The 287,194-nt window shown below is 48.7% G+C and overlaps 4 protein-coding genes, 1 non-coding gene and 1 pseudogene across 14 annotated transcripts; 3 read left to right on the top strand and 3 right to left on the bottom strand.

Moving 5' to 3' along the window:
- The first annotated feature begins 151,359 nt into the window (after positions 1 to 151,359).
- CALB1 (calbindin 1) lies at positions 151,360 to 171,058 on the top strand. Its single transcript, XM_036337528.1, has 11 exons — positions 151,360 to 151,565; positions 151,934 to 152,010; positions 155,847 to 155,921; positions 162,950 to 163,033; positions 163,117 to 163,173; positions 166,186 to 166,263; positions 168,454 to 168,509; positions 168,596 to 168,635; positions 168,764 to 168,817; positions 169,596 to 169,667; positions 170,211 to 171,058. The coding sequence occupies exons 1-11, from the start codon at positions 151,487 to 151,489 to the stop codon at positions 170,322 to 170,324; spliced, it is 786 nt and encodes a 261-aa protein (XP_036193421.1). The 5' UTR covers positions 151,360 to 151,486; the 3' UTR covers positions 170,325 to 171,058.
- A 3,056-nt stretch (positions 171,059 to 174,114) lies between these two features.
- Positions 174,115 to 195,177, bottom strand: DECR1 (2,4-dienoyl-CoA reductase 1). The gene is made up of 10 exons (XM_036337527.1): positions 195,037 to 195,177; positions 183,505 to 183,707; positions 181,935 to 181,992; positions 181,736 to 181,822; positions 180,795 to 180,942; positions 177,445 to 177,544; positions 176,642 to 176,714; positions 174,842 to 174,988; positions 174,376 to 174,438; positions 174,115 to 174,275 (listed from the first exon to the last, which is right to left on the bottom strand). The coding sequence occupies exons 1-10, from the start codon at positions 195,085 to 195,087 to the stop codon at positions 174,216 to 174,218; spliced, it is 990 nt and encodes a 329-aa protein (XP_036193420.1). The 5' UTR covers positions 195,088 to 195,177; the 3' UTR covers positions 174,115 to 174,215.
- A 2,186-nt stretch (positions 195,178 to 197,363) lies between these two features.
- On the top strand, positions 197,364 to 241,726 carry NBN (nibrin). 7 transcript variants are annotated; one of them, XM_036337520.1, is made up of 17 exons: positions 197,364 to 197,509; positions 198,967 to 199,097; positions 200,219 to 200,367; positions 200,584 to 200,743; positions 202,630 to 202,733; positions 209,477 to 209,594; positions 210,302 to 210,495; positions 212,833 to 212,930; positions 215,197 to 215,320; positions 215,962 to 216,237; positions 217,740 to 218,181; positions 228,299 to 228,370; positions 230,447 to 230,521; positions 233,222 to 233,309; positions 234,404 to 234,517; positions 240,362 to 240,411; positions 241,564 to 241,726. In XM_036337520.1, the coding sequence occupies exons 1-16, from the start codon at positions 197,473 to 197,475 to the stop codon at positions 240,397 to 240,399; spliced, it is 2,220 nt and encodes a 739-aa protein (XP_036193413.1). In that variant the 5' UTR covers positions 197,364 to 197,472; the 3' UTR covers positions 240,400 to 240,411; positions 241,564 to 241,726. The 7 variants fall into 7 exon arrangements, with proteins under 7 accessions (XP_036193413.1, XP_036193415.1, XP_036193412.1 ...); XM_036337522.1 differs by lacking the exon at positions 233,222 to 233,309; XM_036337519.1 differs by lacking the exon at positions 233,222 to 233,309 and having other exon boundaries at positions 230,447 to 230,602.
- On the bottom strand, positions 201,698 to 201,826 carry LOC118671087. Its single transcript, XR_004972599.1, has one exon. It is a non-coding gene; the product is annotated as a small nucleolar RNA SNORA5 (small nucleolar RNA).
- Positions 241,727 to 245,039: 3,313 nt separating the features above from the next.
- OSGIN2 (oxidative stress induced growth inhibitor family member 2) lies at positions 245,040 to 258,902 on the bottom strand. 4 transcript variants are annotated; one of them, XM_036337517.1, is made up of 7 exons: positions 257,744 to 258,604; positions 257,359 to 257,652; positions 256,248 to 256,402; positions 251,800 to 251,936; positions 251,070 to 251,261; positions 248,604 to 248,695; positions 245,040 to 246,125 (listed from the first exon to the last, which is right to left on the bottom strand). In XM_036337517.1, the coding sequence occupies exons 3-7, from the start codon at positions 256,312 to 256,314 to the stop codon at positions 245,096 to 245,098; spliced, it is 1,518 nt and encodes a 505-aa protein (XP_036193410.1). In that variant the 5' UTR covers positions 256,315 to 256,402; positions 257,359 to 257,652; positions 257,744 to 258,604; the 3' UTR covers positions 245,040 to 245,095. The 4 variants fall into 4 exon arrangements, with proteins under 4 accessions (XP_036193410.1, XP_036193408.1, XP_036193409.1 ...); XM_036337515.1 differs by lacking the exons at positions 257,359 to 257,652; positions 257,744 to 258,604 and adding an exon at positions 258,668 to 258,899; XM_036337516.1 differs by lacking the exon at positions 257,359 to 257,652.
- Positions 258,903 to 259,196: 294 nt separating this feature from the next.
- LOC118670514 lies at positions 259,197 to 267,093 on the top strand (annotated as a pseudogene).
- The last annotated feature ends 20,101 nt before the right edge of the window (positions 267,094 to 287,194 follow it).

The following is a 287,194-nucleotide window of genomic DNA, read 5'->3' as shown; positions in this document are numbered from 1 at the left end:
TTGCTTTCTCCTGGATACTAGTGACATTATGGCCTTTTTATTTCCTTCTATGGACATTTATATTTCTTCTGCTTATAATCTTTTCCTGCTCATTCTCTGTCCATTTTTTTCAATTATGTTACTTGTCTTTTCCTAAAGATTTATAAAAGGTTATGCATTATAGACATGAATCTTCATTTTTACCATAAAAGTTACTTAGGAGGCCACCTCAATACTATTTTATTTTATTTTAATTTCTACTTTTATTGCACTGTGATCATCAAATATAATGGTCTTTATTAAGAAAAGTTTATAGTTAACATATGGAATCAATATTTTAATGTTGAATGAGTCAAAATAATGTGTATTCTCTCAATTGTGGATATATTAATTTTTTGTGCTTAATACACGGCCAAGTTTGTGAATACTGATTGAACAAAAATAACATATATTCTCTAATACACGGTCTATCAATGACCACAAAGCTGTTATTTGTGCTACGTAACTTGTATCTCCTTGGTTTCTTGGTTTCTAAGGAATACCTGTCAAACACTCCCAAGTGATTGCTGATGTGTGGAGTTCTTGTTTTAACCATACAAGTGTTTATATTACAGTAGAGGCCTGGTGCATGATATTCATGCACTGGGGGGAGGGGGTCCCCTCACCCCGGCCTGTGCCCTCTCACAGTCTGGGATCCCTCGGGGGATGTCCGCCTGTCGGCTTAGGCCCTGGCAGGAGGACATCCCCTGAGGGGTCCTTAGCGCTGCTGTAGAGGCGAGAGACTCTTCCGCCACCACCACTGTGCTCGCCAGTTGTGAGCCCGGCTTCTGGCTGAGTGGTGCTCCCCCTGTGGGAGTGCACTGACCGCCAGGGGGCAGAAGCTCCTGTGTGGAGCGTCTGCCCCCTGGCGGTCAGTGCGCGTCATAGTTACCAGCCATTCTGCCGTTTGGTCAATTTGCATATTAGCCTTTTATTATATAGGATACATTGAAACTATGACCATTAGTCTAGTAACATTCTTGATGAATTACTACTGTTTGTCAAAATATCCTTCTGTTTTAAAAAATGACTGATGCACTGAGGTTATCCTATGGTCCCATCTCTGGAGACTGGGCCAAGGCCACAGAGCCAGGCACTGAGCTGCGTCCCCCGACAAAGTTGGGCTCTCCTGGGAATTCTCTCCTCCAAGCATCACAGCAATTTTCATCTGTTCATTCCAGTGGGCTGATATTTAAGGCATCTTATAAATATCAATTAACTCTGACAACGCACAGCCATTTACTGACAAGATAATAGCAAACAAGGCAGGATGCTAACTACTGACGGAGGGAACAGAAGCAAGGTTTTGTCATCACTTTTCTTTCATAATATTTTGCATGCAGGGCTGTCACAACACTGAAGAAATTAAAAAGAAAAACACACATGTATTGCAAAGCCCCACATGAGGGTAACAATACTGAATCCTCTTTATGTTCAGGCTTAGACTCTTATAATTAATAACTTGCACCACAAATCCACTGACCCTTCAGATACCAGAATAGGTAGGAAAGAGCCACAGTGTAGACCTGTGCTTCCTTTGGTCCCCAACGCATCCCTCTCCTAGGCACCCTGGTGACACACCAAAGTCGCCGAGAGCTCATGACCACAGAGACCTCTATCTCCTCCCACAGTTTTGACAGTGGAATGGGTGAGGCCTGAGAGTCTGTGAAGCAGGGAGTCCCTCAGGGGTGAGGACGACAGAGCCCCAACGCGCTAGGGCATCTGCATGCACGACTCCGGGGACCAGGTTCATTGACGCAGATCCGTTTTATTGAGGAACTACAGGGGTATATATAGCATGAGGGGACCTATCAGAGGGAGACAAGTTGCTATAGGCGACCAATCAGAGGGAGACACGTTGCTATAGGCAACCAATCAGAGGGAGATACATTGCTATAGGCGACCAATGGCTGAAAGGCTGGGGTACTAGGCATGTGGCTCTAGGAGTTAGTTCAGGCGGGCATTGCTACTTCCTGGTGTGCCGAGGAAGCATGTCATGGTGGAGTGTGCTCACACCATTGCATCAGCCGCAGTGCTGAGACATACTTCCTGAGCTCTATTACATCTCCCCCTTCCTTTCTAATTAGCGCCAAAGCAAAGGAGTTGTCACTACTCAGAAGGAGATAGAAGGGTGGCCTTATAGACGGGTAAAAGGAGTAGCAGAGGCATGTGCCACTGGAAACTGGGTACTGTCTACACCAACTGGCATGAGAACGCCAGGGTGAGGTGTCACAGTCCACAGTCCTTATCTGTGTGCACCCGTGCTATTAGCTGTGATGACAGCACACATTAATAAGAATAACGTTCCTGCCGATGGGTTCCCCTCTGGCGCCATGCGCGCGGCTTGGTCTTGTAGAGCCTTGATGTCACCCCAGGTGATGGGGTGAGCTCGTCGGTGTCTAGGTTGTCTCTGCCGTCGGGGCTGGCTCTCTTCTATGGTCAGGTCCTCCATTTCCTCCACGGGGGGCGATGGTGGCAATCTATGGCTCATCGTTGATGGTGTAGGGTTTGATGTCACAAGCAGGGATCCACGCGGGACTTTTGTCGCCTTCTGGAAAAATACAAGCAAACCCTCTCCCCTGGGTTAAGAGCGGGTCGGGGCCTTTCCAGGCTCCGGTGAGTGGGTCTCTCTACCGGACCAAAGGAAGAGGTGTTGGTATGTCCCAGAGTCCTCCCCAATGTTTATACATAGGGGTTAATCCATGCTCATCAAAATGAAAATAATTGAGGGTAGTTAAGGCTTGGGTTAGCAGTATATGAGGATTTCTCCCTATCACTCCCCCTTTTTCTTTAATCAGTTGGGCCTTGAGTTCCCTGTGTAGTCTTTCAATAATTGCCTGTCCCTGGGGGTTATAGGGGATGCCCATGGTATGCTTGATGTCGTGTGATTTTAAGAAGTCTTGAAATAGAGTGCTGTTGTAGCACGGTCCATTGTCAGTTTTTACCTCCCACGGGAATCCAAGGATGAGAAAGGCAGCCTTGAAGGTGGCAATGCTATGTTTGGCTTTTTCCCTCATTTGGGCCTGGGCAAACGTAGCTCCTGAGCAAGCATCTATGACTGTGTGGACATATTTCAATTTGCCAAATGCTGGGACATGCGTGATATCCGCTTGCCATATGGCATTGGGCTGCAGTCCTCAGGGATTGGCCCCTCTGGGTTGTAAAGGCCCGAGGGGTAGTAGAGGGCCGCAGGATCGGCAAGCACGTATGAGGTGCTTGCACTGAGCTAGAGGCAGATGGGGGAAGAGCTTATGGAGAGAGGAGGCTGACATATGAAATTTGGTGTGTAGGAGTCTGGCCTCTTCTATGGGTTGTAGGGTAATAACTAGCTTGTCTGCTTCTGCGTTGCCTAGGGAAAGTGGGCCTGGTAGGCCAGTATGAGACTAAGTGTTGGATATACCAGGGCTGTTTCCGGTTCTCTAGGATCTGTCCTTTAGGAGTTGGAGGCTCTGATCTAGTGGGGTATCTTTAACTCTTAAGGTGGAATATCCTATATTTTTTGCCGTATGCACCGCGTAAGCAATATCTGAGAATAAATTGACTGGACTATTTTGACAGTAGGGAAGGGCGTATATTATAGCTCTGAGTTCTCCTACTTGTGCTGAGCCTTGATAAGTATATCTAAGATAAGTGGGGTTGGTGGAAGTTTTAGGGGACTTTATTATTGCTGCACAGTATTGCTTCCCCACATCAGTGAAGGTGCAGGGTGCCCCTTGAGGGAGCCGTTGACAGTTGGAGGTGGAATGGAGGAGTTGGTGGTGCCTTTTGCGAATCCCACCAACAGTAACAAAACCATGACGGTTTGGGAGCCCAGGGTGGAGGGAGGGATGGAGACACGACTTCCGGGCGACGGGGCCAGAATGTCAGAGAAGGGGGTAACAGTTTTTCCTCGTGGACCTCAGCGGGTCGAATCCTTTTCAAGACCTTCTCCCGAGTGGAGGGGTCCCAAATGGGGGCCTCGATTAACCACAGATTGGACTGTAATAGATACTCCCAATGAGTTTGGAGTTCCTTTTCAGAGACCTTAACTCGCCTGCTCTGCAGTAAGGCGTGGAGCGCGCGCGCTTGTGGCGCTCTCGCCGAAGGGGGAAAGTTTCCCATTTTACTGTAGAGGGTCGCTCACTTGTCCAGCCATTCCGGGGGCCCCACGTTCGGGTGCCAGATGAAGCAGGGAGTCCCTCGGGGGTGAGGATGACGGAGCCCCAACGCGGTAGGGCGTCTGCATGCACGACTCCGGGGACCAGGTTCATTGACGCAGATCCGTTTTATTGAGGAACTACAGGGGTATATATAGCATGAGGGGACCAATCAGAGGGAGACACGTTGCTATAGGCGACCAATCAGAGGGAGACACGTTGCTATAGGCAACCAATCAGAGGGAGATACATTGCTATAGGCGACCAATGGCTGAAAGGCTGGGGTACTAGGCATGTGGCTCTAGGAGTTAGTTCAGGCGGGCATTGCTACTTCCTGGTGTGCCGAGGAAGCATGTCATGGTGGAGTGTGCTCACACCATTGCATCAGCCACAGTGCTGAGACATACTTCCCGAGCTCTACTACAAGTCTGCACTTGCAAAAGGCTCCCAATGGTCCTGCTGCTGGCCCACTGTGTGGTTACTAACTTTTGGAGTCTCTGTCTGTACTCAGCTAATAAAGACAGTAAATGGTTTCCAGCAATCTGTTTCAAGACAGACAAGTTGGGAATGCAGACTTTCGTATGAGCCCCTATTCCAAAAGGTGGCAGTTTATTCACATTGTGGCAAAGACACCTTCAAGAGTAACATAAGTGGGTAAAGTCAGGGCCAAACTGGGCCATTTCCTCATCCAATCTCTGAGGCGTGTGGACAGAACCAAGTGTCTCTTCGCAGGACACTTCTGGGGTTTTATTAAGCCTAAAGGGCAGTAGTCTATCTCCATTCTTGTTCTTTGGGATTTTTTCATCATCGGATAAAAGGATTGGGGCAATCCATTCGAGATACAATATTCCAGTTGCATGTGACAACGACAGCGCCCCTCAGAGGGAGGGAGCCTACAGATGGGAAGCAGGGAATTCTGAAAACCAAAGCGATGTGTGGTAGAGATGCTAAGCCGTCCCTTCACGTGTCTGACACCCCTCTTCAGGCGGCCTGCAGGCTGGGCGTCTGCTAGACCTTCACCACTTGATGTCTGGTAGGCTGCCCTGGGCCCTGCTAGGCAGTGTGCAGGGCCACCTGGGCCCAGGGGGAGTCGCCCCCTCTCCCCGCCCCAGCCACTCCTAGTATAGGTCTTGCACATGGGTGCTGGTCTCCGAGGGCCACACTGGGATGGCAGTGTAGATGCCTTCCATCTACCACAGCGGTGCCCTGTCCGCATGCCCATCCTCCGCCTGGGCCTGGCCCCTGCCACTTAGGCATGCCTGGTGCAGGCCAGGACCTCCACGAAGTGGCAGGGGAATTTGCCCCTCTACAGCTTCAGGACCACTTCTGGATGTTCTGAAAGCTGTGAGAAGCCTCAAAGCATAGCAGAACCTCTCCGTCCCTTTCAAGGGTGACCTCCTGGAGGTCTTTGTTCCTTAGGGTGTGGTAGGTGAGCAGCCCGCATCCTCGTTGAAAAGCTCCTTGGCCATCTGCCTTAAGATGTGCGCCAGGTACCCATCGGAGCTGGCACCCTCGTGGAGCCTCACCTCCTCTTCTTTCACGTCTCCAAACAGTGTCCACGGCAGCATCATGCAAGGTGAGGTCACTTTGCTCCATTATCTGGACAATTTCACTGAGGTTAACACGCAGGCAGCACCCGGGAACTGTGTAAAGCTGTGGGAGCATCTTCTCGAAGGGCCTCCAATTTCTTGTCATAGCACGGGGCCACAATGATGTGGAAAATCTTGTCTGGGGACAGGTTCTGCCATCTGGGGAAGTAATCCTTCACCAGAGAGCCCATGATCTGCTGGGGAGACTTGGCCATGCAGAGATGGGGGTGATGGGGTGACCCAGCATGCGCTCTGCATATTGGTCCCAGCTGGGGCAGGCGGAGGTCAACATGGGTAGCCGGGGCTCTTCCTCACGGTGCTGGCAGTACCGACGCACAAATCCCTTCTGACTCTCCAGGATGCTGACATCCGCAGCTATCTTCATGTCAAAGACAGTGCACCCCAAGGCTTTTGAGAAAGCCGCAGAGCCTTCTGGATGCATCAGTGACACTGAGGTTGAATTTAGCAGCAAAATAAAGCAGAGACTGAGGACACACGGACACTGCCAGCACCTTGTGCTGTGAGGTATCACATTTATTAAGGTTCAGCACATGGAAGAAGTCCTTGGTGTTTTGTTGAGAAACTTGGACTCCTTCCTCTGCTGTCAAACTGTCACACGCCAGGCAGTCATTCAGAAATATCTTCACATTGGCCAACTTATGGAATTCTCCCTTCTCTCCGTCCTCCTGAGCCGGACTCCAGACGTTGACTGCAGCATTCTCTTGGTCATCGGTTTTTGTTTTTTTACTACATTCCTTCCGTGTGCAGTGATCACACTTCATCTGGAGCAGGGCAGGCGGGGGCCGGCTCAAGTGACCCGGAGGAAGCACAGGGAGAGCAGTCAGTCACTGCTGGTCGCCCCTGGCACTGCTGGCGGTATCCTTTCTTCCTGTGGAGTGTCCAGGGAGGGGAAGCAGCCGCAGTGCCCAAGGCCGAGTTCCAGGAGGCCGGCAGTGTTGTCGGGATCATGCCGGAGGCACTGGTTTGTTGGTGCCTGGCCTGTCCTCTGGAGATTGAACCTACAGGACTACTAAGGAAGCCAGTTCCCAGTTCTTCCCGGCCTCCACACAGATTGATTGGACTCGGAGGGCCAGGAGGAGGGACCAAGAGGCCTGCCTTTCAGCGGCTCGCCAGTCCACGCCACTCACTACTGTTCCCTGATGTCATCACAGAGCCCGCGTGTTTACCTGCACTGCACTGTCCCCCCTGCTGGGGGCGCACGGGAGCCTCTCCGCACCTGCGCCCAGCCTGTGAGAAGGTGAGTGTGCAGGTGTCCACACCAGCACAGAGATGTAGCAGAACCCACAGCCAGACAGCAGTCCTCGGAGAGCACTGCAGAGCCCAGCCCTCCTGGCAACAGGTTGTCCTGATATTAAGGCCCACGAGGAGGCCGTCACCCCCATGGCCATAGGCATGTTGCCTGGCGGTGTGTCAGCGAGCTGACCAATTGGTCAGCTCACTTTCAAGATGAGCTAGTTAGAACCTGGACAACTTAGGGAGAGTCTTCTACTGATCCTATATATAAAAGCCTAATATGCTGAGTGTCAGTTGGCCGTTCAACCAATCAAAGCATAACATGCTAATAATATGCTAAAGCTGCTCAATTGCCCACTATGATGTGCACTGACCACCAGGGGGCAGATGTTCCAACTGATAAGTTAGCTTGCTGCTGGGGTCCGGCCAATGGGGACTGAGTGAGACTGGCCGGACAGGTCCTGGAGCCCTCCTTTTGTCCCTCCACAGCTGGCCAACCTCCCACGTCCCTCCCTGGCCCCGATCATGCACCAGTGGCATCCCTCATCCAGAGCCCTCTCACAATCTGGGACCCCTTGGGGGATGTCAGAGAGCCAGTTTCGGCTCGATGGCAGAACGACCAGTTGCTATGACACACACTGACCACCAGGGGGCAGACGCTAAATGCAGGAGCTTCCCCCTGGGGGTCAGTGTGCTCCCACAGGGGGAGTGCCGCTTAGCCAGAAGCCGGGCTAACAGCTGGCAAGCGCAGCGGCAGTGGCGGGAGCCTCTCCCACCTCTGTGGCAGTGGTAAGGATATCCAGTTGACAGCTTAGGCCAACTACCCACAGGCCTAAGCCATCAGTCAGACATCCTCTGAGGGCTTCCAAACTGTGAGAGGGCACAGGCAGGGCTAAGGGACCCCCACCCCCAAGTGCATGAATTTCATGCATCGGGCCTCTAGTGTTCAATAATAAAAAATAAAAAAAATCTCATATCGCAACCATTTGTAGAGGTTGCCTGCCATTTGAGGGGACTGGTTTTCTCCAATTAAAAAAAAAAAGTGGGGGGAGGTACATATAGAACATGAGATTGGAATGACTGAAATTCAAAAACACAGATAACACCAAATGTTAGTGAGCAAGCATGTGAGCAGCGGGAACTCCCAGCCACTGCAGGGGCGACATGGACATGCTCACACTGCGCCTGCTTTGCGGTCTCTTATAAAGCTATACCCAGCATGCAGCCCTGCAGTTGGACTGCTGGGTATGTATCCAAATGAGTTGAAAACATGTCCACACAAAAATCTAGACACAAATGTGTATAGTACCTTTACCCATTATTGCCCCAAATCAGAAGCAACCAAGATGTTTTAAAAAAAAATGATTGGATAAACATACTGTGGCACATCCAGACTACAGAATAATCGTCAGGAATAAAGGAAATGAGCTTTCATTTTAGAAAATGAACTTTAAATGCCTATCGCTAAGCAAAAGGAACCAGTCTGAAAAGGCTATGTCCTCCATGATTCTAGGAATACAACACGTTGGAAAAGCAAAACAACAGAGACAGTGAAAAAATCCGAGGTCGCATGGGTTTGGGGGAGGAGGGGAGGTGAGTGGGGAAACACCGGGAACTATTCTGGAGAAACTGTGGCAGTGGGTACCTGCCATCATGCATTTGTCAAATGTCCTTGGAGCTGTAAACATATAGCAAATGGACCAGCAAGACAAGATGCTAAGAGCAGGGGGTGTGCAGAGCATGGGTGATCCCATGGGACCACCTGCTCAAGGGCTCTGTCCGTCTACCACAGAACCTACAAGGGAGCACCATACGACGGTCAGCTGGTTTCTCAACAGAAACTATGCAGGCCAGAAGGGAGTGGCCAGAAGTAGTCAAAGTGATGAATAGCCAAGGATCTACAACCAAGATTACTCTACCCAGCAAAACTATCATTCAGAATTGAAGGTCAGATAAAGAGCTTCACAGATAAGAAAAAGCTAAAGGAGTTCATCACCACCAAACCAGTATTACATGAAATGTTGAAGGGTATTCTTTAAGAAAAAGAAGAAGGAGGAAGAGGAAGGGGAGGAGGAGGAAGAGAAACAGGAAGAGATAAAAATATGAACAATAAAATGGCAATAAATACGTATGTATCAACAATTGAATCTGAAAATCAAAATAAATCAACAAGAAATCTAATGAACAAAATAAACTGGTGAATAAAATATAAGCAGAGCATGGAACAGACTGATGAATCTCAGAGGGAAGGGTGTGGTGGGAAGAGATTAACCAAAGATCTCACCTATGGACTCAGACAGTAGGGGGGTGAAGGTGTGGGGCGGAAACCAGGTGGAAGGGGTAATGGGGCTTCTGTAATACTCTCAACAATAAAGATTTTAAAATAAATAAATGAAACGGAACCTAAACGTGCCCTCTAGGAGCTGGGTCTCTGAGGGGAGGGGGGATGTCACCTGTGGGCGCATCCTGGGGCTCTTTCCAGGTACAAGGACTTGGCCCCTGTGGCCCTGGAGGGAGGACTGGGGGCTGGGCGGAAGACCGGAATGTGTTTCTCCTGCAACCTCTTCTCCCGTTTGAATTGTTTTTGGGGAAAAGTCTGTGTCACTTCTTCAATATATAAAAAAGGGAGCCTGTCAGGATCCCTCCGTTCAGTGGGCGGACCAAACCCCTTTGGGGGCGGGGTCTGAACCTAGTGACGCTGGAGAGGAGACCAGTGGCTGCCTGTGTGGAAGCAGGTGGTGGCCTGTCTGGGAGTCCGGTCACCGCCCGGTCAGGGCCCTGCTGCGCAGTGGGTGTGTGTGTGTGGGGGGGGGGGCTCGGTGACGGGCCGGCGCCCTCTCCCTCCGCCCGGCCACTCAGTGCCCCTCCCTGTGGGCTGTTGGGGGAGGACTGCGGTCTGTTTCCACGCCAGGCCAGTGGAGCTTTAAGACACAGAACAAACGGGGGAATGAGTCGGGAGTGGCGCCCAGCCTCCGACGCAGGGGCCCGGCTGAGCGGCTGGCAGCAGGGACTCGTGTCTGTCTGGAAGCGCTCCTGGGCGTGGGGTGTGGGTCCGAGTGCCTGCCCGGGAGAAGGGCCGGACAGAGGAAAGGTGGGCCGCTCTGCGAAGCACGTGTGTTTCCGGCGGCCCCGCCCCTGGTCTCGCACCGCACAGCCTCAGGGCCATCTTCCTGTGTGAGTCCCGGTGCGAGCTGCCCCAGGGCCTCGCGCTTTAACACCTTCTCCTCTGGCATTCAGTGCTGGATACTCGGTTACTAACATCCTAGCAACACTTCCCTTCAAAAATGTCACCTCTTCCATCACAAGAGGCAGCAGATGGCCTAATGCTTTCCGAATGGTCTTTTGTGAAATCTCTTAATTAAACAGAATGAGCTGTAAGCATCTTGGAAATACATAATCGATACCAATGGATTCTGCAGATCAAAGTCATGATCTATTGCACATTATTCCCATTTTAATACACAGCAGGGTATTTCTAAGGCATCTTTATTAGGAATGCAAATAATACTTAAATATTTCAATAGAACAAACTGATTCCCTTCACATATAAAGATCTGACTTATTGGGATATTTTATAAAGGTGTGAGGTCATAGTCACATCATAGATGGAGTTTTCTCACGGCTTCCTTCGCGTGAGCGCCGCTTCCCGCCGCTTCTGTGCCTGTGCAGCCCAGGCCTCCTTCCTGCTGCGGCCGCTCTAAGGATGCTGCCCGGCCCTGCTGCGCTCCGCTCTCTCCCGCCTGTGGACCGCAGTCAGCTCTTTCCTTCCTGGCCATGTGGCATCTTAGCCACATCCTGTTCCCAGGCACCGCTGAGGGGAGACGAGGCCGGAGCTCACAGGCACAGCTCCCCTGCCCTTTTCTTCTTCACTCCCCCCCCCCGCCCCCCGCCCCCCACCCCCCGCGCTCCGCCCCTCCCCCGCCTTGCTGCCCAGCATCAGCTCCGCAGGGATCGCCTTGGCTGTGGGATGCTCTCCACATGCCGGCTTTTCGCAGAGCCTGCCTCCCGCTGAGGCCTGCGCTCCACTCGGGACAGAACCCCACGGGCTCCACAGCGCCTCCCGCAGGCGCCCTCCCTGAGGCCTGGCTCCCAACGTCCAAATTCCACTTGCGGGTGCTTAACCCCACAGCTGAGTAGTGGGTGGTGCCCAGGCCCCAGCACAGCCCGTGCGCTCCCGCTCCTGCAGCTCAGGGACGCGCACTCACCGGATTTCAAAGCCCAGGCAGGAAGCCTGGTACCGGCTCCGAAAGAGCCCGCCTGTTCGCGATCTGCTGGGTCACGCCTTCTCGCAGGTTCCGTAAGCTTCACTGGCACAGCCGCAGTGAGGGTGGTGATCAGAGTGAACTTGCAAACACGTGACTTTTGATACAGTTTTTAAAATATGATTTTTATTGATTTTAGAGAGAGAGGAAGAGAGAGGGAGAACATAATGAGAGAGATCCAGCGATCAGCGACCTCCTGCACGGCCCCTACGGGGATCCAGCCCTTGACTGGGAATCCAGCTGGAGACTTGAGGGGGCCCAGAAGACACACAGCCCACGGAGCCACATGGGCCAGGGCTCGGCACAGCTTTGACAGAAGAACTTCTTTGTCGAGTCACAGTTCATGGAAGTCACATGTTCGCATCTGAAAGTAGCCCAGGACGTGCTCCCTTCCATAGCTCAGCTGGTAGAGCGGAGGACTGAAAGTAGCCCAGGCTATAAAGCCATTCTCTGCCACCTACCCAGCACCGAGCAGGCATTAAATGTCACCCTTCTTTAAACTCAGCCCGGGGGAGGGTGGGAGGGGTGCTCTCAAGAGAGGATCTTGTTAGCAGAATACATTACAGATAATAACCGGAAGTCGTTGCCATTCACCTTGATTGTGAGCACGTGACCTGTGTGAGATGTCTGAGCTGATGCTGTTCAAGTGGCAAAGGTTTGTTGGGATTTGACAGGGAGGTGGGTGTGCTGCCGGCTTTCGCTCTCCGTTGGCACTTCCTCCACTGACAGGTGCTAGTCCCAAGATCTGTGCTCAAACGCCCCACTTCCCAGGGGCTCAGCCCTGCACCTCTTCCCCCAACCCACCTCCGGGTCAGCCTCTCCCTGTGCCTGGGCACCCCCTTCTCTCTGATCCCAGAAATCCTTGTCGGCCAGCTGCTCCTTCCTGCTCACACTTCTTGCTGGGAAGGTCGTTGTCAGAGACATAAACAGCATGCATCTGTCCAAATTAATTAAATTAAAAAGATGGACACTCACACTTATTAGAATGGGAGGTGATATTTGCAAACAACAGATTCAACAGGAGTTAATATCCAACATATATAAGGAGCTCATAAACTCGACACCAAACAAACAACCCAATTTAAAAAGGGGCAGAGACCTACAGACGCTTCTCTCAAGAAGATACACAAATGACCAACAGATATGTCAAAAGATGCTCCATTCCTCCAGCCATTAGGAAGAGGCAAATCAAACCCACAATGAGATGCCACCACACCTGTTAGGGTGGCCGTTATCAACAAGACGAGTAGCAACAAGTGTTGGAGAAAAGGAACCCTCACTCACTGCTGGGGGGACTGTCGACTGGTACAGCCACTATGGAAAACAGTGCGGTGGTTCCTCAGAAGATTAGGAATAGAGCTAACAAATGACCCAGCAATCTCTCTTCTGGGCATCTACAAAAATCATGTAGTCACAAAGATCTTCACCCCTCTGTTCATTGCAGTATTATTCAAAGTGGCCAAGACATGGAGACAACCGAAGTGTCCTGTGAAAGAGGACTGGGTACAAGGACTTGGCACTTACTTTCTGTTCTCAAGAGCTGCACTAACATGGTTTTGTGGCGATGATGCTACTCAAGTGGACAGTGGACTGCTACTCAGCCAGAAAAGGGAAATCCTGCCATTTGTGACAACATGGGTGGACCTGGAGAATATCATGCTCAGCGAAGTCAGTCAGTCAGAAAAAGCTAAGAGCCACATGATTGCACTCAGATGTGGGGATAAAACTGAACTCATAGACACTGACCACAATGTGGTAGTGGCCAGAGGGAAAGGGGGCAGTAAAGGGTGAAGGGGTCCAACATGGTGACGGGAGATGGTGTGACTCTCGGTAGTGGGCTCAGGGCCATACACGTGAGACATAGAGATGGTGCCTGAAACCTGCTGGATCTTATTAACTAGTGTCACCCCAATACCTTTAATCAAAAATAAAATGAAAACAAAGATTCCGGGGCTCATCAATTCTAAATGTGGGGTCTTATGGAAGCACTGGTCGTGCGTCCAGCACATTCACTTAACCTGCTCAGCTGATCTCGCAGCAAATCTGCACAAACCATTAAAATCCTCAAAAAGGACCGATAAGGGCTCATTTATTTCAAAAGAATAGAGATGGTCCCCAAGGTGCCATCAGCCCCAAATTATTTCCTGTTCTCAAGAGCTGCATTAGAATGGTTTTGTGGTGATGATGCTACTCAAGTGGAAAAGCAATATAACTTAAATGACTTAAGGGTTTCAGGCACCTGCCAGGCCCTTGGAGCAGAGGCCGGGGGGGGGGGCATTTTGAGTGGGCGGACGAGACCGCTCTGGTGATAAGTGGGGTGGGATGAGGGTGAATCAGGGGAGCGCACTTGTCGCGCGCCTGCTGCTCCTTCATCCCCCGGAGGCCACACCTCATGATGGCTGGGGCAGGAGAGACCTCCAATGGCTGAGCCAAAGAAGCACCATCTTGATGGGAAATGAAGACTGGGAGCGGCTGCCCTTCCCCCCACGAACCAGAGAAAAGGCGCTCAGTGGGGGACAGTACCTGGCACACAGCACAGAGCGTCCTTGCCCCTGGGCCTCTCAGAGCAGAGTGCTGGGAGCCGGTGGGTAGGAGGAAGGGAACAGAACACAAGGAGCCACGTGGGTCTGTGTCTTCCCGAGACAAGCCCCAGGCGTGCACTCCGGGTGGCACCACCTTCCACCCTGGAACGTGAGTGGGGCCTCATTTGGGAAAAGGGTCTTACAGACAGAACGAAGTGGAGGATCTCAAAGTGAGACCCTCCTAAATTAGGGGAGTGGCCCTCAAACCGGTGGCAACTGCCTGGTCAGACAGAGGAAGAGACACAGTCACGGGGGACGGCATGTGGCGACAGAGGCCGAGGGAAGCTCGGCGCCAGGGCCCAGGCTGCCTGGCCCCCCAAGCTCAGGAGGCAGGAGGATCTGCCTGGACGGTGCCCCCCTCCCCCTGGGCTTTGAGGATACATTTCTGTTGTTTTAAGCCACCAAGTGTCTGGTGATGTGTTAAGACAGAACTAGGAACCAAGATGCCCCCGCATTCGTGACTGAGGACCCCAGAGATGTGCACCTTCAGGGAGGACGGAGAGGTGTGGCCAGAGGCCTGAAGGACTGGGCCACCCGCAGGGGCAGACACTGTGTCCGCGTGGAAGTTCCCACGTCTGGGGACTGTGCTGGAGCCAAATGTGATGCCCACCGAGGCCACGCCGGGCACCCCCCGACCCCTGGCACAGCCCATCCGGACCCTGGGACACCAGAGGGGAGAGGCCCACACAGCCCAGTGGGCGGCGCCACCCAGGGCCTCGGGGCAGATCAGGCGTGGCCTCCGCTGGGCCTGAGTGATCCTCACGCGCTTGACCAGGAGCTCATGGCATTTGGACCAAATTCACGCCCAGCCACGGGGACAAAGTTGAAGCCAAGGGAAAGGCTTGGCGCTGAGCGCAGAGGGGACGGCAGCTCCGGGGTAGACGCACCTTCGGACCCGCGTGGAGACGGTTATGACCCGGAACGCGCTCCGGCTCGTCGCCACAGAACAAGCGGCTCAGTGGCTGCACCGCGCCCTGCCCTCGCCTGGTGGAGGCTGAGGAGGGGCAGGAGCGACGGGAGGCCAGGGACCGGCACGGCACCTGCCCCTGCGAAGCCCAGGGCGGTCTCAGCACCGGACCAGGCTCCCAGGACCGGGGCTCCGGGAGGAAGGGCCCGGGTGGCTCTGGCGCCTGGGGGAGGGGGCGGGGAGGCAGGAAAACGCACGCACACATTTTTGTGGCCAAAAGAAAAGTCTGAAATGGAGTCGTGTGAACAAAAGAAACTGCGATTCGGCAGATATGAGCCCACAGTCAGAAATGGAAGCGCAGCTGAGAGGAGGGAACAAACTCACAGTCAGCGGTGCAGGCGGCATCGCATCGCCGGCGGGGTCCTTCCTCCCTGAGAGCACCTGGCAGGGCGCCCCACCCACACCCACACCCACCCCCACCCCCACTCACCCCCCACACCCCCACCCACACCCACACCCACCCCCACTCACCCCCCACACCCTCACCCACACCCACACCCACACCCACCTCCACCCCCACTCACCCCCCACACCCTCACCCACACCCACACCCACCCCCACCCCCACTCACCCCCCACACCCCCACCCACATCCACACCCACCCCCACACCCACCTCCACCCCCCACACCCCACCCACCACCCCACACCCACACCCACATTCATACCCCCCACACCCCGCAGTGCTTTCGGGGTGTCCCACCCGCCGCTAGCCTGCCTTTCTAGCTCACCCAGCTGAGCATGCGCCTCACCCCTCTATTTCCTTTGGGCACATCGTCCATTTGCAAATGCACCTGCGGCCTCGCGAAGCCCTGGCCCGTGCGCTGGTGGACGAGCCCCCTGTGCCCGGAGGAGACTTCTGCCCAGGCCCCTGGCCCTCCACAGCCGCCGTTTCCGAGGGGAAAGGTCGCAGTGGACGCCTGAGCCCCGCTCGGTCACGGGCAGCAGCGCGGCAGCGGCGCAGCGGGGCTCACTCAGCATCGTCTCAGCCGCTGCCTGTCAGCGGGCCGGGAGGGAAATCACTGAATAAATAGTGAGAGGCGGGACAGTCACACCCCCTGACGGAGGAGCGGGGCTCACAGTCCGCATCCTCAGGGCTGCCTGGGCGTCGGCCGCCCGCGGGAGCACGTGGGGATGAGCGCGGGCCTTCCACTCTACGCAGCACGCAGGTCAGAGCCGAGCCCTCGGGGTGGCCCGGGCTGACCTGGGTGCAGCTTCCCCCGACATTTCCGAGGCACAAAGAGCTCAGCACCGCTCCCCTTCCAAGCGCGGGAGATGTGGGCACAGGGGCACCAGCACTCGGACTGGACGGCGTTCCCGTGGGGGCAGCGCCCTGTGGAATCGGCCCAGAGGACTCCCAGCCTCGGTTCCCCTCCCTGCCTCCTCCCCCCACCCCACCCCCGCCCCGCAGGCAGATGCTGTCCCGTGTCTGTGGGGACAGTCCCTGCACCTCCCTCCCAGCCCCGTGTCCTGGCCCAGGCAGTGCCCTGATGTAGGTTGAGCCACAGCTGCAGGTGTGGAGAGAGGCAGCCCCTGCTCATGGGAGTCAGAGCCGCGGGGCACCGCCCTCCCAGGGAAGGGAGCGAGGAGGGTGGCGCAGTGGGCAGGCCTCGGGTCTCTCAGGGGCCTCAGCCCCGCAGGAGGCAGCCAGGCCTGTGCGTGGCAGTGGCCCTGCCCTCCAGCTTGGGCCCCACCATTTCCACGCCTTTGCAGAGGATCCACCTCCGTGGGCTGACCTAAGGGGTCACCTGGCAATTAGGTCGGACCCTGCACAGCAAGGCTCCCCCAGGAGGCGAGGCCAGCTCCGGGTGCAGGGCAGTGAGCACCTCGGGCGTGAGCAGGTCTCACTACAGCCAACCCTCTGACTGAACTGGTTACAGCGCTAGGTCACTGGACTCTTGGCTTTAGCTGGACATTTTGAAAGATCTGATTAAAAAAACACATTGCCTACTCTCCTAGTTTATCCTTTCCATCCAGTGGATGACAAAAGGCATCACAGTCCAGCATCTGTCTGGGACTGTCTGCTGTTGTGTTTTGTTGTGAGTAACAGGGTCCCTCCGTCCACAGACCACCCCACAGCACAAGACCAAACAGGAGCTGGAACATAAGAAACCTCCCCGTGGCTGGGAGGGGCCCCAGAGGAGCAGCCAGCGGGCGGGCGGAGGCGTGTGCTGGGGAGGCTGGGGAGGAGGGTGGATGCGGGTTGGCAAACATTTCTGTGCCACTGAGAGCCAGGGCTTGGTCCCCCAGCTCCTTGACTGAGAAGCAGGAGAAGGCGGTAATGACTGTGTTGCTAGGCAACCTTCCTCAGCACAGAAGGGACCCGTTGGTAAGTTGCATCAAGGCTGCAGGACAATAAATGCCGAGGGCAGCTGGGCCCTCGAGTGTGGAGGCCGGGAAGCAATGCCTGGGAGTCTTTACCAGGGGCCTGACAGGGGCCCTGACAGCCGTGCTGTCTCAGTCAGTCCAGGGGGTGGGGAGAGAGGGGCCCCCACAGCTGGGCCGTGACTCTCTGGGGCGCCCCAGCCTGCCTATGGCCCACAGGAGCCCTGTCAGCGGGGCTGGGCCCCAGCCGCTGCCCCCCGCTCCGCCAGCCCCTCAGCCACTGCCCAGAGGCTCGGCCACCAGGCTCGGCCTGTGGTGCTTCCTCTCAGACAGGTCTCTGGCCAACACGCACCCACATGGCTCCAGCCCAGCTGCTGCACACCAGCCTGGGGAAGCCCAGCACATCCTGCCTCCCAGCTGCCTCCTCGCCTTCCTCCCTCTGCCCTTGTGGCTTACCCAGCACCCACCTGCCTGTCACAGCCCCTGGGACACACCCTATGCCAGCAACTCGTGGCCAGTGTGCCCAGAATGCCCTTCCATCTGCCCCAGCAATTGTCCCCCAACCTTCACTGCTTCCACAGATGCAGAGGCATCACAGGCGGGGTTTACTTCTCACTAAGTCGAGGTTCTAAGGGTCTCACTTATCCCATTAAAACTTGGCACCGTCTCCCATCTCTACCCTACCTTTGGGGCCTCAGCCAAACACCTGAGAGCAGAAAGGTACAGGACCATCCTGCCCCGAGTGTAACTGTGCGGCAGTGCAGGGAAGCCGAACATGTCTGTGCTCTGTGCGGAGAACAAGGGAGTGAAGGCACAAAGCTCTGAGTTAACAGAGGACGGGAACCAGGGGCTACGGGGATGGAGCTCTGTGCCCTCATTTCATCGTTACCTTGACAAGGTGGGGTGCACGCTGTCAGCCAGGGGGCTGGAAGGCACTTTGAAGACCTGTCTGGCAGGTCATCCCAGCTCCCTGCCGATAAAGGCTTTGGAATTGAGCTTTCTTTTCTTTTAGGACCAATAAATAACTAGCAAAACAACAGCAAAATCAAGCTATGCCATCCACACGGAGAGAAGCAACTACCCTAATTAATGTGGAATTTTAGGTTTGCCTTTTGCTTTGGAAAATCATCAATTAATTTTTCTGACAAACAATCAATAAATGGAATAACAGTTCCTCTTCCAAAACATTTAACTCTATATATGGGCTGTCTACTCACTACTCGGGAACTTCCTGCCACACTGATTCCGTTTGAACACCAGTTCCAAAGCTCAAAATGTCGTGGGTGTTGAGAGAATTGGGGTGAGGATGAGAGGGTCATAAATAGTTTACTTCTAGAAAAGCAATTTGTTCACATTTGTTAAAACTATTCAATGGAGCCCTGGAACAACTTTTATGTAATAGATTTGTTCCTGAACAGTTGTGTGCAAATTGATTTATACTTTAAATGCATTGAAAGCCTGTTATTTAAAGCCACAGTACTCTGAATTCTCTTATAAGATAAATACTTTATTTACATTTTGAGAAGCAGATAATTGAGAGATTGATTGAGTTAAAGGAAGACATGCCTACAAAACCAGTTCATAAGCCACCATCTGAACAAGGGCATAGACACATGACATATTGCAGTAGCAAGCAACGGGGTCACAGACACTACAACTGCTCAACTTTGTGGCCACACTGTCTTCCTCAAACTCTGTGAGGAGGTTTCACACTGAGTGTGTGTCCAGAGGCTCTTGTTCCTTCTGTTTGGCCCTGAGACTGCACCCAGGCAAGTGGAAAGGGACCAGGGAGAGCCTATGTCCCTGGCAACAGGCACAGCACCCAACATTCCTGCAGACACAGAGCAAAGATGAACCTCAGTCCTCAGAACAGCCCTCTGAGCAAGGGGCTGCTATTACCCACATTTGACAGATAAGGAAACTAAGACACTGAGAAGGGAAGTGAATTCCCAAGAACACTTTGTTAATTAGCTGGAAGAGTTACGATTTATTTGAACAACTGCATCTCCTAAGTGTATGTGTATATAAGGAAGGATGAATGGGTGGATGGATGGATGGATGGATGGATGGATGGATGGGATAAGTGGATGGATGGATGGATGGATGGATGGATGGATGGATGGATGGATGGATGAGTGGGTGGGCAGATGGGTGGGTGGGTGAATGGATGGATGGACAGGTGGATAGATGGATGGATGGGATAGGTGGGTGGATGGATGGATGGATAGATGGATGGATGGATGGATGGATGGATGGATGGGATAGGTGGATGGGATCAGTGGATAGATGGGTGGATGGATGGATGGATGGATGGGATAGGTGGATGGGATCAGTGGATAGATGGGTGGATGGATGGATGGATGGATGGATGGATAGATGGATATTTAGGTAGATGAATGGGTGGTTGGGTGGATGAATAGGTGAATGGATAATTGAAGATATGGATTTAAAATGTTTAAGGACTGATATGTGATGTAAAATTGTATAAATCATTTATAACTAACATTTTTAGTGTTAAATAAAATAGCTGTTGTCAACATGGATCTAGGACATAGCTAATTTATTTTCATTCTTGAGGAGGCCAAACATGTGCTACATTCATTACTATGAAAAGTTTACAAGAAATATGGGGACCTGAAGCCTCAGTCTCCTCACAGCCATGCTTTCCCACCGATGACATTTTGTAAATTGGGAAATTTTATATCAAATTCCAGTATTCTAGCTTCTTTTACCAAACTGACTACTTGGTATGCTAGTCCACATTTTATAAGGGCAACAATCAGCACAGGGCCTGCTATGCCCTCCAGTTTGCCCTGGTTCCCTACAGTCCTCCTTAGGGACCTTCTCACATACTCACCTCACCTCTTGGCCTCTCCTTTTCAAAATCTTGGCCAAAAACAAAATAAACAACCAAACACAAAAAATCTTGCATTGTCAAAAAGTTCAACAGAAACTTTCATACATCACTTGCCTAACCTATGTGCAAAAAAAAAAAGTTTGTTAGTCTGAAAGGACTTTCATAAAACCAGATGAACAAACCCTTTCACATACTATTTTTAGCATCATAATTTATTTAATTTACATTAAAAGTTTGCACTGCAAGGAGGCATTTAATGTCTTGGTCCTGACAGACTTGTTTTAGGAATTCTTTGCTCTGCTGATACATGGGATGAGATGCATGAGTTGAGGGGCATGTAGGAGGCGGCTGATGGATGTTTCTCTCTCACTGATGTTTCTATCTCTCTCCCTCTCCCTTCTTCTCTCTGAAAATCAATAAAAACATATTAAAAAAATCCTATCAGAGGATAGAAATATTAGCTGGCCAAGCCTTTTGTTTTATTACTGGCATTCTATTCCATCTGAAATTAGTTCTGATTGTCTCAGTAGGAGACCAAGGCAATATCTGCAGTAATTACAGTACTTTGAAGGGAGTCTGGGAGAATGATGGTGTGGGGTTATGTTTCCTTTCACAGCTCTCTGAACACCACTACTGAGGCGCCAGAGCCCCGCAGGCTGAGCAAGAACACAAACACCCATCTGGTGCGGCCAGCACACACAGTGGATGCAGCTCCCAAGTCCGGCGGTGGGTGCGAAGATGCCCTCCGGGGAGGCAGCGTGGGCTGGCCACGTGTTAGAAAACACCCTGTAAGCACCCTTGACAACTGCCTCCCAGAAGGGAAACATGGAAAGCTCACGCATTGGGAAGCCAATTGCACAGCATAGCACTGGTGAGGAGGTTTAAGCCTGTGCCCTACCACCTGTGAGTGGGGGGGACAATCTTGAGGGCCACGTATTTTAGGGTGTCCTTCAGCAAAACAGGACCTGGTTCTGTGGGGATGGACAGGACCCTGTGTCTAAAATATCCCCAGACAGTCAACAAAATGCCCCGGCTAACTGAACACGTTCAGGATTTAGTGAACTTTGCTTCCATGGCTCAGGCGTTCACCCCATCGAAACTCCCCTCCCATCCATGTGTGACAGGCTGCAGAGTCCTCCCACACGCAGCCCCCCACGGTCCCATTCTGGCCGAGTGGCGCTCACACTAACATCTCACATTAACACAGCCGCTGCGCTGTGTTCAACTTTAAGTGCACGTGTCTTCTTGCTCAGCGTGAGCGCAGGGTCCGAGTGCAGACTCGCCACCCACAGCAGCGACCTATCCCTAAACTTTGAGTCACTGAAGAGCCTACACAGAAGTCCCGGGAACCTCATGAGGAGTCTCCATCATCATCGCATCAACTAACAATGGGAAATCTGAAATCTGAATATTGTGTGCTTTTATTCTTCTAAAGTTATTTTGTTTATGGGCAAAAATGTTAATAAATAGATACATAAATCTAAATATATATATTATATATATATAGCGTGTCCCCCCAAAATGTTACACACTTTGAATAATTATTATTTCCAACGGATTAAATCTGAAAAGAAAGAAACATCAATTGAGCTACCAGCTAGACAGTGTGCATACAATTTTGGGATTACCATACATGGTGTATGTGTATCTATAATAATAAAAGGGTCATATGCTAATTAAACCAAACAGCCAAACGACCTTCCAGACGTCATTCCGGATGTCCTTCTGGAGGAAGCCCAGTGGCGGGGGCTGAGGCAGAGGCAGTTAGGGGTGATCAGGCAGGCAGGCAGAGTGGTTAGGGGCAATCAGGCAGGCAGGTGAGTGGTTAGGGTTGATCAGGCAGGTGAGTGGTTAGGGGCGATCAGGCAGGCAGGCAGAGTGGTTAGGGGTGATCAGGCAGGCATGCAGAGTGGTTAGGGGTGATCAGGCAGGCAGGTGAGCAGTTAGGGGCGATCAGGCAGTTGAAGGGTTTCTGATATTGGAAGCTTATCTATAGAAATACTGAGGAGGAGCTTGGAATACTGAATATTTTGCATATTTTGCATAGATATGTAAGCATGTCTACATACAAACATAGGTTACTTAGATGAGAGTTAGAAACTTCAGGTATTTTGTGGATTCACCAAAAGAACAGAAAAGGTAACAGAAGGTCATCAGGCTCAGACAGGACTAGGGAAGAGGATGGCTCTCTAGGCCAAATGGCTGAAGAGCATGAAGTGAGAGAAGTGCCAGGCATGCAGCATTGGGTGTGCAGGTGCTCTGTGCTCTGTGGCCGCCCTGACACCACCAGGGTACTAAATGATGTGACTTCATTAATGCTGATTTGCATAAAGAATGCCCCAGGAGTCAATGAAGCTTAGTTCACATTAACTTCCCCTTCTCCGTTTTCACTAGATGTCTTTATCACTGAACAAGTTGATTGAAAATGAGTCACCCTTTCCTCCCAGACTCCATGTCTCCAGGCGAATGATAAATTTCAATATTCAAGCTCCTAATTTCCATCTGATTATTTGCATTTGGCTGCTACGTAACATGGGCACTTTAGTCTGTGGTGTAGATGGAGTCAGATGGCCATTCTCTCCTTTGATATCAATGTCTCCAATTCTAAGTGTATGAAGAAATCACTAGGAAGTCACAATTTAAGTGGCTCACGAGACAAGCCCCAGAAAATGCCCTCAGGTCAGGCCATGGCATCGGGCGGCTGGTTGCCAAGCTGTCAGGTCTGTGCCTATCGGCACGACACATCCTGGACAGCCTGCAAGTAGTAGTGTGGATGATTTTATCATTTAAATTCAGGGGTCTTTGAGGGTAAAGCAGGTCCCCTGTGAGAATGAATGGGTTTTATTTCCAGCTCCACAAATAAGGACTGAAGGCCTCTACACACTACAAATTTTCCCACAGCCTCCACGGCATTCCCAGAACCTGCTTTGCCTGTATCAGGCTTGTTGGCAGGTCAGACCACACTGCTCATGAGAGTGCCCAGGCTGCTCGTGAAAGTGTCCACGCTGCCTCTGAGTGTCCACGCTGCCTCTGAGTGTCCATGCTGCACGTGAGTGTCCACGCTGCCTCTGAGTGTCCACACTGCACGAGAGTGTCCACGCTGCCTCTGAGTGTCCACGCTGCCTCTGAGTGTCCATGCTGCACGTGAGTGTCCACACTGCACGTGAGTGTCCACACTGCCTCTGAGTGTCCACGCTGCACGTGAGTGTCCACGCTGCCTCTGAGTGTCCACGCTGCACGTGAGTGCCCACACTGCACGTGAGTGCCCACACTGCACGTGAGTGTCCACGCTGCACGTGAGTGTCCACGCTGCATGTGAGTGTCCACGCTGCTCATGAGAGTGTCCACACTGCAGGCTACAGTGTCCACTTGAAAATGAGAATGGGGCGGGGGGTGGGGACTTGCAACCTAGTTCAGTATTTGGTTGAACTGTAGTCTTACTTCCCCACTCTGACTGACTTGGGCGGAGCTGAGGGGACTCTCAGGAGGAGATATATAGGTCAGAGCCTCCCCATGAGTTCAGTTCAGGCCTTGGATCCGGAATTACAGGACTAGCACATCTGCAAAATAAAGGTTAAACTTTCCTCCCTCAGAGCTGGCTGATTGTTCTCCCATGCATTCTGCAACAATATTTGGTGCATTGTCCAAGAAACGTCAGTTGAGCTGGCTCTTAGGTCACTGCTGATAAGAATGGACTTCGTGGCACTTGCTTTGGGCTCTCGGACCCAAAAGAGGCAAGAAACACCTTTCTGGGACTTCCTGGGAGGGAAGTCAAAATCAGACTTCTGGCCCTGACCGGTTTGTCTCAGTGGATAGAGCGTCGGCCTGGGGACTGAAGGGTCCCAGGTTCGATTCCAGTCAAGGGCATGTACCTTGGTGCGGGCATATCCCCGGTGGGGGGTGTACAGGAGGCAGCTGATCGATGTTTCTCTCTCATCGATGTTCCTAACTCACTATCCCTCTCCCTTCCTCTCTGTAAGAAAATCAATAAAATATATTTTAAAAAAATCAGATGTCTGAAACAGTAAGTTTTTCCTCAGGAAAACAGGTCCAAGTTCTGGCGTGTCCTATGGGACAGAATAGGTAGTTGGCCCCTCCCCAGGTCATTATTTACCCCAGGATAGTGCCCATCATCTGGAGGAATGGCTTCTAGCCAGCATTTGCTGTCTCTGCTACTTCCCAGAAGGGAAGTCAAAGCTCGGACTGGGTCCAAGTCTGGTCTGCCTTTGAAAAAGGTAGAAGAGAAGCATTCCTGGGCAGTTTTCTACTGCCTCTGCTCAGGGACTTGTTCTGTATCTCTACACAATTGAAACTGATTTGGTGAATGTGGGGTTTCTGTGGTGTAAATGTGGCGCACGCCGGTGTAAAAGTGTTCATTTACTGTTGGGGTTTTATGTTTGTTTGTTTCCTTTTTTTTAAACCCTTCTAAACCTCTCCCGAGTTTCTGTGGTGATTCAAAGCTTTTAGTGGGGTATGTTATCTGTCTTTATTGTTTAAATATGTCTCCTTATTGTTTGTTTAAATTGTTTAGCTAGTGAAATTTCTGTTTGTGTCTCTTAAAAAATATGAATGCATTGCTAATCTGAGGAATGTTAATTATTTACATGTCACCTGTAAGTTAAGGCTAAGAGTTCTAACTAACTGGAAAGAAAGTATGGCTTTGGTGTAATGGAGGAAGGTAAAGAGAAATGTTGAAAGGAAGTTGAATAAATGACAGGCCAGTAAGCCAGGACAAAGTAGAATAGGGAAACTGAGATGGTTAAATAGCAAATTGGAGCCATCTTGTAAATCCTGTCTTAAATTCTGTCTTCCCTAAATCAAGGACATTGGAGCCATCTTGTAAATCCTGTCTTAAATCCTGTCTTCCCTAAACCAAGGACACTTGGGAGTAAATGATTTGCATTTTGCCTCCCTAAACAGAGGTTAAATAGCTTATGTCAATGTACTCAGGAAGGCTGATAGCAGAGTCTGATTAGTGTCATTTGCTGTCCACACCCAAGGACAAATGAAGTTAGAAAATAACCTTATTTTGATTAGTTCTTTCATTTGGGTATTTTTTTTTTTAAAGGTGGTAACCCGGTCCCTCCCTGCAACATGGGTAATAGCTCCTCCTCAAACTCTACTGTAGTAGAATATATGTTAAGGAATTTTAAAAAGGGGTTTGTTGGGGACTATGGGGTAAAACTAGTCCCTGGGAGTTAAAAAGGATGTGTGAAATAGACTGGCCATCTTTGGAGTAGGATGGCCACTGGAGGGCAGATTAGATGTCCCATGATCAGGAATGTTCACAGAATTATCAGAGAAGACCCAGGTCATCCCAACCAGTTCTCTTATATTGACCAGTGGCTAGAAATGGCAGAGCTTAAACCACTTTGGATTCATTTTTTTTTTTTTGGTTTGTTTGTTTGTTTTTTATATAAGGAAAAAGGGCAGGACCCTCAGAAGGAGAATAAGCCTCCTATTCTGCAGGAACCCCCTGAGGAAGCGCTGCTACTTCTACCACCTCCATACGTGCCTCAAGTGGTACCCAGTGGCCCTTTGCCTAGCCAGTGAAGCTTAGATACACCACCTCCTTCTGTCTATCCCCAACCAGACTCTCCAGAGCCAGTTGGACGATATTTGTGCGCAGCTGGCCAGGGACCCAAACCACTCCCAGCTTTCCAGATTCCTCTCCGAGAAATGTGGGGTCCTCATATAATTGGAGAAAATGGGATCCCACAAGAGGGAGATTGGTCTTTTACTACCAGCATTTCACTACGACCGATCTCTTTAATTGGAAGCATCACACTCCCACTTATTCTGAAAAATCTCAAGCCATGGTTGACCTCCTGGAGTCAATTTTTCAGACCCATAGTCCACCTGGGTTGATTGCAAACAACTCCTTCTCACACTTTTTAACACTGAGGAGCACATGAGAATAATAACAGAAGCACGGAAATGGCTCCAGGCCCAGGCCCTGCCAGGGACATTAGACACAGACAGATGGGCCTGGGAGACTCTCCCAGATGTGGAACCCAGATGGGACCTGAATTCAGAGGATGGGAGGCCAGATTAGAGAGATATCGGCTGGCCTTCCTCTAGGGATTCCAGGCTGGGGCCAAGAAGCCCACTAATATGGCCAAGACCTCTGAGGTTTTCCAGAGGCCTGATGAAAGTCCGGCAGCCTTTTATGAGAGACTCTGTGAAGCAGACGAAAAAGGGGGTTCAGTATCCTGAGTCTTCACCATCTTCCCCAAGGGGGTTGTTGGAGACGCAAGGGCAGAGAAGTTCTTCTCCTGGTACCAGTCTGGGGTTCCGGGGACACTGTATGAAGACAGAATAAAACTATTAGAAAAAACAAAAACAATAATTATCCAGATAGGAGGGGATAAGGAGATTCAGTTTCGTGAGCCAAATCCACCATCTTCTTGAAGATGATCCGCAGGGGGTAGTTCAGGTCAGAGGTCACCTTCCACTCTGGATGCTGATTGTCCAGCTGGTGGGCTGCTTTTACTCAGGAGTCATGGATCCAGGTGTCTAGTCCTGCAACTTTGAGAGCTGAGCTTAGTATGACTGGATAAGGTCCCTTCCAGGTTGGCTTATGGGGTTCCTTTTTCCAATCTTTGACCCAAACCTGGTCCCCAGGCTTGTGAGGGTGCACAGCTATTCCTAAAGAGATGGGCAATCAATTAGTAACCCATCTGTGGACTTCAAGGATACTTTTCCCAAGTCCTTGTAGCTGTTTCTGACTTTCTAAGCTTCCTATTTCCCCCAAATCTCCCTTTGGCTGAATTAAGGGAAGGGGTCTGTCATATAGAATTTCAAATGGAGAGAACCCTACCCTGGCTTTCAGGGCACAGTGCACCTGCAGGAGTACAAGTGGTAAGATATCTGTCCAGGGTAAGTTCGTCTCCTGGCACAGCTTAGCCATAGCCTGATTGAGAGTCCAGTTCATGTGTTCTACTTTCCCTGAACTCTTGGGCCTGTAGGCTGCATGTAAGTTCCACTTAACTCCTAAGGCCTTAGCTACCTGCTGTACTGCCTCAGCCATAAAGGCTGGGCCATTATCTGACCCTGTGGTTAATGGCACCCATATTGCAGAATTATGTCCTTCAGCAATGTCTTAGTGACTTCTCTCTCCTTCTCTGTGCGTGTAGAATATGCTTCAACCCACCTAAAAGGTGCAGACAAAAACTAAAAGATATTTATTTCCTCTACTAGGCCCTATTTCTGTAAATTCTACCTCTAAATCTTCAAAGGGAGCCTGCCCACAGCGCTGAACTCCTATCGGTCCTACAGGACCCTGCCTTGCATTGTTCTGTGCACAGAGGAGGCAGCGCTGAGAGACTGAGGTGCATAAGGAGGGGAGACGGGCAATTAGATAGTATCTGCTTAACCAGGCTTCTAGAGCCATCTTCCCTAAATGGATAAGTTCATGCTGCTGGAGGACTACTCTATGAGCTAACTGTTCTGGAACGTAGACCCTATGATCTGGGAGTATCCACCAACCTTCCTCCGTCCTTTTACCCCCTTCTCCTTGGGCCCATTCTTCTTCCTGAGGGGTGTATTTCGGAGGTTCAGGAGCCAGCATGATCCACCATGGCGCCGCCCGCTCCTTAGCAGCTAGCCTTGCCACTGCATCTGCATGTTCCCTTCTGACACTGAGTCTTTTCCTTTTTGATTTCCTTTGCAGTGGATGACTGCTACTTCCTTGGGCTCCCAGACTGCTTCTAGTAACTTCAAGATCTCAGTCTGATTTTTTATTCCTTTTCCTCTGGTCCTCAGGAGCCCCCTTTCCTTATATATGGCCCCATGGACATGCAGGGTAGTGAAGGCATAGCACGAGTCAGTGTAGATGTTTATCCTTACTGAGATTTAAGGCTCTGACTAGGGCCCAAAGTTCTGCCTTCTGTGCTGACCATCCTTCAGGCAGGGCCTGTGCCTCTATTATCTCAAAGTCTGATACGACTACATATCCAGCTCGTCATTTTCCTTTATCTAGGAAGCTACTGCCATCCATGAACAAGAGACCTGTCTGTTAGATCTGGCCAGCTGGAGCAAACCTCCTCTAGGACAGGGGTGGGCAACCCCTGGCACGCGTGCCAAACATGGCACGCCAGTAACTTTTGCTGGCACGAGAAACCCTCTCTTATTATCTTCTATTTACAATTTTTTTCTTCATATCGACTTTTTTATTTTTCAGATAAATTCAGTGTAGGTGTATCTTAGATAAATAAATAATTTTCCATAACATGTTATACATTAAAAAATAAATGTATTTTTCATCATCATATACTGTGTTTTTTTCGCTCAAATGAATTTTATTATTTCTTCAAGGTTCTTCACATACATACACCTTAAGAGATATCAAGTAGGCGTAACATGTTCTCAAAAAATTAGGGTTGGCAGGCAGAAGAATTTTGAGTCAGAGATTTTGCTGGTTTTGGCACGCACTCACAAAAAGCTTGCCCACCCCTGGCCTAGGACTTCTAGACAACCATGCTCAGGGCTCCCTCTGCGATGGGTAGGAAAGTGGCAGGATTAAGAGTTCTTACTGCCTCTAATCTCATTCGTGGATCTTCACATAGGAGCCCTTGGTATTGAGTCATCCGAGCATGAGTCAGCCAGTGCTGCCCCTTAGCTTCCACAGCATGACAACAGCATGAGGCACTTTAACGTTTAAGTTCTGTCCCAGAGTGAGCTCCTCTGCCTCTTTGACTAATAAGGCTGTGGCTGCAAGGGCCCTGAGACATGGGGGCCACCCAGAGGCAACCGGGTCAATCTGTTTGGACAGGTAGGCCTCTGCCTGGGTCCCAACTCCTGAGTCAGAACTCCTAGAGCTGCCCCATTGTTCTCATGAATGAAAAGCTTAAAGTCCCGCGTCACATCTGGGAGCTCGGTGGGCTTTGTCTTTATGGTCACAAAGGCTTTTTTCCTATTTAGGACCCCAGTTAATGGGTGCCTTTTCCTCTCCTTTTAAGGCTTCATAGAGGGGCTTAGCTAGATCTGGAATTCGGGATCCAAATTTGACAGAACCTTGCTGCCCCTAGGAATTCCCGAATCTGTTGCTGGGTGCTGGGGACTGGTATGGCACATATTGCCTGTTTTCTTTCAGTCCCTAGTCTTCGTTTCCCTTGGGTATTTGACTTCCCTCTGACAGATTGGAGCCTTCCTTTTGGACACCCAATAACCTGTTTCAGTTAAGAATCTTAGAAGGGCTCGTGTTCCTTCCCAGCACTGAGTTCGTGTGGAGCTAGCCAGTAGGAGGTTATTTACAAATTGAAGTAGAACGCACCCCACATCCTGTCCTAGAAATTTGGACAAATCTGCTGCTAGTGCTCCACTACAAAGAGTTGGGGAGTTCTGGAACCCTTGTGGCAGTCTGGTCCAGGTGAACTGTTCCCTAGCCCCTGTGGTTGGGTTTTCCCACTAGAAGGCAAACTGCAGCTGACTGGAGGGGCCAGCTTAAGGCAGAAAAAGGCTCTTTTAGAGCTGGAAACAGCGCTTACACAGTGCCAGAGATGGTTTCGCAGCTCTGCAGGTCAGAGGTCAGATGCAAGGGCACAGGCTAACCTGGGCTGGGCTGGGCTTCTCCCTGCAGGCTATGGGCAGGGTCCTGCCCCCCACCTTCTCGCCGCCTCTCTGAGCTCCAGGCCCCCTGCCACCTGCAGCGTCTGTGCATGGAACTGACCCTCCTGACCCCCTGCTGCCAGTCCTCACAGTTGTCTGACAAAGCGGGGAGACACTCTGCTCCTAACTGCTCACAGGACGACTGTGGACACACCCGGGTGACCCGCAGTCCCCTCCCCCCAAGTCCCTGAGCCTTGGTCACGTCTGCACTTACCTTTGTTGGGTGAGGCAACCTACTCAGGGTCTAGGGGGTAAGACATGGAACTCACCCTAACCGGTTTGGCTCAGTGGATAGAGTGTCGACCTTCGGACTGACGGGTCCCAGGTTCAATTCCGGTCAAGGGCATGTACCTTGGTTGCAGGCACATCCCCAGTGGGGGAGTGTGCAGGAGGCAGCTGATCGATGTTTCTCTCTCATCGATGTTTCTTTTTTTTTTTTAATATATTTTTTATTGATTAAGATATTACATATGTGTCCTTGTCCCCACGTTACCCTCTACCCCCCCCCCCCGCTCATGCCCTCTCCCCCCCGTTGTCCATGTCCATTGATTAGGCCTATATGCTTGCATATAAGTCCTTTGGTTGATCTTTCCCCCTTACCCCCACCCTCCCCTACCTTCCCTCCAAGTCCCGACAGTCCAATCAATGCCTCTCCGTCTCTGGATCAGTCCTTGTTCATCAGCTTATGTTGTTCATTATATTCCACAAATGAGTGGGATCATGTGGTATTTATCCGCTCTCCAGTTCCATCCATGCTGTGGCAAATGGTAAGAGTTCCTTTTTCTTCTTCCTCTTCTTAAAGAATACCTTTCAGCATTTCATATAATGCTGGTTTGGTGGTGATGAACTCCTTTAGCTTTTTCTTATTCGTGAGGCTCTTTACCTGACCTTCTATTCTGAATGATAGCTTTGCTGGATAAAGTAATCTTGGTTGCAGGTTCTTGCTATTCATCACTTTGAATATTTCTTGCCACTCTCTTCTGGCCTGCATGGTTTCTGTTGAGAAATCAGCTGACAGTCGTATGGGTACTCCCTTGTAGGTAACTGACTGTCTTTCTCTTGCTGCTTTTAAGATTCTCTCTTTATCTTTTGCTCTTGGCATTTTTTAATGATGATGTGTCTTGGTGTGGTCCTCTTTGGATTCCTTTTGTTTGGGGTTCTCTGCGCTTCCTGGACTTGTAAGTCCATTTCTTTCACCAGGTAGGGGAAGTTTTCTGTCATTATTTCTTCAAAAAGGTTTTCAATATCTTGCCCTCTCTTGCCTTCTGGTACCCCTATAATTCTGATGTTGGTACGCTTGAAGTTGTCCCAGAGGTTCCTTACACTATCTTCATATTTTTGGAATCTCTTTTCTTTTTTCTTTTTCGGTTGGGTATTTTTTGTTTCTTTGTATTTCAAATCTTTAACTTGATTCTTGGGATCCTCTTGTCTGCTGCTGGATCTCTGTAAATTATTCTTTATTTCAGTCAGTGTATGCTTAATTTCTAGTTGGTCCTTTTTCATGTCCTCCATGGTCTCACTATACTTATTGAGGGATTCATTAAATTTATTGGCGGTTTCCATAAAATTCTTGAAAAACCTTATAAACGTGGCCTTGAACTCTATATCCAGTCGTTTGCTTTCCTCCATTTCTGCCATTTGTGACCTGTTTCTTTGTCTCCGCATTTTGGCAGCTTCCCTGTGTTGATAGAGTGGCCCTGCGTGCCAGGTGTCCTGTAGGGCCCAGTAGCTCAGCCTCCCCAATTACCTGGGGTGGACACTCTTGGTGCACTCTTGGTGCCTTGGTTGTTGTAGAATCACTGGGAGGAATTGACCTCCAGGCCAATTGGCTGTGAGAATCAGCTGTGTCTAAAGTGGGAGAACTTCTGTGCTGAAGACACCCTTCTGGGGCAAGACTTGCTTTAGTGGGGCTTTGGTGCTCACTGAGTCTGCTCCCTGAGTGTGTCCCTTATGGATCTGAGGAGTTGCAGTCTGGATGGTCCCCCTCTGACCACTGGGTACAGTGGCTCCTGGATCTAAGGAGGTGCTAATTCAGCCTCTGCCTGAGGCCACACAGCAGGAGCCACGAAGAGGCTCAGCTGTGAAGCAATGCAAGCCGCTGCGGGGCCTTGGGCCTTCTCTTGGAAGTTCCGGGTCTGCCTGGCTGGGCTGCAGTTAGGTACATTCACATGCAAAAGCCTCTGCCGCAGCCTGGGTGGGGCGGGGTCTCAGGGAATCAAAGGGCAGATCAGGGGGCTATGGCTGATTCTCCGCCCGGAGTCGCGGGTCTCAGTGACCCGCTAATTGCTGCAAGCACCTCTGAGGGAAAGCCGCCTTCAAGTTCGCCCGCTGCCGGACAGACCAGCTTCTCCCCCGTATGAGACCTGGGTCCCCAGAGACTTCCCGGAACTGGAGTTCAGAGCAGTCCGGCGTTTGTGATTCAAAAAGACAGCCGCGTCCTCAGGTGCCACCCCCTTCCCACGCGCGCGCGCGCGCGAGCCGCCCGTACCTCTGCACTTCACCTCCGCAGCGCCTCTGGCTCTCAGTGTGCTTTTCTTTCCTTCTAGTTGTAGAATTTACACTCAGCCAGCCTTTCTGTTGATCTGGATGATGTTTGCTCAGTCCTTTGGGGTAATTTTCAATTGTTGTGGGAGGCGACAATTTCCCGGTGTTTACCTATGCCGCCATCTTAGTTTTTCCCGATGTTTCTAACTCTCTATCCCTCTCCCTTCCTCTCTGTAAAAAAAATCAATAAATATATATTTTTTAAAAAGACATGGAACTCACTGTGTGAGAGGGAGGGGGGTTAGTCACTCAGCAATGCATTCATATTTTTTAAGAGACACAAACAGAAATTTCACTAGCTAAACAATTTAAACAAACAATAAGGAGACATATTTAAACAATAAAGACAGATAACATACCCCACTAAAAGCTTTGAATCACCACAGAAACTCGGGAGAGGTTTAGAAGGGTTTAAAAAAAAGGAAACAAACAAACATAAAACCCCAACAGTAAATGAACACTTTTACACCGGCGTGCGCCACATTTACACCACAGAAACCCCACATTCACCAAATCAGTTTCAATTGTGTAGAGATACAGAACAAGTCCCTGAGCAGAGGCAGTAGAAAACTGCCCAGGAATGCTTCTCTTCTACCTTTTTCAAAGGCAGACCAGACTTGGACCCAGTCCGAGCTTTGACTTCCCTTCTGGGAAGTAGCAGAGACAGCAAATGCTGGCTAGAAGCCATTCCTCCAGATGATGGGCACTATCCTGGGGTAAATAATGACCTGGGGAGGGGCCAGCTACCTCTTCTGTCCCATAGGACAGGCCAGAACTTGGACCATATTATCTTTTTTTAAAAAAAAAAATTCTTTATTGTTGAAAGTATTACATATGTCTCTTTTTCCCCCATTGACCTCTCCCCACCTGCTCCCAGCCCCCAGCCCAGGCCCTCACCCACCCTGCTGTCTGTGTCCAGAGTTTTGCTTATGTACACACAAATCCTTTGGTTGATTTCTTACTCCCCACCCCTCCCCGGCCTTCCCTCTGAGGTTTGATGGTCTGTTCAATGCTTCTGTGTCTCTGGATCTATTTTAGTTCATTATATCCCACAAATGAGTGAGATCATGTGATATTTATCTTTCTCTAACTGACTTATTTCGCTTAGCATAATGTTCTCCAGTTCCATCCATGCTGTTGCAAATGGTAAGAGTTCCTTCCTTTTTTACAGCAGCATAGTGTTCCATTGTGTAAATGTATCACAACTTTTTAATCCACTCATCTGCTGATGGGCACTTAGGCTGTTTCCAAATCTTAGCTATTATAAATTGTGCTGCTATGAACATAGGGGCCCATATATCCTTTTTGATTGGTGTTTCTGTTTTCTTGGGATTTATTCCTAGAAGTGAGATTACTGGGTCAAATGAGAGTTCCATTTTTAATTTTTTAAAAATATATTTTATTGATTTTTTACAGAGAGGAAGGGAGAGGGATAGAGAGAAACATTGATGAGAGAGAAACATTGATCAGTTGCCTCCTCCACACTCTCTACTGGGGATGTGCCCATAACCAAGGTACATGCCCTTGACCGGAATCAAACCTGGGACCCTTGAGTCCACAGGCCGAAGCTCTATCTATTGAGACAAACAAGTTAGGGCCATCTTTAATTTTTTGAGGAAACTCCATACTGTTCTCCACAGTGGCTGCACCAGTCTGCATTCCCACCAGCAGTGCACGGGGGTTCCTTTTCCTCCACATCCTCGCCAGGACTTGTCATTTGTTGATGATAGCCATTCTGACAGGTGTGAGATGGTACCTCATTGTTTTGATTTGCATCTCTTGGCTGATTAGTGACTTTGAGCATGTTTTCATGTCTCTTGGCCTTCTGTATGTCCATTTTCAAAAAATGTTTATTTAGGTCCTTTGCCCATTTTTTTATTATATTGTTTATCTTCCTTTTGTTAAGTTGTATGAGTTCCCTATAAGTTTTGGGGGTTAAACCCTTATTGGATGTAACATTGGCAATTATGTTCTCCCATGCAGTGGATTCTCTTGTTGTTTTGTTGATGGTTTCTTTTGCTGTGCGAAGCTTTTTATTTTGATGTAGTCCCATTTGTATATTTTCTTCTTAGTTTCCATTGCCCTAGGAGCCGTATCGGTAAAGATATTGCTACAACATATTTCTGATATTTTGCTGCCTATGGATTCTTCTAAGGTTTTGATGGTTTCCCAACTTACATTTAAGTCCTTTATCCATTTTGAGTTTATTTTTGTTCATGGTGTAAGTTGGTGATCTAGTTTCAATTTTTTGCATGTATCTGTCCAATTTTCCCAACACCATTTATTGAGAGAGTGTCTTGACTTCATTGTATGCTCTTGCCTCCTTTGTCAAATATTAATTGAGCATAATGGGTTGGGTCAATTTCTGGGTTCTCTGTTCTGCTCCATTGGTCTATATGTCTATTCTTGTGCCAGTACCAAGCAGTTTTGAGAACAGTGGCTTTGTAATATAGCTTGATATCTGGTATTGTGATCCCTCCAACTTTGTTCTCCTTTCTCAGGATTGCTGCAGCTATTCCGGGTCTTTTTTATTCCATACAAATTTTTGGAGAGTTTGTTCTAGGCCTGTAAAATATGCCATTGGTATTTTAATGGTGATTGCATTGAATCTATAGATTGCCTTGGGTAGATTGCTTTTAATAATGTTGATTCTACCAATCCATGAACACAATATATTCCACTTGTTTATATCTTCCTCTATCTCTTTTTTCAACAACCTGAACCTGAGTAAAGGTCTTTTACCCCCTTAGTTTAAGTTTATTCTGAGTACAGGTCTTTTACCCCCTTAGTTAAGTTTATTTCTAGGTATCTTAGTTTTTTTGTTGCAATGGTAAATGGGATTTTTTTTTTAATTTTCTCTTTCTCTGAGTTAATTATTGGTGTATAAAAATGCCATAGATTTCTGGGTGTTAATTTTGTATCCTGCTACATTGCCAAATTCATTTATTAAGTCTAATAGTTTTTTGATGGAGTCTTTAGGGTTTTCTATGTACAATATCATGTCATCTGTGAATAAGGACAGTTTTACTTCTTTTCCAATTTGGATACTTTTATTTCTTCTTCTTGTCTGATTGCTATGGCTAGCACTTCCAATACTATGTCAAACAGGAGTGGTGAGAGTGGGCATCCCTGTCTTGTTCCTGTTCTTAGGACCATATTATCTTACTGGAGGCCCAGTGCACAAATACGTGCACAGGTGGGGTCCTCAGCCTGGCCTGTGGGGATCAGGCTGAAACTGGCTTTCTGGCATCCCCCAAGGGATCCTAGATTGTGAAAGGGTGCAGGCCAGGCCAAGAGACCCCACTGGTGCACTATCAGGGCTGGGGAGGGACCGCAGGAGGGCTTCAGGGCGTGTCCAGCCCATCTCATCCAGTCCCGATTGGCTGGACCCCAGCAACAACCTAACCTACTGTTCGGAGCATCTGCCCCCTGGTGGTCAGTGCATGTCATAGCGACTGGTCGAATGGTCGGACAGTTGGACACAGCATATTAGGCTTTTATTATATCATTAAATTGCATTAAATCTGCATCATACATTCACTTCTTCTCTCCTGATTAGTAATCAACTTCTTCTAGGATACAGAATTCACTGGACAGATACCAGTGCATGCTGATCACTAATTACTTATGCCTCAGTTTCCTTAACTGCACAATAGGGATGGTAACTGTTAATCACTATGGTTTGTATGAAGATGCAGCCTTGGTGAGTGTGAATGGCACTGTGAGTGAAGCTTTAGTTACATGTGTTTCACCCATAACATTGCACTAATGGCCCTTCAAACAGGAGGGCACAATGATTGTCCCATTTGATGAAAAAGATATTTGGCAATTTCCCAGGCTGCCAAACTCATAATTACCCAGAGATTTTTCAATTTCCATTTATGAATTATCTGGGCCCCTTTCGCTGCCTTCTTACTCCTGGGTCTGACTTTGGAGCAAAGCTCTGCTTTTATCAGCGGCAACTCAGAGTAAGCCTGCGGGGTGCAGAGTGAGTTCAGGGGTGCAGAGTGAGTTCAGGGGTGCAGAGTGAGCCCGAGGGTGCAGAGTGAGCCTGTGGGGTGCAGAGTGAGCCCGGGGGGTGCAGAGTGAGCCCGGGGGGTGCAGAGTGAGCCTGCGGGGTGCAGAGTGAGCCCGGGGGGTGCAGAGTGAGCCCAGGGGTGCAGAGTGAGCCCGGGGGGTGCAGAGTGAATCCAGGGGTGCAGAGTGAGCCCAGGGGTGCAGAGTGAGCCCAGGGGTGCAGAGTGAGCCCGGGGGTGCAGAGTGAGCCCGGGGGGTGCAGAGTGAGCCCGAGGGGTGCAGAGTGAGCCCGGGGGTGCAGAGTGAGCCCGGGGGGTGCAGAGTGAATCCAGGGGTGCAGAGTGAGCCCGGGGGGTGCAGAGTGAGCCCGGGGGGTGCAGAGTGAATCCAGGGGTGCAGAGTGAGCCCAGGGGTGCAGAGTGAGCCCGGGGGTGCAGAGTGAGTCCGGGGGTGCAGAGTGAGCCCAGGGGTGCAGAGTGAGCCTGAGGGTGCAGAGTGAGTCCAGGGGTGCAGAGTGAACCTTCAGGGTGCAGAGTGAGCCCGGGGGGTGCAGTGAGCCTGCAGGGTGCAGAGTGAGCTCGGGGGGTAGAGAGTGAGCCTGCAGGGTGCAGAGTGAGCTCGGGGGGTACAGAGTGAGTCTGGGGGTGCAGAATGAGCCTGAGGTTACAGAGTGAGTCTGGGGGTACAGAGTGAGCTCAGGGTGCAGAGTGAGTCCAGGGGTGCAGAGTGAGCTCGGGGGGTGCAGAGTGAGCCCGGGGGTGCAGAGAGGAGGAGCCCAGTCAGCCCATCACTGTTTCCACTGAGCATCCACTTAGCCACCAGAGACCTTTGCATTATGGATGGATTTAACATGTCTCCCTCTCTCTCTCTCCCTCTCTCTCTCATCCTCGAAGTATAAAAGAGAATGGAAATGTGAGGTTTTCTCTTCTCTCCCATCAAGGGCATCACACCTAGATGTCCACACATGGCATTGCCGAGAGGCCCTGGCCTCTCCTTGTGAGCCTGAGAGAAGGCGCTCGGCCACGCCCATCCGAGGAGCGGAATGGAGTTTGAGGCTCTGGAGAGGGAAGCTGTTATGATGCTTTTTCAGGCTGTGTATGCCAAGGGCTCTGCGGACAAGCACCCTCCCCGCAGCTTCTTCCGGGGCAGCTGTCCCCACATCAATGTCCCCAGGCAGCACTACCCGCTCTCCCAAATCTCCATGAAAAGTTCTGGTTCTGCCCTGGCCAGTGTTGCTCAGTGGATAGACATCAGCCTGTGGACTGAAGGTCCAGGTTCAATTCCCATCAAGGGCACATGCCCAGGTTGTGAGCTTGATCCCCAGTAGGGAGCGTGCAGGAGGCAGTTGATCCATGGTTCTCTCTCATCACTGATGTTTCCATTTCTCCCTCTCCCTTCCTCTCTGAAATCAATAAAAATATATTTAAAAAATAGTTCTGGTTCTCAGCCATTTATAAATCATCTATAAATATTCACTGTGATGGGAAGAGAGGACCGTGCATGAGGCTTTACTTCTCAGTGCGCAGGTGTGAGGAATTACGGAAGGAATCACACCTGGCAGCTGTCTGAGGTGAAGAGAAAGGAGGGGGAGGGGCTGAATGACCCTGGAACGCCAGGACATCTAAGCCTAATTCCCACATTACAAGTGACTGCCAGGATCAAAGCAAATTCAAAAACATTGTGGCTCCGTTGGCTGGCGTTGTCCTGTGCACCTGAGGGTCTCTGCTCATTCCCAACTGGGGCAGAGGCCTGGCTTTCTGGCTCAGTTTGGGGGCCATGCAGGGGGCAGCCAATCGATGTTGAACTCTCACATTGATGTTTCTCTCTTCTCTCTCTCTAAAAATCAATAAACTATTCTTTGCGCGCGCGCGCGCACGCGCGCGCGCACACACACACACACACACACACACACACACTTTCGGCGAGACTCCTATGAAGTAGGTAGGTAACTGGAAGGTATTGACTTCCTGTGCACCATTGGCCCCGCGCCTTTTGTGGGGAGGCACCAGTGTTTATCTTGGAGAAAACAGCCTCTGAGTACAGCAGTGGCTCCTCCACAGGCGCGCGAGACTGCCACGCGATCCCAGAACTGAAGCAGGCACTGCAAGCAGGAAACTCCGCATGTTAAACACAACTTTCAAGAACGAAACACAGTGAGGCTCTCAGGGACGTCATTATGGGCCCTTGCCCACCAAAAATCCGTTTTAGTTTTATGAGAACATCCTGGGCACACTGCTTGGTTTTTGAAGAAAGAATGAGGCTAAAACAACTCTTTCAATAAATGTTTGGGGAAGGGAAGGGGAAGAAAGGGGAAGGAGAACAAGAGGAGAGAGGGCTGTAGTGCAGAAGCCAGGCAGCTGAGTGACTGCTGAGGGGCGGACGCAGGGCTTTTCAGGCGGCAAATTTGTTTTCCTCAATTAAATGCACAGGAGGCGGAAGAGAAGCAGCTGTGCTCCGAGAACTGATGAAGCAGTAACTTCAAAAGGCAAGATTTCTTTAAGCGGAAATTATGCTGAGCAGAATACGCCAGAGAAAGACAAGTATCACATGATCCCACTCAGATGTGGAGTCAAAAAAAACAAAATAAACTGATGAACAAAATAGGTCCAGAGACATAGGACATGGAACAGAGTGCTGCATCTCAGAGGGCGTGTGGGTGTGAAGAGATCAACCAAAGAATGTGTATGCGCTTATGCAAAAGCCATGGACACAGACAGCAGGGTGGTGAAGGCCTGGGGTGAGGGTGGGGGTGGGCTAGAAGGGGCCCATGGGGCATTTGTAATACTTTCAACAATAAAGATTTTTTTAAAAAAAGATATAAAAGATGGTGGATTGGAACTTAAATTTGATAAAATAACATTAAAACAAAAACAAGACTTTTGAAAATACAGATACAATAGTTCAACTTCATAGCACCTTGCAATCCTAAATCCCAGGGGACTGCAGACCTCCCATTTAAGCTCAAAAAATAAAAATAAAAAATCTGTAAGCTAAGTCACTGGGATCATTTTCATGCTCCAGGGAGACAAAACGAAACGTGGGGACTACCCACACCAGGGCAAAGGTCACCCACACGCAGGCAGGAGGAAGAGACGACCACGGACCTCACACTTGGTTACTCACTCGCGTCTCTTATCTGCAGCTACACAAACACCTCCCTCTACCTGTTACTCACATGCAAGTAAGAAATAGAACCTATTTTCACTCTTTAAATATCTGATACAGAGTCATTAACATGGATCAGAGAAGAAATTAAAAGTATGACAGACCAATAAGCAGCTTTAAAAATATAAACAAAATTGGACAAAATAGCCCTGGCGGGCTTGGCTCAGTGGATACAGCGTCGGCCTGCAGACTGGAGGGTCCCAGGTTCGATTCTAGCCAAGGGCACATGCCTGGGTTGCAGGCTCGATCCCCAGTAGGGGGTGTGCAGAAGGCAGCTGATCGATGATTCTCTCTCATCATTGGTGTTTCTATCACTCTCTCCCTCTCTCTTCCTCTCTGAAATCAATATTTTTAAGAAATTAGACAAAATAGCAATATATAAAAATATAAAACATCACATTGACCATTTTTAAAGTAACATCCATCTGAAACATGCCCCTTCTTGAAATGAAAACACCAGCATTACCTTATCTCTACAGATACTTGATTACTTCATTTCCTGCTTATTTATTCAACAAATCAATATGATATCAATAAAATGAATATTGAATACCTCTTCATATTAAGTATACAAACACATGAAATATGAAGGTAAATATGACTCAATAACACAACAGTAGAAATCATATCCTCCTATATAATAATAGGCTAATATGCAAATAGACTGAACAGTGGAATGACTGGTCGCTATGACATGTACTGACCACCAGGGGCAGACGCTTAATGCAGGAGCTGCCTCCTGGTGGTCAGTGCACTCCCTGGTGCACAAGTCATTGTGAGCGCAGTGGCATTGGCGGTGGTGAGAGCCTCTCCCACCTCCACGCAGTGCTAAGGTTGTCCGACTGCCTACATCCCCGAGGGCTAAAGGCATTTGTGAATTCCTAAAGGTCTTGTTAACATGCATCCCTCACAGATGAAAAACATAGGCTGCTACTGTAGATGGAACTACCTTCTCACAAAACTCCAATGAGAAAAATACGTGAAACTCGGGGTCTGCATTCGGAGACTGGACCGCTAGGCAGAGCTCATGGGTGCAGGCACGGGAAGCAGGAGGCAGGCGGCGGGGACAGGCTCGGCCACTTGCAGAATTCTTCCGGGAGCTGGACACTGACCCGGCCCAGCAGAGCACATGCAGGAGCTGAGGGCTGAGAACCCACAGCCTGAAGGGCCAGCTCAGATGGGACAGCAGGACAGTCTCTCAGGGGGCGGGTATCAGAGGACTGGATTTCCTAGAACCTTCGGTCCAGAGCTGTATATGCGAGTGACAGTGGAGGAGGGCAGGGGCGGCAGGGCGGGGGCTGGACAGGGAGCTGCTGTACTCCGGGCTCAGACCCTGAAATGCGATGCTTTCAGAGGCCACCTGAGCACACCCCCCAAACGTGTCCGCAGCGAGCAGCCCCTTTAGGGTCCGGCGGGGCCAGCTCTTAGGCGAGAGGAACACAATGGACAGGCACAAGCCAGCAGGCGAGGTTTCTGGACAAGGTGAGGGGCGGAGGCCCCGTGCCTGCCAGCCAGGCTGTAGCAGGTGGAGCTTGGGATCAGCTCCTCGCTCGGATCAGACGCCCTGCAGGTTTGCAAGCGCCTGGTGCAGCCGCAGAGATAACATCCCTCCCAGGGAGCGGCTCCGGGTGGAGGAGGAGTCTCCGCAGCGAGGGGCTTGCACCTGGGCAGGCGCTGCAGGAGCGCTCGCGTGGCAGGTAGGGAGGCAGGAGTCAAATGCCCCTGCTCTGTGAGCATCCCCAAGAAGCATGCAGCCCTCTGAGCCATGGAGCCTTTGGTGGAAGGTTCTAGAACTTCTCCGAACAGGCATATGTGAGGCAGGTGCATGTCTCCAAACTTGTTCTGCTTGGTTTCGGGAGCGGAACAGGCACAGCCCAGTGCTGAACTATAACCCTCATCTCCAGGTGGGTTTCCATGCCCCAACTCCTGCCCTGAAGACAGACAGCACCTCGCGGGTTTCCATCCCTCACCTCCTCCAGGGCAGCCACCCCCTCCCCTGTTGGGGTCCAGCTCCAGCAGGTCCAGGGGTTCCCAAAGGTGTGGACGGAGTTGGCGAAGAAGAAATGACACGGAGACAGCATTCAGTTGATCAGCAGCCTAGCCAGGTTCTCTAGTCAGGTTCTCCAGCCAGGTTCTGTCTTTATTGTCCTGTTACATCTGTATTTATACCAGTCGACTTTAATCCTATCCATTCTATTCCAAAGGTTAGGGCATTTGTTATCTCCATTCCAAAGTCACTACTCTATTGTTCTGTTAAGCTACAAGTAAGTAACTGAAGGAGATTATCCTAAGTGATTGTTCGTAGTTAAAGTGATTAATTACCCGCCTGGCACTTAGTTAAGGGGTTTTATTCCCTTCCTTAGTCCTGTTAATCCCTAACTCAAGGGAAAAATCCCCACCAGGGGAAACAACATTTCTCAGAGAGGTGACCTTGGTTAAAACACATAGCGCTAAGAAGGGGAGCAAACATATTAAGAACAGTATGCCATATATGCCAGGTCCCTTGAAACATATGCTGTGCAGATGTTTCTTCCCTGCAACGACTGTGTCAAGCAGCAAGGATGGACCAGCTTCCGGCAAATACTCCCCCTGGTGGGCCACCCCCGTGGCCACCTCACAGGAAGCCACACTTGTCAGAAATGGCTGTGACTCAGTAGGCTTTTCCCAAAAGGCCTTCCCAGGACTGGGGAGCCCTCAGAAACTGCCCTTGTTCACACACACTGATGGGACCTTGGCCCACGCTTCTCCCTCCCCCCACCCCCTGCTGCAGACTGGCGTTCTGTCCAGTCTGTTTACTGGGAGCACAGCTTCTGCCGCTCCCCAAACACAGGTGGGACTCCAGTCCCAGCAAATGATGGGAGAATGGCCAGGACGGCCCTCCCTGGGAACCGAGTCCACATGCACGTCACCAGGAGGCTGCCTGCCCAGCCCAGAGCTGGACGCAGCCGAGTGCCCTGTGCTTGTGGACACTGAACATCCTTGCACTCCCTCCTCAGCTCCCTTCCTTCCACCTACTATGTGCCAAGTTCCAGAGCAGGAAAGGCAGATGGCCAAGCACATGTGGTCCCTGTTCCCTGGGACCCTGTGAGAGGACAGAACAGGACTCAGATCCCAGCAGCTGGGCTGGGACCCTGCCCTCCTGGGCCGAGGAGCCTCCCTGAGGAGGGATTGGTTAAGAACTGAGGGATGTGGGTTCACAGAGAAGAAGGTTGCTGGGGCTGAGAGGGGAGGGAGTAGGCGCCCGAGCAGAGGACATGGGTCGCAGAGTCCTCTGGAGCCATGGAGGCGACTTGAGGAGCTGAGATGACACTCGGCCAGCGGAAGCCAGAAGCTGCACACAGGCACCAGGCCCCAGTACTTCACCTCAGGAAGGACCACCTGCCCGCAGGACATGGGACGTTGTGGGAATCCCAGTGTTCGCCAGAGCTTCGCCGCCATTCAGGTCGCTGCTCTGAGCACATGCGTGCTGTTCCAGGGTGTTTGCCCACCGCCCGGCACCTCCTCCTCCTCCCTCAGACACACCTGCATGGAGCCACTCACCTGGATGGGTGTCCTGACTGCAGGGGCATTTGACAGGCAGTGTGCCATCAGGCTCACAGCCCTAATGGACTTTGTGGTCCAGCCCCACGAACCCACCGTTAGGCTTGCTCACACCCCGCCCAAACCAGGCTCTTCTGCTCCACGTGGAAGCTCTCTGGGCAGCGTTCCAGCAACAGAGGTGCCACCTGCACTGAGTCCAGGACCTGCTGGGCAAGCATTTCCCACGGACGCCCTGGCCATGTCCCTTCAGCCACCCCAGCCGTGAGCTCGCTGAGAAGCTGCCCCTCAGAGGGTCAGGAAGAAGATGAGGCTTAAAGCACTGTCATGTTTCAATTCCTCTTCACTCTGTAGAATATGAATGACAACTCCAGGTGTCACCCTGAGCTGCAGGGCCCTGGGCCGCCAGGCAGGAGTCTGGCATCCCCCCCTCACCTCTAGTCCTGTTCTGGGTGCAGCCAGGCAGCCAGTGCGGGGACAGGCCCTGCGGGGAGGCCGAGCTGGGGCCTAGTGCGCAGCACGGCCTCCTGAAGCTTTGATGTCCTTTGTGGGTGGCCTCTGGGGGGCAGGAGCCCGCCTGTGCCCCTCCCCTCCCCGCCCCCCCCCCCCCGGCCTCCGCCCCAGGGGGCTCTTGGACATGCACCCTCCCCCCTGCCCAGCCTGCTGCGCCTCCCAGAGGTAATGTTATGCTGCGTGTTTACTGTAACGTACGCAAAACAGATATTTAAGTTGACGGGCCTTTAATTTTAAAACATCCGTATGCTTTCCTATGATTACACTAGAAAAGTTGTGAGGATTGCAGGCTGCTAAAATAGGTACTAACGGATGCTAGAGAAATGATTCTGAAGCTCCAAAAGAAAAACGCTTTCTCCCCGGCACAGTTGTAAAGCACAACTCCGAACAGAAGCCGAGGGGCCTGTGCAGAGCAGTGTGAGTGCCGCCCGTGGCTCTGGCTGGGGGCCTCGTTTGCATGTCTCACTGGAGCACACAGTGGGGGGCATGAGAAGTGGGGGCCACCCAGTTGTGAAAAGCCATCAGAATCTAAACTCACTTCTCGCTCACCTGTGAGGTTTAAAAGAAAATCCAGGCGGGCCACGCTGATAGCCCGGGCAGGCTTTGCCGGCCTGTGTGCGGGGGGACGAGCAGGGCTGTACTGGGGCACACTGCTGCTGCCGTGTCGGTTATAAGCCCCCGTGATCCAAGTCTGAGCTTCGGGTGATGTTATAAAACTTGGGGGCGATCGACATATGGATGCATGTGACGCCGCGCGGCGGAAGGGCTCACGGGAGCTTCCACACAGCGATGTGCTGTCACCTTGGCCCTGGGCCAGCACCTCGGGTCCAGCCGGACCCCTGCTGCCTGGGCGCCTCGCTGTCTCGCACGCATGGACAGACCTTCCTTAGAGGAGCCAGGGGGTCTGTGAGGAATCGTCTCTAAATGCCCGGCGACAGCTCGCTGCCCGAAACGCAGGCGTTGAGGACGTCCTGGTAGCGCTGGGAGTTAGCCCTTAGACCTCTCAGTGACGCCACCACCCGCGCACTTCCCTCAGAGTCTGTCATCTTTAAATTCTATATCTTTCCTATGACATTTAGCAGCACAGCCGCCTTCATGGTGGCGCAGGTTTTAGTGACAGAACGTGGGGTTCTGGGTCGCGATGCATCCACGCTCGGAATTACTAAAATGACCCATTTTTCCCCTCTGAGCCCATGAGTGGGAGCTGTTGCATGAGTGTCACACACGCCTGTCTCTCTGGTACTTACTGACATTTAATGAAGACAGGAAGTTGAACTTTTCAATGTGAGACTCCTGGGCATGACCGTGTAGCTAACGTGTTCCTTGACTGACATTCCCCAGAAACCAGCGTGAGCTGACATGCCCCTGTGCGGGGAGGTGGCCTTGCAGACCCTGCAGCCTCGCGGAGACCTGACCTGGTGACACCGAGTGCCGCCCCCTGTGCAGAGAGTCTTCCCCATAAGCTGCGTGGCAGACACACCCCGCAGCGGCACCAGGGCCGGAGCCCCAACGAGCGATCAGCCAGTGTCATGTCGCAGAGTCAAGCTCCAGGCCATGAACTGCCTGTGGCTCTGGGATTGAACCTGAGCTTGGAAAGGCCTGGGAGCCTACAGTCTAGACCAGTGGTCGGCAAACTCATTAGTCAACAGAGCCAAATATCAACAGTACAGCGACTGAAATTTCTTTTAACTTAAACAATATAGGTAGGTACACTGTTATTAACTTAATGAGGACGCTCCTAAGCTGGCCTTTGCTGAAAACGTTCTCAGTCTGATTGAGGTACGTTCGCTGAGGTCGACCCTTTCCAACTCTCCCATCCACTCATCTTGTATACTTGTTTCATTCAGTGGTCGGCAAACTGCGGCTCACAAGCCACATGCGGCTCTTTGGCCCCTTGAGTGTGGCTCTTCCACAAAATACCAACTTCTGTGCATGGGCCACAAAGTTTCAATCACACTGTACGTGCGCGCCCACACGTGGTATTTTGTGGAAGAGCCACAAGGACCCTGCTGAGCGTTGTCTGCTGTCGCCCAGGGGCAGCCTCATCTCTACGCTGGATGCCTACACTTTTAAAAACTGAGATGTGAGGAGAACCAAGATGGCGGCATAGGTTAACGCCGGAGTTTGCTGCTTTGAACAACTACTTCAAAAGTGAAACCAAAAAACGGAAGGGACATCACCCAGAACCACAGGAACGCTGGCTGAGTGGAAGTCCTACAACTAGGAGGAAAGAGAAACGCATACGGACACTCAGAGGAGGCGCAGTGCCTAAGTCAAATTCTGAGGTGCGGAGTGCACGGAGAGGGCTGGCGGCGGAGGGCGCAGTTGGCGTTTTCAATTGGGAGGGAGTCGCAGACTCTGAGCTCCAGATCCGGGCGAGTCTTTAGGGACCCAGACTCAAACGGGAGAAGCGGGACTGTCTGGCTTCGGTCAGCGAGTGCAGCTTTCTCTCTGAGCTTTGCAGTGGGTGCTGGGACTCAGAGAGGCAGAGCCCCTGGGGACAGGACTGAGAGCCGCCATAACTGCTCTCTCCGGCCCACCCTGTTGATCCTGTGCGACCCGCCCCGCCCAAGCCCTGCACACAGGCATTTGCCGGATAGCCTCAGACAAAGGCTAGATTAGCACCTCCCTAGAGGACAGAAGTTCTCTCACTGCTGACACAGCTGATTCTCATAGCCACTTGGCCTGGAGGTCAAACCCTCCCTGGAATTAGCTACAACAATCAAGATTTAACTATAAGACTGCGAACAAAGACCACTAGGGGGTGCACCAAGGAAGCATAACAAAATGCGGAGACAAAGAAACAGGACAAAATTGTCAATGGAAGATATAGAGTTCAGAACCACACTTTTAAGGTCTCTCAAGAACTGTTTAGAAGCCGCCGATAAACTTAATGAGATCTACAAGAAAACTAATGAGACCCTCGATCTTATATTGGGGAACCAACTAGAAATTAAGCATACACGGACTGAAATAACGAATATTATACAGACTCCCGGCAGCAGACCAGAGGAGCGCAAGAATCAAGTCAATGATTTGAAATACGAGGAAGCAAAAAACACCCAACCGGAAAAGCAAAATGAAAAAAGAATCCAAAAATGCGAGGATAGTGTAAGGAGCCTCTGGGACAGCTTCAAGCGTACCAACATCAGAATTATAGGGGTGCCAGAAGATGAGAGAGAGCAAGATATTGAAAACCTATTTGAAGAAATAATGACAGAAAACTTCCCCCACCTGGTGAAAGAAATGGACTTACAGGTCCAAGAAGCGCGGAGAACCCCAAACAAAAGGAATCCAAAGAGGACCACACCAAGACACATCATAATTAAAATGCCAAGAGCAAAAGATAAAGAGAGAATCTTAAAAACAGCAAGAGAAAGAAACTCAGTTACCTACAAGGGAATACCCATACGACTGTCAGCTGATTTCTCAACAGAAACTTTGCAGGCCAGAAGGGAGTGGCAAGAAATATTCAAAGTGATGAATACCAAGAACCTACAACCAAGATTACTTTATCCAGCAAAGCTATCATTCAGAATTGAAGGTCAGATAAAGAGCTTCACAGATAAGGAAAAGCTAAAGGAGTTCATCACCACCAAACCAGGATTATATGAAATGCTGAAAGGTATCCTTTAAGAAGAGGAAGAGGAAGAAAAAGGTAAAGATACAAATTATGAACAACAAATATGCATCTATCAACAAGTGAATCTAAGAATCAAGTGAATAAATAATCTGATGGACAGAATGAACTGGTGATTATAATAGAATCAGGGACATAGAAAGGGAATGGACTGACTATTCTTGGGGGGGAAAGGGGTGTGGGAGATGCGGGAAGAGACTGGACAAAAATCGTGCACCTATGGATGAGGACAGTGGGTGGGGAGTGAGGGCGGAGGGTGGGGCGGGAAATGGGAGGAGGGGAGTTATGGGGGGGGAAAAAAGAGGAACAAATGTAATAATCTGAACAATAAAGATTTAATTAAAAAAAAATAAAAAAAATTAAAAAAAAAATAAAAACTGAGATGTTTAGTTATCAGATTTCTAAAGGGATGTTTGCCTATTATTGACTCCACACTAAATAAAAATGAGGCAGGCTTCTGTATAGAACAGCTGTGGGCAAACTACGGCCCACGGGCCAGATCCGGCCCGTTTGAAATGAATAAAACTAAAAATAAAAAAGACCATACCCTTTTATGTAATGATGTTTACTTTGAATTTATATTAGTTCACACAAACACTCCATCCATGCTTTTGTTCCAGCCCTCCGGTCCAGTTTAAGAACCCATTGTGGCCCTCGAGTCAAAAAGTTTGCCCACCCCTGGTATAGAATGTAGTTGGAAAGACTGATGCTCCCTCACTAAGAAAAATCCAGAGAAACTAAAAATTCCACTTTTATGAACCTGCCTGAGAATAGAGGCACTTACGTGAACAGAAGGGCCAATTCACAGAAAGCACATCAAGGCTTAACTGTGTCGGTTCACAGGACGCTTCAAAGTTCCTGACTCCAGAGTGGGTCCACTGGAAGGAGAAATGCCCGAAGCAAACAACTGCTATTGAGTATTTCGCCCTCGTCTTCCAACAACTAACAGAACAAGGAGACAAGTCGTCATCAAGGACACGGAGATGTGAACAACCAACTTTACCAAATCAGGTCACAGAGCCCTCAGCTCAACATGCACAGCACACGCGTGTTCCAGAACAGAGAACATGGGCCAGGGCCTACGCTGATGAGAAACCTGAAAAGTTCTCAAGTGGCTGTGGACTCATCTAAACCACTCACTGGTCCCGGAGAAAGTTACGAGGAAAATAAAAATGTTTGGAATAGAAGGAAGATGTAAGCACAATGTAGTAAAATCTGGAAAAGTCTGAAGTGGTGCTTAGCTGTGGCTGTTGATACAGGATCAGGGCGACAGTGTGACCAGGAGAGGGTGCTGAGGCCGTGGGTCAGCTCTCGGAACCTGGTGGTCGTGCGCCAGTCAGGCACTTGTTTGTCGCCTCATCAGAGCCCAGTGGGAACGGGCACCTCGCCCACCAGCCGCCTCCGTGGAGGCTGGACCTGTAAGAATCTGTGTTTTCTGAGCAGGAAGAGCCAGGAAGAAGCGCTTTGGCTGAGGGGCCATCTGAGGGGCAAGTGTAGAGGGTTGGACCCTTCACGTTTACTCAGGAGCATTCGCCTGGCAGCTGCATGCAGGCGTTGACGAGGGGACCAAGAGCAATGGCTGCTGTGCCCTGGAAGATGGTGTCTGGGTGAGGACATGTTTGTTCCCAAGAAACAAAATCCCAGTTAACTTAAGAAAAGACATTTCAAGAATACAAACTGCAAGTTCAAACATTTCAGGACAGGAAAGAGCAGGAGCCCCCTGCAGGCGGGCCAGACACCAGTAGGGAGGCCTCTCCCTGGCCCAGCAGCTCTGCACTGCCTCAGCATCTGCTTCTCCCATTGCGGGTGCCGGAGCCCGGCCTGACCCCTGCACACAGAGGGGCGAACCCTCACTGCCCCCAGTCTCACCTCACAGCACTAACCCCCCAGCCCAGCCTCGCAGCACTAACGCCCCCCCACACACACACACAAACACACACACACAGCCCAGCCTCGCAGCACTAACCCCCCCACACACAAACACACACACACAGCCCAGCTTAGCAGCACTACCCCCATGGGAAGCTCTGGCCCAGGTAGGCTCTGAGCACCTGGCTCAGGTAGTGGCTGCACAGCTGTTGCTGTGGGTCTGCAGGCAGGAGGCCTTAAGCTGGGCCTGGGAGGCAGCCATGGCCTTGAAGAGAAGGAGGTGGTCTCTGAGGAAACACAGAGGATTTGGATGGAAAAAGAATATTCCAAAGCTGGTGTGAAAGTTTGAATTTAAGAGACTAAGAAAATTGTTGTGCTTTGACACGGCTGGAGGACAGGAGGGGAGCCATTGGCACAGACAGGCAGCGAATCCCATTTGAGGAGACAGGAGGGTTGAGGGGAAGAAGGACACTCGGTGGAATGAGGAGAAATGTGGGATTGGAGCTGAGGGGGTAAAGAGACTCGGATAGTCTGCATCAGGGTGAGCCACATCATGGAGAGTTAACATCCTAAAACGCACGCTGGAGTTTATTCCTGTGTACGGTGTAAGTGGGTGGTCTAGTTTCATATGTTTGCATGTATCTGTCCAATTCTCCCAACACTATTTGTTGAAGAGACTGCCTTTATTCCATTGTATGCTCTTTTCCCCTTTGTCAAATATTAATTGAGCGCAATGGCTTGGGTTGATTTCTGGGGTCTCTATTCTGTTCCATTGGTCAATATGCCTGCTCTTGTGTCAGTACCAGGCTGTTTTGAATATGGTGGCTTTATAGTATAACTTGATATATGCTATTGTAATTCCTCCAACTTTGTTTTCTTTCTCAGGATTGCTGCAGCTATTCGGGGTCTTTTATGGTTCCATATACATTTTTAGAGAATTTGTTCTAGATCTGTGAAAGATGCTGTTGGTATTTTAATGGGTTGCATTGAATCTGTAGAGGTCTGTTGTTATTATGGGCATTTTAATGATGTTGATTCTTCCAATCTATGAACAGGGTATATTCTTCTACTTGTTTGTGTCTTCCTCCATCTCTTTTTTCAACGTCCTGTAGTTTTCTGAGAACAGGTCTTTTACCTCTTTGGTTAAGTTTATTCCTAAGTATCTTAATTTTTTTGTTGCAATAGTAAATGGGATTGTTTGTTTAGTTTCTGTTTTTGAGAGTTCATTACGTAAGTTGTGAAAATCCTAGAAGAATCCATAGGCAGCAAAATGTCAGACGTCTCTCGTAGCAATATGTTTGTTGATACATCTACTAGGGAAAAGAAAACTAAGGAGAGAATAAATAAATGGGACCACATCAAAATAAAAAGCTTCTGCACAGCAAAAGACACCACCAACAAAATGAAAAGGGAGCCCACTGCATGGGAGAACGTATTTGCCAATTATTCATCTGATAAGGGGTTAATTTCCAAAATATATAAGGAACTCATACAACTTAAAAAAAGGAAGACAAACAATCCAATTAAAAATAGCTGCTGCCTGGACCCCCGATGTGAGAGCCGACAGCGGCACATCAGCTTCCACAGGCTCTCGGGCTGTGATCTGGACCGAAAGGTGCACTCTCCCCCTTGGCTCAGCCCCGCCTGCACAGCTTCTTGGATTTTATGGTGTCCGACATACCAGCTACTTCACAGCTTCCTGGCACCTCCAGGAGCAATTGCCACCAGGTTTACCCGTCATTCCTTCTGAAATACTGGCTCCAGGTCCAGGTAGAGGAGTGGAGTGGCCTCGCCCTCCCCGGCTCCCTGGCTACTAGGAGGGGGACAGGCTTTTACCCCGGAGGGACCAGGCAGTAGCAAGGCTGCACAGTGGGCTGTGGGCCAGAGGCGGGACCTGGGGGGAGCCGCGGGTGAGGCAGAGCCGCGGTTCCTGCAGCCGACACAGGGACCCCAATCAGCCCTTCTCCACATCCTCAGACCAGCAGCCTTGCCGCGGGGGACCTGACAGGGTCTCGGCCTCCCTGGACCTGCTCATTGGAAACAGGGGAGGGTTCGGAATCTGCAAGCTTATGTCTACGCCAGGGACTGTGGCGGCGCCACCGTGTGAGCACAGCTGGTGTGGACAGTACCAACCTCCCATCAGGATCCGCGAGAGCCCATTCCAGGAAGCTGGGGAGAGACGTGGGGGCACCAGGTGACATTGTTGGCACTGACAGGGAGCCCAGCTCTGCCATCACCCTCTGACCTTGCCGTTCAGATTGCTGGTTCATATTATCTACCTCAGCAGGCAGAGCGAAAATGTGGGAGCACCCAGCGCAGCACCACAGCAGCCCTCAGAGCACCCAGCGCAGCACCACAGCAGCCCTCAGAGCACCCAGCACAGCACCACAGCAGCCCTCAAAGCATCCAGCACAGCACAACTGCAGTCCTCAGAGGACCCAGCTCAGCACCACAGCAGCCCTTAGAGCACCCAGCACAGCACCCAGCACCACCTGTGGTACTGCCACATCTGGTAGTAATAGCTCAGTTGTGACAGAGCCAGGAGGGGCCTCACAGCTGCACAGACAGCTGGTGGAGAACATAGCCATGTCCCTCTGGGTGAGGGAGAGCAAACAGTCTGCAAACATCTGAAAAGCTGGCCATTCCTCCCTCCATCTTAACACAGATTTTTTTTTTTACTCATTGACCTAAAAAGAAATAATTGGTCAGAAGATTTGGATTCAGACTAAAGTGTCCCAACCACATAAAAAGCCGGGACAGGAAAGGACTGAGAGGCGCGGACGCCTGTCACACAGCTTCCCCTGGAGGAGGCCGTGCTGGGCCGTGACGCTCCCTGCTCGCGATGAACACACGCAGCACACTCACCTCCTGTGCTGCCTGCGTTACCCCTATCCAGCCCTGGCCCCAGTGTCGCTGGGAGGGGCATCATTTTAAAATCATCTACTTCCTGCCCCCTTTCTTTTGCACGATGGAGTATTTGTTCTTTGCTGAAATGAGGTAAGTGCATTTTTTGGATCTGAGAAAGGCCTGGGTTCTATAAAAAGAGACGGGTTCCTTAGAGAGTAAATTCCAGTGCTCACAGAACTACATCGGAGCAATTAAAAAAGAGAGCGTTAAAGATAGCTCTCCCCTGATGCCGGCCTGAGTAGGACACGCTGCCCTCCACCTGCCCCTCCAGCGGCGTCCTGGGGGCCATGCGCAGGGCGTTTAAATGATGATAATGAGCAGTGAGGATGGGGCTCACCAGGGGGAGGCGGTGAGCGGGCTCGCACCCCAGATTCAGAGACACAGTGAGCACACGTGGGGTATTCAGGCCACAGGAAAGTAGGCAATACCCCCTGGGAAGCAGTGACTGGGACGGCTCTCAGGTGCCCTCCACGGAGACCCACTCTCCCAAGAATCACTGTGATGCGATGCCAATTTCTGTTTCTGTCTGAGTTTGTTTTCTTGTGAAATCAAGAATGAGTTCCTGGGCAAAGATGAGCAAAAGCAAAGTTTTATCACAGAAAAGCTCCCTGCTGTAGGGAGGGCCCCACACGGGTTGCTGGGAAGCTCCTTGTCTAGCGGTTCGTGTGCCCTCATAACTGCCCATTGGTTGGTCTGAAAAATTCAGCCCTAGCGACATCCATACATTTTAAACTCCAAGGTTCCCGCTCATTTTCCCACCCTGGGCATCCAGCCCGTGATCAGGGCCCTTTGCCTTTGCGATTTTACACAGGACAGGGTGTGGCTGATGAACTGGTCCTGCTCACGCCCTCGGGGTTCAGCTGCACCTTCCTCTACATCCCCCCTCCCCACGTAGTCCTGTCCCTGACTGTCTCTTTCCTCACACCTCAACAGCACCCTGCTTGACCCAAAGGGAAGCAGCAGCATTGAATTACAGTGAAGGGTGTCTTCCGACATGAGGTCCTTGCTCACAAGGACCCTGCCCACCCCTCCGCCCTGGGCCTGGCGAGCGTTGCTCACAGGGTCACTGTGGTGCTGTGACAACTGTTTGTCACAGGGAGAGTGAGCGTGGCTCGCAGGCCGACAGGGCAGGGCCCGTGGGAAACAGGGGAGACACGGCAGCCTGAGCAGCCTAATCACAGGAACCAACCAGGCAGGGACCACAGAACGATTTCAGACTCAGAGCGGGAGGCCTGGGACCCGAGGGAGAGCCTGCAGCACCACGGTGAACGGACAGACGCACAGGAGCAGGGCAGTTCAGGTCCGTTGCTGGGCAAGAACAATGAGGGGATCAATCAGGTGATGACACCGTAGACATAGAGCTGGCTTGCAGCACAGGTACAGCCCTAGACTACAAGGCTTCACTGGCAACTGTTAACATAAAAACATTCAAACCTGTAAAGAATTTTGTGAGTTTATTTGAGCCAAACTGTTGACAATTGCCAGGAAACAGAATATCAATGGATTGGTGCTGGGGTCCAACCCCAGCAGGTCCAGGGGTCCCCAAAGGTGTGGACGGAGTCGGTGAAGAAGGAATGACACGGAGACAGCGTTCAGTTGATCAGCAGCCTAGCCAGGATCTCTAGCCAGGATTTCCAGCCAAGTTCTGGTCTGGATCTCCAGCCAAGTTCTGTTCAGGATCTCCAGCGAAGTTCTGGTTAGGATCTCCAGCCAGGTTCGGTCGCCAGGTTCTGTAGCCGGGTTCTTCAGCCAGGTTCTGTCCAGGTTCTCCAGTCAGGTTTAGTCACCAGGTTCTAGTCAGGTTCTCTTGCCATGTTCTATCCAGGTTCTGTAGCCAGGTTCTGTCTCTAGGTTCTGTGGCCAGTTTCTGTCCAGGATCTTTTGCCATGTTCTCTCGCTAGGTTCTGTCTCTAGGTTCTGTGGCCAGTTTCTGTCCAGGATCTTTTGCCATGTTCTCTCCAGCGAAGTTCTTCTGTCTCTAGGTTCTGTGTAGGTTCTGTGTCTAGGTTCTGTGTCCTGTTGTCTTGTTGCATCTGTATTTATACCAGTTGATTCCAATCCTATCAATCTCTATTCCAAAGGGTAGGGCGTTTCTTATCTCCATTCCAGGGAGTAAAGATTATGTAGCTTAAGCATGATTGTTCGTAGTTAAAGTGATTAATTACCCGCCTGGCACTCAGTTAAGGGGTTTTATTCCCTCCCTAACTTCAGGGGAAAATCCCTACCTGGGGAAACAACCTTTCTCAGAGAGGTGACCTTGGTTAAAACACATAGTGCCAAGAAGGTGAGCAAACATATTGAGAACAGTATGCCATATATGCCAGGTCCCTTGAAACAGCAAGGATGGACCGGCTCCTGGCAGATTGGGATAATGCCCCAGAGAATGGCGGGGTTACATCTGTTTTTATACATTTGCAATCAAAGGAGGGACATAGGTGGGCTACAGGAAACCCACTAGTGATAGACTAGAAGGGGGGGAGCAAGCAAAGCGGGGAAACCCCTGGGATTGGACAAAAAGTGAAATGATGGACACATACTTAGGTGGGTGCAGGAACAATTATCATGATAACAATGAAGGAATCTGTGGTCTCTGTCCTGGCACCCAGGCACATTAGGTTGTGCCCCAAGGGGTCCAGAAAAAGGGAAGTTACAAGTTACCCAGACATTTCAAGGGTGTGTTATCATAGATGCAAAAAGACAGGTAGGCTCAGTGAAGGTAAAGGTTGACCTTGTCAGTGAAGATACCGGCCTAGGAGGTAACTACCCACCATAACTGCTTTAGTTAAAGTTTAGTTTCAGATCATTCTTTGTGGTGATTTTAGGTCTGAGTTTGCAAGATCGCCAAGCAGGCCTCCCCTGAGCTTGTCAGGTCAGCATGTGGCCCCTTTCGTCCACACATCCCCCTTTTGGTCAGAAATCAATCCAAAGGATGCATTGATGACCAACCTTTTGGTTGGATAATGGAGTCCCATGGTGCTAGGAAGGCTCATTCCTAGGATGTCTCAGTGTCAGCGTGTCTTGCTGAACAGCTGGACCACTGGGGATGGGGCAAGACCATAACCTTAGATGGCATTTAAGGTCGAATTATTATTATTAAAAAAGGGCAGGTAAATGGGAGGCAGTCAGATCCTATATGTTCTTGCTAAAAAGTAGTCTGGATCATTTCTAATTTCTGAGCCACCATGATCCGAATCGTTTTGCTGTTTGTCAAGTTTTGTTTTTCTGCATCTAGTATAACATTTACATAACATGAACAAAAGTAACAATACTAAACCAATAATATTGATTAAGAACAGAAAATGTCTATTATTAGACAAGGAAGGATCTGAGGGGAAACAAGTATCTGCTATTAACCAGAAGTTCCAATTTTTCTTCTGGGAAGTTAATTTCATCCAATCCTATATTTAGACAATATTTATCTAAAATACTCATCTAGATTAGATCTATATATAATTCTACCAGGGGAATTATTAGGGGAGTGTTCTTGGAGAAATTTGACAAACGTAGGTCCTTTATAATAGATATAGCCTAAAAAATGCACCAAAACTTATATTGATAGAAGAAGACCACCAGAGTGTGGCCAACAAAACATTAACTTCATTATCATAGCTGATAATCAGAATATCACTGTCGAGCAGGTGGGAAAGATTAGCAGGTACCCAAGTTACATTTTTCACATCTAATAGGGAAAGGGGTCTAGGACAGCTCTTTGGCCCCTTGAGTGTGGCTCTCCCACAAAATACTAAATGCAGGTGAGCACGTACAGTATGATTGAAACTTCATGGCCCATGCGCAGAAGTCAGTATTTTGTGGAAGAGCCACACTCAAGGGGCCAAAGAGCCACATGTGGCTTGCGAGTCGCAGTTTGCCAAGCCGCAGTTTGCCGACCGCTGGTCTAGGGAAACAGATATTGTTTCCACTAGGAAACCAGAAGGAGGAGAATGGCAGTAAAAAAAATCACTTTATATACATTCAATCAGTAACAATTAGGTGACAAGAACAAGGTTTGAGCAGCATCAATTTGTGAGTATACAGGCCTTATTGACGTCTTGGGATGGCTGTCTACCTCCTCCATAGTCGGCGGCTTCTCATCCTTGAGATGAAGGTGAGTGTCAAAGACGGGGGCAGATGTCCATTCATGGTGGTCAAGTACCTGGTAAGGTGAGGTCCCTTTAACACTGTTGGAGAGCGTCTTTCATTAATGTATTTCCCAATGGACAAAATCTCCAGGTTGTTGTAGTCTTTGAATCTTTGTCGCCTGTGAAATGAATGTCACTAATTTGTTAGTCCCTACAATGCAGAGTGTCTGCTTTTTAGGTTTCTTTATCTTTGGGAAACAAAAAATTTAAAAATCAACAATATTTTAAAATCATTAGAGTCATAAGAATAATTATTCTTAATTCATTCAGTCCCATAGTTATTTTTGTTTATCCTGATTATTTGCCAGTAATTTTTGAATTCAGTTATTCTTTGAAGTTCTACGAATCTTTATCCAGTTCAAAGATGTGACCTCCTTAGAAGCTTGAAATTTAGAGTGAGAGTCCTCTTCATGGATTTTTCTAAAGAATAATATACCTACAAATGCATCAGAATAAAAGCAAGACTATCCATACATGACAAAAATTAAAAGTGGCATGGTTATAGATTTGATAAAAACTTTGCTTTTCTATAAGATATAACATTCCAAGAGAACAATTTTTTGATAAATAATAATTCCTGTAAAATGACATAGAGAATAATACAAAATTTGTATACCTTTAGATTTAATATATATTTTCAGCATATAAAGTAAGATTTTAAAACAGGGCATATGGCTTATTGCAACTGGTGTATTGAGCATTGAAAATAATTCATAAAGTCCCAACATGTGAAATGCAAATACCCCAAGTATCACTGGCAGACGCCCCACAGGGAATCACCACTTTGGCTTGCCTGGTGACCCTGACTGGACACCTGCTACCCCTGAGAGCTTCTTGTTTGAACGTGGCTCTGAATCTTTGCAAGTTCCTTTGTGAAGCAGACTGAAATTCCTATAACATTCATTTTAACAAAATATCTTACCTAATAATAGACAAACATGCAAATTGACCGTACCTTTGCTATGCCCCAAGCCACGCCCACCAGCCAGTCAGAGTGACTATATGCAAATTAACCCAACCAATATGGCGGCCTGCAGCCACAGAGCTGGAGCGAGCAGGAGGCTTGGTTGTCCCAATGATGGAAGAAGCCAAGCTTCCCAGCTGCTGCTGCCTCCTCTCAAGGCAACAAAGTTTCAATTATAGAAGGTAAATAAACCCCAGATACCTGCTTCCAGTCGCCATGGCCACAGAGCTGGAGCAAATAAAAAAACAAAAAAAAGGAAAGGCTGGGAGCTTCGGTCGCTGGGGGGCTTGGTCAGTCTGAAAACAGCCATCAGCCCCTCACCCAGGCTGGCCAGGCACCCCAGTGGGAACCCCCAACCTGAAGGGTGTGTGACCAGCCTGAAAACAGCCATCAGCCCCTCACGCAGGCTGGCCAGGCACCCCAGTGGGACCCCACTCTGATCCAGGACACCCTTCAGGGCAAACCAGTCAGCCCCCACCCATGCACCAGGCCTCTATCCTATATAATAAAAGGGTAATATGCAAATTGACCCTAACAGCAGAACAACTTGGAATGACTGGTCACTATGACACACACTGACCACCAGGGTGCAGATGCTCAATGCAGGAGCTTCCCCCTGGTGGTCAGTGCACTCCCACATGGGGGAGCTCTGCTCAGCCACAAGCCAGGCTGATGGCTGCCAGTACAACGGTGGTGGTGGGAGCCTCTCCGGCCTCCTCAGCAGCACTAAGGATGTCTGACTGCAGTTTAGGTCTGCTCCCTGCTGGCAAGTGCACATCCCCTGAGGGCTGCTGGGCTGCCAGAGGGATGTCTGACTGCCAGCTTGGGCCCAATCCCCCAGGAGCAGGCCTAAGCCAGCAGGTGGACATCCTCCAAGGGGTCCCAGACTGCAAGAGGGCATAGGCCAGGTTGAGCCCCCCTCCCTGAGTGCACAAATTTTTGTGCACTGGGCCTCTAGTATGTATATAAATAGAACATAGTTATTAATTTTTATTTGACAAAGCTTCCCATGTAATTTTAAGTATATTAAATCAGCCTAATTTAATTCAAAATATTTCTTTTAAAAAGAGAGAATAAATCCTTGAGTCATTCCAGAGCCCTTGAAATGTCCCAAAGCCAACTCTCAGTTTAAGTCTTGAAATTTTACTTGGAAAGACTGTCAAATATACATAACCCAAAGATTATATTACATACTCTTTGTAATTATTCTAAAAGATATCAATAAAACTTAAACCGGTTTTAATATTAAAAATTTGGTTCGGACCTGATTAATCCTTTTTTTTTAATCAGGCCAATAAAATGTTATATCTTAGGCTGAAATTTTACCACACGTGGTACACAGACACACATACACATAAAGACTACAGTATATTTTGAACTACTAATTTTTCCAGAGAAAATGCAAGAATTATTTTCCTCAAAAATGAATCTCCATACTTCATGCATTCTATTGTCACTATATAATTTCTCCCAACTTAGTTTGAACTTTTAACTCTTAGAAGTCTCAAATTTTAGGTGGCAAGTTAAATTAGTATTTCTAATATTTCTTAAAATTTCTTAAAATGTATCTTAAAATATTTCTTAAAATTTCTTAGTATTTCTCAGATTAGTAATACATTCACATTTTTAAGGATATATTTCAAATAAAATAGAAGACATATTCAATTAATAGATTCAAATCTATCCTCTAAATGCTCCATACAAGGCAAACTCAGATTAATGAATGTTTACTATCCTGTCATTTCAAAATACTTAGGCATTAGAAATTATTATTATTATTTATTATTATTATTATTATTATTATTATTATTATTTACTATTGAACCCACCAATGCTCCAGCACTTTTAAGTACCAATTAAGCATATGAGGCTGGAGAAAAGTGGAGGGGGAAGGGAGCAGGCCCTGCAGCCTCTTTTAATAGCTTTTTACATGTCTATCCTTCCAGTTCTCTAACTTTCGTAGTTTTCTTGAGATGTCAGGCCAACTATTGGTGACAAAATGTAATTTTAATCTTCCTTGGATTATCACTGAAAGGCTTTATCATAAATCCTTCATTTTAGTTGCATTTATTTATTATATCTTAACAACTTTGAGATTTTAAAGCCAATTATTACCTTAAGTATTTTCTTGACCAATTTTGTAACAGGGATAACTCACTAGCCTTCAGTGGTTTTAATGTGAAAGTACTATTTCATTTTATTTTCCTTTATAAAAACAGGAGTGCCCCCCCCCTTCACTGCTAGAGGGTACTTCTACAGATCATTGGAAATAGAACATTGGGGACTAGTATGGTTATGGGAAATATTAATTATGCTGTTATCCATGGGTGTATTTCTGTTCAAAGGGCAATCAACCTGGCGGGGAGTCCCATGCTCCGGGGACCGGCGAGTAATGCGGTCCATTATACTATCTTGGCCAGTGCATGTGGCTTGCCTACTTGCCTCGCGTATATTCCCCTTGTGTCATTTTCGCCATCTTCCAATGAAAAGCAGTCTTGGGCCTATTCTATGGCACCCGTGAAGAGATGGGCCATGCTCAGGCCAAGAAGCCACCCAAAATCGGGTGGGGCTCCTCCCCTTAAACCAGCTTTCCCTCTGCACAGGTACAGAAGTCCCAGACACGTGCCGAAATTATGAGAAATGGCTCACCTGTCCAAACTTCAAATGACAGACTAGGAAACAAAATCATGGTGAAAATGAAACTTTTAATAACACTCCCGAGAATGGGCGCCCATTTTACAGGATCACAACAAAGGCTAGAGGCAAGCGACCTGGTAATTAATGGGCTGGGGCCTTTTCTAGTTGCCTCTGCCTCCCTTTGTCTAGGGGAGTCTTCCTAGGACCTATGCTATGGGCCACGTGTACCACTCATACCCTCTCTCTCCCTCCCCACCCCACGTCCTGTTTGCTCTGGGGAAATTCGGTAGTGGCCTGGCCACCTACTGTTTCTTTTCTATGAAGATAAATTAGAGTCATGCTTCCTGGGGGCGGGGGGGGGGGGCAGGGTATAGGCATTTATTAACTTCAGAATAGTTCTGAGACAGTCTCTAAAATTTCCTATTAATTTCCATCTTTTTGGAAGAATTTTTTTTCTATGCTTTTCCTCAGAAGCTTCTAATTTCCAAATCAAGATATGCTTCCCATATAGTCATTCAGTTTAATTTCATAGCTGGCATTTTTCTAATTTCTGCATGCAAAATATTAATGTAGGTACCCAAAACAACTGCATTTTAGCCATTTCTAAGTTAATATTTTCTAGTTAAATCTTCCCATTTCTGTAAAGCATTTGCAAGTAAAGGCTTCCTATCAGGAGTATTAAATGAGGGCTAGGGTTTTGGAGCTTCTGGCCTTGGAGGCACAATTTCCCATGTAAAATATTTTTATTTTTATTTTGGATATCTATAGTCCGAGCAAATTTTCTAGACATGTTATGTAGTGGGTCAAGTGTGGTCTTAGTTTCTCTCCTGCCTGTCTAAAACCATAAGAAGGGTTCAGGGCCCGGGCAGACCAAGCCTATGGTGGCCCCCTAGATGAGCCATTTAGTTAATTACAGCTGAGTTGGGACTTCCCCATGGGGCTCCTGCATTTCTGACACCTCCACAAAGAGTCTTAGTCACCTAAGAACACCACAGAATCAGACTGGAGGGAGGATGTGCCCCCTATCTTTGGAGCTGATTGAGTTCAGCTCATTTATACAGCAAAGGTATTTTGCTCAGACTCTCAGCAATTCCAATTGGAAAGCCAAAATCAAAACCAGCCACCCATTTTTTCCTCCAGTCCCACCTTAGACTGGGTTCTGTCAACCCTGGTTCTACCTCGAGGATTTTAAAACACAGCTCAAATAAAGTCAGACCCTCTACCAAAGCAAGGGAAGGTCCTGGATCCAAGAGACAGCTCACCTACATTCACCCAATGGGCAGAGAACCAGCAAGTTCAATGAGCCCTTTGCTGGATCCTAGCACCGAGTCCGAGTCCAAGGGATGGTCCTGGGTGAGCCTCTGGAATCCTGCCGACTACGCCAAGTAATGTTAATGTAAAAATATTCAAACCTGTAAAGAATTTTGTGAGTTTATCTGAGCCAATCTGTTGACAAATTCTCAACAGACTGGGATAATGCCCCAGAGAATGGTGGTTTACATCTGTATTTATACATTGAAATCAAAGGAGGGACATAGGTGGGCTACAGGAAACCCACTGGTGATAGACTAGAGAGGCGGGAGCAAGCAAAGCAGTGAAACCCCTGGGATTGGACAAAAAGTAAAATGATAGACACATGCTTAGGTGGGTGCAGGAACAATTAACATGATAACAATGATGGAACTTGTGGTCTCTGTCCTGGCGCCCAGCACATTAGGTTGTGCCCCAAGGGGTCCAGAAAAAGGGAAGTTACAAGTCACCCTGACATTTCAAGAGTATGTTATCATAGACGCAAAAAGACAGATAGGCTCAGTTAAGGTAAAGGTTGACCTTGTCAGTGAAGATACTGGCCTAGGACATAACTGCCCACCATAACTACTTTTAAAGTTTAATTTCAGACCATCCTTTGTGGTGACTTTAGGTCTCTGAGTTTGCAAGACCGCCCTGCAGGCCTCCCCTGTGCTTGTCAGGTTAGCAGATGGCCCCTTCCATCCACACAACCCATTACTGGGCCCCTCCCCGTGCAGGGAGTCTGAATCTACCTGTAATAGATGTACCCGCCTTTGCTTAAACCTTCTTGTCCGCAATTCCATTCTTTGGCGTCGCGAGACTGGACCCAGGGAAAACCCTTGGCTCCTGTCCTGGTCATCAATATGGACTCCGAAGACTTAAAAAATAACCACCAGGGGTTGCTGTTATATTTTTTAACTTGACATTTCTTTGCTATGATACTTTTTAAAAGTATAACACAGAGCTGCAAATTGTATTTTCTCCAGAAAACCACAATGATACTTTTCATCTTGTTAGGGGCAAAAATAGAGTACTGGGACCAGCTATAGTTATAAGAAATATTAAGCATGCTCTGGACTGCCTTGTTCTGGTTAAAGACAGGACATTCTGACCTGGCTGGGAGTGGTAGACCCCTGGGATCTGGCAGTCAGCCTTGGGCCTGGGAGACAGCCTTGGAATTTGGTCCATTCTCATCCAAGAACTGCCTGTTGTCATAGAAAGATTAACAACCTGTTAGTGGATTCCCACCCCAGCCTGCATTGCCCACTCCCCAGGCCTGCATTTCCTACTCCACCAGGTAATTTTTGTCTCCCCCCTATAAGCAGCAGCTCATGGTGGGGGCAGGGCTGATGTTTGTGGGTGACCTGCTGCTCCCCATGCTGCCGGCAGGATTGGAATAAACATTCATGTGTAAGTCACTCTGTCTTTGCTGAATCGGCTTGAGTAGTGACAGGCAGCCTGGACCCACTGGCTGCCCAGTTCCATCTCACATGTTCTTCCTACAGGACACGGACATTCCTCCCACTGAGTGGTGGGTCCACATCCCTGCTCTGGATCTGTATAGAGCCGCCCATGGGGCCCAGCCACCCGTGGGGCCCAGCCACCCGTGGGACCCAGCCACCCGTGGGACCCAGCCACTGAGCATAAGAAAGACCAGAGCCACAGGGAAAGGCGCTGGTGCATCCCGCCAGCAGCCAGCATTACCTGCTTCGCTCATGAATGAGAGTCCTCAGATAATCCTAAGCACCCTCGTCACGCCAGCCCACAGCAAGGGACAGAGACCACTGCGCCTGCTAAACCTATAAAATGATGGATTCGTGGGAAAATACATGGTCTGCTTCACCCTCCCCTTAGTCAAGAACCAAACACTGCTGCCCAGCCAGCGTGGCTCAGCGCTGAGCGTGACCTGGGAACCTGCAGGTCACCGGCTCAAGTCCTGCTCAGGCACGGGTGGCAGGCTGATCCCCCATGGTGGGTGTGCAGGAGGCAGACAATCAATGATTCTCTCTTGTCGTTGATGTTTCTGTCTCTCTCTCCCTCTCCCTTCTTCTCTGAAATCAATGAAAATATATTTTAAAAGAAAATGCTGCCACATCCCATCAGCCCATCTGGACACCTCCAATTTACATCAACACAAAGACAACCATTAGCCTGATTTCCAACACCAGGGATCAGGTAGGACTATCTTAAAGTCTGTGCTAATGAAATCATATAAGATTTGTCACTCTTTTGTGACAAATTTCCCCAATACTCTTTGTGCAGTTAATCCATATTGTTCCGATAGCCATGGGCCATTCCCTTCCATTGCCATGTGTGTCCTGTTGTGGGCACACACAGTACTTTCTCTGCTCTGCATTGGTGGGTATTTGGGGCTGCTCACCTCCTCTTAAAAGTGTCTTTCCACCGACAGAATTTCCTACTTTTCATGTGGCTCAAATCAACCTCTCTCCCAGAGCCAGTGCTTTTTTTTTTTTTTCACTCCTGTTAAGTCTTTGTCTGAACAAGGTTTACACATAACCTAATTTTGATAAATAATAAAAACTTTTTATGAGACATTGATTGTTCAAATAGATCTCCTGTGTGTGTTGATTAACAAAGCAGTTCCTCAGCACCCAGCGCTAAAGTGCCCTCCACGTCATTTCCACGTTGGCATCGGACATCATGAAATGCTGAACGGTGTAACCCTGAAAGGGGCCGTTCCTGGGAGACCCGCGAGCATGGCTCAGTCTGGATGGTCGTCACAAATGGGAAAAAACATTTTCATCCATTTATCCAAATACTTCCGAAGCCTGTCCCTGAAGCTACCACTGTCACAAGCTTCTGGTAGGACAATTTTCTCTTATTTTTAAAAAGTTTTTATGACTTTTAAAAAGTCCTCACCTGAGAATATGTCTTTATTGATTTTTAGAGAGAGAAAAGAACAGGGGGAGGGGCAGAGGGGGAGGGAGAGAGAGAGAGACATTAATTGGCTGCCTTCCGTAGATATAGGTTCCCACCAGGATGGAACCAGCAAAGTGGGTGTGTGCAACCTTTTGGTGTACTGGATGATGCTCCGACCAACTAGCCACATTGGCCAGGGCGCACAAGTTTCTTTTAACGAAATTTGTTGTTTAGCTCTGTCACTGCCCCTTGTCTCCCCCCTTATGTGTTTCCATCCACAGCTGTCTAAGCCTTGATCACCTGGTTAGGCCCCAGCAACTTGTGCACACCTGGCCAGGACCTCCCCTCCAGCTGCCCAGCCCCGGTTCAGGTCCTTTGCCAATGATCGGAAGACATGTTTCTCCCCTGATTATCTCCTCTTGTACAGACCACCCCAGTAGCTGCCTCGACTGGACCGACCCCCACAGGTGGGCTTTTCCAGGTCTGCAGTCTTGCTGTGGCTCTCGAGGAGTCTGTAACGTCTACCACCACTCGGCCCGGGCCTCCTGGCACAGGGACAGAAAGATGCAGCATCTCCAGTGCAACCTGGTGCTTGGGGGCCTCCCAGCTAACAGAAACCTTCCCTAATTGAAAAGGAAAATGCGGGGGGGGGGGGGGGAGGGTGTTGCAACCTAGTTCAGTATCTGGTTGAAACTGTAGTCTTCCTCCCCCCACCCCCCACCCCGCTGACTGACTTGGGAGGAGCTGCAGAGCCTAACCCCAAGGCCCTGCCACAGCTGACTTGGGCGGAGCTGTGGGGACCCTCAGGGGCCACCACAGGAGGAGATATTGTTATATTGTAAATCAGTGAGCTAAACAGAGGATGCCTTAATCAGTCAATCAGTAAGCTGATATAATTTGGAGTCTTTTATTACACTAGCAGTCTCAGAGGAGTTGTCTCTCAAAGTCTGAGCAAAGCAACATGGAGGAAACTTTCCCTTTATACCTTCTAGATCAGTGGTTCTCAACCTTCCTAATGCCATGACCCTTTAATACAGTTCCTCATGTTGTGTGACCCCCAATTTCATTGTTACAAATTGAACATAATTAAAGCATAGTGATTAATCACAAAAACAATATGTAATTATGTGTTTTCCAATGGTCGTAGGTGACCCTTGAGAAAGGGTCATTCGACCCCCAAAGGGGTCGCGACCCACAGGTTGAGAACCGCTGCTCTAGATCCTTTGTCTCCCAAATATGAAGTTTTCAGACCCTTTTCAGGCTTTTCAAAGAGCCCTGTGTCGATATTTGTTGCAAGAAGCTTGTGACCTTGAGCACAGCACAACTCAGTAGCCTTGAGCACAGTACATGGCAGGTAACTGGAGGGCACCAGGCATGGGAGTAGCTAAGGCTGCAGCAGAGCGGCTTGTAAGGTCAGATAGATGAGCTTATTTTCCCTATTATTCAAGCAAGCAAGCATGTTTACAGAAGCCAAGACTACCAGGGCTCATTCACAGAACAAAGGACTATGTTTAGTGGAAAATTTCAAACAGCAGCTCTTCCCGCATAGAGGTTATGGGGACAAGATGGATTGCCTATATTTCAATATATAGGTCAGAGCCTCCCCACGAGTTGAGTTCAGGCCTTGGATCCGGAATTCCCCTGGACTAGCAGATCTGCGAAATAAAGGTTAAACTCTCCTCCCTCAGAGCTGGCTGATTGTCCTCCCATGCATTTGCCACCACATACTCTCCCTTTTCCAGGGGCATCCCCCTGTCTTGATGAAGGTTTACAACTTTCTCTGGTCTCTCCTACGTTTCCATGGAGTCAAGAGGAAGAAGAGCGAAAGGCCGCGGTGGCCTGCCTCGATGGGAGCTCACTGCTCATGCTCCCCACGTGCTGTCCCGCACATGCAGCATCGCCTGGGCATCTGAGCTGCCGCCTGGAGGTTCTCCTTCTCAGCAACGCCCTGCCCGTGGGCTGCAGGGCTTTCACTGGGCCCTTCTTGTGCTGTGGCTTTTCTCAGATCGCTGTGACCTTCATGGCTGTTTACATGTAGGAGGTGGCACCAGGAAGGCTCCCCAGGCCACGCAGGGACTGTTTAAATTGAGAAGAAAGAAGGGTGTGGGGACCTGTCCCCAAATCAGCAGCCTCGGGGGCCCCCACCACACAGAGGGCACTGCCTCGGGCTTCCCTCACTCAGATCCTGCCGCTGTCTGAGTCCCGGAGATGTTGGCTGTCTGGTCACCAGTGGCCTCTTATCCGGCTCATGCCTCTGTTAACTAAAACCTCCCTCCTGTCATTTCTGAGCCGCTCACAGCTGTGGGAGGAGAAGTTGGTAAACGTTCTCTAGTACAGTGGTTGCCTACCTTGCGGACCTCACGGACCACCAGTGTCCACGGACCACCGGTGGGCAACCGCTGCTCTAGTCTGACATCTGACATTCGTTAGATTTTCTGTTTTGTGGCTGATTTTCTGAAATGTGAATTTCACAGTCCCTCTGCCTCTTTCCAGCTGACAACCACTGACACTGGAATCTCACTGATTTCTGATCACCCAAATGTTAAAAAGCAATGAATGGATTGATGTTGTATTAACTGTGCACAGTGACTTATTTCCAGGGTGTGGGGACAAGGGAAGGTTTTCTGTCTACCATCTGTGCCCAGGGACCCTGCCTCCCAGAGCAGCAGGGCCAGCCGCCCTCCCACCACCCTGGTTCCCGTCCTCCCTGAAGCACCAGCTAAGCCCCTTGTCCCATCGGATCTCGGTGATCCCAGTGTCTAGAACAGGGTTCTGGCCACTCTCATTCTTTCTGCTTCGACATCCCCAAGTGTGTCTCATAGACACAGAGAAGGCAGTCTTCGCTGATCTTCCAACAATGGCTGACAGTAGTTACAACTAACCAAGCAGGACAGCAGCCTGCCTCCCACTCCTGACTCCCGGCCTCTCATGAAAAGCCAAGAAGTAACAAAGAGAAACGCAGTTGAAGAAATAAATCACATTATCGTAGAGGCTGACCTCATGCAGCCCCTACAAATTTGTGATGACATTAAATTCTAGATTCCACAATTTGTTAACGTAAAAATATTCAAACCTGTAAAGAATTTTTGTGAGTTTATTTGAACCAAATGGTTGACAATTGCCAGAAAGCAGAATCTCAACAGATTAGGATAGTGCTCCAGAGAATGGCAGCTCTTCACCTTGTTTTATACATTACAATCAAAGGAGGGCCGTAGGTGGGTTACTCAAAATCCATCGGTGATAGACAAGGGAGGTGGGAGAAAGCAAAGGGGGGAAGAAGGAACCTCTAGGATTGGATAAAAAGTAAAATGATAGACACATACTTAGGTGGGTACAAGGTAGCTAACAGCCAACAATGAACATGATAACAATAATAATGAAAGAATCTGTGGTCTCTGTCCTGGCGCCCAGGCACATTAGGTTGTGCCCCAAGGGGTCCAGAAAAAGGGAAGTTACAAGTTACCCAGACATTTCAAGGATTTGTTATCATAGATACAAACACAGACAGGCTCAGTTAAGGTAAAGGCTGACCTTGTCAGTGAAGATACTGGGCCTAGGACATAACTACCCACCATAACTGCCTTTAGTTATAGTTTCAGTTCAGACCATCCTTTGTGGTGACTTTAGGTCTTTGAGTTTGCAAGACCTCATGCAGGCCTTCCCTGAGCTTGTCAGGTCAGCATGTGGCCCCTTTCGTCCACAAATTCAAATATTAGAGAATATTCCCCCACATTGACATACGATATAGTGTGCTTCTTTACTTAGGTTTGCAGATCAAATCTTGAAAGACTGAAAACTAAATGGTCCCCTGAAAACCCTCAGGAAAGCCAGGATTAGCAGGTGTGGGCAGGGCCAGCAGGTGCTGGGCCCTGGAGCCCCCAGAGTCTCCTGGACACCCCAAAAGAGCAGCCCAACCCGGGGGTATCCTCCCAGGGAGAGTGGGCACCCCAGCAGGTCCTACAATTAACCTCTGGAAGCAGGTGAGGGTGGGCAGCCCGGAAGCCCTGCCCGTCCACGCAGGCCGTCTACCCACTCTCCCAGGTCTTTTAGAATTCTTTCAATGATGCTTCATGGTTTCGGTGTTACAGTCGTGTGCTTCTTTTGTTAAACACTTTCCTAAGTATTTTCTTCTTTTTGATGTTCTGGCAAATGAAATTTTCTTAATTTTTTCCAGATTGTTCCACAAACCAATTCTGATTAATCTTATAGTTCAGGAATTTTTTCCTGCTTTTCCATTTCTTTATGCCTCCTTCCATTTATAGCTCTTTTTATTTCCCAAATGTTCTTTTCCAAAGCATCCTCAGAGCTGAACGGCTCATGCAGTCGCAGTACCTGATGCTGCGGGATCTGAGGAGCACATCGCGGGGCGGGCCTCTGACCCTCAGGGTGGGACTCTTGCTCTTCAGGAGACCGTGACTTCAATTTTAAATCTGCCTTTGATTTTAAATTCTTACAGGAAGAGAAGTCTGCCAGCGTAATGAGCTAACAGCCCACCAGGACCTCACGTGGGCTTATTTCTGTGTGATAACCACATCCATGGGGCCGTGGTCCTGTGGGTGATGGGCTCCTTTAAGAAACTTGTGTATTTTAAGAATTCCTCTGATTAATTCCTGCCTAAAGGCTTGGAAACAGTTTTTACATAATAATCGTGTAGGTCAGTATGACTGAAAAGGGGGAGAACCGGCCAGCCTCCCAGTTCTCAGGATGGTAACACCTCGTTCCCTTTGATGCAGAGTTCAAACAGCATCTGGAGCCTGTGCTGCTGAGAACAGCCATCGACCACTCCGACTCCCTGACTGAGGACAGCGGAGTGACAGACCTCAGCCCTCGCGGGGCCGTGCCCCCTCTGCATCCAGGGGTCCGGGCTGAGGCCAGTGCCACGCACCACGAGGAGGCTGGTCAGGCTTCTGGGCAGCTGGAGCGGGCACAGCCGCTTTCCTTTAAGTTCGCAGTTACCATGCTTTGTCATGTGTAAGATGCCCTGCCCCACGGATAAGACAACCCAAAATCAGAAATCAATATTTTAAACATAAAACAGAACACATGTTTATTTAGTAACTAGGGGCCCAGTGCACAAACTTGTGCACCTTGAAAGGAACTGTGGGGCTGTGAGGCTGCAGTGGGCACAGAGGCGGGTCTTGGCCCATCCTCTGTGCCCCTGCCCAGTCCCTCCTGCCATGGTCCCTTGGTCCCCTGTCTGCCAGCAGCCCCACTCCCACCACCCACTCCCATGCTCTCATGGCGCCGACCCGGCTCACACCCGCTGACGGTGCGGACCGACTGGGGCTGGTCCAGCAGCGGGTGTGAGTGGGGCCAGCGCCGTCAGCGGGTGCGAGTGGCAGCTGCTGCCCCAGTCACTCTTTAGGATCAGGCTCACTGTTTTTCTCTCTCCCCCTTTCCCTGTCTCTGGAATCAACAAACATGTCCTTGGGTAAGGATTTTTTAAAAAGATGGCCATTTAATTGCTCTATAATTAATCAGCACCCAAAACTGTGCAGCGATGAGCAGACTGGCATTTCCCGGGACCCAGGACCAGCTGACGGTGCCATGATGGCATCTCTGTCTCTGAGGTGATGAAGACAGAGCCAAGGCCGCTGGGCTCCACACCCTCCGCAGGCTGACGGAGCCCAGGTCACAGACAACATCGTCCTTCCTGCGCAAAGGGCTCGGTGCTGCCCTGGCAGATCCGCGACCACCACTGACCACTTCTTGTCACCTCTGTGGGTAGAAATGTTAGGACAGGGGCTTCGACCTAGAGATTCTAGGAAAGGCATGGTTTTAGTTGCCGCGGAGTTTGCGGTTCCCATGGAACCGCACCGGGTCTGGGGTCTGTCCACGCCCCATGCGGGCGGCCCGGTCCCAGCACGTCAGCCCCTTGGAGAGAAGCTAACGCAGAGCAGCCACTTCTGCCCCTTTCCTGCTCCTCGCGCCCCTCAGGCTCCTGGGCCGGAGGGCAGTGTCTATCTCTAAGGAACCCCTGGCACTGGCGCAGTGGGTGGAGCGCCAGGCAGCTCCGGTGTCGCTGAGTGCGTGAGGCGGGGAGTCACCCCCTCAACACATGGGCATAGTTGCTCTTTTCCGACTAGTTTTCGTCATGCGTTTGGGTGTGATGCTGATAAAACTTAAGTTTTACTTGTTTTCATTTGTGAATGGCCATTGCCAGAGACCCAGGTGGTATTTCTCTACCTGATGTCAGTGCGTGGCCTTGTCTAACACGCTGGGCAGTAGGAGTGCTGTCTAATCGCACCTCCTCCAAAGCGCTCAGGAGTGTTTGCAGAGTCACCCTTCACAGGGGAGACGCCAACAAAGCGTGACCAGGTGACTCAGCAAGGGCAGGCTAGCTGCAGGTCTGACGCTGGCGGCTGGATGGTGGGTCCTGGGCACTGACCACGGGGCTACCCTCCACCCCGGCCTGCGTTCCCAGGCCTGTGCTGAAGCCACGCTGTGCTCTAAGGACTGTTTCCTTGTTTCCAGGTGAGGCACCTGGATGCAGAGCAGGGAAGCAGAGAAGGTGAGCAATGCTCATCTCTGCAGGTGGGCTGGTGACCCCACATAAGGCAGCATTGCAGAGGCCACGGCTCCGCTCCGTGGCGGGAGGAGTGTAGAATGAGCCAAGGGCCAGGCTCCTCTTCTCCTGGCACAGGAGTCATCACCTCTGGGTCCTCATTCTGAAAACAGAATGTGTCTTCCGTAAGCACACAACCTAGGGCCTCCTTTTTCTCCTTCTACCTCAGAGCCATTAATGCTCCCGAAAGAAATGATTTGGTTCAAAATAGCCAAAACACGGGCTGCTAACACTTTTTCATTAAAATTAATTTCACAGAGACTCTTAAGCTCCTGGCGGTCTGGGTCAGCGATTGGAAGGAGCCGTCGGTTTGGACAGCGTGTCCAGAGCTTTGGGTTCAGTTCTGCTCTAAGCTGCTTCACACAGTGCAGAGCTGGGGTGCTGGGCGAGGTGGCAGCTGGCGCTGCAGGTCTCATCCGAGAGCCACCCTATGCGGTGGCATCTAACCCAACCTACCCTGACAGGAAGGCTCTCCCTCGGGGGCTGGGGACCATCACAGACGTGAATCGAGCATCCTTCCTCCGTGTCTAACGCATGTGTGGTGACACCATGAGCACCATGGGTGGGGGAAACGGCTGACTCCACATCCAGGAAGGAATGAGTCTTCAGGAATGTCGCCCCTCCACCGACTGAAGGCCCGGCCCCGGCCACCCTGAGAAGCCCGAGGTCGGCGCTCCATCACGCTCATCGCCCAGGCGCCTCCTTCCCACCTGGGGCTGCTCCCTCCACAGCTTTCAGGCTAAGAGTTTTAATTTAACAAAACATGACAGCTCCAAAAGTTAGATTTAGAAACAACTGCCTCAGGAAAGATCCTACTTAAACAGAGGTTATTCGACTTCCAAGAGAGTGACGACAACACTCCATTTCATGCCCGACTCAAAGGGCACCATTAGTTGATAGTTGCTAACATTTTTACAGAATTGCTTTGCTTTCACCATTGTCTCCACTTATCATTTTTCCTATTTTCACCCTAAAATGTTTCCCCAGGGCAAGCACTAAGGGTGCCATCCTGAACCGCAGAGGGCAGGTTCGAGCACGTGCCCCTGTCCCCAGAGCTGGGCAGTAGGCGTGTTGTCTAACCCGCCTGGGCCTGGACCAGCGGGTCCCCATGTGGCCCCCCTTGAGCTCAGGTCCTTCCGTGCAGTTGTCTCGCAGAGCAGGGCTCCCGCTGCCGCCAGTGCGCGAGGACAGCGCGCAGCAGGTGCTGGGGGCTCACCAGCACGGACACCCAGGGCTGTCCTGGCGCGGTGAAGGCGGCGACCCCTGCTCTGGAAAAGGAACCTTGGGGCGGGCCGGCCTCTGAGCAGGGAGGAGGCTTCCTGGCCTTTGAAATAAACATGACGAGCTCGAAGGTGGAAGGAAAGTGTGCTGTGCTCCAGTGCCTCTGACTCATTGAGCTTTGAATTCTGATAATAACCTTGATGCCACAGGACGATGGACTTTAGAATTAAATGGAAACGTGTGAGCAGCAGTACCGTCAGCCCACAAGCCCTGGCACCAACTGCTCGCCCAGAGGAAGGGTGGGGGTGAGGGGCAGAGTGGAAAGTTACAGGAACTTTAGAAATCATCATATACAAACCATTTTTTCTCTTTACTAAAAAGTAAAACTATCCACAGATGTTCGGTATTTCACCCAATAACGAAGCTTTAAAAGTATAACTTTATACTGTTTAATCCTCACAATATGAACATTACTGTCCGCTGTCTCACACGGAGAGAAGTGCTCTTAGGAGGGTGAGCAACTTACTCAAGGCTTACAGACTGTCCTCGCCTGGCACCCAGCGTCGCTGAAGCACCAGCAGCACCAGACCCGGTAGAACCAGATCGAGGGGTGATTCCAGCAGAGGCCAACCCAGCTCCCACAGCCCTCTTGGTGGACGCGTCAGGCAAAAGGCCGCCCTGGGTGTGAAGATCACATAATCACGTCAAGGTCGTATGTAAAAGGCCCCATCTGTTCCCCGTGGCCTCGCCCCATCTCAGGGCCGTGGCTCCATCTTCAGGCAGCTTCCCTTTGCAGAACAGCCAGTGGCTGACGGCCTGTGATGCCCTGACAGCTCTCGTGCCACAGGCCCACCATGGGGAAGTGCCATAAATGAGCATCTGAGAAAAACAACGTGTCACTGTGGAAAGGTTTCCAACAGAGAGTGAGACCTGCTGGCCACCAGTCACTCGTGGCTGACGCCTTGCACCCAGAACACGAGGAGAGAACACAGGCACCATGACCAGGTCCTGGCTCACTTCAAGCCTCGCAGCTCCGAGGGATATGTGTCTCATCGAGTAGCTTTGGCGACGGGGGCCAGGGGTGAGGGCGGTGATTTGGACTCTTCCCTGCAGATAACCATCATGTTTAATCTCCCAACAAATGCTCTCTGTGTTAAAATAAAGATAAGCTGGAGGCTAAGAAATTCCTACCTTTAATACCAAACACGAAGCTAGGCACCACATTGGTCAAATATGAGCCTTTCTTCTCTGGGCGCTGAAGATTTGCAACTCCGAGATGACCAAGGAGCAGCAGCGAGAAGCCTGAAGAGCACAGAGCAGGAGGGTGGCCCTGGAGGGGCGTGTATCAGGAGAGTCCAAGACACTGCTGGTAGCACTGGGTCTTTGCCATGAAATGGGCAATGGGGGGTTTGAGATCAGGCTTTTCAAGGCACGTCCATCAGGGACGGAAACAGCTGAGCATCGGACACTTTGGACACATCTTCTGGGCAACGTGAAAGCAAGAGGAGAATGTTGAAGTGATAGCAGGTATTTTTTTCCTGCTCAACACCACAGATGTCTTTTTTAATCTCAGAGAGATTACAACACAATCATTACTCCTCTGGGTTAAAAAAACACACAGTATCCGACCCATTTTAGTAATGAGAAGCAGTAGACCAAACTTTGATATGAGTGGGGTTAGCAATAACCAATAAACTCCTACGACGAGACGTGGCCGTGCCCGTAGGGAACCTGTGACCAAGTTCTGAGCAGGGCACGTGATTAACGTGCTCACTGGTTGGGGAGGTAAGTCCTATTTGGCAGAAAAGAATGTTATTCACTTAAATGGCATCCTGTGCTCTCACAAGAATGTTCATTCTGTTTTCAAAAATGGAGGACAGTGCACGTCAGCGTGGGAGCCAATGCTGAGAGCACACGGCCACACAGTAACCTGGGCAGTAATTGTGTCAGTGTGACTAGGAAACTGTGCAACCAGGGCAGTGACTGAGTCAGTGTGACTAGGAAACTGTGTAACCTGGGCAGTGACTGTGTCAGTGTGACTAGGAAACTGTGTAACCTGGGCAGTGACTGAGTCAGTGTGACTAGGAAACTGTGTAACCTGGGCAGTGACTGTGTCAGTGTGACTAGGAAACTGTGTAGCCTGGGCAATGACTGAGTCAGTGTGACTAGGACACTGTGTAACCTGGGCAGTGACTGTGTCAGTGTGACTAGGAAACTGTGTAACCTGGGCAGTGACTGTGTCAGTGTGACTAGGACACTGTGTAACCAGTGCAGTGACTGAGTCAGTGTGACTAGGACACTGTGTAACCTGGGCAGTGACTGTGTCAGTGTGACTAGGACACTGTGTAACCTGGGCAGTGACTGAGTCAGTGTGACTAGGACACTGTGTAACCTGGGCAGTGACTGTGTCAATGTGACTAGGACACTGTGTAACCTGGGCAGTGACTGTGTCAGTGTGACTAGTACACTGTGTAACCTGGGCAGTGACTGTGTCAGTGTGACTAGGACACTGTGTAACCTGGGCAGTGACTGTGTCAGTGTGACTAGGACACTGTGTAACCAGGGCAGTGACTGTGTCAGTGTGACTAGGACACTGTGTAACCTGGGCAGTGACTGTGTCAGTGTGACTAGGACAATGTGTAACCTGGGCAGTGACTGAGTCAGTGTGACGAGGACACTGTGTAACCTGGGCAGTGACTGTGTCAATGTGACTAGGACACTGTGTAACCTGGGCAGTGACTGTGTCAGTGTGACTAGGACACTGTGTAACCTGGGCAGTGACTGTGTCAGTGTGACTAGGACACTGTGTAACCAGGGCAGTGACTGTGTCAGTGTGACTAGGACACTGTGTAACCAGGGCAGTGACTGTGTCAGTGTGACTAGGACACTGTGTAACCAGGGCAGTGACTGTGTCAGTGTGACTAGGACACTGTGTAACCTGGGCAGTGACTGTGTCAGTGTGACTAGGACACTGTGTAACCTGGGCAGTGACTGAGTCAGTGTGACTAGGACACTGTGTAACCTGTGCAGTGACTGTGTCAGTGTGACTAGGACACTGTGTAACCTGCAGTAGGGGTGCCATATGGTGATGGCGGTCCATGTGAATGGATCACCTAACTAAGATTGAAAGGCAGGACACAGCACTTAGCAGCTCATAGGGCTACTTGGAAAATCCCTGGTAAATAAAGCAGTTTGAGGAGACACTCACTCATCCAGCCAGCCCGGGGTACAGCCCTGACCCCTCACTGCATCTGAGGTTCACTGCCTTCTGGCTCTTTGCTTCCAATCCAATATTTCTAGAAACCAAACCACTATGTGACCCCCAGATCCATCACACATACAGGTCCATAGCCAATCTCTGCCTCAGAGCCTTCCTCACAATCCCTTTGTGAGGCTTGTTGTTTTTGGCTTTTTAAATTGATTTGAGGAGAGAGAGGAAGGAAGAGGAACATGGACGTGTGACTGTGCTCATTCATGCCCTCATCCATGAGCTCATTGGCTGATTCTTGCATGTGCCCTGACTGGGGATTGAACCCGAACCTTGGGGTATCAGGAAGGTGCTCTAACCAACTGAGGGTTCTCACAGGCCCTCCGTGAGCTGGTCCTGGTGACCTGAGAGGCTCTGAGTCTCACACACTCACCTCCCACTCCCAGGAGGCTGAACGCCTAAGTCCTCCAGTCCATGCCAGGGGGTCACTTCCTCCACCTCGGGGCCCATCTGTGCTCCTCAGTGTCAAGGTTGCTGTGGACACCAAGCTTTCAGCCTTGGCCTTGGAGGCAAGCTGGATGCTGGAGCTCACAAGGCCCCCGGGGGTGACAGTGTAACATCCTGGAAAATTAGCGTCACTGGGAGCAGCACCTGCCACAGAGGAACTAGAATCAGCCAGCAGCACTGTTCCTCCACTCTGTCCCCCAGGCTCTCGGGCTGGGCCTCCGTTTCTCCCGAGATGACCTACTGGACGGCACTGTCCCAGTTGCTCTGGCGGTCCCGCCCCAGCCTCCCTGGCACTGCTTGGGCTGAAATCCTGGTTTCTGTGGCACTGGGGAGCCACACCCAGACTTCCCACCTCCCGAAGGCTCTTCCCTCCTCCTCATCCCCCTGTGTGCTCCAGAGAGTCCTTCCAGGCAAAGCTTCTCGGAAGCGAATGTCCTGCATCACGCAGCGCTGGCTGGACGCAGGCGCACAGAGGGCCTGGGCTGCTGCAGCTGGATAGGCTTCCACAGGGCAGTGCAAACCTTGGTCCCACAACACCCCCCTCCCCCAGCAGCAAATATGAAGGCACAACGCCAGCCCCTTCCCCTCCAAAGTCAGCCCGGAACTGACTCATTCCTGCTTTTGGGGCTGATTTGTCTTTTTCTCTGTTTGCCTCAATGTGTATGGGCTCCTTACAGATCTGTCCTCCAGGGCCTGCTCCTGTGAGGGGAGCTCTCACCTGTGTGCCCATAGGACTAGCATGTTCCCTGAGGAATTGCCCATATCTGTGAGCTGACAGAGTTGGTAAACATACCTTTTTATGGCATGTTTCACCAGAATGTTTATACGCACATCTATGTGCTCTGACATGTTCAGTTGAGTCAGCAGGTGTGTTGTAGTATGAACTCTACAAATTCCTCAGTGCTCTGTTTATTTTCCATGTTAAATCACAGACGTCGGAACTTCTGAACCGGGGCAGGTTGTAGATTTGCTTCTGTGGGGACATTGAGCAGATATGACCTCCCCCGTGATGGAGGTCCTCCATCGAAAGGCAGGGAGAGGCCATCACTTTGATTCTGTTCTCTTCGAATTCAACATCTGCAATTCGTGTTGGGCAGCAGAGTCACTCACTGGCTGCAGGGTGGGTGCCAGATGGAGGAGGGAGGACAGGAGGGCAGAAACCCCAGGCCCATCGCAGGAGCAGCACGTCACTGTTCCCCTTCACCTGTGATCAATGGCTCGCAAATGCCACTGTCCTCCGAATCTCGGAATTCGATTCCTGGTTACTCCTTCAGAAAAGCCGGTGGTGAAACCCAAGCTATCGTGGAGGAGCCGATACCTTGCTCCTGGAGGGCATCTAATGGAAACAGTTTCTGACCCTCTATTCCAGACAAGAGCAGAAACCAGAGTGTTGTCAGCACATCAAGTTCCGAACTAGATGACAGCCTGAGAATGCACTAAGGTGACACAAACTGTGACGCTGGAAGTCAGCTGCCGTCTATTCCGGCCGAGTCCTTTACCCTTAGGAACCAACCTGAGCACCTGGGATGGTGTCCCCATGAGCAGCGGAATGGACTGAACAGCCTTGACAGGCAAAGATTCACTGGACCCAAACTTGGATCCTATTTTGTGCTTTATTTGGATCCATGAAATTGTACTGTAGCTCTTACTGCCTAGGTTCATGTTTCTAAGTAGGCAAGGCAAGTCCTTGAAGACGGGGATCGTGTTACTTCACCTTTTTATCCCAGAACATCCCCTGACCTTTGTAGGTATTCAATTAATCATTGCTAAATCAATGAATAGATGAATGAGTGAATCAATGAATGAATTATTGCCACACTATAAATTTTAAAACAGCACAAGTGAGTAGATGAAAATTTGGGGAGTCTAGAGAGCTAGGGAGGGGTCAGAGTCAGTTTCTCAAAGATTTCATGCTTACAATTAAAACCACAATGAGTTACAACTGCAAACCCACAGAGATGGCTCTGAGCAAAAGACAGTAAGAGGGTTGGTGAGAATGAAAAGAACTGGAACTCCAGGCACAACTGGTGGGATGTAAATGGCACATCCATTTTGGAAAACAGTTTAGCAGTTTATTAAAAGGTCAAACATAACTTTACCCTTTCCCAGAAATTCAGTCTTAGATATATATTCACGATAAATGAGAACATGTGTCCACACAAAGACCTGGGCATGAATGTTCCCAGCAGATAATTCATAACAGCCAAAAAGTGGGAACAACTCAAGCGTCTGTCAACTGCTGATGGAGAAGCAAAGCATGGCCCATCCCTCAAGACACTCCTGAGCAGTAAAAAAGAACATTCACAACATTGACAAACTAACATTCCTAACACTGTCCTTCAGGATGCCTTTCTCCACCCTTTGAATTTCCTCAGGTTGCTATACCCACTGAACACTTTCTCCAACACAACCTTGTTGTAGATAGTGTTTGTTTTACTCTTTAAAAAAAATTAAAAACTTATAGTTTATTATTAATATTTAAATAAACTTCCCATTACTTGTTATGAGATTGCACTTCAGCTCAGGAGTTTTTGTAGCCCACTGTCACTGTGAGATTGCCATCTGTGATGGTTAATTTTCCATATTACCTGCAGCCCTTGCTGGCAATCACCCAGAAATCAGACTTTGAAGAAACCAGGATCTTTTATCTCACCTATCTAACAGATGCAGGGGGAAAGAAATCATAACTCTCCTACCACCTATAAATTCTGATATGCTATTTAGTCAGCTAACTGCTAACTGCTAACATCAAAACAATGAAAACATAAATATCAGCAAGTTTGAAGAAGGGATGTTGTCCCTACTGGAGTCCTACCCTCAGGAACCCAAGTAAAGATTTCTGTCTGTGAGTCGTTATTTAAAGACACCTGAGAAAGTGTTCAATAGTAAGAAATTCACAGTGACCTAAATACCTGAGGCATTTTCCTAAAATGTTTTAAATAAATTCTCATTTTGTTCGGTTACACCTCTAGCCACTCCTAAAAATAACTGCAGTTTTTCTCTGAACTTTCCAACCTAACAAATTGGAAAACCTAAATGTTCTTGGATTTTTTTTTTTTTGGATTTGTTTGTTTTTATTGAAAAGTTAGCACTGGACTCTGACAACCATTGTATATTTATTACATTGCTGGGGTCCAACCCCAGCGGGTCCAGGGGTCCCCAAAGGCGTAGACGGAGTCTACGCGTAGAAGGAATGACGCGGAGACAGTGTTCAGTTGATCAGCAGCCTAGCCAGGATCTCCAGCCAAGTTCTGGTCTGGATCTCCAGAGAGGTTCTGCTTAGGATCTCCTGCCAGGGTCTGTGTCCATGTTCTCTTGCTAGGATCTCCAGGTTCTCCAGCAGGTTCTGTAGCCATGTTCCCTCGCTAGGTTCTCCAGCCTGGTTCAGTCACCAAGTTCTAGTCAGGTTCTCTTGCCATGTTCTATAGTCAGGTTCAGTCCAGGATCTTTTGCCATGTTCTCTCGCTAGGTTCTGTCTCTAGATTCTGTGTAGGTTCTGTGTCTAGGTTCTGAGTGTAGGTTCTGCCTTCTTACATCTGTATTTATACCAGTTGATTCCAATCCTATCAATCTCTATTCCAAAGGTTAGGGCGTTTCTTATCTCCATTCCAGGGAGTAAAGATTATGTAGCTTAAGTATGATTGTTCATAGTTAAAGTGATTAATTACCTGCCTGGCACTTAGTTAAGAGGTTTTCTTCCCTCCCTAACTTCAGGGGAAAATCCCTACCTGGGGAAACAACCTTTCTCAGAGACCTTGGTTAAAACACATAGTGCCAAGAAGGTGAGCAAACATATTAAGAACAGTATGCCATATATGCCAGGTCCCTTGAAACAGCAAGCATGGACCGGCTCCCGGCATTACATGGCTGCCTTACCTCTGTCATTTAACTGTAAGGTCCTTTTACAGCTTCCTGGAGTACAAAGTGGACACGTGTTAACTGCTGTCCACCAGCTGCTCTCTGACACCACACAGCACCGAACAAAAATAACTTCCACTCGCCAAGTAGCTGGCAAGTGGAAGAGAAGGCAGGTCTCGGCCAGAGAGGATTAAAAATGGCAGCAGAGTATGTGGAAGCTACACTGACACTCTCCAGGACCAATGGAATTGCAAATAAAATACAAAAACACCATCCTGAATAATCAACTGAAGATTTGCTGGAGAGAACCCTAATAACTAAGGAGGAGAGTGGAGTCTGCATAGAGACTGGTAAGAGGGGCAGAGGCCTGAAAGGGCTGGCCTGGTGCCCACAGACAGCAGCTGAAGTTCCGGAGAGATATCTCAGCTGTGGAGGGTTCCCACTGAGAACTCTGGATCTAAGCCCCAAGCTGGGCCCCCCAGAAGAGAGCACCAGAACTGAGAAATAGCACATAACATCTGTAGCAGGGTAGCTTTCTGCAAGGGAAAGGAGGCTGGAAATGCAGGCATCCTCTTAAAGGGCCAATGCACAAAATTCCCTGTGGAGCCACTCATCTTGGGCTCCACCAGAGGGAGGGCAAACTGGACTGGAGCTGTGTGACAAAACTCCAGGGTTGGAGGCTCTGGGGTTAGAGCTTGGAAGGCAGACACCTCAGTTTCCTGTGCTGAGTCATTCCCTCACACTGCAGAGGACATCTTTCTCATGCAGACCTTTGCTATCCAGGTGGATTTTGTCTGGGTAATGCAGTTGCCCCACCCTATTAGAAAACTCCTTGCCCCATCTGGTGGAGTTTCTGAGGCCCATTAAGAGACTGAGAATACACTGGGGGGTAGGGGAGGCCAGGGGATTGTCAAGGGTGGGGGGTAAAAAAGGACACATATGTAATACCCTTTGTAATACTTTAAGCAATAAAAAAAAATAAATTAAAAAAAAAGAGACTGAGAATAACAATTAGCCTTCAGGCAGAAGAAATTACCCCACCCTGTAATAAAATATCCCATCCCTCCTGTGGGCGATTGCCTAAGGCTACACAAGACTAATTACAATTAATCTACAGGCAGAGGCAAGTCGCTGGAGGCTTTGAGTCTTTGCCTGATCTAATTAGTCAGTAACAGTGTTTGACACTGTCCTGCACTAGAGATTGGGAGGTGTAGCAGATCTACATAATACATAGTCACAAACCCAAACAGGTAGCCAAAATGGGGAGACAACAAAGCAACCTCCAAATAAAAGAACAAGAGAATTCTCCAGAAGAAGAGAAAATGAAATGGACATAAGAAATTTATCAGTCAAGGAGTTCAGAATAATTATGGCAAAAATGCTCAATGTCATGGGAAAGATATAATAACTATGAAAATGACATAGCACTAATAAGGAACACATTGGAAGGAATACACAGCAGATAGGGGGAATCCAAGGATCAGATCAGTGAATTAGAAAACAGGGTAGAAAAAATCACTCAATCAGAGAACCAGAAAGAAAAAATAATTTAAAAACAAGAGGACAGCTTAAGGGAGCTGTGGAACAAAATGAAACATAATAATATTCACATAATAGGAGTGCCAGAATGGAAAGAAAGTGAGCAAGGGATAGAGAACATGTTTGAAGAAATAACAGCAGAAAACTTCTCTAACCTGGTGAAGGAAAAAGTTGCACAAGTTAGGAGGTACAGACAGTCTCAAGCAAGAAGAAACCAAACAGGCCCATGCCCAGACACATTATAATTAACATGCCAAAAATTAAAGACCAAACAAGAATCATAAAGGCATCAAGAGAAAAGCAATTTATTACCTACAAAGGAGCTCCCATAAGGCTGTCAGCTGATGGTGCACTAGAAACTTTACAGGCCAGAAGGAAATGGCATGAAGTATTTAAGGTAGTGAAAAGTGAGAATCTGAAACCAAGATTACCAAATCCAACAAGGCAATAATTCAAAATAGATAGTGAAACAAACAGCTTCCCAGACAAAAAAAAAAAAAAAAAAAAAAAAAAGGCTAAAGGAGTTTATCACCACCCAACCAGCACTGCAAGAAATGCTAAAGGGACTGCTGTAATTAGAAGAAATAGAGAGAGACCTAGGCATACAGAATTAAAATGGCCAATAAATAAGTGTACATCAATAATAACCTTAAATGTAAATGGATTAAATGCTCCAATCAAAAGGCATAGAGTAGCTGAATGGATACAAAAACATGACCCAATTATATGCTGTCTACAAGAGACCCACCTCAGAACAAAAGACACACACAGAAGATGAGAGTGAAGGGATAGAAAAAATGTTCCATGCAAATGGAAAAGAAAATCTGAAGTAGCAATACTCATATCTGACAAAATAGACTTCAAAATGAAGGCCCATTAAGAGACTGAGAATAACAGTCATCACAGGAGATAACAAACATCACTACATATTAGTAAAGGGAACAACCAAACAAGAAGATATTACTCTGATAAACATATATGCACCCAATATAGGAGCACCTAAATATATTTTTAAAAAAAACTTCTGGAGAACTTTAAGGGAGAGATTGACACAATATAGTCATAGTAGGGGACTTTAACACCCCGCTGATTTCACTGGATAGATCTTCCAGACAAAAATTTAACAATAAACAGTGACTCTAAATCATACACTGGAACAGATGGATTTAATTGACATTTATATAGAACATTTCATCCCAAAGCTGCAGAATATACAATCTTCTCAAGTGTACATGGGTCATTCACAAAGATAGACCACATGTTAGCATAGAAAACAAGCCTTTACAAGATTGAGAAGATTGAAATCATATCAAGCATCTTCTCAGATCCCAGTGAAATGAAATTAGAAATCCACTACAGTAAAAACATCCCCAAAACATTCAAACACATGTAGGCTAAATAGCATGTTATTAAACAACTAGAGGCCTGGTGCATGAAATTCATGCACAGAGTGGGGGCTTCCCTCAGCCCAGCCTGCATCTTATCCAATTTGGGACCCCTTGGGGAATGCATCCCTCTCACAATCTGGGACCGCTGGCTCCTAACTGCTCACCTGCCTGCCTGCCTGATTGCCCCTAACTTCCCTCCCCTGCCAGCCTGGTTGCCCCCAACTATCCTCCCCTGCTGGCCTGATATCACCTCCAATGTCTCTCCCCTGCCGGCCTGATCTCGCCCCCAACTGCCCGCATCTGCTGGCCAATTTGGTTCTGATTGGTCGATTTCTATGCCAGTCAGCATCAAAAGTTCTGCCTCCTAGTCAGCCATTGGCTCCTCACAGCACCCAGATTTGGTTCTGATTGGTCAGTTCCTATGCCAATCAACGTCAAAAGCTCCATTTCCTAGGCAGCCATTGGTTCTTCACAGAACCCACATTTGTTTCTGATTGGTCGGTTTCTATGCCTGTCAGCATCAAAAGCTCCGCCTCCTAGACAGCCATTGGTTCTTCACAGAACCCACATTTGTTTCTGATTGGTCAGTTCCTATGCTAGTCAGCATCTCTGGGCCTATCTCCAGGCCTGATTAGAGAGGCAGGGCTAAACAGCAGCCCCTACAGAGGCCAGGAGAGAAAGAAAGGCGTGGCTGTTGTGAAGCCTGGAAAGAAAGAGGAAGAGAAAGAGAGAGACAAATATGGATCAACAGCTGCCACTGAGGCTGTGGATCAGACCCTGCCTCTATCTCTGGGTCTCAGCCCCCTGGGCAGTCAATGCTGGGTCTCCAGGCTGTAGCAGGGCAGTCAGTGCTGGGTTGCCATGGTAACCCAGTGCTGACTGAAGGACTTCCAGGTTGGTCAGCCTTCGGTAGTAATCTATCATTATGACCCTGGGTTTTTATATATTAGGATGAATAGGATACCAATGACCACAAGAAAGAAATCAAAAACATCCTGGAGACAAGTAAAAATGAACACACAATAACCCAAAGTCTCTGGGACACAACAAAAGCAGCCCTAAGTGGGAAGTTCATAGCATTACAAGCCTACCTCAAGAAACAAACAAACAAAAATTAATAATAAACTAACCCTACAACTTAAAGACTTAGAAAGAGAACAATGAGAAAAACCCAAAGTAGGAGGAAGGAAATAACAGAGATTAGAGAAGAAATAAATGCCATACAAACTAAAAAAATAAAAAATAAAGAAAATAAATGAAACCAAGAGCTGGTTCTTTGAAACTATAAAAGAGATTGATGTACTATTAGCCAGACTCATTATGAAAAATAGAGAGGACCCACATAAATAAAATCAGAAAAGATAGCAGAGAAGTAACAAGTGACACCACAGAAATACAAAGAATTGTTAAGAAAATACTATGAACAACTATATGCCAACAAGCTGGACAATGTGGATGAAATGGACAAATTTCTAGAAAAGTACAATCTCCTAAAACTGAATCAGGAAGAATCAGAAAACTGTAAGAGGCCAATAACAATTGATGAAATAGAAGCAGTAATCAAAAAACTCCCAGCAAACAAAAGCCCTGGTCCAGATGGCTTCACAAGGGGAGTTTACCAAACATTCAAAGAAGAACTAACACCTATACTCCTCAAACTATTCCAAAAAATCCAAGAGGAAGGAACACTTCCAAGCTCTTTTTATGAGGCCAGCATTACCCTCATTCCAAACCAGAGAAAGACACTACAAAGAAAGAGAATTACAGACCAATATCCCTGAGGAGCATATATGCTAAAAACCTCAACACAATATTAGCAAATTGCATCCAGCAATATATTAAAAAGATCATAAACCATGACCAAGTGGTCCACAAATTAATAAACATGATACATTACAGAAATAGATTGAAAGACAAATATCACATGACATATCAATAAATGCAGAAAAAGCATTCAACAAAATCCAATACCCATTTTTGATAAAAACTCCCAGCAAAGTGGGAATATCTTAACATAATAAAGGCTATATATAACAAACCTACAGTGAACATCATACTCAATAGGCAAAAGCTAAAACCATTTCCTCTAAGAATAGAAACAAGACAGGAATGTCCACGTTCACCACTTTTATTCAACATAGCACTGGAAGTACTAGCCACAGTGATCAGATAAGAAGAAAACATAAAAGATATCCAAATTGAAAAGGAGGAAGTAAAAGTGTCATTACTCGCAGATGACATGATATTGTACATAGAAAACCCTAAAGACTCCACCAAAAGAACTACTAGATTTAAAAATTAATTTGGCAATGTAGCAGGAAACAAAATTAACATTCAAAAATCAATGGCTTTTTTATACACCAATAATGAATTCTCAGAAAGAGAAACAAACAAACAAAAAATCCCATTTACCATTGCAACAAAAGAATTAAGATACTTAGGAATAAACTTAACCAAGGATGTAAAAGACTTGTACTTGAAAAACTACAAGACATTGAAAAAAAAAAAAAGATAGAAGAAAATATAAACAAGTGGAAAAAAAATAGGCCGTGTTCATGGATGTGGTAGAATTAACATCATTAAAATGTCCACACTACCCAAAGTAATAAATAGATTTAATGCAATCCCTATTAAAATATCAACAGCATATTTCAGAGATCTAGAACAAATACTACAAAAATTTATAGAGAACCAAAAAAGACCCTGAATAGCTGCAGCAGTCTTGAGAAAGAAGAAGAAAGTTGGAGGAATCACAATACGAGATATCAAGTTATACTACTAAGCAACTATACTCAAAACAACCTGGTACTGGCACATGAACAGGCGTATAGATCAATGGAACAGAACACAGAACAGAGACCCCAGAAATCTACCCAACCCATTACGCTCAATTAATATTTGATAAAGGAAGCAAGAGCATTCAATGGAGTCAAGGCTGTCTCTTCAATAAATGGTGTTGGGAAAATTGGACAGATACATGCAAAAAAATGAAACTAGACCACCAATTTACACTATTCAAAAGAATAACTCAAAATGGCTAAAAAACTTAAATGTAAGTTGTGAAGCCATAAAAATCCTATAAGAAACCATAGGCAGCAAAATCTCAGACATCTCTTGTAGCAATCTGTTTACAGATACAACTCCTAGGGCAAAAGAAACTAAGGAGAAAATAATCAAATGGGACTACATCAAAATAAAAAGCTTCTGCACAGAAAAAGAAACCATCAACAAAGTGAAATGGGAGCCCACTGTATGGGAGAACATATTTGACAATGATAAATCTGATAAAGGGTTAATATCCAAAATATATATAAAGGGTTAATATCCAAAATATATATAAAGGGTTAATATCCAAAATATATAAGGAACTCATAAAACTTAACAAAAGGAAGACAAACAATCCAATTAAATGATGGGCAAAGGACCTAAAGAGACACTTCTCCAAAGTAGACATACAGAAGGCCAAGAGACATATGAAAACATGCTCAAAGTCACTGATCATCCGAGGGATGCAAATTAAAATGACAATGAGGTATCAACTCACACCTGTCAGAATGGCTACCATCAACAAATCAACAAATGACAAGTGCTGGCAAGGATGTGGAGAAAACGGAACCCTAGGACACTGTTGATGGGAATGCAGACTGGTGCAGCCATTATGGAAAACAGTATAGAGTTTCCTCAAAAAACTAAAAATGGAACTCCCATTTGGCCCAATGATCCCACTTCTAGGACTATATCCTAAGAAATCTGAAACACCAATCAGAAAGAATATATTTATCCCTATGCTCATAGCAGCACAATTTCTAATAGCTAAGATTTGGAAACAGCCCAAATGCCCATCAGTAGATGAGTGGATAAAAAAGCTGTGGTACATTTGCACATGGAATACTATGCAGCAATAAAAATGAAGGATCTCTTACCCTTTGATACAGCATGGAGAGACCTGGAGAGAATTCTGCTAAGTGAAATAAGGCCAGTCAGAGAAAGATAAATATCACATGATTTAACTCATATGTGGAATCTAATTAACAAAATAAACTGATGAACAGAGAGGATCCAGAGACATGGGAACATGGAACAGAGTACATACTCTCAGAAGGATGGGGGAGGGTGGGTGGGTGTAACGAGATCAACCAAAGAACTTGTATGTACATATGCATAACCCATGGACACAGACAAAAGGGTGGTAAAGCGCTGTGGTAGGTGGAGAAGGGTGGGCTATAAGGGGTCAGTGGGGGGAAAAGGAGGACATATGTAATACTTTCAACAATCCTATCTAATAAAAGAGAAACATGGTAATTGGCATACGACCGCTACCCTTCCCATTGGCTAATCAGCGAGATATGCAAATTAACTGCCAGCCAAGATGGCGGCCGGCAGCCAGGCAGCTTGAAACTAACATGAGGCTTGCTTGCTTCAGTGACGGAGGACTGCAACGTTCCCCGCCTGCCTTGCCGGCCTCTGAGCCTGCAGTTTCAAACATTGTAACAATATAGACACTAAACAAAACCCCAGAAACCAGCTTTCAGCCGGCTGGGATCTCAGAGCTGGAGTTGATACAGAGTTTCGATTATAGAACCAAAACAAACCAGATACCTGCTTTCAGGAGCGGAGACCTAAGAGCTGGAGCCTCAGAGTTAAAGCTGGCCCAGAATTTTTTAAAAAAAGAAAAAAAGGAGCAGTTGGGAGGTTCAGTCCCAGCCTGAAAACAGCCCTCAGCCTCTCACCCAGACTGGCCAGGCACCCCAGTGGGGACCCCCACCATGAAGGGTGTGTGACCAGCTGCAAACAGCCATCATCCCCTCACCCAGGCTGGCCAGGCACCCTAGTGGGGACCCCCACCCTGATCCAGGACACCCTTCAGGGCAAACCAGCCAGCCCCCACCCATGCACCAGGCCTCTATTCTATATAGTAAAAGGGTAATATGCCTCCCAGCACTGGGATCAGTGGAGCTGAGAGGCCTCCCGGCACCGGGATCAGTGTGACGGGGGGCAGCGCCCAAACCCCCTGATGGCCCTGCAGCTCTGTGTGTGACAGAGGCAGGGCCACAACCTCCCTATCTGCCCTGCTCTGTTCCTGACAGGGGAAGGCGCCCCAATCCCCTGATCGGCCCTGCTCTGTGCCTGATAGGGGGGAGCTCCCCAACCCCCTGATCACCCTGCGGCTCTGTGTGTGACAGGGTGCAGCGCCCCAAGCCCCTCACCCCACGGGCCCTGCTCTGTGTGTGACGGGGTAGAGCCATAACCTCCCCATCGGCCCTGCCCTGAGTGTGAGAGTGGCAGTGCCCCAACCCCCTGATCAGCCCTGCTCTGTGGATGATAGAAGACGGCGCCCCAACCCCCCCCCCCCCCACGGGCCCTGCTCTGTGTGTGATGGGGTAGAGCCATAACCTCCCCATCGGCCCTGCCTTGAGTGTGACAGTGGTGGCGCCCCAACCCCCTGATCGGCCCTGCTCTGTGTGTGACAGGGGTGGTGCGCCAACTCCCCTATCAGCCCTACTCTGTGAGTGACAGGGGGAGCTCCTCAACCCCCTGATGGCCCTGCTCTGTGCGTGACAGGGGGTGGCGCCACAACCTCCCCATCGACTCTGCCTTGAGTGTGGCAGGGGTCGGTGCCCCAAGCCCCCAATCGGCCCTGCTCTGAGCCGGACCAGGGGCTGCATCTAGGGATTGGGCCTGCCCTCTGCCACCCGGAAGCAGGCCTAAGCCAGCAGGTCATTATCTCCCAAGGGGTCCCAGACTGCGAGAGGGCACAGTCCAGGCTGTGGGACCCCCCCTCCCCCCCGAGTGCACAAATTTTTGTGCACCGGGCCTCTAGTAAAGATTTAATAAAAAAGAAAAACTGCCACCGACCGTACAGGATAGAGTTTAGGAGACATAAGATTGACGTTTCACATAGCTGCCAGTCCCTGGCATCGTTCGCAGGGGAAGTAGCATTTTTGTCTTTAGGGGGCTCCACAAATCTCAAATAATATCCTGTCTTTGTTACAGTTTTAATAAAAATGTCTCATAGGCTTACCATGGCCAGCAAGCACTGTCCTGGCTGGGAAATACATGACAAACGTCAGCCTGTAGATGGACATGGATGTTAAGAGTTTGGTCTTTTGTTTCCAAATCCCTTATAGTCTGTGCAGACACTTCCTCTTTCCTGGTGTAAATCACGGTCCTCTGTGGGGTGTCTTCTCCTGGGCACCTCAGCACCTCAAGCGGCAGCCCACGGGCACTGCTGTGATCACCTAGTTCTCTTCTGTCTAGTTAATAACCACAGCCATAGGGGCCATTTCTTTCTATTTCTATATCTTTTCCTCTGGATATTTCATGAGTGTGAACAATAATGATGAAGTCTCACTTGATCATATTTATATTGCAAAATGATGCTGCTGACGGTGGTGCCATTCGTCCTTCTGATTCAGTGATGATGGAACAGTTGGTTGAAAGCAAGTATGTGAGGCCGTTTGTCTGCAGACACCTGCGTGGCATCACAGTCCTCTTGCTTCCCTCCCAGCACCCTCCTCCTCAACAGGAGGGGTTCGGACTCCCCGCTGGGAGGCAGCGTTTCTGAACGAGGAGCCAACAATATCTAGAGGATTCCATCATTTGAATCTGGGGAGGAAGCCTTGTCGGCCTAGACCCAGCGAGCATCCGAGAGCTGCCTCAATGCCCTGCTTCTGAAGGAACCCAGTTGTTCAGCAAGCAGGAGCAGACTCAGATGCAGGAGCTGGTTGCCTGGCAACCTGGACCAAGAGAAGCCACTGTGCCTTCACCACCTACAGCCCCCAGAGCAGATGCAGCAAACGGTGGCTTTTCCATTGGGAAACACTCCCTTCTCCCTGAGTGACTCAGTGGTTGAGCGTCGACCTATGAACCAGGAGGTCACAGTTTGATTCCTAGTCAGAGCACATGCCTGGGTTGCAGGCTCAATTCCCAGTCTGGGGCATGCAGGAGGCAGCTAATCAATGATTCTCTCTCATCATTGATGTTTCTATCTCTTTCTCCCTCTCCACTCCTCTCTCTGAAATCAATAAAAAAATTTTTTTAAAAAAAGTGTGAACTATTGAGGATAGAAAACAGAGCCAACCAGAGGGAGGAAAGGAATTAGTGATATCGAAGGTAGGAATCTAGAAATGATGCAGAGGGAAGAAGAAAGAGGCCTGAGCATAAAGAAAAAAGAAATAGCTCTATGAGAACGCTCTACTCCATCAGAAAAAGTAATATTAGAATTATAAGTATTAGGGAGGAGAAAGAGAGGAAGCAGGGAACAGAGAGTCTATTCAAACAAATAGTCAATGAGAACTTCGAAAACCTTTGGAAGGAACTATAGCCTCAAATCCAAGAAGCAACCAGAACACCTAGTTACCTCAACCCAAAGAGGCCCTCTCCAAGGCACTTGGTATTATAACTGTCAAAAGTTAATGACAAAAAAAAAAAAAATTCTCGAAGCAGTCAGGGGAAAGAAGAAAGTAACCTACAAAGGAAAACCCATCAGAATTTCATCTGAATTCTCAGTAGAAACTCTGCAAGCCAGAAGAGAGTGGAACCAAATATGCAAACATCTGAAAGAGATAAATTACCAGCCATGAATAATATATCCAGTAAAATTATCCTTTAAATATGAAGGAGAAATAAAAACATTCTAAGACATACAGAAGCTGAGAGATTTTATCATCAGAAAACCTGTATTGCAGTAACTACTCAAGGGATTTCTTCTACCTGAAGCAAAGAACATAAGGTCACCACACTATGAGTAAGACAACCAAACAACTTACACACTAACAGGGATAATTTGTGACAACAAAAAGAAAAAAAGCTACAGTATATATGCAAATTTGTTTTATGTAAACTTAATGGTAACCACACACAAAAATCCCAAACCAGGACACATAGTTTAAAAAAAGAGGAAACAGAGGAAAGAAGAATGGAATACCACCAAACAAAAACAGACAGAAACATAAAGGAAAAGAACCAATGGAGGCACAGAGCTACCAGAAAACAAAAGATAAAATGGCTATAGAAATCCTCATACATCAATAATTGCCCTAAATCTAAATGGTCTGAATTCACCAATAAAGAGGCATAAAGTAGCAGAGGGATCAAAAACGCAACCCAATCATATGCTGCCTACAAGAGACACATCTAAACTGAGAAGACAAAGGTAGATTCAAAGCACAAGGGTGGAAAATGATTCTCCAAGCAAATAACCTCCACAGAAAAGCAAGTGTAGCCACACTTATATCTGACAAAATAGGTAACAAAGATAACAAGAGACAAAGATGGACACTTTATAATAATAAAGGGAACTACATCAAGAAAACATAACACTTCTTAATATATATATGCAGCCAACCAGGGAGCACCAACATATATAAAACAACTACTCACAGAGCTAAAGGGAAAAACAGATCAAAACACAATCATATCTGGGGACCTTAATACTCCATTGACAGCACTAGACAGATCAACCAAACAGAAAGTAAATAAAGAAATATTGGCCTTAAATGAAACACTAGACCAAATGGACATAATAGACATTTACAGAACATTTCATGCCAGAACATCAGATTATACATTTTTCTCCGTGCACAGGGAACATTCTCAAGGATAGACCATATGTTGGGTCACAGAACCATCCTCAACAAATTCAAGAAGATTGAAATGATACCAAGCAGATTCTCTGACCACGATGCCTTGAAATTAGAAATCAACTGAAAGAGGAAGTAAGAAACCCACAAATACGTGGATATTAAACAACATACTACTAAAAAATGACTGGGTCAAAGAAGAAATAAAAGATGAGAAAAAAGATATATAGGACAAATGAGAATGACAACACAACATATCAAAACCTCTAGGGTGCAGTGAAAGCAGTAATAAGAGGGAAGTTTATGTCACCACAGGCCTATTTCAAGAATCAAGAGCAATACCACGTAACCTAACATCACAGCTTACAGTACTAGGAGAAGAAGAACAAAAGCAACCCAAAGTCAGCAGAAGAAAGGAAATAATAAAATTAGAGCAGAATTACATGAAATAAAGGACAAAAAGACTACACAAAAAATTAATAAAACAAAGAGCTGGTTCTTTGAAAAGATTAATAAAATTGGCAAACCCCTGGCTAGACTAAGGAAAAAAGGGAAAAGACCCTTATAAACAAAATCAGAAATGAGAGAGGAGAAGTCACCACACACATCACAGATATACAAAGGGTCATAGTAGAACATTATGAAAGACTATATGCCACCAAATTCAATAACCTAGAAGGAATGGATAAGTTCCTAGAAATATATAACCTTCCTAGACTCAATCGTAAAGAACTGGAAAATCGAAATAGACCGATCAGCAGTGAGGAAATGGAAACAACCATCAAAAACCTCCCAAAAAATAAGAGTCCAGGACCAGATGGCTTCACCAGTGAATTCCACCCAATGTTCAAAGAAGATTTAAAGCCCGTCCTCCTCAACTCTTCCAGAAAATTGGGAAGAGGCAACACTTCCTAACACATTCTAGGAGGCCATTATAGCCCTGATGCCAAAACCTGGAAAGATAAGACAAGTAAAGAAAACTGCAGACCAATACCTCTGGTGGGTACAGGTGCAAAAATCCCAGCAAATCAAATAGCACAGTAACATCCAAAAAACAATACATCAGGATCAAGTGGGGTTTATTCCAGGGACACAAGGATGGCTCCACATATGCAAATCAATCAGCATAATACACCACATTAGCAAAACAAAGGATAAAAATCATATGAACTTATCAACATGCAGAAAAGCATTTGATAAGATACAGCATCCATTTATGATTAAAACACTCAATAAACTATGAATAAAAGGAAAATACCTCAACATAATAAAGGCCATATATGATAAACCCTCAGCTAATCTGATACTCAACGGTGAAAACGGAAAGCTTTCCCTCTAATGTCAGGAACAAGACAAGGGTGTCCGCTCTCACCGCTGTCACAGCACAGCGCTGGGAGGCTTCGCCAGAGCAATGAGGCAAGAGAACGAAATACAAGGCACCCAACTGGGAAGGAAGACGTCAAACTGTCACTTTTTGCAGACGACATGATTCTGTATATAGAAAACCCTAAAGACTCCACCACAAAACTCTTAGAAACAATAAACAAATACAGTCAAGTTGCAGGATACAAAATCAATGTGCAAAAATCCATTGCCTCCCTGTATACTAACAACAACACTTCAGAAAGAGAAATGAGAAAAAAAATTCCTTTTGCAATTGCAACCAAAAGAATAAAATACTAGGAACAAACTTAACAAAGAACGTGCCAGACTGACATACTGAAAATTACAAAGCATTATTAAAAGAGATTGAAAAAGACACAACAAAATGGAAAACTATTCCATGTTCATGAATTGGAAGAATCAACCTTGTTAAATTGGCCATATTACCCAAAGCAATGTACAGATTTAATGCGATCTCCATCAAAATCCCAATGTCATTTTTTAAAATAAGTAGAACGAGGAATCATCAGATTTGTATGAAACCACAAAAGATCCCAAATAACCAAAGCAATCCCGAGCAAAAAGAACTAAGCTGGAGGTACCATGCTGCCTGACTTCAAATTATACTGCAGAGCCACGATAACCAAGAGCATGGGACTGGCAGAGACAGGCACACAGATCCATGGCAACGCTAGCATGTTGCATCCCTACGGGCGGTGGGCTCCCTGCACCCCAAGGCCGCTCTGTCAGTGTCACGGGATCCGTGGTCATCTCCACAGTGGGGGCGGGTCCTGCAAGGTTGGAGAGCCAGAGAGGAGCCACCACAGCGATTAAAGGGTCCAGCTCAGGGGCTGAGGAGAGAGCAGAGGCTCCCCAGACGGGAAAGCTCTCCGTAACTTAGTGACCGTTCGCAAGACAGGCTCTCGAGGCCCCGGCCAGCTGGGTCCTCCCATCACCAGCCAGGGCGGCTGAAGTGACCTGTGTCAGTGCCTGGAGTTTCAGAGAAGCTGACGCAGGACCTTTGCCTGGAGCGAGAGTGCGGCCTCCGTGGGCACCTGCGCGCTCCCTTCCTCCGTCATAAGCGCTGTCCCTTCCTGGTGGATCAGGCTTCGCTGGGCGTCTCCCTAAGTCGGGGTTTGGGACTGAGCTGCGGGCTTTGCAGCCAGGGCTCAGGCCACTCGGAGCACCTGCGGCAGCTGCAATGGCCTGGACACTGGCGCTCCTGCTGGCCAGGGGAGGGGGGAGGGGGGACCGTCCAGCCTGAATTGGGAGGAGCACCCTCATCATCATGTCACTGTTTCCTCTGACTCCACTGGATCCTAAGCGGTCACTGTCCTGCTCCCGCCTCCTCCTCTCCCAGACGTGCCGGCTGAGACCAGCGGCTGCCCAGGCAATCACTGAAGCAAACACATTCCCGCTCCCGGCCTCCCTCCCCCAGCTGCGGAGGCCTGGCCCCCAACTCCCCGCCGGCTCAGAGGCAGCCCCGAGGGCACAGAGCCACCTGCAAGGTGGTGAGCACGCCAGGGTCAGCCCTCCTGAGCCAGTCCCACAAGCAGGGCTGACCCTGCAGGGGTATCTCCTTGATGGTGCAGCTGGGTGACCCCGTGGTGCCGGGGGGGTGGGGAGGAGAGTGGGGGATGGGGAGGACAGGTGCTGCCAGCAGACCTTCTGCTTAAATTCTGTGTCTGCCTGAGCCCCCCAGGCATTCCCAAACGCCCACTGCCATCACCCCCTTAAAGAATGGCAGCGAGTTTGAGCATCTCCATGGTTGGCATGGCTCCGCCCAGTTTGTGAGCTCCCGGCTGGAGGGGCACAGCCTTAGGGCAGCACTGAGATGCAGCAAGGCCAGCGCCAGCCGGCCCACTCCCCATGTGTGGTGTGAGGCCCAGCGCTGGGCTCACAGGCAGCGGGTCCCAGGCCCCACGTCCCAGCTCCTGCAGAGAGGAGGTGGGACGCTGCCCAGCAGGGCAAGGGCCACCGCGGCTGGGCATTGCCATCCTCACACGGCATCGCTGGGCCCTGGGCCGGCCTGGGCAGAGAGGGTCACGCACCTCGGGCACGCGTGCACAGAGGTGAGCGCGGCGGGGGGCCAGGGCAGTGGCAGCCCACCGGCACTTCCTGTGCACCTGGGGCACGGCACACTGTGAGGGGCACAGACCCTCCTCGGGTGTTGGGAAAGCTGTGCATTCCCTCTCTCCCTCCCAAAAATGTACCTCTGAACACCCTGACTCTTGCCTATGACGTTGGGGCTCAGGACAGTGTGAAGCCCACCCTATTCTTTTCCAAGAAAACCACTCTCTCCATGATTCCTTCAAACTTCAAAACTGCTTTCTGCCCCCGTTCTCTGGGGGTAGGGCCACTGTGGGTCCCCGACTCAGCACCCACACCTCAGTCCACCATCCGTGCCACCCTGGTTTGGGCATCAACACGCCGGCCTCCATCTCTGGGGGCCGCCTGTTCCCTGACTTCACAAAGGTGTGAACTCAGCGGCCCCTTCATCCTGTCACCGTCTCGGCCGCCCTGAAGTTAAAGAAAGCCGGCCTAACCGGAAACACATGGATTCACGCAGCGCCCACTCCCGCAGCTCCACTGGCCCATGTCTTCATTCACGGGAAACTAGGCTACATGACATGTGAGCTCATTTCATGCAAATGTTTGGAATTGTTTTGTTCTCTTATCCACCAGGTTGTTTCCTGAAACATCTTTGGGAAAAGTCAGTATCACCATTAAGTTTAGATTCTCTCTGTGTGGTCCTTCAGATGCCTGTGGGGGCAGAGGGTGGGAGGGAGAAACTCACAGGAATGAGGAGGGAGCCCCAGGCACCTCAGTCGCCCTCCTGGGGGACGGGCAGTCAGTGCGCTGGAGCGCATGCATGGGTTTTCAGGGAACCCCCGAAGCAGCAGGAGCCTAAGGGTGGCGTTCCTGCGCTCGCTATGGCTGACCCACAGCGACCGTCCAGTAGGGCCACGCGTGCACACCTCCCGCGGGCAGTCCCAGCTCCTGCTTCGCGCAGACGCGCTTTGCCTGGAAGCGCAGACCGCGGTAGGAGGAGATGGTGGAAGTGCGAGGAGGGGCTTGGTATGGACAGTCGGCCAGATTCTCAGTCTGAGTTCCGACCGGTTTCCTTTTGGTCACATGACCCAGGCCCGTGCTCCCTCCAGATGCTCCTGTTCTAAAATGTGTGTGGGAGCATAGGGCGCCTGTGGATCTGCAAGGAGAACGGAAACAACTTTTCAAACTGATGTGAAATAAATAGCGTCATTAGCTCCATTGTCATGCAGAGGAGAAACTTACATAACTTCTGAGCACGCAGATGTTCCCCAGAAAGAGCAGAGGAGCTGGCTGGCCGGCAGCTGCTTCCTGCCTCATTCACTTGGAGAAGGAAGAGAGGCCACTGTGAAGGCCGCAGGGAGCTGGGGCTGGGGCACAGACCCGTCCCCCAGGAGTCACCCTGTGGCCAATCATTGTTTCAGCAGAGACTGTGCACCCACAGGGGGCGACATTGTGAGCGCAGGAGGAACCTTAGGAACCCACCAGCTTCAGCCAGCAAACCGCGGCCACAGCACCTGTGCCAGCAGAACCCCTCCAGGTGCCCCCCTGCGTCCAGCTCCACTGGCGAGAGTTCCGGGCCCTCGGAGGGTATGGGTCTAAGCAGTCGGGCCACTCCACAGCCAGGGCCGGAGGCGCTGCCCCGGGGAGCTGGATGTTAGCCCACCTGCCCTGCGACCCGCCAGGTGGTTTGCTTTACAGAGAAACGTGGTATTTTTCAAAAGGCTTTTAGACATTTCAATGCTCATGCCATTTGTGATGTTTAGAAGACATTTTATTCTAATTTCATTCTATATTATCTGCAATGTATCACTTGTTAGATAACAGCTTCATATGCCTTGTAACTTAACAGATGATGTAGACCAAATATAAGACCTAAAATACAGTGAACTGTAAATCAATACCATAGGATGCACTTCATTGCTTCACACGTGCCCGTCCCATTGGAGTTTCCCTTCCTGGGGTCTGGTCTGTTGCATCCTGAGTGGCCGCTCTGGGACAGGTGACATTCATCACATCACGTGAGTGGCTGTGAATGACGTTTACATTTCAGAAAACTGGAGGTGGGGGACCTGCCCAGGGCACCAGTGAGTGCAGCCACACAGCTGCTCAGGCTCCTCCGCGCTCCCACCGGGGCTCTCGCTCCAGACCTCGGTTCAGATCGGCAGGAGGTGGCTTCCTCCTTCCCACGTCTGACCACCTCGCTGCCCCACACCTGTCACCCCAGGGGTTCAGCGATGGCAGGGGCTGGGACACCTGGCCTTTGTCATGACCTGGTAGGCTGTGTTTTATAGACAAGATTTGTTAAAGCTCCCACGTGGCTTTGAGACACCCTGGGGGGAAATGCACGAAGGAGCCAGGCTAAGATGTGGGGCCCCCTCTGCGTAACCCGGCAGTGTTTCACGAAGGGCTTCCTTCTGCTCTGACGACACAGACTGTCAGGCCTCCACAGTCATGAACAGAGCTGTCCGGTGGCACCTGAGCACGGCTCCGTCTAAGACGCTGCTCAGCCCCGGGATGCTGCTCGGAGCACCTTGCCAATCAAGCCCTGGACGGAGGTGCCGGGGACCCTGCGTCTCAGTTGAGCTTCCCAAGCAGAACTGCAGGCCGATCGCAGCCGCAGAGACGCTGGCAGGCCCGGGCGGCTTTCGAAGAGCGGCTTCCTCTCTCTGCCTTTCCTCTCCAGGCCCACAGCCCCCGAGGGCTCACCATCTGTATTGCTAATTAGCCCTGCTCTCATCTCCTCACAGTCCCAAACTCTGGTTCATCCCTCCTGCCGACAGGGCAGTAAAAGGACATGTAAGTCTGACCAATTGTTCGCGGACTTACATGCATCTTAGCCCCCCTCCCGCCCGAGGCTGAACCCAAGCTCTCCGTGTAAGTCAAGGGGCCGTACCTCACTGACTCACGCCGCGCCCATGCCCGCACCCACCCAGGCATTGTCACCCATTTTGAGGGCCTTCTGCTATAGTCCTTAGAAAGCTTTTCTGTTTCACAGCTCAGCTGACCATATTAATAGGTAAAACTGCCTGATCCCTCACAAATGTCCAGGCTCTTGCTAAATGCTTTAAATAGCAGGTATCTCCTTTAACTCTCCCCAAAGTAGTACATGCATTCATGTAACACACGTGTGTGTGTGTGTGTGTGTGTGTGTGTGGAAACTGAAGCTCTCAGTGGTTAAGTGACTTCCCAAGTTGATGGTCAGCAGCAGAGCTAAACCTCAGACTCAGGCCGGCTCAACCCCACGTGCAGCCGTGGCCGGGACAGGATGACTGCGCACAGGTCAACGCCCTAGGCGACCGCCTAGCACAGCTGCAGGCCTGGCTCCAGGAAGGAGGGCTCAGGCCGCCCCGCCCTCACGCCCCCAAAGCATGGCCGAAAGGAGGTACTTCTGGAAATGTGACCTTCAGGCTTGGGCAACGTCTTGTTGAGGCATAGAGTAAGGAGTTCCCTCTGGCTTGACTTCTTTCTATAACTCTCCCTTTGGTTTTGATTTGTATAATTTTTCTCAACTACATTTATTTTGTGCCATTTATGCATTACTCAGATTGTGAGAAAGACCATCTGTGCCTGAAGTGGTCATGGAGCGCTTTGCGTTGTTTGCATTCATTCAACACATGATGGTAGATCCCATGTTTTGTGCCAAGAACTGTTAAGCGCTTCTCCTCTAGGTTCCGGGAATCACATGGAAGTGAATAAAAACACTAAGTGATAAAAAGCCTTGTGAGGCAAATGATTGAAATGTTGAGCACACCAGGTGGTGCTCCTGCAAAGGAGAAGTTCTGTACTAAAAGCGGGGCTGGGACATTGGGGGCTGTGTGGACTAGCAGCAGGACAGTCAGAAAGAGAAGGACTCATGGAGGGAAGGAGAGCTGATTGAAGAGTTGAGGCGCTGGGCCACCTAATGGGAGCCCAGGGTGAGAGCCTTGAAGGACGTTGAGAACGTCGGCTTCCCCCCTGCCCGTGTGGCTCAAGGGTTGAACATTGACCTATGAACCAGGAGCTTGCAGTTTGATTCCCTGTCAGGGCACATGCCTGAGTTTCAGGCTCAATCCCAGTAAGGGGCGTGCAGGAGGCGGCCAATCTGTTTCTTTCTCATTATTGATGTTTCTATCTCTCCTTCCCTTCTTCTCTCTGAAATCAAATTAAAAAAAAAAAAAAAACATTTAAAAAGTGTTAGTTTCTACTCTGAGGGAGATGAAAAATCACTAAAAATTTTTGAGCAGAAATTGACACGGTGGAACTCAGGTTCGAACAGGATCCCTCCTGTTTCTGTGCTGAGGACAGACTCCGGCCCAGGGCGTGAGCGCGGGGGTGGCTGGCACAGGGAGTGGCGGTGGCCGTGGAACCACCAAATCCTGGAATATCTCCAAGGTCAGGGCGTTCAAATTTTTCAGAAAATGAAGTTGTTTTAGTCACGGGCACAAGCCAAGCTTTGCGGCTGACAGCTGACAGCATCTCTTTGGATGTCACCCCAATTCGGGTGAGAACCACTCAGCACAGGGAGTGAGCACCTCCTCTCTGCTCTGGGTAGCGCAGCGTGTGCGCACAGGAGTCAACTGTCAGTTCTCACAGCTTCTGGGAAAACCCCTGTAAGCGGCTTGAGCTGACCACTGAGCCTGAGCTGCAGCGTGGGCAGCACGTCTCTGTTACCATACAAGACGCCTGTTACACACCCAGGTGCTAGCCCTCCCAAAGGGGGAGAACATGTGTGGTGTGAGTGCAAACGCACACACACACGTATCCATGCACACACATGCATGCAAAGAACATACACGTGTGCAGGTCTGCATGCCTGTGTACACATGTGCACACACATGTACATTCACACACACAAATGCATGCATGAACACACTTTCCACAGAACACTAGATTGCCTTCCTCACATCGCTGTGACCTAGTGTCTGGTCGGGACGGTTCTCCTGTGATCAGCCACGTCGCAGGGCGATAGGGAGGCCTGTGAAAGCTCAGACAGGGGCAGGTGTGGATGCAAGACCGCGGCTCCCTCGCTCTCTGCTGATGTTCTTTCCAAGGGCCGCTGCGCTGGCTGCTGCCTGTGGACACTGACGCCAGGATTGTCATCAGCTCACCTCACTGACAACAGTGTGGCAGCCCGCGGGGCTGAGAGAGGCTCCGAGAGACTGCAGCACGTCGGGGTGCACAGAGCTGAAGGCCAGGGTGCAGCAGGCACCACGAGGCTGCTGGCTCAGGCCAAGTGCAGGTCACTGGTGGCCTCGATGGTGAGACACTTGTCAGAAGTCGGAGAAAGGGGGGCTTAGAATCGGTGGGGTGCGGGAACAGAGGAGGAGGGCACTCGGTCTGAGACAGGTTTGTGAAGAGGGTGTGACTGTGTTGGGAGGTGGCAGGTGAAGGAGACAGTACTGAAGCTGAGACGCAGGGACAGGAAACGGCTTATCTAAGGAGCCGGCTGGCAAGGCCCTGTGGTGTGTTGCCTCTGGGATGCGATCTGGACGCTGATGAAAGGCCTCCCTTCATCGTGAGGAAATGGAAGAGGGTTTCCAGAGAAGGAAGAGCTGAGGGTTCACAGGGTGCCTGCTGTGACCAGCCCACAGACACGAGATGAAATGGAAAGTCACGTGGCTGTGGGTTCCCAGCAGAGACCACCGAGCAGCTGGTGCACCCGCAAAATCTAGTCACCCCAAATCTAGGTAGTCACCCCTTCTGTTCAAAGCAGAAAGCACACAGCTGTCTTAGAGAACCCCAGCACAGGAAGCCTTATGAAAAAGAACAAAAGGAGGGAAGCACACACACAAAAAACAAAGAGAGGGTGTTCAAACATTTTTTTAATTTGAAATAGGAAGTGGAACTTTCCAGAAAGTTTAATTTTGGTTCTAGTGACATCCTTTTACTAATCAGTAGCAGCATAATTATAATCAAAGTAGCTTATATTTCACTTTCGGAAAAGGAAATGATTTTGTCCTTAGTTTTTAAAAAGGATTTCATGAGATATCCTTGTAATTAGGTTTTAAATTGTCTTTATTTTCAGCTCTATCTTTAAATAGATATTGGTGAAATATATTATTCTCAAATGTTTCTTGCCAGAATATTTTTGAAAATTATCATGTAAATAGAATTTTATAATCTCTCTAAAGAAAAAAATAGCATAAATTATAGTACTGTAAAGCCTGTGCCAAAGACTGTTTTTATTTCTTTACTTATTTTTTTAAATATTTTTATTGATTTCAGAGAGGAAGGGAGAGGGAGAGAGAGACAGAAACATCAATAATGAGAGAGATCATTGATTGGCTGCCTCCTGCATGAGCCTGCAAGCCGGACATGTGCCCTGACTAGACTCGAACCTGGGGCCCTTCAGTCCACCGGCTGACACTCTCTCCACTCAGCCAAACTGGCTAGGGCCACTATAGATTCTTTTTACAGTTCTAACATTTTCCATAAAAGTGATTTCTGAGAATACTCCCAATGACATCTAACTTTCATTTTGGTTCAATAAAATTTCCCTTAAGTAAAAGTGGTTGGTCGGCAGATGGTCAGTTGTCCACGTGGATGGAGCTGAGGGAGGGGCTGTGATGGTGGAAACCCGGGAGGACAGGCAGACCCGAGAGGACGGGGAAAACTGGGAGGACGGGGAGAGCCGGGAGGATGGGGAGACCTGGGAGGACGAGGAGAGCCAGGAGGACGGGGAGAGCCGGGAGGACGGGGAAAGCCGGGAGGACGGGGAAAGCCGGGAGGACGGGGAGACCCGGGAGGACGGGGAGACCTGGGAGGACGGGGGAGAACCGGGAGGACGGGGAGACCCGGGAGGACAGGGAGAGCTGCAGGCCTGATGGTGCAGGGGCTGGGCTTGGGGTCGGTCCAGCTCTGAGGAAGCAGAAGGCCAGGTTGCCAGACAGAAGCACTGCCCCACGGGGTCCCAGCATCTGCTGTAAGACTTCCCTTTTGTTAAAGTTACTAGAGGCTCAGCACACGCAATTGAGCGCAGTAGCCTGCTGCAGCTCAGTGCTCGCCCACCTGCCACCTGCTTTGCTGTGATCAGAGCCTGTGGGCTGTGGGGGAGGGACTGAGAGGTGCTCAATGCACCTCACGGCGACTGGTTGAGCGGTCGTTCTGGTCATGATGCTTATGGCCTCTGGCCTTTTATTGTAAGGGATTGGGGTGACATCAGGCCATAAAATTATTCAGGTTTTAGGGGTTCAGTTTCACACATACCCTCTGTGCACTGTAGTGTGTGTTCACCACCCAAGTCACATCTCCTCCATCCCCGAGGTGGGTGCAGGAAATGAAAGAAAAGAGAGAGCACTCGGGGCCATGGTGACTGCAGGTGGTGGGGAGCACCGGGTGGGGCGGCAGGTAAATGATGATGGGAAAAAGAAAAGAAAATACATAAATGAAATTAAACTTTTTTTTAAAGAGTAAACATGTATGTACTGAATATTCACTTACAGGTCCCTGTGCCAAATGCTACGTAGGATTTTTATAAACTGGAACGAAATCACTACGTTCGGGAAGATTATAACCTAAAAGAAGTGATAGGGTTGTGCTGGCCACCGAGCAGTGCCCCTGGGCCTCCGCAACAACATGCACACTCTCCTGATGGGCCTCCAGCACTGGCCTGCTCACTGGGGTTCAGTGCTCCTGGCCCATCGAAGGGGCAATAAACCTGGGAAATTCCAGTGTCCTCACGTCTCAGGGCAAATGCAAAATGAGGTGGAAAACTAGACTAGAGTGAAAAAAAGACTCAGGGTCAGAGGAATGGCTAGAAGCGGATAATCTGGTCTCCCAACCACACTCCGGACCATCTTAGGTTCAGCTCCTGCAGGCGCTCTGACCTGGGCCTCCCACGGTGCCCCCCTCTGCCTGAAGCTGCCAGGTGCCTCAAGGAGCAACTTTTCCCACCACTGCCCAGGCTCCTGAACTGTTTCCTGACCCCCCTCGCTGCCGACATCACGTCCCCCTGATGATGCCCCACGTTCCCCACGTCAGCCCGTCACTGTGCTCTGTGGTGCGACTGCTGCCACCACCCATCACGGAGCTGGGGAGGACATGTGCCAGGCCCGGCACGGTCCTTTGCTGTCACCGCCGCTCCATGCATGTGCCCAGGTCCGAGGGAGCCAGCCGAAAAAAGCCAGGAAGCATGAGCTGAACTCCACCCAGATCTGCCCAGTTCCTTGTCCGATGCCCTTGCTGTCCCAGCGCACAGCCAGACTCCCCCCCTGGAGCTGATCGTCACACTCTCCCGCTCCAGGGCTCGGGCCACACGGGCCACACGGGCCACACGGGCCACACGGGCCACACGGGCCACACGGGCCACACGGGCCACACGGGCGTGGGCTGGGCGCCCACACATCACAGGGCGAGCAGGTGGTCCTTACGCTGTGTGGACAGTGACTGCTGCCTACATGCCATGTCTCCTGATCCCGACAACGGCAGCAAGCGGGTTAAGGTAACTGATGGTCAGCGACGCCTTCCAGTGAGCACCGAGCCTCCGGACAAGACCCGGGAAGGCGAGTTCACAGAGGAGGTGTCATTGTGCCCAGCTCAGCCTCTGACACCAAACTTTGGTTTCCAATGACTCTCATCAAATTCCTGATGGCAGGTTTGCTCCTCTGTCTGGCTCCTTTCACCTGCGCTTGGCCAGGTAACCTGCCATTATTGCTCCAGCACCCCCAGGGCCTCTGCAGCAGAGCAAGGAGAGGTTTGCAAAGGCGTAAACAAAGGACACAGTGGTTCTCCAAGGGCGGCCAGCTTGGCATGCTTTTCTGAAAACAGCTTGTCCCACCAAACTACCCAAACAGCAGGCCAGACACTTTAGCCCAGATCAACAAATATGGACAGAGAGGCATGCCCTGCATGAGGCTGGGTGCTGGGCCAGGGCAACCAGACGTCACGGGTCGGCAGATGTCATGCATCGGCGGAACACCTGGGTGAGGACGAGTCGGGCTCTGCAGCCCGGGGAGGGCCCAGGCTCAGCGCCTGTGCCCTAGGACGGCCGCACCAGTGCTGGGGGCCTGCCGTGGGGACACGGTCCCGCTCATGCTGTCACTGGGCCCACAGTCCCGACATGGCAGCCTTCGCCAGCTCAGCCTCTCGCTGTCTCTCTCAACCAACAGCAGGTTTGGCAGAACACAGGGCCCTGTTCCCAGCCGGAATCACCCACCGTCGCAGGAGGCAGGAAGCTCAGGTGTCAGCCACAGGAGAGGCTGGTGGAAGGGGCACACGATGCAGGAAATCATGTCGTGACCCTCAGAGAAAAGGCTGCAGTAACTGCTCGGTGCCAGGTGGCACCAGGTCTATGGGGTGATCACTTAGTGGGTCACACAATGCCCACCCCGGGCTAAACACCTGGGACCAATACGGCATCGTATGTCGATTGTAATTGGAAAGGAAAATCATTTTTTAGAAAGGTGACATCACCATCCATCCTGTGTTAGGGGAGATACAGCACAGGTGTCCTTGTGATGCCACCAGCGCACTAGAGGTGCCAGGCTGTGTGTGCTGCTCACCCCGCGGCTGTGTTTGCCTGGAAACCTCCTTTCAGATGCAATCCTTGCACCAGGGCATGTTTCTGAACCTCGTTTCTGAATCTGTTGTTACTTTTGAAATAGTTCTGCAAATGACCCCTTGCCACCGTTGCCAACTGCTGGCAAGAAGCAGTTCCCACACACGTGTTCACCTGTGTGCATCCTCAGTGTCTCCCACATCCATCGAGCACTTGTTTTGTGTCCCAAGTCCACTACCACCACATCATCTTCCAAGTCTTCGGGGAGCAGCCCTCTTCCCCCCGCTGCTCCCCCCACGTGTTCCCCCGGCTGTGCCCCCATGTGTTCCCCCTGGCTCTCACCCCCACATGTTCCCCGCGCAGTTCCACCCACGTGTTCCCCCCGGGTGTCCCCCCTCCCTTCCTCCTGGCTGTCCCTCTTAACAGACCCTTCATAGTCTCTCTCCTTTACTGACACAAAACTCCTGCTCAGTGTCACCAGCCTCTCCAACTTCAGGTTATGAGGTGGCACCCTGCCCACCGCAACTCCATCCTCCTCACAGACCTGCCAGCCCACCTGCCCTGAGAGCCCAACTGCCCTGACAGCCCACCAGCCCTGACAGCCCACCTCCCCTGACAGCCCACCAGCCCTGAGAGCCCACCTGTCCTAAGAGCCCACCTGCCCTGACAGCCAACCTGCCCTGAGAGCCCACCTCCCCTAAGAGGCCACCTGCCCTGAGAGCCGACCTGTCCTAAGAGCCCACTTGCCCTAAGAGCCCACCTAGCCTGACAGCCCACCTGCCCAGAGAGCCCACCTGCCCTGACAGCCCACCTGCCCTGACAGCCCACCTCCCCTGAGAGTCCACCTGCCCTGACAGGCCACCTGCCCTGACAGGCCACCTGCCCTGAGAGCCCACCTGCCCTGGCAGCCCACCTGCCCTGACAGCCCACCTGCCCTGACTGCCCACCTGCCCTGGCAGCCCACCTGCCCTGACAGTCCACCTCCCCTGACAGCCCACCTGCCCTGACTGCCCACCTGCCCTGAGAGCCCATCTTCCCTAACAGCACACCTGCCCTGACAGCCCACTTGACCTGAGAGTCCACCTGCCCTGACAGCCCACCTGTCCTGACAGCCCACCAGCCCTGAGAGCCCACCTGCCCTGACAGCCCACCTGCCCTGAGAGTCCACCTACCCTGACAGCCCACCTGTCCTGAAGCCCACCTGCCCTGGCAGCCCACCTGCCCTGACAGCCCACCTGCCCTGGCAGCCACCTCCCCTGACAGCCCACGTGCCCTGAGAGCACACCTGCCCTGAGAGCCCATCTGCCCTGACAGCATACCTGCCCTGAGAGTCAACCTGCCCTGAGAGCCCACCTGCCCTGACAGCCCACCTGCCCTGAGAGTCCACCTCCCCTGACAGCCCACCTGCCCTGACAGCCCACCTCCCCTGACAGCCCTCCTGCCCTGAGAGTCCACCTGCCCTGAGAGCCCATCTGCCCTGACAACCCACCTCCCCTGACAGCCCTCCTGCCCTGAGAGTCCACCTGCCCTGACAGCCCACCTGCCCTGACAGCCCACCTGCCCTGACAGCCCATCTGCCCTGACAACCCACCTGCCCTGACAGCCCACCTGCCCTGACAGCCCACCTGCCCTGACAGTCCACCTCCCCTGACAGCCCACCTGCCCTGACAGCCCACCTGTCCTGACAACCCACCTGCCTGGCAGCCCACCTGCCCTGACAGCCCACCTGCCCTGGCAGCCCACCTGCCCTGACAGCCCACCTGCCCTGAGAGCCCATCTGCCCTGACGACCCACCTGCCCTGACAGCCCACCTGCCCTGACAGCCCACCTGCCCTGACAGCCCATCTCCCCTGACAGCCCACCTGCCCTGACAGCCCACCTGCCCTGACAGCCCATCTGCCCTGAGAGCCCACCTGCCCTGACAGCCCACCCCCCTGACAGCCCACCTGCCCTGAGAGTCCACCTCCCCTGACAGCCCACCTGCCCTGACAGCCCACCTCCCCTGACAGCCCTCCTGCCCTGAGAGTCCACCTGCCCTGACTGCCCACCTGCCCTGAGAGCTCACCTGCCCTGACAGCCCACCTGCCCTGACAGCCCACCTCCCCTGACAGCCCACCTGCCCTGAGAGTCCACCTGCCCTGACAGCCCACCTTCCCTGACAGCCCACCTGCCCTGAGAGCCCACCTGCCCTGACAGCCCACCTGCCTTGAGAGCCCACCTGCCCTGAGAGCCGGCTGCCGGCTGCTGGCAGAGAGGTTACATTGAGATTCATAGGTGCGCAGTGAACCACTGGTCTGGACGATGCCATGTGTGCCCACTCCCATGTGAGCATTGGGGTGTCATGAGATCACAGAGGTACTTTAAGAACCCGAAACCCTTAGATGTCGGCGGAAACAGAACCAGAGAATGTTGGACCTGGAAGGTTTTCAGAGCGCCTCTGCGGGCCGTCACTGTTTGGGGCCCAGCGATGGAGCGACTCGCGGCATTGTGGGAAGGCCGTGGCGTGTCCCTGTGTCTGTGCATGTCCTTCTGGCAGGTGGCCTTTGAGCAGCGTGTGTCTCATCCTCGTGTTTGGAGCACTGAGCCTTAGGAGCACAAGGCTGTGCTGGCCCAACGGGGTACAAGGCGGGAGAGGGGCCAGGGGCCTCACTAGTGAGGGTGCAGCTCTGGCTCTGGCTAAAGCGCACGGACCTGGGCTAATGAAACAGGAAACACGGTTATGACAAGGACTAACTGGAACTTTAGGCAAACACAGTCAGTGGGGAGGGTGTGGGAGGGCCTGGGCTTCCGGAAGTCCCCTCCCCTCACCCCCCACGCCCCCCCCCCCCCCCGTCACCCAAGAACCTGCTGACGGTTCTGGGTCCAGCCCCTTTCTCTTGTCCCCCGACCACCCCTCCGTCCAGGTGTGAGGACGTGCTGCCTGTCCACTGCACTGGGCTGCAAGCCTTTCTTTCCCAAATGTACCCTCTGCGCCTAGACCATGCCACCCCCTATGTGATGTTACCTTCCCGTTGACAAGGACTTAAGGAAGTGTGAGCCACGCGCAGCGACAGCGGAGGACTGCTGCACGCTGGGACCAGCGACACTGCTCTTCCTCGAGCTCTGTTCCAGGAAGGACGCTGTCTTTCTTTGCCGACTCTGAGAAATCACCATCCGTCCTCTGAACAATCCGGGCCCATTTCCTTTGACCAAGACTCTTGAGCATTTCTTTTGAAATTAAAATCTTCACTAACTTAGAACAGCTCTGATATTCTTTAAAATTTAGTTAAAGAATAAACCCTTGAAAAACACAACTGGCCCTGTAGGAACTGGGAAGACAGCGACGGCTGCAGCTGCCAGAGGAGCCACACTGATCGTGAGAGATATTGAGGCCCCAACGGCGTCTCTGACGAGTTCTTTCAAATATTTAACAAACAATCTCAGTCTCACACAGAGTGACACATGGATAAAGAAGAGGACAGGCTTCTCCCCTTTTCAAAAGGCCAACGACATCCCCATAGGTATTTCACAAATGTTGACAAGCTGGTTTAAAATGTGACGGGCCAGGGACAGCGGGCGCGAGGAGCCAGGATGAGGAGGCCGGGTGGATGGAGACTGCAGCTCCAGTCGTGGCTCAGGGACAGGACAGACAGATGCGGGGACGAGAGGAGTCGAGATGCACAGATACAGAGTCATCCCGTTCAAGGCACAGTCACTGCCCCAGGGACACAGCCTCCACCAAACAATGAGGATTGTCTGTTTATAAAAATAAACCAGGGGTCGCCCAGTGGATGAGCATCGACCTATGAACCAGGAGGTCACGGTTCGATCCCGTGTGGGGCGTGCAGGAGGCAGCCGATCAGTGAATCTCTCTCAGCATTGATGTCTCTCTCTCTCTCTCTCTCTCTCTCTCTCTCTCTCTCTCTCTCTCTCTCTCTCTCTCTCTCTTTCTAAAATCAATAAGCAAACCTCGGGTGAGGATTTAAGAAAAAATGAAAATGGAGGTACAGACTGGGAAAAGGGTTTTACAGATAGGACTCCTGTAATAAAGACAGCGCTACGAAGAGAGAGAGGAGACTGGCAAACTGGCACAGGAGGGCCTGTGGAAAGGGCTCCTGCAGAAAGGTGGCAACTGATTAATTCCCAGCAACGTGCACGTGACCCCAGCGAGCCCGTGAGGAGCGCAGATGGGCTGCAGTGACAGGACAGCAGCACTGCTCCTGACGGGTGATGGTGGTGCGTCTCAGGGAGAGGACCTGCTAGGGTTCCTGCACCCCAGGATTCCACTCCTGGAGGAGGGCACCACATGCTCACTGGGGCCCTGGGAGGCACGCAAGAAGCTCACAGCACAGCACCTGTAACAGCTTAAAGACGGGAACACCACACGTGCTCAGCATGGACATGTGGTGGTGTGGTCAGGCCGTGGACACCGCACTGGCACAGCTAACACCGAACCGTGTTCCCCACAACACCACAACACACATGCCCTGAAGTGAGGGCCAGACGAATCCACAACTTCCTCTATTCATACAAGTTCACACAGGCAGCGCCCCTTCGGAGAGGGAGCGGGGAGGCTGGGCCGCGGGGGAGCGAGGAGAAAGCTCCAGCTGCGGGCACCGTTTCCTGTCCCAGGGTGGTTATGGGGGTGTGTTTGTGTGGATGTTCCTAGGCCTGGTTTGGGCATTTTTTTCTGCTTATGTGACATGTTGTTTTTGTTTTAATCCACCCCCCACAAGGATATGTTTTTAGAGAGAGGAAGGGAGAGAGAAACATCGGTTGGTTGCCTCCCTTATGTGCCCCAACAAACCTGCAACCTTTTGGTGTGGGGAAGACATTCCAGCCAACTGAGTCACCCAGCCAGGGCCCAAGTGACATTTAAATAAATATTTTTTTAATGAAACAGAAACAAAAAACAGAGGAGCTTTAGTCTTTCCTAGTCAGTGGTTCTCTTTATCACCACTACCTTTGTTTCTTATCCTCCCAGTTCCTTGTAGACTAGCTTTTTTCTTAGAAATGTTTTGAACACTCACGTGGACACATCAGGGGCATGCCAGGCACACTCTCCCTTCGTGCCCTGGATGGAACTTTTCACTCTACGTAGAAGCCAAAACAAGAAGTCAGGTGTGTAAATGACCTGAGAGAACTGACCTTTTCAACCCGGAGTTCAGGGGGCACTCGACCAGTGATGGGTGCGTGGGACTGTGGCTGCGTGTCTGCGTCTCTTCCCACGTGGTCAGAAATTCCTTCTGATGCCGGACAGACCTCTTGGGCCTTTTTGATCCTGTTTGGCTCTTAGTCTTTACCACAAGGCAGGAATTCAGTGCACTGCTGCCGATCTGAAACGCCAGGCGTTGCTGTGGCGACCCTGAGAGCAGCCGGGGGACTGGGTGGCCCTGCGAGCAGCCGGGGGACTGGGTGGCCCTGCGAGCAGCTGGGGGACTGGGTGGCCCTGCGAGCAGCCGGGGGACTGGGTGGCCCTGCGAGCAGCCGGGGGACTGGGCCAGGCAGCGGGCGCTCCTCCAGAGCAGGAGGGGTAAGTGCCTTCCTCGCCGAGTCTGAGGGGCAGCAGCTTCCTGATAACTCTCACAGCCTCCCTTCTGAACTCCGGAACCGGTGACCTGCGCTGAGAATTACTTCATTCCTGTTCTTTCTGCTTGCTGTCTTCTTTTTCTTTAATATATAGTGTAATTTGCAATTTTTGGTGCTTTCCAAATTATTGCTATATCAGTTCAATAGACCAAACTACCCAATTTTTCATTTCACACGTATGTTTAAAATCCATAGTTCTGAATGTTATATCTGTGATTCAGATTTATTTTCAAACATAAAATTCAAATCCTGAACAATGAGTTTGTAACATAACAGAAATTAATGCACGTTGCACTGTTATCTTGCTCCAGATAACAGCCAGCGCTCAGTGTGTGGCACCACCTGTTGGAACCACAGAAATCATTAATTAAGGAGCAGCTGAGCCTGACTCACTGGAGGTCAATCAAGAAGATGAGGGAGACCCGGGGGGACAACAGAGCAAACGGAAGCCAAGAGAAGACAGAAATGGGAAGTGCTGTCTCTCTCAGCATTTGGTAAATACTAATTTTCCTCCCTTTATGTCTGAAGTAACAATGACAACCTTCCAAAACAGTAGTTTGTTGTGAACTAGAGAGAATTTTAATGCAACTAAACTCTCTTCAAAGCTTTTCGTGCTTGAGCTCTCCTGAAGTTCAGGGTGTGCACAACCGTGACTTCCTTAAAAAGTACTAAAGTCGCTGCAAAATTTCATTTCCCAGTGATTTTGCTTCTATATAGTAAGAAACAGGTGCAATCTATGTGCTCATAGAGCAGCTATACCTCTACCCAAAGCCTGTACTTTGACTTCCTTTGTTTATGACAACAAAAACCAATCTAAATGGAATCTTTATCATTAATTATTATAAATCGTAAATCATTTCAAAGTTAAAGGACATTGCTGACTTCACGTCCTGCAGCTCATTTCTCGTGGCAGCGTAGACGTGCGGTTCCTCCTGGTCCTCGCGCTGCAGGTGCCCAGCCCCTCGGCTCTAAGTGAGGGAGGCCGGTTTCCACTCTCTCCTACCGATTAAGGATGCGAGCGACTGGCACAGCTCCTTCTCAGTCCCACGCAGAAGGGACTCTAAGGCCACGTTACTCAACTCTGAGCCCAACTCTGACTCGGCAGGACCGTGGCAGCAGGTGGGTGGAGATCACTTCGATAAATGTCAGCACCAGCATGTCCCCCAAGGCTCCGCGCGGGCCTCCGCCGGGACACGGAGGAGTAGCTACTCGTGAGGCAGCCCGTCCGTGGGGCCCGGCTCAGCCGGCGTGGCAGAGCTGGGTGGCAGCCGGCTGCTGTGGGGTGGTGTGTCCAGCACCTGGAAGTCCCACACTGCTCAGCGCTCAGGCGAAGAGGCAAGTGTTACCTCAGCGGCGTGGCCTCCCTCAATGACGGTGTCTACACTACGTCGCAGGAAGGTGAGGTGAGGCTGCAGGAAGAAAGCTACGGCGCAGAGGTGAGGAGGCAGGGCCAGCGCAGAGGTGGGGGCATCCGACAGCGGGACGGAGGGCTGCCCAGCAGGGACAGGGCAGTGGCGAGGCTGCACAGGGGGCGCGGACGGGGCCTCGCGGTGACGAGTCTCTCTGGGGCACACGTAGGTTGACCGGCAACAGGAGGACATGTCTCCTGTGCTTGTTTACGATGTAAAATTTCTCACTGAAGCCCCTTCTCAAACCAAGGACCCCCCTCCTGGGAGGGGGAGTGTGTAAATCAAGTTAACAATCCTGCTACTTCTTAGACCTAAGCATTTCAAAATACCACATTGACGTTGTGTTTTGAAAATAAAACTTTGTATTTATTAAAAGTGACCAGATAATTCATGGTAATGTGCAAATTTTCTAAAAAGGGGGGGAGGATTGGAGGAGTTCTAGCACTCAGTAAACTCTAGCGTGACTGGGAGCAAGGGTGCAGGTGTTTTCTGATGAAACCCCATGAGGTCACCTGCTCAGCATCCTGGTCACAACACTCCTAGCAATGGCGACAGTTACTAAAGCTGCCAAGCCTGTGGTTGTGCACTCGACACACATGTCATCTCCATGGCAACACTATTAGTTTGATAGTACAATTCCCACTTGGACCGGCGCGGTACCAGATGCGGGGCTGATGGTCGGGATCGTTTGGAGACCTGCGCTCACCAGCAGGCCCTGAGGGCATCACAGGTGGGAGGAAGAGGCTTCTGAGGACCACCTGAGCTCTGCAATAGAAGCTGCCACTCCACCAGGTGACATCAATCTGCCCCACCCACCCCAGGCACCTGAGTGAGTTGCAGACACTGCAGGGGAGGAGGTGGGATGTGAGCCCAGGCCTGGGACTTGCTCTTCCCGCAGCAGGTGCGGGTCGCGCCACGTAGACATTTGACACTAAGCGGTGCAGGCGCTCAGTCCTGGGGACGTTCAGCAGCGCTGGTGACAAAGCTGGGAGCCCAGCTCAAGAGCCCCGCCCTCTCCTCACTCTCCCAGGGCACAGAGCCTCACGCTGGAGACAGAAGCCCGTGAGCAGCGCTCACCGGTCGGTCGCTGGGAGTGGATAATTCAGGTGTTAAAAGTCTCACCTGCCCACGGGTAGGAATCAGGCACAAACCACCCGGAAGTCACAGCACGCTCCCTTCCCCGCAGAGGTGGCCTCAGCACCTTCGTGGAAACGGGAGGGCGTTGCCGGCGTCTCACTTCTGCTGGTGCGTGTACAGGCTCCCGTCCTTCACTCGGACCCTGCGACTCAGGAGGCGGCCGGCACTGAAATGAGCCGGTGTCCTCCGTGCCGGGCACCCACGGGCAGCCTCCACAGCAGGCGGCTTGTCCCTGACCAAAACGGGTGAGCATTGTTGTCGCTCACAAATACATTTTTACCTTTTTAACCAAAAAGCATATACATCATAAAGCAACGCTTCAGCAAATAGGTCATGGCAGAACCAGTCATTTCCCATTCCATTTTCTAAACCGATCTAGTCGCCCTTTTTAGAACTTCGCCTGCCTCCGTGAGGACCTGGGTGACGTTTCAGATGCTTTAACTCATGTGGAGCAGCTGGGTCCTCCGGATGGAGGTCCCGGAGCAGGAACCCGGTGAGCTTAAGACGCCGCCCTGGAACTAGAGCCTCGCCGGTGGGTGTCGCAGCTCCGAGATGGCCGGCCGAGCCTGGGCAGGCCGTGCTGGGTGCCCTTGGGCAGCCGCACACACGTCACGGGAGTGTGGGTTGGACACCTGGGCACGCGCAGATCCACAGGGGCAGGGGTTCCGGCAGAGGCCTGGAGGCTCCGGTTAGGTGGCTGGTGCCCCGTCCCGGCTGCGCATGAGCAGGAGCCGGCCTGGGGCCGCCCGTCTCTGAAGCGCCTCGGGGAGCCTCTCGGGGAACAGCCACCACATCGGGGCCCTCGACAGCACCCGGACACGGAGAGGCGAGAGCCAAGCGCCGGTGGGGTGTGCTCACCCCGCGTCCACAGGGCACAGGTGTTGTCTAAACCCGCGCTCGCCAACCTTTCGGACCTCACGGACCATCAGCAGCCTTCGGACCACCGGCTGGGGACCGCGCGTCTAAACGCTGAGTTTACTGACACCAGAGTGTGGATGGGAGTCGGCGGCCGTCCTGCCTGTCACTGCTGTGGCGCTGGGACACCCCTCCACCTGTCCCAGGTGACGTGGCGCTGGAACACCCCTCCCCCATCCCAGGTGACGTGGTGCTGGGACACCCCTCCCCCGTCTCAGGTGATGTCACTGGAGGGCTCTGCATCATCACTCCTAAGACTTTCTGGGCGAGGGATCCCGCAGAAAAGTGCGGGCACAGGCACGGGCACCATGCAGTGCAGCGCCACCGCGAGGCGGTTGTCCTAAGCAGTTCGGAAGCCGCCCTACTCCCGCGCCCCTCCCCGTCCCCTCCATCTGCACCCACCTGCCTTCAGTCCTCCCTGCATCGGGTCAAGGAGAGGGCAGTGTTGTCCGCCGCCTCCTTTTTCCTCTAAAAACTTCAGGACATTTGTTCATGGCTGATGGGCACTGGCTCAGCTGGAGACCACGTAGCCTCTAGGTGGTTGAGTGTCCGACGCTCCTGGTCCCACGAGGGCTCCTGCTGTGGTAGCAGCCCACCGCCCCTCGCACTCGACGGACCCGGCAGTTACCTCTGAGCCTGCGGCGCCTGCCGTGACTCAGGTGAATGTGGTGGGAATTACAAACCACCCACGTCAAGACTTTGTTCTGTTCCGCGTGCTAGTATGCATCACCTGTACACTTATGTTACTGGGAACATGTATTACTTAAAGGAACTTTTGGATGTTTTATCACATTTTTAACCTTTAGAGTTGAGCTGATAGCGGGTGCAGTTTCACACCATGATCACAAACACCGTATCACACGCAGCCGTCCCCCAGCAGCAGAAAAGCCATCTGCACAGCGGTGGGCCGCACCCCTGCTCACGCCCTCCTGGCGACTACCACGGGGAGGACCCTCAGCAGGCAGCCTTCATGCAAAACTCCACGCCCAGGGTTCCACCGGGTCAGCGATGGCCTGTCAGTGTGGCCTGGGAGACGCGAGCTGGAACAGATTTATAAAATAGCCGTAGCCGCAACTCCGCAGCGTGCGTGGGAATCGTGGGACACACACACGTTCACTGCCCCGTCCTGGCGCCCAAGCACAGCTAGCAGGTGTCACCGCTGAGAGCAGGCGGCTCCTGGCAAAAGGGAAACCCCTGATCCCTGGCATCAGCCGTGGGAGCTGTTCACACCTGCCCGAACGCAGGTCCTAGGTCCTCCCACACGAGCGTGGACAATCCACTCAGCCGTTTAACTGACAGCGGTCATCTCACCCAGAACTGAGCCTGCTGACAAGCACTGAGCACAAGTAAATATCATTTCAATGTTCCAGAGGAGTAACAGCTCTGACTGTAAGTCACTGGTAGAGCCTGTCACTGTGGAGCAGGCGGATGATCCCTGAGCCTCACCACATAGGTGTGACCGAGGGTCATGGCAGTGCTCGCGTCGGCAGTGCTCCCCATGGCAGTGCTCGCGTAGGCAGTGTCTGGTTACCTGCGGCTGCAGGGCAAGTCACCCCTAAGCCTGGCGCTAAAACAATGCTTCTAATCCTTGCCTGAGGACATGCTTTCTGAGAGAGGGAAAGAGAAACTTTGATGGGTTGCCTTCCGTACATGCCCAACGGGCCTCGAACCCACAGCCAGGCACGGCTCTGACCAACCCGAACTTTCGGGGCACAGGATGCACTCTACCAGCTGCGCCACCTGTGGGCTCAGCACCACGACGCACCCTTCACACCTCACGTCCCCAAGGTGATGGGCTCAGGCGGTTCTACCTGAGGCCTCACCCACCGCAGCCAGATGGACATGGGGCTTGCCCGCCAGCCCAGCTGAAGTGCCTGAGACATCTGGGGGCCAGCCAGGCCCCCACCTGAAACTAATACAAAATAACATGGAATGTCAACTGTAACTGAAAAAAAGAAACATGTGTGTCTTCATTGAACTCACTGGCCAAGCACCTTCACTGACTCAGCCCCGCGGCACGCGCTGCTCCAGGCCCTGAGGGTGCCTGCGCGACTACCAGGCCTCTGGGCGGCCCCCTGGGATCACCGCTGCGGTCACGGGTCCTGTGCCCCTTGCAGCCAGGCCCAAGTCGCAGGGTCCCCGTTGGGCTGACGCAGGGCGTCCCCGGGTGCCGTGCTGGTGCTGGGGACCTGCTTGAGGCTCGTGGTGGCTCCTGATCCCCTGAGAGCTCCCTCAGCTGCCGCGGAGCTGACTGCAGAGAAGGGGGAGCCTTCCGTCCGCCATGGCCTTTGGGTGCGTGTATAGCATCATTCAGGGCCACGCAAAGCTGTCAGCTGAGACATGAACGCTGGGTTGGGGCAAACATTTAATGAGCTCACCCCAGTCCTCGGCAGGGCAGGCCCCGTGGTTCCCTGGGCGTTCCCGCCCGCCGTGGACCAGCCCCGGGAGAGTGCTGGGAGAAGGAATAAACCCCACCCTTGGGCTGCTCACCCGAGCGGCAGGCTGCAGGGCGGCAGGCCACGTGGCGGTGAGCAGCAGGAGCCATGATTGCGTGCGAGCTTGTCTTTGTTCACACAGAAAGCGACTGGGATTCCTGGGAAGCGCAGCCTGTGGGTCCTGCTGGGCCCGCAGTGCGACCTGATGTTGCTTCGCAGATGCACCAGCTTCCTCTGCTGCACCAACAACCCAGAGCGCGGGGCCATGAAGCGCTGGCTTCAGTGATGTTGCTGATGTTCTTCTGGCGTCTCACAAACCCTGATTTGGTTTGATTTTGTCTCTTCTTTATATTAAGGGAGACTTCCACTAAGTAATTACGGTTTCATTTCTCAACTCCCTTCTGTGGTAAGCGTGTTTCTCGTGACTCCATCATCACCTCCATTACCTCTGAGGAAAGGCGAACAGGGAGGCAGCATGCCATGAGCAGGCCTGCGGTGCCGCAGGCACTGTGACCTGGTCACACGGGACACAAAGGCTAAGCCTTCCAGTCGGGAGGGAGGGGCACCAGTCTGTGTCCCGGGGCAGGACAAATGTCGTTGGACAGTAGGCGATTGGAGAAACTAGGCCACATTGCAATCCTGAGACACGCGGATGGAATCCCTCAAGAGTCACTCCTTCATGCTGTTGCCACCGTCGGAGACACCAACCTCCTTCCAGTGAAGTCAGTGACCACTGTCCTGTGGGACAGAATTGCCTCCATCTTTGCATCCCTCACACGGGCCTGTGACTGTCGCTCTGGCATAAATAGGCAACACATTTTCTCAAAGCAATTGCAATTGTTAGATATGCCACAACACCCAGCTGTGTGCTTAACTGTGGGCCGAGTCCAGCCTGGGAGACATGGGAAGGTTACTCATGATCTAACTGACGGATCAGGTTCATTTTCCTCCCATCTGAGTTCTGAGGACTAGTCCAACCACGTCACTTCCACAGGCTTCTGGCCACAGCGACTCCCATCTCCTGCTCACGGAGTCCCCCTCAGGGTAACAAACAGTTCCCTTCCTGGGGGGACCTGCCACGCCCTGTAGGGTAACTGGATGAGCAGGATCCATCCTCCTGCTCCTCTCCCCTCCCACACTGTCCTCATCTGCCTCGGTTACTGGCATCACCATCCACCACTTGTCCACTCTGGACTCTGCACCACCTTCTCAGTTATCACCTCCCTCTGCTCACATCCCAGGGGCCCCACGTCATGCCCTGCCACCTCTGGTGGGTCTTCTAAGTAGGTCTCCGCCTCCACGTTCACCACCTTTGTTTCGACTCCTCCTGTCTCGCCTTGACCTCGGAAGTTGTTCAATGGCTGGAAAAATGGGTCAACTTGCCTTTGTTCTTTCCTCGTTCACACTGATGCCTGGATTCATTTTCTAAAATTTCTTCACATAAAATAGTCAATGATTTCCTACAGTGCACAGGATAAAGGCCTTACTCAAGGGAAGTCTGTGATCCCTCCCCCCATCCCAGGCAGGGGGTGCTGGCGCAGGAGGGGAGGCGGGTCCCTTCACTCAGAGCTCACATCCAGGGCAACTGGAGGCGCGGTGCCCGCGGGGTGGATGCCCTGGCAGCGCTGAGGAGTGTCTAGTCGGGCGTCTTGAGGGCACAGAAGCTTCCTGGAGAGCAAAGCCAGATTCTTCCTGTCCTTTGCTGAGATAAAAGCACTGAGCCAGGGGCCTCAAGTTCAAGGGCCTTTGGCCCTAGTTCACAGTATCACTTACTCCAATGAAACAGGTTCTATTTTTTAAAAAAAAAAAATGTTTTTATTGACTTCAGAGAGGAAGGGAGATGGAGAGAGACAGAGAAACATCAAGGATGAGAGAGAATCATTGACTGGCTGCCTCCTGAACGCCCCCTCCCGGTGATTGAGCCCTTAACCCAGGCATGCGCCCTGACCAGGAATCCAACCGTGACCTCCTGGTTCCTGGGTCAACACTCAACCACTGAGCCACGCTGGCCGGGCTAGCCTCCATTTTTTTTTTAACCATTTGGTTGAAAAAGTAATTCCTGGCAAATTGCAATGCTTTTTATCACCTTATTTCCATCTCAGAGCCTCGTGCCTGTGCCCGGGTGCAGGAGGCGCCGGGGGCCGCCCCACACTCTTCCCCGTCTGCTGAAGGCACGTGCAGACCACGCCTCCCCACAGCCTGCTCTCTGATGTCGTGCCTCTCATGGGATTTAGGGCCCAAAGCTCTTCAGCCCCATGGATAGTCTCATTTTAACACACAAATACAGACGGCCCTGCATCGAGGCAGTTTTTAACTGCAGATTCAACCAACCGCAGGTGGAAAATGCTAGAAAACAATATTACCTTGTTGCTGACTGCACTGTACTGAGCATGTACAGACTTATTTTCTTGTCATTTTCTAAAAAACACAGTATAATAACTGTTCAGACAGTGTTTACCTTGCATTGGGTGTTCTACGTAATCTGGAGATGATTGAAAGTAGACAGGAGATGTGTAGGATACATCTAAATACTAGGCGACATTCTAGATGGCACATGAGCGCCCCCAGATTGTGTACCTACAGGGGTTCCGGAACCAGCCCCGCATGGAGCCCGAGGGCGGTGGGTGTTCTCTCTGGACTTCCATCAGCTGCACCAGGCATGACATACATATTTTAACGTCTCCCTCCAATTTACCCGTTAGATTATCAGCTATTCTCCACACGCTGAGCTCACGTTACTGGTGGAAATGAAACTTGCCAGTTTACGTGACTGTTCGCAGACAGTGTTCTCTGTCTTCACTAGATGTGCTCACAAACGCGCCGTCTCAGAGCTCCTGGCGGCTGCTCTGCCGGCAGCGCTTGCCTGGCACGCAGCCCTCATGTTGTTTCCACTCACAAGCCCGTCAGAGATTCGGAACCTTCGGGTCTTTCCGTTTCTCATCAGCAAGTTTTCCATGTGGCAGTCAGAGTTCTGTAGTTGCTTACATGGTGGCATCTTAAGTTGTATGTTTTAGACAAAAACCCACTTTGCCTATTAAACGCATACGAGTAATCTCTACTTTTGGAGAGAAACGTGCTCTCTCCCATACGTTGCCTCTCAGCTTATCGCCTGTTTTCCCTCCTTTGATAAGGATACAAGTACAGGAAACCACCCCGTCCTCTCTATGGCCAGAAAGTAACTGAACGCCCTGCCCGCGGCCGCGGGGAGGGGCTCCCGCACGGCAGGGGCCTCTCTGAGGCTGACACTAAGCTCAGGAATCTGGGCCCAATGACTCCAGATCTTCTGATTTTTCAAAGAAAGACAAACACCTGGGATTTTCTGCAAAACTGCCCAAATGCTTCCATGTTAAGAAGCAGTTAAACACGCCTGGAGAACGTTGTTCAGCCCGAGCAAAGTCAGCAGGGGCTGCGCTCAGCCCGTGGCTGGCGTGGTCTCTGTGGCGAGTCCTTGAACCCAGGGGCTCAGAACCTGGCCCTCTCCCTCCCCGCAGGCCTGGGCTCAGAGATGCTTCCGCAAATCAGGTTTGCGCAGCCTCCACCCCCCAGGCACTGCTCGGCATTCGAAGAAGTGGGACGAGGGCTCCAGCAGGGACTTCTCGGTCAGAGGTGACACTTCCCACCGACAGCGTCCAGGAGAACAGGGTCTGGCGGAAACCCGGTGGCAGCGCGTGTCCTTCCTGCTCTCTTGGCATAGATTGACCGCTTCTCACGGCAGCCTGACACCGGCCACTCCCTCCTGGACACTGAGGCCAAGGAGGCCATCCGTGAGCACACCCAGAGGCTGCAAAGACAGCTCAACAAGCATGCACCGCACGAATGCCAAGAGCCGAGTATACCTCCAACCAGCGCGAGCCAGGGAAGGTCCCCGTGGCCCGTGACTTGAACAACTATCAGCAATGACCAATCCATGCTGACCACACCTGGGGAGGCAACTCCTCCAGGCCCGGCCGGCCACGGCCACGCACGCCCTCGCTGGAGCCACTCGGAAGGGAAGATGGACAATTGTAAAGCCTGAGCCGGTGTTTTCTGACCAAAAGTGCTTGGGAGCAACTGGGAGTACAATGGAGGGCTCACGACGTGCCCCAGGGCCCCGGGAAAGCCGTCCCGCAGGCACCCAGCCCCTCCCCTTCCGTGTGGGCAGCACCCAGTGCAGCAGAGCTTCGCGCCTGGAACGCGCCTGCTCGTGAGTGGACACCTGAGTGAGGCCTGAGGTGGAACTAGGACCTCAGAGCTCCCAGTGCCTAGACAAGCTTCTGTTAATAAATAGAGGTCAGTCCACCACACGGTTCAGTGGTTGAGCATCGAGCTCTGAACCAGGAGGTCACAGTTCGATCATGGCCAAGGACACAGGCCTGGGTTGTGGGCTCGATCCCCACTAGAGGGCATGCAGGAGGCAGCCGATCAATAATTCTCTCTCATTGATGTTTCTGTTTCTCTCTCCTTCTCCTTCCTCTCTGAAATCAATAAAAATATGTTTATAAATAAATAAATGTTAATGTTGTGTGTGCAGGATGGAGCAAAAGGAAACTGATAGTTGTTCATACGGAAAATGGCACGATAATTAATACTAATACAAGAATAAACTTGATGTTTCCTGTACTCACAGCTGTAAACCTACTTTTGCCCACTCTGTCTACAGCCAAATTCACAGTTTAAGGGACTGTGTATCTTTCCCACATCAGAGGAATCAAAATGTTCTTTCTTTAAAAATCTATAATAGTAGCTAGCTCTGTCAACTACCTCACATAATAAATGTAAAAATTAACAATACTATGTTTCCCCAATTTTCACAAGTTTGTTCTCTGTGAGGAGGTCTAATCTCTAGAGCTCAGAGAGACCACACCTGTGAACATGAATGATCAATCTAAGTGCATCATATTGATCCTTAGAAACCAGAGGAGACCCCGGGAGACCCTCAGGAAGGGAGAGGAAGTCAGAGCCAGCAAGATGACGAAGTAATGACCAGAGCAATGCCCACCAGAGAAGATGTGTTTCTGGAAACAGCAGACAAGGCTGTTACATTCTCAGTGGGAACCTCAGTGGGATGTGAGATGATCATCCTGCTTGTGTCCTTTTGTTGTTGTTGTTAATCCTCAACTAAGGACATTTTTCCCATTGATTTTTTAAAAATATGTTTTCATTGATTTTAGAAAGAGAGGAAGGGAGAGGGATAGAGAAATAGAAACATCGATGAGAGAGAATCCTTGATTGCCTGCCTCCTGCACGCCCCATAATGAGGATCAAGCCCACAGCCTGGGTATGTGCCCTGACCAGGTATTGAACTGGTGACCTCTTGGTTTACAAGTCAATGCTCAACCACTGAGCAACACTGGCTGGATTTTTCATTGACTTTTAGAGAAAGTGGGGGGAGGGAGAATGGGGGAGGGAGGGAGGGAAAGAGAGAGAGAGAGATCAATGTGAGAGAGACACATTGATTGGTTGCCTTCTGCATGCACCCTGACGCGGGTCAGGGATCAAACCTGCAACCCCAATATTCTTTGACCTGGAATTGAACTCACCACCCTTTGGTGGATGAGCCGATGCTCTAGCCACACCAGCCAGGGCTGCCTTGTGTCTTGAAGAGTAAACGTCTATTGTTAAAAAGAGCACAGAGGAGAGCAGACATTTTAGTAATTAAACAAATAATGGCAAGCCAGGTAGGGCATAGAAGCAGCAATCTTCAGCAAGCGGACGGCTCTGAAATCAGGTGTGCACCAGGACTCAGACATTCTTCCCGGACAGGGTGACGGGCCTGGAACAGCCTACCCGTCAACTCTTTTTCTTGTGCGAAAGCAAACCTCTGTTCCGTGAAGAATGAGTGGAGATGAGAACGGGAAGGACTTGCAGGCAGAAAGCACCACAACCGTGACGGTGTGAACCGGCAGCAGGCACTGCCTCTCTGCCCCCGGGCAGGCCGGGCTCCAGCTGGAACTAGCACCAGGCTGGCGGAGGCCTGCGCCTGCAGGTGACGCCTCCAGAGACGCTGGGGAAGGGCCTCCCCAACAGCAGGTGGACAGCCCCTCACTCTCTTACCAGCCCAGAGTAACTCTCACGTGTGTTTCCAGTCTGGCCCCAGCTTCTCACGACGGGGCCTGCTCCCAACACAGCTTAGGTGGCTCCTCATGTCTATCCCATCCTCACTCTTGGCCCACACGTCCTAGAAACCACTTGCCCTTGAACCCGAGCTACAATAACCCCTCTGCTCCAAGTAAGTAGTGAGAATGCACTTATAAAGAAACCTACGATAGGCCCTGGCCAGTGTGGCTCAGTTGGTTGGAGTGTCTTCCTTACACTAAAAGGTGGCGGCTGGGTTCCTGGTCAGGGCACATGCCCAGGTTGTGGGCTCCATGCTGGGCCGGGGCATGTACAAGAGGCAACTGACTGATGTTTCTTTCTCTCCCTCCCTTCCTTTCTCTAAATATCAATTAAGAGTTAATTTTAAAAATATCAAGTAAGTGCTTTTAAAAAACTATTATAAATGCACAAAAGAAGACCATAGACATACTGGAAGTTGAAGCTCCCTCAGAACTTGGTCGAGCAGTAACGAACTAGAAGGCTGTAACGAAGAGCAGGTGTAAGCCGATGGGTGACATGGGTGAGAACACGGTCAGAGACCTACCTTTGCCATCTGGCATCCGACCAAGATGCGTTCCCCAGCTCAATGAATAGATCACTCTACATCACTTAAATTGTTACAGAGAATGAAGAGGTTTTCACTCCTTTTTTTTTATGAAGCCAGTGTAATTTACAATATAACCACACAAAAATCAGTATCTCCTAAATATTAGTACTAGTCACTAGCTGTTGGAATGGAGCAGCCTCATCACAGTCCTACTAAAATAAGACCTATTATTCATAGAAATAAACCCAAAAGCCCAGCCAGCATGGCTCAGTGGTTGAGCATCAACCTAGGAACTAAAAGGTCAGGGTTCAATTCCCGGTCCGGGCACATGCCTAGGTTGTGGGCTCGATCCCCAGTGTGGGGCATGCAGGAGGCAGCCAATCAATAGTTCTCTCTCATCATTGATGTGTCTATATCTCTCTCCCTCTCCCTTCTTCTCTGAAATCAATGAAAATACATTAAAAAAAAGAAAGAAACCTAAAAAGAACCATAAAAACCCCCTCTGAAGGAAACTATAACATTTACTGACAGGTATAAAAAAGCTTCTAAATAAAATTTAATAAAACTTTCTAAATACCAGGTGGGAGCACTCATTACTGTGAAGATGCTGGTTTTTCCCAGTATCACCATCACTTCACTGCACTTCCCATTGAATTCCCCTGGAACTAAAGGGCTGGGATATAGTGATGGGATGGGATGTACCCACATGATTGTCAGTTTCATGAAGAAGAAGAAGTTCATGAGGGGGATGACCAAGACATTTTGAAAGAGAAACGTAAGGTGGGTTTGCTCTACCGGGTTACGAGATTTGTTAAAGCTACAGTTATTTAACAAGATGCCATTGATGGAGGAATAGGCAAAATAGGCGCGCACACACACACACACACACACACACACACAAAAGACAAAATAAGATCCAAATCTATAAGTATATAAGGGCTCTACTACAATCAGTGTGGTATGTCCAGCGTGGGGGAAGGGATGAGTAAGTATATGAATACTTTGGCGTAGCTAGGTAAACAATTGGAAAAATAGCCTCCGACTTGTACAAGTCCAGATATATTCTTTTTTTTAATTTTAAATAAATTTATTATTCATTTTAAAGTTCTTTTTAACAGATTTATTACAATCGAACAAAGAAGTATATTATTTTTAATGTTGAAGAAAAAGACAAGAACATTTTTCTTGGGTGTAAGAAATTTAAAAAAACTATAAAGTTATATAACTATATATTATTTTAAGCTTTTTAAGGCAAAAACACTATGAACAAAATTAGAAGATAACTAAACAGAAACACATCACAATGTATACAAATGACAACTAATGTTCATAGTAGAAACCCTCCAGTATTATATTTCCTAGTGTTATGTTATATTGCATTTTCATAATATATACTACTCTAATAGAAAAGGAAGCAGAAATAAAACACATGCAACTTACAAAATAAGAAAACCTAATAATGAGCCAAGATACTCAACAAGGAAAGGGTAGGCGGGTTGATACATGAGGTTGAGAAAACTGGATCACTACGGGCAGGAAAATGAGATTGGGACCTCACGCACTCACACACGTTAGCCCAGAGTGATTGAAGATTAAAGAATTCCACAGGCCTGAAACCTTAAGCTCCTGGAAGAAAATAAGAAAAAGGCTCTTTGCCATTGGTCTCCACGTTGCTATTATGGACCAAAAACACAAGCTACAGAATCAAAATCAACACATCAAACTACAAACTTCCCGAGCTGCTCAGCATCACGAACCACCCGGGAAGCACAAATCAAACCACAGTGAGAGGTCGCCTCACCTGTCAGAGCGCCTGTAGCAATACATCAGCAAACAACAAGTGCGGTGAGGATGTGGGGAAGGGCACCGTCTGCCCTGGGGGTGGGCTGTACATGGGTGCAACCACTCTGGGAGACAGTATGAGGTTCCTCGGGAAAGTAAAAATAAGAATGACCATGTGTCCCGGCCATTCCACTCCTGGGTATCTTTTCAAAGGAGATGAAAGCAGGATCTCTAAGAGATGTGCGCACCTCTCTGTTCATTGCAGCGTGATTTATAAAAGCCACGATATAGAGACCCCACGCGCGAAGGCATGGAGATGGGGCGTGCACATGCAGTGCAATCTTATTCAGCCATGAGAAGGAAGGAGCCCCTCCATTTGCAACACAGATGGCTTGAGCCATCATGCTAAGTGAACTAGCCAGACAGGGCCTGACAAACACTGAATAACATCCTTGACATGTGGCACCTAAAAGAACTGCCCTCACAGGTGGGGTACAATGGGGGCCTCCCTGGCAGGGGATGGGGAATTGGGCAGCTGCCACTGAAGGGCACAGGCTTCCCACTAGTCGAGGACTAAGTCCTGGAGGTTAGCACACAGCACGGTGAGCAGTCGGCAGTGCTCTATCATGCTCTTCGGCGTTGCTAAGAGACAGACCTAAGCATCTTCCGGAGAAGCAATGGCAACCACTGGAGCAGCAGAGGCCTGACCTCACAGGCCGGAGCCACTGCAGCGTGCACATGTATCCAATCACACCTGGGAGGCAACTTACACAGCACTGTGTGTCAATCATGTCTTAACAAGGAAAGCTATTTTAAAGGATGGAAGGAAGTACACTAAAACATTAACAGTAGGAAGCTTCATAAGGGGAGATTTAAATATTTCTGTTTCATAATATTTACCATGATTTGCATTACCAGAAAAATATTTTCCATTTTAAAACAAAAATGAATAAGAAATACCAAATTTTACTAGGAGAGTCATTCTGATTCACATTTTTTTCCTAATTGTCCTTCCAATGAAATTATTGTTCTCACAAGTACTTATGTCAGCCATGAGCAGCGGTGAATAAGGGAGTTATTTTTTAGAGCATATGAATAAAGTTGTGATTTAAAGAAAAGCACATTTTTGGTGCTGGATCCACAATAAAGGTGAGTTTTGATGGTTTTGAGAAAAAAACTCATACTAAGAAAGCTCCATCTATAGCAACAAAGTATTTGAAATTTCTGCCAAAGATATCAACATAAATAGAAAAAAGGAGTGGCTACATTTTCCTTCACCTATGACGGTTAATGTGGAAGAACAATCACCATAAGGCAGGCTGATTGGAATGGCGGGCTTTGCAACCAGCTTAGGCAGCGCCACCCCTTTGGCCTGCTCTCCAGGGGGCGTTCGGAAGCACTGGGAGGGACTCTCCTTCCAGCCACCAAAAGAAGCCGGTGCGCTATGCTATTTCTTCCAAAGTCATCCATTAGCTTTCAGGAAACAGTACGTTTGTGCCAGGAGAATCTATTTCCTTTCTGTGCCTGCTCAGACAAACTAACATGAAAATGCTGTAACATTTTCATTTATAGTAAAACTAGAGGCCCGGTGCACAAAAACTTGTGCACTCGGGGGGGAAGGGGGGGTCCCTCAGCCTGGCCTGTGCCCTCTCGCAGTCTGGGACCCCTAGGGAGATAACAACCTGCTGGCTTAGGCCTGCTCCCAGGTGGCAGAGGGCAGGCCCAATCCCTAGTTGCAGCCCCTGGTCGGGCTCAGAGCAGAGCTGATTGGGGAGCTGGGGTGCCGCCCCCTGTCATGCACAGAGCAGGGCGGATCAGGAGGTTGCGATGCCACCCGCAGTCACTCTCAGGGGAGGGCCGATTGGGGGGTTGGGGCACCGCCCCCTGTCACACACAGAGCAGGGCGGATCAGTGGGTTGGGGCGCCACACCCTGTCACACTCAGGGCAGGGCCGATGGGGAGGTTATGGCTCTACCTCATCATACACAGAGCAGGGCCCGTGAGGCGGGGAGGGGGGGTGTTGAGGCACCGCACCCTGTCACACACAGAGCCGCAGGGCAATCAGGAGGTTTGGGCGCTGCCCCCTGTCACGCTTATCCCGGTGCTGGGAGGCCTCGCGGCTCCGCTGATCCGGGTGCTGGGAGGGATATTACCCTTTTACTATATAGGATAGAGGCCTGGTGCACAGTGGGGGCCAGCTGGTTTGCCCTGAAGGGTGTCCTGGATCAGGGTGGGGGTCCCCACTGGGGTGCCTGGCCAGCCTGGATGAGAGGATGATGGCTGTTTGCGGCTGATCACACACCCTTCAGGGTGGGGTCCCCACTGGGGTGCCTGGCCAGCCTGGATGAGGGGATGATGGCTGTTTGCAGCTGGTCACACACCCTTCAGGGTGGGGGTCCCCACTGGGGTGCCTGGCCAGTCTGGGTGAGGGGCTAAGGGCTGTTTTCAGGCTGGCGGGTGACTGAAGCTCCCAACCGCTCCTTTTTTTTTTTTTTTTAATTCTGGGCCAGCTTTAGCTCTGAGGCTTGGCTCCAGCTCTTAGGCCTCTGCTGCTGAAAGCAAGTATCTGGTTTGTTTGGCTTCTATAATCGAAACACTGTTTCAACTCCAGCTCTGAGATCCCAGCTGGCTGAAAGCAGGTTTCTGGGGTTTTGTTTAGCTTCTATATTTTTAACAATGTTTCAAACTACAAGCTCAGAGGCCGGCAGCGGCAGGCGGGGAACGTTGGAGTCCTCCGTCACTGAAGCAAGCAAGCCTCATGTTCGCTTCAAGCTGCCTGGCTGAAGGCCGCCATCTTGGCTGGCCGTTAATTTGCATATCGCCCTGATTAGCCAATGAGAAGGGTAGCGGAGGTACAGCTAATTACCATGTTTCTCTTTTATTAGATAGGATCTTACTACCACCACAAAAACACAGGTAAATTTTTCATAAACAAAGGCTCGCATCTAACACGTTAGTCTGTATAGAAGGTAAGTTCATATATAAGGTAAGTTAGTCTGTGTATAAGGTAAGTTTACACATAAGGTAAGTTAATCTGTGCATGAGGTAAGTTCATATATAAGTTAAGTTAGTCTGTGTATAAGGTAAGTTTACATATAAGGTAAGTCAGTCTGTGTATAAGGTAAGTTTATATATAAGGTAAGTCAGTCTGTGTATAAGGTAAGTTAGTCTGTGTATAAGGTAAGTTACATATAAGGTAAGTTAGTCTGTATATGAGGTAAGTTTACATATAAGGTAAGTTAATCTGTGTATGAGGTAAGTTTACATATAAGGTAAGTTAGTCTGTGTATAAGGTAAGTTCATATATAAGGTAAGTTAGTCTGTGTATGAGGTAAGTTTACATATAAGGTAAGTTAGTCTGTGTATAAGGTAAGTTACATATAAGGTAAGTTAGTCTGTGTATAAGGTAAGTTCATATATAAGGTAAGTTAGTCTGTGTATGAGGTAAGTTTACATATAAGGTAAGTTAGTCTGTGTATAAGGTAAGTTACATATAAGGTAAGTTAGTCTGTGTATAAGGTAAGTTCATATATAAGGTAAGTTAGTCTGTGTATGAGGTAAGTTTACATATAAGGTAAGTTAGTCTGTGTGTAAGGTAAGTTACATATAAGGTAAGTCAGTCTGTGTATAAGGTAAGTTCATATATAAGGTAAGTTAGTCTGTGTATAAGGTAAGTTACATATAAGGTAAGTCAGTCTGTGTAGGAGGTAAGTTCATATATAAGGTAAGTCAGTCTGTGTAGGAGGTAAGTTCATATATAAGGTAAGTTAGTCTGTGTATGAGGTAAGTTCATATATAAGGTAAGTCAGTCTGTGTAGGAGGTAAGTTCATATATAAGGTAAGTCAGTCTGTGTAGGAGGTAAGTTCATATATAAGGTAAGTCAGTCTGTGTAGGAGGTAAGTTCATATATAAGGTAAGTCAGTCTGTGTAGGAGGTAAGTTCATATATAAGGTAAGTCAGTCTGTGTATGAGGTAAGTTTACATATAAGGTAAGTTAGTCTGTGTATAAGGTAAGTTACATATAAGGTAAGTCAGTCTGTGTATAAGGTAAGTTCATATATAAGGTAAGTTAGTCTGTGTATAAGGTAAGTTACATATAAGGTAAGTAAGTCTGTGTAGGAGGTAAGTTCATATATAAGGTAAGTCAGTCTGTGTATGAGGTAAGTTAATATATAAGGTAAGTCAGTCTGTGTAGGAGGTAAGTTCATATATAAGGTAAGTCAGTCTGTGTAGGAGGTAAGTTCATATATAAGGTAAGTCAGTCTGTGTAGGAGGTAAGTTCATATATAAGGTAAGTCAGTCTGTGTAGGAGGTAAGTTCATATATAAGGTAAGTTAGTCTGTGTATAAGGTAAGTTACATATAAGGTAAGTTAGTCTGTGTATAAGGTAAGTTCATATATAAGGTAAGTTAGTCTGTGTATGAGGTAAGTTTATATATAAGGTAAGTTAGTCTGTGTGTAAGGTAAGTTACATATAAGGTAAGTCAGTCTGTGTATAAGGTAAGTTCATATATAAGGTAAGTTAGTCTGTGTATAAGGTAAGTTACATATAAGGTAAGTTAGTCTGTGTAGGAGGTAAGTTCATATATAAGGTAAGTCAGTCTGTGTATGAGGTAAGTTAATATATAAGGTAAGTCAGTCTGTGTAGGAGGTAAGTTCATATATAAGGTAAGTCAGTCTGTGTAGGAGGTAAGTTCATATATAAGGTAAGTCAGTCTGTGTAGGAGGTAAGTTCATATATAAGGTAAGTCAGTCTGTGTAGGAGGTAAGTTCATATATAAGGTAAGTTAGTCTGTGTATAAGGTAAGTTACATATAAGGTAAGTTAGTCTGTGTATAAGGTAAGTTCATATATAAGGTAAGTTAGTCTGTGTATGAGGTAAGTTTACATATAAGGTAAGTTAGTCTGTGTATAAGGTAAGTTACATATAAGGTAAGTAAGTCTGTGTATGAGGTAAGTTCATATATAAGGTAAGTTAGTCTGTGTATGAGGTAAGTTTACATATAAGGTAAGTTAGTCTGTGTATAAGGTAAGTTACATATAAGGTAAGTTAGTCTGTGTATAAGGTAAGTTCATATATAAGGTAAGTTAGTCTGTGTATGAGGTAAGTTTACATATAAGGTAAGTTAGTCTGTGTGTAAGGTAAGTTACATATAAGGTAAGTCAGTCTGTGTATGAGGTAAGTTCATATATAAGGTAAGTTAGTCTGTGTATAAGGTAAGTTACATATAAGGTAAGTTAGTCTGTGTAGGAGGTAAGTTCATATATAAGGTAAGTCAGTCTGTGTAGGAGGTAAGTTCATATATAAGGTAAGTCAGTCTGTGTAGGAGGTAAGTTCATATATAAGGTAAGTCAGTCTGTGTAGGAGGTAAGTTCATATATAAGGTAAGTCAGTCTGTGTAGGAGGTAAGTTCATATATAAGGTAAGTCAGTCTGTGTAGGAGGTAAGTTCATATATAAGGTAAGTCAGTCTGTGTAGGAGGTAAGTTCATATATAAGGTAAGTCAGTCTGTGTATGAGGTAAGTTTACATATAAGGTAAGTTAGTCTGTGTGTAAGGTAAGTTACATATAAGGTAAGTCAGTCTGTGTATAAGGTAAGTTCATATATAAGGTAAGTTAGTCTGTGTATAAGGTAAGTTACATATAAGGTAAGTTAGTCTGTGTAGGAGGTAAGTTCATATATAAGGTAAGTCAGTCTGTGTAGGAGGTAAGTTCATATATAAGGTAAGTCAGTCTGTGTAGGAGGTAAGTTCATATATAAGGTAAGTTAGTCTGTGTATGAGGTAAGTTCATATATAAGGTAAGTCAGTCTGTGTAGGAGGTAAGTTCATATATAAGGTAAGTCAGTCTGTGTATGAGGTAAGTTCATATATAAGGTAAGTTAGTCTGTGTATAAGGTAAGTTACATATAAGGTAAGTTAGTCTGTGTATAAGGTAAGTTCATATATAAGGTAAGTTAGTCTGTGTATGAGGTAAGTTTACATATAAGGTAAGTTAGTCTGTGTGTAAGGTAAGTTACATATAAGGTAAGTCAGTCTGTGTATAAGGTAAGTTCATATATAAGGTAAGTTAGTCTGTGTATAAGGTAAGTTACATATAAGGTAAGTCAGTCTGTGTAGGAGGTAAGTTCATATATAAGGTAAGTCAGTCTGTGTAGGAGGTAAGTTCATATATAAGGTAAGTAAGTCTGTGTAGGAGGTAAGTTCATATATAAGGTAAGTCAGTCTGTGTAGGAGGTAAGTTCATATATAAGGTAAGTCAGTCTGTGTATGAGGTAAGTTCATATATAAGGTAAGTCAGTCTGTGTAGGAGGTAAGTTCATATATAAGGTAAGTTAGTCTGTGTATAAGGTAAGTTACATATAAGGTAAGTTAGTCTGTGTATAAGGTAAGTTCATATATAAGGTAAGTTAGTCTGTGTATGAGGTAAGTTCATATATAAGGTAAGTTAGTCTGTGTGTAAGGTAAGTTACATATAAGGTAAGTCAGTCTGTGTATAAGGTAAGTTCATATATAAGGTAAGTTAGTCTGTGTAGGAGGTAAGTTCATATATAAGGTAAGTCAGTCTGTGTAGGAGGTAAGTTCATATATAAGGTAAGTTAGTCTGTGTATAAGGTAAGTTACATATAAGGTAAGTCAGTCTGTGTAGGAGGTAAGTTCATATATAAGGTAAGTCAGTCTGTGTAGGAGGTAAGTTCATATATAAGGTAAGTCAGTCTGTGTATAAGGTAAGTTACATATAAGGTAAGTCAGTCTGTGTATAAGGTAAGTTACATATAAGGTAAGTCAGTCTGTGTATGAGGTAAGTCCGTGAAATCAAATGAACCAGCCAACCAGTGACTGTTAGATGGTCACGCCTGCAGTGTAAGCGCCTTCTCCGCTGCAAACACGGCCGCCCCGGGGCAGCACGGTCCGCAGCAGGAGTAACACGCACAGGGCGGGACTTCACAGCTGAGGAGAAACAAGGCGCCTTTTCTGTCGCAGAACAGTGTGGGCAGCCGCCATGTGGGCCGCGTGGCCTGCCGCTCCCCTGGGGGCCCCCCTCTTGAAACAGCAAAGGCCCACCCCTCCCTTGAATTAGCCATTCGGGAGAGACTGTGCGCCTGAGCTCCAATCAAGAGCAAGGGACAGGTCACGTGTGTCAGGGGTTATAAAGCCCTCCCCCCCCTCCCAGACCAGGTGCGCACCCTTCTGCTGGAAGCAAAGATGCTGGCCTGCCGCCTGGCTCCCGAGGATTTTTCTAAGAAAATTAAAATAGCTGTTGTTTTACCCCAAAGTCACCATCACTTGGAGGGGAAGGAGGAGAGAAGGTAAGCGGCTGGCTTGCCTTGCCAGGTTGTCCCTGGGGTTGGTGAGCACCCCAGGAGTAAGGGAGGCCGAGCACCGTCAGGGGACCCTCCTCACCCTCATTCCTCCGGGTCCGGGTTGCACCCCTCGCGCCCTCGCGTCCCACTGGCTCCACAGGCAATGGAACCTGAGGGGGTGCCCCCAGCAGGAAGTCCGAGGCTGGAGAAGTGACTGCTAAGCGGCCTCCATGGGGAGGGCCACGCCTGTAGGAGAGAAGGCACACAGACAAACACGGTGCAAGAGCCTGTCCCACCAAGTCGTTTCTCTCGGCAGCTGGTGACTGAGTTACTGACATGAACAGCCTCGGCTCATGAGGGGGAAGCTGCACAAGGACTGGGAGCACTTCGAACCGTCGCATCCTTCCTAAGCAGTGGGGGGAGACACTCCAGTTGTAACGTCTGTGCGTTCCTTTCTCCTGCAAAGCACGAACAGGGGGAAGAGACCTGAATTCTCCTTACAAGCCAGAGTTCGTGTTACTGAAGGTCACTGAGTGCTGGAATAGGGCGGAGAAAGGTCAAAACAGACAGATGCGTGCTTCCAGGGAACGGAACGCATGTCTCCTGGGAGGGTCAGCGAGGGCCCGCAGGCCGCCATCCCCATAAACCTGAGAAGTCCTGGTTCACGTCACACATTAAAAGATGGACCTTTCTTACCCCTTCAATTTATAGGCAAGGAAGTACACAGGCTTTTAAAGTAAAATCCACAGCAATGAAATTGGGAAAATATATAGAAAACTGTAAAATATACTTATTTAATGGCAAAATCCTATAAGGAGAAACATAAAGGTATTTTAATATGTCAGACAAATAACAAGAAAACAGTGCTTTCACTACAAAAATGAAAAACTAAGAAAATAAGGAAGGAGCTTTGAATCAAAGTTCTATATATACATAAAGTTCATACTGTTACAAACAAGACAACAGGCTCAAATGGAGTGGCTCATGCTACGCTCCATGTCACCAAACCAAAAATAATTAAGGTTCATTTTCCCCGGAAACACCGGGCCAGCATCCTGAGGCCGCTGCCAGGGACCCGCCTACCCTGGCCCGAAGCCACTTGCCACAACCACGGCTCTTTTGCCCTGTGTGACCTCCGTCCCATCCGTGCGGCCTCTTGCCTGTGAAAATCTTCCACTGTGCACAGAGCCTCCCGTCTGCCCTGTGCAAATGGACTTTTGCTCAAATAAACTCTTAAAATATGTAATATGCCTCAGTTCTCTTCTAATAGTTCTGGTGTCAGAAGAGGAACCAGAGATCCGAAGCCCGTGGGTGGGGACCTATGGCCGGTCCCTCTCAGACCCGGCCTTGCCGCTTTTCTGTCCTGAGCTTTCAGACTATCTGATCAGTTCTTTTCCCAGATGAGCCCGAAACCAGCAGTCAAACTGAGGCCAGAAACCAGAACCGACTGGGGTGCAGGTGTGTTGACGTAAGAAACGTCCAAGCCTGTAGAGAATTTGTATGAGTTTATTTGAGCCAAACTGACTGCATTGCCAGGAGCAAGATCTCAGATGCTCCAGAGAACCGCGGTTTGCATGAGACTGGAGGGAACCGGCCAGGCCTGTGCTCGGGCCCTAGCAGGGGCCTGAGGGGCCTGTCCAAGGCGTGTTAACCTGTGAGCCACGCCAGGCATGGCTGCAGGCGGAGATGAGCCTCTTAGGCGAGAAGCGTGTGCCTGGCCTGCCTGCCCACCTTGACCTGTCCAAGTAGGAATCGGATCAGATCGCCCTGGGAGGGGCGTTTCCACAGGACCCCTTTCTCACCCACAGCTGGGTCTGACTTAGAAACCGGATCCAACCTAGAAGCAGGACCAGGCTGGGTCAGGCAGATCCTACCTAGAAACCCGACTGGGTGTGGGGTGGGAATGGGTTCAGTGTGAGGCCTCGGGTGAGTAACATTTTGTTTGAAGGCTGAATAAGAAGATTCGCCTCCTCAAGGGTAATCCTAAAACACAGCCCCCAATCCAGGAACCCTGGACATATGAGACCCTGGAAATCTATGGAGGGGGAACAGTGACGTCTTAGGAGTTAGGAAGGAGACAGGCATCCCTGCGCCTGCCTTTGAAGGCCCTGATCTGGCCTCGCCACAGTCACCTCAGGAAGGAAAATCCAGAGGCTCCAGGCCTCTCCCAGCACCTAAGATGGGACTTGAATCCCATGCTGAGTCCAGTACTGGGACAAAACGTTCATGATGGGGAGCAACCATTATTAAATTCCAGACAAGGACAGATGGTGGGAAAAACCTGAGCAGAGGGGGAGCTTGACCAATGGGCTGCAAAGGGCTGGCCCACACTTAGAATGTTTAACATGCCACTACTCCTGTACATGTATGCACACATGTGGATCTGTGTACATGCGGATACAGGTGGATATAGGAACATTTGCATTCACAATACACGTGTGGGGGACGGGGCCTTTCAGAGTACGCTGGATGTTCAGGGCCACTCTGAGCAAGACACAGCGATTGTACTGTGCACATGCACAGGCTGCCTTTCTACAACCCAAAGACTGAGGTCACTACTCGGCAAGAAGCCTCTTTTGTCTGAGTTGGTATAAAGTGTGTTACTGACCAGCCGGCGCGAGGCTGCTTGGTGTGGCTCCCATGTTTGCTACTGCATTATCAATGGCTACTATGTTTGTACAGCCTTCTTTATAAGGCTACTTTGAAGAACTGTCTTGTCTAATAGCTCCTTAGTAGCAATGGCTACTTGGGCTGCAATAAAATCTCCCGTATATGCCTATGACTGCTTATATCTTCTTCGTCCAATACCAGGCGTCCATGAAGGCCTCGGGCCTGGCAGAGAAGTGCCTGAGCTCCCAGTGTGTGCACTCACTTTAAACAGATAAACCCCCTTCCCTCTAAATCCACCACAGGCAATCCCCCCCTGAGTCCCGCCTTTTACGTGATTGGGACACTTTATTAACCAAGCCCCCAACCAGCCTGGACTTCCGTCACTTCACCTCGGCCTGCATAACACATCACTAACAATTATACAAGGCTTGCAGTTTGATTACAAAGGGATGTGGAAGAAATCAAGTCTCTTAACCATTGGCAAATAAACAAAGAGACTTCCAGGGAGAGTCTGCAAATGCAGAGAGGAACATTCCCCTTGTTCTGCTGTGTCTCTCAGTTTGCAATGTTTGATAGCTGCAAAGAGCAATGCTTTCTCCTTCACTATTTACACTTCACGCCACTCCTGCTAATGAAAGTGACACTTGGGAAACAGCCGCATGGCTGGCTGGCATGAGTCCACTCGGCTGGGTGCCTCCACTCTGGGGGACAGGCCTGAAGCGGCAGCGCAGATTCTGCTCGGCTACCAGCTTCCTGGCTGAGCACTGGGGCCAATGACGGGCTGGTGAACCTTTTCGGTGAGTGAGATGCCAGTCATACCACGTATTTGCTTTTGAATCGCATTCAATCGACTTCCCTCCATAGCAGAAGCATTTGGAAGGACTCAATTCAGAACCGCATTTATTTCGGGGCTGCTGGGACTTGCTCCCTGGCTCCACCGGTTCCTGAAGTGAGTATTTTCTCAGGGGTGATCAGGACCACATGGATTCGACAAGTACCAATGGAATCAGAGTAAACACATGTGGGCAAACATTCGCTTCACTAGCTGAGATCCAAATGCTCTCAAACAGCGCCAAGCACTTCTGCTTTAAGTTAAAAGCACATTTATTTCACATGAAGGCCACTGCCCTCTTTTTTCCTGAGAATCACTCAGAATCCACAGCAATTGTATCAGGCTAAATATTAGGGCCATTTGTATGAATGGCTGGTCGTGGAGTTCTCAGTATGCTGAACACATGTGAACATGCCAAGGACACGGCCATCCGGGCTCCTGGAGCCCCTGGACAGGCCCCGCCCGCTGTCCCTGCAGGGACTGGGGTCGCTGAGGGCCTCAGGCCCCTGGAGGGGCTGTCCTGGGCAGGGCGTCCTGTCCTCCTCCACAGCCACCCAAGACCGCATTTCTGGTTGGTTTCACTTTCACTCTTTTTCTCAACTTTTGGAATCAAATTTTCTATCCATTGGTTTTCTCAGGTAACTTGTTAATAAACGGCAGGAGGACAGAAGGTGCAGAGGGCGTGTTCGGCGCCCAGGAACCCACACCTGGAGGCGTCCATGACAGCAGAGAAGTCCCAGAAAGCCAGCTCTCCCCCAGAGGCTCCACACAAGGGCTGCCCACCACACAGGACTTCCAGACAATCATCACCAACTGCCCTCCCCGTGCCAGCAGAGGGGGGCCTGCCTCCCACCTGTCCTGGGGCAGTGCCCACTGGGGGTGTTGGGGGCGCTGGGGAGGCGGGCCTTCCTCCCTCCTGGGGGCCGCCCCACAGCCCAGTGTCAGGGCAAGACTCAGTCACATCACCTGGTGCCCAGGACCCAGGGCGCCTGTGGCACAGCGGCCTCGGTTCTCTGGCGACCCCGCCCCTCCCGGCCTCACCCCCACACCCACCTCTCTCCAGGTAAATCTCAGGAGGCACGCACAGGCCACCCCTGCCGCCTCTGCCTAGGAGACCCCCTGTCGACACCCCCATCCCTAACCCCTTCACCCCCCACCATCACCAGCCCCAAACCCACCTTCTCCCCACTTTGCCCAGGTAACTCCTCCCGCCTGCCTGCCCCCTGGACGGGACCCTCCTAGGCCCGCCTGCAGTGGCAGATCCCTAGCTTCTGTGTCTCTTACTAAAGGATGAATCGCTTGCATGAGAGAGCTTGCGGTTTAGCATTAAATCCCCACTAACTGTTGGAAAATTGTTGTCAAATAAAAACGTTATTAACAAATACCAGACCACTGTTTGCCTCTCAGCTTCGTTATCTTCCACGGAAAACCATTTCCAGCTGCACGAGCGGCCCAGGCTGCAACAGGATTTGCCTGATGGGAAATCGCTTTCAGTGCGACTTCGTCAGCACGAGGATATTTTATAAAGCGAAAATGGCTTAGGTCTATATGTGCTTGCCCGTGTACTCAGTGCCTATTTACAGCAAATCTCTGTTCACTTCATTTTCAGACAACGCTCACCTTTGCTAAGATGGGCGCTGTGGCTCGCCAGGGAATCGCATCCCCACGGCACCAGGTCCAGCCCCTGAGCACAGCCTCGCCGCTCTCCCCTGCGCTCAGCACACTGCTCGCTGCTCCTCACGTCGTCTCTGGGCACATCCATGACATTTTAAGGGAAAAACAATTAAAATAGCATTTTCCTAGATGAAATAAGAGTCTGATGTTAAATCTCTCCGTCTGATTTAGCCTTGACTAAAGCTCTAATATTCCAAAAAACAACAGACCCCGACCTTCAAATCCCCCGATTCTGGAGCTGCTCTCACGGCTCTGCTTGCAGAAGAGGCGCTGAGCCGTTTGTCCTGTGACGGGAGCTACGCTGTGTTTGCTGTTGCTTTATTTCTTACTATCTTTTCTCACCCTCACTTTCGTGGGGGCCTTAAAATAGTCCCTCCTTCATCTTCCATGAAAGCATTTGCCCAGGAGGGGCCTTGATCCTGTGTCATGGCTGATCGGAAGGGGCATCGAATCACGGAGGCCGTGCTCAGCTGTCAAGCACCCCAGACCCTCTCGTCACCTACAGGCCTCACCCTCGCAGGCGGTTCATGCTGGCGATGCTGGGATGCAGGAGTCTCGGTCCAGCTAACAAATCATGGCCCAGGAGTGGAAATTAGCCACGGCCACCAGGACTGGTGCACCAATAAATTCATGGAATTTGGAGTCACCCGTGGCTTGGGGCAGTTCCCTGTCAGTGATAACAGGTCAGGGTTCGGTGCATCTCAGGGTACAGAGGTTGGTTCTGACTGACCTTCAGCTCTACTCGCCTGAAGAGATGCTTGATATAATGGCACTGAGCACTAGCATGGACCTCGCTAGCTCCCTCCAGGCACTTGTCCTGTGACTCCCTTTTGATTTCACAACCCCGTGAGGTGGGTGTTACCACTGTACACGTTTTAGAGCTGCTCTTGACCAAGGTCACAACGTTAACCAATAGCAACCAACCGTGGGTTTGAACAGGTCTCGCTTGCTGCGAAGACTGTGCTGTCCTTGGTTCCTGTCAGAGACCCTGTTCTCGTTGAGTGACTCACAGAAGAGCAGTAACATGAGTTAATTTTTGGTCAATAAACTCCTCAGACACTCAAAAAACTGACATGTATGTATGCCACTCAGCAACAGAGGGGAAGTGCATATGGACCTGTTACCGCATGGCTGACCCTCGAGAAACTGAACTTCGCACAGACAGAAGCAGAGGGTGGCTGTCCTGGAGGCGGAGTGTGAGGAGCGGTTTACAACCGGCAGCTTGTGATAAAATCGGGCGCTGAGGGGAAGGTTCTACAACTGTATTCTGGCAGCACATACGTTTATAAAAGTCACTGAATCGTGCACTAACAATGCGTAAACTTCTTGCCATGTTTTAACAAAGCTGTTACAAAGCACGAAACACACAGGATTCCTCAACCGTGGCTGCATATTTGAGCCCCCTGGGGACTTCTAAGAAATGTTCATGTCTGGGGCACACGATCCAATATTCGGGTTTAATACTCTTGGGATCTGGACATCAGGAGTTTTTTAAAGTTTCCCAGGTGACTCAGATGTGTGAGCATGGTTGAGAACTACTGCAATGGACATTTGTGCTGCCTTGGCCGTGGTGTGCTGACCTCACTGCTCCCACTCCCTGCTAACGGATTCAGCAAGCCCCTGGCCACTCACTGTCCCCGCACGGTGCTGGCCACTGGAGCACAAACAAGGAGGACACCATCTCCACCGCCACGGAGGATGGACCAGGCGCAGAGACAACCCAATGGCCACAGTCCTGGTAGCAGTTCCCTAACAGCAAGTGCCAGGCTGGTGGAAGCACAAATACAAACGAATGGCCAGTTCTGAGCAACAAAAGAAAAGGTCAAGAAAGGCTTAAGAGAGTGAATCTTAATCCTGGGAGATTAGAAGGAGAGGACATAGCAGAGAAAATACACAAAGCAAACCATATGGGAGGAAAAGCAAGTGATTCAGAACAAATGAAAAATGGGGACAGAAAAAAGAACGTTGAGAGACAGACCTATGAGGAGGGGGAGTGAAGCTCAGGGTCTTAGAGGCCACATGGACAGCGACATGGTCAGTGTGTCCGTGAGCGGGACCCATGCAGCACCGACTGCGGATGTTCCTGCCGGCCAAGAGGGGACAACAAGAACCAAGTTCACTCACACACCTGTCAGAATGGCTGTCGACAAATCAGCAAATGACAAGGGCAGGTAAAGGCCTGAGGCAGGGGTGTACTCTGGAGGGGTCATGGGGGGAATGGGGCGACCATCTGTAATACTTTCCACAATAAAGATATAAAACAGGAAAACTTATGAAAGATAAGAAACCATAGTTTGCAGACACCAGAGATCAGGCAACAAAACGCGGGAATCCCGAGATGGACACTAGGAGATGGGGTGACTAGGAGGTGGGGTGACTAGGAGGTGGGGTGACTAGGAGGTGGGGTGACTAGGAGGTGAGGTGATTGGAGGTGGGGTGACTAGGAGGTGGGGTGACTAGGAGGTGAGGTGATTGGAGGTGGGGTGACTAGGAGGTGGGGTGACTAGGAGGTGAGGTGATTGGAGGTGGGGTGATTGGAGGTGGGGTGACTAGGAGGTGGGGTGACTAGGAGGTGAGGTGATTGGAGGTGGGGTGACTAGGAGGTGGGGTGACTAGGAGGTGGGGTGGCTAGGAGGTGAGGTGATTGGAGGTGAGGTGACTAGGAGGTGGGGTGACTAGGGGGTGGGGTGATTGGAGGTGGAGTGATTGGAGGTGGGGTGATTGGAGGTGGGGTGACTAGGAGGTGGGGTGGCTAGGAGGTGGGGTGACTAGGAGGTGAGGTGATTGGAGGTGAGGTGATTGGAGGTGGGGTGATTGGAGGTGGGGTGACTAGGAGGTGGGGTGACTAGGAGGTGGGGTGACTAGGAGGTGAGGTGATTGGAGGTGGGGTGACTAGGAGGTGGGGTGGCTAGGAGGTGAGGTGATTGGAGGTGAGGTGACTAGGAGGTGGGGTGATTGGAGGTGGGGTGATTGGAGGTGGGGTGACTAGGAGGTGGGGTGACTAGGAGGTGGTGTGGCTAGGAGGTGAGGTGATTGGAGGTGGTGTGACTAGGAGGTGGGGTGACTAGGAGGTGGGGTGACTAGGAGGTGAGGTGATTGGAGGTGAGGTGATTGGAGGTGGGGTGACTAGGAGGTGGGGTGACTAGGAGGTGAGGTGATTGGAGGTGAGGTGATTGGAGGTGGGGTGACTAGGAGGTGGGGTGACTAGGAGGTGGGGTGACTAGGAGGTAGGGTGATTGGAGTTGGGATGACTAGGAGGAGGGGTGACGAGGGGGTGGGGTGACTGCTGGAGAGGCCCTGTGGGGTGAGGGGCAGAGAGACCCATGGAGCACAACAGGAGCTCAGGAGCACAGCTGCACCCAACAGCTGCACCACACAGCTACACGCCACAGCTACACCCCACAGCTGCACCCCCAAGCAACACCCCACAGCCACACCCGAAAGCCGCACCCCTCAGCCGCACCCCATAGCCATATCCCACAGCCGCACCTCGCAGCCACATCCCACAGCCATATCCCACAGCCGCACCTTGCAGCCACATCCCACAGCCGCACCCCACAGCCACAACTCACAGCCATATCCCACAGCCACACCCCACAGCTGCACCCCACAGCCATATCCCACAGCCATATCCCACAGCCACATCCCAGAGCCATATCCCACAGCCACACCCCATAGCCGCACCCCACAGGTACACCCCACAGCCGCACCCCACAGCCGCACCCACAGTCACATCCCACAGCCGCACCCCACAGCCATATCCCACAGCCACAGCTCGCAGCCACACCTCGCAGCCACACCCCACAGCCATAACCCACAGCCGCACCCCACAACCATAGCCCACAGCCACATCCCATAGCCATATCCCACAGCCACACCCCACAGCCACATCCCACAGCCACATCCCACAGCCACATCCCACAGCCGCATCCCACAGCCATATCCCACAGCCATATCCCACAGCCATATCCCACAGCCACACCCCACAGCCACACCCACAGCCACACCCACAGCCACATCCCACAGCCACACCCCACAGCCACACCCCACAGCCATATCCCACAGCCACATCCCACAGCCACACCCCACAGCCATATCCCACAGCCATATCCCACAGCCACACCCCACAGCCACACCCCACAGCCACACCCACAGCCACATCCCACAGCCACACCCCACAGCCACACCCCACAGCCATATCCCACAGCCACATCCCACAGCCACATCCCACAGCCACATCCCACAGCCACATCCCACAGCCATATCCCACAGCTGCATTGCACAGCCGCACCCCACAGCCACACCCCACAGCCATATCCCACAGCCACACCCCACAGCCACACCCCACAGCCATATCCCACAGCCATATCCCACAGCCACACCCCACAGCCACACCCCACAGCCACACCCACAGCCACATCCCACAGCCACACCCCACAGCCACACCCCACAGCCATATCCCACAGCCATATCCCACAGCCACATCCCACAGCCACACCCCACAGCTACACCCCACAGCCACATCCCACAGCCACACCCCACAGCCACACCCCACAGCCACACCCCACAGCCACACCCCACAGCCACATCCCACAGCCGCATCCCACAGCCATATCCCACAGCCACATCCCACAGCCACACCCCACAGCTACACCCCACAGCCACACCCCACAGCCATATCCCACATCTGCACCCCACAGCTACGCCCCACAGCCACACCCCACAGCCGCTCCTCACAGCTGCACCCCACAGCCAGTAACTGGCAGGTCTGAGAACCGGCCAATGAGGATGCTGAAGCTATGGATCTACATGTTAAGTGGAGACCCTGAATTTATAAAAAGACTCCCACTGAGTGGTTAGGCACGAAAACTGCAGCAAATGAGATGAAGACACATGGATGCGATAGCACTAGATTGGAGGTGGCAGGGGAGGCGATGGCAAACTTGCACACAGCAATAAACTACACACAAGGAAACCATTTTAAAATAGACAGAATGTCAGTGGACGGTGGGACAACTCCCAGTGATGAATACACATGTCGAGTTTCCAAGGGGAGGGCGGGGGGATGAAGAAATAATAATAAAAATTTCAAAAAAAAAAAACAAAAAACGCCCTGCAAATCCAAGGAGGAAAATAAAATCTAAGCACAAGAAACAAAGCAAATCGTACCGAGGCACATCACAATCCAACGATGAGAAAACGTAAAAGCAGCCTGGGGGGCGTCGGGGGGACTGACAGGCAGAGAAACAAAGATGACGGTGTCCCTCATCAGAACAAGGCGAGCAAAGGACAGTGGCGCCGCGTGTCTGTGAGCACCGGAGCAGGTGCACGACCGGAAGAGCTGGGCAGAGAAGGGCATGTTCAACATCTAGGTCTTCCTACGCTACAAAATAAGGTTTATACATAAAAATTAACTCCAACGGGATCATAGGCCTAAGTATGAAATCTAAAACTATAAAACTTCTAGAAGACGGCATAACAGAAAATATTTATGACCTCACATTAGGCAAAGGTTTCTGAGCAACAGCACCAACATCTATCTATATAAAAGGCTTGTTGACTCACACATGCGTGATACATGCACTAGTAAAGCTCTCGCTGGCACCAATCATACACATGTGTTTCCATCCGTCATTGTTGACCATGAATTTGGTTGACACTTCTGTTATAGAGAAAGGGGGGAATAGCAATATTAAAATATTTCTTCTCATTAATTTCCTTTCAATGTGCACAAATCCGTGCACCCAGGCACCAGTAACCTATAAAAGAAAATAATGCTGTTGTGATCTTCAAAAGACAGTATTAAGGGAGGCTGGAAGGGTCGGTGCGGGGAAGGGGGCATCTCTAATACCTTCAACAGAAAGATAAGTCTAAAAAAAGAGAAAACTCCTGCCGAACCAGTATGGCTCAGTGGATAGAGCGTCAGCCTGGGTACTGAAGGGTCCCAGGTTCGATTCCGGTCAAGGGCATGTACCTTGGCTGTGGGCACATGCAGGTAGGGGGCATGCAAGAGGCAACTGATCGATCTTTCTCATCGATGTGTCTGGCTCTCTATCCCTCTCCCTTCTTCTCTGTAAAAAAAAAATCAATAAAATATTTGAAAAAAATAAAATAAAATAAAAAAAAGAGAAAACTCCTGATGACTGCTGAGCTGGGCCATGAGTCCTTTCCAGCCTCAAACTTGACTGAAAAGTCAGCTTGTGTTGAGCCAGCTGGGTGTAGACAGGCTGGGTGTGGACGGGCTGGGTGTGGACGGGCTGGGTGTGGTCTGGCTGGGTGTGGACTGGCTGGGTGTGGACAGGCTGGGTGTGGACGGGCTGGGTGTGGACAGGCTGGGTGTGGACGGGCTGGGTGTGGATGGGCTGGGTGTGGACAGGCTGGGTGTGGACAGGCTGGGTTTGGTCTGGCTGGGTGTGGACTGGCTGGGTGTGGACAGGCTGGGTGTGGATGGGCTGGGTGTGGACTGGCTGGGTGTGGACTGGCTGGGTGTGGTCTGGCTGAGTGTGGACTGGCTGGGTGTGGACAGGCTAGGTGTGGACATGCTGAGTGTGGTCTGGCTGAGTGTGGACTGGCTGGGTGTGGACTGGCTGGGTGTGGTCTGGCTGAGTGTGGACAGGCTGGGTGTGGTCTGGCTTGGTGTGGATGGGCTGAGTGTGGTCTGGCTGAGTGTGGACTGGCTGGGTATGGTCTGGCTGGGTGTGGACGGGCTGGTGTACCATCCTCTCTCTGGGTCCTCAGCCTTTGATCTTGGGCTTATATACCATGGGTTCTGCTGGCACTTCAGCTTCCCCGTCGACCTCGGGACTCTCCTCTTCACAGTCTCAGGACCAGTTCTTTGCTGCTGATCTCTTTCTACAGAGGAACATCTTGTTGGTCTGTTTCTGATTAATTCAAGAGGTTTAAGTCTAAAAATATATATAGTAGTGCAAAACGTTTGTGTGTGTGTGTGTGTGTGTGTGTGTGTGTGTTTAATGACAGTAGTAAGAGAGTAAGTAGACACACCACAAACTAAGGAAATTATTTGCAAATCCGTGGCTTGGAGCACTGAATAGCCATTAACCAAAGTGTGAATAAAGGGTTGAGGGGAGGTGGCTTAACTGAGGGTGTGAATTCAGTGGACTTAATGTCCCAGAGCATTTGCAACCACACTCCACAGCCAGTCCCTTTAGGCGTACATTTGCTGCGACTGATTGATTATGCTTTCCCTCATGAACTTCTCCCCCCACCCCTCCGCTTGTCCTTTCTCCCTTCCTATGGTAAGTTACAAATGCAGAGCATCATTTTGAAAAGAGGCAATGCACTGACAGTTCAGATCGGTAATTAAAAATCCATACGTCTTTGTGTTTAACAGCTCATTTTTTAAAATGTGTGCTGACCATGCACTGTGCCCGGCGCTCACGGAGCAATGAAGGGCAGACAAACTGGCTCCGCCCTCGGGGAACGTAGAATCTGGGGGGAAGAGATGCTCCCAGCTGGAGTGGAGGGTGTCCGGACGGGTTGCACAGGGATCGCTTAGGAAGGGCTGCTGGAAAAGTGATGTTTCATTGTATTCCCATGGGGTGGTCTGGAGTCCGTCTGGCTAAGAGAAGGTGTGGAGAAGCTTCCAGAAGATGGAGATGGTGTGCAAACGCTGGAGAAAAGGGGTCAGTAGAGATGGGGCACAGAATACAACAGGCCACAGGCAGGAAAGAGGGCTCAGAGCACAGTCAGACACCAGACCTGTGACTTTGACCCTTGAACTGTACATACTCATTTCACTGATTAATTAGCTTTCCATTTTCAATTTCCCATTACTTTTTTAAAGGCTAATTTTTAAATTCATTGCATGTATTGATGAGAAATTTCCACCTTGCATAGTTTTAAATTTTACAAAAGTCTACTGGGGGGAAAGGTACAATTACAAAGTCAGAGATATTAACATATAATGGCTCTCATCTAGTAAGGTATTAATTCTAATTAAAATCAAGCTGTGACAAATTTCCTGCCAGTTATGAGGCAAATTTAGTTCCTGAATATAGTCCCTGTTTTCTGGGCCTTTAAAACCACTTTATAGTCCCAGCCAGTGTTCCCAGTGGTTAGAACAGTGATGGCGAACCTATGACATGCGTGTCAGAGGTGACACACGAACTCATTTTTTTGGTTGATTTTTCTTTGTTAAATGGCATTTAAATATCCTATCTAATAAAAGAGAAACATGGTAATTAGCCGTACATCCGCTACCCTTCCCATTGGCTAATCAGGGCGATATGCAAATTAACTGCCAGCCAAGATGGCGGCTGGCAGCCAGGCAGCTTGAAGCTAACATGAGGCTTGCTTGCTTCAGTGACGGAGGAAATCAACGTTCCCCGCCTGCCTTGCCGGCCTCTGAGCTTGCAGTTTGAAACTTTGTTACAAATATAGAAGCTAAACAAAACCCCAGAAACCTGCTTTCAGCCAGCCAGGATCTCAGAGCTGGAGTTGATACAGTGTTTTGATTATAGAACCCAAACAAACCAGATACCTGCTTTCAGCAGCAGAGGTCTCAGAGCTAGAGCCAGAGCTAAAGCTGGCCCAGAATAAAAAAGAAAAAGAAAAAAAGGAGCAGTTGGGAGCTTCAGTCACCCGCCAGCCTGAAAACAGCCCTCAGCCCCTCACCCAGACTGGCCAGACACCCCAGTGGGGACCCCCACCCTGAAGGGTGTGTGACCAGCTGCAAACAGCCATCAGCCCCTCACCCAGGCTGGCCAGGCACCCCAGTGGGGACCCCCACCCTGATCCAGGACACCCTTCGGGCAAACCAGCCGGCCCCCACCCGTGCACCAGGCCTCTATCCTATATAGTAAAAGGGTAATATGCCTCCCAGCACCGGGATAAGCGTGACAGGGGGCAGCGCCCAAACCCCCTGATCACCCTGTGGCTCTGTGTGTGACAGGGGGCGGGGCCACAACCTCCCTATCCTCCCTGCTCTTTTCGTGACGGGGAAGGCACCCCAACCCCCTGATCAGCCCTGCTCTGTGCCTGATAGGGGGGAGCTCCCTAACCCCCTGATCGGCCCTGCTCTGTGTGTGACAGGGTGCGGCGCCCTAACCCCCCCCCCCCACACACACACACACACACAGGCCCTGCTCTGTGTGTGACAGGGTAGAGCCATAACCTCCCCATCGGCCCTGCCCTGAGTGTGACAGGGTGCGGCGCCCCAACCCCCTGATCCACCCTGCTCTGTGTGTGGCAGGGGGCGGTGCCCCAACTCCCCCATCAGCCCTACTCTGTGAGTGACAGGGGGGAGCTCCCCAACCCCCTGATGGGCCCTGATCTGTGCGTGACAGGGGGTGGAGCCACAACCTCCCCATCGACCCTGCCTTGAGTGTGACAGGGGGCGGTGCCCCAGCCCCCCAATCGGCCCTACCCTGAGCGTGACTGAGGGTGGCATCGCAACCTCCTGATCCGCCCTGCTCTGTGCATGACAGGGGGCGGCGCCCTAACTCCCCAATCGGCCCTGCTCTGAGCCCGACCAGGGGCTGCACCTAGGGATTGGGCCTGCCCTCTGCCACCTGGGAGCAGGCCTAAGCCAGCAGGTTGTTATCTCCCGAGGGGTCCCAGACTGCGAGAGGGCACAGGCCAGGCTGAGGGACCCCCCCTCCCCCTGAGTGCACAAATTTTTGTGCACTGGGCCTCTAGTATAAAATAAATATCAAAAATAAAAGTCTTTGTTTTACTATGGTTGAAAATATCAAAAAATTTCTATATATGACACGGCACCAGAGTTAAGTTAGGGTTTTTCAAAATGCTGACACACCGAGCTCAAAAGGTTCGCCATCACTGGCTTAGAACATCATACTGTGCACGAAAGGGGCTTGGGTTTGATTCCCAGTTCGGCCACGTTCCCAGGCTTCAGATTCAATCCCCAGTCAGGGCTTTTACAGTAGGCAGCCAATCAGTCTCTCTCTCTCTCTCTCTCTCTCTCTCTCTCTCTCTCTCTCTCTCTCTCTCCCTCTTCCTTTCTCTCTCTCTAGAATCAATGGGAAAAAAAAATCCTAGGGTAAGGATTAAAAAATAGTAAAAATAGCCCTAGCTGGTTTGACTCAGTGACTAGAGCGTCGGCCCATGGACTGAAGGGTTGAGGGTTCAATTCCTGGTCAAGGGCATGTACCTCGGTTGCAGGCTTCATCCCTGGCCACTGTCGGGTACAAATGGGAGGCAACCAATCTCTGTTTCTCTCTCTGTCTCTCCCCTCCCTTTCACTCTCTCTAAAAATCAATGGAAAAAAGATCCTCAGGTGAGGGAAAATTTTAAAAAGTAAAAATAAATAAAACGACTTTATAAATAACTGCATAATCCAGTTGCGAGGCCGGACAGAGAAGCTGGGGCTGCGGGAGTTACGGCACAGACAGGGCTGTGTCTCCTGAGGGGGCCCAGCGGCCGCCTGGCGGGCAGCCCTCCAACAGGGAACCTGGAGGCAGGAACAGGCGCACTTCCCCACAAAGAGAACACGCACCTCTGAGTGAGAGCTGGTGCTGTGGGGACGGTGTTGGAGATGAGGACGGATGCATCCTGCAAAGCTTTAGGTTCCAGGCCGAGAGGTTTAAATCCTAATCTTCATGGGAACGCTACTTGCTGACATTTTTTGAAGGGAAACAGCCATTTCCATTGGGTAAAAATGCCGTTGATTTAAGATCCATGACTGCAGGACACGTGTTCTAAGATGCGGCATCCCCGGATCAGAGACAGTAACAGGAGAAAGCCACGGATCGGGTAAGAATGAGGGAGCATTATGGAAGCAGGAGCCTGATGCCTTTTACTATCTGCTCTAAATAAAAAGGCTCATTTTTATATCCTTTTCTCTCCACAAATCAGAGGCCTCTATGTCTTTAAAAAAGTGAAAGCACAGTTAGTGTAAATGAAAATATCTGTAGCTGTGTTTCCTAGTGTCTGTAACTAGGAGGTGAACGCATGGGTTTAATGAGGCCAAGGACTTGAGAATCGCCCTGGCGGGTGGTCGGTCACCAAGAACACCAGTTCTGCTCAAATACAGTCTGGATGGCTGTTCTGCAGATGCAGACAAACACTTCGAACAAAACCACCAGACCAAGCGGAATCACAACACTGAAGCCGTGGGAAGGCTTCCCAGAAGTTACCGTGAGATGCCCCCTCGTCACAGCTGGGCAAGGCGTCCACTCGGCGTCATCTGCTGCTGAGCCTCGTCCCCAGGTGGCCCGATGACACCCTGTGCTCAGCCAGTGCTTGTGAGCCAGTGAACGAGGGTTCGGGGACAATCGTGCCACCCAGGCAGCCTCTGCGTGGAAGAGCTGGGGTCTGTGAAATCACTCACTATGCACTGGGGCCTTCCACGTGAGGGCCTTGCAAATACTTGAGGCAGCTTCTCAAGTCAAATGTCTCTATTTCATTCCATGATTTGGCACATATCTTTATTTCCAAGACTTCCTACTGTCCCGTGTCCGGGCTGCATTTGGTCAGCCCTAAGACCTATGGCACCCAGGATGAAATAGAATTATTCCCCACTGTTGTCTACCCAGCCAGAGTGGACTCTGTGATTACATCTTTCCAAGCCCTTCCCAGCTCTTGAAAATTCCATCAAATGGCAAGAGGATGCTGACAAGGCCACACAGGGAGGTGCCACGCACCCCTCCCGGAGGCTTAATTCATCTGTGAAGGAACCTCTGTGAGGGGCTAGATGTGGAGAGATTCGTGACATTTCCCACTCACTCCCGTGGACCTGGACCGCAGGAGAAGATTCCTGGGAGCTGCCCTTTCTGAACGGAGGCTCAGTGAGCACTCGGGAACCTGGGAAGTTCGTCTCCCACTTTGCGTGGTGCATTGAACCGCAGTGGCCCGGGTGTGAGTGTGAATGCAGACATGGTAACTCAGTACCTGAAATGGAAAATGCAGTTTCATTGCCCCAGAGATTTCTTTTTTTTAATCCTCACCTGAGGATATTTTTTCATTGATTTTTAGGGAGAGTGGAAGGGAGAGGGAAAGACAGAGAGAAACACTGATGTGAGAGAAACACATCGATTGGTTGCCTCCTGCAAGAGCCCTGACCAAGGCCCAGGCTAGAGAGGATTCTGCAACTGAGGTACGTGCCCTTGACTGGAATCACACCTGGAACCCGCTGGTCTTCAGGCCGATGCTCTACCCACTGAGCAAACCGGCTAGAGCAGTTTTTTTTTTTTTTTTTCAGATAAGTTGCTCCTACTTTTATTACAATATTGGATCATTAACTCATTCACCTTAATGTTGGGTAATGAGGCCCTCAAAGCAAGTGATATGAATGCTTTGCTTGCAATGCTTTATTTAGAAACTCCAATTTTATGGAAAAATCTTTCTCACTATTAAAAGTATTTGCAGTTCTTTGAGAAACTTTCTAGAACGCTTAGACTCCCATGCAATTAAGACCCCACTGTGATTCAGAACCAAAGGATTGGAGGACAGTGGTGAAGTGTTTCTCAAGTTATTTAAAATGTGTCGTTATAAAGTAGAATTTATTCTAGAAATGGCTGAAAATAGCCTGAAAAGAGATAGTTTTCAGATAACAGTCTGGGACACAGAATAATAATAGTTTCAAGAAAAAATTTTTTGCCTGGCCAGCGTGGCTCAGTGGTTGAGCCCTCGACCTATGAACCAGGAGGTCATGGTTTGATTCCCATTTGGGGCACATGCCCAGGTTGCAGGCTCGATTCCCCAGTAGGAGGGTGTGCAAGAGGCAGCCGATCAATGATTCTCTCTCATCATTGATGTTTCTATCTCTCTCTCCCTCTCCCTTCCTCTCTGAAATCAATAAAATACATTTTTTTAAAAAAAGAAAATAATTCTATAAAATGATATTTCTTTTATGAAAAATATATGATAAAAATTCTATCTTAAACTAAAAAGTAAACTTGAAGAATTAATAGTGAATGTAAATTAAGGGGAAAATAATGATCTATTGTTTTACCCATTAGCTTATAGAAAGTTTGAAAGGCAATAGCATCCATAGCTGATGAGAATAAGTCATCGTCAGACGTGGTCATTTGAGAACAAGTTGCTACAAATTAGAGATAATCACCTGGAAATGTGTATTAAATGTAAAATATTCATAGATCTGAATAACAATACTGCTTTTGTATCTAAGGTACATGCATCAAGCTGTCTGTTGCAGCATTATTCATCACAGTAAAAACTATAGAGAACTTAAATGTCTATAATATGGTTAAATGATGAAAAATATTATTTGACTGTAGAAAGAAGCATAAAAGAGATGTTAATGTTAGTACTGGAGCGGTGACCTTGGATTAAAAATAAAAAGTTACAAAGTAATATAAAGACTATAGTATTTTTCTGCAAAACCAAATAACAACATGTGTCACACACATATGTCATGGTGTGTCTGCAGGAGCATGAAGCCTTTGGCACTGATTCCCGACGTGAAGGCACCATGTGATTAACAGCAGCTGTCCCTCCCTCCCCAGAAGCCGCTCCACATGGACATGAAGAGAAGGGAAGAGAGCTTGCTGCTTGCACACATCTCCCCAATGCCCCCGTGTCACCGCCTGGACAGGCAACATGGAAGCTCTGAAGCAGCCTCAGAGACTTGGTATGGAAAAGTGATGAGTGTTCATATGCATCTTTTTCTGATTTTAAAAAGCTACCACATAATATTTTTGGATCTTAATATGAAACTCTAAAAAAAGTCATGGTGGATCTGCTTAGGAGCCACTGTGTGTGAGGTGGGGTGAGGGCAGGAAGGAATTGGTGTAATTACCAAGAAGAATAGGGTGTCGTTCCCTTCCCAGCGGTTTGCCATGGTCCCTCTCTGGCCTTCTGGCTCCACTACACCCGAGTCCAGGCACAGCTCGCTGTGAGCAGGGGGAGGGCCAGCTGCTCCGCCAGGGGTCCCCTGTCGCATGTCCTCAGCCTGGTTCCAAGGGTGACCTTAGCATTGGCTTCCAAGTCCACATGCGCCATTTCCCACCCAAAGATCCTGCTGTGAGTGAGGGCAGCACAGGCCTTCAGAGAAGTCCTTTTCCAGGAGCTGCGTGAACACTTCTCCTCAAAACCAACAACCACCAGGGAGAGCGCTTGCTCGCAGAGCCAGTCAGTGGTTCCAGCCTCAGCACCCTGCACGCAGGCAGAGCAGGAGGTGTGTGTCAGCTCCCATCCTGTCCAATGTCCTGCTGGGTGGTCTGGCCGTCATCCCCATGAGTCTAAGCATTTAGCAAGCACGGGCCAGGCCTCTTCTTCATTGTTTTCAGTGTCTAGCAGACTGCTTGGCATAATCAGTACTAATAAATGTTCACTGCATGACTGAAAACGTAAATAATGGAGCATTTGATGACTACCTATTTAGTACAAGAACACAGTTTATCTACTTCTTGAGTAAAACAAGAATAAAAGTATTGCTCTGCATCACAGCTTGGAGACTAAACGTGAGCCTCAGAGAAGGTAACTGAAGTGCGAGTGACCTGTGTAGAGCGAGTCTCATGGAGAGAGAAGGCTGCTGCGAGGCTGGTGAGAGACCAGCTGTGAAATGACAGGTCTCTGAGAGAAGTGCCGCCCGCCCACGGCTGGGAGAGGCCGTCTCAGGAGCGCAGGGCTGAGGGTGCTCAGACTCAGTCACCAGGACAAAAGCAGAGCTGGGCGAGTGCACTTTATGGCTGTGCTCACTACATTTGGGTTTTCTCTTGTGCCTCCACTTTGGTTTTGTTCCACTGTAATCATAAGGCACATCCTCAGTGGACCTCAAAAGATTAAAAACCAAATACTACTTTAGAAGTAGTTATGTAAATAAGAAATCATCTGAATATGTCATTTGTTACATTAAAATACACAACATGTATTTCCCAACTCTGATGGTAACTCCCAGTTTCTCAAAAGCTCTTTAACAGGGATGCGCAGCTCTGGGAGGGAGGCGGAGCGCGTGCTCAGCTGACAGGGCCTCGCTGGTCACTGACCCGCAGGCATGGTGCCTGGACCAGATGCCTGCTCTTTGCTTTCCTTTCTTTTTCCAAACTCAAGGAGGTAGGCCGGAGTCTCTCCAAGATCACTCCCTTCTCTAACATGTTAAGATTTTGTCATTTAATTCTATTACTTTTCAATTATAATTCTACTTCGAGCATAAAATAAAACCACCATAATCCTGCTATCGGGTCAGCACAGCTTGCTCATATAAACCAGCTTAAGCGAGATTCGTAGGACGGCCTCCCGGGCACAGCATAGGGTGGGCGCTATATCAACAACTGCATTGTGCTCGCTAATCACATCAATTTAACGGCTGCCAAGCTCTCACCTGAATGCTCACATGAACACTCAGATGTCCACGCGCCCATTCGCCGAGGGCATCAGCTTTCCTCCTCCACCGGAACGTGGAAACCTGTGCACGTCCGTGATTTTACTGTAATTCTCAGGAATGAGATGCTTTCCGCACCAGGCGAATGTGGGGAATGAGGGCGAACCCCCTGGCCTGCTGCTTTCCGGGTGGGCTGATGGACCGGCCGCCACCCGCGAGGCTGTGGGATGATGGGTGGGGCGGCGCGGGGCTGCTGTGGGCGGGGCTATGGGGCGGACAGTGTGGCTGTGGGCGGGGCCGTGGGCGGGGCCTGGGCCGGGCCGGGGGGCGGGGGATAAAGGCTGGAGCCCGCGCGGACGGAGCGCGAGCTGAGCGGAGCTGAGCAGCACCGCGGACAGCGCCCGGCCCGCGGCTCCGTGCGCACAGATCACTGGTCCTGACACTCACTCCGCTGCGCGATGGCAGAGTCCCACCTGCAGTCGCCCCTCATCTCGGCCTCGCAGTTTTTCGAGATCTGGCTTCACTTCGACGCTGACGGTGACTATCTCCTCTCCTACCTCTATCGCCCCCGTCCGTCCCTCCCCCCAGCCTCCTATCCCATCCCCCCCCCCCCAGCTTCCTTTCTTTACTTCTCCCTCCTCCCTCTCCCCAAGCTTACCTCCAGCCTGGCGTAACTGTGAACTTGGAAGTTTAGATATTGCGTCTACGTTATTCTGAACCGTAAACGTATTTCTCTCCAAGAAAGTGGGGCGCAGGGATTGGGGAACACTGCTCCTCAAAGGTCCCGTGGCCATGCTCAGCACCCCCACACGGGCAACCCGGGTCCTGGGGGGAGGGAACCTCTGGGGTGGCCAGAAAGACACCTGCCCGGGACACTGTCTGACCCTGGCGTCTCTGTCTTGCAGGGAGCGGGTACCTGGAAGGCAAGGAGCTGCAGAGCCTGGTCCGGGAGCTCCAGCAGGCGCGGAAGAAGGCGGGGCTGGTAGGTGGAGTTCAAAGGAGGAAAATACAGATGTTCCACATTCGCACCAAGAGCCAGCAGGGCCCAGGTTTCTAGGGCGTGTGAATTCTATTGACTGAGGAAGGGGAGAAGAGGGCCTTTCCGAATTGTGTCGGGTGAAGAGGAGAGAGACAGACAGAGAGACAGAGGGAGAGACAGAGAAACATAGCTAGAGATAGGGAGAGATACTGAGAGACACGGAGAGAGAGAGACAGAATCGGAGAGAGAAAGAGAGTCCCTAACGGGAAAATCCGTGCAGACTGAAACCGGAGGGTTGAAGTCCAGCTTCTATGCTTGCACCGCCTTCTGGTGCCTAAGAGGCAAGTGTGCGTGCGAGCCCTGCGGTCTGCGCCCGGGACTGGGTTGGGTTAGGTAACTCCCAACTCCCCTCTAACTGCGTGAGCAGCGGGTGGACAGCCAGGCTGCCCCGCCGCGGCCAGGGGCAGACCTGCAGATAAGGTTCTTTTTCTATTGCCAGTTACAGCTGAGATGGGGCTGTGGTTGGAGAGATCGAAAAATGACCGTCCTCCCCCGGGAAAGTGGAACAAGTTGCAACATGATAATGAGCAAAAATTTAGCAAGAAAGGTGTTCATTTCTGCCCAAAGGGAGAAACCCAAAAGTCAGAAATGTAAAAAGTAAAGAAACTTTAACAATTCAATGTTTTTAAAGTGATGCTCTGATGGTAAGCAATTAATGGCATTTTGAAAATAGCTGTAATTGTAATTTAATCCACTAGTTAATTAAACAATTCTTACGAATTCTGAATGCCCTCCTTTGGTCATGCTGTTAAGAATATATGTTGTCAGCATAAAAACAAAGTGCCCACCTTTAAATCGCAGTCGAGATGACTGTATAAAGGAAAATAGGTTAAGAATTTTACTCATCTATTGGGATTTATGGAAGACTGCATTTCAGAAGCAGTGCTGGGTGGGCTGTTAGCTATACTCTGGCTATTTGACTACCACTAGAAAGAGATTATGTATGCAAGGTGGGGCAAAAGTAGGCTTACAGTTGTTTGTATGAAAAATAACACAATAATTAATACGTAATATAAGAATAAACTCTGTGTTCTGTGTACTCATGGCTGTAAACCTACTTTTGCGTCACCCTGTATATATATTTGGAGGAAAATATAGGTGTGTGTGACTCTTAGCAGATCACCACCTCTAGCACTGAGTTATATATAATTTAAAAATTACATATGTATGTATAACTTACTAATACAGTTACATTTTGTTCTATGTGTGATACACATCTATGTTCAACATGTTCAAAAAGAATCCCAGAGGACTCTAAAATGCAATGCATTGACAGAATCAACTTAAAGCCAGACAACACGCTGGGGATTGTCTCACCCAGATTTAGACTATATAACCTGTATAACTGAATGGGATCAAGTAAAATAGAAACTGTTTTACATTCTTTCTCTCCCCCTCCTTACACATTACCATGAAAATAAATTTATGCAATACTATCATTACAGCTCTATGTATCTTTTACTAATAAAGCAAAAACAAGTCTCTTCATCATTCAAAATATATATTTAAAATATTTGCTTAGAAAAAATCTTACTTGTTAAAAAATTTCAAATTGAAACCTTGTAAGATGCTTCCAGCAAATAAATGAATATATTTTAATTTTTCTAGAAGTAATTTTAAAATTGAGATTTATTTTCATCTTAGAAATTCAAATATTTAGAAACTATACATTTATTCAGATTTTTCTTTTCCTCTTCCCATTTTAATATTTGTACTTTTTTATAAATACTGACTTTATGTTAGAGGTTTGGAGGTTTTAGAGCATAATTTTCTTTTTCTACTGCCTAGGCTCCAATTTTAGAATCCTGGAAACTTTATTGTTAGATTATAACCCAACAACACCAAGTCTGAACAGACACAGGGTGATAGCAAGGTGCTTGGTCCCTTGATCATTGACTCTTTTTTCTAAGATGATTTTAAGATTTAAGAGCAAATGCTTTGTTCTCTGTGTACTCTAAGAATGTACATTCGAATGGATAGTCCCACCACGGTCACTCTCACTTTTTTAAAAATATATTTTTATTTATTTCAGAAAGGAAGGGGGAGAGAGAAAGAGAGAGAGAGAGAGAGAGAGAGAAACATCAATGATGAGAGAGAATCGTTGATCGGCTGCCTCCTGCACACCCCACACTGGGGATCGAGCAGGCCAGCCAGGCATGTGCCCTGACCGGGATCAAACCCTGACCTCCTGGGTTCATAGGTCGACCCTCAATGAGCCATGCTGACGGGGCCACTCCATTTTCTTACAGTTGTTGCTATAGTAAATTTAATAAATACAAGTTAAAATTAATCCGTACAGGAGGAGTTTTTGTTTTAAATATGCTTTTATTTATTTTTAGAGAGAGAGGAAGGGAGAGGGATAGAAAGATAGAAACATGGATGAGAGAATCAAGCACAGCCCAGGCATGTGCCCTGCCAGGAATCCAACCAGTGACCTCCTGGTTCATGGGTCACTGCTCAGACACTGAGCCACATGACTGGGCCAGAAGAGTTGTTTGTTTGTTTGTTTGTTTGCTTTTTTGTTGTTGTTTTTTAATATATTTTATTGGGTTTTTCTTACAGAGAGGAAGGGAGAGGGATAGAGAGTTAGAAACATCGATGAGAAAGACACATCGATCAGCTGCTTCCTGCACGCCCCCCACTGGGGATGTGCCTGCAACCAAGGCACATGCCCTTGACCGGAATTGAACCTGGGACCCTTCAGTCCACAGGCTGATGCTCTATCCACTGAGCCAAACTGGTCAGGGCATGTTTGTTTGTTTTTAAGACTACATTATAATTAAATTGCTTAATTACTATCTGCTTCTTCAGTTCTACCAACAATATTTACTTTGGTTCAGAAAGGATTTTGTAAACTTGTAGTCATGATATTCAGCCTCAAAATAGCCCTTAGACTATACTAACTGGTCCATCCCTAGAGCAAACGGCTGCCTCTTTCTAGTTATGACAAAAACTGAGACCTTAATGTGTTTTACAAGAACATAGAATGTGCAACAGGCTGTGGCGACTTCAGCAGGGCTGTTTCCAATGGCTACATTCAACTTCCTGAATACTAGCCAGGTATCATAGTGCCTAGATCTCCCTCCTGTCAACAGGGGAAGAGACTGTAAGCAATAGGACAGATTGGGGGAAGCCACGCAATGGGTGCATTCAGCAAGTCACTCACACGTGTCTTATTGAACTGAAGCTCATTTAGTTCAGAAAAAATGGAGACAAGGAAGCACTGGGAGGTGGGACCCATGACCAGTGGCTTAAAATCAGATCATCAGCATCTGTCTCTAGTGAAAGTACAAGTCAGTTTTTATCTGACACGTATTTTTCTGATGTTTAATTTTTTTACTTATTTAATCAATGGATGCCACATTCCTGCTTTGCTTAACTGAAAACATGTAGAATACCTCCCAGGGGCAAGCACTAGGAGAGACTCTCCTCCGAAGCACGTGTAAAGAGATCATTATCTTTAATTCAGGAAAGCTCATCAACTCAACAATGCTGATGACATTTTAAAGGATAGTATATTCCCAAAACTAATAATAGAAGAAAAATCATAGCAATTGATTCAGAAATGATCATGATAATTATAACTCCTTCATTGAAAACCAGCATATACTGTTTATCCATTGTCTTTAATTTTCATGAGAATAGTTAATCAGTATGAGTAGTTCTAAATTGTTCCAATCCCAGTTTTTCTTTGCAATAAGTTATTAACACCATCACAAGCATGACTGGGTTTGGGTTTTATTCTCACAAACTTTTTACTCGCTTTTATATAATTTCAGGAGCTATCATCTGAGATGAAAGCTTTTGTGGAGCAGTACGGGCAGAAGGATGATGGAAAAATAGGAATTGTAGAGGTAAGAGCCTTGTTTTCCAGATACAGTTTGAATAAATGGCCTTCATGTTGTAGCCATATCCAACTCAGATATGATATGGCAAGACCCTTTAGGGAGGCTTATGCTGCCTAAGTATCAGGTTATCTTCTGTTCAGAAATATAAAATAAAAAATTGGAGTCCTCAGCCTACATTTAGATGAGACACTGGGACCAGGGCCAGGGAAGGGATCTACCCCACAGGCCAAGTCCCCAACGTCCGGGCTCACTCCCAACCAGTGAGTGTACCTGCCTCACTCGGTGTGACACCTGCCATGTGCATGGCCGCAGGCGTTTCTTACCATTTGGCACTGTTAAATATAAAGTCCCTGCGACGGTGTCAAAGCCACAGCCTGTTTTCTGAGATTCTATTTTGAACTGGCAGTGGGCGTGTTAAGCTCTGTTAGAGGTCCCTGGAAGTTCAAAACATGGTGCCAGATCTTAACTTTTGATGATGACTTCTGTCTGTGAACCAAGGAGGCAAAACAGTCCCACATCAGTGCTCTGTGCCCCTCACTCAGTCTCCCAGAGGCTGGTGCCTTGGCGGCTCCGTAAACCTCCTCACCTGTTTCTGCCTCTATTTCCACAAGAGAAACCGCATGCACAGCCTTCAGAAAGCTCATAAGCTCCTTTTTTAAAAGACGCCACATCACAAGGGTCCTTACGTTCTTTATGTCATGTCCTTAGTTGACTGGACTGTGACATCCTGAATGTTACAACATTTAGTCATAATTTACCTTTGATTCTGAGAACTAACCTGGTTTTCAAGTAATTGATCTCACAGGACAGCTGCGTGTCAGTGTGGAATACATTTCCTTTTAAACCGCTAGTACAGATCGAGTTACAGAAGGACGTACTATTATTATCTTTGTAATTAAAGCATTTCCCTGGAGTCTACACTCCCCTCTGCCACATGTAACGCATTGCTATCTGAAGAGATGGGTGTATAGCAGCAGGGCTTGCGAATGAGAACGAGGACAGCGGTGCAGGGGGCGTGGTGCCCATGCAGAGGCCCGCAGGTCAGCGAGGCAGAGGCAGAGGGAGGGAGGCTCCTGCGATGCTTTAGGAGGCTCAGGGGGTCCCACACGTGGAATTTTTGCGAGATGGGACCCTTGGGGAAAAACTAGCCAAAATCCTCATTTTCATGATGAGGAGACTGAAGCCAAAAAGGTTGAATGATGCATGCAAGTGCCCACAGGAGTGATACACCCTGGATCTGGCTCTGAGTTCCAGCCCCATCTCAGGAGTGGGGGTGCTGACAGGTGGGGAGGGAGGAGCCGCCGGGAGGTTCCTGTGAATGTGAGTTTTGCCCAGGGTGTCCGTCGGTGCAGAGGGAAAGGAGAGGTTCTGATCATCACTGGGAAAGAGACTGGGAAGCGGCCGGAGGAGTGAGGAGCCGGCAGGACAAGGTGCCCTCTCCTGTCACAGGAAAGGGGCAGTAAATCAAGTCCATCCCTGCTGGTTCCCACCCTGACACAAGTGGCACCTGCTAAGAAACCCGACATATAACATGGGGCACAACACAGACCTCCTAGCCGTGAGGGAAGGAACCCGCATGGGCCTGAATTAGCATGCACCCGCCCACGCGCCACCTGCCGCCCGGTGGTCACAGAGAAAGGCTGGATTTGCCTAAATGCTATGCCCACTTCAGAGGTGACTAAGCCTAATCCGAGTAAATCAAATGCCATCAGGCCCCGTCCGCTCTCAGACTGTGGGGCTGTAACTGGAACGTGGGTGGGAAAGATCTGAGACACAGGTCACCTTCCGTCCCCACGAAGGTGACCACCCCCTCCAACAGCGTGGCTTTGACACCTGGACACACAGACGCAGTTCCGTGATCGAGAGATTGTTAACATGAAGTCAGAACAGGGGAATTGGATTCCCAGGTAATTTAACAAACACCATGGCAGTCAAGGGTGCTCTAAGTTGGACTGAGAGGAAGGACTCGATCGCAGAGAAGGCTGGTTCGAATAAAGAGAGAGACGAATGACTCAGGAGACGATGGAAATTCTCCTCGGAGCTCCCCTGGCGGGAGGCGGTCCCCGAGCTTGCGCCTGACCCTGGTCATGAGCAGAACCGCCCGCTCTGCTCCTCGCTGCGTCTGTCTGTCCAGGTCACTGCGTCCACTGCAGAGATAGATCTAAAAGCTATTTTAGTCTCATAACTGCAGCAGCCTCTGAGGGAAGCTGGCCTCTCTAGCCGTCCCCTCCCTCCACAGCGGGGAGCGGGCTCAGGCCCGGGATGCGATGTTCCGGCAGCTGCTCTTTCATCGAGACCTTGGGGGTGTGACGGACAGTGAACTATGATTTGAAACTGCACTCTGGATAGAATTTTTAAACGGTTTATTAGGAGAACTTTTTGACTGAGGTTTTAATTAAGGGTGATGATGGTAAGGGACCAGGGTCTTAAAATCGAGAAAGTCAGGCTGTCCAACTTCTGATCTGGCTCAAGCTAAAAGCTGCGTCCACGCAGCCCATCTGTCCAGAGCCCCTTCTCCTTGGCTGTGAACGGGGGTGACGTCTCAGTAGCAACATCAAATGTGACACATGTGCCAAGCACAGAGGTAAACTCTGGCACACTGCGAGCCTCATAAATACAGCAGCCACTGTTATTCCCAACAGAAAGGGCTCGCTGGGCACACAGCAACCCCGCTGAGGGCCCCGCCTCCCCCACTTCCTACACAGCTCCTCACGTTCAAATACAACCAGACCTCAGTGCAGAGCGATGGTTTGCCTCCCATTTCCTGGACGAACCCTCGCTGCCTAGGAGTCATCCCTCTGGTTCCCAAATGAAATCAAAGGCTCCAGGATTGCCGAGGGGTCAGCACAAGGCTGTCTTTGGCGTTGGGCTGCCCGTCTCGGGCAGAGTCTCCCTCGGTGCTGCCCCTGGGAGCACCCTCCTCTTGGTACCGCTCTCTTGCCCTGTTCACCTCCTGCTTTGACTCGCCTGCCCCCTGGAGGCTTCCTAGGGGACTGAGTCCCCAGCCCCAGCTCATGCTCACAGCATAGCCCGGGGTCACAGCAGGAATCTGGGCAACTGCAACCACACAGCAAAGGCTGGGCAGCACCAGCACCGACGAGGCTGCGGGCCCGCAGGCTCCCTGGGAAGCAGGCCCGCCCGGGAGCGGTGAGGAGGTTTGTTGCAGAGCTCTCGGGGTCCGTTCCTATCAAAGGGGAGGACAGAGCAGGACTGGGCAGAGGGACCGGGGCTGTGACAGCCCCGAGACGCAGCAGGCCCACAGTCACTCGGGCTGGGAAGACCCTACCCAGGTGTCCCCGGTGTTGAGTGAGAGGACTGAGCTTTGCAGGTCCACGTCCTTGGGGTCACAGCTCCTTCAGCCCAGGTCGCCTCCCGGACCTGCCAGCTGAGGCCACAGCAGCCCCGGCTCCTGGAAGCAGGTCTGAGGGTGCCTCAGCGCCCCACCCCTCGGGAGGGTCTGCCCAGGATCAGCCTTCACTCTTCGGGTCAGGTTGGCTGCAGGCGCTGGGCCAGGGAACTGTGAGGCCCAGCCCACGTGCCCCAGGGGTGTGCACACCAGTGGGCAGTGGGGCAGGTGTGAGAGGTTCCTCCACTCAGCAACAGGCCCTCCTCACAGGTGAACCTGTGTGGCCACAGCTACCCCCTCCCTCTCCCTCCCTCCACGTGTCCACCTCTTCTCCGGCACACGGAGTGTTTTGGAGCTAGAGGACTAGGAAATGACCAGTCATCTTAGGACAGGCAGCAGGACACTTCCCTGGTCAGCAGGGACCTAGTGGACCTACCCTGCAGTGAGGCCGGCACTCGGGAGCCGTGAGACTCAGGGCCACACACAAGGTGGCACCTGGGGGAGGTACTACATCCCAGGCACAGTGCCCATGCTACCCACACAGGTATTTTTCCATTGATTTTTAGAGAGAGTGGCAGGGAGGGAGGGAGAGAGAAAAACATCAATGTGGGAGAGACACATCCATTATCCATTGGCTGTCTCCTGGGTTGAGCCTGCAACCAAAGTACATGCCCATGACCAGAATTGAACCCAGGACTTGTTACCAGGAAACCCCCGGGTGGGCTCAGGCTGCCTGTCACTGTGTCCAGTAACGAAGGCCAGGTTGAATCACGTAAGGCGTTTACTGAGCAGGCCAGCCAGCCAAGAAGACGGGGCGCTTAACAAGCATCAAATCCTGCCTCCCAGCAGGTGCAGGGGGCAGGGTTATAAAGGGGGAGGGGCTGGGGTGAGGCTGGGAACGGAGTGCAGCTACGTGCAGCCCTGGGGGTCCGCAGACGTCCGCTATTGTCCTTGTCATCAGGCGATGAGATGATGTGGATGAGATGATGTTTTCACTCCTGGTGGGTCAGCCTGACCATGCTTATCGGGTCTGCTTGCTGGATTCACAGCTGAGTCACCTCCTCCATTGCTTCGCACAGGCCTTGGAAAGGAAACTTAAGAAAAACGTAACCCCTCTTCACATGTAAGAAACTTAACCCCTGTTCACACAGGTGTATGTGATCTAAGATTTAAAATGATATGATTATTTTTCAGATGATTCGGGCACTCTATCTATCAGATTATAGGTCCCCTAACAGACCCTTCAGTCTGCAGGCTGACACTATCCACTGGGCCAAACTGGCCAGAGCCCTTCTTCTCTCTTGATGGCTGGTGTATCTCATTACCTTCTACATGTTTACAATGTCTGACGGCTGTAAAATAGGGTGGCGCTGTTTTCAGTTTCACATGACAGTTCAGTGGCATTAAGCGATGGAATATGTCGCATGTAGACGTTTAAAATCAGTTAAAACGAGTAGGATGAGACGGGATGGGCAAAGAAATTCACACTAAAGGAGTGATTTTGCCGCCTCCGCGTTTGGCTTTCCAGAGGTCTCTGAGCTTCATGAGAGACGTATGAGCCTTAATTTTTGAAGCAAAGACTGTTAAAATTTTCCTGACTTTACCCTTGGTCGTTGCTTACTAGCTTTTTCTTTTATTTTTTTGTTTAATGTTTTTATGTACTTAGTGGATTTTGATAAGTAGAATTTAAGAAAAATTATGCTTTTCTGTTCAAAACAACACACAATAATTATGAAAATCTAAGCAATATAGAAAACAATGGTGAAGATAGTAAAAACAAATTATTCACTGTTATTTAATAACAAATTAAATCACATTAAGTGGATATTTTTATGAAATAAAATTATCAGCCAGTGCACAGTCTACGTCAGTCACATAGGGGCTGAGCGTCTGGGGGACAGAGACCAAGAATAATATCTGCCCTCAGGGCGGACAGGCTCTGGGTGTCCACCCACACCTCGCAGCATCTCTGACAAGCCCAGCCAGCGGGCGCAGGGAGGGCCCTGGCTGCCCCTGTCTCCTAAGTGAACGCCATGTTAATGTGCAGCCACCTTGTGACCTTCGTTTGGAGTCAATAAGCAGCTGTTTCCTGGCTGAGCCACACTAACATCCTTAGGGACTTCGGTACGTGCCCGGTTTCAATCCCCATACCCGGCCTCTAAACCATGTTCCAATTTGAGACAGGATTTCAAAGGCCTAAACCCGGCGAGTTAGGGGGCATGTTATGCGGCATAGAGAAGCTGAGGTTACTTGCTTGTCAGGTAGAATGATACCAATTATGTTAAATTTTAAAATTTCAGTGGATCTAAAAGGATGAAATTTGTTAAAAGTGTGAGAGTCTTTTCAATCGTTTGGTAGAACCTTGGACCACATGCTGACCTGAAGGTTCCTCCAGAGCCCGGTTCCTGGTGATTTTGGACGGGGTTTCCCACATGGTGGGAAGGAAGTGAGGTACATTCCTGTGGGCGATGCAGCCTCCTCCCCACCACCCCCCGCCCCCCATCCCAGGCCCGGCACCCACTGCACGCAGGCACCCCAGCTCTATTTCGGCGCCTCTCAGAGGTGAGGATGGAAGTGGCCGGAGGCCCTGGGACCACAGCTAATTAGCAACCGAGCAGGAATAGAACCGGCTGTGCTCGGCCATCCATCCACCCCCCTCCTGGCCCCAGAGATGGATCATGTTCACCCTGGAATGGGAGCTGGAGCCCCCTTTAATTTTTTCCAAAAGAAAAAGCATTTAAGTTTTGAAATGAGATCTAAGGAAAAATGTCACAGTGTCATGAAAGGGAAATTACAAAATAAGTCCAAGAGCCGTCTTCAAGCAGAGGATATCCACGGCAGTCCTTGGTGACCACCACTGAGAGGGGCTGTCTTCTCACCTCATTCCAGAGCCTTCCAATTGTGGTGGGCTCATCTTCCTTCTATGCCTTGAGGACCAGCTTCTTCCAAGCCTCCTTTCCTCACATCACTCTCCTGCCTCTTCCCTACAGTGCACGCCCTCGCCCTGCCTCTTCCCTGCAGTGCACGCCCTCGCCCTGCCTCTTCCCTGCAGTGCATGACCTCCCTCTTCCCTGCAGTGCACACCCTCGCCCTGCCTCCTCCCTGCAGTGCACGCCCTGCCTCTTCCCAGCATTGCACGCCCTCGCCCTGCCTCTTCCCCTGCAGTGCACGCTCTCACCCTGCCTCTTCCCCTGCAGTGCACGCTCTCACCCTGCCTCTTCCCAGCAGTGCACACCCTCGCCCTGCCTCTTCCCTGCAGTGCATGCCCTGCCTCTTCCCTGCAGTACACATCCTCACCCTGCCTCTTCCCAGCAGTGCACACCCTCGCCCCGCCTCTTCCCTGCAGTGCACACCCTCGCCCTGCCTCTTCCCTGCAGTGCACGCCCTCTCCTTGCCTCTTCCCTATAGTGCATGCCCACGCCCGTGTCCTGTGCCAGAGAGGAGCTGTGAGGCAGATGGAGATCAGGCACAGTCTCCAGCTGAGGGGTGATGCCCTGGTCAGAGGACAGTCCAGGGGATAACAGTGGCTCTCCAGGAACCAAATAGCAGGAAGGGAAAGTCGGTTCCAGGTGATGGTTCTCCTGGTTTTCTAGGCAGTGAAACTGCCCCAGTGAGCGTGTTCAAGGAAAGTGGAGAGGCAGCAAGTGCTAGCTTGCTGTTGGCTCCTCACCCTCTGCATCTCTTGCAGCTGGCGCACGTGCTGCCCACAGAAGAGAACTTCCTGCTTCTGTTCAGGTGCCAGCAGCTGAAGTCCTGTGAGGAGTTCATGAAGGTGAGAGCAGCTGCCAGGCAGTCCCCATGCGCTTGGAGCGGGAGGAGCTGTCTATCTAACCTGTGGTTTCCTTCTCCTCACAGACATGGAGAAAGTACGACACTGACCACAGTGGCTTCATAGAGACTGAGGAGCTGAAGGTAAGCAAGGACTCACCTGAGTTTTTTCCTTTCAAATGCAGTTATGAACTATGTAGCTTTTTTAAAACCTCCCACAAAAGAAGCTAACATTGAGCAAGGGCACATTATCATCTGCATTTCCACACTGCTGATGAAGAACCAGCTCAAAGAAGAGACCTCAAGCATTTCCGTTCAGCAAAGCCAGGAACTAGCATTTTCTGTGTGGACACCAATTATGCTATGACATAGATAAATATAATGAACTAGAGGCCTGATGCATGAAGATTCATGCAAGAATGGCCTTCCTTCCCCTGGCTGCTAGCACCGCCTTCGCTCCGGCCTGGAGCCGCCTTTCCGCCTTCCCATGCTGGCCAGAGCCCAGAGCTAGTGTGGAACACCTAGGATGATGCAAGCGTCCTGCCCCGCCCCTGGCCACTAGGCGCCTGCATATGCAAATTAACCCACCATCTTTGTTGGGTTAATTTGCATACTCACTCCTGGTTGGCTGGTGGGCATAGCAAAGGTACAGTCAATTTGCATCTTTCTCTTTTATTAGTGTAGATACTCGGCCTTTTCACTGAAATGTGATAGTTTATACATTAAACATCTATATAAATAGATTTCTCTTTCAAGAGAAAGATGTTAACAATTATTGGACACAGACTATCTGCCAGGTACGTTACCTACTACCATGTCCAGTGTCTGGGTGAGCTCGGGGGTCTTTTTACCCCCGTGAGGAGAAGGTGGGAGGTAGAGTGAGGTCCTCAGGGCCTCACAGAAATCAGATGCAGGGCCTGGGGGTGGACCCAGCTCATCGGCCTCTGGCTAAGACCTTCCACACACCCATTCCTCTCAACAGCAAAGCCCTCAGCTGTACCCCACGTCTAGCTGGTCAGGCTGCTCAGAAATGAGCCATGAAGTGAGCGTGTCTGCCCCTTGCACAGGCTGTAGGGGGCTGGTGAGGCGCAGGGGCAGGAGGGACGGCCAGGAGCCCCAAACCGCCCTCCTCTGGACAGACTTTCCATCACTCTGCTGGTGCCCACGTCCGCATGAGGACGGGAACAGCGCCTTCCTCTCAGGTCATTGTGAGCACAGGCGAGATGTTGCACACGGAAGACTGGAATGCAAGGCGCAGAAGCTCTGTCCTTCATAGCCCCCCAGCTGACTGGCCTTTCAGAACACGGACCATCTTTCCTTCGACCCCAAGCCTCCCAGAAGGAGGCCGCTTCCAGGATCTGCAGCGTGTGGCTCAGGGAAGCACGTGTTTACGAGCCTGCGCGGTGGTGGGCACGGGACGAGATGTTTGCACATGGAATCCCCCCCCCCCCGGAGCTTTTCCGAGCAGATGCTATTATGCCCATTCTTCAGAGAAACTGACGTTCAGGGATGTTGGAAAATTTCACGTTTTCACAGCTGCCAGGTGTGTGCGGTGATGCCGCGACGTTCTCAGCACTGCAGGCTGTCCCGGAACTGCGAGCAGGACGTGCTCCCGGTCATGCTGGACATGGAGGGAGTTGCACTGTCTTATTTAATGTCATCTTTTAAAAGGTTTTAAAATTAAGTTGATTGGTCAACATGATCCTGTAGGTCCAGGTGCGAGCTCGATGATGCCCGATCTGTATATTGCACTATGTGCCCGTCTCCCAATCTAATCTTCTCCTGTCGCCATATGTGAGGGCCCTGGAGAGGGGTCTGGCTGCTGCCAAGTCGTTAAGACATATCCGATCAGTGCCTCTGGGAAATGTGAACATTTTTAAGTGAAATCACAAGAAACAATGTTGTTGGCAAACGTGCCGTTCAGCAATGTAGAGGCCGCAAGGTGACAGCTAAGCTATTGTGTTTTTATCCCATTGAACCAAAAAAATTCTTTTGAAAATTACTTCAGGTTCATTTCCAACCTCAAAATACCCTAAAGGCCTCCTTCTTTGCTCTAAATCTTCTTCTCAGGAAGAGACGCTGAGTAGAGCTGTCCTCTCGGGGGCACCTCGGAGATCAGCTGGCATCCTTCTAACGGCTCTTTCCAGAAGCTAATTTAAGACTGTAATGGAGTGAAGCGCACTTGCTCTAGGGCTCGCGCGGAGCCTGTCCCGCGCTGGCTCCGGGCTATTTTTGTGACCATCATTTTTGTCTCTGGTGAGGACTTTTAACCCAATTAATCTCTGACAAAAGCCTTCTAAGGCTCAAAATAAAATTCACCCCTACCAGATAACTTTGAAGTTTCCATCTGCGCTCGGATTGGAGTGGAATGTTGGAAGTGGAAATAATTCATCAGACCCCAGTCTCCTGTGAAAGAAGAGAGCACGGGACACAAGCGGGCGAGCGGCAGAGCCAGACCCCCTCCCACTCCACGCGCAGACCTCCGTTCCGTTCCCGGCAGCCCCGCCTTTCCCAAGGAGATGCGGGGAGCCAGCAGCACTAGCCGAGCACAAAGGCTGGGATTTGCTCACCCAGCGCCGCTGTCGTTTCTATGGGAACTCCTGTAAAGCTTTCACCTGTTTAAAGGCATTGACGCCCACTCCTCACCTCTGCCTGTGACACAGTCACCTCTCTCACCCTCCCTGCGCCCCCTGTGTCCATGCGACCACGTGCCCTCGGGGATGAGACACATCAGGGTGCCCACCTGCATTAGGAAGTCGGCCCGCGTGCCGCCCGACCTGACGCTCACGGCCAGCCCTGGGAAGGAGCTTCGTGCTGGCCATCAGGGCGCCCTGACCTCACCCACAGGCTCTCCCCCGAGGCGAGGCCCGGAGGGGCCGTGTTCCCGCTGAGTGGCGTGAGCGTGGGTGCGGGCGCCTAGAAACGCGTCCACTGAGCTGGCTGGTTCACGAGGCTTTGCTCAGATTCCTGCACATACACAGTCCAGGTACTTCTTTCCCTGAAACCCTAAAAGCGAGCGCCCGCCGCGCAGCCCGGAGAGGGGGTGCGGGCGGGAATCCAGGGCCTGTGGCTCCCCTCGCTCCTCCCACAGGCCCCCCTCGGAGACACACTTCCTCCGCCGCTTACTGATGCAGGTGTCTGTGTCTGTCCTCACAGAACTTCCTGAAGGACTTGCTGGAGAAAGCAAACAAGGCGGTGGACGATGCCAAGCTGGCCGAGTACACAGACCTAATGGTGAGACGCCCTCAGGGGCTGAGCCAGGCCCGCTCCCAGGCTGCGGGTGCGAGCAGTGACGGCGGCCTCGCTCACGTGAAAAGCTGACTCCCCTGGCCGCGGCCTCGCGGCTGTGCCACAGGCTCCAGACAGGCAAATTCTCGTGCAGTTGCCAATTTTGTCTCAAAAGATCACTTGTTTTTCTTGAAAGGCAGTGTATTGCATCGCTAAATTCTGTAACTCAGATATATGTAAGTCACATTATAGATATATACATTGTATCACTAAATGTCATTCATTATAGAAGTTCTGACTCAATTTTCATCATGACTTAGGAAAGCATAGCTTTTGTTAGAGTTTAGAGATAACTTATAGCCACCTTACTCATTAGAGACTACGGTAAAAATGGGTATTTCTGCCTCTGCCTTTTGATTTTTCTTATTTTGGAGCCTCATCTTGGGTGAGGAAATCCAAACATACCTTTATTCTAATGTGGTGGGGAACAGTATCAGCGAGATCTACGGTCAAATGCTGAAAATGGAGCTAAGAAAACTGGGTTACACACAGGCACTTCGTGTTTAGGAATGAATGTCAAATACATTTACGAAGCCCAGATAGAAGCATCCCTCCTGCGAGGTTAACTAGTTTCAGGTGGGTGAGTGGGCTCACGCTGATTCCTCAGGACCTGGGGCACTGTTCCTAAACTGCTTCAGCTGTGGGCAGCACTGTTCTAATTGTTTACTTCTTGGAGTTTAAAGTTTTATTATTCAGTCAGCATGAGTTTGTGAGGTCGTGGTGAACTCTTACCGCGTGGATGTAAATAAATAACCCATACAACATAAGTGCATGTTATAAACTGGTGTTATGTTAGACGGGTTAAGAAGTTAGCCTCTTCAGGTACCCTGAGAACCTTGTAAAGGGTCTGATTATGCTTGACGTCACTGAGGTCGGCTCTCAGCCTGCCAGCCTACTTTTATGAGGGGAATACCTCCAGAACGTAGCTGTCGCCGTATTCACTGCACAGTGTATTTATTATAAAGTGGGACTAATATCTAGTTTCAAAACAAACCATTCTCATGGTGTCCTCCTTGCACCGCACCTGTGGAAGCTCAGCACATAACTGTGTCACGGAGGGCCACCCGGCACCCACCTCTGGGAAAGGGCAATAGCCTACATTCACCAGCTGTCCTTTGTGCCGATCTTAAGGGATATCTATTTAGGGTAAAGACTCCTCTCCAGGTAGAGCTGTGAGCGGCCTTTTAAAGCCACTCAAATGGGAGTTTGCATATCTGATTAAATGTCATAAACCAGTTCTAATCGGAGAAGCAAATTAATCAAGAACTAATTAACATTTAAATATATTTGTGGGAAATATTTCCCTGTGGGCACTAATCCATGTGATCTGGTGTCCAGGGCTTGGTGCTGATTTTAGTGCGACAATATCAGATCTTATGGCCAATGAATTATAAAGTGTGTCAGCATCAGACCCCAGACACATCTGCCTCCCCCCAGACACACCTTCCTTCTGTCCCCAAAGAGGCCCCATTCTATCACATTCCTTTATGAACAAAAATAATGCACTTCTCCACATATGTAGTGTACGTGTTTGACCTATTTCATACACAGCTCTTCCATCTGCTATTGGACAGCAGCGTTCCTACCTGCCCCGTGCGGTGCGCAGGGCTTCCAGGTGTGTCTGCGGTGTGGGGTGTGTGCGTGTGGGCTTTACAGCGTACCCAGCACGCAAAGGAAATGAAAACAGTTCCAATTACTCAAAACTTCTGTTCTCCAAGGGTTACTCATAGTGTCTGCCTGTTGCCTCTGGGTGTCCCCCATTGTGCTCCTGAGAGAAAAGCAAGCATTTCTTTTCACACCACGACGTGGAGAGTCCGGATGTGCCCCGCTGCAGACAGCCCTCGCACGTCCAAGACACCTGTGCACCTCTGTGCGAGGGAATCATGGCAGGCTTCCAGGAGTGTAGGGAGCCTGCTGCTGCTTGACTGCTCTCAGTTGTTCTGAGGAGACACTTTGGCAATTGTACAAGTTACAGAACTGAAAACCCTGCACCAATAGTTTAATAAATGCTACTTTCTACACCTTTGCTGTCTGTATAAGTAATTCCTAACTCAAACTACTTTAAGTTGAATTTCCTTGTCCTTCACGCAATAAACCATTATTCAACGGCTACAATAATGACTTTTTGTCTTTCAGCTGAAATTATTTGATTCAAATAATGACGGGAAGCTGGAGTTAACCGAGATGGCCCGGTGAGTTAGGGGCTATGCAAATACTAACAGAAGCTGATCCTTACCAAAAATGCTAATCCATTAACGTCATGTTTTTCTCTCAAAAGGCTACTACCAGTGCAGGAGAATTTTCTTCTTAAATTTCAGGTATTTCTCTTTTTCTCTGCCATAGATGGTATTTTCCTTGAACAGTTACAATGTGGGAGAGTCGCTGAGGGAAACTCCATAAAGCTTACCAGCAGCATTTTAACCTTTGCTCCTTCTCTACTCTCCAGGGCGTCAAAATGTGTGGGAAAGAGTTCAATAAAGCTTTTGAGTTATATGACCAGGTAAAAGTTTGTTCTTATCTATAGTTCTTCAGAATTTGGAAAATGCTGAGGGGAAAACCCTCAGGCTCCAGGCTCCTATGAAAAGCAACATGAACTATTAGAGTCACCCAGCTGTCTCCTCACCCAGGAAATGTATCGTGGTGTGTCCCAAATTAGGCAAATTTTGACACAAATCCCACACTCTAACTGAACTGCTATGAGGCTTTGAATAAGATACCAAAGTCCTCTGAGCCTCAGTTTCCTCACGTGTAAACAAAAACAGTCCCCCCTGTTCTGCAGGCGGGGAAGGGAGGGGGCGGGGCGGGGACTGATCTGGATGAAAATTCCAGCAGCTTCCTCCACCCAGTGAAAGGCTCTGCCGTGTGTGTGTGTGTGTGTGTGTGTGTGTGTGTGTGTGTGTGTGTGAAAGGCTGTTTGCAAGGTCACTGGTTAACCTCCTTTATTTGCTCTAAAGTCTCTACCCCGGGACCAAACCAGTGTGACACCAGGCGGTCACATGGCTTCCTCAGGCCTCCATGTCCCACTCCTATGAGCACATTGGTGACCAGTCACCTCCACAGGAGGTGATGTGACATGAAGTGAAGTGTTAGATGTGGGGCTCTTTGAAACGTGCATGTTACAAATGTAAGGTGTGGAATGAGAGGCGACTCTGGAGCAGTCAGACATGGCGGGGCCCGAGGGGCTCAGGGTGCTTCCGGGACGGGGGCCTGAGCAGGTCCTCTGTGGGTGTTGCCGCATTGCCTTGTGTCGGAGACCTGCTCTGCTTCTCCTCCCTCAGGACGGCAATGGCTACATCGATGAACATGAGCTCGACGCTCTGCTGCGGGACCTGTGCGAGAAGAACAAGCAGGTAACTCCTTCCCGGCTCTGGCTTCCCAGGCGGGTGCACGGGGCCATCCGGAGCAGCCACACCCATGTCTGAACTCGAAACATTTAGGGGGGGCAGGAGTAGCTTTCAGTTCTTAACCTGACTTGGCAACTGGGATCAATGGATTTTTATTTATTTTGTTGTTTATTAATCCTCACCTGAGGAGATTTTTCCATTGATTTTTAGAGAGAGTGGAAGGGAGAGGGACAGGGAGGAGAGGGAGAGAGACATTGATGTGACAGAGACACATCGACTGGTAGCCTCCCACTTGTACCCTGCCGGGAGCTGGGCATCAAACACACAACCTTGACTGGGAATCAAACCCATGACCCTTCAGTCTGCAGGCCAACATTCTAACCACTGAGCACACCAGCCAGGGCTGGGATCAATAGATGTTACAATCACCTGTGATTACCCAGCTCCTCTCTGGGACCTACGTAAGGAACACCCCTACACACCCTCTCACCTGGCCACGCTGACTCCCTCCCACATTAACCAGGCGCATGCCCTCTGTGCTCTGTGCAGGACCTGGACATTAACAACATCCCCAACTACAAGAAGAGCATCATGGCCTTGTCCGATGGGGGGAAGCTGTACCGGACGGACCTCGCCCTCATTCTCTCTGCTGGGGACAACTAGAGCGTAGCCCGGCCACTCATAGCGGTACACCTTACCTAAAAACTCCTGTGCGCGCTCTAAGGGAGCATCTGCGTTCCTGTCATAGCTGTACATCTAACTGCCTACGACCACTGTCCCGGTGTGTGCACAGTCCTTCCGCTTGTCTCTATCTGCTTGTAATGTACAGTTTTTGTAACCACAGGACTGAAAAGGGGATTGTCTATGCTTAAGCCAGTCAACACCCATTAAACATAACCTGACACATTCCTGCTTTTTGTACATGGAGTTGGACAGCATTTCCCTAAAAAATTCACCAGGATTAATCTCTACAACTTTAGTCTCTGATGTGTTAATGCAAGTTTTTCACTGAAGCATTCTTAATTCAGACAATCACAGGTCAATCCCACAAAATCGTTCAAAGCTATATCTCCAGTTGCTAGGAGGACTGTGCGTTCACATCTAGAATAGCCACATGTCCACCTGCAGTTAGTTAACGGCCGGGAGCAGGGTGTAGTCTGTGAGCCGCACGTCTCCTGCTTGACCTCACCACGTGCTGGTCAGGAGATTTGGTGACAAGACAGTGCCCGGCGGATGCCACACTGTGTCCAATCCGTGTGCGTCTCCCACACGCTCATGTCGGAGGACGGCCTCAGCCCACTTTCTAAACGGTTTGCACGTGTTGGGGATGACAGTTATTCTAGAAAATGCTGTTTAATGTCGTGTCCGGTCCCCTCCGATTAAATCCCACATGCCGAGCAGCCTGGTGTCTAGTTTGCGTCCTTCCTGGACCTTCTTCCCATGCAGAACTTCTCACTCGGGTGGAGTGTCTCTGCTGCCTCCCAACGGCCCCTGTTCTCACTCTCCTTTCCCGACACCATGAGTCCCAGCTCAGCCCCGGCCGGCGGCAGAGGCACAGGGCGCGTGTATCCCGTGACTTCGTCTTCCATGCTGAGATGGAAGCAAATAGTTTCTGTCTGCAAATAGTTTCAAGTGAGTTGAAATAACCCATGAAGAGAAATGCTGTGGGACCCGTCTGGTCATAGGGAGAGGCGAGCACGGCCTGGCCGCACAGGCCGCTCCTGCCGCGGGCGCCGCTGCACCCCCGGGCCCACTTCGGGGTCCATCCTGAACTCAGTGCCGACTTTCTCAGTGAACAGAAATCACAGCAGAGAGTGAGGGTCTCTTCCCCGCAAGAATGGAGTGAGGACCTGGGCCCAGGAATGGAATTTCTGGGCCAGGCGGGCGGGCTGCATGCTGAGGGTGGTGCTGAGGGTGGCGCTGAGGGTGGACAGAGGAGAAGGAGTGAGGCCCCTGCATCTGTGTGGAAACCCCGTCCCGGGTCAGCAGGTGGGGACGCAGGCGCTCAGACAGCAAATGTCACCTGCGACCCGGAGCTGCCCAACTCATAGAAGGAATACACACTTATGAGTACACATTTAAGGGGTACACACTTAGGGGTACACACTTAGGGATACACACTTAGGGGTACACACTTAGGAGTACACACTTAAGGGGTACACACTTAGGAGTACACACTTAGGGGTACACACTTAGCGGTACAAACTTAGGAGTACACACTTAAGGGGCACACACTTAAGGGGTACACACTTAGGGGTACACACTTATGAGTACACATTTAAGGGGTACACACTTAGGGATACACACTTAGGGGTACACACTTAGGAGTACACACTTAAGGGGTACACACTTAGGAGTACACACTTAGGGGTACACACTTAGCGGTACACACTTAAGGGGTACACACTTAGGGGTACACACTTAGGAGTACACACTTAAGGGATACACACTTAGGGGTACACACTTAGGAGTACACACTTAAGGGGTACACACTTAGGGGTACACACTTAAGGGGTACACACTTAGGAATACACACTTAGGAATACGAACTTAGGAATACACACTTTAGGAATAACAATTTGGAAATGTACAGCAAGAGTCCTTAAAAGCTTTATAAACTTTGATTAATAATATTACTTCAGGAATCCATCGTGAGAAAACAATTCCAAATTTTAAAAATGTTTTATACCCAAGGAGTTCTTCACTGGTGTATATATTACACCAAAAAATAAAATAACCTAATTCCAAAAATAAAGTATGATAAATACAAGCAATGAAAGCCCTGGCTGGGTGCTTAGTGTATTGGTGCGTCATCCCACACACCAAAAGCTGTGGGTTCAACTCCGGGTCAGGCACATACCTAGGTCGCATGCAGGTTTGATTCCTGTTGGGCAGGTACAGGAAGCAACCAATGTTTCTCTCACATGGATGTTTCTCTAAAATCCAATAAAAAATGCAACCTCGAGTGAAGCTACATATATATATATATATATATATATATATATATATATATATATATATATAAAACAGTGAAATATGAAAAAACAGTATTTATGAAAAAAACAGGATCTGTTTTATGCAATCTCAATTTTTTTTAAAAGGGAGCGATTATGAAAACATTGGGGGAAAGCAGTATTTATAAAGTTATAAAACTGTGAACACAGTATTAATTTAACAAAAATATGGATATAGTTGCACTGGTAGAAGTAGTGGGAGAGAGGACTGCAGAGTCCAGAAGGAGGCACAGATCCGAGCTGAGATGGTTTCCGCCAGGAGACCTGCAGGGCGGGCACCCAGGAGGCCTTGCCTGTCAGTTAGACAAATGATAACTTTCATATCAATAAGAATTCAATGAAAAGGCCGAGGCTGAAAGAGTGTCTGAAAGGACTGACAGAGCCCTCTTTGGGAGTGAGTTCTCGCCCTGCCTATGGTTGTGTATTCTCACCTTGTCCATGCTAACCAGTCTCAGGAGGTCAGGACGTGCGCCGTGGAGGCGGCACCTCGATGGTGAGGAGGGAAGGGACGCCCAGGGCCAGAGCTGGTGCAGGGGATGGCGAGCCCCTTCTCCCCAGTAGAGCACACCGGGCTGTGGACATGCCTCACCTGCAGGCAGCGTGCCAGCAGGCTGGGTGACACCGCCCCCCCTCAGAGGAACTGCAGCGGGAAGCGGGGCCCTCCCGGGGGCTGGGCTGAGGGGACAGGCAGCTGCTGAGCGTGACTGAGCCATTCCTAGGAAAGCAAAACAGTCCTTTTAAAACATAAGCTCGAAATTATAGCAGCAGAGACTTGAGGCTGTGGCTTTCTTATTATTTGATTCTCAGGATAACAAATCCGTCAAGGCAAATACAAACTTATATAAAATGATACACAAGGACACTTCTAAGCTCTGAGTGTCTTCCTACAGAGAATCTGGTTTTCTTCTGAGGCGGGGGCGGAAAGTGGCCTTCCGGGTCCCCATCTCTGAACTCTGGAGGAGATGAGTCACCTCCCCGCACAGTGCCCCTGGGAGTGCGTTCATCACCCACCAGAACTCACTCTTCAGGGGCGTCTAGCCTAGCGGCCAGTGAGTTCTAAGGGCAAAGGCTGCAGATTAGTCATACACCGAACAGAAAGCCGGCTGCAAAGGGATGTGTTCGAATGAATACTGAGTGACCCAAAGAAGACTCACAGGCCCTATGGAAAGGCAACAAGCAGAAGGCAGAGTCCATTAGGTCCCCCCGACCTCGACTGTCTTCCTCTCAGGCCCCATCCCTACAGGCTCGATTTACCATGCCAGCCCCGGCCTCTCCCAGTGCCTCTGTCACTGCCTCGCACTTTTCACCTCTGTCAAAGCCTTCACTCACCCCCCCCTTTTCCATGTTTAAAATAATTTTGAAGGAACCAGATCCCATCTCATGAATCTTGAATATACAATGCCTACCTACCACTGGCCTGGTACACAGCACACACTCAGTGAATGTTTGTTAATTAACAATTTATTAGACTGGAAAATATTCAAAAGAGTATAAGCAGTTCGTGTCGTTTCCACGGTAACCCAGAGGAAGGCCAGGTGTCTCAGGAGCCTTTTGTCTTCCTGATCAGCTCTTCCATGGTGTCCCACTGCTCCTTGGTGACCTGACACAAGGAAAGAAAGGGCAGTTTAACGTGGTCCTCGCATGTGAGAGCTCAGCATCCCAGCTGCTAACAGCATATTATATTCACAAAATGGCATTACCTTCTGCAGGCTGTTGAATTCTCCTGAGATAAATACTTCCTCCCCACCATCAAATCTAATGACCTGAAAATAAAAAATGAAAACTCTGAAACCAACTCCTTTCTCAAGTTTCTGAATCACTAGCCACTTTCTCATCCTTAGGTCTCTCAATCAAATGCCAAATTTTAAAGACAGACTTGATTAAACCTAAATTGATTTGTTTTCTTTAGAATCTTCTTTCCACCATCTCTACAATTTCAAATTGTACCCAATATTAAAGGCACGTCTACCAGAGTAATTTTTATTTAATAAAATGAATTTATCAATAAATTGATTCCATAGGCTAAGCAATGTATATTAATACTTGATATTATTTAAAGCTAAGTAACGATTTCAGCCACATTCATATTCAGGATCATTAGGATCGGTTCCACAATGTGCCTCCCTCCGCCTCCCCCTCCCAACATGAGGAGGCCTCCGTGCTTACAGCCCCATTGATCCAGGAAGCGTAGTCGCTGCACAGGAAGGCGGCAAGGTTGGCCAGCTCCTCCACGGTCCCCAGCCGGCCGCAGGGGATCCTGCTCACCATCTCCTTCTCAAACGCACCGGTCGGGTCCAGGCGGCTGAAGGCACCCTTGGCGATAAAGGAAATTATCAGGATGCATTTTTTAATCGCCACGCCTTTCCCACTGAAGGAACAAATTGGCATGAAGTGGCATGTTACTAGGGCTACCTGTTCATGCCTTGGGCTTTGTAACAACAGATAATTTTGCCAAATTCTTCCACAATAACTTTAGTTCAAAAGAGATCATTTTGTCTCATATTGACCTAAAAAAAAATCACCTGAGAGTGTAACCTTTTTAACCTGTTTCCTCAGCTGTAAAATCAGGACGCCTGTCTCGGCTGCCTCACACCATCACCGAGCGCCCCCAGGAGAGGCGAGGACTGCACTCTGATGCGCTCGAGCCCAGGTGGGGCCGGGGCCCCTGGCGCATGGCTTAGCAAACACAGAAAATGCCTCAAATAGCACGTATTTAAGAGGACACTCCTTTTCTTCTCCTTTCTTCTCAAATAAGAGGAAAGAAGAAAACAAGTGTGCAGGGATATGAACACGTAGACCCAGAGAGAGGAAAGCGTGGTGCACCTTGTCCATCGCCAACAGCAGACGGGGCGATTGCTGCCCCGGAGCCTGGAGGGGATCCGTCCCCGGTGACAGGCTGCTCCCAGGAGCCGCCACCACCCGGGCAGGGGTGATGCACCCGGACACAGCGGGCGCCGCCCAGGACCGCTCCACCGCACTCACTCGGGAGTTTCTATTCTGTGGTTTCCTCTTTAAAAGGACATGCTTGTGAGTCACACCTCACTACAAACACTGGCAGATGCTTCTGGATCCTTCTCAGCTTCCTCGGCACCTTTGCACAAAGTAGGCGCTCAATCAATGCTGAGTAAATAGTAAAATGCAGAGGTCCTTCCTGGGTGGAGACCCTGGCGGAAGCTCCGTGAGGAGAGGACTGAGCACAGGGCCACCTGGGCACGTGCTGGGACATAAGCTTTCGAGTTCCCAAACGAGCTATTCAATGACACTGCACCACTCAGGCGGTTGGTCTGAGCGTTTTCCATCCTTGAAACTGCCAAGTACCCAATACAGCCATTTATTTCTGTGTTAACATTTAGCACCCGAACCACCTATAACCCAAAGACTCCTTAGCATCATCTCCTGGACAAGTTACCGAGCTTCACCTCAGTCTCCAAACTACATCCAAACCGGGCTTAAGTCCCTGCTTTCCGCGGGAGCCGGTGGGAGCCGGTGGGAGCCGGTGGGAGCCGGTGGGAGGGCGCGGCACCGGTCCCGAGGGAGCGTGTTAGCCAGAGGGGCTCACCGGCGGCGCGCAGTGAGTTTGGGGAGTAAACAGGCCCAGATGAGGGTCAGAGCAGTGCTCCCTAGAGCGGGCCAGGCCTCCAGGTAATCCCCACAGCACCTCGCAATCCCCTTATTCTTTTGAACAGCAGTCAAAGTCAGACTCTTTAAAACAAAGTAAAAATTAAGAACTATAAGATGGAGCAGAGCATTGAAGCAACTCAGACAAAATGCCACAACTGATGGCATGAAAGCTCCCAGCGGATGAGACACTGAGTCACGGGCGGCCTGCCTCCTGCCCTCTCTCCGCCTGGAGAGTGCGAACCCCTCCCCGACCAGCTCGGGACGCAGGCCTCCCCGAAGGGCCCCCACGCTGTCAGCACAGACCCCGGTGTCACCCTCACACTCACAGGTGACAAGCAGACCCACCTTGGTCTTTATGGGCCCTGGTTGAATCACGTTGAATCGCATCCCATATCTACCCCACTCCGCTGCAAGAGACCTGAAAATTACAACAAACAACACAACATTTAGTCGCCATGTTGAAAATAACAATACCCACGCTCAGGGCCTGCAGAGACCACACCGCGCCGCCGGCGCTGTGACTGCCCTGTGCGGAGGCCGAGGGAAAGGCCGCGGAAAGGCCGCGGCAGCCCCGCTGCAGAGCTCCCACCTCCGCGCGCCCAGCGCCCAGCGCCACGCCCAGCGCCCAGCCCAGCGCCACGCCCAGCGCCCAGCGCCACACCCAGCGCCACGCCCAGCGCCCAGCCCAGCGCCCAGCGCCACACCCAGCGCCACGCCCAGCGCCCAGCCCAGCCCAGCGCCCAGCGCCACGCCCAGCGCCACGCCCAGCGCCCAGCGCCACACCCAGCGCCACGCCCAGCGCCCAGCGCCCAGCGCCCAGCGCCCAGCGCCACACCCAGCGCCACGCCCAGCGCCACGCCCAGCGCCCAGCGCCACGCCCAGCGCCACGCCCAGCGCCCAGCGCCACGCCCAGCGCCCAGCGCCACGCCCAGCGCCCAGCGCCCAGCGCCACGCCCAGCACCCAGCCCAGAGCCCAGCGCCCAGCGCCACGCCCAGCGCCCAGCGCCACGCCCAGCGCCGGCAGAAGCCTTGGGCGGAGGGGCCTCACTCTGGGCTCAGTCCTGCGTGGACAGGGTAGTGCATGCTCCACGGTAGGAGGGAGGGGTTCGAGGACGTGGCCTAGCGGCCGAGCGGCGCGGGTGACTCACTTGTTCAGGGCTTCCACCCCGGCCTTGGCGGAAGCGCTGGGCACCACGAAGCCCGACCCGCTCTCCGCGTAGATGGTGGTGATGGCGAGAAATGCTGCTCCTGGAATGGAGAGGGCGGTTAGCAGCTGCACCCGCGGGCTCTCACCGCGCCTCTCTGGGCGTGTCTCCTCGGCAAGGGCATCAAAAGCAAACTAACCATGGGGGACTGCGTCGAACTGAACCGTCGGCACAGCAAAGGAAACCGTGAGCAAGACGAAAAGACAGCCGCTGAGTGAAGAGATTCATTCCCAGAGGACATGTCCAATGGGGGTTAATATCCAAAACATATAGAGAACTCATATAACTTAACCCCCAAACCAGCGACCCAATTAACAAATAGGCAGAGACCTTCGTCCAAAGAGGACACAGAAAGCCAACAGACACATGAACAATGCTCAGTGTCAGGACCATCCAGGAAATGCAAATTGAAGGCACAAGGAGGCACCGCCTCACACCTGCAGAATGGCGATTACCAACAACCAGCAAGGCAAGTGCTGGCGGGTGCGGGAAAGGGGGACCTCGTGCACGTTCCGTTGGTGGGAATGCAGACTGGTGCAGCCACCTTGGAAAACAGTGTGGAGGCGCCTCAAAAAATTAAAAATAGAACTCCCATGTAACCCAGTGACTCCCATTCTAGGAATATATCTGAAGAAAATGAACACACTAATTCGAAAAGACAAACACCCCTGTGTTCATGCAGTGCTATTGATCACAGCTGATGTGGAAGCCGTCTAAGTGGACAGACAACTGGATAAGGAAGCCGTGGCACATACAGACAATGGAATATTAATCAGAATAAAAAGAATAAAATCTTACCATCTGCAACACTATGGATGGCCTAGAGCAGCAATTTGCAACCTTTTTCATCTCATGGCACACAAACTAATTACTAAAATTCTACAACACAGCAAAAAATATATTACATTTTTGCTGGTCTGACAAAAAAAGGTATAATTTTGATTAATTCACACAGGATGGCTACTGCTGTGCTGGCTGTAGTCACTGTTTTATCGGACAACCTAAGCCTTAAGGGAAAGAAGCCAGTGCTGACCACAGAGTCAGGCAGTCACGTTGGAAAGCCCTCGCGGCACACGGGCTGGGAGTCCTGGCCTAGACACTGGTCTTATGCGGAGTGAAATAAGTCAGACAGAGAGAGACAAATGCCTGTGATTTCCTGTGCATGCGGCGTCTACAAGCAAAACAACAAACAAACAAAACCGAAACAGACTCACAGATACACGGCCAGACTGCGGGGAGGAGGCTGGGGGCCGGGTGGGAAGGAGCGGGTTGGAAGAACAGCTCGGCAGGCACAGGGCAGTCACAGGCGTGTGTGTGCGGCGCAAGGCACACGTCGGCGACACCGCGATAACCATGGACAGTGCCGGCGGGTAGCAGACTTATGGAGGTGAGATTGTAAGGTTTAGCTCCTTTCTTTTGATCTAGGGATCAAACATTCAGTATTTATCCTGCCCATGTCCTTTGCGACTAATTCTTAAATAACACCCCATATTAGTCTCTCTGTCAGTCTCCCTCATTGCAAGTTCTCTCAGCTCTTGAATAAAATGAGAAATTCTCACTGTTTACTGCTATTCACACTTGACCAGGATAGCCTAGCGATGCGTGGGTCGCAGCGTGGTACTTTCTATGTCCCTCCCCAAAGAAGCCGTGCCCTCGCTGACCGTGCCGGGGTGTCTTCGGGAGCTTCCTCTCTCTTGCTTGTTGAGTATTGTTAATTTTGCTTAGAAACCTACTTTTGCCACATCCCCAATGCTGCCCGGCCCCGCTCAGGCCATAGTCCTTGGCCTTCAGGCATGCCTCCCCAAGTCCCGCCTGCCAGCCGTGCCCTCCAGCTGCCAGCGCCCTCGCCTCCCGCCCTCCTCGGCCCAACCACCTCAATGCTTCTGCTCACAGGTCACCAGCCTGCTGCTCTCGTGGGACCCCGGGGTCCCACACTTTGACATGATCAGATGCCACCACACCCGCGTTCCTGGGCTGGGGCTCCGCCTGGAGAGACCCCGTGCGCTGAGCTCCACAGGCCGTGGAGACAGGCCGTGAACCCCGCAGCCACAGAAGCTATGACCGACAGGAATCTTGGAAGAGTAAAAACGGGCTTCCATCCTTTGAAAAGTCTTAGCGAATATATTTTTAATGAAGCCCATAGAATTTTAATCCAATGTGAGGAATAAAAATAGATCCGAGTCTGTTTTTAAATGAGACATTAATGAGAGAAGAAAGGAGAGTCAGAGAGAAGGCAGGCTCACCGGTGGCTGGATTGTAAGAGAGACAGTGAGACAAGAAACACAGTGATGAGAGACGGAGGCGGGGAGAAACCGAGAACAGAGAAGAGGGCCGTGGGGGGTGAGTGAGATGTGGAGAAGGTCCGACAGAGGGAGAAGAGGCCCAGAGACCAAGGTTCTGGGGCAGAAGGGACAGAGAGGGCTCAGCCAGGTGCTGCCTCCCATCCCCATCACCCATCCTTTCTGAAAAATAAAGTAAAACATAAAAATCACTCCAACTCCAACCTAGATCACATCCCCTTTGTGTGGGGGAATGGGTGGCCTGGGTTTGAATTTCAGTGACGGCTGGAGAACGTGCAGGAGTTCTCAGCGTGTACATACACACACTCACACACACACACATGCACACACACAGACTTGTGCACACACGCAGACAGCTGAGGCCTCTCCAGCACCTGCTGTCTGTCCCCACACCCCTCCCCAAACTAAACGCAAATGTCTTCCTAGTAATCCCTGTAAACCACAGCCCTCAGCCTTCCATGGCTGTCCTCACCCGCCCACTCACCACGCAGAACCCTCATCTGCCCAGAATGGCCTGATCTTCTAATGTCCTGAATTATCCCGCATCCATCCGTCCACGTGCAAGAAGAAACCAGCCTCCAGTGGTCTCCTCCTCTTGGCCACCCCCATTCCCCTGCCGGGTTTCGATAACCTTCCCAACCATCCCTCCCTCATGAGGCACTTTCGAGAGAGCCTAAGGAAATAACTGTCGGAATCAACACCAATTCCCCTGGCAACGCGCCAGTTACACCCAATGTGCCGTCCCCCCTCCCCCGCTCTCCCTCCCCGCTCCGACCACCTCTGAAAACCCAGCTCAGCCAGACGGTCACCGGGGGAGAGCTGGCCACACCCATGGCCCAGTGCTCCTGACAGGGACTCAGCTCACCCCAGCACAGGGAGGACCCTCCGGAAGACAGCCTTGTCCTGGGGTGGACTCTGCCTTGACTTCTGTCCACCCCGGCTGCCCACAAGCCCACGCACGGCGGCTGGGGACGGAAAGACGCACAGTCCCACCTCGCTGTGCCTTAATGAGCTGCTTCCCCACTTCCAGGGTGACAAAGGCCGTGCCGTTCAGGACTATGTCCGTGATGGTCCTCCAGGCGTTGGGGGACAGTCTCTCCGTGGGAGAAATGAAGTTGCCCGCTGCATTGTTTATCACAACCTAGCAGAGGAGCAAGGCAGTCAGATGAGGAGGGTCATCACCCCTGAAGCGTGTTAACCCGACGAACACAGTAAGACCACAGTCTGCTAGGAACACCGAGACTTGAGCCTGTGAAAACCTCCTGTCATTTTCCAAATTTCTGAATCCTACTTCTCCCCTCAAAACCAGGGTGCAGTCTGTTATTGAGGACATAAATAGAGGTGAACACCAACATGTGACTACTTTATTTCAAGGGATCTTTAATTTCAGCTTCACTCACCCAGAGACACTCCTGCTGCTGACCTGTGTCTCCTCTGCCTGTGCAGGCCCTGCCTCGCTCCAGGGCAGTCGGCATCATTACTGTCTCTAACCTAAGAGCCTCCTCGGGAGCGGGGGGGGGGGGGGGGGGCGGGGGGGGGGGCGGGGGGGGGGGGGCCCACCCCTTACTTTCACCCCCACCCCCCGCAGCCTGAGAGCCCGCCCACGTGAACCGAGAAGCCTGGGCCCGTGGGCTCCTTGTTTGTATTATTCTCCACGACAGACACGACCAAGGTCATTAGGCAGCCAAGAGCCCTGTAAGCTACACTGTGCTCGGGCCCAGGGCTCTGGGCGGTCACACTCCGATGAATAGCGGGAGGTGCGGTTTGCTCTGCGGACCGCCCGAAGGCCTGGCAGCGGCGGTTCTGATCCGGCCTGTTTAAGAAGCGCCGGGCACTCGGAGGCACCGCGGCGCTGCGCACCTCATCGCAGGGGTCGGCGGGCGCACCCGCACCCACGGGGACCCCCGCACCCACGGGCGCATCGCCACGCTCACGTCAGGGAGGCCCGCCACGCTGATCAGCTCCGACACGGCGCTGCGGACCATGTCAGGGTCCCGCACATCACACTGCACCGCCCGAACCTGCGAAGTAACAGACAAAGGAAGCCGCGTTGCTCTGATGCCTGAAGCAAGACCGCGTGTAGGTTAGTTACGGAGACTCCTGAGTCGCGCTGAACAACCCGCTCCCATGTACCTCATTTCCAGTTTGAGAAGAAATGTGCTCTGCAGTGGCTCTCAAAACATCAATCTTCCTAAAAACAAGCACACGGTATCCTTTGCATGAGTTCTAAAATGATGTCACATATTTTTTCTTTTTAATTCCACAAATTAGAACACAAAGACTGTCTATAGCTTAAGGGATGCATTTTTGAGAATATACAAAAGCTACAAATAAATCAGTTTGAATGAATGCATTTTTCTAAAAGTCTGATTCAAACAAATTTACATACTAATGTATTGAATTACATTTAAACCAGTTATTTTACCTCTGCTCATAGGTTTAAGATTTTTTCCTTAATTACAATCATTTATATCGGTTCCCAAGGCTGCTTTAGAAAGAAAACACATCCATGTAAATGTAAGCCTACACCACCCTCTAGACTAGATTCTGTGAGAGTAGATTTCAGACCAAACGGATGCACATAGTGCATTGTGTGCATTCAGGACCTCATACTCTTGAAAGAAAGATAAAAAGTAACCGTGAGTGTCAATTATTGTGGGGAAGCACGGGGCTTGGTTGGAATGTCTGTAAGGAGGATTCTCCAAAAGGTTGGGACCTCCAGGGGGAGTTTGCTGAAGGTGGCTGTCCCGGCCTTGACTTTTCCAAACAAGTCTGGCCCCGGGTGTTTGCTGGAATCGGTATGCTTAGTCTTCAGACATCCTTGCTTAAAGGACACTGCAGACGCGTGTCTTCTCAAGGATGCTCACCCTGCTGATCGTATCTAACAGTTCATTTTAGTTCAAGCTGTTGCTACAATAAAAGCCTAAGGAGGCAGGCAAATGGAGCTATCTGGTTCCTTTAGCCAGGCAGTCCCTTAGCCCTCCCTTTCACAGAAATGTGTGTCAGAATAATAAACATCCATCGCTCAGGGTCTGCTGGTCAGCCCCGGCAGGTTATGTAGTGTTACAAAAAAGGGTTTGCCACACTTGAAAATATTACAGCATAAACAAAAACAAAAACGGTCCGGCCAATTTGCATTCATCAAAGGCAATTCCTTTGGCCCTTGTAAATTGCACAGCAGCTGTAATCACATTGTGACTACCTCCTCCCAATGTCTGCACTGTTCAAAACAGAAGAGGGGCGGTTTTGCCCATCTCTCAAGCTCTAGACTTACAGTTGGAGCAACCAGGGCAGACCTCTGAGAAACTCCTTCCCCATGGCCTCACCCTTCCCACAACCACAGGTATTTGAAATATCGTCCATCTGATAGGACATGAAGGACTATACCCATCATCCCCGCACACAGCTGCCCTCTGAAGCAGTAACTACAATCACTCCCACGAGAGCAAAGCAGCCTCGACGTGGTACTTTTCAGCTTCACCTCCACGTCCAAAAAAGTTCCCTCCCTGTGGCTGGGAAATGCACTAATCAGCCGCTCCAGGATCCATCATTACTTCAAGCTATAACAGGCTTCCCAAGGAGACTGACTTAATAACAGAGCGGACGTGTCACAGCAGGTAAGATGCAAAACAAACAACTCTGGCAGACTGTTTCCATCCTGAGGCTCAGGAGCGGCTGCCTCAGGCACCTCACGGCGACTCACCTGCTGGCTATCACACAGCGTGCCCCCAGGCTGGAGAGGATCGTGGTCATCCCGCGGCCAAGGCCAGTGCCTCCCCCGGTGATAAAGGCCACTTTCCCCTGAAAACTGTTAGGTGGCAGCATCGCTTTTTGAAGGGGTGGAAAGAATTTAGACTGAAAAGCGTCACTGCTTTGATATAATATTTTCGTTCCATAACTGAAAAACTAAAAGAGAAAAAAATGAATTGATATTTGCATAAGAGGTGAACTTCAAAACACTAATTCTTTAATATCATGCAAATTCTTGGATTAACACAACTCCCTGCTAACATGTTGGCATTGTATTTAATCAATTTTTACTCTTTCCTATCGGAATGTTTAGTGACATAGAGGCCTGGTTAAAAGCTCGGGCTCTGGAGCGAGACAACGTAGCACAGGACTTTCTCCCCACCAGAACAGCCGTCAGCAAGTGATGGAACTTCTCTGTGCCTCAGCTTCTTCTACAAATGGAGACAATAACAGAACCTTCCCCACAGGATGCTTGTGAGGATTTCATGAGTTGATGTAAGTAAAATACCTACAACACTGTTTGGCACACACTAAGCACTCTATAAATGCTAGCTTTATTATTGGTGAGTGTTTTACTTAAATTTATCTTTAAAAAGCTAACATAAAGCGTATATGCCTTTTAACAAAAATATTTTGGATAAAGATCACATACTGCCTTTGAATCACTGAAGACAATCATAAAAAGTTCTTTATAAGGTTTATTAAGTCAAATGCCTCTTCCGATGTAGCCTTCTGGATGATAAATTTAGATAAACTATTTCTGTTATATTTATTTTATCTTTTTTTAAATATGCTTTTATTGATTTGAGAGAGAGAGGAAGAGAGAAATGGAAAAATCAATAAGAGAGAAACATCGATTGGCTGCCTCCTGCGCACCCCCTACTAGTGATCAAGCCTGCAACCTGGGCATGTGTTCTGACTGGGAATTGAAATGGGTACATTTTGGTGCATGAGACGATACTCCAACCAAGTCACACTGGCCAGGGCTCTGCTATATTTAAAATGGGAGGGTGGGGAGGACCAAAACATTTTGAACTAAAAAATATTTGCATTGCCCTCTCTTATAGTTTACAGCTCACACTCTCACATTACTTGGGGAAACCACTGCCATCTGCTAACATCTATATATATAAAAGCCTAAACAACTGTTAACAGCTGAATGACCAGAACAACCAGTTGACCAGTAGCTATGACAGCACACTGACCACCAGGGGGCAGACACTCAACACAGTCCATTCCTTCCGTGCCAGGCCTGGCGACCATCGTCTTTGGGGTCTGGGCTGGGACAGGGAACCAGGGGTGGGTGGTGGCAGACACGGCCCCTTTCCCGGGGGGCCAAGGGCTGGCTCCCTCCTTGGGGCTGGTGGCAGCCAACCTCCTGTACCCTATCCCTCCCCCTGGCTGGCAAACCTCAATCAGCCCAGCCCTGATCGGCCCTGATTCCCGGCCAAACCTAGGGACCACACCTGTGCACGAATTCGTGCACTGGCCTCTTGTTTAATTATAAAAACAAACTTTAATTGTTGAGCAAATAACAAACAATAAAGAGGCAACACTCTTAGGTGCTTCCCATGTGTCAGAATTAGATATCAAACTGCCCAACCTTCCCCACCCATGAAGCCGGCAGTGCTTTTACCCCATTGCACAGGAGGGGCCCGGATGCAGAAGGAAGATTCCAACATGGTGGATGCAATCGCCTGCGAGCCACCTCTCTCCACTCACTGAGCTCCTACTGAGCTCAGTAATCACGCCAAAGGCATGTGATAGTCCCCATAAGTATAATTTGATTTTATTGTCAGGGAAAAAAATTATTAAAAGACAAAATTTGAGGAGTATAAAATAATTGGTGAAGATACATTTGCAACTCTGGTTTCTTTCCTTTGGCTTCATGTATTGTTTTTGTTTGTTTTTTTGTCAGAGCATGAAATCCATGCAGCCTACAGTAATCCTTCTCCACCTAAGTGGCAGGGGGACTGAGGCTGCCACGGCCTCAGCGCTATTCCATTAGGATGATGAATCGGGAAATTTCCACGAGTAGGCTGGTGAGTTTGTCATTACCAAGTGATAATGAAAAAATGGGTTCTCATTTCCCACAGGCTCTACTTATTTAGTGTTGATTTGTATGGGTAATTTGATGTGGTACTATATGAAAGATAAATTAAACAAAATATTAGCATACAAACTTGCTTTTTTATTTATTTTAAAAGATTCCTCAATTTCCTAATGTGCAGGTTAAAGGTTATTAAGATAAAAATAATCACATTTGATAAAAATAATTCCTGCCCAGCTGGCGTAATTCAGTGGTTGACCTATGAACCAGCAGGTCACGGTTCGATTCCCAGTCAGGGATACTGGCCCTGACTCCCTTTCCCCACCGGGAAAAGTGAAGAAACTGACATGCTACTTTAATCCACATGACCTGATCATTCTCAGCATATATGCTGCTGAGTATTAAATTCAAGCCATCTGTCTGCTTAAAAGCAAGTTGATTTCAACATTAAGATTCAAAGAAATGAACAGACCTCACTGGATCTTGTATCTAATCTCCTCTTCCTACAGAGAAGGATCCTGAATAAACTGAAACAGCATGTTGGCTATTTCACTTGAGTCTTAAAAAGTGAATACAAAGTAGTCTTTTATGGGTTTTCAAATCTCACTGTGGTTTTTCTGGATATAAGTTGTTTTTGAAAATGGAAAGACCACCTTTCCTATCAAGATTGATCTTTAAATCTCTAAAATTCTTAACCCAAGTGTTCCAATTTTGGCAATACAAATTTATATTTTAGTTAAAAGTTCTGAAATCTCCCCAAAACAAGGTTAGCCATCACCTGCCTCCCCACCCACACTCATCTCTCACCTACATCCTGTAAACCACACCCCCTTCCCCACCCTCCGTCAGCGCCTGGGAGAGCAACCCTGCTTCTCACCCTCAGAGCGCGATCCTGAGAGTCTTGTCTGTCTCTTCCCTACAGGATGAAGGCTGAGACCAATGAGATTTATTCCTAAGTTCCTTAAGTATTTTGGCTTGTATAGAATGCCTAGAATAAACACTATAATATAGGCACATTGGTGACTCTAGACCACATGTCTTTTCTTAGGCCTGCCTGTGTTTTTAAAAATTTAAGCCAATATTTCAAAACTGGGAAAATTCAGATAAAACTCAGCTGTTCCAACAGTGAAGTCTACCTTAACCTGGCTGAGACCCCCCCCCCCACACACACACACACACACACACCCGGCAGAGAGCCCTGGGCCCTAGGGGCCTCCATGGTACAGGGCCTCTGAGACCTGAGACAGGTGAGGTGACTCCTTGTCTAAGTAAAACCCAAGAGACCAATACAGGAAAGAAGGGGAGAATCATGGTGTAATTTTACACCATAGAAAAGTTTCTGAAGTTTCATGTAAAAACATTTCTGTAAACATCACTGTTTAATGTTTTAGGTACATTATTAAGAAAATCCAGTTTAAAATCTGTAAAAACCACATAATCATAGACCCTCGTAAAGTTGTGGATCTAAGTCAATATTTAAATAATGCTTGGCTTAGCTATTTCCTCATCATTGTTATTTACTGCTAGAGGCCCAATGCATGAAATTCATGCACTCAAGGGGGTCCCTCAGCCTGGCCTGCACCCTCTCACAGTCCAGGAGCCCTCAGGGGATGTCTGACTGACATCCCATAGGGAGCAGGCCTAAGCCATCAATCAGACATCCTTAGCACTGCGGTGGAGGCGGGCTCCTGCCGCTGCTACGCTTGCCAGCCATGAGCTGGCTTCTGGCTGGGCAGCGCTCCCCCTGTGAGAGCACACTGACTACCAAGGGGCAGCTCCTGCATTGAGCATCTGCCCCCTGGTGGTCAGTGCACACCATAGCAATCAGTTGTTCCACTGTTAGGTCAATTTGCATATTAGCCTTTTATTATATACAACTAGAGGCCCAATGCATGAAATTCAAAGGGATCGAGCCTAAACCGGCAGTCAAACATCCCTCTCATAATCCGGGACCACCAGCTCTTAACCACTTGCCTGCCTGCCTGCCTAATTGCCCCTAACCGCTTCTGCCTGCCAGCCTGATCACCCCCTAACCACTCCCCTGCCAACCCAATTGCCCCCAACTGTCCTCCCCTGCCAGCCCGATCGCCACAACTGCCCTCCCCTGCCGGCCCGATCGCCCACAACTGCCCTCCCCTGCTGGCCCAATCGTCCATAACTGCCCTCCCCTGCTGTGACCCGCCACCTCTGCCGGGGCCTGCCTCCTCCATGCTGCACGGAGCTGAAGGACCCCCAAGCCTCATGGCGTGGAGCAGCCACCAGGCCCTGCCTCTGCTGTGAGAGTGGCCATCTTGTGTCAGCCATCTTGTGACGATGTTGTGTGCGAGGGCCACCTAGGCTTTTATTAGTATAGATTGCCTGGGCCTCCACGTTAACATCCCTTTCCTCAAAAACATAAAAGTCCTCCAAAATTAAAAATACACAAATTAGCCCTTTCCTGTGTGGCTCAGTGGGATGGGCATTGTCCATGCATGAAAACGTAGCCAGTTGGATTCCTGGTCAGGGCACATGCCCGGGTTGTGGAGTATATCCCCAATAGGGGATGTGCAGGAGGCAGCCAATAGATGTTTCACTCTCACATCCATGTTTCTCTCTCCCTTCCTCTCTCTAAAAATCAATAAAAACATATTTTAAAAAATTTAACTCATTAGCATGACATTCGAGCTGTTGGACAACATGGCCTCAGTCCTCTCCACCAGGTCCCAGGTAGGGAAGTAATCTGTGCTCCCCAACCCCTCGGCACCCTGACCCTCGCCAAGCACGGTCACCTCCGGCCTTTGCTCCTCCTTTCTTTCCAGCCTCAACCTCTCACGTTCTTTCTCAACCGGCGGAGTCAGCCTTCAAAACCAAGCAAAGTGTCAGGAGCTCTGTTGATACTTTAAAACTGGTGCCTCTTTAAAAATGGGTCGCATGGCCCCCTCCCTGCACCAGGGTGAAGGCTCTGCCCTGGACTCTGCCACCGGGAGGCGGACGGGTCTTATTCCCTCCGGGCTGGGTCTCTGGCACCAAAGATCGGGCCTCTTTCAGCACATGCTTGTTTGTTTGCTTGTGACACGGATGGCCAGGCTCCAACGCCGGCGGAGCTGGGGGAGAGCAGAGAAGCCAGTCTTACACAGCCATGCAGTCCAAACTAGCTCTGTCCCCTGGTTTCAACACGTTAAAGTAGTTCTTTCCATTGATTTTAAATCACGGCATCTTGAAATTAGGTTACATCTAAGGGGAAAAATCCAATCAATTGATATGAGTATTAAGAAGTCATTTGCATATAGAAAAACTAGGCAAAGAGCTTTAAAAGGTGGTCTACACAAAGAAAATACATACAAGCACACTTATAGCTAAATACTCACATTTAAGCACAAGAAGACTCACATTTAAGCACAAGAAGATACCTTTTTCTCTTATGATTATTGAGGTTCAAGATTTTATAATACATGATACAATAAACAGCTTATTAAAGTCACTCTTATAATCTGTTAATATAAATTGGGACAATTTCTTCAGAGGCCAATTGACATTTATCAAAATGTTAATTATAAATACTCTTCAAGCCAGCAGCTCCACGATTGGGGATTTTTCTTACAGATATACTCACTCATTTGGGGGAGAAAGAAGCAATGTTCAAAGTGACAGGCCAGGGAGGACATTGGCTCATGCGGACTAGAAAGTCCCGAACGAGACAGTGGCCCCAGCCTCATTGCGTGGAACAGCCTGCGGTCACCCTATTTGACTCAACAGGAGGCAGCCGCACCGAGGGCGAGACAGCAGGCCACCGATCACAAGGGCGCCTGCAGCCCACAGCCTCCACGGCAGCACTAAAAGGGCTAAAGGACAAGAGCTCCTCCAATCAGCTAGGACACCTGCATCCCTCAGCCTCCGCCCCTTGTGGTTTTGGCGCATAAAATTCAACCCCAAGGACAGCAGAGGCTGAGTCCCAGCCTTCCCTGGTTGTGGCTCCATCCGCGGTCCTCCCCCAACCCCCCCCCCCCCGCCCCTCCCCGCTCTTCCCTCTAATAAACTCCCTCTTGCTCACTGCGTCCGCCTAATTCCTTGAGCGACTCCAATCTTACACAGATATCCATTAAGATAAAAATAAAATTAAATAGTTATTCTATTTATAATCACATAAAAGAGAACAAAATACTAATATATTTAATAAAAGCAGTGTAAGACTTGTAAAGATACCTGTGTTCATGGATTGAAAATGATCTACAGATTCCATTTCTATCGAAATCCCAGTGGGCTTTTGCAAAAGTTGACACACTTATCCTAAAATTCATTACTGTTATTATTTTTTAGGGACTCAGATATACAAGGGGCTCAAAGTAGCCCAACATATTCATTAAAGCATCGCTTGTAACAGGAAAGGCTAAAAAACAAATCTGCATTTCCATAGGGAATATAATTAATCAATCAGGGCTCAGCCATATAACAAAATCCAGTGCATCTATTAAAAGCTAGAACTCACATTAATGTAAACATTGTTACATATATATTGTTTACACAATCACTCAACAATTACTTGTTGAGGAAATTCTGTTACGGAACATGTTCCATTTGTGTGATTTTAATGAGGGTCTCTTCATACACATGTTGATACATGCACAGAAGTTGCTGGAAGGACCATAAGAAACCAGCCCTCGGCACCCTGACCCTCGCCAAGCACGGTCACCTCCCGCCTTTGCTCCTCCTTTCTTTTCAGCCTCAACCTCTCCTGTTCTTTCTCAACCGGCGGAGTCAGCCTTCAAAAGGAAGCAAAGTGTCAGAAGCTCTGTTGACACTTTAAAACTGGTGCCTCTTTAAAAATGGGTTGAAAATAAAATAAAATAAAAATGGGTCGCATGACGCCCTCCCTACACCAGGGTGAAGGCTCCGCCTGGACTCCAGGAAGACAGACCCACTGGGGCTCGTGGCAGGGTCTCCCAGGGGCGGGCTTACAGGATGGCCACTGCTGACGCTTGTGTGCGATGAGTGCTGGATATGCTCATTCACTTTTCATTTAACAGTTAACAAGCCCTGGCCGGGGGTGTGGCTCGTTGGTTGGGCATCATGCCATGCACGGAAAGGGCGCTGGTCCACTTCAGGTCGGGCACATGCAGGGGTTGTGGGCTCGATCCCCAGGAGGGGGCGTGCAGGAGGCAGCCGATTGTTTCACTCTCGCATTGATGTTTCTCTCTCTCTAAAAATCAATTAAACTATTTTTTTAGGTTAAAAAAAATCCGCCCTATCTGGTTTGGCTTAGTGGATAGAACATCGGCCTCCAGACTGAAGGATCTCAGGTTCGATTCTGGTCAAGGGCACTTACCTTGGTTGCAGGCCCTGGTCAGGGTGAGTGCAGGAGGCAACCAATTAATGTGTTTCTCTCACATTGATGTTTCGCTCTGTGTCTCCCTCTCCTTCCCACTCTCTCTAAAAATCAATGGAACAATATCCTTGGGTGAGGATTAACAGAACAAAACAAAAAGCTTTAAAAAATCAAATCACATATGCAAGTTCACAATGGAGGAAGGGTAGAGGAAAACTGGCCTAGAGGCAGTGTGATGGTAAGGACAGGACCTGTTTGAAGTGTAAGTACTCTCTATTCCACAACTAAGTGTGAGCTATGTTTATAAGACAATGGAATATTACCATATCCATTTTTAAAGTTTCTAACTACCTGTTGATTTAGGTCAAAATAAATATTTTTCAGATCAAATTTACCCCGACTGATATTCCCATAAGTGAACTTGGCCTTAAATGTCACATAAAAATGGCAGCTTGGTAAAGACTGGACAACCTTATTTCTCAAAGGATGACTTGGGAAAATGCATATCTTTGCATTCTCAAAGCAACTCATACACAGTCCACGCACACAGTGAGCCTCCAGTCACCACCTCGCGATGAACTCTGTCCAGCTGCTAGAAGGCAGTCTGTGCCATGCATGCATTCTGTTCACTGCCCAGACCACCGTGGACGGGTCACAGGTGGAAGGGGCTAGAGGAGACCTGCTGATGCTCCACTGCACCGAGGCAGAGGACAGCCCTGCCGAAGGAGGGACACCCCCCACTAATGCCGACAGTGTGTAAACATTACAAAATGAAGGAGCCCAAACTCCCCCCGCTCCGGCTCCCCACCAGCCACGTAGGCTCCAGCTCTGTGCTGAGGTCTGCGCTCCTCCACTGGCTCCGGAACTTAGGGGCTGCCCAGAGTGCTAAGCATCTGCAAAATACAGACCTCTTGCCACAGCAACACAAAGGCCCAGCCGAGCAAATCTAAAAGGCAGTGAACTGGCCCCTGGCCCCAGTGCGGAGGCTGGGCTATGCAGCTGCTGCCAGTAGCAAGGCTGGACTTACATTGCTGAGTAATAACACATCTTACAGCAACCAACGGGAGGCCTGGGGACAGTAGTTGCCCTGTGTGCAGGGGATGCTTGCCATTTTTTGTGAGTTATCTGTCTGCAGTTAGATGTGCACCGAGAAGATGCTTGGCCGATCCTCCACAATCCAGGGAGATGGAGTCAGAGAGGAATTTGCAGGCAGTTTGAAATTTTCAGCTGGAGTCTCACTCCTTCCGACCTTTCATTCAGATCATCTCTTATTTATCCCTGTCACGTGAGCCAAAACTAACGTGACTCTTCTTTGTTAGTCATGTTAGTTAGAAACAGAACTCCTGCTCTTGAGGGGTGTATTTTGACTTGGGAATGTGCTTATTAAAAAATGCAGCAGCGAACAAACCAGGTGAGCTCCTTGCCTCCGGGCGGCTTTTATTCTGGAATTTTTAACTGTATAAAGAAAGACTTCTCAGGCTTTCCAGAGAGAAGAGAAGCACAAATAAGGAGGCAAATCCAGCCGGCCTTACACTTCTCCCAACAACATTCAGTATCAGAAGACAATGAACCGATGTTTAGTTCTAAGAGGAAAATAAATGTGCTACCCAAGCCAAATGATGCCCGGACACCAGTCCTTTTTCCTGCAGTCGGGTATCTGGAATGACAGTCACCCAAGGTCACCATAACACCTTATTGTTGTTGTTTTTTTAAATTTCTTTAACTGTAATACCTGAATTCATATTGACCAGGTATCATTTTCATAAAAATAGTGAAGTTATTACTTTTATGAAAGCAAAAGAAAAAGAAGCATCACAGATACCAAAGAGTGAACTGACAAAGGAAGAATGGCAAATTAAAAAGAAAAGTGGCCGGAACCGGTTTGGCTCAGTGGATAGAGCATCGGCCTGCGGACTGAAAGGTCCCAGGTTCGGTTCCGGTCAAGGGCATGTACCTGGGTTGCGAGCACTTCCCCAGTGGGGAGTGTGCAGGAGGCAGCTGATTGATGTTTCTCTCTCATCGATGTTTCTAACTCTCTATCTCTCTCCCTTCCTCTCTGTAAAAAATCAATAAAATATATTAAAAAAAAAAAAGAAAGAAAGAAAAGAAAAGTGAACTTGAGCTTACTGCACGAGATGGAGGCTGGCACTTCCTACTCAACTCCAGTTTATTTTTCTGACTGATCTTGCTCTTACACAAATTGATTTTAAGGTGCACTCATGGGTCAGCATCCCTAGTTTAAAACAATGCACGGGCTCAATGACAGGAGGCACCTTTTTCAACACCAAAGAATGCTCAACACTTAGTAGGCACTTAATTAGCATTTCCTGACGCACAAGCGGATAAATGAATGTTTTCGTCAACACAACTGAGAGCAGGATTTTAATTCAATTTTTTAAATCTTTGTCCCCAGGGCCAGGCACTGAGCCAGTTCTGAATGTTTGTTTTGTAGCTAACCACACAATTTAACACAGCACCTCTTTTTCTTTTTTTAAAAATCCTCACCCAAGGATATTTTTCCATTGATTTTTAGAGAGAATGGAAAGACAGAGAGAAATATTGATGTGAGAGGAACACATCAATTGCTTGCCTCCTGCAGGCACTCTGACCAGGGACTGCGCCTGGGCTGGGAGGAGCCTGTGACCCCGAACACGCCCTCGTCCAGAATCGAACCCAGGACCCTTTAGTCCACAGGCCGACACTCTATACACTGAGCCAAACCGGCTAGGGCAGCACAGTACTTCTTAAATAGGATGTGTAACAAAAGAAACATTTCTCTTGGTTCTTGGTAACAAAAGTATTCAAATGAGGGGTTTCAAGCTGTATTTGCACACACATACAATTCCAGCTTCACTGATGTGGACTTGTCTTCTCCCAGGAATTCAAACGGAGAGACCCACCACCCATCGCAACAGGGTTTCTTGCCTCCAAACCCCCATTCTCAACATTTTTCTTAAGTAAAGGAATTTCAGAATTGTCAGATTGCAGTTAGTTTTTAAAGGGGTTCATTTTCTCCCTCAGCCTGCACTGCCTAATGGTGTTAGAGAGCTGGGGTGCAGCGTGTGGGAGCTATTACCACCACCACCACCACCACCCCCCCCCACCCACCCCCCCCTCCCGTTGGTGTTGGAGACTTTCCACCAGAGGGCTGCTGGAGGACTGACATGAGAAGGAATCAGAAACCATTAATTAGCGTCTCTGATAACGACCTATAACCTAAATCTTCACAGGAAGAGGAACCGGTATCAGCAAAGCCACAGCCCTGAGCAGATCTTTTACAAAGAAAGCTGTGTCACTTGGGAGACTCATCAGACCGTTTCGTGTGTTCTCCTTACTTGGGATTTGTCCTTTTCCAAGAAAGAACACCAGGGTGCCCCGTTCTATCCAACTGTCAGAAGTGCTCCCACTGGCAGGTTATTTTTTGTGCCTGGCAGGGACCCGGGCCTCTTGGGTTGGTTGAGGCAGGGTTTTGTTTAGTTGGGGGAGGGGCTATCGGACATTCTCCTTTCTCGGTTCCATCCCTCCGCCCCTGCCGCCCTTCCGGCGCGCTGTCTGCAGGCCGAGGTCCTGGGTGCACCGGTGCGCGCTGCCCAGCACCGCGTCCGACAGCGGGGTGCTGATCTTTTTTTCCTCTTTTTTTATGTGAATTTGTTTGTATTAATGTTTTTTAATTATTGATTTCAGAGAGGAAGGGAGAGGGAAAGAGAGATAGAAACATCAATGATGAGAGAGAATCATTGATTGGCTGCCTCCTGCACGTCCCCCACTGGGGACCAAGCCCGAAACCCAGGCATGTGCCCTTGACCGGAATCGAACCTGGGTCCCTTCAGTCCACAGTCCACTGGGCCAAACCAGCGAGGGCTGCACTAATGTTCAGTCGCACAGAAGCACAAGATGGAGTTTCCCTCTTAAGAAAGGGCCTGCTCCGGCCAGTGACCCGCCGCGTGCGCTCGGTCCCCTTGTCCCAGTTGGCACACGCCTGGGAACGGGACGACCCTGAGAACCGCGGCGGGCCCATACTCCTCGCGCCAGGACCCCCGTCCCCGCCCCGGGCCCCGGACGCCGCCCCAAGGCAGGCACAAGCAGGGTGCTCGCGGGGACCCCCCGAGCCGCCCCCTCAAGCGCCGCCTTACCCGCCGAGGACCGCGACCTCGAGCAAAGGAAACCCGACCAAGCAGCGCCATGGCAGGAGCAGGACGCGTAGGGAAACGGGGCCGGGAGCTGGGCAGTGAACGTGGGCGTGGCCTGAGTCGGGGGCGTGGCTGGGACCGGGGTCGGGGTCGAGGTCGGGGCGTCGCTGAGACCTGGGCGGGGGCCAAGTGGCTTGTCTGAGACCGGGGGCGGGGCCAGGGGGCGTGTCTGAGACCGGGGCGGGGAAAGGAGCGTGTCTGAGAAGGGGCAGGGGCGTGTCTGAGACCGGGGGCGGAGTCGGAGGCGTGTCTGAGGGCGGGGCAGGGCTTGCTCGGTGGAGGAGGCGGAGCGTGGCTGAGCCGGAAGGTGCTGGCCGAGCTGGGGCCTGGTGGACTAGGCTGCGGATGCCCGGCGCCTCCCCGCTCGCCTGAGCAGGTGCTGCGGGGCTGGGCTCTCCGCGGTCCTTCGCTCTCTGTAGTTGTCCTGGGTGCGGTGCGGGCGGCCTGGCGGTGTCCTCGTAGGGTGCTGTGACGACGTCACCCTTAGGCTCGGGGGCATGGCCGGAACCCCAATCAGGTTGGATCCACAGTGTATTGGAGGCTGTGATGAGCATGTATATCCTCCAGAAAAGTAACAAGAAAACCCCTACAAATTGTTCTGGTCCACAAAATCAGTGAAATTTAGGGATTCTGCAGCCTGGGGCACACTTTTTTGTTTTCTATTTTTAAAAGATTTGCTAATTCTTGCTCATATTTTCTTTAAAAATATTCACTGTCATATTTAGATCTACTATCCATACGGAGTTTTTTTTGTATGTTTGTGAAATATAGGGCCTGTCTTCATATCTTCTGTAGTGTTAACCAATACCCCCAGATCATTATTGAAAAATAAAACCACACAACACAAGGCCTTCGCACCATTGCTCTGTATTGTTACTTTTGAAAATTAAATTACTTTATACATGTGGATGTTTTTTGGGTTTTTCTATAGTAACCCATTTGCCTATTGTCTATCCTTGTGCCAATAGAACACAGAGTTAACTATAACTTTACAATACATTTTGTTACATTACAGAATACTTTTGAAAACCAGAACTTCTATGATCACAAGTGTGCTCTAGGGCAGCGGTCCCCAACCGGTGGTCCACAGACCACAGGTGGTCTGTGAGGTCCGAAAGGTTGGCGACCGCTACTCTAGGGTGCAGGATGTGGGGTGCAGGATGTGGAATGGATGGGCACAGGAGGGTGGTGAAGGATTAGGGACTCCTGGATTGGGAGCAGAGCCTACAACAGTTAGGTCCAAGTGGAAGTGGAAAGAATTCAGCTCCTGATTAGATGAAAGTGTAACATTATGAAACAGAGGTTGGGAGAGGTTGATTTGAACTTGGAGAAGAATAAAAATAATAAGTTAACGGGTGAAATCCTTATCTTTACCATAATCATCATTACCATCATTAGGATCCATACAAAGGAATGACTGCAATTTAAGAAACTGCAAACCCATGGAATATGTAAGTGGTGTTAGGGTTTTGGGGCCGGTAATGCGGACTATGAAAGAATTCACAACTGCAAGAAGAGACAGATGCAGAGAGGAAGTTTATTTTTACTTTCCCCAAGGAAAAGGGCTCGCGCCTTGCTAATCATAAAAGGGCAAAGAACAAAAGCAGCTCCCCTTTTAACGCCTTGGCTGCTGTTGCTAGGTGACAAGGAAGCGGGTGGGGCTGAAATTGGACATCAGGGCGCTTGTAGTTTGTTCTTCAGGAGACAACCAAGGCAGATGTCCTAGGGAGATGTCTTTATCAGTATCTCCACCCAAGCCTGTAAAAGATGCTTAGAGTAAAAGTTAGGAAGAGTTCAAAAGAGGCTTGTTTGAAGAGGAGGGGGAAGGAAACTTTCTACTAATTAGAGACTTGGTGTGAATTACCCGAGTTGTAAAAAACAAAACAAAACACACACACACCCAAAAAAACAGCAGAGAGGAGGTGTATGCAAGAATGTAGTCTTGAGCATAACTTATCTTGTCTTCCAATTAGAACAGAGGGGCTGTTTGAGTCAGAGGAGCTAACATGTTGGGGTTTAATTACCAGGAGCTTCCCATAAGTTGTGGAAGGCCTTTTTTCTATTCTACTCAGTGATTAGTATGTTAGTGTCTTTAAGTATGAAGTTTCCTTATGTTGCTTTGTAGTTCATTATAAAGCTATTTCCATTTACAACCAGAAAAATGCAGATAACCTAATATTGGCGAACATACTTCACTAGAGGCTGCGCCACCCCCTCCCCGCCACCAGGTGGCGACCGGGCGGCGCCGCCTCCTCCTGCGCAGGCGCAGTCCGCGAGCAGGCACGTCTCGGAGCCCGCCAGTTTGCAGGCGCCGGGGCCGCGCCTGCCTGGCAGCTGAGGCTGCGCAGCCGCACGTCGCCCGACACTGAGGCCGGATTCATGTGGAAGCTGCTCCCCCACGCGGGCTCGGCCCGAGGTGAGGCGGCAGGGAGGTGACCGAGGGCCGACTTCCCAGGGCCGGGCCGGGGGCCGAGGGTCTGAGGGGCGCTTCCGGCTTGACCCCGCCCCTGTCGTCACCTTCCAGCGACGGCGGGAGGCTGTGCTTTTCGGACGCGGGGCGGGGCGTCTTGGGGGGCGGGGCATCGAACGCGGGGCGGGGCGTCTTGGGGGGGCGGGAGCGTCGGACGCGGGGCGGGGCGTCTTGGGGGGGCGGGAGCGTCGGACGCGGGGCGGGGCGTCTTGGGGGCGCGGGAGCGGGCTGGTCGCTTGTCCCGGACCCAGGTCCTCGCAGCCCTCGGTGCTGCGCAGCCAGTTGGCCCGGCCGCTCCGGGGACAGCGGGCCCAGCGGGGTGGCGGCCGCCGAGTGAGTGTCGGGCGTCGGCGGGTCCGGCGTGAAGGGACCGCAGGCGCTCGCTGTGGGAAGCGAAGGTGACGGGGCGCTGCCTGCTCAGAACACCCAGGACGCGGTTGTGCTGTGCGCGCCGGGCGGTGGGGAGGGGCACCCGGCGGGACGGGCACCTGCGGGAACGGGCACCTGGCGGGACCGGGCACCTGCGGGAACGGGCACCTGGCAGGATGGGCACCTGCGGGGACTGGCACCTGCGGGAACGGGCACCTGCGGGGGACGGGCAGCTGCGGGGACGGGCACCTGGCGGGGACGGGCACCTGCGGGAACGGGCACCTGCGGGGACGGGCACCTGGCGGGATGGGCACCTGGCGGGGACGGGCACCTGGCGGGACGGGCACCTGCAGGAACGGGCACCTGCGGGGACGGGCACCTGGCGGGACGGGCACCTGGGGGAGGGGCACTTGGAGGGGCTGGCACCTGGGGGAGGGGCGGGCACCTGGGGGAGGGGCACTTGGAGGGGCGGGCACCTGGGGGGACAGGGAACTAGGGGAAGGGCACCCTGAGGGGCGGGCACAGGGAACTGGGGGACGGGCACTTGGGGGGCGGGCATGGGGGGAGCGGCGGCTGTGCTCCCCGTGCGCTGCTCCTGCTCGCTCCTGTGTCACCTGCGTTTCATCAGCTGCCTCCGAGTTCCCGCGGACCTCAGGTTTCTCGCAGCCGTGTTTCCCCTTTTCCCAGGGGCTGTGGGGTCCGTCCGTCCATCGCGTTCTCAGCGGAGCACATTGACCGCGAACCGCGTGGTCGGCGGGGCGAACCGCGTGTTGGAGCCGCTGCGGGAAGATTGTCGCGTTACATTTCGTCGGGAACGTGGTCGAGCGTTCGCGCGGCTCAGTGTGGTTTCCCGGCTAGTCAGCCTTCTGCGTCCTTCAGCGAGGCTTTACAGGAAAAATACGTTTCCTTTAGGAGCCATTGTTACCATTTAAATAGCAAAATGGAGCTCTTTCATCGAAATAACGCCCTTGCCCTGTAGGAAGGCGCGCGCGTGCGCCCGCGTGCGTGTGCCTGAGTGTCCGCCCGTCCCCTAGGCCCGCGCCGCCTGCTGACCGGCGTGGAGTACGTGGTGGGCAGGAAGGGCTGCGACATCCTCCTGGAGAAGGACCCGTCCGTCAGCCGCAGCCACGCCGTGCTCGCCGCCCGCTTCCCCGCGACCAGCCCGGTGCGTTCCTGGCGGTGCTGCTCGGGCTCCAGCACCGGGGGGTCGGGTCCGAGTGCCTCGCTGTGTGTGGAGGGTCAGCACCTTTTCCTTCCTCAGCTGTTAGTGTTCTTTCATGTTTTTATTCATTTTACAGAGAGGAAGGGAGAAGGGGGGAGAGAGAAACCCCGGTGAGCGAGGAGCCTGGCCCACTGCCGCCTACACCGTGGCGCCGGCCACCCGGGCCTGGGGAATAGAACCGGGACCTCTTGGTGCAGGGAGGCCCAACCAACCGGGCCACGCCCTCCGGGGGTAGATTTTTTAATTTTAAAAAATTAAATCCATTCTGGCGGCAGTACCAGTGGTATTTGTTTATTTTGATATTTGAAGTTTCTGTTCCACTATTTGAGTTTAATGATTTAGAAACTCGGGAAATAGAACATCTTTATATTTATTTACTTAAGCATTCATTGAGTCTCACTGTGCCTCGCCTGGGGTGGAGCAGTGACTGCCCTGAGCTGGAGGGTTGTGCGGCCCTGTGAACACGGGTGTTTCCCCGGCAAGGCGGCTTCGCAGGGGGTCCTGTTATTCCGGAAAATAGCTGCTGCTCAAGACCCACAGCTCCTTTGACTGGCTTTGAGTTTGGGCTGGTTGGTTGTTTTAATTACAACCTTGGGTGATAAAAGTGCTAAGCATATATATAAACACTTGTGCTCATGCTGGTGGTTAAGAAAGAAAACCCATTATTTTTAGCAAACACTACATATCAGCAAGTACTGAATCTATTCAGTGATATTTAGGTTTTGTGTGTCTATTCTTTTTTGTTGTCCTCACCAGAGGATATTTTTTCCATTGATTTTTAGAGAGAGTGGAAGGGAAGGAAGGAGAAAGAAGGAGGGAGAGGTGGCGGGGAGAGGTCAGTGTGAGAGAGACACTTCGATTGGTTGCCTCCCACATGCCCCTGATAGGGCCAGAGCCAGGCCAGGGCCGGGGCTCGAACCTGCAACCCTTCAATTCCAGGCCTGATGCTCTGTCCACTGAGCCACACCAGCCAGGTCTGTCTGTATTCTTATAGGTATAGAAAAACGTTATTGTTCAATAGTGACTGAGTTGTAAAACACTAACTTATTTGATTCTTTTTTCAGAGTCAACCACATGAAACCCCTGTATTGACAATAAAAGACAATTCTAAGTATGGTACCTTTGTTAATGAGGAAAAAATGCAGAATGGCCTTTCTCATTCTTTGCAGACAGGGGACAGAATTACTTTTGGGGTGTTTGAAAGTAAATTCAGGTAAGAATTTTTTAAGTTGATATAGAAGTGGAGTGCTTTATTTTGCATGAATCAGATTCTAAAGGACACAGCAGTTTTTTCTTGATTGCAACTTCAGATATAGGTAACAGTGATTTTATTAGTTGGAAATCTTAGTAATACAAAAAAATTTAAAAAGCACTTGTTTAAAGCTCTGTACCTATGACCTGTAACTTTGTGACTCGTTTTCACTTACAGAGTGGAGTACGAGCCTCTGGTCGCGTGCTCTTCTTGTTTAGATGTCGCTGGGAAAAATGCTTTGAATCAAGCTGTCCTGCAGCTGGGAGGACTCACTGTGAACAACTGGACCGAAGAGTGCACCCACCTGGTCATGATGTCAGTGAAGGTCACCATTAAGGTAGGTCGAATGCCTTGTTGTTATGCTGAAGTGAGTTCTGTGAATTTAAGCTTACCCACTCTACACAGCTGTTTTTAAAGTCATTTACTTTAAACCCATCGGAATTGTTAGTTGTAGATTTATATATGCCAACCCCATGCCTTTGTATAACATTTATGTCAGATTGGCTTTTTGGTAATTTATTTATTATATGGGACAACAGAAGCACCTAAAATTATATTTCACTTTTGGATTTGGCATTTTAAATAATTATTTATGTCATCTGTTCACCAAGAAGTTTCTACAGTGTAAGGCTAGTGTTTTCAGCCTGAGAGCAACTGCCAATCTTCAAAATTAGCATCTCCCACCTCCTCATCCAGTTGTCTTCCTCCAGGCTCTGTCGTCTCAGGCTCTTTTATTTGGTTTAGGGTCCTAATCACAAATACTTGTTAAGTTCTTGTAGTTTAATATTGCCCTAATGTATCTCACAATCAAGATATGTTTGGTATGTACTTTTAGAAGATGCTGAAAGTATTCATGAAAACAGTGATGTGTTTTGGTATGTTTTCAGGTTTTGCATCTTCATCAGATTTGGTTGTGTCCAAACTAACTGAAGAAAGACATTGGGAAGGGACTCGTCTCCCTTCATTTATTTATTGTTTTTACTGATTTTTAGAGAGAAAAGGAGAGAGAGAGAGAGAAGCATCTATGCGAGAGTGAAACTGCTTCCCGTACCCCCCACTGGGGATGGACCCCACAGCCTGGGCATGTGCCCTGACCAGGAATCATACCACCTTCTGGGGCACAGGACAGCACCCAGCCAGCTGGGCCCCACCGGCCAGGGTGCTCATGTCATTGTAAACGGGCTGGTCGTGGATGTGCAGGATTGCTTTAGGTTAATATCCGTAGTGAAAACCAACAAATATTTAGATTCCTTCTTATATGATAGAAAAATCTTTTTTTTTTTTTTTTTTTTGGTGTCTGTAACCAAATTTATCCCTGAGGCCCAGCAGAGGGGATCAGGGCCCATGAGTCACAGTGTTTCTATGGCAGCCTTTTGGGCCAGTGTGAAAAATCTTTTAGTATATAATTAATTAAGCTAGAATGTGGGCATTATAGCCACCCAGGGTCCTAGAGAAGGGCTTGCTGCTCAGATTGAACCTCAGGTCAAACTTGTATCTTGGGATTATCTCTGACCAAGGATCACGTCATCTTTGCAAGTTTATGACATTGATTTATAAATTAAGCTGAGTCCTAACTTACGTTAGTACACCCACAGATACTAGATGCGTAAATCAGAATGTCCACTATTAGTTTACAGCAGGGATGCACCCTCACAGTGATCAGAATATGTCTGTGTGGACTCTTCAGATATCAAGGTACCTGAGAAACACAAGCGGGAACCATGCCCTTGCTTGCTGGGTATGAAGTGGGAGCTGAGGCTGTGACAGTCCTGGGAACTGTCACCATTCACTAGAGCACATGCCAGTCCCGTGATGCATCCGACGCCGTGTGTAGCTCTCGACACTAGCGTCCTGGACAGCCACCAACAGAGGCTAGCAGAGCCCACCTTCTCAATATCTCTGATGAGTCATGTGCCAAAAAAGAAAACCTTGGCCTTACTTTTTTTTGGTAACATTTCCAGAAGTACAGACAGGTTAGCTTATGTTTTTAAAATCATTGAGTGTTAGAACAAAATAAATCTTAAAGAACATTCAGTTCAGTTTTTATAGGGATTTGTAAATTAAGCAATGACTGAACTGACTTCTACTTTATAGATTATGGTTTCTTTATAGAGCGATGAGAGGGGAAAAGAATAGAATAGCCTCTTTGTAGTCTATAACTTAACACTTTTATTTAAAATGAGCTAGCAGGGGTATATGTATTCACATGTGCTTTCTTCTTAGACAATATGTGCCCTCATTTGTGGACGTCCAATCGTAAAGCCGGAGTATTTTACTGAATTTCTTAAAGCAGTTCAGTCCAAGACACAGCTTCCTCAGATTGAAAGGTATTTGTGTCCTTTAAATATAATAAAGCATGGCGTATGAAATATGATAGCACTAATTTTATTTAAGTTAATCTCTCTTTATTGACTGTTTCAGGATGTAAGGTTATAGTTCAGTTTTATTAGTGAAGTTTTTTTGTTCGTATGTAAAGAAAGGATCCCTGAATTCTTTTTTGGTTGTTGTTTATCTTGGTGAAACAAATGTTATGTGTGTGCTAATATTTAAAGAAAAGCACTGAAGGCCAGTGAACAGCAGGGGCCATACACAGAGCGCGTGTGCCAGTGCCAGGTGTCCTTGCTCGACGCTCCCTGGACCGTGTGGTGCAGCAGCTGCCTGTCCGGAGCCACTGGTCCTGGGGAGCAGTCACAGCCCTGGCCTGGAGCGCCTTTCTCCTGGGACTAGCACCTGTCCTGCTGAGGATTTGGGTGTTTAACTGTTGGGTACTTTAAGTAATAGTGTATACAGAGTCTGAGCACATTGCCTGGCATCGTGATAGGGGCTTGCTGAAGGAAATGCTGCTCATCACAGTATCTGCGGAGACTGCTTTATTTATTTAGATGCTTTGCGGAATTTGTGAACCCCCATGCTAAATGGTTTGGTATATACAGTGTTTAAAGTGATGTAAACTGGTTGAAGAGGAAGTTGGGGTTTTTAGATTGCGTGATGAAAATGCTGTGCTAAAATGGTGGGTGTGTAGTCGTCTTAGCACAAGGGCAGCTGCTTAAAATATGTGTCAGGAGATTATAGTCGAAATCAGTGGTTCTCAACCTTCTGGCTTTAAATACAGTTCCTCATGTTGTGACCCAGCCATAAAATGATTTTCGTTGCTACTTCATAACTGTAATGTTGCTACTGTTATGAATCGTAATATAAATATCTGCCGGGGTCCAACCCCAGCGGGTCCAGGGGTTCCCAAAGGTGTAGACGGAGTCGGCGAAGAAGGAAGGACACGGAGACAGCGTTCAGTTGATCAGCAGCCTAGCCAGGATCTCCAGCTAGGTTCTGTGTCCATGTTCTCTTGCTAGGTTCTCCAGGTTCTCCAGCCATGTTCCCTTGCTAGGTTCTCCAGCCAGGTTCTGTCCAGGTTCTCCAGCCAGGTTCTGTAGCCATGTTCTAGTCAGGTTCTCTTGCCCATTTCTGTAGTCAGGTTCAGTCCAGGATCTTTTGCCATGCTCTCTCCAGCGAAGTTCTTCTGTCTGTAGGTTCTGTGTAGGTTCTGTCTTCTTAGTTCTGTGTTCTAAGCTCTGTATTCTAAGTTCTGTCTCTTGCTGTCTTATTACATCTGTATTTATACCAGTTGATTCAATCCTATCAATCTCTATTACAAAGGTTAGGGCGTTTCCTATCTCCATTCCAGGGAGTAAAGATTATGTAGCTTAAGCATGATTGTTTGTAGTTAAAGTGATTAATTACCCACCTGGCACTAGTTAAGAGGTTTTATTCCCTCCCTAACTTCAGGGGAAAATCCCTACCTGGGGAAACAACCTTTCTCAGAGACCTTGGTTAAAACACATAGTGCCAAGAAGGTGAGCAAACATATTAAGAACAGTATGCTATATATGCCAGGTCCCTTGAAACAGCAAGCATGGACCAGCTCCCGGCAAATATCTGATATGCAGGATGGTCTTAGGCGACCCCTGTGAAAGGGTCGTTTGACTGCCAAAGGGGTCGCGACCCACAGGTTGAGAACCGCTGGTCTAAATGAAATAATAGATTGACTGCCTTGATAAACTCATAAGACAACTTTGAAGGGTTAAAAAAAATAAAATATGACTCAAGTTTATTATCTTATTACTAATTTTTAAATATTACTTGCTAGTTATAAGGTATTTTGCCCAGTTCAGGGTTTTTAGGGACTGTTTATACCTGATAATATATATCTGCTTTTAAAAGTAACTGAAAAATTTTCCTTTTTGTTTTTAATTTTCATGTGGAAGGTTTATTGTATTTTACAATCTGGTTTAGCAGATAATGTAATGTTTCAGGACCCTGAAAAGAGGTTCTCATATTTTAAAACAGACGATTCTTCACCTGTTTTGAGTGCTAGACCCTGTGAAGACATGCAACTTCACTTACCCTCAACTAGCACAGTGTTCAACAGAATCACCTTGTCCTCCAAGCCTATCTGTGAACCTCCTTAGGGGAGTTGATAAATCCTATAAATCTTCACTAATGAAACTGAGCTATAACCTTACACCCTGTAGGATCGGCACAGATTAAACTGTTGTGGAGTCTAGATCCCTTGGGAGTGGAGGGGCCTGTGAGGCCTCTGCTGCTGAGAATGCGTCCGAAGTTTTAGAGATCCTAGAGTTGGTCATTGATTCCTACGATTCTTGGGTATTTTTGACTTTAGGTTCGACATAATTTTTTTCTGACTTCAGTTTATGACTTTATTAACTTAGATGCCTAAAATAAAACATTTCTGCTGTAACTCCTGATTCATTGTTAACCAGAAAAGACTATTGCATTAGCCCTTGTTTGATGATGACAATCAGTAATCAAATTGTTAATGTTATTTTAAAATGCATATTTTTCCCTTAATCGGTTCCCACACCTACTGGCATCCATTTGATGTTGTTAAAGACTTATCTGACTCTGTACTCAACTATTAAACAGAAAAAGGGTGACATTGAGAAGTAGGATGGGTTTCCAAAGAGATATGAAATATATTGTTGTGGCTTTTTATTACATAACTATCTTCTCTCTTAGCTCTGGGAAAAGATCCTCACTAGTCCCGGGTTTGAATTTGGAAGGCGCACAGCAGTGCTCTTACCTCACAAAGGACCGTCCTTTTTGGTGCAGCCGTGGCTGCCTCTCTGCACTGCTATCAGAGACAGGAAGACAGAGTCTAAGTTTCCTGCACCCAACCTGGTGATGCCAGCTTTTTCATCAGTGCCACACCCTTGATTATGGTGGCTTTACAGTGAGCCTTGGATTCAGGGAGTGTCAGTGCTCTTAATGTTTCGTCAGCATTGTTGGCTATGCTGGGTCTTTTGCCTCTTTACATAAACTTTAGAGTCGTCAGTATCCACAAAAGAACTTGCTGGTAGTTTTATTGGGGTTGCATTGATTTATAGATCAAGTTGCGATGCACTAACAGCTTGGCAATGTTGAGCCCTCATTATCCATGGACATTAGTCATTTTTGCTAGAAGGTAGAGGTAAGCTGAAAGGCTGGTCACTTATGAATAGCTGTAGCAAAATATCTGAGTATGTAGAAAGTTGAAACTGGACTGATGAGAGGCTGAAGGATTATGTGTTGATTTTTCCTCTCTTTTCTTCTTTTCCCCCATGCCCATGGACAATTAGATGTGTTTATAGCATTTAGAAATTTTGTTTATTTTTTTCCTTTTTTTAAAAAATTAAATCTTTATTATTCAGATTATTAAATTTGTTCATCTTTCCCCCCCCCCCCCACAACTCCCCTCCACCCAGTTTCCACCCCACCCTTGGCCCTTACTCCCCACCCACTGTCCTCATCCATAGGTGCACGATTTTTGTCCAGTCTCTTCCCGCATCCCCCACACCCCTTTCTCCCCCAAGAATAGTCAGTCCATTCCCTTTATATGCCCCTGATTCTATTATAATCACCAGTTCATTCTGTTCATCAGATTATGTATTCCCTTGATTTTTAGATTCACTTGTTGATAGATGTGTATTTGTTGTTCATAATTTGTATCTTTACCTTTTTCTTCTTCTTCCTCTTCTTAAAGGATACCTTTCAGCATTTCATATTATACTGGTTTGGTGGTGATGAACTCCTTTAGCTTTTTCTTATCTGTGAAGCTCTTTATCTGACCTTTAATTCTGAATGATAGCTTTGCTGGATAAAGTAATCTTGGTTGTAGGTTCTTGGCATTCATCACTTTGAATATTTCTTGCCATTCCCTTCTGGCCTGCATAGTTTCTGTTGAGAAATCAGCTGACAGTCATATGGGTACTCCCTTGTAGGTAACTGACTTTCTTTCACTTGCTGCTTTTAAGATTCTTTCTTTGTCTTTTGCTCTTGGCATTTTAATTATGATGTGTCTTGGTGTGGTACTCTTTGGATTCCTTTTGTTTGGGGTTCTCTGCACATCCTGGACTTGTAAGTCTATTTCTTTCACCAGGTAGGGGAAGTTTTCTGTCATTATTTCTTCAAATAGGTTTTCAATATCTTGCTCTCTTTCTTCTTCTGGCACCCCTATAATTCGGATGTTGGTACTCTTGAAGCTGTCCCAGAGGCTCCTTACACTATCTTCGTATTTTTGGATTCTTTTTTCATTTTGCTTTTCCGGTTGGGTGTTTTTTGCTTCTTCATATTTCAAATCTTTGACTTGATTCTTGCGATCCTCTGGTCTGCTGTTGGGAGTCTGTATAATATTCTTTATTGCAGTCAGTGCATGCTTAATTTCTAGTTGGTCCTTTATCACAACATCGAGGGTCTCACTAGATTTCTTGAGGATCTCACTACATTTATCGGCGGTCTCACCAGTCTTTTCGAGGGCCTTACTAAATTTATCGGCGGCTTCTAGACAGTTCTTGAAACACCTTAAAAGTGTGGTTTTGAATTCTATATCCAGCAGTTTGCTTTCCTCCATTTCTGTCATTTGTGTCCTGTTTCTTTGTCTCCGCATTTTTTATGCTTTCTTGGTGCACCCCCTTGTGGTCTTTGTGCACAGTCTTGTTGTAGTTAAGCCTTGATTGTTGTAGGTAACACTGCGGGGGGTATTTGACCTCCAGGCCAATTGGTTGTGAGAATCAGCTGTGTCTGCAGTGGGAGAACTTCTGTCCTGATCTCTAGGGAGGTGCTAATCTAGACTCTGCCTGAGGCTATCCAGCAAATGCCTGCGTGCAAGGCTTGGGCGGGGTGGGTCCCAGGGGATCAACAGGGCGGGCGGAGCGAGCAGTTATGGCTGCTCTCAGTCCTGCCTTCAGAAGCAGTCTCAGTGTCCCAGCAATTGCTGCAAGTACCTCGGAGAGAAAGCTGCCCTTGAGTTCAGACCGATGCCAGACAGTCCCGCTTCTCCTGTTTGAGTCTGGGTCCCCAGAGACTTGCCCAGAACTGGAGCTCAGAGCCTGAGACTCCCTCCCGATTGAAAAAGACAACCGCGCCCTCAGCCCCCAGCCCACTCTGCATGCACCTCCGCACCTTAGTATTTTACTTCTGCACCGCACCTCCTCTGAGTCTCGGTATGCTTTTCTCTTTCCTTCTAGTTGTAGAATTTCCACTCAGCCAGCCTTCCTGTGGTTCTGGGTGATGTCTGTTCCGTCTTTTAGTTGTATTTTTGAAGTGGTTGTGCGAGGCAGCAATCTCCAGTGTTTGCCATCTTGGTTTCTCACAGAAATTTTATTTAACCTGAACAATAATATAAGTCTTAATTTCCTGCGCTTCTCCAAAGGGATCCATAACAAAACATTTGTAGAAGTTCACAGAATGGAGTCCAGACACTATCCCAAAGCAAGCACATGGCGGTGGGATTTGATGGTTAATGGTTAGGTCGCACCATTTGTAATTCATGTAACTTAGGTTCTATATACATTTAATTGTGTCTTGTTATGATTCTCTACCCTTAGATTATTTTTAGAGAAATCATTTAGATACCTTTAATCATTTTGTCCCAGATAAAAACTTTTTAAAAATCCTATCTAATAAAAAACAAAAAGGGTAATTGACCGTACCTTCGCTATGCTTCCCATTGGCTAATCAGGGTGATATGCAAATTAACCGCCAACCAAGATGGCGGCCAGCAGCCATGCAGCTGAAGCAAGCAGGAGGCTTGCTTGCTCCAGTGATGGAGGAAGCCATGGTTCTCCGCCTGCCGCAGCCGGGCTCTGAGCTCCAGTCTAAGCAACAAAATTTCAATTATAGAAGCTAAACAAACCTGATACCTGCTTTCAGCCGGCTGTGGCCTCAGAGCTGGAGCCGGCTCTCAGCTCCAGTGATGGCAACAAAGTTTCAATTATAGAAGGTAAATAAATCCCAGAATAAAAGAAAAAGAAAAAAAGGAGAGGTTGGGAGCTTCAGTCGCCGGCCAGCCTGAAAACGGCCCTCAGCCCCTCACCCAGGCTGGCCAGGCACCCAAGCAGGACCCCCACCCTGATCTGGGACACCCTTCAGGGCAAACCAGCTGGCCCCCACCCATGCATCAGACCTCTATCCTATATAGTAAAAGGGTAATATGCAAACTGACCCTAACAGCAGAAAGACTGGGAATGACTGGTCACTATGACACACACTGACCACCAGGGGGCAGACGCTCAATGCAGGAGCTGCCCTCTGGTGGTCAGTGCGCTCCCACATGGGGGAGCTCTGCTCAGCCACAAGCCAGGCTGATGGCTGCCAGTACAGCGGTGGGGTGGGAGCCTCTCCTGCCTCCTCAGCAGTGCTAAGGATGTCTGACTGCAGCTTAGGTCTGCTCCCCGCTGGCAAGTGGACATCCCCCGAGGGCTGCCGGGCTGCCAGAGGGATGTCTGATTGCCAGTTTAGGCCCAATCCCCTGGGGAGCAGGCCTAAGCCAGCAGGTGGTCATCCCCCAACGGGTCCCAGACTCCGAGAAGGTGCAGGCCGGGCTGAGGGACCCCCCCCCCTCCCTGAGTGCACAAATTTTTGTGCACTGGGCCTCTAGTAATATAATAATATAATAGTATTATGGTAATCAAACCTTTCTAGTGTCTAGAGAGCTATTCCATTTACAAATTTAGTGGCATGATACAGAGTAGTTTATAATTAGAATATGCTTTAATTTAATTTTATTTTTTTACAGTTTTTACCCACCAATTGATGAGCCAGCCATTGGAAGTAAAAATATTGATCTGTCAGGACGGCAAGAAAGAAAACAGATCTTCAAAGGGAAAACATTTGTATTTCTGAATGCCAAGCAGGTAATGTTTTAAGCTAAATGTTCCTAAAGAAAACATTACACGTGAGGACAAATTAGTAGTGTTCCCAGTGCATTTTCTTTTGAGATTATGTGCAGAAGTGTGACATCGAGTACAAAACTGCCCAGGCACCAGCCCATGTTCATGTATGTGATTATAATGTTCCTTAATATCTGTCAGTTGGCCTATTAATTAAGTTTATACAAATATGTAAGTTGGGGGTAAGGGGAACTGGTTTAAGTTCTAACTTGTGGGTTTTTAAACAGGTGTTGAATGTCTTCCATGTGTTGAAGTGGGGTCCAGGGTTTTTATCACAGGGGGAACCTGCCCGTGGGCTGCAGGCAGTGTGGGGTCCAGGGTTTCTGTCACAGGGGAACCCCACCCATCGGCTGCAGGCAGTATGGGGTCCAGGGTTTCTGTCGCATGGGGAACCCCCCCCCCCCCCCGTGGGCTGCAGGCAGCGTGGGGTCCAGGGTTTCTGTCGCAGGGGGAACCCACCTGTGGGCTGCAGGCAGCGTGCTGTGCCAGGGCCGAGGTGCCTGTGGACCAGGGGTTTCTCAGAATGGAGGTGCAGACGGTCCTCTCAGGAAGCAGGACCGATTGTACATCAATTCTGTCCTTTCACTTCCAAATCAAGTTCTTACAAGGTCTAGAACACACTCAGAATTCATTGTGGCTATTGTATTACTTTTTATTTTTTCCATTTTTAGCATAAGAAATTAAGTTCAGCAGTTGTTTTTGGAGGAGGGGATGCTAGGTTGATAGCAGAAGAAAATGAAGAAGAAGAGAGTTTCTTTTCGGCTCCGGGAACTTGTGTTGTTGATGTAGGAATGACAAATTCGCAGCCCTTAATTTCTGACTCTCAGAAAAAATGGATTCACTCAATTATGGATATGCTCCAAAGGTACTTTGTTATTTGTTAGTAAAAATATATGCAAGCAGGCGGTTTTATATGTGTGAGTTTTGGTGCACTCTACATAACAACGGAAAAGTATATACAATAATTATTGCAAAGATTTTATTATAGACTAGAGGCCCAGTGCACGAATTCGTGCACGGGTGGGGGGGTCCCTCGGCCTGGCTGGCGATTGGGGCCATCTCGCTCAGTCCAGGGGCAGGGGCTGTGGGAGGTTGGCAGGCCATGGGAGGTTGGCTGTGGGAGTGCACTGACCACCAGGGGACAGCTCCTGCATTGAATGTCTGCCCCCTGGTGGTCAGTGCACATCATAGCAACCCGTCATAATGGTCGCTTAGGCTTTTATATATATAGATGGTACTTGTATTTGGTTTAAGAAATATTTTTCTATTCATAGATCAGATTACTTACCTATACTTTTTATTAGTATTTTGATATTTTGTTTGGAAATTTGTTTTTAATCTACCCGGAATGGATTCTGTTTATACCTAAGCTCCACACGCAGGGGAGCAGTTTGTCCTTACCCTCCTCCGCGCATCAACACGCCCTCATGTCCAGCATCGCCTATACCTCGTGTCCACCAGGCCAGGCTCTTGCTCTGTTCTGCCTCAGAAGCACCCTGGCTGTTCTTGGCTCTTCACTGTTCCACAGACATTTTAGAATCAGCTTTTCACAGATCTTGTTGGGAATTTGATTAGGAATTTTATTGAAACCACAAATCAATTTGGGGAGAATTAACAGTATTTATAATTTCTCTGTAGAGATCTTTAATACCATTTATTAGGTCTTCGTAGATATTACATATATTCTGGTAGATATTATACCTGTGGTAGGTGAAATACAAGTATATGATATTTCTTTAATTATATTTTCTAGTTGTTTACTGTTGATGGATAGAAATTCAACTCAAAATTTAGACACTGTTCTATCCCACCACCTTGCTGGACTCCCGTTGTATTTCTAATCATCTATAGTCATTTTTTGTATAAACCATATCTGTAAATAATGACATTTCTATCTTTTTTTTAATCCTCATGTCTCTGATACCTTCCTCTCCCTGTCTCTCTCTGTGTACCTTCTGGGGCCTCCAAGCGTGTTGTACAGGAGGGCTGCTGCATATCTCACCATTGACTTGAATGGGTGTTGCCATATATCTCACCATTGGCTTGAATGGAAGCTGCCACTGTTTTCCTCCTAGGATGATATAATGTCTGTATAACACTGTTATTATATGTGCGTTAAAAATGTTTTTATTTTATATAGTCAATTGTTATAACTAATTTTTATAGTATATTTATAGTTTCAAAAACAGTAGGGTAATAAGATGTTAATTTTGGATTGCCACTTGTATACAATACTTTATAAAACACTTTTTTTAGTATATACTATTATAATACTATTATAATCGCACTTACAGTAAAACTGTACATTAATCCAGTCAGTACATTTAAAAAACAAATGTTAAAGCATCCAAAAAAGACCTTTTCAACTACTGCAGCCACTTAAAATATCTTGCAATGAGTATTAAAAGTTTTGTGGTTCTTAAAATTTGAGGTACAGTTTCTATAACATATTAAATTGTTTTTGTTTTATAAACTCAGTATTATCCACATTACAGAATAACAGAAGATAGGTTCACCCTAAGATTCTTTAAAATGTAAATTTGATAAGATGATTTGACTTACTGAACTTTAAATCATAGCACACATCAGCCTATCCATAGTTCTTTGTACTTCTCTCCTTCCTTCCCATTCTCCTTACTGCTTCCTCTCTTTTCTGTTTTCTCTTAGGATTTCAGTAATCATAGGTTTGCTTATAAAAATCTTTTTATTGCTTCATCTGGGTGTTACTGTTTTCTTCTTATTTTGAAAGTTATAGAATTTAGAACTGAAGGATCTGTATTCTTTACTCTAGACCAGTGGTCAGCAAACTGCGGCTCTTTGGCCCCTTCAGTGTGGCTCTTCCACAAAATACCATGTGCGGTGCGCACGTACAGTGCGATTGAAACTTCATGGCCCATGCGCAGAAGTCGGTATTTTGTGGAAGAGCCACATTCAAGGGGCCAAAGAGCCGCATGTGGCTCGCGAGCCGCAGTTTGCCGACCACTGCTCTAGACCTTTACAATTGAAATACCTGAGTTAGTAAACATGGTGGACTTGCCCGGTGTAGCCAGCTCAGTGAGGGAGCCAGCCTCTTGTATGAAGTTCTCTCCATACAGTACATGGCTGGACCTCTTGGGGGAGGGGAGAGTTTCAGTTTGACATCATCTTAATAAATTTGTTAGTTGGAATATATTATCATACTTAAATCATTTTATTCTAATAGGCAGGGTCTTAGACCTATTCCTGAAGCAGAAATTGGATTGGCAGTAATCTTCATGACGACAGAGAATTACTGTGACCCTCAGGGCCAGCCCAGTCCAGGTAATTCAAGCATCGTTTTTATTGACTCTTCAGCAAGTTTGTTTATTATGTAATTGATGGTAGGCTGTATGCACATTCCTAGGTACTTACCCGGAGTGACCATTTCTAATGTCTTTTAAAACTCACCTTCCCCATTTAGTCATTTATCCATTTAAAAAATATATATATGTCAGCTGCATACTGAGCACTATTCTAAGTGCTGAAGACACAGGATGAATAAAGTGAACAAGTTCCCTGTTATTGTGACTTTATATTCTGAAGGTCGGTATCCAGGCTCTTCTGATAAGTCCTGTGAGGACCAAGCACAAGGAGAAGCTGACCCTGGGGAGTGGCAGTGCCTGGGAGGGCTGTGGGTGGCGGTCAGGGTCTCACTGAGGATGCAGCACTGGGGTGCCAGGCGTCTGTGTGGTGAGAGGAGGCCACATGGGCAGATCTGGGGGCAGAGTGCCAGGGAAGAGGACCTGAGCACCATCGCTCTGTGCGGAGTATGGATTTCGGGGTCTAGGGTGGGTGGGGATCCGAGGGGTAGCCCTGTGGAAGCAGCTGGGAGCCGGGCCAGGGGCTGTGTGGCAGCTGGAGAGGTGGAAGACCAGTCAGGGTACATTGTGGGGACAGCCTGTAGTTCTTGGCGTGAGTCCCTGGTGGCTCGTGCCATTTCTGGGGCGAAGGGGGCATGGGGGGGGGGGGGGGACCGCAAGGGAGAATGCGTGTCTTCGTCCCTCTCCTTTCTCTCCTCCTTCTGTAGTCACTCATTTACTTATTCAAAAACTGTTTATTGAACAGGTGCTAACTACCTCTAATTGTTGTAAACACGTGGAGTAAAGCGGCAAGCACACCCCTGCCCTTCTCGTGTCTTTGCAAGGAGCACATTGTAAATAACCTTATTGTTGACAAACATGTTATTCTGGGCATTCGGTTCCATCTATAAATGTTTCTTTTAGTGATTATATAAGCATCCGTAATTAGTCTTTTTTGCAAACTTCTGTGCTAGGAAAATGAGGTTTGGGGACGGGCGTGTTGGAGGAAGTGCCTGTGAGCGTCCGCAGCGGCCACGTGCAGAGGGGCGGAGTGTTCGCACGCGGGGCTGGGAGTCAGTGTGACCCTATCAGACACAGCGTCGCGAGGAGCTGGCAGTGGTCATCTAGCTTACAACTTAGTAAATGCCACTGAAGAGCTTCTTCAGTTAGCACTTCCATCCCATCACCTATTTCTGTTCACTGCGTCCCACACTGCTCAGGGCTGGAGGCAGAGGAGCCAGCAGACCCTCCCTGCCCCACGTCTAACGGGAAAGCGCAGGCGAGCGTGCAGGGCGAGGAGGCAGCAGACACGTCCGCCTGCAGGACAGCGCTGGCAGTGCTCCATGCGCTTCCTCAGTGCTGTCCAGGTGTCCGTTCCTTTTGCCCGCAAAACGGCTCCTGAGGAAAGTGATAATTCCCCATTTCATAGATGAGGAACGTCTGGCACAGGGTCACTGCTGCAGGGCCCACCGCTGGGGCGAGTGCATTACAGTTAACAGATGCTGGGCGGAGGGCCCCCCTCAGTGCGGGGGTTCCGGGGAGTCAGGTGAGCAGCCCGAGAGTTACCCTGCTGTCCTAGCAACTGAGATAATGGTCATCGTGGTAGTCAAAAAAAATGTCTAAAACTGTGTTCTTTTCAGATAGTATATATCTTCTAAAAATAAAACTTATGTGGACTTTGATTTGTGTAGATAGCAGGGTGGATACACTTTCTGTGGGGAAGAAATGTAATTTTTTGTCTGTTAACTTAAAGCATTATTTGAATTAGAATTTAAGTTGGCCCTAACCGGTTTGGCTCAGTGGGTAGAGCATCGGCCTGCAGACTGAGGGGTCCCAGGTTCGATTCCGGTCAAGGGCATGTACCTTGGTTGCGGACACATCCCCAGTGGGGAGTGTGCAGGAGGCAGCTGATCAATGTTTCTCTCTCATCAATGTTTATAACTCTCTATCCCTCTCCCTTCCTCTCTGTAAAAACTCAATAAAATATATTTTAAAAAAATTTAAGTTGATTATTTTTATTTAGGTTGATAATTTATCATGAAGGATGTGATGTAGCACTAAGATGATTTAGTGTAGACAAGCTCCTCACAGATTCCGACAGGCTGTTGATGGGCCATTTCATCAAGTATCTGTTGTCTCCACTGACTGGAGACAGTGTGCTGTCAACCTGCCTGCTTCCCTCAGCACGACCAGGGGAACGTGGTGAGCGGCCAGCAGCTGTGTTCCTTCTTTCACGTGTGTGATTACAGGATCCAGGACAGTGACCCCAGGGCCGAGCCAAGGCTTGTCCGTCAAAGAGGAGATCATGCCCAGTGCCCCCGGGAACACTGTGACCTGCATGGCCGACACAGCCTCAGAGCAAGCAGACACATGGTAATGCTTCCCTGTCTCATCTGAGTGATAAACACACTGTTTCATTCTAAATTATCCATAGGAGCTGTTCATACTGAAAGATACCACGTTTCAGTACTCAGACCAGGTGCAACTTTTTAAAGAGAAACTGTGTTTTGAAAATCATTTGAATGACAGCTTACTTGTTTTTCTGTGAAATAAGAACAACAAAGGCCATATATATTCATTCATCCATGCAGTGTGTATGTGTGTGTGTGTGATGTATATATTTTTCTGGCATCGAGAGCTGAGTTCTGTTGTAGAGATTCCACCACATCAGTTCCTCTCAAGTGCTCTGAACGCCCTATTATGATACCAGAGTAATAGGAGACTTGTCTTTTTGTGGTTTTCCATTTTTTATTAATTTTTTTGTATGGAAGTAATTTTAAAATTTTAAACCAAGCAAAAATTACATAGGCTCTCCCCACATTTAGTTCATAGGAGGACACGGGTGGGTGTGCGCTGCAGGGTGAGAGGGGGGCCGGCCGTCCTGGGTCGTGGATGGCACAGGAGAGTAGAGCAGGCTGACCGGCTGGGTGTGAAGCTAGTGCTACTTGAAGGCCTTTGTTTCTGGTGAACATGGCTGTAAGTTGATTGCCTGGCATGCTTTTCTTTTGCTACAGCATGGATCTGAGTGAAAGGCCAAAAGAAATCAAAGTCTCCAGAATGGAACAGAAACTCAGAGTGCCTTCACCAGAGACATTCCCTGGGAAGGAACCCCCCAAAAGGAGCTCTGAGCGCACTTCTGTGGGACCGAGTGCTCCTGTCGGGGCGGAGACGCCCAGCTATCGGCTCTCCCCAGTGACGCTTCCCGGTGTCAACAGAGGTGGAGGTGGGGCTTCCCAGCAGCTGCAGACCGACTCCATCCAAAACCACTTCCAGCCTGACCCCAGGAAGAGGTCCGCGCCCCTCCCCCCGTCTGAGAAACTGCTGTGGGTGCGGAGTGGGCTCCCGTCTGTGCCAGCTCGTCCGGACTGCCCCTCCCTGTGCTCTGGCCGACTCACCTCGCCCTTTCCTTCTGCTCCCGGCCATCTCTGCTCTTGGCTGCACTTGCCCTCCCGCCTGCGGTCCCTGCTGACTCCCTCCCAGCAGTGCTCTCTGCTTCTACCGCCTTGCGTGCCTTCCTGGTCCTCTGTATTCAAGAGCCCCATCCCTTCCTTCAATCTTCCCTCTACGCAGTTCTTCCTCTCGCTGCGAAGAAACTTCTCAGAAAAGGGGATGGTGTCCTTGATCCCGTTTCTGTCTGAGGCACAGTTCATCCTGATGTGATGTCCTTCAAAGTGGCCACGGACGCATCGCAGTCATGGCTGTTGCTGGCACGCAGCCGCTGAGCCCTCTGCTCACGCCTTTCTCGCTTGTGGCCGCGGTCTGTCCGGCTCTTTCCCTCTCTCACTGACAGCCTTTGCCTCCTCTTTGAGGTGTTTTTCTTCCTTTCACTGCTTTTTATCCTCTGTGTAATCTACCTGCTGGTTCCATGATGCTGTTACAGATGCTCAGTGCATTTGGCCCTACCCATCCTTTAAGCTTCACTTTTCCACAGGCATTTCCTGCTGTTTTCCCAAATGATAGTCCTGAAAACTCTCTCCCCTGTGACTGAATTTGTCCTTTTTTTGGTAGTTCAAACTTTGTCAAAATCTTTGACGCTTTCTTCTCTGCCCCCCTCCCCCAAACCAGTCCTTTGGTTCTTATTTTCAGTCTTAAAAACTCCTCCCTTCCCATCTGGGTGTGTTGCTGGCTCTCCGGCTCAAACTCTGTTATTACAGAAACCTCTTGGTCCAGCATGCGGAGGTGAGATTAGAGTGACTGAAAGGGCACCTGGCTGTTCAGTCCAGGGGGAGCCCCCCCACTCCTGGAGCACAGGGACTGAGCTCTGAGCGCCTCGCACAAGGGGCGCACACAGTGTTCAGGGCTTGTGGACACATCGAGGCGTTTCCTAGGAAACCACAGTCACGTGCTCATGTGGCACTTGTCGGGTTGTCTGTAAAAGTTCTAGATTAGCTCCTCGACTCCTCATTAGCCCGTCAGGGTCTATTCCCGTGGTGCGGTCTCCCTGCCCACAGGCTCCCTAGGTTGCAAGGTAAGCTGTTGCTTCCTGGCAACAAGGCCCTTGTATTTTTCTGTTCTTTTCTCCACATGGATTTGTCAATTGCGGCTACTTCAGCAAAGCTAGAGCTCGCCTCATCATTTTAGCCACAGGGTGGGTCAGTCCTCTCAAAGCAGTAGAGTATATATGGATTATGTACTGTTTTCTGATGTCTCTTCTTATTTCCAGTGATATTGTTATTAATAAAACCCAAAATATTGTGGATTAAATGTGAAAGGGTGAAAATTGCCAGACTATTAAATTACTTAGCTGTGCTCATTGTCTGTTTTTATTTTTTTCTCTTTTTTTAAATCTAAGGGAAAGGGATGAAGAAAATCAAGAAATGTCTTCATTTAAGTCAGCAAGAATGGAAATGTCTTGTTCTCTCCTGGAACAAACACAGCCTGCCTCCCCCTCGCTGTGGGCAAGCGGCGGGCAGCCTGCTCCCCAGAGGGGGCCTGCGGGGCAGGAGCCAGGCAGCCTCTTCACAGACACAGAGTCCAAGGCCACTTCGAAAACTCCTGCCAGTAAATCTCTTTCTACAGAAAAACTAAGATCAGAAAAAAGGAAAATTGATGATTTAGCCATAGAAAATGAAGTACTGGAAGAGTTACTCCGGGACACAAAGCAGGACTTGGACATGGAGGTGAAGGTGCTGGAACAAGAGGGAGCCGTCCAAAGGAGAAAGGTGCCAAGGCTGGACGTAGAAACAGACGGCTCTTTTCACGATGGGACAGCGCCAGAGAGTGACGACATATCTGTAAGTAACACTTTTTAATGAAAAATATTGCAAATGGAAACTTAGAATGTTAAAAAGTGTTCGTTTTCGATACGTGTATTGACAGTATGAGCATCCGTTATGTTTCCTTGAAAACAATTACTATCTTCAGCACCTGTATTAAGTATAAGAATTTGTGGTTGTAAGGTAGATGTTAAAAATACAGTGACTCTGCCGGTATATAATAAATGACAGCAAATAAAACTGTTATTCATGAATGTTTAATAGATTTCTAGGAAGTACTTTTATATCAGACATTTGGCCATGAATATAAGTATAGGAAATGCCTTAATAGAGGAAATGAAGACAGGAAGATAAAGAAAGTTAGTGAAACAGAGTATCTACTAAATACATTTTTTCTTTTACTTTTATTTAATTATTTATTTTTTAAATTTATCTTTATTGTTGAAAGTATTACAGATGTCCCTTTTTTTCCCCAATTGACCCCCTCCACCCTGTGCCCACCCCTCCCATGCCCTCACCACACTATTGTCTGTGTCCATGGGCTGTGAATCTATAATAATAATCTATAATAATAAAAGCATAATATGCTAATTAAACCAGATGTCCTTCCAGATGACCTTCTGGACAATGCCGCGGTGGCAGGGGGCCAAGCCCTTTGCACGAATTTCTTGCATCAGGCCTCTAGTATGTGCATAAATTCCCCAGTTAATCTCTCCCACCCCCACCCCCACCCCTGCCTTTCTTCTGAGATTTGTCTGTCTGTTCCCTGCTTCTATGTCTCTAGGTCTGTTTTGTTCATCAATTTATTTTGTTCATTACATTCCACATGAGTGAGATCATGTGATACTTATTTTTCTCTGACTCAGTTATTTCACTCAGCATAATACTCTCCAGGTCCATTCATGCTGTCTCAGAGGGTAAGACATCTTTTTTTTTTTTTTTTTGTTTTGTTTTGTTTTGTTTTGTTTTACTGCTGCATAGTATTCCATGGTGCAAATGTACCACAGCTTTTTTATCCAGTTGTCTACTGATGGGCACTTGGGCTGTTTCCAGACATTAGCTACTGTAAATTGTGCTTCTTAATATATTCTATCTGTTTGGTGTTTGGGGTCTCTTAGGATATAGTCCTAGAAGTGGGATCATTGGGTCAAATGGGAATTCCATTTTTAATTTTTTGAGGAAACTCCATACTGTTTTCCATAGTGGCTGCACCAGTCTGCATTCCCACCAGCCGTGCACTAGGGCTCCCTTTTTTCCACATCCTCACCAGCACTTCTCATTTGTTGATTTGTTGATGATAGCCATTCTGACAGGTGTGAGGTGATACCTTATTGTCATTTTAATTTGCATCTCTCTGATGATCCGTGACTTTGAGCATGTTTTCATATGTCTCTTAGTCATCTGTATGTCCACTTTGGAGAAGTGTCTCTTTAGGTCCTTTGCCCATTTTTTAATTGGATTGTTTGTCTTCCTTTTGTTAAGTTGTATGAGTTCCTTATATATTTTGGATATTAACCCTTTATCAGGTGTATCATTGGCAAATATGTTCTCCCATACAGTGGGCTCCTTTTTCATTTTGCTGATGGTTTCTTTTTCTGTGCAGAAGCTTTTTATTTTGATGTAGTCCCATTTGATTATTTTCTCCTTAGTTTCCTTTGCCCTAGGAGATGTATTTGCAAACATTGCTACACGAGATGTCTGAGATTTGACTGCCTATAGTTTCTCCTAAGGTTTGTATGGTTCCCCGACTTACATTTAAGTCTTTTATCGATTTTGAGTTTATTTTTATGTATGGTAAAGTTGGTGGTCTAGTTTCATATTTTTATAATGTATCTGTCCAATTTTCCCAACACCATTTATTGAAGAGACTATCTACACTCCATTGTTGCTCTTGCCTCCTCTGTCAAATATTAATTGAGGGTTATTGGTTGGGTCGATTTCTGGGGTCTCTGTTCTGTTCCATTGATCTATATACCTGTTCTTGTGCCAGTAACAGACTGTGTTGAGTACAGTAGCTTTGTAGTATAACTTGACATCTGGTTGTGATTCCTCCAATTTTGTTCTTTTTCAAGATTGCTGTGGCTATTCAGGTTTTATTTTGTTGTTGTTCCATATACATTTTTGGAGTGTTCTAGATCTGTGAAGTATGCTGTTGGTATTTAATGGGATTGCATTGAATCTGTTGATTGCTTGGGTATTATGGACATTTTAATGATGCTGATCCCACCAATCTACATCCAGCTTCTCCAGCTTGTTAAAATATAGTTGTTCATAATATTTTTTTAAATTAAATCTTTATTGTACAGATTATTACAGTTGTTCCTCATTTTTCCCCCCATAGCTCCCCTCCACCCAGTTCCCACCCCACCTTCTGCCCTTACCCCTGCCACTGTCCTCATCCATAGGTGTATGATTTTTGTCCAGTCTCTTCCCGCATCCCACACACCCCTTCTCCACTGAGAATTGTCCACTCCCTTTCTATGTCCCTGATTCTATTATATTCACCAGTTTATTCTGTTCATCAAATTATTTATCTTCTTAAAGGATACCTTTCAACATTTCATATTATACTGGTTTGGTGGTGATGAACTCCTTTAGCTTTTTCCTGTCTGTGAAGCTCTTTATCTGACCTTCAATTCTGAATGATAGCTTTGCTGGGTAAAGTAATCTTGGTTGTAGGTTCTTGCTATTCATCATTTTGAATATTTCTTGCCACTCCCTTCTGGCCTGTATAGTTTCTGTTGAGAAATCAGCTGACAGTCATATGGGTACTCCCTTGTAGGTAACTGTTTTTCTCTTGCTGCTTTTAAGATTCTCTCTTTGTCTTTTGCTCTTGGCATTTTAATTATGATGTGTCTTGGTGTGGTCCTCTTTGGATTCCTTTTGTTTGGGGTTCTCTGCACATCCTGGACTTGTAAGTCTATTTCTTTCACCAGGTAGGGGAAGTTTTCTGTCATTATTTCTTCAACTAGGTTTTCAATATCTTGCTCTCTCTCTTCCTCTGGCACCCCTATAATTTGGATGTTGGTACGCTTGAAGTTGTCCCAGAGGCTCCTTACACTATCTTCATATTTTTGGATTCTTTTTTCTTTTTGTTTTTCTGGTCGGGCTTTTTTTGCTTTTACATATTTCAAATATTTGACTTGATTCTTGGGATCCTCTAGTCTGCTGTTGGGTCTCTGTATAATATTTTTTATTTCAGTCAGTGTATGCTTAATTTCTAGTTGGTCCTTTTTCATATCCTCAAGGGTCTCACTAAATTTATCAGCGGTTTCTAGAAAATTCTTGAAAAACCTTATAACCGTGGTTTTGAACTCTATATCCAATAGTTTGCTTTCCTCCATTTCTGTCTTTGTGACCTGTTTCTTTGTCTCCACATTTTGGCTGCTTCCCTGTGTTGATAGAGTGGCTTTGTGTGCTAGGTGTCCTATAGGGCCCAGTGGCTCAGCCTCCCCAATTACCTGAGGTGGACACTTTTGGTACACCTCTTTGTGGGCTTTGTGCACAGCCTTGTTGTAGTTAAGCCTTGATTGTTGTAGGTATCACTGGGAGGAATTGACCTCCAGGCCAATTGGCTGTGAGAATCAGCTGTGGTTATAGTGGGAGGACTTCTGTGCTGGAGACACCCTTCTGGGGCAAGACTTGCTTCAGTGGAGCTTTGGTGCTCACTGAGTCTGCCTGAGTGTGTCCCTTATGGATCTGAGGAGTTGTAATCTGGATGGTCCACTCTGACCACTGGGTACACTGGCTCTTGGATCTCTAAGGAGGTGCTAATTTAGCCTCTGCCTGATGCTACCCAGCAGGAGCTACGGAGAGATCTGCAAAATCCTCTTCTTTGTTTGGGTTTTGGAGGTGCTCAGATGAGGCCCAGCTGTGAAGCAATGCAAGCTGCTGTGGGGCCTTGGGCCTTCTTTTGGATGTTCTGGGTCTCTCTGACCCAGCTGCAGTTTGTTAGGTAATTTTAGATTGCAAAGGGCCAGGGCATTCATATGCAAAAGCCTCTGCGCACAGCTTGGGTGGGGCGGGATCTCAGGGAATCAGCAGGGCGGAGCAAACAGCTATGGCTGATCCTCAGCCCTGTCCTAAGAGGACCTGGGTCTCACTGTTCTGTGGTAATTGCTGCAAGCACCTCTGAGACAGTCCAGACAGTCCAGTTTCTCCCCGTATGAGTCTGGTTCCCCAGAGACTTGCCTGGAACTGGAGTTCAGAGCAGTCGGGGCTTGAGTCTCCCTCCCAATTGAAAAACACAACCGCTTCCTCAGTTCCAGCCCTTTCCACATGCCTCCGTACCTCTGCACTTTACTTCCGCACCTCCTCTGAGTCTCAGTGTGCTTTTCTCTTTCCTTCTAGTTGTAGAATTTCCACTCGGCCAGCCTTCCTGTGGTTCTGGATGATGTCCGTTTTGTCTTTTAGTTGTTTTTTTGAAGTGGTTGTGTGAGGCAGCAATTTCTAGTGTTTACCTATGCCGCCATCTTGGTTTTCTGTCTATTCAAAGTATTTTTTACGATCCTTTGTATTTCTGTAGGGACAGTGTTTACCTTTCGCCTTCATTTCTGATTTTGTTTATTTGTGTCCTCTCTCTTTGTTTCTTGATGAGTCTGGCTAATGAACCATTATTATTTATCTTTTCAAAGAATCAGCTCTTGGTTTCATTGATCTTTTGTATTGTTATTTTGTTTATTTATTTAGTCTCTATGTCATTTATTTCCACTCTGATTATTTCCAGGTCTATAGTCCCTACTTTAGTTTTATTTCTACTCTGGCCCTTGGACAGGGGTGGGCAAACTTTTTGACTCGAGGGCCACAATGGGTTCTTAAACTGGACCGGAGGGCCGGAACAAAAGCATGGATGGAGTGTTTGTGTGAACTAATATAAATTCAGAGTAAACATCATTACATAAAAGGGTATGGTCTTTTTTTTTTTTTTTTAGTTTTATTCATTTCAAACGGGCCGGATCCAGCCTGCGGGCTGTAGTTTGCCCACGGCTGCCCTAGGAGGAGGTACATAAAGGTCTGCCTATTTGGTTGCCATTTTCTTAACTCTAAATACATATTTAGGATAAAACATGTGTAACATCACTAGGAATTTTTTTTTCATTTTGATCTTTAAAGTCCTATCCTATTTTCATGCATGTTGATAATTGTCTTCCTACTTTGGTCTAAGAAAAGTCTTCATATTCCTCCCTATTTTATGCATCAGTAAGTAGACAAGTTAACTCATTAGGTGAGATCACAGACCTCATGAAATCAAAATTTAATATTCTCCTCCCCCACCGAGGTCTGTTAGCTCCAGTCTCATTCATGGCCATGTATGGTCATCCCCTCCTATAAATGGCTACAGGGTGAGGACACGACTTAGTAAAAGGATAAGGCATAAGAGATTTGGAGGTACAGTGGTTTTTGAGAATCTGGTGTGTATCCAGCGCTATATAAATGAATGACTACTATTGAAAGAAAAAAGTATATGTTTTATTTAACCTATATATTGGCATCTTCACGTGAGGGAAAGAACCTTTATTATGTACTTCTTAGGAGTAAACTGCAGATGCCCTGTGTGAAGTAGACTGCAGCTACAAGAAGCACCTCGTGAGCTTTTTATTTTTATTTTTATTTTTAAAATGTATTTTTATTGACAGGAAGGGAAAGGGAGAGAGAGATGGAAACACCAATGATGAGGGAGAATCACTGATTGGCTGTCTCCTACATGCCGCTGGGGATTGAGCCCGCAACCCAGTCATATGCCCTTGATCAGAATCGAACCCGGGATCCTTCAGCCTGCAGGCTGAGGCTCTGTCCACTGAGCCAAACCGGCCAGGACCTGTGAGCTTTTTAACTGTGGCTCCCAGACCAGAGCCTCAGCGGCCCTGATGCAGGACGGCCACTTTCTCCCAGAAAAAGTCCCCTCACTGTATGAGGTAGGATTCCTCTGTGGTCTTTAAAGATTCTAAAATAGTGGCTTAAGTAAGACGTGGTTGTTCTTTTTTGTGCCGCGCCAGCACAGCCAAGGGTGACCCTGAGTGTGGGCGATGAAGAATTGAGAAAAGACAGACAAGAGAATGAAAGCTGGGTCTTGGTGGGATGCTGCTTCTCTGATGGAGAGACAGCGCCACGGACTACAAGCCGTGTCTTTATTTTATAGCCAGATTCCACGAGGCAAAGTAAGGGCGTGGTCAAGATGTTGACAACATTCTCCTGGGTTTCGATCCTACTCAATTACATGCACCTGAACTCTATCAAGCCCACATCACTCAGACACATGGGGCCACGTGTTCGGACCCTGAGTTCAAGCTTACAACCATAGCTGTTGTCTATAATTGTGCTGGGGGGGCTCTGCCCTCCAAGCTGGGACTTGCACGTGGCCATGAGAGGACTGTGCCCTCTCATCAGTCCGAGGCTTGAACCTGTCCAAACACTGTAGCCGCTCTCCACACTTTTCCTATAGAAGAAGCCCCGAGAAGGTAAGCAAAGCTGCTTGGCAGTTCCCAGGACTCTGCCTTCCTGCTCTGCGGGGTGACCCCTGCAGTCCTCATGCGGCTTCTGTCCTCTGCGGCTACAGACCCTCCTGTGGCCAAGAGCTCCTTTCCATGGAGAAAGCACAGGGAGAGATGGCCCGAGGCCTTTCCATTGGAGTTCTCTCACTTCCTCAGGAGCTTCCTCAGAAACCGACTTGAAGCTTGGATTATTGGCCAGATTTAGTAATGGCCTGTACACTCCCCACCATCCTTCACTCCCAGGCTCCAAGAGAGTCTGGGAGATGCTTTAAACTTGTCACACGGCCGTCCCCAACGAACGCATCCTTGTGAGGAAGGATGAGAATGGACGCTGAGATACCCTTTCGCCGGATTGAGAACTTCAGACAGAGGGGTCCCTTATTGTCAAAGATTGAAGATTAGCTGTTACTTTACCAAAGGATTAATTGAACCAAGTGGTCACCGGTGGCACCGTTGCCACTGCGGTGGAGAGCTAAACTCGCTAATGTGGCCGGCGGTGCCATCAGGGATGATGTCCCCCTCCACGCAGGCACGTGCCTTCTGCTTGCACTGAATTTCCATCGTCATGTTCACTCGGCCTGTTCCAGAGCTCTGTCCAGTCCTCTAATGTTACGAGTGTTTAGTCTTTAGAAAGTTAGGTCCCAGTTCTGTTACTGTTGCCACACCTTTGGAAAGGCATTTGCTTTAAACCCTTTCCTCCTGTATTTGTTTCTAATTTTTTATGATATGTTTTTATTTTCTTTCTCTCCTCTTGTCCAATTACATGTTAATCTTTTTTATTAACAGCCTTTTTTTTTTTAGTTCTCTCCCAGATTGATCCACTGCTCATAGTGGTCGCAGGCGTGTCTGGCAGTGGTTGTGGTTTTAGTGAGAGAACTTTGGTCCATCCCGTGTGGCTGCTAATTACTCTTCCTAAATATCTACTTGGACTGTGCATTCTCCCTGGGCTCCTGTCACCAAGGAAGTGGGCACTGGAGCCCAGGCTGAGAGAGACAGGAAGTGGCATAGACCCCGTGATGCCGGGACCATTAGACAAAGCTTTTGTGCACCTGAAAAGATCTTTCATTTAAATACCAAGGGTTAGCCCGGCTGGTGTTGCTCAGTGGTTGAGCATCAACAAATGAACCAGGAGGTCATGGTTCAATTCCCAGCCAGGGCACATGCCTGGGTTTTGGGCTCAATCCCCAGTAGGGGGTGTGCAGGAAGCAGTTGATCAATGAGTCTCATCATTGATGTTTCTATCTCTCTCCCTCTCCCTTCTTCTCTCTGAAATCTAAAAACATATTTAAATGCCAAAGTTTACATGCTGTCACATTGTCAGGGGATATTACTTAACTTTGCTCTATAATTCTACAGCATAATTTTCTTGTCTTTATTTTACTACTTGAGAATTCATGACATTCTGAATAAAAATACAGTACAAAAATATGTGTACAGACTTTTGGAGCGTGAATGGCAGTTTGTGGCATACCTTTGGGTATTTTAAAAGTTAAATCACTGTATTCTAGCACTATAATTTTTTAGTGAAAATCTTGTCACAAAAGTATTTTTACTTTCAATGTAAGATAATTTTTAAACCTTTTTTGTTTTGAGAGAAATGCTGATTCACGTGCTGCTGTAAGGAATTGTATGGAGAGAGCTCATACCCCTCTCACCCTGTCTCCCTGAGGGTGATGTCTTACATGACTGCAGTCCATCAGTCTTAGACAGTGTGTGGTCATTTTTAATTCTTTAGTTTTGTCATTTTTAAGAATTTAAAATGTCAGAAAGTACTTGAGGATGCTCATGGATTAAAGGAATTGCACTTAATATTTCTAGCTACAGAAGTAATTATCAGAAAAAATATTCCTTAATCCTTTCATTTAAAAGCTTTTTGCAGTTTTAAGAAGGCAGTGAATGTGATACTTCTCGTTGACATTGGACTCTTTAGTTATATTTCAGAAAGGCAATTTCTAAACTATGTTGAGGGTAGAACTGCCATTTTCCTATTTGGGGATTGAGATGTGGACTCTAGCCTGTCTGTGGGGTTTTGTGTAAGCTGAAGTAGGAAGCTGCTGGCTAGATCCTCCTGCTGACGGCTTATTCTGATGTAAATGGCTGCTCTGCCCAAGTCTAGGCCTTATTCTCAGTCTCCCAGCCTCCTTAGGATGCAAACAGGACTTGGCACCCACTGTGTGCACACGTCTCCTTCCCCTCTTTCCACCTCCCAAAGCCCATTGTGAGAGCCGCCTCCCTGGACACCCCAGGTTTCTGGCAGCCCTGCCTGGGAGCCTCCTGTGTGGTGCTCCCAGTGAGGACACTGACGGGAGGGGGTGTTCAGTAACTAGGCAAGGCCCCTTAGCCAGGTTTTGACAAATGGGACAAAAACACAGGTCTAGCCGCTGGGATAAGTCCGATGTCTGGGTGGGTTGTAGTTTGATTCTCTGCGATAGGAAATGAAACCTTGTTTGAGAGGATGAACCAGTTTGAAGGAGCGAGCACCATGGGAGAAGGTGTGAGGGGAAATGCTCTCCTTGTGGGAAGCTTCCTGGGCGCTGTGTGCAAGCGCAGGCGCGCACGTGGGGGCTGGGAAGGTAAAACGCTGATCTCGCTGTGGGTAAATACATTCACATTCTTTGCCGCTAAGCAAGCATAGAGTACATTTGTTTTTCTGTCCTTTCCAACTTTCTTACTAAAATTTTCCCAAATTTGATTACTGAATCATGGAAAATTTCATGTAAAACAGTCTGCCCTCCATTGTCTCAGAGGGACTGCAGTTTCACTGCAGCCTTAGAAGCCATCTGTGTAAGACGCTTTTCTCTAGAACAGGGTCTGGATACATGAATGTGAAGGAGAGTGTGATTATGTACAAGGCAGACTCCAGTTTATTACAGATAAACATTTCAAATAATTAAAGTAACTTTCTTCTGGGATTAAGGATGATTTAAAATTTAATTCTAAACATAAATTTAGATAGACTCCCTTCAAAGTGTTTTTATTTTTAACTCAAAGTAATACGTAATGTAGAAATATGGAAAATAAAGAAACATAATGACAATTAGTTGACAAACCCTACTGTCTGCAGAAAACTGTAGTTAATATTTTGGTGTTTCCTTTTTTAAAACATATGTTGCAAACTTGGAATCTATTGTTAATCATCTACTGATGATATAGAATATTATGCACTTATATTATGACCATTTCTCATATAAATATATAATTTTGTTAATCCTCATCCGAGGATATTTTTTCCATTGATTTTTAGAGAGAATGGGAGGGAGGGGGAGAGACACAGAGAGAGAAACATCAATGTGAGAGAGACACATCAATTGGTTGCCTCCCACAGCGCTCCAACAGTCCTCAGACCAACACTCCAACCACTGAGCAAAACCGGCTGGGGCCCACTTCTCATATTTTTAAATGTCCCTTACATGTATAGGTTCAATCCCTGAACTAGATTGCTTCCAGCTCTTTGCTCTTATGACTAACTCATACTGCAGTATATTTTCTACATATATGTGTATTCCTATTCCCATCCCATAGTTTCTCTGGGAAAGAGGCTTGAAAGTCAGATAACTGGCCAGGAGCATGAATATTGCTGAGGTTCTCAGCAAGGTACCCTTTTATAACTTCTTTGAACAATATATATATACTTTCATTTTTAGAAAGAAAATGAAATTGGGAAGAAATGTGAGATCAAGAAAGAATCACTGCCATCAACTAAAGAAGAGCCATCTGTGAGGAAACTTTTTATTTACTTTTTCTAAAGATTTGACTTCTATGGGACTATCATCTCGTCATTTTTCTGTCAGTGTATATTCTCAGAATTGATTCTCTTCCTGCATTTTGGTCTCATAATTGTGCCTCCTCTGGAAATGGGTGGATCATGTTGTAACCATCCTACAGCGAACAGTGTGGAGATTCCCTGCCCTCTACCCTATAGATTGTGACCTCGAACAAGTCATTGTCACATCTGTGAACCTCAGGTCTTTCGTTTATAAAATCACGTTAGCACTTTAACAGGGCTGTTGTTTCTATCAAGTAGGGTAATGGATATGAAAATTTTCTGAACGCTGAAACACACCAGCAAAGTATGAGGCTGTTGCTTTATTCGGCTCCTGATTGCAATCTGTCGCTCTCCGATGAACCTTTGCTTGCTTCCCATTTTCCTTCTCTCCCTGTCTTTATCTTAGTCCTGTTAGCAACTTCCTTGTGAAAATATACGAAGCAGTTTAAAAGGTGAGACATAGCCCTGGCTTGTGGGTAGTATTATGCGCAGATTTCAAGATTCCCAATAAACCAACAGGGAGCCAGCCAAGTCCGATGCAAAAGCAGAGAGTCTTTATTATTATTACAGACCCGGGTCTGGCTCCCAGCCTCTACCGACGCAACAGCGAGACGAGAGTGCCAGCCCCGTGGGAAAAAAGGGGGTTTTAATAGGGGGGTGGAGTGAGGGGAGGAGAGATGACTGTGGGCCCTGCCGATTGGCCAGGTGCAAGTCGGGTCTTGTTACACAGGATGTGGTCACATCTATGGCACGCACGTCCCTTGATTGTCATTGGTTAGTTTAAAGAAGTCCTGAGTGTGGCTAGCAGAGGCTTGGGCTTCCGGGAAGAAGCCTTGCCAAGCACATGGCCAAGGTAAGATGGAGGGCGTAGCCCTTACCCTGGGGTAAGATGGAGGGCATAGCCCTCGCCCTTTCAGGTAGAGTGTCGGCCTGTGGACCAAATGGTCCCGGGGTCCATTCTGGTCAAGGGCACGTGCCTTGGTGGCAGGCTCCTCCCGGCCCTGACCCTGTCAGGGGCCTGCTGGAGGCAGCCAGTTGATGTGCTTCTCTCACACCAGTGTTCTCTCCGTCTTTTCCTCTCTTTTCCACTCTCTCTAAAAATCAGGGGAAAATATCCCTGGGTGAGGATTAACAACAACAAAAATAATTAAAATGGAGACGTGGCCTGGGCAGCTGTGCAGCGTGGGTGTGGCTGTTAGTTAATAACAGACGAGGCGGAGACGCTCAGTTGGCCAGTGGCCAGGAGGGAGGCTCCAGGCTGGTTTAGTAACTGTTAATCCCAAACGAAAAAGGGTCTTTCATTTCAGAAGGTAGTGTGTCTAGAATTAATGATTTTTCTGAGGTGCCAAAAATAAATTATTGAAAATTCAAGAAAACTTAAATATAGTAGATAAGAACTTGTGGAGTGGAGTGTATACTAATCTTGGAATATGGTTTTATTTGTTTTTATTTTTTTAATATATTTTTATTGATTTCAGAGAGGGAGAGAGACAGAGAAACTTCAATGATAAGAAAGAATCATTGCTTGACTGCCTCCTGCATGTCCCACACTGGGAACTGAACCTGCAACCCAGGCACGTGCCTTGATGGTTAATCGAATTGTGACCCCCTGGTTCATAGGTCGACGCTCAAGCACTGAGCCATGCTGGCTAGGCTAGAGTATGGTTTTAATGAGAAGCAAACAGTACTAAGATTTCTTGCCAAGAAAATATGTATAAGAAGATAAATTGTTTATTGAGATGATATTTATTAAAATAGGCTACTAAATTTGAAATACTAAGCTTTTAAAATGCCACATGCCCTCTGTCATAGATTAGCATGTTATGTTTCTAAAGTTAGAGAGTGCTTGAGTAAATACTTTTCTGGTTTTGAAATAGATATGATTTGATTCCAAATACAAAGTTCCGATGCAGAAATAAACCTTTTTAACTGTTCATTCAGCTATTTGGACTTTTTAAATTTAGATTCCTCAATGACAAAAAATTTTCCTTTTCTTATCTCTTATCCACCCACTTACCGGGATAAGAACAAGGACAGGCCCCAGGGTGACGGTGAGATGCTGCTGAGGAAGGTGTTGCTGACAGAGTTCAGGTCCTTGGTGGTGAGTGGCTCTGCCTCCCGAAATGCCCCCAGGGTCAGGGGTGATCAGGGTCCACTGAAGAATTTCAAGAAGTTCAGAAAGGTACGTGTTCCTTCATAAAACATCCCTAGAGGGCAGTGTGAAGTGGTTTTAGAACTACTGCTGCTACTAACCAGTGGTCAAAGCAGTGCCAGTTGAAAACTGGTGCTATTTCTCCTGCTTAAGACAGTTAAGGCCTAAACTGACAGTCAGTGAGTGGAAAACCTAAACCAGAACCAGCCCCACTGAGACTGGACTCCTCACAGTGTGTCCCTGTCCCCCTCGCCCCTCCAGCCCCAGCGGGCGTCTGGCTGCTGCCAGGTACTCTCAGTTCTCATGCTAATCTGTGACTACCCAAAGGGGTTCTGTAACCCAGGATGTTATGAAGATAGCAGGTTTGTGGAAAATAACAGCACATTCAGTAAGAACATGAGGCTCTGCTGGGTGGGGAGGTGAAGCCTCAGGTTCCCTGTCAAGCCCCGCCAGGCAGCGGGGAGTGGCCTCATGTCCCTCGGCCCCTACGCAAGGGCGCAGCAACCATTTGCATATTAGCTCTTTATTATATAGGATGCATATGTAAAGTAAAATTATAAATACACTAGAGGCCCGGTGCACAAATTCGTGCACCAGTGGGGTCCCTCAGCCTGGCCTGTGGGATCAGGCTGAAACAGGCTCTCCGACATCCCCTGAGGGATCCCGGATTGCAAGAGGGTGCAGGCCAGGCTGAGGGACCCAACCGGTGCATGATCGGGGCCATGGAGGGATGCAGAAGGTTGGCCAGCCAGGGAGGGACCACGGGAGGGCTCCAGGCATGTCCAGCCTGTCTCGCTCAGTCCCAATTGGCCGGACCCCAGCAGTAAGCTAACCTACAGGTTGGTGTATCTGCCCCCGGTGGTCAGTGCGTGTCATAGCGAGCAGTTGAGTGACCTTAGCATATCATTAGCATAGTACACTTTGATTGGTTGAACACTTAGCATATTAGGCTTTTATTACATAGGACTAGAGGCCCGGTGTACAAAAATTTGTGCACTCGGTGGGGGGGGGGCCCTCAGCCCGGCCTGTGCCCTCTCACAGTCTGGGACCCCTCGGGGGATGACCACCTGCTGGCTTAGGCCTGCTCCCCGGGGGATTGGGCCTAAACTGGCAATCAGACATCCCTCTGGCAGCCCGGCAGCCCTCGGGGGATGTCCACTTGCCAGCGGGGAGCAGACCTAAGCTGCATTCGGACATCCTTAGTGCTGCTGAGGAGGCAGGAGAGGCTCCCACCACCACCGCTGTACTGGCAGCCATCAGCCTGGCTTGTGGCTGAGCAGAGCTCCCCCATGTGGGAGTGCACTGACCACCAGAGGGCAGCTCATGCATTGAGCGTCTGCCCCCTGGTGGTCAGTGTGTGTCATAGTGACCAGTCATTCCCAGTCTTTTTTTTTTTTTTAATATATTTTTATTGATTTTAGAGAGGAAGGGAGAGGGATAGAGAGATAGAAACATCAATGATGAGAGAGAATCATTGATAGGCTGCCTCCTGCATGCTCCCTACTGAGGATCAAGCCCGCAACCCAGGCATGTGCCCTTGGCCGGAATCAAACCTGGGACCCTTCAGTCTGCAGGCCAACGCTCTATCCACTGAGCCAAACAGGCTAGGGCTCATTCCCAGTCTTTCTGCTGTTAGGGTCAATTTGCCTATTACCCTTTTACTATATAGGATAGAGGCCTGGTGCACAGGTGGGGGCCAGCTGGTTTGCCCTGAAGGGTGTCCTGGATCAGGGTGGGGGTCCCGCTTGGGTGCCTGGCCAGCCTGGGTGAGGGGCTGGTGTCTGTTTTCAAGCTGGCCTGCGACTGAAGCTCCCAGCCTCTCCTTTTTTTCTTTTTTTTTTTATTCTGGGATTTATTTACCTTCTATAATTGCAACTCTGTTGCCTTCATTGGTGCTTCCAGCTCTGAGGCTGTGGCTGGCTAAAAGCAGGTATCTGGGATTTGTTTAGCTTCTATAATTGAAACTTTGTTGCTTTTGGAGCTGTTGCTTTCAGGCTCAGAGCTGGGCCGCGGCAGGCAGGGAACCTTGGCTTCCCCCATTGTTGGAGCAAGCAAGCCTCCTTCTGGCTTCAGCTGCATGGCTGCCGGTCGCCATCTTGGTTGGCAGTTAATTTGCATATCTCACTGATTAGCCAATGGGAAGCGTAGCGGAGGTACGGTTAATTACCCTTTTGTCTTTTATTAGATAGGATACCCTCATTGTTACCATCAGACCTGAGTGCCTCCTCTTTTAGGAACGATTAGATCGTTATTTTGTCCATGTGGTTGTCTATTCTTTGCTGTCTGCTCTGGGCTCCTGGCTCCACTGTGAACCTGCTCTGACAGCTCTTGCTCGTGCGGTTGGTGAGATGCTGGAGGATCTTTTCAAAGGCGGTTTCTGTGGAAACGGGGTTTCTCTGGAACGGGATCTGTGTGATGCTTGCTGTGACCATGAGGTATTGGAGCTTTGTCTCTCCAATGGCAGCTGCTAGTAACATTTCCCAATTAAATGAGTGGTCTGCCCACTCTGACCACTCCACAGGGTCTGACCTCAAGTGGAAGAGGGGGGTCTCCATCCCAGAGCTCCCTTACCTTCCCACCCACAGCCGGGAGAGCACAGGGGCACCCTTTATCTCTCCTCACCCAACGATATGTCTTTATTGATTTTAGAGAGACAGCAAAGGGGGAAGAGAGAGGGAGAGGATGAGAGAGAAATTCTCTCCTTCTCGCCTTGACCGGAATTACACCAGCAGCCCAGGTGTGTGCCCTGACTGGGAATCAAACACACAACCTTTTGGTGCACGGACGACACTTCAAGCACCTGAGCCACCCAGCCAGGGCACAGGGCATTCGTGTTCCATACTCCATTGTTGAGTGCCCAGTTACAAACTTCATTGTCAAAATCCAAAAGACTTATTATTTTTTTATATTAATGAAGTTACCAAAGGAAAAGCAATAATATTCACTGTTGGCAAAGGAGTGATGAAGAGATATAAAGCAGTACATATTTCTGGAAAGTAATTTGGAAAAATTTAAAACCCTTAAAAGTATTAATATCCTTAACAAGGAATTTTTTGAGAGTATAAAAAAAATTCAACCCAAAATTTATAGGAAAATATGTTTAATATGATTACCTCTAATGAAAGAACTTGTCTGTTTTTCTTTATATATCCAAATCAATGACCTAGTTGTACTTGTGCTCTTAAAATACTGCTTAATGATGACATTGAATTTAACTTTCCCTTTCCAGTTCTTGTATTGAAATTTTAAAAGTATGTCCCGTAAATATTAAGAATGTATTACTTACTCCCTAAATGCGTTATCACCGGTGCACTTGTTATGGGTTTTCACATATTTTTAAGCACTTCTTTATTTGTAAGCAATTAAAATTTCAACTAAAAATATAAACTGTTGCCATCTCCAACATCTCTTGCTAGGGATGTATAAATCAGAAAGTTTAAATACTTGAATATTTATAAGTATCAGCAGTACTTAAGCTCCGAAATCTGTAGATCACAGTATTAGACTTTAAATTATAGTGTGTGTGCTCACCTGGAGTTGCTCTAATTGGTGGATGATGTGCTAACGTGATTTTTGAGCAAAACCTCCAAATTAAAAATCTTAAATTCTCTTAATACATAAATCTAGTTATCTAGCTACATCTTGGTATAATGGCCAAACATAGGGCAGAACATGGCTCTGACACAGTTACCACTGTCTCACACAGTGCCATCCGTAGGTCAGAGACATCTTGGCACTTATATTACACATGATTTATAACCCTTGCTTTGCTTAAGCTCTTACAAATGATTGTCTTAATCTGTTAATATATTTAACCTTACTGCTTGACAGGTCGCATTTTCAGGAGCAGGAAAACTCCCACAGATCATTGGAGGATCAGATCTCATAGCCCACCATGCTCGGAAGAATACAGAATTAGAAGAGTGGTTAAGGCAGGAAATGGAGGTTAGTAGAAGTGAGGCCTGGTAACTTGTTTGCTTTGCATTTTGATCCCTTGTGGTTTCCTTAAACTCTTATCTATCTATCTATTTTTGTACACTTTATTTTTATTATTGACACTATTACAGATGTCATTTCCTCCTGTTTGCTCCCCTCCACCCAGCCCCTGCCCCTGCCTTCCTTCTGTCCATGACACTGTTGTCTGTGTCCATGGGTTATGGATGTATGTTCTTTGGCTAATCCATTCACCTTCCATCCAGTCCCCTCTGACAGCTGTCGGTCTGTCCCATGGATCCTCGCCTCTGTTTCTATTTTGTTCGTCAGTTTATTTTGTTCATTAGGTTCCACATATGAGTGAGATCATGTGGTATTTGTCTTTCTCTGACTGGCTTATTTCACTTAGCACAATGCTCTCCAAGTCCCTCCATGCTGTTGCAAGAGTAAATTCTTAAGAGCAAACTTAAGTGACCTGAGGTTGGTCGTTCAGGAAAATGCCTGAGTTACAGTGCTGCTCATCCATTTATTTCCCTGGGATTCAGCACTGCACTTTGATCTGCAAATGCAGTCTGTTTTATTTCAAGAAAATTTTCTGTTATATCTTTCTAATTCTTTTTTTATTGATTTCAGAGAGGAAGGGAGACATAGAAACATCAATGATGAAAGAATCATTGATTGGCTGCCTCCTGCATGTTCCACTCTGGGGATCAAGCCCAAAACCCAGGCATGTGCCCTTGACCAAAAATTGAACCATGACCTCCTGGTTCAGAGGTTGACGCTTAGCACTGCACCATGCCAGCCAGGCTTCTGTTACATCTTTCAAAACATTTTTGTATTTTCTGGGTTCTGTACATTCAACTACCTTTTATAGCTCACCTTGACCCTCCACATTCCTTTCTTCTGCATTCATTGTGGTTTTTAAGCTCTTTCACTCTATCAGAAATTCAGATTTCAGTGGTGTCTGTTCTGTTTCTTGCCAGCTCTGTGACCTTGTGACCTTGGGCAAATTGCTTAACTTATGGCGGCCTCCGTTTTATAGTACCTCTGCTTCATAGACTGTGTGTGAGGGCTAAATAAGGTTCCACATGTAAAGTATCTGTAACAGTGGAACAGTCAGTCTTAGCTATTTCTAATTTATTTAATTCTGAAATGGTGTTATTGTAGTTCTCAGTTTGTTGGCATAGCATTCGTTTCCTTTTAGTGTGTTTTCTTATCATTTAACTTTCTTATTGCTTTTACGTCCTTGTTAATTTGTGTATTTTTTAATCTTAAGTTGTTGTTTTTTGCAGATTAGGTTCTTCATCTTCTTTGGCAGGTTCTGTTCTGTCTCCCTTTCCCCTCTAGTATGTGGAGTGGCGTTGCTGTTTTCATTTGTCAGCAGCTGTTTAAAGTGACCTGTCCAGATACGCTCTTTGCTGTGTGAAGTGTCCTGGGCCATCTTACGTAGGGATTACATTCTAAAGCCAGTTTGTGAGCCAGAAGTTGAATGTAGTTGAAGTTACTCCCACGCCTTAGCTTGCTCTTAGAGAACAGGATTATCTGGTGGATCCACATGTCCGTCCCCGTGGCAGGTGCTTGGCAGAGACCCAGGGGAGACCCACCTAGTCCTGTAGCCTGAAGACCTGGAGTCGAGGAGAGGGAGGGCTCAGCTGGAGCCTGGGCACTGGTCCTGGGGTTGGAATGAAGTGGGTGCCAGCACAGTGCGTCCTGTCCCAGAGGAGAATTTCCTGGCTCTTCCGTGTTTGCTGACATGTCCGGGATATTGGTCAGTGTCGGTCCCACTGACTCCCCTCCTGCCTCCCATTCCTCCCACAGCCCACCCACAGTCCTCTCTTTCCCGAATGTAGGGCATCAGTGAGAAGCCTCAGGTCCGGGCAGTCTGTAGCACCTTTGAATGGAGTGGGTTAGTGTCAGGGGTCTGTCCCCTCAGCCTCTGGTTCTCTGTGTGGCCACCTTGTGAAGCCGATGCGTGGACCCTGCTCCCCTGACTGGGAGAAGGACGGTGCAGCGCCTTTTTCCTATTTTTTGTTTATTTCGTTAATTGGGAGAGGGAGACCTTGTGTTCTAGATTTGTTCCACCGTGTCTCTCCTCTTTTTGCTCAAGCAATTTTGGGTGCCCTGGGGAGGATTTGAGGTCTAAGATAATCGAGGTGACTTTCTTCTCCCACGTGGCTGCAGCTCTGTCTGTCTCAGCTCCCTGGGCTGTCCACTGCTCAGCTACATCCCCCACCCCTGGTTCTCCCAGCCCTTCTCCCTCTGCTTCTGCTGCCGCCCGTGGCAGTTACCCTGATTGGGAGTCAGCTCCTGAGGTTTTCTTGAATTTAGTATATTGTCACTCTGTGCACTAAACATAATAATTCTTTGAACTCTATTCAACCTGATTTGAATATGGAAAGATTGTGAGATGTACTTTTCCCAAACCCTTAAAAAATATCAGTACTACGAAGATTTCTATTTCTTAATACTATTTTATTTAGTGGTTGTACTAAAGTATATAAAATAAAGCTGATTTTCCTTTATTATAGTACTTTATTTTATTTTTTTAACATTTATTGTTGAAAGTATTACATATGCCCTCCTTTCTCCCCCATTTACCCACTCCAGTTTGCCCTCACCCCCCACCCCAGGCCTTAAGCTCCCTATTGTCTGTGTCCATGGGTTATGCGTATATGCATACAAGTTCTTTGGTTGATTACCTCCTGATCACCCACCTCCCCCACCTTCCCTCCGAGATTCCATACTCTGTTCCAGGCTTCCATGTCTTTGGATCCATGCAGTTCATCAGTTTATTTTGTTAATTAGATTCCACATATGAGTGAGATCAGTTGATACTTGTCTTTCTCTGACTGGCTTATTTCACTTAGCATAATACTCTCCAGGTCTCTCCATGCTGTCTCAAAGGGTAAGAGATCCTTCTTTTTACTGCTGCATAGTATTCCATGGTGTAAATGTACCACAGCTTTTTTATCCACTCATCTACTGATGGGCACTTGGGCAGTTTCCAGATCTTAGCTACTGTAAATTGTACTGCTATGAACACAGGGGTGCATACATTCTTTCTGATTGGTGTTTGGGGTCTCTTAGGATATATTCATAGAAGTGGGATCATTGGGTCAAATGGGAATTCCATTTTTAATTTTTTAAGGAAACTGCATACTGTTTTCCATAGTGGCTGCACCAGTCTACATTCCTACCAGCAGCGCACTAGGGCTCCCTTTTTTCCACATCCTCACCAGTACTTCTCATTTATTGATTTGTTGATGGTAGCCATTCTGACAGGTGTGAGGTGATACCTCATTGTCATTTTAATTTGCATCTCTCTGATGATCAGTGACTTTGAGCATGTTTACATATGTCCCTTGGCTGTCTGTATGTCCACTTTAGAGAAGTGTCTATTTAGGTCCTTTGCCCATTTTTTAATTGGATTGTTGGTCTTCCTTTTGTTAAGTTGTATGAGTTCCTTATATATTTTGGATATTAACCCTTTATCAGGTGTATCATTGCCGGATATGTTCTCCCATACAGTGGGCTCCTTTTTTATTTTGCTGATGGTTTCTTTTTCTGTGCAGAAGCTTTTTATTTTGATGTAGTCCCATTTGATTATTTTCTCCTTAGTTTCCTTTGCCCTAGGGGATGTATCTGCAAACATATTACTATGAGAGATGTCTGCTATTTTGCTACCTATGGATTCTTCTAGGATGTTTATGGTTCCCCAACTTACATTAAAGTCTTTTATCGATTTTGAGTTTATTCTTGTGTATGGTGTAAGTTGGTGGTCTAGTTTCATTTTTTTTTTTGCATTATCTGTCTAATTTTCCCAACACCAAGACTGTCTTAACTCCATTGCTCTTGCCTCCTTTGTCAAATATTAATTGAGCGTAATGGCTTGGGTTGATTTCTGGGGTCTCTGTTCTGTTCCATTGATCTATATACTGTTCTTGTGTCAGTACCAGGCTGTTTTGAATATGGTGGCTTTGTAGTATAACTTGAAATTTGGTATTGTGATTCCTCCAACTTTATTCTTCTTTCTCAAGATTGCTGTGGCTATTCGGGGTCTTTTGGGTTCCATATACATTTTTGGAGTATTTGTTCTAGATCTGTGAAATATGCTGTTGGTATTTTAATAGGGATTGCAGTGAATCTATAGATTGCCTTGTGTAGTATAGACATTTTAATGATGTTGATTCTACCAGTCCATGAACACAATATATTCTTTCACTTGTTTATATTATCTTCTATCTCTTTTTTCAATGTCCTGTAGTTTTCCGAGTACAAGTCTTTTACCTCCTTGGTTAAGCTTATTCCTAAGTATCTTAATTTTTTGGTTGCAATGGTAAATGGGATTGTTTGTTTAGTTTCTCTTTCTGAGAATTCATTATCCTATATAATAAAACACTAATATGCAAATCGACCAAACAGCAGAACGACTGGTCACTATGATGTGCACTGACCACCAAAAGACAGACGCTGTCCCCTGGTGGTCAGTGCGCTCCTACAGGGGGAGCACCACTCAGCCAGAAGCCAGGCTCACGGCTGGTGAGCACAGCGACGGTGGCGGGAGCCTCTCCTGCCTCTGCAGCAGTGCTAAGGAGCAGCAAGCCGAGTGGTAAGGAGCAGCGAGCAGGCGGGCGGTAAGGAGCAAGGGGTCCCAGACTGCAAGAGGGCACAGGCCGGGCTGAGGGACTCCTCCCCCACCACCACCCAGTGATTGAATTTCGTGCACTGGGCCTCTAGTTGGTGTATAAAAAGCCATCGATTTTTGGTTGTTGATTTTGTATCCTGCTACATTGCCAAATTCATTTATTAAATTTAGCAGTTTTTTGGTGGAGTCTTTAGGGATTTCTGTGTACAATATCATGTCATCTGTGAATAATGAGAGTTCTTCCTTTCCAATTTGGGTGTCTTTTCTTCTTGTTGTCTGTTCTCTGTGGCTAGGAGTTCCAGTGCTATGTTGAATAAGAGCGGTGAAAGCAGGCATCACTGTGCGGAGTCTGGTTTCTTTGGTTGGCAGAAGTTACTGCAAGGTTTTGGTCAGCATCCAGTAGGGTTGGACCTTGGGAAGTGCCCTCAGCACAGGGTTTCTCAGGTCCTAACTCTTCAAGGTGCTTTAGTTTGATGAGTCTGAGTTTAAAATTGCTTTGTGGGTGAGGTAACTCAGCAGCAGCTCCTGAGCCCTAATTTGGGACAGTGAGGAAGGGAGCCACTTACCTGGATAGGTGCTATGGGTGAAGGTGAGGGGAGCATTGCTACTCAGTCCCTTCATCAGTGGTATGACCTCAAAACACTGAAATTCAATTGAGTACAGTGGGGCCTTGACTTACGAGTTTAATTCGTTCTGTGACAGAGCTCGTAACTCAAATTACACGTCTGTCAAATCATAAAGTGAACGAGTGAGACACGTGATGCTGGGCTGATGTTGTGGCATTCACTGTGACGTTCACTGAGCCAACTAGCAGTGGGGTATCAGAAGCTGGCTCGTAACCCGAATTTTAGCTCACAACTCAAAGCAAAAAATCGGCCGAGAGACGGCTCGTATCTCGAAAAACTCGTTAGTCGGGACACTCGTAAGTCAAGGCCCCACTGTACAAGGATTGTGCTGGGGGAAAAGCTTTCAAAGCCCAGCAGGCTAGCAGTGTACATCGTGGTTGCCTTTTGAGACTGGCTGTGGAGGTTAATTAGAGGACTTTGCAGCAGCAAACAGAAAAGGTCTATTGGCGGGGAGCGGTTAGAGCCAGCACTTGGCATCGGGTGCCCTCCTGGATGTGGAAATCCCAAGACTGGCCACCCAGCATAGCAACTCGTTACTGTACATGCATCATGGAGAAATGTTTCAAAGTATGTTCATTTTCACAGGTGCAAAATCAGCAAGCAAAAGAAGAGTCCCTTGCTGACGATCTCTTTAGGTAGGTTGAATTTAAGCTTTCTCATGAATCTTAGATCTATATAAAATTCAGTTCTGTTCATAGAGATTAAGTATTTCCCTTCTGTCCTTAGAAATAGAGGCTTCACCTAAAGAATGTTTTGTTTTTAACATGTATTTCTTTTTACGACATGAGCACCTTAGTTTGGTTACTGGATATAGCTTCGAAGTTTGGGGTTCACTCAGTCGTACTGTACCCCTGGATATTTAAAATATGTGGGGGGGCACTCAGGTCACAGAAGGCTCCTGAGCTGGGCTTGTAAATTTGTGAGATTCTCAACTGGGTAGAGAGATGAATAAATAGGTTTTGAATCAAGGTAAGTAAAATACCAGACCATTAGTTGAATTTTAATTGGCACAAGTATAAAAACAAGAGGCTGGATTAGAATTTCAAAGTAGGTTCTTGTGAGAGATTTAGCAGAGTTATAAGGGACGATTATAATTTAATTCTGATTTAACATATATTCAGCATCTTACAGGCCCAACAAACCTTATAATTCACTTTCAAATACTCATAAAATACTATATTGTATGTAGATACTTGTTAGTGGAGAATAACATTTTCCCAAACTTATTTAAAGGCAAATGAAGAAGGTAATCTATTTTTGAGTCTGTTTTACAGCTGATTTTTTAAATTTCATTATTGACAATGAGTCATTTGTCAACATGGTGACAGTGTTCATTTCTCATAAGTAGTCAAAGAAGCCAGCCTGCTGCCCAGCTGCCCCTAATTACTAGGGTAGAAAATGCTGTGAAGTAATTTTACTTTAGGCTCACTATTGCTCTTTTGTGCAAATAGTATATTTTAATTAGGGGTGGGGAGGAACTGTTTGAAGCTATGCTAGAAGAAGTATAAACACATTTATTTTTAAACTGTTGTTTCTGTTAATTATTTAAATGCTTTTATAGATTATTTGTTGTTGCCGATGCTTTATTTTTTACCAAACATTAATGAAAGCAACATCAAAGTGATCAATGAAAGTAAAAATGTCAGTGCTTAATATATGATGCTAAGGATAAAACTGGCATTCTCATGCTGTTTGGTAACGTGTGATTATATTTTGAAAACCCTTTAAAAGTGAAAGAAATGTCATTATTTATCTAAATATTATTTAACCCATTTCTTTCTTTGCAGATACAATCCTAACGTAAAAAGAAGATAGATAACTGAGGTTGTTATAAAGAAGCCATGGAAAAACATTTCTTGCCCACATACTTCCTGTTTCCTCTGGATTCAGGGGTTTAAGTTACAAATGCTCTGTGACCTGAATTTGTTAAATAAAATGCACAAAACTCCATTTCTCTTGTGTGACAAGTAGTCTGGTTTGTTTACTGAGCTGGGTGTCCCTCTGCGTTAAGTCAGTTTTTGTAAAGTACAAATGGTAAGAGATGAGTGTCTCACCTCTTACAGGAATTTCTTCCATTTTTCAATTTATTTTTTATTTTTTATTGAGTTTATAGTCACAGTTCATAATTCTAAAAAGATAAAAAGGGTAAGGAATACAAAGACTCCCTTCCACGGAACATTGTCCCAGCTATTGGTTCCTCAGAAAAAAAATCTACAATACTCATTTCTTAGGTCTTTCCAGAGATTTTAATGCCTATTCAAATTTCTGTGCATATTATCTTTCAATACTTTCCTACAAAACAATAGCATAACAAGTCCAGTGTCCTGCACCTTACTGTTCCCCACTGCACAGACTGGAAGGCCGTGGGTATATCGGAACGATGGTTTTCTTTTCCATTATGCAGGAGTCGCTCCTGAGCCGATGCCGGAAAGATGACCGCAGGTGAGGATGTCACCACATAGTCTAGTCCGGGAGACGGGAGACTGCCTCAGGCTCGTGGATTAACCTCACAGGAGGGAGAGACCTGTTTGTGGTCTTACTGAACTGGGTGTCCCTCTGCTTTGAGATAGTTTTTGTGAAGTACAAATGGTAAGACTGTCTTCTTTCTACTTTAAAGGGACATGGTAAGAAAAAAAAAATGGATGTCTTTGCTTTCAAGTTTTGTAATGTAAGAACTTAGCCACACACTAGAATTATGGTACAGTCCTTCCATCCATCTGAGGGTCAGTGCGCATGTCCCAGGAAGCAGAACAGGGTCTTGATGCTCACTGAAAGCTTCCTGGGTCACATCCGTTCTGACACCTCACAAGCCTGCATCGCAGGTGTTAGAGCACAGCCTGGAAAACGACCCAGAAATTAATTTGTGCCATTGCTGGTCTTCATGGAAGATGGGTAAGAGCAAACTTTTGAGTCAAGGGGATGTTAACAATTCTTAGCCTTGCCTAGAAACCATCTTTATAACAAAGTCATTTCAATTTAGCAGTGACATTAAGAAAAACATCCAGTTCATTCAGTGCTCAAAAGAACAGGCCAGCAAGAGTGTTCAACCCAGTGTTCTCAGGATAGTGCACACTTTCCAGTAGAGGTAACTTTCATATGAAAAGTTACCGTTATAATGAACTAAAGCTGCATCTCATCATTTCTAAAATCATTAAACTTAAATCAGACATGATAGTTATCAAAAGTATAAGAATTCACCAGTTTATCTGAAACAGCTAATTGTAGAGGCAAGTATATTCTAAATAGATTTTAAGGTGAATTATGATCCTGTGAGCATACAACATTGCCAAAAGATGGACAGAAAAATACTAACACTTTAGTCCATTTTCTAATATTAAGAAAAAATAGAATTAGGTATTCAATAAACACATCTACCAAAAAAGAGAGAAAGACTAGAGAAAGACTGAGAAATTGTTTGCTATGGAGAATGTCAGAGGACTTTTTCGTCTAACACTAAAATTCTGGGGATGTGTATGGAAATACAGACATTAAGCACATCTAAATACATAAATAAGTGAAGATAAAGCATTCAGTTCAGTAAGTAACCTTAGAAATTTGTCATCTGTAAACAAATTTCAAAGTGATCTTGGGAATGGAAGACAAGTTATAACCTTATTTTCAACTTTAGTCTTTAATAATTATGGCAGTACCCAAATGGTATAACAATATTAGAAGAACTTAAACAGAAATTAAGCCAGTGTTCACACAGGAATAAGTTTCATTCAAAATTTACTGAATTGCAAATTATTATGTTAGTTAAGTAGAGAAATCTCCAAAAAAATATCTTGGCAAATTCCTGGATGTCTAAGTGTATGCCAACATTATTGAACTGTTTAAAGTATTAGCAGCGAAGAATGTGAAGTATGTCAAGTTTTCAATAATAAAAATATTTTTAAAAGATCAGCTTATTTGATAATAAATTAGATCTATACAATTGTTAATTTCAAAGTAAAGAAAACCTGAGTTGTAAATGCCGCCTATCCCCACCCTACTTCATATCCCATGTTGTTTGAGACTCTGTGTCTCAACCTTTAACAAGCAAACACATTCCTTGAGGGTATCCTGAGATGCAGTTTCTGATGCACTAAGTCTGTGGTGGGGTCCAAGCGTCTGCGCTTCTAACAAGCTACAGACAGAGCTGAGGCTGGGCTTTGGACCACCTCTGAGCAGCAACACGACCCAATATACAGTGAGGACAATTTCTAGCCTAAGGGCAGTTTGGTTTTATAGATTCAGGCTGTTTTGGAATCAATCATAACCAAAACTGATCACAAAAAGTACTTCGTGGAAGAAAAGAGTGTTTTAGTTAAGTGAGAGCTTAATGTATACCAAATTGGCATGTCTGTCTGACAGTGGCACCTCTGGTATATTACCGCAGTGATTTTTCAACCAGTGTGCTGTCAGAATTTTTAAAATATGCATTACCTATTTAGTCAGGGGCACTGGCCTCTTTTCCTTTAGACTGTCAAATTTAAAAATGATAACAGTCAACACAGTAGCTGTTCAGTGTGAATGTCCTGTCTTGAACCATAAATATATAGGTCAGATAATAGAGTTGCATCTTATCAGTCATGTTGCATAATAAGGTTGAGTCTGATTGGTTAATTCTTGGTACCAGAAATCCTTACATGCAAGTATAGGTGCCTGATTTTTAAAGCCACTGTGGAGCCTTGGCCAGTGCTGCTCAGTTGTTTAGTGTGTCCAGTGCACCAGAAGGTTGCAGGTTTGATCCTTGGTCAGGGCGCATGCAGGAGGCCACCTGTCTGTTTCTCTCCCCTCCTCCATTTCTCAAAAAAAAAGTCACTGGAGCAAAAAACGTAGGTAATTACTATTTGTTTTTATAAATCAAAATTATACTTATTTCTCCCCTGCTGGCATGGCTCAGTGGTTGAGTGTGGACCTATGAACCAGGAGGTCACAGTTCAATTCCCATTCAGGGCACATGCCCAGGTTGTGGGCTCAATCCCTGGTGTGAGGCATGAAGGAGACAGCTGGTTGATTCTCATCATTGATGTTTCTATCTCTCCTGCTCCCTTCCTCTCTGAAATCAATCTTTTAAAAAGATATTAAAAAATATATCTACCTATGTTTTTGTCAGATCAGCAAAAAATCCATTTTTTGGTGTGCTACAGAATTTTAGTAATTAGTTTATGTGTGCCATGAAATAAAGTTACACCAAGTTCTTGTAACTTCAAAAAAATAGTTACTATTGCCTCAGACTCTCCAGTGAATTCAAGCCAGAAATTCAAGCCAGTACACGGCAAAAAGTTAAAAATCTTTAATGGTGAACTATTCATATAAATTACTTGTAAACCTGCTTCAAGCTACCCCATCCCCTCCTCCTCTTTCAACAAATAAGTGCTTTTTCTTCTGTCTTGTTGCTAAACAGTGTGTAACACCCAGTGCCCCTCCCTTTAAAAATCGAACAAAATTATCTCCAACTAAAGGACCCAATGCAAAAAGGTGGGCTTCTTGAACACACTCGTAGGTGTATGGATCTATCGCCACAGGATTACCCTTACAAGTGATCGGGTGGCCTGAGTCATGGCCCAGGTAACAGCCGTGCTCTTTCAGAAAAGACAGATTGGGATGAGAACCTATCAGCACCACTGCTGCAGAAAGTTTAAATATTTTCTTCAATCCAGAGACACTCTGAAGGATGCACTTCATGTCCGACTTAAAGGAAAGCACATGGTGCTCAGGAAAGCTGGTGTAATCAGATAAAAGATCCAAGTCTGCAGAATATGACTGCGTACACATCATGTGATAGACCTTATGGTATTCCGGATACAGCTTTTTAGGAAGCTGCTTGAAAATTAAACTTGGATCAGTTACTCGTCTGCGAAATACATGAATCACAGGGATGTTGTTGTTGTAAGCACACAGCACTGCATCAGCTGCAGTGAGCCCAGAACCTACAATTAACACTGGGTCCACTTGGCCACGCAACTTTCCTTTGCTTACAGCCGCTCCAAATTCAGGCAGTGAATGAAACACAAAAGGAAAATCTTCCCCTTCAACCTCCAGACGGGCAGGAGAGTCCAATGTTCCCGTTGCCAGAACTACATTCTCAGCAAAGAGACCGAAGGGAACATGGGAGCCATCTGCTACTCGCTGATAGCCCCGGATCTCCCAGTTTCTCTTGATAAACTTGGACTTCTCCATCTGCGAATGCTGTGCCGGGATAGCTGCATCCTGACCACCATCCTCCTCCCGGTCTCTGTAGAGTCTGGACACAGAGGTAATGTAAGTGTTCTCTCTGAAGTTCTTCTGAAGACCCATGACTTTCACATAATGTTTATAGTAGCGAGCTACTTCTTCTGGCATAACGCGATCCCCTTTTGGGTTCCTGGGGAAGGAGAAGGAGAACATCCTATGAGAACAGGTCTTTGGTTCTGTGATTACTTTTTCATCAGGAAGCTGTTACTGTTTCAGCTATACATGACCCTAACCCAGGGGTGGGCAAACTTTTTGACTCGAGGGCCACAATGGGTTCTTAAACTGGACCGGAGGGCCGGAACAAAAGCATGGATGGAGTGTTTGTGTGAACTAATATAAATTCAAAGTAAACATCATTACATAAAAGGGTACGGTCTTTTTTTTTTTTAGTTTTATTCATTTCAAATGGGCCGGATCCGGCGGGCCGTAGTTTGCCCACGGCTGCCCTAACCCCTTACAAAGAAAGCAAGCTTTTAGTTAAAAAGAGGAAGCCTCCTGAGGGTAGAGACTAGGTAATGCATCCTGCTCCTCCATTGTATCTTTTCAGATTAGCTGCCTAAAATGTGGATATGTGATCATTAGACTCCTTTACAGTCTATGTTACAATTGTAATCTAAATTCAGTTTATAGCTCTACTATTTAGTCTTTGTTCTGTACTCTAAGTCAGCAATTTTCAACTGGTGTGACCCCCAAATTTTTAAAATATGCAATTCCTGACTATTTGATCAGGGCACTGACCTCTTACCTTAGGTTGTCAAATAAAAATTAAAAAATGACAGCACCCAACACAACAATAGCCAGTTGATGTGAATGAATCAAAATTATACCCTTTTTTCAGATCAGCAAAACATATTTTTGGTGTGCCATAGAATTTTGGTAATTAGTTTATGTGTGTCATGAGATAAAAAGGGTTGAAAGTCACTGCTGTAAGTACAGACTAACTTATTTAATTACAATTGTTGAGATAGTACAGGTCTAACTGTAATACATAGATATACTTGTTAAAGATAATATATACCACTCTGACACAATTTTTAGTAAGGTGCTTTCTATTTTCCTAATGACCAAAAATAAGATCAGTCTTCTATAAATAAAATTAGCTTACATCTAAGTAAATAATAGGACATTTCTGTGGTTTTTTACTCAGAAAGATATATAAATATTTTAATGAAAAAGTACATTAGTACATCTTTCATTTTCCACTTGAAGTCTAAAGCAATGGGAATTAGCACCCCTAAAAACTGTGCCCCAATTAGAGATAAATAGCAGGAAAAACGAACCAAATCACTTCACATAATTCATTATAACTTGTTTTTGGAAAAAGTTAATAGAAAGTTTTCTTCTTAAAGTTTAATGATTATAATATTTAAGATTTAAAGCGTATTAACCTTTGATATTTACAGAAACCCTATGTAGTAGTAGTTACTATTATCTCCATTTTACAAGCTAGGAAATTGGCAGCTAATTTGTGTGACCAGGGTTACATCAGAAGTTAGAAAGTCAATCTAGAGAGACAATCTCTAGAGATTTAAGAGTCTTCCTTCTTTTAACACGATGCAAAGGCAGGAACTAAAGGTGATAGTAATTCTGTACTCAATAATCCCCACTTCAAGACAAGCACTCTGGTATAGAGTCATGAAGCTCCTTTCTTACCCACATCACAAAGCGAACAATGTTGAGCAGTTTTATTTACTGACTTATGAAAATCAGGAACTTGTACAACTTGCCTGATTTTGCAACTTTACATGTCAAATCCATATACAATTCTTTTTTAAAAACCCAAAAGGAATATCTGATAAGTTTAATTTCAATTACACATGCTGGTCTAAATTTGCTCTCCTTACATCTTGTCAAAAGGAGGATAATTTCTGTGGATTAACATGGATTCTATGAAGCAGGAAGTCAAGCATTCAAATGGTACAGCCCTGTTCTAACAAAAGTTCAGTAACTTCCTGCTTTCATTTACAGGAATGAAATGTTTTTGTGAGCAATCAAACTATATAGATTCTCTGCATTAGTAATTCCTATTTAATATTACTATCCTTGAAAACAATAGGGCTTTTCAATTTATCTTTTTAAATTTTAGGTTCTTTCCCCCAAAATACACTTGTATTCTTCCAAGTTGAGATTTCTTCTCAGTTACTCAGTTAATATTTCCTACTAAAAATTTACCTCTATATCTAAGTAGCCAATCACACCATCGATTCTAGTTTATTCCATCACTCTAAACGATTAATCATATGCACTCCTCTAGTTTGAACGTCAAACACTTTAGGTATGTACACATGAACTATGCGTACATGAATTTATATATCCACTCATAAAATAAGTGACTGAGTATGGAAAGGATATGTGGGAAGATGAGAAAGGAAACCGTGGTTTAACAGGATAGGATAAACCCATGCTCAGCAGAGCAGTCGGAACCCAGCCTATAGACAAGCCCCTCCTGACCTCCAGGGAGGGGAACAGCTCAGAATCCCTGCTACAGAGGCTTCTGACAAGAGACACAGACATCTGTATTATTCATCTAATACAGGTCACAGGTGCCTTGAAATTTGCCGACACTCTTCCCATTGCAACCAAAGAATGGTAATAGTAAGATCTTTACCTTCGTTTGCTAGTTACCCAGTCTTTAAATTTAAGTCCAGGGAGCTCCATCCAATTTCCAAAGCTGATTGTCAACATGGAGCCTTCCATATTCTATTTGGATAAAAAATGTGCAATCAAAAAACACGTTTAGATAACACGGGGTTTTTGTGTGTGTGTTTTTTTAACCAAACCCATCTATAAACTTTAGAGCTCAAAGGAGTCCTAAATGGTTATATAAATTACCTCTCAAAGTTTATTCCAATAAACTTTCAAATAATACTTTCATCATTTGGTAGTATCTATCTATATACTTCTTTCATATAGTTATACATTTACAGAACAAATTTACAATATTACCTGGTACCTACACAATGTTAATAGTTTTGGCCTATAATCAACATGATAATTCAGATGTAGATATTTTAGTGGAACAAATGGATATTTTCACCTTTTAAACAAAAGGAAAAGAGTTAATTTCCAACTATTATTTTTTAAAATGTTTTTATTAATTTCAGAGAGAGGAAGGGAGAGGGAGAGAGACAGAAGATGGAAACATCAATGATGAGAGAATCTTTGATTGGCTACCTCCTACATGCCCCCTTACTGGGGATCGAACCTGCAACCTGGGCATGTGTCCACTGGGAATCGGACCGTGACTTCTGGTTCATGGGTTGACACTCAACCACTGAGCTATGCCAGCCTGGCAATTTCCACACGTTAGAGGTCTTTTTATTTTAATATTAATAATTTTTTTAATGGGCAGCACAACAGCCTCCCCCCATCAATTGTAATTATGAAGTCTAAGCTGGTTCGGCTATAGCAGCTCTCTGACATCCCCTGAGAGGTCCCGGATTGTGAGAAGGCTCAGGCCAGGCCGAGGGACCCCACCAGTGCACGATCAGGACTGGGGAGGGATGTGGGAGGTTGTCCAGCAGGGGAGGGACTGTGGGAAGGCTCCAGGGCGTGTCCGGCCTGTCTCGCTCAGTCCCGATCAGCCAGACCTCAGCAACAAGCTAACATACCAGTCAGAGTGTCTGCCCCCTGGTGGTCAGTTCACGTTATAGCGACTGGTCGACCGGTCAATTGTCTGCCCCCCTGGTGGTCAGTACACCATAGCGAGAGGTTGAGCAGCCTTAGCATATCATTAGCATATTACGCTTTGATTGGTTGAACAGACGACCAGATACTTAGCATATTAGGTTTTTATTATATAGGAGGATCCAACTGAAGTCTGTACTTAAAATTTGATATGTTAAAATTTTCATAAAGTCTGTACTTCATAACATAGCAAATTTATTTAATATTTATACAACAAATGAGCATTCTCTACACACTAGATACTATACTGGCTGCTAAGGACAGAGTAAACAATAATTATTAGTTGCTGCCTCTAATGAAATGCACTGACCTTTAATGTTATCAGTTCTCTGGCTAAGCTTCTGCTATGGACTAAACTGTGCCACCTCCAAATTCCATGGGAAGCTCTAATACCCAATGTGAAGATATTTGCAGGTGAGGAGGTGGGGCCTTTCAGAGGTCATTAGGCCTAAGATGAGATCACGGGGAGTGGAGGGGGGGGCTCATGTCAGGATTAATGGCTTTATAGGAGGAAGACACATCATGCTGTCACCACCATGTGAGGCCACAGCAAGAAAGCAGCTGTCTGCAAACCAGGAAACTGAGTACACTGGCACCTTGATCCTGGTCATCGCAGCTTCCAAACTGTGAGAAATAGTGTCTGTTTTTTAAGCCACCTGGTCTATGGTAGTTTGTTATAGCACCACAAGCAAGCTAATACAAGTTTATTCTTTTACATTTTTCACTTAAGATCCTGAAGATATAAAGAAATAATGGATATTGGTATGAAATAGTGTGTGAAATTCTGTAAATTCTAAAATAAATAAGTAAAAGTACTTTGACTATGAAATGTTAAAATATTTTCTATATAAATCTTATAAAATGACTAGAGGTCCAGTGCATGAAATTCATGCACTCGGGGGGCGGGGGGGGGGGGTTTCTCAGGCCGGCCTGCGACCTCTCAAGAGTCCAGGAGCCCTCGGGGGATGTCCGACTGCTGTGGAGGTGGGAGAGGCTCCTGCCACCACTACTTTGCTTGCCAGTTGTGAGCCCGGCTTCTAGCTGAGTGGCGCTTCCCCTGTGGGAGCGCACTGACCACCAGAGGGCAGTCCTGCCTTGAGTGTCTGCCCCGTGGTGGTCAGTGCACATCATAATGACCGTTCGATTTGCATATTAGCTTTTTATAATACAGGATATAGAAAAAGTGCTTAGTCTAAGACTATAAGTAATAAAATTTGGCTTAACTTCTAGTAATTACCCACATCGAATTAAATAGGATTAAAACTCCAAATAAAAATTCAGTTAATATATATAACATTATATCATAATGTTTAAGAATCAAAATTGTCTTATTAATAAGATCTATAAAATAGCTCATACTGAAATGCTAAGAAAATTGTATACTCACATGCCAAGCTCCACCAGGTGGGCCTTTACCAAGAACTAAGTGAGGGATATAATGATGTTGTTCTAATTTCCAATGCAAAACAGATGGATAGTCATACCCAAAGTCAGCATCTGGATGAAGGAGTGTGTCAAATAGTACTGCAACTGGATTGGATGATCGGCCTTCAAGGCCCTCGGACAAGTATTCTAAGTCCTGAATGAATTTAAAAAAAAAAGGGGGGGGGGGGAGCAGATAGAGTTTGAAAAAAGAAAAACACAAACCACTGCTATCATAACAAAAGTGAAGGCCATTACTCTAACCCAGCATTTCCCAGAGAGTGGGCTGCACAACACTGGTGTCCTTTGAGATCTTAACAGATTCTTTGGTCAAATATGGGAAAGGTTGGGTCTCAACAAATCTAATCTAATCCTTTTACTGCAAAACTTGAAGATGACTTTAACATGCTAATATGCCTTAATATGTCTACAGTGACACTGCAGTCATAAAAGGCAGCCCTTTCCAAACTCATTTGAGCATACAACACCTATTAAAACTGTATCAGGAAATCATTTGGGAAATTCTATTTTTATCAAATCAGGAAAATAAAAGCAAGCAGAATGTATTTACAAATCTAAGATTAAAATGATAGAAAGTGTTATTAGAAGAAAGGATTTTCAATTAAACACAATGCTTATATAAGCTGAACTAATCTTCTTTCAGTATAAAAAAATTAAAAGGACTGAAATAATACCTGATCAACAAGGGAAAGATGTCTTGCTTCTTGTAATTTACTCTGTAAGATTGTATTTGGATGTACTGCTTCTGATGATAAATATGGTCGGTAGCCTGATAACATGTAAGAAAGGCAGATCCCTGAGGGTCCATTTCCTATTTTAAAAAAAGAGAAGGTGGAGAGGGTATGCCACACACCACACGCCTCTTCCTTGGCTTTCCCCCGCCTTAACACGTGGCTTCTTCCTCACCAATTCTGCCTTCTCTAAACTCTGAAAGCCAAGGAGTCACAACACTCTGACTTTCGCCTTCACTCCTGGTTTTTGTGGGGAGTCTCATCTACTCAAAGCTTCAACTCTCTATGCTACCGATTCCCAAAATTAGGTCTCTAGGCTGACCCCTTCCCCAAAAATACACTTCACATTTCCATATGCTGCTTCTTTACACCACCTGACAGGCCTACTAACAACTTAATCAAAATGCATTCAAAGCAAATCCATGCATCCCTTCATTTAGCTGCCCTCTCCTCCTCCTCCACATATGACACGCGCAAAATCCTAAGCCACTCAGCTTCTGGTTCTACACCCATTTGTCATCTATATCCATTCGGTTGTCTTTGCTTTTCTCCCGTACTTTGAATCAGAAGGCAAGTCTCCCCCTGCTTCTCCTCCTCAAGTTCACCTGCTCCAAAACCATTCCACACTCAGATGATTTTGGTAACACATGGTCTTTAGCATGTTGCTTCCTCCATTTTAAAGGCCTTAGCTGCTTGTTGCTGACTACCCAGTATTCTGTACGTTCTAGTCTCAACCATCCTTCTAGTCCCATCACCTAATGCTGCCTTCCATATTTGTTTATATGCTTTAACTGGAACCAAACTGCATTTGTCATTGAAATATTTCCATTTCCATAGTTCCCTTAGTCTGGGTTTGCTACCTCTCTATTATCTACATCCATCAAAAACTGAATCCCACTGGGACAGCTGCTAGCCATAGGGGAAAAAAACAAACCTATTCTTCACCTAATATTTTGTCCCAAATAAGCTCAAAGATGTAAATATGAAAAGTAAAATCATAAGAATATTAGTAAAGTGGGTGATACTTCTATTTATAATGCTGGAGTGGGAAGCCTTTAAGCATGACATAGAACTCAAAAGACAGAGTAAAGTAAAGCCTTTGTCCTCATACAAATGACTAACAACTGACAAGTAGTGGGAATGAAGACCTGAGGAAAAGAGCTTATTTCCTTGAATCAAAAAGAGATGAAACTGAAGAAGAGAAGTCATGATAACATCAACAGCTATAGAAAAAGCATCTGACAAAACCCAACACCTATTCATGATAAAAAAACTCACAGCAAACTATAGAGAGGGGGATTTCCTCCACTTGAAAAGGAATATCTACAAAAAGCCTACAGCTAACGCCATACTCAGTGGTGAGAAATTACGTGCTTTCCCTCTAAGATCAACAACAGGACAAAGATGTCTCTCTATACCATTCCTACTCAACGCACATCTTGATGGAAGTCCTAGATAATGCTGTAAAGACAAGAAAAGGAAACTCTGTGGCCCAAGTCAAGTACCCGCTGAGTCCCACAGAATAGCTGCTCTGTGCCTTGGGGATCAGGAGGAAAGAAAAAAGTTCCCTGTGTTCTGGAAGCTTTCAGGACGCTCCTGATAAGGAAAAGGCCTGTGACATGCCCAGCAAGAACACAAGAGAGTGAAATGGAACAATTCCTAAACCTGGGTCACATCTCCTTCCTTGAGTAGCTTGTTAAAATACAGATGGCCAGCCCAGCTGGCATGGCTCATGGTTGAGTGTTGACCTAGGAACCAGGAGGTCACAGTTAATTCCCAGTCAGGGCACATACTGGGGTTGTGGGCTCAAGCCCCAGTGTGGGGCATGCGGGAGGCAGCCAATCAATGATTCTCTCTCATCATTGATGTTTCTATCTCTCTCTCCCTCTCCATTCCTCTCTGAAATCAATAAAAATACAGATGGCCAAGCCGTGACCCCAGTGGTCCAGCTTCAGTGAGCTGGGGTGAGAGCCCAGACATCTGTGTGGTTAACCAGCTAAGCGTGGGGGAGTGGGGGGGGAGGACAAGAAAAGGAAATAAAGGTATACAGATTGGGAAGGAAGAAATAAAACTCTCTTTGTTCACAACGCCATGATTATCTATATAGAAAATCCCAAAGAACTGAAAAAACCTCCTGGAACTAACAGGCAATTACAGCAAGGTTGCAAGATACAGAAAGAAGGCAGCTACTTTCCTATATATCAGCAATGACAAGCAGAATTTGAAATGCAATGCACAACACTGCTTATATTTGCACAGAAAAGAAAAATACTTGGATATAAGTATTCACATAGAATAACACATTTAAGATCTATGTGAGCAAAACCACAGAACTGATGAAATTAAAGCATATCTAAACAGATGGAAAGATAGTACATGCTTGTAAATAGTAAGACTAATCTTGTTAAGATGTCAGTTCTTCCCAACTTGAACTACAGATTTAATGAATCCAAATCAAAATCCCCAGCAAGTTACTCTGTGGATATGGCAAACTGACTCTAACGTTGAAGTGGAAATGTGGAAAATCCAGAAGAGCCAGCACAATATTGAACAAAGTAAAGACTGAAACCACCCAACTTCAAGTCTTACTGTAAAATTTGTCGGCAACACAGTGTGGAAAAAAATAAAAGGATGAAATCAATGGAACACAATAGAGAACCCAGAGATCTTCACAAGGATAGTCAACTGATTTTTGACAAGAAAGCAAAGGCAATCCAATGGTGGTAAGTCTTTTCAATAAGTGGTACAAGAACAGGTGTACATCCACACATCAAGATATAAATCTGGATATTAACCTTACTAGAGGCCCAGTGCAGGAAATTCGTGCACAGGTAGGGTCCCTAGGCCTGGCTGGCGATCAGAGCCAATTGGGGCCTTCCGGCTGCTGGCCAGGTCCTCCCTTCCCCGGCTGCTGGCAGGGGCCTCAATGCTCTCAAAACAGATCACAGATGTAAATATAAGATGCAAAATAATAAAGCTTCTAGAAGATAACATAGGAGAAAATTTAGATGACCTTTGGTTTTGGTGATGAATTTTAATGAATTTTTAAAAACTAAGCATAGTCTTACCAGGTGATCCAGCAATTACATTCCTTGTTTTTTACCCAAATGAGTTGAAAACTTAATGGCCATGCAAAAATCTGTATGTTTATAGCAGCTTTACTCATAATTGTCAAAAATTGGAAGCAATCAAGATGTCATTCAATTAGTGAATGGATAAGCAAATTGTGAAACATCCATACAACAGAAAACCCATACATACATTAAGGGAATTCGCTCTTTACTAGTATCTAGGCTCAGGTTGGTGGTGCTACTGCCAAGAGTAATGCATTAGGTTAAGCTACACTCATTGGCTAGCTGAGGCCAAACAGAAATAGATTGTTTGGGGGGAGTGAGGTGGGCAGGTACGGAGGAAGGTGGCTTTTCCTGACTCTCCTGTAGCCAAGCTAGAACAAGAAGCCAAGGTTCCTTGACTCCCAAGATATCAAGGATGGAAAGCAGGGTGGATGTAAGTTGGAAAATGGTGCACAAGGTAAGATGCTCAAACCTCAGAGGGAAGGTAAGGGAAAGGTGGGGGTAAGGGAGGGAGATCAACCAAGAGACTTGTATGCATGCGTATAAGCATAACCAATGGATGCAGACAACAGAGGGTGAGGGTGAGGGCAGGATTGCGGGGGTGGGGAGGCAATGGGGGGATAACCACACATTTGTAATACCTTAATCAATAAAAAGTAACAAAAACAAATTAAAAAAAAATGCTGGATGAGAAACAGTGCAGAAATGCCTTTATCCTCTGCCCTAGAGGGGAATCTGTATAGAACTATAGTGCTCTCTTCCTTCCTTCCTCCCCCGAGTCTCCCACATGCTGGACAAAGGAGAGGGCTTTTCTCCCTTTCCCACTGACTTTGAAACAAAACATAGGTTGTCTTCATTACCAGGACACTGTCATAAAATCACCACAACTGATACTATCTAATATAATAATAGAGGAATATGCAAATTAGCCAGGCCACCGTAAGAGCATGACCAATCTACAAGTGGCGGAGAACTACAGGAGGGCGGGGCAGGGGCGGAGAGCTACCAGCTGTAGTGGGCGGGGTGGCCAGCTGAGGCAGGCAGCAGCGAGCTACTCGCACACGGATTCGTACTAGTTTTAAAATAATAGAGTAATATCAATCCTTAATGAATGGATGCTGTGCTGCATTCTAACACAGGACCTCAATCAGGTAAACCATTTACTCTCTCCAAAGATTTGGTTATTGGTTGTTTTAAGATATTAAACCTAATAATACTTTTCAATAAAATCCTAAGAACTTGTAACTATGTAACTGTAAATGTATAAAAGTAGTAAGAATCATAACTAATTTTAAGAGATATAGTGCAATAACTTACCTATTACTACCACAGGCAAAGTCACTGATGAATCCTCAAGAAAAGAAGTTTCTTCAACTAAGGGCATCGCTTTCACTTTTCGCCCCAAATTATCACCAAAATACTGAACTAAGGAATTATAAATCTCTCCTTCGGTTTCAGTGTCACCATAGTTTCTTTTTAAAAACAAACATGGAACAAAAACAAGAGATATATAATTAATATAGCCTTTACAAAAATCTCTCTTTATTCAGATTTTACTTAGGCACCAAAAAAAAATTCCAGTTCCATAAAAGGAGAAAATTCTTCTGATTAATGCTTTCAAATCAGTAGCTTTAGCTACATGTCAACCTACACCAATCTGAATGTCAGAAATCCTCAATAGCTGCCAATGTCTCTTTATAGGCCAGTCCTACATAAGACAAGTCCCAAATAAGAAGGTGTCTTTAAGATGACCGACACAGGTTATAAGGAGATTTTTAATTTTCTGAGATCCTGTAGGAGTGGGTAGTTTCTTTTTTTACTTTTCTTTCATTAATAGAAAGTACATTAGAGGCAGTATATTTAAAACAAAAGTCACAACTAATATTTTAAGGAAAAGTTACTGTACATTGTGCATTTTGATTAAAAAAAATAGGTTTATACATTTTTTTCTCAAAGACATACTGAAATATGGAAAGATCCTAATGCTGATTTCCAATCTACCTTCTTTCCCAATTGCTTTCCTAGAAACTATTTTTAGCATTCTGACATACTCATGCAATAAATGGACTAATGTTAAACATCGTTTCATGTGCTTATTAGCCATGTATACATCTTCTTTGGAGAAAGTCAAATTCTTTGCCCACTTTCAAATTGGGTTCTCTTTTTATTGTTGAGCTTTAAAAATCCTTTATATAAGTCCCTTTTCAGATATATGATTTACAGATATTTTCTTCCATTCTGTGCGTTGCCTATTCACTTCATGTTGTCTTTTTAATCACAAAAGTTTTACATTTTGATCAAGTCCAATTTATTTTTTCTTTTGTTGCTATGCATTTGGTGTCATATTTAAGAAACCAATACTTAATCCAAAGTCACAAAAATTTACTCCAATGCTTTCTTCTACAAGTTTTATAATTCTAGTTCTTACATTTAGGTTTTTCATTCATTTTGAGTTAGTTTCTGGATATGGTGTGAGGTAGGAGTCCAACTTCATTATTTTGCTTGTGGATATTTGTCCTAGCACCATTTGTAGAAGACTATTCTCCTTTGACTCACGATCCATGGAAAACCAAGTGGCCATAAGCATAAGGATTTATTTCTGGACTCTCAATTTTTGGCTGAGTTCTGTGCAATTCCATATACTTTTCTGGGGGGAAAAAGGCAGCTAGAATTTTGATAGGATTGCACTGACTTTGTAGATCAATTGAGAAATACAGCCATCCTAAGCACAGAGTGGGGCAAAAATAGGTTTACAATTGTTTATATGGTAAATAACATAGTAAATAATGCAAGAATAAACTCTGAGTACTCACAACTGTATGCCTATTCTTGCCCCACCCGACAGGAAGGTTCTCGATCCCCACACGGGATTCCTCTTCGCTCAGCGGCCTGCCTGGGGTCCTCGGGATGTTCTGTGCTTTTACATTTCCTCTTGGTAAAGCGCCTCCCGCTCACTCCTGCGGGTGCTGTAGGATGGAAGCCACCGGGGCTGCCGGGAGGGCCTGGCCGTCAGGCAGGAGCGGCCGCACCTGCGACCGCAGCACCGGCTGCGCCGGGACGGCTGCTCAGAGCCGGGAGTCCTCCTGAGCCTGCGGGCCGAGCAGCGCCCTGGCCGTGCACGGCTGCACCGCGACGGCTGGGGGGCAGTCACGGGGATGGCTGTGGTTCTTGCTTTCATTCATCACTGGGTATTAGATTTCGGTTTTTAAAACTCGGCGGAAATCCTGTGGTAGCCTTCTTCATCCGAGTTCCGGCACCTCCATTGCACCGTCCAACTGTAGGACTCCGGACCGTTTTCCGTGGCCATCCCGGGGCTTCGGTCCGTGCAGGCGCGGCGCCGGCCCGAGGGACAGCCGGGGAGACCCGGACCCCGCTCGCTCCGCGTCGGCCGCCCTGTCCCCCGAGTCCCGGCCTTCAGGACCCACGGCCTCGCGAGCGTCCGGGCCGCGGAGCCAGATCGCACCCCGAAAACTTAGTTCCTGCCGCCCTCGCCCAGGAACTGAGTTTAATCGGTGTTTTATGAGGAAATAAAACCATCCTGAGGGGGCGGGTCGCCACCCTCCCCTGAAACTTCGCAGCTGAGCGGCGCCGGCAGCCGGCCCGCGGGTTGCGCGCGTGACCGTGGCCCGGGCTGGGGGCTGCGGGCAGAGGGAGGCCGCGGGGAGGCGCCGCCCGCCCGCCCGCCCGCTCCCCGCCCGCCCCCACCCGCGTCCTCCCGCTCCCCCCGCGGGAGTCACCTGAAATGCCCGGCCAGGGAGCAGCGGCAACACCACACGGGCATGGAGCGCGGGCCCCGCCGCCGCCGCCTCCCCGGCGGGGCCGCCCGGCGGGGTCGGGGGTTGAGTGTCGGGGGTCGCGGTGCCCGGAAGCCACGGCGGAGCGGCCGGCAAGGCTGGGCGCCGGGGGTCGGACGCAGCTTCCGCTCCCGCGCGGACCCGACGCCGAGGGGACGCTCCCGACGCCGCGGAGGGCGGGGCGGCGCCTCCTCGCAGGTGCGGGGCCCGCTATTGGCGCGGCCGGGCAGGGGGCGGAGCCTTGGGTGCTGAGGGGAGACAGGCCCCGCCCCCGCCCTCGCCTCCCCGCCCCGCCCCTGGGCGCCGCCTTCCTGCCGAGCGACCGGGACGCAGGGGCCGTGGGCCCCGCCCGCCGCTGCTCCGACCCGGCGACCCGGGAGGCTGGGGGCGGGGCCGCGGGGTGACGGGCGGCGCGGGCCGCGAGCACCCTTTGGTGTGGAGGGGCCCCGGGTGTGCAAGGGCGCAGGCCGGGATGACGCGATCCCAGGTGCTCGCAAGGGCTCCTTCCCCCCACCCCGCGGGCGCCTCGCCCTCAGAGTGCGAACGCGAAGGGTGCCCTCCGTCGCCCCTCCAGGGCCCCGCCTCGCCGCCCGACGGGAGAGACGTGCGCAGCCCACGGTCCGCCCTGCGCCGCCGGGAGGGCCGCCTTCGGTGCGAGCGCGGATGCGGGCGGACAGGTGAGGCCCGCGCGCCGGTCCGAGGCCGGTGTGCACGGTGGGTGAGCCCGCGGGGCCGCCTGCAGGGAGCCGGCGGGGGCTGGCGAGGCTGCGTGACGTCAAGACCAGCCCACCTGGGAGACAGCGCGGGAGCGGGGACCCCTGAAAGCACGCGTCGCCCCGCAGGGGGCGCAGCCGGTGGCTGGCTGGTTGGTGGGAGCATCCAAAGGTGGCGGGTTCGCCCTGGCCCATGTGGGTGGGTGGTTGGAGCGGCCTCCCAGCACCGAAGGTCCCGGGCTCCATTCCTGGTCAAGGGCACGAACGTGGGTTGCAGATTAGCTCCTTGCCCAGGTTGTGGTGCCTTTGGGAGGCAGCGGGTGATGTTCCTCCCTCCCTCCCTTCCACTCTCTGAAAAGCAGTGGAAAAAATACCCTCAGGTGAGAATTTAAGAGTTGTGGTTCCGGCTGGTGTGGCCCAGTGGTTGAGTGTTGACCTATGAACCTGCAGGTCGCCCTTTGATTCCTGGTCAGGGCACATGCCTGGGTTGCAGGCTTGATCCCCAGTAGGGGGCGTGCAGGAGGCAGCCGATCAGTGTTTCTCTCCTATTGTTTCTATATCCCTCTCCCTTCCTCTCTAAAAGGTAACTAAAGGTGCATTTTTTTAAAATATAAATTAAAAAAAAAAAAAGGTTGCTGGTTTCACCCCAGGTTGAGCTCCTAGGAGAGGCAGCAGGTGGATGTTTCTCTCTCAAATCAATCAAAACATAGCCTCAGGTGAAGATTGAAGAATAAATAAATATCCCTGGCTGCTGTGACTCCTGTGCACAGAAAGGTTGCCAGTTTGAGTCCCGGTGGGGGCACACGGAGCACATGTGGAAAGCCGTGATGTTCTGCTCTCACATCGATGTTTTTGTCTCTGCCCTTCTCCCTTCCTCTCCCTCTAATTTAATTAATTAAAATTAGAAAAGCACATGTGCTTCTGCAAGGGCTCGAGTCCCCGCCTGCCCTCTGTCAGTGGAGAAGCAGGAACTTCATCCCTAGCAACCTTACCTGTTCACTGTGCTTTTTCTGGTAGCCCACACCTGACTCCACCCCAGCTTCTTCTGTCCTTAGTTGAAGGTGGTATTTAGGGTGATGACTTCCACCATTTGGTGACTTCCTCAGTGTTTCCCAGTCTCTCCATGCATACAGGAGGTGCACATGTTATGAAACGTTGATTAATCTGCTTGCTAATCTGTCTCATGCCAGTTTGTGAGCCCGGCCACAGCACCTTAGGATGGAGGAAGACTTCCTTCCCAACAGTTGCCGCTCATTTCTCTGTCTCCTTGCCTGCAAAGTCCACTTGGAAGCTCTAGGTGCATTAGTACAAGAGAAAAGGAGAAAATAATAGTCAAGAAACAAAAAATATATATATGACAGGGTCAGTCCTACAGAATCAATGGTTTTAACATAGAAAAGAAGTGCCAGAAAGTGAAAATAGAGAAAATGGTTGGATGAAACTTACAAGAAAAAAAATTTCAGAATAACGGGAGACACAAGTATCTATAATAATAAAAGCGTAATATGCTAATTCGACCAGACAGCCGAACGACCTTCCGGACAAAGCCAGGGCTGCAAGGGCTGAGCCCCTTGCATGAATTTCGTGCATCGGGCCTCTAGTCCTATATAATAAAAACCTAATATGCAAATTGACCCAATGGCAGAACGACCGGTTGCTATGACGCTCACTGACCACTAGGGGGCAGAGGCTCAACACAGGAGCTGCCCCCAGCTCGCAGGCCCCAGGCCAGCCTGGCCCTGATCACCGGCCAGGCCTAGGGACCTACCTGTGCACAAATTTCATGCACCAGGCCTCTAGTAATTGTATAAGACCTAAGTTCTGAGCAGGAAAAAGGAAAAAGTCTACTTGTAGGCATATCATGAACTTTAAGGATGGCAAGAATAAAGAGAAGATTCTGAAAGCTTCCAGAGAGCAAATAGAGATCCTCCACCAAGGAATAGGAATCAGCTGGCAATAGGCTTCTCCTCACCAGGACTGGATATTCGGAGATAAGCAATGCCCAGAGAGTTCCACGGGGAAATCAATAACTTGAAATTCTGTACCAAGCAAAACTATTGATAAAATATAGGGCAGAATGAAAAAGGGAATTAAATATAAACTGAGAAAGCTTTGTCTCCCAAATACTCTTTTTTAGGATGTTACTTGAGAAAACAAGGAAGTTATCCAAGAAATTGGAACAGGTTGGCTCTATGAACTGTGGAACTAACTCAGAAAAGCAATGAAGGTAAGTCCCAGGATGCCAACTGTGTCGCAGGCCTGAGAACCACCCATCCAAATTGAAAAGTGACCACAGGGTCATAAGAGAACTTCCTGTAGAAAAAAGAGTCTGTCGATGTGGTCAGATCCCAGAAATGTGGGAAGAACCTATTCTTAGGATGTTATAAAATTCAAGGCAAAAGTAAAGCGGCTGTTGGGAGTCCAGTAAGGGAAGGGGCATAAGACAAAAGTATATAAAAACCGAGTAGTATAGCCATAGACTACAGGTGCCTGGGCCGGGAGCTATGTTCATGTAGATACTGATTTTCACATTTCTAGTACAACTGTGGACAAAGCAAGAATCCAATATTTATGGTTACAAACAGTTTGTAAATGTTGACCATGATAATGTAAACAAGAACAAGAGAGATGATACAATATTTTTTATTTGACAAAGTGAAGAGATACTGCTTGTAGAAAAACATGAAATAGGAGTTTAAGTATATACAGGGTGACAGGGTGGAGCAAAAGGAGATTTATAGTTTGTATGGAAAATGACACAATAATCTATACTAATAAAAGGGTAATATGCAAATTAACCATCACTCTGTGACAAAGATGGCAGCGCCCATAGCCACAAAGATGGCGGCACCGGCTGGAGCCATGGAGCCAGCCAGCCTCTGGGTGGCAGCCACGGAGCTGGTCGGAGTGGGTGGGAGACCTGGCTTCCTTCATTGCCCCAGCGACGAAGGAAGCCAAGCCTCCTGCATGCCCCAGCCAGCTGCCAAGGCACAGAGCAGCCAGGGCAGGATGCTCTGGGCCAGTGGGCAGCGTGCTCAGCCGTGGAGCGACTGGGGCGGGGCGGGATGCCTGGCTTCGTCGCCAAGGTGACAAAGGCAGGCATCCCGCCCCACCCCAGCCGCTCCGGGCCAGGCCTGTGGGCGGGGGAGGCAGGCTGGCAGAGGGCAGCCTGTACTCCCCACATGGCAGCGGCTGTAGCCTGCGGGCCGAGCTGAAGTAGTGCCTGCAGGCCATCAGCGCCAAGGAGTGGCTGCACAAGTCCTGCCTTCTGGCCCAGAAGGTGCACGATCACAGGGACAGCCACTGTGGTGGGCCAGATTGAAATCCTCCTGGCCGCACCATGGGGGTTTGTGGATCTGCGCAGCCGCAGGCCTCTGGTGCATGCATCTTCTCCCCCCTGGTGTGTGAACGTCCCCAGTGTGCTGTCACCCACACGCACCTGCAACAGTCCCGGACCATGGCACGCCCAAGTCCCCCCCCCCCCCCAGCCCCTCCACCACACTTTCAACAACCCCAGCATGCCTGTGTCCCCCACAGGATGTGTGCACATCCCCTCCAGCATGCTCATGTCCTTTGGAGAGTGTCTGGGTGCTGAGGGTGGGCTCCTGTGAGATGACAGTGAGAGGGCGGAGTGGTGATGCCCTGTTCCCGCAGAGGCCAGTGCAGTGAGGAGATCACCTCTGTGGGGCTAATGCACGTGCTGAGGTGGGCGCAGGTGCAGACAGACACACCTGGTGGGCACGGGCAGCCCTCGCTGAGATGCCTTTGGTCAGCGTTCAAGATCAGGAACCCAGAGGAGGCAAGGAGTTCTGTGCTGTCAATGACATGGTGGAATAGTGGGGACGACTGCAGAGGAGGAATGTGCACTTTGGGTGCCAGCACCCATGAGCGAAGGCTGCCCTGACTGAGCCTTGCTTGTGTGGGGCCTAGCGCACTCCTGCCGGGCAGTGGGTGACAGGACGTGCTTTTATGAGTTAATGAGAGAAAACGTTGATTCTCCTGCTGCCCGCGAAGGTGGAAAATGAATTGGGGAGACGTGGGGAGTGAGCGAGGTTCCCTGTCTGGGGGTTCCAAATCCGCCGTTGGTTCCTTTCACTGCTGACTAGAGATATACAGGGTGTCCCCCCAAAATGTATACACACTTTGAATACCTACTAATTCCAATGGGTTTAAGCATGAAAAGAAACAACAATGGAGCTGTCATCTGTTATAAGTGCAGGCACAGACCGGCAGTCGGACATTCCCCGAGGGGTCCTGGATTGGAGAGGGTGCAGGCTGGACTGAGGGTTCCCCCTCTCCCATTCATGAATTTTGTGCACCGGGCCTCTAGTTAAATAATAATAAAAGAATAAACTGGGGTACTCACAACTATAAATGTACTTTTACCCCACCCTGTATGTAATCAATGAAAAAGCTAACAACAGTGATATTCCTGATTAGGTGTTGCAGGAAGAGACCATTTAGGGTCCCAGGTTGCAGGCTTGATCCCCAGTAGGGGGTGTGCAGGAGGCAGCCGATCAATGATATTTCACTCTCACTGAGGTTTCTATCTATCCCTCGCCCTCTCTCTCTAAAAATCAATAAAGGGGGGGGGGGATTAAAACAAACCTTAGTGCCCAGGGTCAGCCCCCTCCCTTCCCACACTCGCTGCTTAAATTAAGTCTGTGAAGGGACCTCAGGCACATGATTCAAATCATTAACATACAATTGTGCAATTTTTACACAATTGAATTGATGAACCAAATTAGAGCTTCAAGCCACTTTTCAATCTAACCTAACATTATGACAGTGAAAGTCGGAGAAAGAACTACAGTAGTTCTCTGTTATCCCTGTGGGGTGTGTTCCAAAATCCCCAGTGGGTGCCTGAAACCTTGTATACCCTGTTTTTTCCTGTACATACTTACCTACGCTAAAGTTTAATGCCTTTTCCATCTTAACTAAGCACTTACCACACACTGTGGCTGAAACTTTTATAGTTTGGAAATTTCATTATGCTACGCAGAACAGCACACAATTTAAAACATGAATTGTTTGTTTCTGGAATTTCCATTTAATGCTTTCAGACCATGGTTGATCATGAATAACTGAACCTGTGAAAAGTGAAACCATAATACATAGTTATAGTGAATAGGAAATGTATAGCTTATATTTCATTGATAAAGTTAATTCAGTTGTCAAAAGCCCCTACACATAAACCAGTTTACAGTCTCACCTTTTATTCTCAATGTCCCCATGCTGTTGTCAGTCTCTCCAAAGGAGTTTCATTGTCAAGTCCTTCTGCCTGTAACACTCTTCCCACTATAGCCACATGGCAACTCCCTCACCTCCTCAGGATCTGCTCAGATGTGGCCTTCTCAGTGAGGCTGACGCTGGTCACCCTGTTGAAAACTTCAGTCTGCCCTCCCAATCTGACCCTGCTCCACAGTGTGCTTTGCTGAATTAAAGATGCCCTTCTCCTTAACATGGAACTTGGTCACAAAGATTTAATGCCTGCTGAATACTTCAACATGATTTCTTTCATTTATAACATTTATTTAATACTTATTTTTAGACTCCTTTTGATTTGAAATTTTATAATTCTAGTGCATACATAAAAAAAGAAAATGTGAGCAAACTTTTTTATATTCAGAGTCCAACTCCTTCGTGTCACCCTTTCACTGGGAGTTATGTCCATGCCTGTCTACATTAAGTTTGTCCTCTGTGCCATCTGAGGTAAAATGTTATATCCTTCCTTCAGTGTGGGCTCCAAGTGGCTAAAACCCATTTTGTAATTTTAAGACCCTTGTTTTCTTTAAAATACGAGGAAGTGTCTGTGGGAAGTTTTTAGAGAATAACCAGGACTCTCCATCATTCTTCAGATGGTCCCTAACAGGCTTGCTGACTGAACTGGAGAGGGTCCCTGTTGCCATAGGTGCAACCATCAAGTCCCCACAGATAGAAGTGAGAGCAGGTCAGTGGCTGATGCCCGACAGACAGTGGTATTTGATCCTGTGGGGTATATGTGGCCTTCCAATTTCACAGATAGCAAAGTGGGGAAAAGTGTGTACCATAGAACCAGTGAGATACTGTTTGTAACGGTAACAGAATTTTAACTGGTTCTATCTTTTGATCCTCTTGCTAGGAAAAATCTGTTGCTAGGCATCTACCTTATTTTTGTTGTTGTTAATCCTCTCTCCATTGCTTTTTCAGAGTGGAAGGGAGAATGGGGGAGAGAAACATCAATGTGAGAGAGACACCTCAACTGGTTGCCTCCTGCACGCACCCTAATCTGGGTTGGGGGGTGAACCCACAACCCACGTATATGCTCTTTACTGGGAATCAAACCCATGACCCTTTGGCCAACATTCTAACCACTGAGCAATACCAGCCAGGGCTCTACAAATCTATCTTGAATAAATAATGATAAAGGTAGAAAATTGTATATATATAGATATATAGATATATATATATACACATAGCTATTCACAACAAATGTTATTTGTATTTATTTCTGGCAGCAGAGGAATAGTTAAATACAATATGGTAAGTTTACTGAGAAAGCAAAACAAATACACAAGAGGACTTTAATTCTCTCTATAAAAAAATGCCCAGACTGTGGAGACCTTGTCCACCCGCCAGCACAGGCCCCTCGCCTTCACTGCTGCTCCGTCTTTGCAGGTCTGCACTGCTTCCAGTTTACTGCGATGGCGATATTGCTGTGCTCCTGGTTGACAATGGCTCCAGCACATGCAAGGCAGGCTTGGGGAGGGCAAGAATGATGCCCCCAGGCCATCTTCCCCTCCATCGTGGGATGCCCTTGACACCAGGACATAATGGGGGCTTAGGCCAGAAGGACTCCTACATGGACAGTGAAGTCCAGAGCAAGAGGGCCATCCTGACCCTGAAGTACCTCATTGAGCACGGCATCAGCACCAACTGGGACGACATGGAGAAGGCCTGGCACCACACCTTTTACAGTGAGCTACGTGTGGCCCCCAAGCAGCACCCCATCCTGCTCACCAAGTTCCCCCTGAGCCTTGAGAAGATGATCCAGATGGTGTTTTGAGACCTTCAACATCCCAGCCATGTATGTGGCTGTCCCTGTTCACTTCTGGCGGCACCACTGACAGTGATGGACTCTGGTGATCAGGTCACCCACACTGAGCCCATCTCAGGGGTACGCCCTTCCCCATGCCATCCTGCATTGGGCCTGGCTGGCCGGGACATGATGACTACCTCATGAAGGTCCTCACGAAGCAGGCTACAGCCTCACGTGACACCACAGCTGAGCAGGAAATTGTGTGTGACATCAAGAAGAAGCTGTGTTACAATGTCCTCAACTTCAGGCAGATGGCACACTGGCAACAAGTGGTTCCACTGCCTCGAGGCCCTCTTCCAGTCCTTCCTGGGCATGGAATCCTGGCAGCCATGAAACCACCTTCAACTCTGTCATGAGGTGTGATGTCGATACTCTAAGGACCTCTACGTCAAAACGGTGCTGTTTGGTGGGACCTCCATGTACCCAGGCGTCGCCAACAGGATGCAGATCACCATCCTGGCTCCCAGCACAATGAAGATCAAGATCATTTTGCCCCCTGAGTGCAAAGACTCCGTGTGGATCCAGGGCCCCATCCTGGACTCCCTATCCACCTTCCAGCAGACGGGGTCAGCAAGTAGGGGTGTGAGAAGGCTGGTCCCTCCATCACCCACTGCACATGCTTCTTGGTGGACTGTGACTTGTTATACCCTTTCTTGACAAAACCTAACATGCAGAAAATAAGATGAGATTGGCATGGCTTTATTTGTTTTTGTTTATTTGTTATTTTGATTTTTTTGGCACTTGACACAGGATTTAAAAACTAGAAGAGTGAAGGTGACAGCAGTCTGTTGGAGCGAGCATCCTCACAGTGCTAGCATGCGGCCAAGGACTTTGTACAGCGTTATTTAAAAAAATATATATATATATATATAATTGTTATTATTGATTTTTTACAGAGAGGAAGGGAGAGGGATAGAGAGTTAGAAACATTGATGAGAGAGAAACTTCATCGATCAGCTGCCTCCTGCACACCTCCTACTGGGGATGTGCCCGCAACCAAGGTACATGCCCTTGACTGGAATTGAACCTGGGACCTTTCATTCCGCAGCCGAAGCTCTATCCACTGGGTCAAACCAGTTAGGGCAACGTTCTTTTCTTTAACAGCCATTCAGGATATCATGAGATGCCCTGTCACAGGACGTCCCTTGCCTGCCCCAAAGCCACCCACTTCTCACTAAGAAGGACCAGTCTGCACCTGAGCCCACACAGGAGGGTGAATGCATTGCTTTTGTATAAAGTATGTAATCCGTATTTTTACATTTTCGTCTCAGTACTTTTTAAAAAAATATGTATATTTTTAATTTCAGAAAGGAAGGGAGAGGGAGAGAGAGGTAGAGACATCAGTGATGAGAGAGAATCATTGATCTGCCTCCTGCACACCCCCAACTGGGGATTGAGCCCACAACCTGGGCATGTGCCCTGACCAAAAATTGAACAGAGACCTCCTGGTTTATAGGTTGATGCTCAACCACTGAGTCACGCATGCTGGGCTCAGTACTTCTTTTTTTTTTTTTTTTTTTTTGGTTTGTTTTATTTTGAATGGTCAGCAATCATAGCCCCCTTTTTGGTCCCAACTTAAGATGCATGAAGGCTTCTGGTTCCCCTGGAGTGGGTTGGGGTGTGGAGGCAGCCAGGTCTTACCTGCACATTGACTTGAGACCAGGTCAATAGAGTGCACACTTTAAAGGAAAAAAATGCTGAAAACTTAATGTTTGAAAAAAAGAAGAAAATATATAAAAATTCAAAATGTTATAAAAATAAAACATGTAAAAGTTATCAGTATCAAAATTAGATATCAACTACAATAAAAACAATAAAATAAATGAAGGCTAAATAGCATGCTATTAAACAATGAATGGGTTACCAAAGAGATCAAAGAAGAAATAAAACATTCTGGAAACAAGTGAAAATGAAAACACAACAATTCAAATCTATGGGATGCAATGAAAACAGTCCTGAGAGAGAAGTTCATTGCACTACAGGCCTACCTCAAAAAAAACCCAGAAAAACTGGTAATACGTTATCTAACCTGACAACTTAAAAAACTAGGAAAAGAGCAACAAGAAAAGCCCAGAGTAAGGAGAAGAAAGGAAATAATAAAGATCATAGTGGACATAAATGACATAGAGACCAAAAAAAAAAAAAAAATCAACAGAACCAAGAGCGGTTCTTTGAAAGGATAAACAAGTTTGATGAATTTCTAGCCAGGCTCACCAAGAAACAAAGAGAGGACCCAAATAATCAAAATCAGAAATGAAAGAGGGGAAGTAATAACCAATGCCACAGAAATACAAAGGATTGTAAAAAAAAGAAAACTACAAACAATTCTATTCCAACATATTGGACAACCTAGATGAAATGGACATATTCCTAGAAAAATACAATCTTCTGAGACTCAATCAGGAAAAATCAGAAAACCTGAATAAGCCAATAACTACTGATGAAATTGAAGCAGTAATCAACTTTCAGCAAACAAAGGCCCTGATCCAGACAGCTTCACTGGGGAGCTTATCAAACATTCAAAGAAGACCTAACACCAGTCCTCCTCAGACTATTTCAAAAAAATCCAAGAAGAAGGCACACTTCCAAGCTCTTTCTATGAAGCCAGCATTGCCCTAATCCCAAAACCAGATAAAGACATTACAAAGAAAGAGGACTACAGGCCAATATCCCTGATGAACATAGATGCTAACGTCCTCAACAATATATTAGCAAATCAAATCCAGCAATACATTAAAAAGATCATACACCATGACCAAGTGGGACTTATTCCTGAGTTGCAAGGCTGGTATAATATCTGCAAATTGATAAATGTGATACATCACATAAACAAATTGAAAGACAAAAACCACATGATCATATCAACTGATGCAGAAAAGCATTTGACAAAATCCAACACCCTTTTTTGATAAAAACTCTCAGCAAAGTGGGAATAAAGGAATCATACTTTAACATAATAAAAGCCTTATATGACAAACCTATAGCCAACATCATACTCTATGGGCAAAAACTAAAATCATTTCCCCTAAGAACAGGAACAAGACAGGGATGCCCACTTTCACCACTCCTGTTTGACATAGTATTGGAAGTGCTAGCCATAGCAATCAGTGAAGAAAAAGAAATAAAAGGTATCCAAATTGGAAAAGAAGTAAAACTGTCATTATTCACAGATGACATGATATTATACATAGAAAACCGTAAAGACTCCACCAAAAAGCTACTAGATTTAATAAATGAATTTGGCAATGTAGCAGGATACAAAATTAACACCCAGAAATCTATGGCGTTTTTATACACCAATAATGCACTCACAGAAAGAGAAACTGAAAAAATCCATTGCAACAAAAACATTAAGATACCTAGGAATAAACTTAACTAAGGAGGTAAAAGACCTGTACACGGAAAACTACAGGATGTTGTAAAAAGGGATAGAGGAAGATATAAACAAGTGGAAGAATATACCATGTTCATGAATTGGTAGAATCAACATAAAAAAGTCATCAGTATTTGTGTTAGGATGGTTTGGACTTTGTTTTTGGTGTTCAGTATATTGAATCTTTACATTTCCTTTTCATTTTTTTTTTAAATATATTTTATTGATTTTTTACAGAGAGGAAGGGAGAGAGATAGAGAGTTAGAAACATCAATGAGAGAGAAACATCGATCAGCTGCCTCCTGCACATCTCCTACTGGGGATGTGCCTGCAACCCAGGTTCATGCCCTTGACTGGAATCGAACCCGGGACCTTTCAGTCCGCAGGCCGACGCTCTATCCACTGAGCCAAACCGGTTCCAGCTCCTTTTCAAAATTACCCATAAATTTTCTAAAAGTACATACTCCTTTTATTTTTTAGTTACTATTAATTGTTGTTTTATTTTTATTTAATGAAAATTATAACCCCATGCTGTATAGGAGAATTTTAACTGCTGGATTTTCCTTGCTATGACACACTGCAGGCAGTTTACTGATTCACATACCCTGTAAGTAGGAAAATATTTGTCAGAGTGTTTAATATGTCTCTTCCTTTCCGATCTTCAGTTGACCACAAAGAGCAATTCTTGCAGAAACTCAGAATATAACATTTCAGCTCTGAAGCACCCTTGCAGATTGATTCGTTCAGCTGCCGTTTTAGTTCCAAGCACTTGTCCGCAGTGACAGAGGACTAGCAAAGTGAGTTCTCCCTGAAGCATCACCTGCCTGGTCTTGAGAACCCACGAATGACACAGACTCATCCCATGTACTCTTGCCTTTCACTTTTCTCTGACATTTGCATTACCACCTTCCCTGTCCCAGCGCCCCCCCCCTCGCCCCCCGCAAGTCACAAAAACAGCAACCAGATATTCCAGACAATCCTGATTTCAAATCTGTTCTTTTACCCTCATAAGTACATTCATCTCATTTCATGGCCTAGAAATTCCAAATCCATACGTCTTGGAAAGGGTAAGGGGCGTGAGGTTCGCTCCAGAATCTGGGAGCTCATTACCTATCCTGGGTTGGGGAATAAGAATGATCAGAATGTTAGCAACATTCATCTCCAAATAAAGGGATAGAAACACATTCCAAAGTTTAAGAAAACATTTCTTTTATTCACACTCCATATTATTCACACTGATGTTGCTTCCCATAGTATGTGAATTAGCTAAACAACAGTTACATGCATTTGGTTAAGGAAAGTATTGGTGTCAGTGTGGTGTCCGATTTTGAATCACATGGCAGTTTGTTTTCTCACCTCTGGTTAGGTGACATCAAGGAGGTCATTTACATTCTCCAAAGCTTGGTTCGCCCAGTTATAAAGTGGATAAAAAGATAATATTTACCAGAGGCAATCGCAGGCATTTGGTAATCACTACTTTGCATCAACAAAAGCTTGATAAAACATTAGTTGATATTCCACCTCTGATCTAGAAGTTCCACAGGGTGTAGTCCTTCCTGGCTTTGCAAGATTCTTACAAAAGAGACACCTGCCTTATGAGTAAGATAAAAGTTTCCAAACTGGTTTTGCCACGACAGTGCTTGGGCTATTGTGTGTGCTGTCGTAGCTGCAGACATCGTCAGTCGGAAACTTCTGGAAGTGGTCAGGGCACAGTCTGGACTGCAGATGTAGGTAGGCAGAGGCTCTGCCTTCCATAATCCAACATGCATTGTTGCCTTTAGATCTGTGAGAATATAGCCCCTTCGTAGTTAACCTTTTAGACATTGAGCTTCTAGTGTGAAATTTGATAGCTGTCAGTAGAAATAAAATTATTTTGTGCAGTTTTCTTTGCAATAAGTACTGTCATTATACAAATTTCCAGGTTAATTTTCTTTCCATCTTAACTTGTGTTTACCTTTGGTAGGAATACAAGCTCTTCCCAGATGTCCCAGCAGCAGAACAAAAAGAACAGCCTTGAACATGCTGCTACTGAGTAAACTATGTATTTGGGTCATAACTAGCATCAAGAATCTCTCAGTTCATTAGTTAAGTCACTTGAAGCCAGACCTTACTCAAGTCAAATCATTCCCAGTAGAAAATATTTGATAAGGGGAAAACAAACTATTTGTTTTGCAAAATAGTTTTAAAATCTTATTAGGTGTCCATTGACACTGACTCTGGGTTCCCATGAATCCCCTTCAATTTCAAAGGGTTTCATAACTGCCCCTCCCAGCAAAAAAATAAAAAGATTAAGAAAAGGTACCTGTTGCTGCTAGCAAGGGGGGGCTGATACCTACTTCTAGCGCACTCCCTTGAAAGAGGCCTGGTTGCTGCTCTGCCACAAAGGGAACTGGTAGAAAGGCAAGAAAGCAGAGCGCTGTAACTAATAAACAGGGTTACCTAGAAGCCATCAGGACTTTGAAGTTCTCCAAGAGAGAAGGAATCTGACTCGGAGACTGGCGGGGACTGGATGGCTCTCCTATCATGTTTGGCAGGCCACCCCCTATAAAACCCTTTTCTTTAACTATCTCTTTCCTTGAGAGGGCTCCAGAGGGCGCACAAGGACATTTGGCCACGCCTCCACGCTAACTAGGAGACCAGCCCAACCCCAACTCCTCATCAGCACAGACCAGGAGATTGGATCTACATCAGAAGGCACCACCGGAGACCCTAGAGCCACGTTGGAAGGGTCCCTACACTGTGGTGCTGACAACCCCCACCGCTCTCAAGGTAGACGGCGTCGCGACCTGGGTCCATCACACTCACGTCCGGTCAGCGGACCCATCCATGATCCAGAAAGACTTCATCACCAACTGGAGCGTCGATCGAGATCAACGCAACCTCAAGCTACGGCGTGCTCGGCCTGCCTGATGTCGGTAACATGACTCGCGATCACTCCTGTCACCAGGAGCCCCCACAATACTGTGTAATACACTTAGATAATGCCAGCATCTTCATGGACATGGCTCCAAAGAGACAAGGACAATTTATAGAATCACACGTTTAGTAGCAGAAGATTTGGCTGCCTAAAGCGGCCATGATGCCGATATTATGTTTCATTGTATTGATATATTATATTGACCTTTGATTCTTTTGCAGGTTTGAATGTATGTTGGCTGTCCTGGAAGGGAGTTGTGTGGGGTGACCCCCAAAAGTAAAGGATGCCTAGCTGCCAAGAGGGCAGGTGCCCAACTGGGCAGGGACAGGTGCCCATCAGGTTTTGGTCTCTGTTGAAAGACAGTTGACAGTTGGCAGCCTGTGTACTGCTTGCAGGCCTGTGTAATCATGCCCATGTCACGGGTAGTAAAGCTGGGAAAGGCCTGTTTAGAATAAAAGATCTAAGGCATGATTATGCATAGAAAGAAAGTTTAATGCCAATAGTTACTGTTTTGTTTTAAATCCATGAAAAGGAATTAGCAAGGAAAGTCAGAAAATCTTAGAGTAGATCAATATGTTTTTCTCCTTATGTAATTCCTCCGAAATCTGGCAATGCTAAGTAAATCATGGCAATGCATTTTCTTTGCATAGATCCAATAAGACTGGCTCCTAATAGTGGTTTTATTAACGGAAAATTTTGACTGGAGTATCATGTTTTAAAGAGCCCTGTCTGAGCTCTAAGGACTTGAAGCCAGTAAAAATGCCACGAAGAAAGCCTGGTATCCTGCTTGGGAGCTCTGAAGATGGCTGGCGCTGAAGCATCAGGCCCATGCCCTACCATCAATGGCAGTTGGTAAGAGTAGAAGGGGAGCAGTAAAGATGCCTCTGCATCCCTGCACAACCCCCACACACTCTGGGCCGCAAAGAGTAGGAGGGCTACTGAGATGGGCCTTAAAGCCTGGAGCGTGGGCTCAGGTGGAGTTGCTACAGGTGAAAGATTCACCTAACTCAGCAGATACCGCAGGCAGGCCTGATGGCAGCTGGATGGCTTGGCTTCCTGGCCCTATGGGGCACATTAAGGTTCAACCATGAAATTCCAGCAAAGGTAGTCAGTTACCATTCTTGTTGTGTTTATGCAAACATCAGGACAGTAGATAAATTAATCTTGATTTGGCTTTTTTTGATAGCCATGGAGGAATTTTAAGAAGAAAAATCCTATTTCAATAGAAGTTGTTAAAGCCAAAATGGTTTCTTTCCCTTCCACGGGACCATATGTTAAGCGTATAGGGATAGTTCAGTTGATAGTTCTGTGTGCCCACTACGGGCCTCTAGCAATGGTGAAATAGAAATGCAGTCCGTCTCATGATTGAGCCGGAAGTTCCAAGACAAGGGGGGAATGAAAGGGCGAGGGCTATGCCCTCCATCTTGCCCCGTACCCTCCATGTTGGGGCAGCCACCATGTGCTCAGGAGAGTACCTTCTTCCCGGAAGCCCAGGCCCCTGCTGGCCACGCACGGGATTTCTTTAAACTAAGCAATGACAATCAAGGGACATGCGTGCCATAGAGATGACCACATCCTGTGTAAGAAGACCCGACTGGCGCCTGGCCAATCGGCAGGGCCCACAGTCAGCTCCCCTCCCCTCACTCCACCCCCTATTAAAACCCTGTTTCTCTCATGGCGGTTTCACTCTGCTTCCAGTCGCTGCGTCGGCCAGGAGGGGGAGTGGAGCTAGCTCAATAAAGGACCCTCTGCTTCTACATCGGGGGGGGGGGGGGGCGGGGGGGGAGGAAAGGTATCATCTGAATAGGGGCCCTGTCTGATTGGGGAGTGGACTTTCCCAGTCAGCAGAACCAAGGCCAGTTATCTGGAATGATGCTGGCAGTGTGGGCAGCCTGAATGGAGGTCTGGCCGCACTTCAGAGTCTGAGTGTAACACAAACAAAGCGACAAGTGGGCATCCCCTTCCCAGGTGGAACCAGGTGACCTCGTGGTCCATCCCAACTGTGAGAAAGTTACTCTCAGCTCAACTGTTAGGAAGCAAGAAAGATTTCTACTTTGTGAAAACTAGCCTGAGGGTTGTTGTTGTTTTTCAGCACTTTTGTTGGTTGAGAAAAACTAAAATTTTTCAAAGTGCTTTTTAAAATATTAGATATTTCTGTATATTCAAAAATTAGTCTTTTTGTTGAGGTGCTTTGTTAAGTACCAGAAGTATGAAAAGGAGTAAAACTTTCCTCAAGGAATGTACGGTTCAGTTGATGTACAGACACAGGGTGGACAAAAGTAGGGTTACAGTTGTGAGTACATGAAACCATTTATTCGTGTGTTATTTATTACTAGAGGACTGGTGCACAAAAATTTGTGCACTCAGAGGGGGGTGTCCCTCAGCCTGGCCTGTGCCCTCTTGCAGTCTGGGACCCCTCAGGGGATGTCCACCTGCTGGCTTGGGCCCGTTCCCTGGGGGATTGGGCCTCAGCTGGAGTCAAACATACCTCTGGCAGCCCGGGAGCCCTCAGGGGATGTCCACTTGCCAGTGGGGAGCAGGCCTAAGCTGCAGTCTGACATCTTTAGCACTGCTGAGGAGGCAGGAGAGGCTCCCACCACCACCGCTTCACTGGCAGCCATCAGCCTGGCTTGTGGCTGAGCAGAGCCCCCGCTGTGGGAGTGCACTGACCACCAGGGGGCAGCTCCTGCATTGAGCGTCTGCCCCATGGTGGTCAATGTGTGTCATAGTGACCAGTCATTCCCAGTCATTCTGCTGTTAGGGTCAATTTGCATATTACCCTTTTATTATATAGGATAGAGGCCTGGTGCATGGGTTGGGGCTGGCTGATTTTCCCTGAAGGGTGTCCCAGATCAGAGTGGGGGTCCTGCTGGAGTGCCTGGCCAGCCTGGGTGAGGGGCTGATGGCTGTTTGCAGGCTGGCCACACCCCCTTCAGGGACGGGGGTCCTGCTGGAGTGCCTGGCCAGCCTGGGTGAGGGGCTGATGGCTGTTTGCAGGCTGCCCAAGCCCTTCAGTGGGGACCCTCACCCCATGAGGGTGTGGCCAGCCTGGGTGAGTGGTTGATGGATGGCTGCAGGCTGGCCACAGCCCCTTCAGGATGGGGGTCCCCACTAGGGTGCCTGGCCAGCCTGGGTGAGGGGCTGAGGGCCATTTTCAGGCTGGCCACACCCCCTTCAGGGTCGGGGGTCCTGCAGGGGTGCCTGGCCAGCCTGGGTGAGTGGCTGATGGCTGTTTGCAGGCTAGCCACAGCTCCTTCAGGGTGGAGGTCCCCACTGGGGTGCCTGGCCAGCCTGGGTGAGGGGCTGAGGGCCATTTTCAGGCTGGCCACACCCCCTTCAGGATGGGGGGCCCTGCTGGGGTGCCTGGCCAGTCTAGGTGAGGGGCTGATGGCTGTTTGCAGGCTGGCCAAGCCCCCCAGGGGGGACTCTCACCCCATGAGGGTGTGGCCATCCTGGGTGAAGGGCTGATGACTGTTTGCAGGCTGGCCACGGCCCCCAGCCACCCTAGCTCCCAGTGGAGGCTGGCTGGAAGCAGGTATCTGGGATTTATTTATCATCTATAATTGAAACTTTGTTGCCTTGAGCAGAGCTCAGAGCCGGCAGGGCAGGAGGGAAGCTTGGCTTCCTCCATCGCCAGGGCAACCAAGCCTCCTGCTTGCTCCAGCTCCGTGGCTTCCGGCCGCCATCTTGGTTGGGTTAATTTGCATATAGTTGCTGTGATTGGCTGGTGGGTATGGGTTGGGTGTAGTGGAGATGGGGTCAATTTGCATGCTTCTCTTTTATTAGATTAGATTGTATTTTTCATACAAACAACTCTAAAACTACTTTGCCCCACCCTGTATTTTATGCATAAAATAAGTGCAGTCTCTGATCACCACGGGGCCTTCCTGCAGAGATCTGGCCACCTCAATCATCTATCTTGTCTGTCAAATGAAGACAGTACCAATCTCCCCTCCCTCAACATGTTATTGAGGGGATGAAATTATCTATCAGCAAGTATTTAAACACATCTTTTACTGAAGTTCTCACCTGTGATCTCCTTGAACTGCATCACCCAAGGCAGCGGTCCTTGACAAGGGCAGACGTGCTGTGCTAGCATGTCAGAGCAGGGTCTACATTGTAATAGCGGCCCTCAAAGGATTTTCACACACATTGAGCCTGAGAAGCTTTGCTTTTTCAAATGTGTTCTACATGGACCGGGATCTTTTTCAGAACTAAAGTTGGGAACAGCCCTGACTGGTTTGGCTCAGTGGATAGAGCGTCGGCCTGCGGACTCAAGGGTCCCAGGTTCGATTCCAGTCAAGGGCATGTACCTTGGTTGCAGGCACATCCTCAGTAGGGAGTGTGCAGGAGGCAGATGATCGATGCTTCTCTCTCATCGATGTTTCTAACTCTATCCCTCTCCCTTCCTCTCTGTAAAAAATCAATAAAATATATTTAAAAAAAATAAAGTTGGGAACAGTAACCTGACCAAGGTACTTGATATGTGGTAGAGAAAGGACCCCAATCTAATGATTTAAAAATCTAGTTCTTTATCCATAGCACCAAGTTGTTCCTTGTGCGGAAGGATTATATCGTCACCTGAGGCTGCACCAATCCAGGGCCAACAGGATGTGTGAAGAAGGAAGCTTCCTTCAGTGCAAACAGCTCAGTTCCAGCTCCACAAAGCAGTCTTCAGTGGAAAAGGAAATGCACTCCCACAGCCACAGGGGAGCCAGCTTATGTGAACAGAAGTCCCCACCCCTGGTTCCTGATTGGTCTGTTCTCATGCAAATGCGGATTTCAAATCTTCACAGTTTGATTGGTCCAAAGGGACTGTGATGTTTGGTCAGAATCGAACCACTCTGATTGGTCAGAGCTGCACAGTTCCAATTAGAGGGGAAAGCCTCAGTCCCATTGGTTGAAATTGGACTCTGGGAGCTCCTTTATAAGGGCCTCTCAGATGGCAGGACACAGGCAGGTGGTGGAGGGCAGAGGCAGGTGGCTTAGGTCGCTTTGTGTGAGGGCCCTGTGCAGAAATGGCTGCTAGGCTGGATTGTGTGTGTGTGGGGGGGGGGGGGGGGGGGACGTTAACTTAAATTTAGCCCAGTTAGCCACTAAGAGCCCTTCTTCATAGGTGTCTTATTTCTGAGGGCCCACAGTATGAAGGAAAAGTCTTACTATTTTTCTTAGTGGGAGACACTATTGTGAAAATAGCCAGGCAGAGACAGACAGTCGAGGTGGGCGGAGATGGTGGGATTCTCCTGCAGCTGGATCTTGGCCCTTGCTCCTGCCTCTTCTTCCAGCCTGTGCTGTTTTAAGGCACGGAGACTGTGGTCATTTGTGATGTTCATGTTCAGATTCAATGCCTTTCCTGAGAATAAGCAAAAATGCTTTTTACCTTCAGCCAAAGGGCAGAATCATGACAAAGGTACGACGTTAACCAGCAGCAAGCCCACGTGGAGAGGTTGGGAGGGTTTCTTTGGCAGAATTAGAGCCATCTGTGAGAGCTGGCCTGCCTTCCCAGCTCTTGCCTGCGGACGTAGAAAGAAATGCTTGGGCCTCTTATGCCTTATTGCTCAGCTAGAAATCAGGCTGTGAAAAAATGTGTGTGTGAACCTCCTTTTCACTCTATTTGCAAGGCTTGTTGCATTCAGTTGTTTCTATGAGGCCTAGAATTGTCTTTTATTTTTGTTCAAAATCATTTAGCTGCAAGACTTTGTAAATGTTTACTGACTTCTGATGGTCTCATTTAATCTTTTTTAAAACAGCTTGAGCCCAAGTTCAGTGGCTTTTGGCCATAAATGGCGGTGACAAAGTAGAAGTCTCCCTTGTTTTAACTAACGCATCGTCCATCCCAGGAGGGCGCTTATGAGCAGTTCGAGCACAATAACCACCCAGACTTGAAGGTGGAGCTCGTTGCTGTGGCCCCGCGCTGGCACATCGCATGCCTGTTACTGTGGGAAACTGCCCATTGTCTTCACTAGCAGAGAAGTGCAAACAAGGATCCCGGAATGCTGGTGACCCTTGAACCCACGGCAGGGCCTGAGTTATGCACCGATTGTCTAGTCCTGACAGTGGGGGCTCAAGCTATTTCCTGATCAAATAGTCTCAGAGTAAATCCTTCTAATATTTACTGACCTTTAAGATAGCCTGTCTGTTACTGCAATTACCTGCCTGACTAAGGGCTTTATGTTTAACCAAAGGTGAATAAAAGGCTGGCGAGGCCTGGGCACCGGTGGAGGTCCTTCCCCTTGAGTTGGACTTGCCCGCCTAGCCCCCCAGTATTTCCAAATTATCTCTTGTCTCTTTCATTTGTGTGGGGCTCCTCTTCCAGATCCTGAACCCTGAACCACGCGGGACGTGAGGGAACATACACATGTTACCCTACCTCATCCGTTCTATTTTGGACCTTTGCAAAGAGCAGGGCCATTTCAGGGACATTCAAGTTGTATGTCTGTCGCTTTGACAGCAGTGCCCCAGACACAAGGGCATTTATTTTTGCCCCAATACTGTGAAAAGCATGCAAGCGAGTGCTGTCGGCCACTTTCCTTTTCTTAGGAAAATACAGTGTTGGCTTATTTGCCAGCTGCTCTGAGGTCCTGATGCGGTAACCTGCTGGAGGCCAGCTAGACTCAGAAGACCACACTTGTGCCACGCTCCCCCGCGTGGCAGCAATGGAGGCACTCTGAGAGTCTGGGGTCCTGTACACACTTGGCAACTCGATTCAGTTGTTCTTAATTTCATTAAAGCTCAATTACTTTCCAGTCCACTTAATTTTATACAGCAGGCGTTTCGTGAGTCAGAAATTTTTGTTAAGGAAACATTTAGTAAAACTATAATTTGAAAAGGTGACATACTAAAAATGAAAATTATAATTGAAAATGTTTCATGTGATTATAGCATAATGTGAAAACATATTCCAGCTCAGTTTATGTAAGACACCCCTTCACCACACGCACCGGCACACACACATGCACCCCCCAGCTCTGTTCCTTGGTCCCCAACACCTTCCTCAGTTGTTGGGGCACCGTCTTCATTTGCGCGCTGCAGGGAGAAGGCCTGTGGGAACGTGTCACCAGCCCTGGAACCTGAGGCAGAGCTTGGGGGCATGCGCACTGATGCACCACTGCAGCGTTCGTGCTGTTAATGTGTTTTAAAAATCCAGACCTTGCTAGACCAAAACAACTCATCTTACCAACTATTCTCAGATGCTGTATTTATAATTAACAGCTGCAAGCCGTGGTCAGTACCAGGACAGACACATCCTGGACACTCCCCACTTCTGCCCTGGCACCAAACGGACATTTCAGAGCCAAGGCCTGTGAGAGAAGGCAAGGTCCATGCTGGTGCTCGAGCGGGGCACTGCCCAGGTGTGGTCCGACTCCCACCAGCGGTGGCATCTGGTCAGGTTGGTTAACTCTGTCTGCAAAATGAGATCATCCGTCCCTACTTCAGAGGACAAAGTAAGCTGACGGAGCAAAACCTAACCAGCCAGTCCTGCAGACGGGCAGGGCCCCGCCATCCTTGCTCCCCAGGCTCCCAGGCTCCCCCAGCTCCCAGGCTCCCCCAGCTCCCCCAGTTCCCAGGCTCCCCCAGCTCCCCCAGCTCCCAGGCTCCCCCAGCTCCCCCAGCTCCCAGGCTCCCCCAGCTGCCCCAGCTCCCAGGCTCCCAGCTCCTCAGCTCCCTCAGCTCCCAGGCTCCCCCAGCTCCCAGGCTCCCCCGGCTCCCCCAGCTCCCAGGCTCCCCCGGCTCCCTCAGCTCCCTGGCTCCCCCAGCTCCCTCAGCTCCCTGGCTCCCCCAGCTCCCTCAGCTCCCTGGCTCCCCCAGCTCCCTCAGCTCCCAGGCTCCCCCAGCTCCCAGGCTCCCCCAGCTCCCAGGCTCCCCCGGCTCCCCCAGCTCCCAGGCTCCCCCAGCTCCCTCAGCTCCCTGGCTCCCCCAGCTCCCTCAGCTCCCTGGCTCCCCCAGCTCCCTCAGCTCCCAGGCTCCCCCAGCTCCTCCAGCTCCCCCAGGTCCCCCAGCTCCCAGGCTCCCCCAGCTCCCCCAGCTCCCAGGCTCCCCCAGCTCCCTCAGCTCCCAGGCTCCCCCAGCTCCCTCAGCTCCCAGGCTCCCCCAGCTCCCAGGCTCCCCCAGCTCCCAGGCTCCCCCAGCTCCTCCAGCTCCCCCAGGTCCCCCAGCTCCCAGGCTCCCCCAGCTCCCAGGCTCCCAGGCTCCCCCAGCTCCCCCAGCTCCCAGGCTCCCCCAGCTCCCAGACTCCCCCAGCTCCCAGGCTCCCCCAGCTCCCCCAGCTCCCCCAGCTCCCAGGCTCCCTCAGGTTCCCCCAACTCCCAGGAAGCAGTTGCTACTTGGGAATGAGGTTGGTTGGTGTTTCCTCCATCACAAAGGCCACTCCTGCTGGCCCAGTGCAGTCTGGATTTTTTTGCACAAGGCGACAATCTCTCAATCTCTCTGAGACCCATTTTTACCACTGTAACTCCTGATATTTTGAATGTAAATTCTTCCCTGTTGCCAAATGGGTTTATTCACTGTCCTCACACACCCTTATAGCTTCTCTCCCCTCCCAGGCTGGCAGCTCCCCAGCCCTGGCGGCCTTAGGAGCTCGCACGTTCCTAGCCGACCTTTAACCCCTGGCTGTTGCAGAGGGGGAGCGCTGTGTCAGCCCAGTCAGGAGCCCAGGCAGAGCCGGTGGGAGGGTGCTGTCACCAAGGTTGCCCGGCCACTGTCAGATATGCCCCAAGTCTCTGATTTTGCCCAAATGAACAGGCCCTGATGTTTCTAAGAATATGACACTACATTTTTTATTAAAATTTTTTGTTTAATTTAGGAAAAGTTAGCATTTACTATTAAGATTGGTAAAATTGCCAGTTTTTATTATTGAAGACACAAAAACTTAAGATAATAATTTAGACCTTTTAGTTTTGTAAAGCCCCGCACACTGTCCTCTCATCTTCCCTAAACATTCACGGGAACCCTTTCCTATCGGGCTTCCTGCGGGCCTGGGACCCGCGCGCAGCCCTCCTTCCCCGGCCGGATGCGAGGGGTCCAGGGACGGGCCTCGCAGGTGCGGGCCGGGCTTTCCGAGGAAAGGGGGCTGCCGGCCGGTTCCCCCCCACGACCCCCACCCCCACCCCCGCAGGAGGCTCTCGGCGCTGAGGCTGCACGCGGCTCCCTTCGGGGACAAGCCCTCTGCAGTCCCAAGTGAAGGGAAATGTCCGCAGAAGGTTCTGGAACGTTGTCGTGCATACACTCGGCTCGCAGGGGTGAGCCCCGGGGACGGCGCATCGGGAATGACCGCGGCCTGACTGCGCCCGGCGGGTGTCACCCCACTTGGAGCAGCCCGCCGGTCTGCGTTACCCCGCTTTACGGGAGCCCCGCGGGTCGGCGTTACCCCGCTTTATAGGACGGGCCGGAAGGGGCAGGAGGGGGACCCCGTGACGATCCAGGGCTCCAGGGAGAAGGCTGGGACAGCGGGTGCGCAGAGCGCACTACACACACGCGGCCGGCAGAGGGCGCCCTGCACCCCCACGTGCTTGTAAACGCGCTGGGTGTTTATTAGCATTAATTTAATCGCCTTTGATAGATATTTATTGAGAATCTGCCATTTGCTAAATCTCCCCTCGACCCTGAGGACGGGCGGAGTGCAGAACAGAACGGCCATCCTGCCCTCGCGAGGCCAGCTCCGGGGAGACACTGAGTCCGGGCTCAGCCGGGCGCACGCAGCGCGCGGAGGCTGCGGCCTGTGCGCAGGGGCCACGCGGAGCCGCTCGTTTCTCGGCTTCCAGGCTCCAGGCAGCCGCTCCCCGCCGGCCTCCCTCCTCCGTGGGCGGGAGCGAGCACCTCCCGCGCCGCCTCGGCGCTTGCCAGCCTGTTCCCGTCACGGGGTCCAGAGCTCCCGGAGCCTCTAGAGCCCCGAGAGCCCCCAGAGCCCCCGAACCCCTAGAGCCCCCAGAGCCTCCAGAGCCCCATGAGCCCCCAAACCCCTAAAGCCCCCGAGCCCCTCCGCAGGCGCTGATTGCGTTCGTGTTCGCGTGTTGCTTGGTGCTTCATGGGGCGTTTCCGTGGCTCGTTCTGCTGATCGGCTCGGTGGTGGTCTGGTCGCATCCGTGGGCAAGATGCCAACTGAGCAGCCCGGCGCCTGGGACCTGGACCAGCTCGGAGGTGGAGTTCGGGTCACCCGCTCGGACTCGGCCGCGCGCGGGCGGGCGAGCGGCTCCTGCGCTGTGGGCTGCGGCTGCGGGAGCCCCAGGTGCGCGGGACCAGCTCTGCCCTCGCTCTGCCCGCGCGGCTCCCCGCGCCGCCTCTGACCTGCAGACTCTGCGGGGAAAACGTCTTTCCGAGTCCTCGCCATGGCTCTGACTTGGGGCGCTGTGTACCCCACACTCCTCCCGCGCTCGGCACCCTTGGCAGCCCCTTCCGAAGGCTCTCACCCTCACCTAGATGTTTTGCGTTCCGTATTGCTCTTCCGACGTCCCGTGGGGCTCGGGAGACAGGGAAACGCTACTCAGTCCGCTGCGCGGGCGGGAAGGCCACGGCCGTGGGGCGGGGGTTCGAGTCCGGTGGGGGGCACAGCGGGCAGCGTCCTCGCCCTCCGAGTCCCCTCTGTCCCCTCTCCCGCCGCTTCCGCTCCTGCCCTGCTTTCCGGGAGCTGACAGCTCTGCCCTCGGGCTGGCGGGGGAGCCCCGGTCACTCCCGCACCTCCTTTCCTTTTCAATGTGCCCCCGTGTCCCTCGGGCCGGGCCTTCTCCGGGGCTCCCGCAGGAAAGCAGGACTCTGTGCGTCCTTGCGGCCGCCTCGCCGGGGAGAGGAGCCCTTCTCTCTGCAGCCCGTACCTCTGAGTTTCCCTCCATGCGAACTCACTGCGGCTGCAGGTTCCGGGCGATAGTCCGGGGTCTGGCAGGACTCCGATTGGTTCTGGTGCTGGCGGTGCCGGGCCTTCTAAAGCCCGTGAGTTTGCAGTAGCTCCTTGCGCAATGTCAGGGGCGTGCGGCACAGGGAGGAGCCACGGGCCAGGGAATGAGGGAGCGGAGGGCGATGAAGTGCAGCGACTCTGACGGGTGCTGGCAGACGCCTGCTGAGGCCTCCACCCCCAGGTCGCGTTAACCATTCCCAGCGCCCCCTCTTTCTGGCTCCTCGGGAGGACTGGACTCCCCGAAGGCCTCCTCCTGCTCAGCTCCTCTGCTCCCGCCTCTTCATCTGGCCCCTACAAGTAGTCATCCCTGGAAAAGGCAAAAGCTGGCAACACCCAAAGTGACGTTTCCGTGGAGCTTTAGCAGAGCATTATTTTTGCTGTGAGAGTCACTTGCAGATTATTCGGAATGAAGCTGGAGTAGGAAGGAGAGCCTCAGCCGAAGGCCCAGGGCCTGAACTGCGCGGGGCAGCCCTTCCCGCCTCCAGAGAGAGGCACTCCCTGCCCCCTCCCCCCCCCCCCCCCCAGCACTGGGCTTCTACCAATCAATGAACATCTGAGACCTTTCTAATTCAGCTAGGACAGCCCAGCAGACGGCACAGTGGTTGAGCATCGACCTATGAACCAGGAGGTCACGGCTCAATTCCTGGTCAGGGCACTTGCCCCGATTTCGGGCTTGATTCCCAGTGGGAGGCGTGCAGGAGGCAGGGGATCAGCTATTCTCTCTCATCCTTGATGTTTCTATCTCTCTCTCCCTCTCCTTTCCTCTCTGAAATCAATAAAAACTGTTTTTGTTACATTAAATTAGAGAATACAATTTAGAGTAACAATAATGATTTGTAAATAAAATCAGGGAGTCCAACTGGAAATGCTAAGAGCCCTCTGGACATGCACAAACAGCAGCCACCACCTCCTCGGAGATGTAGGTCCATCTTGTTAGTGACAGAAAGGGGCCAGGTCTGCCGGTTACAGCAACTGTATATAGTTTAACCCTTTTTAATCACTTGAAGTGGAGTTTATTACTTACCTTCCATGAACCTTTGACAAGTTGGGTGAACTTTTAAAAAAATATTTTTATTGATTTCAGAGAGGAAGGGAGAGGGAGAGATAGAAACATCAATGATGTGAGAGAATCATAGATCGGCTGCCTCCTGCACACCCCACACTGAGGATCCAGCACAACCGGGGCTGTGCCCTGACTGGGAATTGAACCATGACCTCCAGGTTCATAGGTCGACACTCAACCACTGAACCACACTGGCCAGGCTAGACATAACTGTTCAAATGTTATGTCTGAGCACATATTGTGTGAATGAAGGTACAATTTTATGTTTTCCGAGCTTCCAAGTTTCACCTCCTCCATGCAGGCTCCATGTGTCCTGAGAGGCGGGCCGTCTGTCTCCTGGTTTCCTGCGTCCACTCCTGGACACGGTCCCTGTGCACCTGTCCTCCTGCTCTGTTCCGCCTCCATCAGTGCCGCCGTGTCTTCCTGGCCCCGCCAGGCAGCCACTCTCTGACACTTACTGGGACCCCAGAGCAGGCGGGTGGTAGTTTGCGCTGATGAGCGCTTGTTAAATGTCATCTCCTGCTCTGTGATGGCAGGGATCGCAGGCCAAGCCCGAGAAGGAAGAGGGGTGCGCAGGTGCTTCCCCACCGGCCCACCACCCCGCCCCCAGGCCTCGGGAGGCCTGGCAGGAGCCTCCCTGAGCAGCCCCTGGCTGGTGCGGTGAAGCAGGGACATGACAGGCGTGGCCCTTGGCGCTCAGCAGTCCAGCTCCTGCTTAGAGGGTCGCTGAGTGACAGCTGACAGGCAGGCTGGCGGCGCACACGGGGTCACTGTTTTCACTAGTAAGTGGGTGCCCTGCGGACTTCCGTGGAGACTTGCACTGTCTTCTCTTTCTCTCTCTGCCCATGTGCACATGCAGGCCCCTCCCCGCCCGTCTGCGCAGAGCCAGGCCACGTGCAGAGCAGCTCACATGCCCGGTGGGAAGGGTCCGCTGGCACAGCCCACGCGTAGCCGAGGGAGTGGGAACAAGGGCGATGCCATTAGTGTTAGAATTGAAAGGTCGCAGAGAAACTGGCGCTGGCCCCTGGGAGCCCCTGGGAGGCCCGGCCGGAGGCTGGCCTTCCTTCACGCGCTTGCTTTCCCGCTTGCCAAGCTCCTCTGACTTCCGGAACCAGCCAGCTGAGCACAGTGCTGGCCTGACAGCAGGTGTGCGTCGTCTGCACTAATTCACCTAAAACAAGAAAACCAGACTCAGATCCAAATTGTTACCCACGTTGAAGGACTAGCTGCAGGGGACAGTAACCCGCTCTCGCAGAGAAACGCTCATCACAACAGAAAAAGAGAAACTGACAGGAACCCAGGCCACAGCCAAGTCCTGGCCATTTTAGAAAATGGCTCATGATTTAAGTCTCCATTGAGCTCTACTTAGATCAGCCGTGGGCAAACTACGGCCCGTGGGCCGGATCCGACCCGTTTGAAATGAATAAAACTAAAAAAAAAAAAAAGACTGTACCCTTTTATGTAATGATGTTTACTTTGAATTTATATTAGTTCACACAAACATTCCATCCATGCTTTTGTTCCGGCCCTCCGGTCCAGTTTAAGAACCCATTGTGGCCCTCGAGTCAAAAAGTTTGCCCACCCCTGACTTAGATTTTTCTTCTGTTTTTGCTTTTCTTGTTCATCTGTCAGATCCTTTATGCAACAGCAGCCCAGCAACTGAATGTACTTTGTTATAAAGTTGCAACATGCACAGAAAATCTAGCATGGAAACCACATTAATGAAACACTATCATGACCAAAACTCACACTGAATCCTGTGACCTGTGTGGCCAGTGGCTTCAGGGCTGCTCCCCTCACACTTCAGGATGTGAGAGGCCTTTCATTAAAAACTGGGGGCCCAGTGCACAAATTCTTCCATCAGTGGGGTCTCTCGGCCTGACCTGTGGAATCGGGCCAAAACCTGCTCTCCCGCATCCCCTGAGGGGTCCTGGATTGTGAGAGGGCGCAGGCCAGATGGAGGGACCCCACTGGTGCACAATCGGGGCCAGGGAGGGATGCGGGAGGTTGGCCAGCCGGGGAGGGACTGTGGGAGGGGTCAGTCCCCATCAGGGAACCCAGCAGCAAGCTAACCTACCGGTCAGATCATCTTCCCCCTGGTTGTCAGTGCATGTCATAGCAAGTGGTTGAGCGGCCTTAGCATATCATTAGCATATTATGTTTTGATTAGTTGAATGGACGACCAGACACTGAGCATATTAGGCTTTTATTATACAGGATCCCATCTTTCCCTTTGGGAAAAGGTCATTGTTAACTGAATTGTATAAAAGTTCTTCCGCCCCACCTTCCCCGGTGAAAGGCCGTCCTTTCTCTTTGGGAGTAGAGCCTGGGCATTGCCTTCTGTGAATATTTAAGATTATCTTCAGGGAAAGGGGGAACAGTGACCAGCACCCCATGCCCAAGCCACGGTTCGAGACAAACCACTTTCTGGTTTAGGC

The sequence above is a fragment of the Myotis myotis genome, unplaced genomic scaffold (assembly GCF_014108235.1).
Source record: "Myotis myotis isolate mMyoMyo1 unplaced genomic scaffold, mMyoMyo1.p scaffold_m19_p_16, whole genome shotgun sequence".
In the NCBI taxonomy this organism is placed as follows: domain Eukaryota; kingdom Metazoa; phylum Chordata; class Mammalia; order Chiroptera; family Vespertilionidae; genus Myotis; species Myotis myotis.
This window is presented reverse-complemented; position numbering and strand designations above follow the sequence as displayed.

Coding starts and splice junctions, on each gene's coding strand:
- CALB1 (XM_036337528.1), top strand. CDS start 151,487: ATGGCAGAGTCCCACCTGCAGTCGCCCCTCATCTCGGCCTCGCAGTTT. Junction 152,011..155,846: donor CGCGGAAGAAGGCGGGGCTG/GTAGGTGGAGTT, acceptor ATATAATTTCAG/GAGCTATCATCTGAGATGAA. Junction 168,636..168,763: donor ATTTTCTTCTTAAATTTCAG/GTATTTCTCTTT, acceptor TCTACTCTCCAG/GGCGTCAAAATGTGTGGGAA.
- DECR1 (XM_036337527.1), bottom strand. CDS start 195,087: ATGGCGCTGCTTGGTCGGGTTTCCTTTGCTCGAGGTCGCGGTCCTCGG. Junction 181,823..181,934: donor CTTCTCAAACTGGAAATGAG/GTACATGGGAGC, acceptor GTTACTTCGCAG/GTTCGGGCGGTGCAGTGTGA. Junction 180,943..181,735: donor GCGTGGCGGGCCTCCCTGAC/GTGAGCGTGGCG, acceptor CTCCTCTGCTAG/GTTGTGATAAACAATGCAGC.
- NBN (XM_036337519.1), top strand. CDS start 197,473: ATGTGGAAGCTGCTCCCCCACGCGGGCTCGGCCCGAG. Junction 199,098..200,218: donor GCTTCCCCGCGACCAGCCCG/GTGCGTTCCTGG, acceptor TTCTTTTTTCAG/AGTCAACCACATGAAACCCC. Junction 212,931..215,196: donor TCAGGGCCAGCCCAGTCCAG/GTAATTCAAGCA, acceptor GTGTGATTACAG/GATCCAGGACAGTGACCCCA.
- OSGIN2 (XM_036337515.1), bottom strand. CDS start 258,711: ATGCCCGTGTGGTGTTGCCGCTGCTCCCTGGCCGGGCATTTCAG. Junction 256,403..258,667: donor TCCCTGGCCGGGCATTTCAG/GTGACTCCCGCG, acceptor GTTTTTAAAAAG/AAACTATGGTGACACTGAAA. Junction 251,262..251,799: donor ATCTTTCCCTTGTTGATCAG/GTATTATTTCAG, acceptor AAATTCATTCAG/GACTTAGAATACTTGTCCGA.